This window comes from Xenopus laevis, chromosome 5L, assembly GCF_017654675.1.
Source record: "Xenopus laevis strain J_2021 chromosome 5L, Xenopus_laevis_v10.1, whole genome shotgun sequence".
NCBI classification, from domain to species: domain Eukaryota; kingdom Metazoa; phylum Chordata; class Amphibia; order Anura; family Pipidae; genus Xenopus; species Xenopus laevis.
The window spans coordinates 138,302,218-138,590,575 of record NC_054379.1 but is presented as its reverse complement, the minus strand read 5'-3'; the positions used below and the strand labels follow the sequence as shown (position 1 = coordinate 138,590,575).

Genomic DNA, 288,358 nt, shown 5'->3' with positions numbered 1-288,358 from the left:
CATTTTGAGTTTGGATGTCATCATGATATCTTAGAGCTGGCCACAGGCGCAAGGATCCAATCGTACGAATCAACGTACAATCGTACTTTCCCATCTCCCGACCTGCCACTAACCATTCAGATCAAAGTCTTACCATTCTGACCAAATAAAGTAGTTAAAGAACAGATCAGCCGATGTTCTGCCCCTGACAGCAATCGTACGATAGACAAAGCTAGTGACAGTCTCCCACTGAAAATCGTACGATCGGCAATACACGCAGAGATATTATTGCCAGCCAACAGAAATTTCCTAACCTGTCTGATCGACCAAAAGACGATCTCCACTGGACGAAAAATGTCGGGACACGTTACGAAGATCGTATGAATCCTCGATTCGTACAATGAGATCTTTGCGTCTATGGCCAGTTTAATAGTTGGTCTCTCATTCTATAAGACTAACCTAATGAAGAATAGGCTGAAAGAGGGGCTAAGGCAAAGGTGAATTATACATCCCCTGCAGTTTTACATCTGAATAGGGCTCAGTGGGGTCTCATTTGTAGTAGTGATCGTGCTGCTTCATGGTGAAGGTGGTAAGGTTGTGTTCATGGTCATTTGACCCCTCCTATCTGTTTCAACATCTAAATTAGGTGGGATCTAAGCTGATAAAGTTCCTGAGTAGATGGTCTCTCCTTGTGTTTTGGTTTAGATAAGTATTCCATGAGGATCACAGAGATTACTGGAGTTAATGGGGGTCTAATTATGTTATAACAATTTCAGAAAACATGTGAAATAATGTAAAATAGATACGAAAGAAAAAAAAGAGAGAAAGAAAAAGCTAGTATCACCCTACATTTGTTAATATGGCTGCTCCTGAGAAAAGGTGGAAAGAACAATCACGACTTGTGCGTCCAGAAGTCATTTAGATGTGGCAAACCCTAATCTATTTCATATAGAAAGGCCCAGAACCCCTATTTCTTGCACTCTTATTACAGGTATGGGATCTGTTGTACTGCCAATTAATTACATTTATCAATCGAGGTATGAAATTTCATATAGTTAGTCTCTCAGATGTATGATTTACTTTAAATACTGATGCCAAGGTATTATATTTTTGTTTTTTTTTCATTATTCAAGGAATAATATAGTGCTAGCAACCAATAGCAACCAATCCTAACCCAACTGGGTAAGGTTAAAGCAATACTAAGTAGATTTATAAAACTCTACACAAAAATCTGTATTAAGAATGTTAAAAAATGTTTGTGATATGTGTTCATTTCTAAAAAGAAATGTATTTCCTGTTGCCAAGTCTGGTGCTTCTCTGCTCTGTCATGAAAAGGGGGTCTATAAAGAGGATTCAACTAGCATTTACCTTGTAATGGCTGTATGATTAAATATATAATATTGCTATGTGTTTCATCCACTCCACTGGGCTTTCACACACAATAAAAACACTTAAAAACCATTCATCTAGCCTTACTTCCTTATATCCCAGCTGCTTCGTTCAGACTGGCTAAAGTATTCCGATGGACACAACCCAACCCACAACCTTTATTAACCATATACATCTATTTATCTCAATATAATCTTAATTCTATACCTTAATTTAGCCCAAAAGGTGTTACTGTATGAAAGTCTAATATGTTCCATTTGGAATCACCTGTGATATACCCAAAAGGACTATAACTATACTACCCTCAAAAGAGCACCCATAGACTGTAGCGTAGTGTGTGGTTTATTTTAAAAAAAACTTTTCCCTTTGAAATCAGGTCTTTTGCTTTCTTAAAGGGGTTGTTCATATTTAATTTAACTTTTAGGGGCAGATTTATCAAGGGTCGAAGTGAATTCGAGGGTAATTTTTTGGATACTTCGACCGTCGAATAGGCTACTACGACTTCGAATTTGATTCAAAGTAAAAATACTTAGACTATTCGACCATTCGATAATCTAAGTACTGTCTCTTTAAAATTTTTCAATTTCACTACTTTGCCAAATTAAACCTGCCAAAGTGCTATGTTAGCCTATAGGGACCTTCTAGAGCATTTTTCTAAATTTTTCGAAGAAAAATCGTTCGATCGTTGGATGAAATCATTTTACTTCAACCGCAAATGGCCAAATTCGATGTAAAAAAACTTCGACTTCTATATTCGAAGTCTTCCAATTCGATGGTCGAATTACGAAGCTTTTTATACTTCGAAATTCGACCCTTGAAAAATCTGCTCCTTAGCATGATATAGAGAGTGAATAGAAAGATGAGTAATAAAAAGAAGCAATAACAAAAAGTGGTGTAGCCTTACAGAGCATTTGTTTTTGATGGGGTCAGCTGGAAAGAGTCAGAAGAAGATGGCAAGTAATTTAAAAACTTTAAAAAATAAAACAACGGAGACCAGTTGAAAAAATGCTTACAATCAGGCATTCTATAATATACTAAAAATTTACTTAAAGGTGAACAACCCGTTCAAAAATTTTTTTTATTTAAATACAAACAGGGGTGGGGGGGGGTACATATGTATTTAAAGTTACTAATAAGTATCTTGAGGTGTATTTGTATCAATGGTATCAACTCCAGATTTTCTCAAATTTATCCGGGCAGCCTTTGTTAATATATGTTAGCTTGTAAAAGGGGAGTGCTTGATTTATTAAAGTTTTCAAGCACTTTAGGGTGGGTGGGGTCAGGCCCGGATTTGTGGCAAGGCCACATAGGCCCGGGACTAGGGCGGCACATTTTTGGGGGCGGCATGCCGCCCAGCCGCTCTGTGGGGAGCCTGTGCTCCCCAGTGCTCCGGAGCTCGCGCACGGCCTAGGGGCGCCAGTCCAGCGAATCCGGTGCTGGGTGGGGTAGAAAGTTTCCAGGCTAGGATGATTGTTTTCCTAGCATAGTAGTAAAGGAGTCTCAGGAGAGTATGCCGGTGCTTCTGGGAACCGCACATTTGGCATGTCTAGTGTTTTTACTGCAAAGGACACCACTTTCCCCCAAAATGTATCGACCAGTGGGCAGGTCCAGAACATATGTAGGAATGTACCTGGATTTTTCCTGCATTTAAAACTGTCTCGTTTAAGGCCCATTGAGTGCTGTCTGGTTGGTGTTAGATAAGTTCTATAGATAGTACGATATTGTATTATAATATCGTTACTACTGATCACAGATGGTAAGTATGAGTGGGTGAGGTTGACCCAATCATCAGAGTCTAGCTGTGGGATATCTGAGGTCCATTTGGTATAGCATTATGCAAAGGGTTACCTCTTTGCGTATTGAGGATGGAGTAAATGCGAGATACCATTTGTTTACAACCCCGTGTCCTTAATAGTTCCTCTAGTTGGGACAGAGTTACCTTGGGAGCATCAGGGAATTGGCTAGCAGCCACATGTCTGAGCTGTAGATACCTGTTTATACCCTTGGGCATCATACCTTTGACCAACGTATTTGATTTGGAACTTTGCCGGTAGTGAAGGGTCAGGTATTGTGAGGAAGTGATGTATCTGGGGATTGCACCACAGTGGCATTTATGGGGAAAACACATTATATAGGGTCTTGTCATACCTAAGGGCTTTTTTCATATTGGGATTAGCAGTCCCTGTGTAAGGCATCCCCTTAGGGTGGTTCCCCGGATGGGAGTATTCCCATCTTCAAATGCTTCAATTGCCCTGCTGCCTCTGCTGTGATGAGGAAGGCGGCATTTTCAGCTGATGGGGAGAACCACCAGGCTACATACACTAGCTGGGCTGCTAGGTATAGATTTATTTTAAATCTATATATACTATGTATGATGGATTGTATTGAAAAAATGACTCGAGTGATGAATTGTATATTTAGATAACCTATAACCTCATATAATAAGTATTTATTAGTAGCATTTTGAAGGTGAAATGTATCCTTTTTTTTTGTCTCAACCTTTTTTGAGGTCATAGGATAATTTATGAGGGATGTTGTCTGTTCCATTTGGAGCTGCCTGTATTTCATATGAACATCTGTGGTTTTCAGCGTCCACTTCTGAGGTCAAAACCAAATAGGTGGCAATCTAACATTCTAGATAGCTGCAGTGCTATTCAGGTGTAACCTGCACAAACCATATGTAGCTGAAATAAAGCCTTAAAGTGGCCATAAACATTAAAATTATGATCTTTCTTGGAAAAGATCTTTCCAAGAAAGATTGTTTGTTTCAATACACACGTGTACAGCTGAATCGTCAGATATAAAGGTAGAAACAATAAAATTCTACCTGTATCTGACGATTCAGCACTAACAATGGCCGATGTTCGGGTGCCTTTTGGGCCAGCCCAATCAACAAGCCAACCAATATCTTCTGCCAATATCAGTTGGCTCATCTCCCACCATACACGCACTGAATATTGTATGAAATTACATTGAAATTACATTTCGTAAGATTATCGGTGCGTCTAAGGCCACCTTAAATCAAATGGGTTTGGTTTTTTTTGAAGAACAGCAATAGTAACATCTTTCTCTAATGCAACCCACAGGTCCTACCGGCTGTATCAATGACACTAGCTGCAAGGAAGAAGGGAAGCTGCAATTCCAGAGGAGGGGTAAGTGCTGGACAGATGCATTAAATATGGAGCAGACATTTATGGATTTGCTCAGGCAATGTGACCAATTTTAAGCTTATCCACCAGTGGAAGTTTTGGTATGAAAAAAAAAACAGTGAAACAAAATTGTCTTTAATTTCATTTATACACAAGTCGGTAAATGGATTCAGGTATGCATAACTCTAGTTATAAAGCAGTATTAAGATATGCACCGCTGTACAATCTTACAGTATAGAAAAGTACAGGTATATGATGTGTTATCTAGAAACCTATTATCCACAAAGATCTGAATTGCAGGAAGGCCATCTCCCATAGTCTCTTTTTTAATTAATTAAGTTCAGTTTTTAAAAATGACTTCCCTTTTCTCTGTAATAATAAAACTGTAGCTTGTACTTGATCCAAAATCAGATATAATTAATCCTTACTGGAGGCAAAACCAGCCTATTGCGTTTATTTAATGTTTAAATGATTGTTTAGGAGATATGGTAGGGAGATCCAAATTCCAGAAAAAACTTTTATCTGGAAAACCCCTGAGTTTTCTGGATAACAGGTCCCATACCTGTACTGACAGGGAGGACAATATAACAGTATAATAAATAATAGTAAGTAAATACGTATGAATATACAATGAAGACACAGTAGGAATAAAGTCCCTGGCCTGTACTTTCTAAGTCATTGAACAATATCTGATCTTTCCCAGATGCTGGCGTCAGCTCTTCTGAGTGTTGTCAGTATTATTGGAGCGGTCTACTGCACTATCATCTCCCTCTTTGCGGTTGCCAAAGGACCACTGATTTGTGAGACGGGAAGCAACGAGCTGAGCAGTTGTGACTACACCCTAGCCAACCTCAGGTGCGTTACACTGACACCTTCTCTTTTGTTTTCTTTCAGAATGCCTCCAGGTCTGGACTGGGAGTCAAAATAGGCCCTGGCATTACAAGTACAGAGAGGCCCAATCAGCTCCCCACCAGCCCACTAAATAGAGACTTTCTATGGCATCTTATGGCAGCCTCTCTGGCATTTGCCAGAACCCACAGATTGCCAGTCTGATAGACGAATCTGACCTGTTTCTCTTTGCTAAATATTGGCGAAACGGCAAAAATTCGCAGAAATGCATTGAAGTCTATGAGTGACAAAAATGTGTTTGACGCGTGACAAATTGCACAACAAATTTTTGAGATGCCTCAAATGTTTTCATCCATTACGGGTGGCATTTTCGTGGCGAAACTCACTGAAAAATTTTACTCATCACTAAATGCCACATATAAATAACATGATCAAGCATTGCTCCACAGAGAAGCACATTCAGGCTCATGTTACTTTGGGGCAGGGGTCCTTTTACTTTGCACTAGATTTACTACTGCCATTTATAGCTACAGAGCAATATTCATTTATGAGCAGTTTATGCATTAAAATAGCTGCACAATAATGGAGTGCTCAACCTGTGAGGTGGTGGGTGCTCGATCAGAAATCCCCTTTTTTGCTCTGGGACAAAAGTCAGTATAGACAAAATCCAGAAGCACAACAAAAAAATAACTGCTGTGTCAAAAAAGGATGATTTATTTAGCCCATAAGCATTTCACAAACAAGGCTTGTTTGTGAAATGCATATGGGCTAAACAAATCACCCTTTTTTCACGCTGAATTTTGAATTTTTTAACTTTGAAAATTCCCTCAAATTCACTTCGACCCTTGATAAATCTGCCCCTAAGTGAACAGCTTACTGGCCAGTGTATGGGGCCCCCTGACAGGCTTCCCCGACCGATAACTGGACAAAAATTAGGCTGATGTTGATCAGGCAGGTTTAAAAATCCTTTCCTATCTATGGTTCATTAATGCAATCCTCACACCAAACGTCTGCATTCCCCCGTGTACTAATCTGATTGTTGGGCCATAGGGATCAGCCCTATATTGTCACTCAAGGTGGGCATATCAGGACAAGATGTACTTATTTGGCGACCTCTCCATATGAGCGGATCTGCACATGAATGGCCACCTTAACTCCCCCATGTTGCCCTGGGTTGAGACGGGGAAGATGAAATATATTTTATATATATAAGTCCAGGTGTGTATCCGCACTCTGACTTTATCAAATGGGTGCTTTTCCACAAGTTGATAAATAACGATTAAGAAGATAAGCACTCCAATACTCCAATATTTCTTATTAGTGATGATTTAATCCACTGGTATGCACAGTGGAATAAACCGTCACTAATAAGAAATATTCTCTTTGATGATATATATATAAAACATTATCTCCAAACAGTTTGATAATGTGTTATCTCTGCTACAGCTCTAACTCCTTCAAAGAGCTCCAATTTGATCTTGCCTGGCTCCGGAACACCACCTGCATACCAAGAGTAGATCCTGCCATGACAGCAGCACAAGGAATTATCCACCAGAGGAACCTTTCCATAGAACTGAATGAAGAGACGCAGAAGATCATCCACATCACTGTGTTTGTGGCATTGGCCATTATTGGGCTTGTAGAGGTATTGGTGGCCGTCAGCCAGGCTGCAGCTGGAATTTTTGGCTTCATCTGTGGAACATCTAAAAGAAGACAAAGCCAGAATGCTTAAGAAATAAAGGCCAATGAAACACATTGGGGAGGCCAATTTGTTTGGAACCTTCCAGTGTCTTTAATGGCCAACCTTCTGCCATGGGCCGCCAATCATTTTCTTAAAAATGCACAAGCCCTCGGTACTGTTGTGCAGAGCTTATCAGACTCTCTGGCACCCCTTCAACTGATTTTGGCTGGGCACATGCACCAGGCCAGGGCAGGGAATACCTGAGAACTCTGCACAACAGTACAATATAATTATATTTTTTTGAGAAAGAAACTCAGGCTTGGTGGATGATTATTTTGATTAGTCAGTGGTGGTCTAACAAATTACAACTCCCCAGTGATTGGACTTTAAAGCAGGGGTTGCCATAATCACATTGTAAAGTTGGGCATACATGAGATGATCTTTACTCCAGCATGGGAGACCAAATCAGGATGATCCAATTGTTTAGCACCTGGGCCAACAATAAGATCATAATGGGGACCTACGTAGACCTACTAGAGAGGACCACATCATTGCCAATTTGGTCCTCATTCAATGGGATATTCAAACCTGCCTGATCCATATCTAGCTAATTTTCCTGCAGGTATAGATCAGGCAGTGCCTTCTGAGGTCCTCATGGGCAGGTTGATAAGCTGCCAAATCATCATCTTTGATTGGCCAGCTTAAGGTTTCTCTATGTATTTTTAAGAATATGCACTGTGATCTCCTTTGGTGAAGAAGAGTTGTCATATAAAGATATTATCATATTCACAAGTTCAACAGCAGATCTGGGGAAATTGCTTCTCTCTTGACATGCACTCCCACCCATTTCCTAAAGAATTCTAATTGTAATAAATGAAAGTATCTGTCATTAAGCACAAAATGTGCCTTAGGCCAGTCTGTGGGTGTTATTTGGGCAACCTGATAAAGTTATTTGCCACTGCTCGGTCAACATTAATATCTATTTATGTACTCGCTAAATGAAATGTAATCAACGCTTAAATGGTGTATTTGCTATTTCTCTGCTATATCAATGACCTGTATGACAATGAACTATAGTACTGTTTGTTCTGGCTACGCCATGGTTTATAAATACTGTTTACTTCTCCACTAAGTTTTCATTAAGATAAAAGTTTATTCCTCGTAGAGCAACGTTCTTATCCACATATTTGTATATTTGCGTGGAAGCTGCTGCAATGTGTGCTTGGTTTGTTTGAAAATAAATCTCACCATAAATTTCACTTTTAGCATATAATAAATTATCATGTTTGTTTCAACTGGAACTTTTTTTTTTTTACAGTTTTTAAATGATTTGCCGTACTCTTCTGCTTTCTTCCAGCTTTTAAATGGGGGTCGCTGATCCTAGATGCCAAAAATGATTGCTCTGTAAGGGCATAAGTTGTATTGATTTTATCATTTATCTTTCTATTCAGGTCCCTCCCATTCATCCTCCAGTCTCTAGGTTAGTAAATGATTGCTGCTGAAATTCCAAACTAATTCCAAACTAAGAACTGTTAAAAATGCTAAAAGCTCACATAGTTTGATAGGTGAAATCCCTCTTTATTCTCTGTGCATTCTGTGAATCACATCTTGGTTGGTTAGATTGCAGTCGCTGAACACTTTCTTAAAAGCTGGGTGTTAGGGGAATGTTACCCATATGATACAGTATATGATTTCACCAACATAGAAAGCAAGTTTGTCAAATAAAATACACTGATTTGTAAGCTGTTTCTTCAAACTGTAAGACTCACATTATACATAGTTGATACTGTTGGAAGTTGCCCCTCCAGACTCCAAAACAAATTTGCAGTTTACCAGCCACTGTATTGGGCCATATGGAGTACCTGCCTGACTACTATTTTCTTAGGCGGAGGGTGATATTTTTGTTTGGGGAGGCTATAGGTGGCCACACACAGGCTATGGTACACAGGACGATTCATTGGCCATAGCAAACCAGTGCAGGTAAACCTAGTTTTCTTTCCACTGGCAGTAATGTTAATTGCTGGTGGGAAACATACTTCAGGCTACTTTAGTCCCATTACTGCTGGTGGGAAGGAAACTAAGGATATTTTGTCTGCAGACATAGCGCCGAATTACCATCTGCAACAAAATGTCCCGTGTGCCATTGCCTTAAAGCTGATTTTTAATCCTGTGAAAGTATAAAGTGATGGAACTTTGAAGTATAGACTCCTAGCTAAATTAGACTAAATTAACTTTACTTTTTACTTTAGTTTTGAGATAATCAGGGTTAGATTACTCTGTATAGAGTAAGTGAGTACTGCCCTGATCACATTAAACATAGTAATAATTTAAAATAATAATAAGTGGGTAATGGTAGCCCAAGTATATTATACACTTAGGGCAATAGATTGTGGCACCACAAGCATGTTACAAAGTGAAAGACAGTGGATTTTGGCAGCCCAAGTAGATAGTGTGACTAGTAGTGGGCACTGATACCCCAAGTACATGTGCCAAGCACAATGCTGTCAGATTAGGCACAGTTTAATCTGCTACCAACACAGGCACTGTTGGGAAGGGGCCCACAACCATATCATTTACAGAATGTTAAACAATTTGGAACACACACATTCTATTTTGTGCTCCTTTCTTTCTGCTTTTCTGTTATTTCCTTTTTTTTTCTGTGTCTTTCTCCTGCTTTCCTCCACTGTCCCATTTATGTGCTCGAACTTTCTGTGTTTCAGATTCCTTCTCCTACTCTGATCCAATTTCTTCTTCTTCTGTAACACTTTTCTTTTCTTCTGCACTTTCATATTTATCTAATCTATCCCACCTAATCATTCACAAATAAAAACCATGTTCACTGACTTGCTGGTGTAAAGGCTGTGTAAGATAGCAGGGGGTGGGTGCTGATGGCAGCCATAGGTTATAGCACTCACAGGGCCAGAACCATTGGAGAATGTTAGTTACTGCATGCCTGGACACTCATTGCTGACCCCACATCATGTATTCCTCTTATATCTGCTACACATTCGTGGCTTCTGCACTTTCTGCACAGTTTAGGGCTATTCCACACGGGGAGATAGGCACGCGTTTGCGGTCGCGGCGACAAAGCGCCGCGCCAGTCGCCGCGACCGGCGCAGGCGACAGTTTTTTATGGGCGCCTATGTAAAAACGCCTGTGCTAACCACACGAGGCGATGCGCTTTTAAACAGTCGCCTGAAAAAGCCTGGCGAGGCATTTTCAGGCGACTGTTGAAAAGCGCATCGCCTCGTGTGGTTAGCACAGGCGTTTTTACATAGGCGCCCATACAAAACTGTCGCCTGCGCCGGTCGCGGCGACTGGCGCGGCGCTTTGTCGCCGCGACCGCAAACGCGTGCCTATCTCCCCGTGTGGACTAGCCCTTAAGGGCCAGAACACGGAGCAGAAACTGGATTGGCTGGAGGGAGGTGCAAGTTTCATTCTACAGCCAATCCGATTTCTATCCGACTTAAACTTCTTAAATTGAAGCTGTAGAAGATAAATAAAATATAGTTGATCTTTGTTGTGGATGTTTAAATATGCAGACGCAGTAATTACAGTCCCATCTGACATATAAGCTGCTAGTAGTATTCCCCATACCAACTGGAGACAGACTTTGCTCCAGTAGTAAGGGAGATATAAATGCCATTAGCTTAGCCTCCCCAAGTCTTAATGAAAATCCGCCCATGACTATTTTACTGAAAATGGGGAGATATCTATCAGATGAGGACTGCATTATCCTATGGCTCTCCATAACCCGCACTGTATGATTGACTTGTTAGCCCACAGGTGAACAATTGGATTCAAATTTGCCCAGGACATGTATCCCCAAATACGTCGAATTGCGCATGGCCAGCTTAAGTAAATTGTGTCACATCTTTACACCATGTTTGCTACGAAGTGTATGGGTTATTTATTTGTTTCCTATCAGTGGTAAAATGAGTACAAATACAATGGAGCAAAGAGAGATTGATACTGGTTACAACATTCCTTCTCTGCTGGGGAGACAAGGAAATGGCAAAATATCAACCAAATCAGCTCAACGCCTTTTAAACTTTTTCCCATGATGAAATATAGTCAGTTTTACTGGGCACTGTTTCCAGACTGAAACTGCAGTAAAAAAAACTCTAGTAAATCAGTTTTCTTTATAATAATGCATTTTCCAGTCATAGGCAGGCTCTAGCTGCTGTGGATAGTCTCTTGTTCTGTAATCTTCCGAGAAGTTGAAGAATAATCCCATGGTCTCCTGTTCTCTGTCAATCCAAACATTTTTCTCAGCATTTTTCAGCCTCCTCTTCTGCGGCAGTGACAGATTCAACAGGACCCTCTGCGATCAGTTTTTTATTGCTGCAAATGAAAGATGAAGAATGTTCAACATGTCATGGAAATACATTTACACACTAAGGGCAGTTCTGTTATTGGAAGCAGGTGATGCTCAATAAAACTAGTGGATATTATATTCTATTTTTGACTGGAAATATAAAATCTTAAAAACTAATAAATATAAAAATGCTCAGTTAAGCTATTCTATTTGCTTTTGGAATTTAGATGATTTCTTTTTTCATTCCAAAGAGAATAGAATGAATTTTAAAACAACAGCGCCACCTGCTGGTCAATTTTTGAGCTGTACAGTCATAGTGGCAAATTCACTAAGCGCCGAACGCTAGCGTTACTTCGCTAGCGTTTGTCATTTTCGTTACTGCGCAAATTCACTAACGAACGCTGGCGTCGTTTCGCTAGTGTTACTTCGCACCCTTACGCCTGGCGAATTTTCGCTAGCGACGTAATTACGCAAATTCACTAACTTGCGCAGTGTACTGAACGCTACCTTTTACGCTAGACTTCCTTCGCCACCTCAGACCTGGCGAATCGCAATAGAGTAGATAGGGATTGTTTCAAAAAAAGTCAAAATTTTTTCTAAGTCCCAAAAAACGCTGGCGTGTTTTCTACATTATGGGTGATAGGCTGAAAAAGATCGAAAAAATTTTTGGGGCTCCCCTCCTTCTCCCCTACATTTCCTGACTCATGGCAACTTACCTATACAGTGGGCACATGTGTAGGGCAAAATAAAATTTTTATTTGATGATTTGAAGGTTTTCTAGGCATTTGTAGTGCTGATACGTATTCCTCCATTGAAATTTGAATTTGGCGCCGTATGCAAATTAGCCTTCGCTAGCGTAACTTCACTTTATATAGTGAATCAACGCTAGCGCAACTTCGCAACCTTACGCTACCCCTGAGCGCAACTTCGGATTTTAGTGAATTTGCGGAGTGCTGGCGAAACTACGCCTGGCGAAGTGCGGCGAAGTGAGGCGAAGTTGCGCCTGGCGCAACTTCGCATCTTAGTGAATTTGCCCTATAGAGAACATGTTCAGAAAGGAAACTGTTCCGACATTGTTCTGGAAAGACATGAGAAAGTCCATGTGACGATTCTTATCTTTCCTGAGCAGAGCAACATCAGAACAGTTCTCTTTTTCTTGTGAACGTGTCCTGCATAAATTGTACATAGATTGCAAGCTCTTTTTGACACAGCCCACTTTACCTCTTGTATAAGTTTTATTTTTCTGCATGTATTCTGTCTGTTCAGTACACACATCCATTTATTGTACAGTGCTGCAGAATATGTTGCCTCTTTATAAATTATAGGTGTCAGCATGGGTGTTATCATCAGGTCAAGTTCCAGCCCCATTGATTGTGAGATAAAATTGTGCTAACGTGAGTGAATTATTGTTATTATTAATATAAATTAACAATAATAATCCACTCACTTTGCCACAATTTTATCTTATCATCAGGTCAAGTTCCAGGCCCATTGATTATAAAGCCCATGCTGACAGCTAAAGTTTAAGCTCAGGGAAAGCAACTCAGTTTAAGTGAGGTTTAGGTACAACCATCAACAGCAGCCACCAACAGACTCAAATTCAGGCATAGTATAGTGCACACTTTATATAGTATTTGGGCACTGCCACTTTATGCACAGACATTGCCAGACCACTAACGTGTCCATTGATTCTATCCAGTGTCGGACTGGCCTACCGGGATACCAGGAAAACTCCTGGTGGCCAAGGTGTCAGTGGCTGGGCTGAGTGGGGAGGATTGGGAGATGACACTATGGAATCTAAATAGCTTGTTTTGTTTTTTTCTGAGGAAGTTTTTGTATTTTAAAATCAATTAAAAACAAAATCAGTTAAAAACAACTAAACCCAGAAAATAGCTTGCAAACCATATTCCCTATTTAATCCATGGAGAGTGAGAGTTTCTGATCTCCTGATCCACATAGCTTCCCTTCTGAAAAGTGCTTTGGTCTGGTCTCCCCTACGTCACATTTTTGGTACATTATTCACAAGCTGATATTTTAACTACTGTACCCCATGGCACATTTCCACAAAGTGGAAGGCAACTGCCTGCTCATCTTTCCTTGTCTTTATGGCTGACTTGTGTTCTTTTTTATTCGCTCTCTCACTGGGCAACTTTTCTGGCCTACGTAAAGTAATCTGCACAGGCATTTTATAACATTAATGGCAAAATTTGTTGCACTGGTAAAATATCCCTGAATTTTTATAGGGGTGCCCTTTGCGGATGATATACTACATCCCCTTTCTGGCAGTTTGAGCAGCAGCTGCATCCCAAACACGGAAAAGTGCCATGTTTGGCTGGACACAAAACATTCTGGTTGCTCTTTACCATCCCTCTGATTTTGTCAACATTGTTCCTCTTATATGACATCACTGGTGGAGTCTCAAACCAGTTTACCCCAGGGATGCCATCTATCAAAACTCCCCAGTGTCTACTCAAGACATTAAATCTGGAGACAAAGGTAATACGATCCACTTGTCTTTTTGACACCTTTTACCATATTTGTTCTATCTGCCTTCTCTATCTCCTCCCATTGTTTTTGTAAACATTTTCTTTAGCATTACATATAAGCCCTTTTGGGGACTTTGAACAGGAACGGATGCAAACTGATACTGCTACAAAACTATTTTAGGCATTGCACTCATTTTAAAAGCCAAAGGGCAACGCTTGAAAAAATGAGTGTGAATTTAATTAACAGATATACATACATACATACAAATCAATGGGAGAGGCACCTATCTCAATTTGAAGTTTTCATGGTCTGCATTGGGTTTAGCCTGAAAATCCGACTTTTTTAGGGTTTTTGGGGCAAAAACTAGAAAAATTTGAGCAAAATTCAGGAAAAAAAAAGCATGAAAAATTCAAGAGATTCATGTTTTGGCTCGATTTTATTGATTTATTCCATGATCTGATTAAATCAAGGTTTTTTTTTTAATAATAAATAAGCTAAAATCGGGCTTGGTTGTATTTTTAATAATATATGAGATAAGATCAGATTTGAGTAAATTTAGAAGTTTAAAAGAAATTACTTAAAGAAATTTCAGCCAGCAAAAAGATTGGAAGCCAAATGTCTCCAGTGCCCAGACGAATTACAATGGAGCAAGTTTATATAGGAATTCTGCCTCTAGCAGTCAGCTCAACTTGTTCTACCAGCTGAAACTAGAGGGGCTCCTTATCTCATGTACAGTACAGGACACCCTAAAGGCAGTCTAGACACCCTAAAGGGTTAAACGAAGAATTTAATATGTCTTGCTTTTTATAAATATTACTAACTTGTTTTATACATTTTTTACAGATAACCAGCAACGAGAATATGCCACAGGGACAGATACTGTTCATAACGTCCTCTCCCCATTTGTGTAGGGTAAGATAGTATCTTGAATTATAGATTGTTACAATATAACAATTATGCCAGCTACAATGCAAGCTATAATGTATCAAATTGTAACAAAATGATTTTTCTTTTTTGTTTCCTTTTTTTGGTTGCTGCACATATTCTTCTTTTGGCACAATTCTTTTTTTTTATTTTTATTTATGGACTATTTTTGGACTTTTAATTTACAGTCCAAGGGGTTTTCACTACACCGTCCTTCTTGGATAAAGGGTTTTCCAAAATATTTAATGAAAACGTTGTTTTTGCCGATTTCTATGGACATTCTGAAATACACCAATAGGGAGTTACAGTTGGCCCTGGGACTGAGAAGGGTCAATTATGCTAATTAATGTGTCACATGGTGGTGTTAAATAGTTGCTGCACAGTGTGATTTGTATGCTTGATAAAGGGGTTCACCCTGAAACATTGCACTTCTGCAAAATAAACTCAGCAGGGCTAGTACCTGCTTGAAAGAACCTTCGTGTGCCAGTGAAATCCTTCTTTGCTCCTTATCTCATGTATCACCTGTTGTAAAATATGACCTTTATAAAAGCACTCCGCCTTCTGCCTCAAGCCTTTATATGGTCATAGAATTCCTGGGGTACTGATATTATTCAGTATATTAATGGCACCTTATGACATCAGAATGTTTCATTTAGGACTTAAAAGGAACAGTAACACCAAAAAACAGAAAGTCTTTTAAAGTAATGAAAATAAAATGTACTGTCGGGCTGCACCGGTACAATTGGTGTGTTTGCTTTAGAAATACTAATATCGTTATATAAACAAGCTGTCAGGTCCCAGCAGGTCAGGTTCGGGTTGAACCGACGTCTCCTCTGGCCAACGTCCCCACGAAAGGGCCTGTTACTAGCGCAAGCGCATGTTCTAATGTGCGCACGTTTTAGCGCGGGCGCGCATTCACATGCGCGCGCGTGTCCAGACGCAGGTGCGCGTTCTGACGCAGGCGCGCGTTCTGACGCAAACATGCGCCCTGGGGTTAAAAGGTCACTCAGGCCTTGGCTCAATGCGAGGTGATCGTCTCTACTGACACAAGGCGTATTTACTACTGATGATTATTCTGATTACGACTACGGCTTGTTCCTGACTATTCTTCTGATTATCCCTGGATTCCTGTGTTTGTTATTCCTGATCTCGACCTTGGCTTCCCTGACTACTCTGCTGGTTTTTCCTCAATTGGCACCTGCTTCCTGATCGTTCTCTGTGTATGACCCGGCCTGTCCCTGACTTCGTCTCTTCAACTGCAGATAAGTGCTGTGTCCTTATTATGAACTGTTATTCTGCGGGCTCACCTAGCACTCCTGCTATTCCTTATCTGGGACCGTCCTGTACCAACTTTCAGGGCGCAGCTCAGTGGGAAGCGTGGGGGAGGCTCATACCTTCAGACTCGCCTTGATACCTGACACAAGCTGCTGTTTAGCCATGGGGGCAGCCATTCTAAGCTGAAAAAGGAGAAAAGGCACAGGATACACAGCAGATAACAGATAAGCTCTGGAGAATACAATGGGAGTCTTCAGTACTTATCTGTTATCTATTGTGTATCCTGTACTTGAATGGCTGCCCCCATGGCTACACAGCAGCTTGTTTATATAAACTATCATAGTGTTTCTGAAGCAAATCCACCAGTTCTACCAATGCAGGGCAACCGTACATTCTATTGTTATTCCTTTAAAACAATTAAATTGTTGGTATTACTGTTCCTTAAATGAGACAACCAGCATTGCAATGGATGCTATTTTTAAAGCAACAGCCATATCAAGGCTGACAAATGCCAAAATGCCTAGTGCCACCTTCCATTCTGAAGCCTCAACAACTCCCAACATGCCTAAAAGAAAAAACCCCTCCCAGCCATTTTTAAAAACTGTGCATGTAATGAGTCCAGCCCCTTTTCTGGAAGTGACAGATCCATGCTAGGGTCAAAAAGCAGTTTCTCCTTGGATTTTTAATGATTGCCATACTTGCTTATGTGTCAGACTGATCTGATCATATAAAATAAGGAGCAGTAAATGGGACCAGACTATCTCCATCCCCTGGCATATTGTTTGCCACATTCTGCTGTATGTTAATGTGATGCATGCATTGTGTTAGCTAAGAGTTCCTTACACATTGACTCCGCAGTCTGAAATATAATGTTAATCAGTCCAATATCAATGTGCTGTGTTGGCTGGTCCTGCCTAACTTGCTTATCAGGGTAGGGATAGAGGACACATATGAACCTTCCCCAGCACAACCATCTAAATACTACACTGAGGAACGTCAGCAGTGCTGTGTTCATGAGAGGAATCACAGGTCTTTGCGCTTCAGAATGGAGCAGAAAAACCTGCACCTGTACTGTAAAGTGCAGGGCATTATGCAAAAAACCCACAAAAAACCCCCATGGAGGTTTGCACTTTATACCCTTGGCATGCATTTTGTAAATTACCCTTTTAGTGCTTTAAAGGAGAAGGAATGGCGCTCTTTACTTGGGGGCACCCCAAAGGGATCGCATTTACTTACCTGACACCCCGGGCCGGTGCTCCTATCAGGAGAAATTTGCACCAGTCCAGGGGATTTTCCATCGAGCACCACAGAGCGATCGGCTTCTTGCAACTTCTTTCTTCACACTGTGCCCGACTTTTGGCACCACCAATGAAATATGCCTTTTTCTTCTTCTTTAAGAGACATGTACACACAAAACATTTGCTGAGAATATTTAATAGAAAAACTCATGATTTAAAACTCATAATTAGTGATGGGCGAATTTCTCCAGTTTCAGCGAAAAATTTGCGAAATTTGTGAAACATCGAAAAATGTTCAAAACGTGAATTTTGATGCATGCGTCAATTTTAACGCCAGCATTAAAGTCAATGAGCGTCTGAATAGTGTTGACGCCGGTGACTTTTCCGACATGCGTCCAAAATTTTTTGACAACGGCGAATTTTCACTAGAGAATTTTTGGGGCAGTTTTGCAAATTTATTCGCCGGGGGCGAAATGTGGGAATTTGCCACAAATTCGCACCTGGCGAATTTATTCGCCCATCACTAATCATGATTAATAATCCCATCAGGTTCTTTTTAATGGTTCAAAACAGGCAATACAAGTCTTGGGGGAATTCCCACATACATGAAAAATCTATGCAATTTTGCAGCTTATATTTTGTTATTATCAGTCAAGTATTTATCAGGCTGATATCTGTTTCAAATGCTTTAAGCTGTCAAATACCATTCTGTTCTGGGGGGTTTGAGAGCTCCACATTGTCCAGCGTCAGCAATGAACTCTTTCATTTACTGGCCATAAATAATCCTGATATACTTTGTCCTGAATAGCTTGGAAGCACAATGGTATGTATCAGCAGGAAAACATTATTTAGTCAGTAACCTCCTACTTCCAACAGTGACAGTTAGTAACATTACATATTTCACATGAATAAAGTACATTCATACAAACAAGGACAAGCTTGTCTGAAATGTGATGTGTGGTAGGTGATTTCCCCAGTATGTTTCCTTGTATGAAAAAATCAAAAGGAAGAAGGGCAAAGGAAACCACTTTAGAATACATTCACCGCATACAAAGGGTAGTCATAGACTTGCCTTTGGGGCACAAAATGCGTAAGTCAGTGGAGTTACTGAAGTTTTAAATGTAATTTTCTAAAAAACACTTTTTTTAACTTTGATTTTTGCAGCCCTCCTCGAGTGCCTGCAAGCCCAGTGGTTTCTTGCAGTATCCTTGTATGCACAGTATTGGTTCAGGCAGATGAAGAGTCATCAGTTTATCCCATAATGATGAGTTTTAGCTTTTATTGCACTTTGTAGCTGATTGACTGGCCCCTTGCAGTACAGGGGTATCAAGAGGTACATGCTCCTTACAAGAAAAATCCCAGCAATAACAATAAAGTAGCTTCCATACACGATAAACTGCAAGAAGAACAGAGAAAAAAAACAGTGTCCGTGTTTTCAGTAAATCTTTAAAATGTTTGTTTATTTCACAAGTTTACTATGTTCCTTTGGAGGGTTGGACCCACACATTGTTGCAACTTCACACTTGGGTATGTAAGTGCATCATTTTGGGATCTCCAGACCTCCTGGAAAAATGACTGAATCACAAAGTTTATTTGAGATACCACTTGTCTAATTCTACCAACATGGTAGGACTTTGTATGAACACACTTTCCCAAATACAAAGCTGTAGGCAAAATCAATTGCTTGAACAGTATTAATAATCAGCCACTTAACTTAAAGGAACAGTAATAAAAACTGGGTAAATAGACAGGCTGTGCAAAATAATAATAAGAAAATGTTTCTAATATAGTTAGTTAGCCAAAAATGTAATGTATAAAGGCTGGAGTGACTGGATGTGTAACATAATAGCCAGAACACTGCTGTTCAATTCTCTAACTTTGAGTTAGTCAGCGACTTGAAGGGGAGCCACATGGGACATAACTGTTCAGTGAGTTTGTAATTAATCCTCAGCATTCAGCTCAGATTCAAACAGTTATGACCCATGTGGCCCCCCTCAAGTCTCTGATTGGTTACAGCCTGGCAACCAGGGTAACCAGTCAGTGTAAACCAAGAGAGCTGAAAAACAGGAAATAATGTTCTGGCTATTATGTTAGACATCCAGTCACTCCAGCCCTTATACATTAAATTCATGGCTAACTGACTATATTAAAAACATTATTTATTTTGCACAGCCTATCTATTTACACAGTTTTTATTTTTACACTGAACAATATCTTTAAGTGCAGATGCAGAGATCGGCATTAAGTAAGAATATTGTGTAAAGAACTGCACAGCATTATGTTCTACTGTCCATGCCTAAGCTGCCCTGATTTACTAGCACAGAGGTGATCTGACTGACTGCCAGGCCAGTGATGCCAGTGATGTAGAGACTAGGCAGGCATAGGAAATTTTAATTGCAGGCAGGCACCAATCTGGAATACCAAAGAGTAGAATCCAGGAGCCCACAGTTTAAATAATACAAAAATTTCATTTTACACTATGTATAAAAATAAAAGCCTTACGCGTTTTGTGTCACCAAGAGACACTTAATTATAGGCATAGAGAGCCTAGGTGAATTTTTATGACCACACCCCAACAGTTTTGCTAGTGATGGTGAATTGCCCTTTAAGTTGCAAGTCCACGTTTCCCCAAGAGGCCTGCTTATCTTAAATTGTTGCAATTGTTTCTTTGCTTATCTTGATTGTTACAAATGTATCGAAGTGTCATGTATTCTGAGCTCTCTTGTATCTTTTTCTGGCTGTTCAGTACAGGAGATCAAAGAGAAAGTTGGGACATTTCAGTAACAATCCGGGACTGCAGGTTGAGCTATCAAAATTGGGACTGTCCCACGAGAAACGGGACAGTTGTGAGTTATGTAACAGACTATTCTCGGCTTGCTGCAATCATAAAACCTCATGTTCCATAATACCTTATGTTCCATACAAAAAAGGAGGGTTGTGGGTGCACTCCTAAGGTCATATATAAACATATTTAAATACAATAGTCCCCTGTCTAAAAAAGAAAAACAGGGTTTTTTGTCACAAAGTTATGATCATAAAATTGATATTCACCATACCACGTCAAGCTAAACCCCATATGGCGGTCCCTAACTTGTTTACCTGTGATCAAAATATAAAAGCTTGGTTTCAATCTGTGGACTAGATCCTCCTCCGCCACCAGCATATGCGGCTTTTGAAGGGGAGACTGCCCAGACCTGTTTTTCTTTTTTAAATACATTCATTTGCATATTCATTGAATTATTTAGACAGGGGATTATTGTACTTAAATATGTTTTTATATGGCCTTAAGAGTGCACCCACAACCCCCATTTTTTGTACCTTGTGTTCCATAGCCATGAGTCATTTGTGGTTATTGAGACAAAGGGGCTCATTTACTAAAATAGGTGCTAAATTGCACCAGTGCCCTTACCCACTAAGCTTAGTTTTGATCAGCCTACAAGCTAGAGAAGCAAAGATCTGATAAATGCCCTGCAAATTAGCACCAATGTTTATTAGCTCTAGATATTTCACAAATTCAAATTATACAGGGGGGGGGGTGCTTATTTTGCTCTATACTGTACCTGTGTGACAATGTCCAGGGCCAGGCCTCGAGGATCCACCACAATAAGAATCAGGATTGTCTGAAGAACTAGTGCAACAAACGTGTTAAAGCCAAAGAGCAGTGCATAACGTTCCATGCTCAGATTAACAGCAACCTGGTACCTATAGATAATTAAACTAATTATTGGAAAAGAAAATAAGTGTTCTCCTATGTATAGGCTACGTACCCTTTTTAAATGCTAGGCACAATTATTCATTTTCACCCTTATCAAGGATGGTAAGTAGGATAGAGCAGGCCCAGACTGGGATACAAAATAGGCCCTGGCATTTCAAGTACTCAAAGGGCCAAACAGCCCCCACCAGCCCAAAAAAGAGTAACTCTCTATGGTATCTTATAGAAGCCCCTCTGGCATTTGCCAAAATCCACGGATTGAAAGTCTGGTTCTGGGACAGAGTATCATGAAAAGGCTCTATGGGGCATATTTATTGTGTAAAAACGGTGGGAAAATACACCACAAATTGCCAGGCTTTGTCGTGTAAAACAGTGTAACATTTTTACACATTTTTTCTTAGAGTGACTTCCACCAGAAGCAATGTAGAATAGCAGTGGCATATCTGGTGTTTCATAAAATTACAAACACGTGATATTTTACACAGCTTTTTACCACCGTTTTTTTCAGCGAATTTCATTTTACACATAACAAAAATGGCCTTATGTGTCTGTGGCTTGAATGTAACTGACATGGTGTCCGGGTCGGACTGGGGGGCCCAAGACCCACTGGGGCTGATGTTTCAGGGCTCCGACTTCAACCAAAAGAACTGCTTTAGCTCTGTCTCCCATAATGTACACAAGCACATAGAGTCTCCTAACGGTCTGAGAAATTGATCTTAATGTATGTTGACATTCAAATTGTACTTTTGTGTGTTGGTTTTATTGAGATGAATAAAACACGCAACTTTTAACAGTAATACTGTGGTAAGCCCAACAGGGGTCGCATTACCTCCCGCAATCCTAGTTTAAAACAACCCGCCTCCCATGGCATAGGGACCTGTTATGCAAAATGCTTGGGACCTGGGGCTTTCCAGATAATGCATGTTTCCGTAATTTGGATCTTAATACCTGAAGTCTACTAGAAAATCACATAAACATTAAATAAACCCAATAGGCTGGTTTTGCTTTCAATAAAATTGTATCTTAGTTTGGATTAAAAGAGAAGCAAAGGTTAAAACCATGTACGCTTTATCAGAAAGGTCTATATTAATACACCAGTAAACCCTCAAGGTAATGCTGCCTTGGGTCAAAAGAAACACCACATTTATTTCCTTATATTATGTATACATGTCCTTCTGTATCAGATTACCTTTTTTTTTCATCTTAAACCTCCAGGGCATGGGCTTGAGCATGCTCAGTTTGCTCCTCCCTCCTCCCCTCCCTGCTGTAATCTAAGATCAGAGTTATGAGTGAGCAGGGAGCAATATCACACCAAGCTAATATGGTAGCTGCTATTCTAAACAAACAGAGAGCTTCTAGAGTGGTTTACTCTTGTATGGTAAGACATTCTACAGAATAAATATAGTGTTCTATCTTGCACTAGTGTAGCTAATCTATTGGCAATAATCTTGCTCTGTAGCTTTCATTCTTCTTTAAATACAAGGTACTTTTTTATTATTCCAGAGAAGTAATAAAAACAAATACAATTTGGATTATTTGGTTAAAATGGAGTATATGGCAATGGCAGATGGCCTTTCCATAATTTGGAGCTTTATGGAGAACAGGTTTCGAGGTAATGGATCCCATACCTGTATACAGTATACAACACTAAAATACCTTTTGAGCTTTATTGTTACCCTTATCATGTTCTCTGTGCATAATTCACACTGGATAAAGGTGGGAGGAGAAAGGAGATTCAAAGGCTGTAGTGGGACATCAGTGCTTTCATACAGCACTCAGTCATTCCACATCATGGTGCTTTGCTCTCCACTGTGTTAAATGTTCATTATATAATTTTAGAATAAATTTGACTTAGTAAATCCATTACATTTTCATGTTGCTATGGCCAGTAATTTGTTTGCTCAACAAAGTTATACTTACGTTGCAATGGTAATGAGAAGCATGTAACAGGATTTGAATATGATGAATCCAGCATAGCACATCCAGATATTTCTGCTGTAAACCATGAAGATGAAGATGGCTCCAGCGTCAATGGCAGAGAAAATGGTAAGAGCCAGTTCTCCAAACACATCCCAGTTCACCTTCACATATCCCACCAAGAAAGACAAAACAGCACCTAAAATGATTTTTGTCTCTGAATTTATCTCTGAATTGCATTAGGGCAGAGGCACATTGTAATACTCAATTAAAAAAAGACTCAATTAAATTGACAGCAAAGCATTATGGGAAACAGAAATGTTACAAAAAAAATCCTAGATGAAATTAATGCCAAAATTATATCAACACAAAATGCACTCACTAAGAAATGTGGATATGGCCTGAGCTCCGCCATTGTACAAAGCAAAATTCTGAGAAGGTTCTATGTGTTCCCATAGAAGCTGCACATAATTTATAATTTGACTATATCCGGCTGTTGCAAATGCCCACCACAAGGACCAGTACAAGATTTGCTTAGAGGAGTAACAGTCTTTCATTTCTTTACCCAGGCGCCATAGTAACTGGAGGCATTGATTACTGCCTTTGTTCTCAGTTTCTGTAATAGTCACACTCTGTATTTGCTCTGAATGAGGAGATTCCATCTCTTTGGATAATATATTTGTAGTGTCTCCAGCCATCTTCCTGTGAACAAACATAGTCCTACTGGGTAAGGGAAGAAACAAAGAGCACAAAAAAGCCATCGAGGTTGATGTCAATGAGATTACATTGAGATAGACTAATGAGATCCCTGCCAAGGAGACTAACAATTGTCCAATCACTGCACCAAGGGCAACACCAACCAGTGTTATGCTCCGGCAGTAACCAGTTACCTTCTGGTAATGTGCAATGTCAACCACACTGTAGATGTAGGCGTAATATGCCGGATCACAGGCAGTAAATATGCCATAGAAAAACTCCATCACTTGCATTGCTGGAACACCATGGGTTAGCAACGATAAAAGCAACGAGATGATGATTCCGAGGCCTTGCAGGATTATGACTGGCTTGTAACGCAGGTAATCTGTTAGCAGGAATACTGGAAGCAACAATGCCAGGTGACTGTAAGTCCACACTGGAAGCACAGAGGCTGACACCTGTAAAGTTAGAAATTACAAAAAATAGCTTATTATTGAGAAGGTTAAACATCAGTATATACATTATTTATAATAGGACAAGGCTTCTGCATATGAACTCAAAAAAACATGTTTAAGAATCACCTACATTTTCACTCCAATAGAACACAATCTTTGAAAGCAAATATAGATAAGTTATAAAACTGTGTTCTGCAATGTCCTACAATGTGGAACTGGAAGAATACTGTTTCAGATATAAAAATACAAAATGAAATTGCAATGACACACCAACAATGACACATCATATTATTTCTGTCAAAACATCAAAGTAAAATAAAGTAGATCTGCTGGACTACAGTGAAGGTAATGTCTCGGATAACTTACTGTACATGTGATGCTTAGCATTACACATAGATCCAAGGATGACATGGCAGGAACTGCTGAATAGTCTGCATGTAAAACTTAAAAGGAGATAGCTGCTATAATTGCAATAAGGAAGCGACCCATGATATTATTGAAGAATCCTTGAGCAGACTGCTATAGCCTTCCACAAACCCCATTGAAGGCCATTTAGGGCAAGATTTGGGAAGAATGTCTGGTTTCTCAACTAGAAATTCTGAAAGCCCAACTTGAAGGTTACTTAGACTAAGATCTTGAGCGAACACTTATTTTCTAATGTAACTCTTTCGACACCCCTTTTTGTCGGTGTTAGACTCCACGGGTGGCACTTACCTGAGCCACTCTGAAAGTAGTATTGGGAGAGACTGGGTACTTGGTACTTACCAGCGCAGTGTCTCCACCTAGTGGTATCTGGGAATGCACCAACAGGTGGCCCCACTAGGAACAAAATAATAATGCCCACACAATATTGGTTAAACTGAATAACTGTTTATCTAAAATAAATTGCCATCTAATACATGCAGCATCCTAACCAGTGACAACAGGGCCTCACTAACTAACGTGCTAGCGAAATCTGTCTACCTAACTAAAAAAGGCAAAGTCCTTTAATGTCCTTTCAATAAACAGTGTCTGTATCTTTAAGCGCTTCTTTTAGGTACTGTCCCTTTAAACAGAATACTCACTACAAATCTTCTTCGGATGCTTTACAGAGTTCTCTTCAGGCGGGTCCAGCACATTTAGACATTACAGTGCGACTACCAGCTCCTTTGGATCCTCAGATAGCATACCTCCCAGCTGTCCTGTTTTTAGAGGGACAGTGCCTCTTTTGACAGCTCAACCCGCAGTCCCTCATTTATACTGGAAAGTCCTGTTTTTCTCTGCACTGAACAGCCAGAAAAAGAAGCAAAGTTTCTAACTTACAATTAAGAGTACACGTGAAGCTCACCTAGTCTCTTGGTCGGATTTTCCCACGGGGTATCCTGTGCGTGATATCCCAATTTGGTCAATCTGTAGAAAAATGTGAAGGTGTGGGACAAATCCAAGGCAGCATCTGGACTGCAAACGCTTCTTTATTGGGGGTAGAGGTACCTCTACCCCCAATAAAGAAGCTTTTGCAGTCCAGTTGCTGCCTTGGATTTGTCCCACACCTTCACATTTTTCTACAGGTTAAAGTTTCTAACTTAATTGGCTTTTGGCAGAGAGCCCAGAACAGCCAAAGCAGCAGCCTCTCATCTCTCTGGGCCCATTGGAAGCTCTCTGGCCTCTTTCTCTGTCCACCATGTGGTTCTCTATGCCAGGCTTTCTTCTTTTGCCAGTATCTGCGACTTTCTCTTCCTGCTAGCCACTCACTGGCAGGGTCGGACTGGGGCAGCAGGACACCAGGAAAAAAACCTCGCTCCTGTGGGCCCCGCCGGCCCAGATCCACACTCTGTGGTTCCTCCTCTTGCAATGAAGGCCTGAAGAAGGACCCGAGGCCTTGCAGACCTTTCGCAGACACGTTCGAGCACGTGCGCACACTCTTGCACACGCGCAACATGGGCAGCAGAGCCCAGTGCTGGGGGGCCCTGAGACTGAAGCACCGGTGGGCCTCAGGCCCCCCAGTCCGACTCTGCTCACTAGCTGCTGCACTGAGATCACTGAACAGCTGGTTGCTAGGTAACAGCTTACAGCACACAGACACAAGCTCTATGCCTGAGCCCTGCTTACAAGTGCAAGGGTTTTGCACTAATTCCCTACACTACCATACTGTAGATATTGGAACAATGGCCCTGTCAGAAATGTAGTTTTTACGCATTTGAGTTTGGTCTGGCAAGACACTCTTTCTATAACCAGCGATTTCCCCTTGCTTACTTCTTCTAGCTCAACCTCCCCTTGATGCCATCAGTGTTTTTTGTAGGAAGGTAGGTTCAGCATCAACGGTTAAGGGGTATCAGAAAGGACGCACATTCAGTTGGAAGGACTGCCAAAATGTCCTCCTCCTGCCTACTTCTACTGAGATGTAAACTTTCAAATATCATCTTTTCAGCAGCTGTCGTCATTTCCTTGATGTAATAATGCTGCAGCAGATAATTGGGCAGTTGAAGGTTGCAATTACAACAGTTGAAGTGAAGTAACCAGAGTAATATGCTAAAGTAATATAGAGACCTATGGCAATATAATATTGGTGGCTATTGGTAACCACTTTCCGTTTGCCATTGTTCCTAATACTAGTGAATGATAAGTACTCTATCTGAGTGACAGATGGACCTCATCATCAAACCGCTTGAGTAAACGTTTTTTTCATGTGGAGGTCTGATAATCAACTCTCAATGTGGATCCAATTTAAGTATGTTTTATCAGCTAGTTTTAGGAGTGATGATAGGTGAAGAAGGAAGTTTTTGTCTGCTCTCTGTATTGTTTGTGCCAGAGATAATCAGACAGCCTTTATTAATGCCCAGGGAGGCATTGCTTTACTAAGCCAAATACCTTGTGATAAGGGTTAGAAACCCCAATGGAGCTCCTTCAGCATCCTGGTGAATGTAGTCTGTGGTTGTATTGCCCCCACATTGAAAATCAGGATGGGAATCCCTAATGCTGGCCATCCATAGGGAGATCCACTCATTTGTCGATGTTGCCAAAAAAGAGTTTCTCTCTCCAATATGCCCACCTTGAGGTGTGATATATCCGGCTGATCCAGCAGCTCAGACACGTTTAGATGGGCAGCTGGTAGTTAAGATGCCCATTGAATATGTCTGTGCTTAAATATGGTATCATATGATCAGCTGGAAATGGGAATTCCTTTCATTTTAGATTTAACGCCAGTTAACCTTTAAAAACTGCATGTTACTCTTGCTTTAAATATGTACTATGAGCCATAAAGAAAATCTGAATCACACTGGAGAGTTACTGGCTGCATATATAGTCCTTATTATGCACCTTGAGTACAATAGTGATTAATTTACCTGTTCAGCTGTCAGATTGTGATGTGGTCCTATAAGATATGCAGCAAAGAATGGTTCCACAGCTCTCAAATTCACAAAAAATCCAAAGAGGCAGAGAAGAATTGTTGGATATTTCCAGCCATCGGTGTATTGCTTGCAGCACCCTGCCATAGCTCCTTATCTGCTGACTTTCTGTGCGTCCCATACACATTGCCTGATGTTACCTGTGCGGAGTGTGCTGAGCAGACAGGGTACTGCTAAAAAGGTTCTGCAAGTGGGAGGAGAAAATAAATTTTGTGCTTTGTAAGAGAGAAACTACAAAAGTGTACACATTCTTCTCTTAAAGACAGTATCATCTGAAACAGTTTGTATAAATAAAGTGTAACATTTTGTTACACTGAGGCAGAATTCCAAAAATTCAGAAACACTGAGGGTTTCTCAAAAGTTCTGATTTTTTTCAAGGATACTTCCTGGCTAGTTTCATGAAACTTCAACAAATTGACTCTTTTATCAAAGCAGATTAATCCTTTGGTTCATCTGTATGTGTTTGACAGTTTGAGCAGAAAATGTAGTTCCAAAAAACTTTTCCTAGACATGAATTTAAAATTCAACAGTTTCGAAGTTACAGTATTTTAAAGGATAAGGAAAGTTAAACTAGAAATGTTGTACATTATGTTATGGGCTTATGTAGCAGCCGAAGGCAACCACAGCCCTTAAGCAGGGAAGCTCTGTATCTCCAAAGATGCCCCAGTAGCTCCCCATCTTCTTTTCTGCTGATTCACTGCACATTCTCTGTGCTGCTGTCACTTACTGAGCTTAGGGACCCACTCACAATATACATTACACACAGAATATAAATGTCACAATATAAGGTTAATTATTGGTAATTAATATAGATACATGACAGCACAGAAACCAGTGCAATTAGCATCAGCATTTAATATTCCACCCCATAGCATCAGTTTATATTACAGGCCAACCTCATTTTCTGCTGGATAATTAGTGACGACCCCTAAGCTTAGCTTCTCAACAGCTGCTCAGAGCCCACTGAGCATGTGAGTGTCACAGACACTTTCCAAGATGGTGACCCCCTGTGACAAGTTTGATGTCCTGGATCATTGCTGCTATTGACAAGCTGAAACTTTAGGCTGGTATGATAAGTTCAGTATATAAAACATGGCATTTTTAGATTTATTCATTTTTATTTAAATCTCTTTTATTTTTCAAAAACACGTGCATTAACAAATGGTAAGCATATATATTTCCAATACAGAATTTTCAAAGGGAAAGGAACATTAGTATATGATAACTTTGATAATGAATTGTTAGATCTATTCATTTTAAGGGTTTACTTCTTCTTTAAAATGTAATAGCATACCTCCCAACATTTTGGAAGTAAAAAGAGGGACAATTTTTTTTTTCGCACGTAGCGCAGCATTTTTTGACCACACCCCTTTCTGTGGCCACACCCCCTAATTACATGTTTTTTTTACAAAATTTGGCAGGTTATGAAAGTTTAAAAATATTTCTCCTTATCTAAACTGTGTTTTTGTGTCTCAAAATTGTTACAAAGTATCTTATTTGCACCTGTTAGCTGTTCTGGGCTCTCTGCTAAAAGCCAATTAAGTGAGAAAATTTGTTTCTTTTTCTGGCTGTTCAGTGCAGAGAAAAGAGGGACTTTCCAGTACAAATGCGGGACTGCGGGTTGAGCTGTCAAAAGAGGGACTGTCCCTCCGAAAAAGGGACAGTTGGGAGGTATATAATTGGTATTAAATGCAGTATATGTCTGGCTGTTGATATTTTCTGCACTCCCACATCCGAGAAATTGCTACAATATTAGGAGTGGCAAAATCTACAGTTTGGTACATCCGGAGAAAGAAAGTACTGGTGAAAAAAGACCTGGACGTCCACGGAAGACAACAGTGGTGGATGATCACAGAATCATTTCCATGGTCAAGAGAAACAATCGAACAAGTGAACAATACTCTCCAACATACAAAAAATTAACTGAAAGGTGAACAACCCCTTTATTCTCAGTACCTTATTGTTATACTTATTCACTGTATACATATTTTTATAATGCTTTTGCTTCCTGTATGTACTGTACTTTCCTACATTATAAAATTGTACAGTGCGGCATATCCTACCCCCCTCTAGGATCGCCACTGCTCACACCTGCCAACCCCTTTGTGACATAATCAGCGGGGCGGTTGTCTTAGATCTAAAAATGGAAGGAAGTCGGGTGTGGGTCCAGGTCTGGTCAAGAAAAACTTGATCCGCACATCACTATAAGGCAGGCATGTCCAAAGTGTGGCCCGGGGGCCAATTGTGGCCCTTTTTCAAATTTACACCGGCCCTCAGCCTCCATCATGAAATTAATAATAATGAGGCCCCCCAGCACAGTGCAATCAGGAATCCCACAGCTGTAATAATTGGGCACATTAGTGAGATGATCTGCCACTTGGTCTATACTGATGCCTGTGTGCTGAAGGTGTTAGCAATTGACACGTACTGGCACTTGGTGAAGCACTGTTTTCACATACTTCTTTAGGGCTGAAGGTGTCAATAGACGCACTGACGTGCCAGTACAGCAAACTACATGCCAGTACGTGTCTATTGCTAACACCTTCAGCTATACAGTTTAGTCCCCAACAAGTAGTTGCTAATAACCTGCCTCCAGCTACTGCTAATAATCTGTCTAAATATGTTACCAATAGCCAGGATTCATTTATTTCCAATTGCTTGCCATTTATTTTCATTAGTCCTTAAACTTCCCAAAATTTTTTATTTTTGTTTATCTTTAATCTCTTTTATATTATATAGGTTGTACATATGTACGTAGGGTTTTGGAATATACATTTATGCTGCTTTTTTATTCTGCTTGCATGAAAGATATACTGTATTTATAAGTAGGATTTTAATGGCTAACTTGCTTTTTAATGACCACTTAATTCTACAGTGCTGCTATACAAACCCACAGGCACAACAGCCCTATGGCACAAATGATCTGTCCCAAAAATAGCTTCAGTACTTAAGTGTAGCTTCTGGACTCATCCGATTGCTGGATGGTCATTTCAAACCTTGCTTGTGTGCAGTTACCATCTTATGGTTATGATTATCAAGTAGGTTGGCAGTTGTGGTGTAGCATAGCAGTTTTTACTTCATAATGATAATCATAATAATTTCACAATGATTTACAATATATATATATATATATATATATATATATATATATATATATATATATATATATATACACACACATCTGCTTTGATATATAAATGTCTTAGCATTATTCAGTACAGTAAATTTAGCTCATTTAGAAACCTACTGAAGAGGGGAGACCAATGTCCGTGTAAGTGCCTTGCTGGGTAAACAGTCATAGCCATTGTTTATTGTTATATAATAAACATAGGTATTGTTTAGCCCTAATAATACCAAGCAGACAGCAGGCAGACAATAGCCTCATAAACCCAACTTATTTGTTTAAGACCTGCTGAATAGTCATAAAGTTCTTAAAACAATGGCAATGGTATTTGCTCTTTTTGAAACAATATTGTCCGCAGTTGGGGTTGTGGGTTTTCCAACCGTTTTGGGCATAAAAGCACAGCCTTTGCTTTGGGTCAGTAGCTTCGTCTTGGACCCATGAGTGGGTGCCAGGATTTTGGATCATCGTTTGATTGTCGGGAACCTGAGGGTCATGCACCAAAGCTTGTGGGGCTCCCTGATTGCGCTGAACTCATGCTGAATTTTGCATTTCTTATGATTACCATCATACAAAGTTAAGTAAATGTTTGTAAATTCTATCTTACGTGTGTGTGTAAGTTATTGCTTAGTGTGTATAATTTGGAGTGTAAGAGGAAATTGCAGTACAGGTATGGAATCCGTTATCTGGAAACCCGTTATCCAGAAAGCTCCGAATTACAGGCTGACAATCTTCCATAGACTGCATTTTAATCAAATAATTCAAGTTTTTAAAATGATTTAAATTGTCTCAGTAATAATAAAACAGTAGCTTGTGCTTGATCCCAACTAATTAATCCTTATTGGAAGCAAAACCAGCCTATTGGGTTGAATTCACGGTAAGTTAAATTATTTTTTATTAGACTAAAGGTATGGGGACGCAAATTAGAGAAAGACCTCTATGGACATGTATTTACTATTTAAATTTAGCCTATAATATGTTTGCAGCTTTATCATCTAGAGAGGAATGGATATTTTTTCTGAAATGAAATGCCCTTAATAAATATACTCGTAAGGCAGAACATGTAACATGTGTGATAAAACATATATTGCTTACAGTGCAAATTAGTCATAAATGTCAGTCCTTTAAGTATTTCTTGCCGATCCCTTCACAGTCCCTCAGCTGTAAAAAAAATCCAGAGCAAAAATATATGTATTCCCTAGGGAATATATATGGGGATCAGCGCCTGTGGCAACAGAAATTAGAAACAAAATATAGTGACATGTAGCATGTGTGGTTCAGGTAACCCAATTTTATTTGCCTAGCAGGCAATTACTTTTTCTCATTTAACTTTCATCTGTACTTCAAAGTAACTGTTTCCTAGAAAAATCAAGTGGACTCGGATTCCTTTCAATGCATCTCAATACTATTTATATATTGATGTAGGAGAAGTATCCCAGGCTTAGCAGCTTCATCTTCATGTGTTCTGCTTCAAATCAAGAGGAAGCCTTTAAAATTCTTTTTATTTTCCTCCATTCAAGTCAATCACTTGAACATACTGTTTGCCTATTGTTCTAAATGAGAAAAGTCTATGAGCAAACAAAGTACAGGTATAGGACCTGTTATCCAGAATATTTGGTACCTGAGGTATTCTGTATAAGGAGTCTTTCTGTAATTTGAATCTTTATACATATACATGTATACGGGGGGTTATTTATTAAAATCCAAAATCGAAATCTAGAAATAATTCTATTTTTTTTCACTAGACTTTTTAGAGGAAAAAAAAAAACTAGATTTTTTTGAGTCTGAATCTAACATTCGGGCATCTCAGACCTGTCAAGGTCTGGTATAAGTCGATGGGAGAGGCAAATATCTCAATTTAAAGGTTCCGTGGTCTGCACTAGGTTAAGCCCGAAACTCCAACTTTTTGGGGGTTTTCGTGAAAAAAAGCCAGAAAAATTTGAGCGATTCAGGGTTTTCCTTCATTTTGTTTTTCTGCGATCTGATTAACTCTAGTTTTTTTTTTTTTAAATAAATAAGCTAAAATATGAGATAAATTCGAACACCAGTAAATAACCCCATACGTCTACTAAAAAAATCATTTAAACATTAAATAAACTCAATAGGCTGGTTTTGCTTTCAATAATTGAGACTTAGTAAAATGTTGGCAGCAGGAAAAAATGTTGGGTTGAAGAAACTCACAAACACAAACCTTGAATAACTCAAAAGTAGAAGGGGAAAAATGACTTGTGAAATACATTTATTAAAGCATCCATACAGCTTGGTGTTGCGCTTTAACCAAATAAACTTCTGGTCTGCAAAATTCTAATGATTTGCCAACAGACTTATCTCTGAATGGCTGCTTATTATTGAATGATAAGTATTTATTCATGACATGAGGTTTGAGATCAAAGTGTCATTTACAAATATAAAAACAACAGGGGTAAAGCCACCATGTTTGTCACAGTCCCGCCAGCAGCACCTCCACCCATAGATGCAGAGTGCAAGCACCTGTGTCCAACCTATTATAAATGTGCAGGTCACTAAATGGCATAATTTTACTCAAATTCCATGAAATTTATTATTTCACTTACACAACATTCCATAGAGTTGTATTCATTATTTGCTTTTGTTCACAACACCTGTTTCCCAAGGCAGGAATAATAATGCTCTTCAGAGTAGATCAATGAGCCAAGGTTTAAAAGGTGATCAGATAACAAAAGTTACTTGTACCGAATAGGATTAGTAGGGCGTTTCGGCAAAATTGATCTCCTTCTGAGTCGTTATTCTTTTGTGTGGGTGGAATGCGCTCATAAACCTGTTGCTCTTATATTTTGGCAGAAAATCAGCAGCCTTCTCTCTCAAGCTTTATTATAGGAATTCTAGTTAAGTGCTCACTAACAGATGAAAGGGGTAATCTACTTACCTTACCACAGCCGGCATTTTTTATTTCTTAAGGCAGGGATCCCCAACCTTTAGAACCCATGAGCAACATTCAGAAGTAAAAGGAGTTGGGGAACAACACTAGAATGAAAAATGTTCCTTGGGTGCCAAATAAGGGCTTTGATTGGCCATTTAGTAGCCCCATGTGGATTGTCAACCTACATTGAGGCTCTGTTTGGCAGTGAAAGAAACTCACATGTCCCTACTGCAGCCACTCTTGCATCGTGTCCAGTCCATAACAGTGTGGTGGTTTCCTCGTACTGGTCTCCATCCAGTGGACATTGCATGTAGAGGGTTTTGGTGGGTGAGAGAACCAATCCACACACATGGGATAAAAATATTGTCCGGCTTTATTTTGTATGAATAAAACAACAAACAGGCATCTATTACAGATGTACTCCTACTCTATGACATGTTGGATCACCTGGTGGCAGTGCACTGGTTTTTATGAAACCAAAACTTGCCTCCAAGAATGGAATTCAAAAATTAGCACCTGCTTTGAGGCCACTGGGAGCAACAATCAAGGGGTTGGAGAGCAACATGTTGCTCATGAGCTACTGGTTGGGTCTTTAGGTGTCCATAATACACGTAGGGGCACATTTACTATGGGTCGAATATCGAGGGTTAATTAACCCTCGATATTCGATCATCAAAGTAAAATCCTTCGACTTCGAATATGAAGTCGAAGGATTTACCGCTATTCGTTCGTTTGAACGATCGTAGGAGAAATCGTTCGATTAAATCCTTAACATTGATGCTCGGTAGGTTTTAGGTGACGAAGTAGTTGGTCAAAGTTTTTTTTAAAGAGACAGTACTTCGACTATCGAATGGTCGAATAGTCGAACGATTTTTAGTTCGAAACGTTCAATTCGAAGGTCGAAGTAGCCAATTCGATGGTCGAAGTACACAAAAAAAACATTCAAAATTCGAAGTATTTTTTATTCTATGCCTTCACTCGAGCTAAGTAAATGTGCCCCTAAATGAACAGCTTACTGGCCAGTGTATGGGGCCCCCTGACAGGCTAGAGGAAGCAGACGCTGCGGCTACAGGGGGGCCAGAAGATACAGGGGCCCCATGAGGTCCTAATTCATATACAATTTAAATAAATTGTCATAATAATAAGCTCTTTCCACCTTTTAAATTGGGGTTGCTGATCCTAGATGCCAAAAATGATTGCTCTGCAAGGGCAAAGGTCGTATTGATATTACATTTTAGAATTGATATTCCTATTCAGACCCCTCCCATTCATCCTCCAGTCTCTTATTTAGTAAATGAGATCCTAGCAACCAGATAGCTGCTGAAATTCCAAACTAAGAACTGTTAAATTGTAAATTTAAAAACCACAAAAATAAAAGCTTACGGCAAACTGGCTCGGTCTACATCATACTAAAAGATATATGGTTTTATAGGGTAAATCCCTCTTTAATCTCTGTGCATTCTGTGAATCACATTTTGGTTGGTTAGATTTCAGTCACTGAACACTTTCTTAAAAGCTGGCTGTTGGGGGAATGTTACCCATATGATACAGTATATGATTTCACCAACATAGAAGAACATATGGAGTACCTGCCTGACTACTATTTATCGAAAATGGGGAGATATCCATCAGGCAGGTTTAAAAAACCCATCAGATAAGGACTGTATTATCCTATGGGTCTCCATAAGCCCCTCTGTATGATTGAATTGTTAGCCCACAGGTGAACAATTGGATTAAAGTTTGCCCAGGACATGTATCTCCAAATATGTGAAATTGCATATGGCCAGTTTAAGTAAAACAGCAGAACCTGTTTGTTGTGTCACAGCTTTACACATATGCACCATGTACTGTTGGCTATAAGTGTATGGGTTATTTGTTTCCTATCAGTGGTAAAATGAGTACAAAAACAATGGAGAAAAGAGAGATTGTTACTGGTTACAACATTCCTTCTCTGCTGGGGAGACAAGGAAATGGCAAAATATCAGCCAAATCAGCTCAATGCCTTTTTAAACTTTTTCCCCAAGATGAAATATAGTCAGTTTTACTGGGCACTGTTTTCAGTCTGAAACTGAAGTAAAAAAAACTCCAGTAAATCAGTTTTCCTTCTAATAATGTGTTTTCCAGTCCTATAGGCTCTAGCTGCTGTGGATAGTCTCTTGTTCTGTAATCTCCTGAGAGGTTGAAGAATAATCCCATCCCATGGTCTCCTGTTCTCTGTGAATCCAAACATCTTTCTCAGAGCCACGCGAGCAGCCTCCTCTTCTGCGGCAGTGACAGATTCACCAGGACCCTCTGCAATCAGTTTTTTATTGCTGCAAATGAAAGATGAAGAATGTTCAACACAAGTCATGGTAATAAAGTACATTACATTTACACACTAAGGTCACAAGGGGCATATTTAAAAGCCAGCGCTATCAAGCAGAAAACATTTCAGTACTAATGTGTAGGAAATACATATCACAAAGAAACAGCAGGCAGGGGCTCGCCGGCGGGCATTCAGCACAAAAATTGCATCCCATGGGGGGGGGGGGGGGGGGGGCTGGCACGGTCTGTATCTGGGCCCAGGAACAACTTATTTTGTTACTGCCAGCAAGTGATCCTCTGCTCAATAACACTAGCGGATTATATATTCTACTTTTAACTGGAAGCATAAATCTTAAAAATGAATAATTGTAAAAATGCTCAGCTAAGAGCTATTCTATGCACTTTTATAAATGGTTTATTATTTTTTTTAGTTCCAAACAGAATATAATGAATTTTGAAACAACATTGTCACCTGCTGGTCAGTTTTTGAACTGAACAGTCACAGAGAACATGCTCCGAAGGGAAACTGTTCTGATATTGCTCTGGAAAGACATGAGAAAGTCCATGTGAAGTTTCTTATCTTTCCTGAGCAGAGCAACCTCAGGACAGTTCTCTCTTTTTCTTCTGAACATATTCTGCATAAATTGTACAGTTAGAAAACTGAACTGGCAGGCAGAGCTGCAAAATTCAATAAATCAGCAGTTTAAAAAAAACAAAAAAATTTAAATATAAAAAGGAAAGGTGTCTAAAAGAGCACCCTGAGCAATTTTACATTCATTTTATTTATATTTCTTTCAAAACACATTTCTTTAGAGAAGCTTACCCTATCCTAGCCTAATAAAGCCTCAGTGTGTGTGTTTTATACTGCTAAATGCTCTGCACAGTGTCACATCTCTCACCTTGCCAACTCTCACCTTCCGGATCCTCACACCTCCTCCTTTTAGATTGTAAGCTCTTTTGGACAGGGCCCACTTTACCTCTTGTATTGGTTGTATTTTTCTGCATGTATTCTGTATGTTCAGCGCACACACATCCATTTATTGTACAGTGCTGCAGAATATGTTGCTTCTTTATAAATTATAGGTGTCAGCATGGGTGTTATCATCAGGTCAAGTTCCAGCCCCACTGAAAGGAAGTGAATTATTATTGGTATTATTAATATATATTAACAATAATAACAATAATAATTAACTAATTTTGTCATAATTTTATCTTATCATCAGGTCAAGTTCCAGCCCCATTGATTATAAAGCCCATGCTGACAGCTAAAGTTTAAGCTCAGGGAAGGCAACTGAGTTTAAGAGAGGTTTAGGTACAACAACCAACAGCAGCCACCAACAGACTCAAATTCCTGCATAGCACACACTTCATACAGTATTTGGGCAGTGCCACTTTATTTACAAGCCCATCGGTGCTTTACAGAGATTACACATCATTCACATCAGTCCCTCCTCCTGTGGAGCTTACAATCTAAAATCCCTATCACATTTACACACACACTATGGTCACATTTATGTTTTCCAAATCTGGAAGGAAACTATTGTACAGGTATGGGACCATTATCCAGAATGCTCGGGACCTGGGATTTTCCGGATAATGGATCTTTCCATAATTTGGATCTTCATGCCTTAAGTCTACAATAAAATCAAAAAAACCCAATAAGCTGGTTTTGCTTCCAATAAGGATTAATTATATCTTAGTTGGGATCAAGTACAAGGTACTGTTTTATTATTACAGAAAGGAAATAATTTTTTAAATTTGGATAAAATAGAGTCTATGGGAGACAATCTTTCTGTATAATGGGTTTCCAGATAATCTGATTCCATACCTGTACCAGGAGGGAAACCAGCGGTAATATGAGGAAAGCCCGCGCTATTCTGGCGAAAACATACAGGGAAGATAGTGCCCTGGCACCAGTTGGTGTTATACATTCTTCATTTAGATTGTGGCTGTTATAAAAAACGAAAGCATTAAGAGATACTGACCAGTACAATCCAACAAAGTACACAGGCAGGACAGTTGCAGCTCCGCATTCCCTAGTGAGTCGGGGTTCAGGAAGAGGAAGGTTTCTCTGGGAGAGCTCTTGTATCAGCAAATACATGGGGTCTGCAATTAACCATATATCGAAGAGGTCCTTTCCAATCAACTGTGTCATAAGAAAATCCTAGAGAAAAGCCGAGAGGTAGTGTGGAGAGAACTTTGTTTGTAATCAGATACAATAAAACTGGAACTAGAACAGCAGCTTTCTATCTACAGTAAACAGTTTAATGCAAATGATTAAATGAGAAGGAAAGGCAGAATCACTGGGGGCATGTTCTTAGGAACCCCCCAGTGAATTCAGTCACTTACTTCAGACCCCGAGTCAGCGCTCCTCTTAAAAAAATGTTAGTGTTGTGCCGAAATACTCTGTACTTCAGAATCATCCCAAAATATACTCCAGGCCAGTGTAAGTCTGTCCAACAGGAGCTCCAGCCCGGAGTCTCAGGTAAGTGAATTCAATCACAAATGCCTAAAATCTTGCACCCTCCAGTGACTTAAGATGACCATAGACATGCAGATTATGCTATATCAGACTAAAAAACTTTGTTCCAATATTCTGACCTGCAACTAACCATTCAGATTAAAATAAAGTAGTAAAGAGAACAAATCCCACAATGCTCGGGCCATTCATTGACAGGCAGCAATCATATGAAAGTTATGTCCGACAAATCGTAGTGACAGTCTCCCATAGATATAGTCAGATAGGCAATACACACAGAGATATTATAGTTAGCCGATATAAATCTTTTAAACTGTCCGATCGACTGAACAGGACAATCCACACATGGTACGAAAATCATATAAATCTTCATTTCATACAATAGTATCTTTGCTTCTATGGTCGGCCTAAGACTTTCCTCCTCATTTAATGTACTGCCAGTATGTTATAAACAGGCAACTAGGAAGCTCCAACAACATCAGCCAAATATCTTAGTCCTTTACATGAGCATCCTGGTTATATGAAATTTACAGAATGATTAATGATTAAGTGTTCCGTTTAGTTTGTGTAACTAAAGTACATTTTTGGACAGTAAAATTATGTAGCTCCTATTGATTTTCTTACATTACTTAATCTCTGTAAAGTACAATGGCATAATCTTATACATTAACAATATCAATATTTTGCTGCCCTTATCACTGAGCACTACCTTTGATTTTTTTTTTCCGAGGACATAATCTAAGAACACTGTATAAATGAAATAGACAAATATTCTGCTAAAAGGGAATTATCTTAAAGGAGAAGGAAAGGCTAAAACTAAGTAAGACTTATCAGAAAGGTCTATATAAATACACCAGTAAACCCTCAAAGTAATGCTGCTCGGAGTCCTCTGTCAAAAGAAACACAGCATTTCTTTCCTTCTCTTGTGTACTCATGGGCTTCTGTATCAGACTTCCTGTTTTCATCTTAAACCTCGAGGGCTAGGGCTTGAGCATGCTCAGTTTGCTCCTCTCTACCTGCTGTAATCGGAGCCCAGAGCTATGAATGAGAAGGGAGAGACTCATGCAGGAAGTGATATCACACCAAGCTAATATGCCAGCTTCTATCCTAAACAAACAGAGTGCTTTTAGAGCTGTTTACTCAGGTGTGGTAAAGCATTCTGCAGAATAAATATAGTGTTATAGCTTGTACTATTGTGGCTAATCTATTGGCAATATACTGTTTTGGAGCTTTCCTTCTCCTTTAAAGTCACTTTATACCTTTATTTTCCTTTGTTTTTTCCTTCATCAGTTGACAGCGTAAAACTACTGTTTTCTTTTTCTGCACTCTAGCTTTTTTGAAGACTTTATTGACTGAACCTGCAGCTTTAAGGACAGGGCCACACAGCTTGCGGGAAATACACAGGACAATTTCAGCCCCTACTGCAGGCAGCAGCCTCCTTCTTGTGTTCACATCCGGTACCGTTGTGTTGGCTCTGGTGCGAACTCATTGGTTGGATGTTGGTGCGAAATGCAAAGTCTTGTGCTTCTTCCCGAATTCTGCGGAGTGTTTTTGTGATGGAGCTGATGCAATAGTTCAAGATGTGAACAGAAAAGGGAGGCTACTGCCTGAGGTAGTGTCTGAAATCGGCTGTGTATTTTGTCAGGCTGATCTCGGCCCTTTGCGGCGCAAGACACAGATACACAGGCTGACTAACCTTATCTGACAAACTAACTGTCAGCTGAACAGTTTGGCATGAAAATAACATTAATCCAATCTTTTAGGCCATCTGAAACAAAGTATGAGAGAGTTGTCTCTTATCGTTTACAGACTTGCCAAAGCCTCATAATAGCTCAAAAAAAAAAAGAGGCTTGGAAGATAATATTTTGATTGTTGGACTGGACAAAATAACTGCACCAGTTTATCTGATTTCCTGAGTGGGACTGACAGTTTATATTACAACAGCAGGGTCATTGCACACACAGCACAATATGCTATTACACCAAATGAATGCATGCATATGAAAGACACATACCCTGATAAACAAACCAGCTCTCTGGGTGCCACTGCTCTGCAGCAAAGCTCCAATAATAGCAAATAAGGTTCTGTGAATAGTTAGCAGGTCTAAAGGACACTCAGAGCTGAGTGTCAAGTCTTCCACTGACAGATTCTGAGCAACGTGGCCTATAACCTCCTGGCCAGTAAGGTGATCAACCAGAGATTTGATGCCGTCAGGAGGCAGGTTGGGGAAGGACTGCGCCAGGGCATTCTGCAGATACGAGGCAGTGAACTCAGAGCCCACGTCAGCAAGCTGCTCATTATCCTGCAGGTTCAACATGGCCGTCTCCTTGTCAAGGCCCAGCTGCTGTCGTTGCTGCTCTTCCTGTACCACATAAGTCTTATTCACAAATGCAGTCTTTAGCAGTTGTATTGAGAAGCTCTCGTTTAATCGCTGGGAGAAAGCCAAAACCTCGGCATGGTAGTCAAAATTTGGCTGCTGCGACCTACGATAAAATGCAGTTTAGGTGCCGATTTCCATACAAGAAAAATACATATACAATTAGCCACCAGGCCTTCCTAAATGTGATCTTTATGTTATTGGCTGGAACAGTTTTATAAGGCACGTTTGTTTTACAAAACCAGTGGCTTTATGAGAAAATGTTCAGCTAAATAGAAGGAACGTTTATCAGTTCACATGCATTATGTGTCTTATTCATCTTCAAAAGATTGAGGTCTTCCTAAATAAGCTGCTATGGACCAAACTAAGAAGGTTTTATTTCTTTATTGTTATATAGTGCACTATGCCCATCATACAGGACTTAATGATTGCATTGTAAAGGGGTAAGTCACCTTTAAATACTTGAAAGGGGCGGTTCACCTGTACGTTAACTTTTAATATATTGTAGATATCTAAGCAAATTTGGTCTGCATTATTTCTTTTTTTTAATATTTTTTCAATTATTTCCCTTTTTCTTCTGAATCTTTCCAGTATTCTAAAAATCAAATGCTCTGTAAGGCTACAAATGTATTGTTATTGCTGCTTTTTATAACTCATCTTTCTATTCAGCCCCTCCCCTATTCATATTCTCGTATTCAAATCTGATTTAAAATCATGGTTGCTAGGGTTATTTGGACCATAGCAACCTGATAGCTGAAATTGCAAACTGGAGAACTGTTGAATGAAAAACTAAAACAACAAATAAAAAATAAAAAGACAATTGCAATTTGTCCCAGAATAGCAATCTCTTCATCAAGCTAAAAGTTAACTCAAATACTTGAATGTCGACAATGGTTTTGTTTTTTGTTGTGCGGTTGTGAAGCTGGAGATTTAAGCAGGTATCTGGTTGCCAAGGGCTTAACAACCATAACAACAGGCATCTTATTGTGAAACCAAATAAAATATTTCAAACCAACAACAGGCATCAGAACAGAAGTTGAATACCAGAGGCCCAGTATACAAAAATAAGGAATAAAATATGAAAGAAAATTAAAGCCTCACTGTCAGGGACCCAGACATCCAGATTGCATTTTCAGTTGCAGGCCAGAAAGGAGCTGAACAGGAAGGCTAATTTTAATATTAATCATTTGAAAAAATATTAAAAAAAAGAGAAAACCAATTAAACAGTTGCTCAAAACAGGCCCATCTAGAACAAAACACAAGTGTATTCCAAGCTGCACTTCTAGAAAATAATCATAGCTTACCAGACATGAGGCCTTTAAATTTACTTTCAGTATGTTATAGAATGACGAATTCTAAGCAACGTTTCAATTGGCTTTCACTTTTTTTTTTTTTTTTTAATTATTTGCCTTCTTTTACTGACTCTTTCTAGCTGGGGGTCCCTGATCCCATCTAAAAACAAATGCTCTGTAAGGCTACATGTTTATTGTTCTTGCTAGTTTTTATTACTCCTCTTTCTATTCAATCTACTATTTATTTTCCCTTATTAAAATCAATGCATAGTTGCTAGGGTAATTTGGACCCTAGAAACATGATTCCTTAAATTGCAAACTGGAGAGCTGCTGAATAAAAATTGAAATAAAATAAAAAAGAATAACCAATTGCAAATTATTTCTGAATATCACACTCACGCCATACTAAAAAGTTAATTTAATGATGAACAACCCCTTTAATGCATCAGAATAGTTGGTCAGGTTTAAAGACTCCAAGCTTTGAAATAGAAGTAATGGGAAAGGGTCCTGGGAACAGGGATGCACCGAATTCAGGATTCAAACTTTTTGTGAGATTCAGATCTGGCCAATTCTTTGCGACTTTGATTTAGTCATGTGCCTTTAAAGCAGATACTAAATATTTCAGTTTGAGAGAAATGTAAAAAGGTGTCAATTAGGATTCACATTTCAAAATTCATATGAATTTAAAAAAAATGATGATATCTGTGAATAGAGGTGGCACCAGAGTTACCAGGTTGGTGGTTTTCCAGCCAAATTGGCCTACTAATTTAAAGCCCAGGCAGGTTTTGAAAGTACAAACTAGCCAAGGTATAGATTTGACCTCATTTTGGGGCCTTAGGCTGGTTTGTACTTTGGAAACCAGCCAATGTTTTTTCTTGCCCTAATGTACCAAGCCTGTGTCTCCCAATGCATGTTGGGTAATGTAGTTTTTGTTTAACAATTTGCCAACTGCCAAGTTTAATGTAAGACTACAATATCCAGCATGCAATGGGACTGACTTGTGTAGAAGTTGGGAGTTACCAGATTTTGGGCTAAATGTGTGGCCGTTTTTCTAATATTGAAGTGTAAAGTGTAATGTGTCACCTTCTGAAGCAGCCCTGGGAGAGGGAGTCGCCAACCCTGTAAACTGTTCTAAATTGATACATTTAGTTGATACATTTCTTATTTTTGTCCCTGCTGAGCAGAATCCCTGAGTTTCATTAAAGGCAGCTGTTAGTCTTGATACATTAGTTTCTAATATTCCAGAGATGCTCCCGAGAAATGTATCAACTAAATGTTGCAAAATTGTAACAGTTTAGAGTCTGCGCCTGAATTACTGAGCTGCCAGACTCAAACACCAGAGAGACACGAACATTCACCTTTAAACTTAGAATTTGGGAAAACAGTAAAAAATAAATAATGGAAAGTAATTGAAAAAAGTAATTTCTGGGGAACAATCTAAAAACAATTGAATTGAAAAAAGTGTTTGGAAGATGAACAACCCCTTTAAGCAGTGTCACATTTTACAGTGACTTTCCTCAATTTCAGACAATTTTGGGCCAAAAATCTGCTAAATATCTAGAGGTTGACCTGTTATAACAGGAGTGCTCAAACTTTTTGCAATGAGGGCCAGATTGGGTGAGGTGAAAATGTGTGGGGAGCGACCATTCAGCCCGACATTCTTTGAACCATAACATTAAATTACAGGAATCGAGTAATCATAGCAGTAACATTTGGGCACATTAGTGAAATGATCTGCCACTTGGTCTATACGGCTGCCTGTGTGCTGAAGGTATTAGCAATAGAAACATACTGGCACGTAGTGACGCGCTGTTTTTGCATACTTCTTTAGGGATGAAGGTGTCAATAGACTTACTGATGTGCCAGTACAGTAACCTAAAGAAGTATGGCGTCTCTACATTCCAGTACATGTCTATTGCTAACACCTTCAGCACACAGGCAGCAGTATAGACCAAATGGCAGATATTACAGCTATGGGATTCCTGATCACACTGTGCTGGGGGCCCTCATTATTATTAATTTCATGATGGAGGCTGAGGGCCAGTATAAATTTGAAAAAAGGGCCAAAATATACAATTTCAATAAATATTGGTGTAACACAGGCATGTCCAAAGTGCACCAATGTTTATTGAAATTGTATATGTATTAGGGCCTTATGGGGCCCCCTTCTGTAGTTAAGCCCCTGGTGACGGACAAATCTGTCCCATTTTGCTTCATGGGAAAATTTGTGAAACAGTGAAAATTTTAGAAAAGTGTATTTTAACATGAATTCATGTTTCTGTTTTTTAGAATTCTCTCATTGCACAAATTGTGCTATATTTAGGCTACTGTTGAGGTGCCTCTTGGATAGTTTTGGGCTGGTTTTGTAGCAGACTTTGGCAGGTTTTGAAAATGACACCTGTCACCCCTGGGCTGCACTGAAGTGAAGAACATTGAGGATGTGATTGGCTCTCCAAGGATACAGCTCAACTCGTAGGAAGTAAAAGCAAATGGCGCTTATGCGGGCCAATATGGTTCTATATGTTATGGAACAATAAGTCAATATATGTCTGGCCATAACACTGGCTTTGACTTTGACACTGTCACACGTGCCGCGGTTACCTTGGAATCGGCTTCGGTGGTCCGCCAGTTCCCACTGTTTCTCCAAGGCCCTTAGATACGGACGCAACCAGCGCTTTTTCCCCCGGACTGGAATCCAACGTGACCCAGACACGGCTAGTAACCGGAGTCCCAGCAGCAGGGACTCCATGGTATCACTGGCTGAAAGAAGAGCCTAGCCAATAGGTCACGTCTACCCCCGGAACCCTTTAGCTGCAGAACATTTGCTCGTAGGAAATAAATCTAGGAACACACTTCCGCTTTACGCACCGGCGACAGAATAGCTCACTTGATATAATAATGCTAAACTCTGCAATTGGTGTTTAGTCGGAGAGCTGGGTTTAGTTGGGTTACTGATAGGATATAAGGACCCTGAGGTGCGACTTGTTTAACGAGTGTTAAAGGAGCCTACGAGCTAAGGGGTTGTTCACCTTTCAGTTAACTTTTATTATGATGTAGAGAGGGATATTCTTAGACGATTCGCATTTGGTTTTCATTTTTTATTATTTGTGGGTTTTAAATTATTTAGCAGCTCTCCAGTTTGCAGTTTCATCAGTCTGGTTGCTAGGGCCCAAATTACCCTAGCAACCATGTATTGATTTGAATAAGAGACTGGAGTACGAAAAGGAGAGGCCTGACTAGAAAGATTAGTAATAATAAGTAGCAATAAGGAGATTTACTTACCTGGTAAAGCTCTTTTGCATAGGCCCGTACTGTCAGTGCAGGACGTCTGGGGGTTAAGTTCTCCTCTCTGGAGGCAGGACAAACATTAACGAATTCTTAAACTCCTCCTCTTCCTGTGTCTCCTTCCATCCTCAGTTAGTTGTAAAGTCTGTGAATGGAGACACACAGAAAAAAACATAGCTTAACTCCCTAACTAGCTAAGGAGCGGCAGCAACCGGCACCCACACCCACAAACATAGGGCGGGATGCTGCACTGACAGTACGGGCCTATGCAAAAGAGCTTTACCAGGTAAGTAAATCTCCTTTTATGCATACGGCCCTACCTGTCAGTGCAGGACGTCTGGGGATGTCCCAAAGCCGTCCGAAAAAGGGTAGGGTAGAAAAAAAAACTTAACATGTGTAACGAAAAAAACACTGCAATTTTGTGAACTATAGGAAGCTATCTACGTGCTACTGCTGCTTGTAGCACCTTCCTGCCAAACTCTGATTGGCTTGCATTATACAAATCAAACTTATAGAACTTAGAAAAAGTGTGTGGTGAAGCCCAAGTGGCTGCTTGGCAAATAGTTTCCATTGAAACTTCGTTATGGAATGCCCATGAGGTACTGACTTTCCTAGTGGAATGAGCTCTCAACTGAATTGGAGGAGGCATTCCGGCCTGAGTATAAGCAATAGAAATGGCTTCCACTATCCACCTAGCTATGGTTCTCTTAGAGGCAGGGGAACCAGCTTTATGACCCCCAAAAAGGATGAACAATCCATCAGAATGTCTAAGAGATTGAGTTCTCTGCACATAGGTCTTTAAGGCTCGTACCGGATCTAAGGATTGTGGAATCCTAGATGGCTGAGTTAAGTCTTGAGTTTGCAAAGTAGGAATGACAATGTCCTGGTTCACATGAAAGGCTGAAACCATCTTAGGTAGAAATGCAGGATTGGTACGGAGTACAGCTTTGTCTGGATGAAACTTGAGCCACGGTGACTTACATGACAAGGAAGCTAATTCCGATACTCGCCTTGCTGATGCAATGGCCAAAAGAAAAACTGTTTTGAGGGTTAAAAACTTAAGGTCTATCGATTCCACTGGCTCAACGGAGTTGATTGAAGAGTTTCTAGAACTAAGTTCAAATCCCAGGAGGGAATACGGCTTTTAGTCGGTGGTCGGAGATGAGATAACCCTTGAAAAAACAATTTAACTTCTGGCAGCAGAGCCCATTGATGTTGAAATAATGCGGCTGAGGCTGAAGCTTGCACTTTGAGTGATGAAATACCGAGTTGCTTGTCGAAACCGGCTTGTAGAAACTGAAGGATCTGAGGTGACTCACAGTTTATCCAAGATAAATTATGATCCTCACACCAGGAAATGAAAATTCGCCAAATTCTATGGTATGATCTGGCTGTGGTAGGACGTCTTGCAGATATTAAGGTATCAATCACTGACTGTGGAAATCCTTTCTGTTTCCAGAGGCTGGATTCAAGAAGAAAGCCGTTAAACTCAGTTTGTGCACATCCTGGTACCAAGCTGGACCCTGAGTCAGTAGATCTGGTGTGATGGGCAACCGAAGTGGCTGATCCGCCAGCATAGCTATCACGTCCGCAAACCAGCTGCGAGCTGGCCACCGTGGCGCCACCAGGATAGTAGGAATCCCCTCCTGACGGATCTTCAGGAGAGTTCGCTGTAGAAGTGGCAATGGAGGAAACACGTAACCCAACTGGAAGGCCCACGGAGTAGCTAACTCGTCGACAGCCTCTGCCATTGGGTCCCTGATCCTTGAGAAAAATCTGGGCACCTGAGAATTGTGTCGGGATGCCATTATGTCTACACAAGGAGTTCCCCACTTGTCGGTGATTAGACGGAAAACTGATGTCTTGAGTTGCCATTCGCCCGGGTCTAGTGTGTTGCGACTGAGATAGTCCGCTTGCCAATTCTGGAGACCCGGAATGTAGATGGCCGTTATGGTCGTAAAGTGAGTCTCTGACCAGTTGATGATCTTGGATATCTCCAACATTGCTGCGGTACTTCGAGTACCCCCTTGCTTGTTGAGGTACGCTACAGCAGTACTGTTGTCCGATTGGATGCGGACATGAGACTTTCCGTGCAATGCCGACCAATGAGTGAGGGCATTGTAAATTGCTCTGATTTCCAATATGTTTATGTGGAGGGTCTGCTCTTGGGGACTCCACAAGCCCTGGCAGGATCGGTGTTGCCAGGCTGCTCCCCAGCCTTTGAGGCTGGCATCTGTGGATATGACAATTGGAGCTGGTAGATGCCACGTCTTTCCTCTGGAAAGGCTGTCTGGTTTGGTCCACCAGCGAAGGCTGGCAAGGACGGTCCCCGAAAGAGATATTGTCTGAGAAAGATTCTGGTGATCTTTGTTCCACTTCCGCAGAAATTCCCTTTGAAGTGGTCTCATGTGGAATTTTGCAAAGGGAACGGCGTCTATGGTTGACGCCATAAGGCCTAGCAATTGAAGAATTGAGAATGCTGTTGGAGCATTGGTTTGCAGAGAAATTATTGCTGACTGGATGTGAAGGATCTTGTCTGTTGGTAGAAAGAGGCTTTGAAGCGTGGAGTTGACCACCATGCCTAAAAACGGAAGAATCTGAGTTGGAGTGAGTATGCTCTTTTGATAATTTATTATCCAGCCGTGTCTTGTGAGATGGTGAATACAGAGTTGTGTTGCTAGAACTGCTTTTGGGCTTGATTCTGCGAATATTAGGATATCGTCCAGGTATGGATAAATATGGATGCCGAAAGAACGAATCACTGCTACAAGTGCCCCTAAGACTTTCGTGAACACTCTTGGTGCCGACGTTAGGCCAAAGGGCATTGCGTGAAACTGAAAATGTTGCTGGTTCATGAAGAATCTCAGATATTTGAAGTGATCTGGATGTATTGGGATGTGTAGATACGCATCCTTTAGATCCACTTTTGTCATGAATGCGCCAGCTGGTATGGATGAAGTGATGGAGCGAATTGTCTCCATTTTGAACCTCTGGTATTTGACCGACTTGTTGAGTGGGTGTAAATTTAGGACGGGACGGAAACCACCGTCTTTCTTTGGTACCAAGAAGATGTTTGAATAAAAACCCTGAAAGTGTTCCTCTGGAGGTACTAAAGCAATCACTCCCTTTTCTTGAAGGTCTCGAAGAATAGAAAGGGTGGCTTCCACTCTGATGGGATCTGAGGGATGCTTTGAAGGAACAAAACGGAAAGATGGAGGAAATCTGGTGAAGAATATTTTGAGGCCTGTCGAAATAATATTGAGGACCCATTGGTCTGTAATGGAATCCTGCCAAATTGGAGCAAAACGTTTTAGTCTGCCTCCCACTCCTGGATCCGTGTGACCGGTGGAGTCAGGAATTCTGACTTTTGGGAGGTCCCCCTTTCCTTACAACTTTGGATTGTGATTGCCATGGTTTGAACTTCTTGTTCGAAGTATTGGTGTTGGGTCTACCTCGGTTGGATTGTCTGGAGTAGGATCCCCAAGACCTATGATGGTAGTTCCGCTTGTGCTCCACTTTATTGGTTCTCTTACCCTGGGGAAGGAATGCCCTTTTGCCCCCTGTGACTTCTGCAATAATCTGTTTGAGTTCTGGACCAAACAATTGCGTTCCTTCAAACTTTAAGGAAATCAATCGGTGCTTGGAAGCTGTGTCGCCTGACCATTGTCTTAGCCAAAGTGCTCTTCTGGCTGTTATGGCTGATGCTGAAGCTCTAGCGGTTAACTTAGTAATCTCGAGTGCAGCGTCACTAAGAAAGGATAAGGCCAGAGAGATTTTATCAAGGGCTGTCACTGAGTCGGAATGTTTGAGAAGAGAAGACTTCTTCAGTTCTTGGCACCAGAACTTAGCTGTGCGGGCAACGCTAATGGAAGCCGAAGCCGGACGTAGAACCGCCGCTGAATGAATAAAATCCCTTTTGAGGGCCGATTCCATCTTTTTATCCATGGGATCACGGAAGGATCCTGCATCTTCAGATGGTAGTGTCGTATTCCTGGACAAACGAACTATGGCAGAGTCAACTTTTGGAGATTTGTCCCCAAAATGCTTATTCTCATCAGAAATTGGGTACTTCGTGTGAAATTTTTGTGGAACAATGTTACGCTTGTCAGGTTCAGACCATTCGTCTGATATAATCTGTGTGACAGATTTGCTCGTGGGAAATACTCTGGTCTTTTTATGAGTGTTACCCAATACCTTGTCCACCTTAGAAACTGGTAATGGGGCCTCCTTAATCTCTAGAGTATCGCAAAGATACTTGAGGAGTAACTTGATCTCATCAGGTTGTTTAGGAGAGACCGCTGCATCTGATGCTGCAGAATCCGAATCGGAAGAATCACAATTACTGAGTTCCGAATCTGAACCAATATTTGATTCTGAGTCTGATGATTCAGAAAGAATAGGTACTGGAATCTTGGATTTGATCTTAGGCCGAGTTTGAGTCTGCACGTGACTAGTAACTGCTTGCTGGACAGAAGAATGGATCTGAGCCTGTAACCAATCTAATAAGTGTGACATCTGCTGAGTATTAGGATTGGCGGGTGAATGATCCTGGGGCACAGACTGTGAATGAGAAGTGTGTGCAGGGCTGGCTGGGCCCGGTGAAAAATGAGGGGAGTTGGGAGGATCCTGACACGCATGCACCATAGCAATAGTAGAAATAGGTACTGGTTGTTCCAGTTCATTTTCTGAATCAGCATATTGAGTAGCCTTGGTTATCTTGTGTAAAATAGGGGGAGAAGGTGAAGTTGAGATCACTTCTCTTTTCTTTCCCTTTTTTCTGGTATGTCTGATGGGTCTCTTAGGATTTTCAGACAACTCTTCAATGAGATCAAATAGTTCCTTTGATTGTGCCATTATTTGCTTTCCTTTTGTAAGGTAAACTCCCAATGCTCCCGCAGAATATTGCTTAAACTACACCAAAATAGCAGAATATACTTAGCTGCTTCACAGGATTCGAGTAGCGTGAATCCGCCTGTGCTGCGACTCCCCAATGACGTCACTTCCGTGCGCGGTCATTTTGGCGCGATTCTGAAGAAACATCGTGAGCGGAAGTGACGTAGGCGAAGGCGCGTCTAGGAAGCGCTCGCCCAAAGCAACGGAGGAGCCGCGAGTAACATGGTGTATTAGCGATGCCAGGGGAACAAAACCGCCGGTCATCCTGTAAAGGTACCACAGCCATTGGAACCGCTGGTGAATGTGAAGTGGAGCGCACAATCTAATTAATGGTAGAAGGGGCTCACACAAACCAGCAACGCTTTCTGACATAAGCGGAGCACACAATTCAATAGAAGGGCTCAAAGGGTACTATAGGTTAGTAATAATAAAAGGAGCACTCTAAATAAGGGCTCACCTTGAGTAGATCTGTAGATTAGGGCTCTTTCATCTGGGAGAGCACACAACCATGGTAGGGGGCTCAATAACAGATAAGAGCACACATGATGAATACAGGAAAAAAATAAAATAAAAAACTAATAAAAAATGCGAAGAGGATATATGAAGGTGTCCACCTCCGAGCAGGACAAACAAAAAACTGAGGATGGAAGGAGACACAGGAAGAGGAGGAGTTTAAGAATTCATTAATGTTTGTCCTGCCTCCAGAGAGGAGAACTTAACCCCCAGACGTCCTGCACTGACAGGAAGGGCCGTATGCATAAAAATGTGTAGCCTCACCAGGGGCGATCCTGCCCGATTTGCCGCCTGAGGCGGCCTTTGTTTTTGCCGCACCCCACCTCTCACCTGCAGCGCCAGACGGGTATTTTTATATTTTATAAGTGGGATACATTATATCTTTTAGGCATACGCATAACCCGATAACCCTTCTCCCTGTACCCACTTCCCTAAATAATTGGGCAGAAAATATCACTTGAAAACTGCAATTTTTTAAAGCGTTGCTGAGTATTTATATTGTATGATGAGAAACTGAATATATAGTATATAGTGACAGGGTTTCTTTCATATATAGCCATTGCTGCTTGCATATACACGGTATACATATACACATACTGTAAATCTCAGATGAGCACATGACTTAATACTTTAAACTGACTTTATTGTGAGTTCAGAATTTCAGATACTGAGTACAGGTATGGGATCTTTTATCCAGAATGCTCAGGATTTGGGGTTTTCCGGATAAGGGATCTCCATACTTTAAGTCTACTAAAAAAAAATCATTAAAATATTAAATAAACCTAATAGGATTGTTTTGCCTCCAGTAAGGATTAATTATTTCTCAGATGGAATCAAGTACAAGGTACAGGTATGGGATCTATTATCTGGAAACCCATTATCCAGAAAGCTTCGAATTATGGAAAGGCGATCTCCCATAGACCCCATTTTATACAAATAATACAATTTTTTAAAAATTATTTCCTTTTTCTCTGTAATAATAAAATAGTACCTTATACTTAATCAAAACTAAGATATAATTAATCCTTACTGGAATCAAAACCAGCCTATTGGGTTTATTTAATGTTTAAATGGTTTTCTAATAGACTCAAAGTATGAAGATCTAAATTACAGAAAGATCCATTATCCAGAAAGCACCAGGTCCCGAGCATTCTGGATAACAGGTCCCATACCTGTTCTATTTTGTTGTCACAGAGAAAAAGGAAACCTGTTTTAAAACATATGATTTATTTGATTAAAATGGAGTCTATGGGAGATGACCTTCCCATAATTTGGAGCTTTCTGGATAACATGTTTCCAGATAACGGATCCCATACCCGTATAACCATCCTTTAAGTAAAACTGTCTGAAAGCTGTTAATTAGATTCCCCCTTTTCCAATGTCACCCAGGCTTATTGAGTGAAGGAGTGTTTGTGTGAAACATTGTCAGGGTCAACACTTCCAGCTGTAGGTGAGTTTAGTCCGTATCCCTGGGGGGACATTGCCTTGATTGTACTGTGAAGGTCATTGTCTGGGTTCTTGCAGTAGTGAGAGGCGATCAGATATGTGGTCCACAACATGAATATCAAAGCGGTAACAGCAAAGTAGCTTCCATACACCAAAAACTGCAAACAAAAGTGAGAAATATCAGGCTTGTACAGTTTGTTGTTGGAAAAACATGGCTGCCAAACTTGGACACAAAAGATATGGGTATAGCTGAAATAAGACCATGCTGGGGAAAATAAGGCCACAACTTTGTTCTATAATAATCATAACTGCACATGTTATGTCAGCTGCTGAACAAGTTTGCAGGAAGGTACAAAAGGGGGCAATCAGCAGGCTAAAGCCCACTTTCCCCAACATTTAACTCACCAAAGGAATAATACTGCCTAGAGGGAGGGAAGTTCAGGGCCGGATTTACATAGCAGGCGCCCCTAGGCCCACTGTCGTTCGTCGCCCCGTCCCCACCCTTTTATTCAATTAAATTTTCATCATCAGGACCGGGGCACTAGGGATTGGCACATGGGTAATTTTAAAAACTATCGCATCTCCTGCAGCTCCCCAGTGTTTCTGAACCAATGTGGGTGTGGTTGGGTAGCATGCTGCCCCCTAAAATCCTGCTGCCCTTGGCCTAGGCCTTGGTGGCCTCTCCACAAATCCGGGCCTGGGGAAGTTGCCTTACTAAAGCTCATACATGTCAAAAGTGAGGGGCTAAGACTAGCAGCAGAAAATCCAATTCCCCCACCAGCCAATAAAATGAAAACATCATTAGCTTTAGAGTTGGCCCAGAGGTTATAGCTTCCCCTCCTCTTACTGTTTAGTGATTGAGAACGGTTGGATGAGCTTTCTAAAATATTCCAAAGAGACTTGTGATGAGGGCAGACTGGTAACTTTTTATCTGGGGTGAGGGACAAACAGAAATAAAAAGAAAAGACTAAGAGGCCTCTAGAGCTAATGATGCTTTACAAATTCCAAAAACCCAAAGTGATTTTGTACAGGTAGCAGCATTTTATTCAGAGTAAATAAAATAATTATCTGGAAATTTATCTAAAATAAAACATCATTACACTGAGGATGTGATTCTGGTCCTGAGACAGCCATCCCAATTCATCCTCCACCCCCCCATTGCTAATGCAGAGAACATGTTAAAAAAACATAATTTCAGCGCCGGGTAACCTGCTGCACACTGGCACCTGAGGCAAGGTTCCTAAGTTGGCAGGAGTGGTCCTGTGCCAAATCCTTGTGATATTGGACAAGTTACTTAAAGGGGAACTATCGCAAAAATGAGAATTGAACATAAGCTTCATCATACAGAAATAAAAAACTTTCTGAATACAATCAATTCAATATTCTGCATTGTTTCTGAAATAACCAAGTGTATATTCACTATCCCTTTATCAGCATCCGTTTCTCTTCATTCTCTCTTCATGCAGCAGTTGGGTGTGAGATATTCATTGACAGTTAGATCCAGGGCCACTCCTGCCATGAAGCAAGGAGTGGCCAGTTACCAGGGGCGGAAATTTGGGTCTGCTAGTGCAGCCCCCCTCGACCCGCTCCGGCTGAGGCGCCCCTGGTTAGATCCAATATATCTTATAGGGGGGGGCTTCCTTCTCTAGCAGATGAATTAGATGTCACTCAACTGATTCCAGTACAAACAAAATCTTACAAAATAACTGCCTTTTGCACAAATTCTGCATGTAGAGAGACATGATGTCTAGTGATTTTAATAGAGTGAGTTCTAATACATCTTCTATAAGATATATTGGATCTAACTGTCAATGAATATCTGACACCCAACTCTTGCATGAAGAGGGAATGAAGAGAAACAGATTCTGAGTGAGGGATAGTGAAGATAAACTTGATTATTTCAGAAATGGTACAGAATTTTAAATTCAATAAACTGAGATAGGGGTCCCCAATTAAAGTATAGTGTCAAACTATAGTGTCACGCACATGTGCATGATGAGTCAGTCACAGAATTCGCAGAATTATGCGCATGCGTGTGCCCCAACATGACCGCTCAAACTGGGAGCTCCCTCCTTTTGTGAAAGTCTCAGTGCTGGCGGGGGGCAATTTAAAAAAAATATTTTCCAGTAAATAAGATCCTTAATTATATACCTGAGAGGTAATGTCCAGTCCAAGCCCACTGTGATTCGCAAACAATGTCAGGATGGTCTGAAGAACCAACGCAACTAATGTGTTGAAGCCAAAAAGTAGAGCGTAGCGTTCCATGCTCAGATTAACAGCAATGTTGAATCTACAAATAGAACAGCATTGTATTATAGTTTATAATATTGTTTTTTTATTTATGTTTTTTTAACTTTTTTCCTTTCCCAAAAACCTATAGCGGCAATGTCAGTGCACTAGGAAACCTACTATATTGTATTGAAAGGGACATAATCATGCAAAATATGTTACATTTTTACCCAAAAATGTGTCATGTGCAGTACATTATGTTAATGTTTGAATGAAACGATTATTAACATCATTTATAAAGGAGGATTTAGAAACATTTTCTTGTTGCATAAAGGGCCTGAATGACGAATATCTGGCCTAAAAACAATCGGCTCTTATAATGTATGTCCTCTCTTCCCTTAGCATTCTTTCCTGCCTGCACCCGGAACAATTGTGTTGGCCCAGGTGCAGTGATGGCTGATTTTGGTGCAAGAATTCAAAGTCTTGTTTTTCCTCACTGAATCAGCTGCTTGTACTTGCACCCGGGCTAACACAATTGTTCTGATTGAAGGCAGGAGAGGATGCTAATGCCAGCATAGGAGCTGATTCTCTGCCTCGTTTATCAGCAAGACAATTTTCAGGCCAGTATGCTACGACACAGGTGGCAAATATCTGTGAAGAAATGCAAGAGTTTGCTTTCTTGTGCCAAAATCTACTAAGTTTGCTTGCACCTGAGGCAACACAATGGTTCTGGGTGCAGACGGGACAGAAGGCTAATGCCTGCGTAGGGGCTGATTCTCACCCTGTGTATTTCAGCAAGCCAATTTCAGCCCTTGTGTGGCTAATGGTCATGGTCACACAGAGTGTATTTTTTGCAGGCTGAGAGAAGCAGATCCTCTCTGTGTCCCAATTGATAAGAATTGGATCCACCTGTGTGCGCTCACTTGCAGCTAGGGTTGCCACCTGGCCGTTATTTTTTTAATAGGGAAAAAAGAAGGCCGGTATTTTATTCCAGAAAAGGTGGCAACTCTACTTGCAGCGGTGGTCAGCCCAAATACGTGGAATAAAGCATCTTTGGGCTGACTTCTGCTCCGCTGCATGTGACTACACACAAGAGGTTCAGATAAATGGAGCAGGGGCACAGAGCAGTTCCCCTTCTCACAGCCTGCAAAAATATGAAGGCTGAGAGCAGTGTATGCTCCGTGTGCATTTGCCCTTAGGGTAAGGTCACACTGGGCGATTTGGGGAGATTTAGTCGCCTGGCGACTAATTGCTTCGTCTTTGCGGCGACAATCTCCCCGAATGCCTTAACTCTGTCTTGCGCCGACTAAAATTAAAAAACACCTGTGGCATGGCACATGTGTCGTTTTGTAATCCGAAGTCGCCTGAAGTTGCCTTACGAGGAAATCTCGTGCGACTCGGAATACCAAGCCTAGAGAACATGTTGCCATTTGATATCTTGTAGTAGAAACTAGAAGTAATCATTGGCCTTTATCTAAACCACTTATTACTATTATTATCTTCCTATACAGCCTGGGGAGATAATGAAAAGTAAACGCCACTATCATAGGATGGGGCAACTTCCCATTTATATCCATCATTTTTAGTTTCAATTTCCATAGATCTACTTTTTCTACTATTACTTACTTTTCTTATCTGCCCCACTTATCTCGTATAAGCAAATCATTTTGCATGATTGTTATACAAGAGAACTGACTCTGAATTTACTTTTAAGGTGTTCATAAAATAAGAAGCACGTTCTTTTATGTTTTTGGTAAGTGGCTCTGCATAACAAAGGGATTTCTCACATTCCTTAAAGTACAATAATAATAATAATCACATTTGAATATTTATTATGGGCATTTGCAGACTCCAGATTACATAACAGCAGGTTGGCGGAATATGTACTTACGTGGCAATGGTGATGAAGAGCATATAGGAGGATTTGAATATTATGTATCCAGCATAGCTGATCCAGACACTTCTGCTGAAACTCATAAAGAAAAGGACTCCAGCATCAACAATGGAGAGACAGGTAAGAACCGCTTCCCCGAACAGCTCACAATTGACCTTAACATACCCGACTGACAGAGATAATATAGCTCCTGAAATCAGATTGTATGTGTAAGTTTCTTAAGTACAGACTCATAACGTATTCAACTCCCAGACAGTTAGATTACATTGCAGCTTGACTTGGACTTTATTCTCTATTCTCTATTAGTTATTGTAAGAGCATTACAAACTGAGATTTATCTGAATACCTCTTATCTGTAAATATTTGACCATGCAACGGGTGTCCCTTATATTATTAAATGAAAATTAGGAATGTAGAGAAGCAGTTTTGTGTGTGCATAATTAGCTTGTAGGGTTTATTTATGACCACAAGTGCAAAATTTTGCCTGCTTTGGTTTTCTGAAGTTGCCCAAAGTTTTCTTGTGAGACAACTTTGGGTGACTTTGGAAATCCAAAGTGATGGCGTATGCCATCCCGCAAGCATGTGAATCGCTGTCGGTATGGCATACGCTTCATTTCGGATTTCCAAAGTTGACTCACAATGAAACTTCGGAAAACCGAAGGCATTTTGGGGAGATTAGCCACCTGCAGTAGCGAAGATTTGTCACAGCCTAATCTCCCTGTGTGACACCTCCCTAAGTGCTCATTGAAAGCAGTTGAACACTCAAGTTAGGCAGTGGAGGAGGCCAATGTGCCTTCCCCGGCTTAACCTTCTTGAATACAGCAACGTTGAATGCAGGCAATGTTGTAGGTGGGGGAATGCAGTTCTGCAAGGGAGGTTCTAGCCCCAAAGTCACCTGTGCCGAAGTGCAACTGTACTGTTTGTACTAGAAGGGTCGAATTTCCAGTTTAAAACAGGAAATTCAGCTCTTGAAGTTACTGGAGCAGCTTTTTGCTGCCCCTGATAACTTGTGGGGCATTACCTATTGAGGCAAGGTTCTCACCTTGCCTCATGGAAGAAATGCCACTGCAGTACTGACCTGCAGCCAGAGGTGCTAATGACAGAGAAAAAGGGCAAAATTAAAAAAACAAGCCAGTATGCTGTAGTGATGTGCAGACCGACCGTGGGTCGGGCGGGTACGTGACGACCTCGCACCCCCATTTGCGGGTGGCGGTCCCGGTTGAGCTCTTCTTCCTGCTCTCTCCACCCGACACCTTGCACTGCCAGCTTCCGACTTCGGCTTCCTTTTTTATAGAGGCACACCTGCAGGCTAATTTCAGAGATACTGGAATTACAGAAAACTATTACAGCTCCTATCTGAATATTTATTAATGATTTAGGGAGGACATAATTATAAAGAAAATAATGGCACCCTTAATAAGTAATAGCAGTCTCTCAAAGTGCTTAAAAGCACATGGAAACTTTGCCACATATGCCTCCTTCCCCCATATGTAATAAAAAGCATTAAGGGGTTATTTACTAAAACATTTTCTCACTTTATTTAAAAAAAATTAGATCAAACTTCCCATTAATTTACCAATAAACCTTCTTTAAAAAATCGATGCAACAAAAAGTCACAACAAAATCGAGGGTCATTTCGAATTGCCACTCGAACATGTTCCGATTGTTAAAGGGACCATCTGCCATTGATTTCTGCATGATTTCAACAGGTTTTAGCTGGAGTATTTTTAGGTTCTGATTTTTAGCAGCTTCAGAGCATAATAAAAAATGTAGTTTTTCCCCTTTAAAAACTCAACCAGAAAAATTTGAGGTTTAGTAAATATGCCCAGGAACAGAAACTCATAGCAATCAATAAGATGTTTGCTTTTAAACAGGTGACGAGTAAATGCTTCCTGCTGTTTGATTGCTATGGGTTACTGCCCCTGGGCAAATTTAGTGCCTTTTATTACATAACTCTGTTAGTTAATAAGTTAAAAAACAACATTTGTGCACATATCCTTAACCTTGCTGCATATTAACCAGTGCTCCCAATCTACTCACAAAAAATTATTTTTTAAGTCTATTAAATGACACCATCTAGTTACGCCACTGGCCCTAGCCTAATAAATTTATGGAGTGACTTGTTAGTGGCGTAACAGCCTATACAACAGAACCGGGAGAGGCCCAGGGCAAGAGGGGTTTGCTGTATGGTAGTTTGCTGTCCCCAGCCGCTTGTTCATTTGCAGTGAGCTTGAATGAATTAGGGGGTGGGCCTTGAAGAGGAAGTGAGGTCGGGCTTGAGCATGGGTGGAGGGCCCCCTCCAAAGATGTCTTTTCAGGGTGGCCCGGTCCCTTTACAAAGCACTGATAAGGCCATTACAATGCAATTCTGGTAAATGCCTTGCTTATATTACCTTTTAGAGTCTAGAATACAATTTTCAAATTGTCAATCTTATCTTTTACTGCACTTCTAGATGGTCCAAGAATTTGTATCAGAACGTGGGATCAGTATCCAAAAAGATTTTTGCGTATTTAAACCTGAATAATAATTGCACCTCTGTACCATACATAGGAGTTATAGGAAGATACAACACACTCACCTAGAAAGGTGGACACAGCATCAACTCCCGAATTGTATGCATTTATCCTCCCAGAAGGTTCCACATATACCCATAGTAGCTGAGAATAGTTTACCAGTAGATTGTATATGGGTGTGGCCAGGGCCCACCACAAGGACCAGTACAAGATATGGTTGGATGTGTAACACTCTTTCACTTCTTTACACAGAAGCCAAAACACATTGAAGACGTTTGTTCTGCTCGCTTTCTCCGTTTCCATAAGCATGGTGGTATCTTCAGTTTGTCTTTGTGTCTCTGGCAATCCTGTTTCTTTAGATAACATTGTGTCTCCTGGCATCTTTTTGTGAAAGAACATGCTCCTACTGGGTACGGGGAGAAACAAAGAGCACACGAGACTCAATAGTGCTAATGTCAGTGTCAGTATATTGAGGGAGATATAGGAAACTCCAGCAAATGTCATTAGGGTCTGTTCAAGCATGGCACCAAGCATAGCAGCCACCAATGTTATACTTCTGCAGTAACTGGTAACCCTCTGATAATAGACTATGTCCACCATACTGTAGATGTAAGAATAATAGGCCACATCACAGGAGCTGAAAATGGCATAGGTGAACTCTGCCAACTGCATAGCTTGAACACCATGAGTAATCAGCATTAGAAGCAAAGAAATGCTTAATCCCAGGCCTTGCAGGAATATGACTGGTTTGTAACGCAGGTAATCCGTTAGCAGGAACACCGGGATCAGTAATGCCATGTAACTGTAGGTCCATACTGGGAGCACTGAGTTTTTGACCTGCAGGAAGAAGAATAAAACCTATTCACGTATAAAAAGTTCCCTAGATGCTAGAATTTGTATGAGTGGTAAAGTACTGTGCACTGTGCATGTTTTCTTCATGGCCAGCCCCTTTTAAGAATCATGCCTCCATAGCGCTGTGTCCTAAACCAATAAACGGGTAAACTTGACTTCTGGCACATGCTCTAATGCTTTTATGTAATGATCACAATTCAGATCTATTTTAAATCTTTTAAATATTCACATATAAAGCTATGGGTTTTAAACGTTATTTATTTTGAGTTCTACAAAATTAAACCAATATTATTTTCAGAAATTGCCAACCTCTTCCTTGCATCCATCTTTTTTATTACTTAGAAGTCATAGTGCTCACCCCACTATGTTATACAAACAACTTGAATTAATTTGTACACCTAAAATAAGAGCCACCAAATACACGAAGGCACTTTAGTTACCTCAGCGTTTCATGACCATATAAAAACACGAAGCCGAAGGCCGAGTGTTTTTATACAGGTCATGAAACTCCGAGGTAACTTCTAATATCCTCATATTTTGCAACTGGGGGTACTTTATTTATTATAATACACAAGTTTCAGTGAGTCATGTGACAGAAATGACATCAGAACTCACCGTTTATAACTGATGACATCAGAACTCACCGTTTATAAGGATATAATTTACAGGATATTCATGGCTTTTGTGTATTATATATATATATATATATATATATATATATATATATATATATATATATATATATATATATATATATATATATATATATATATTATTATTATTAAAGGGTTCCTGTTCCTCTACCCAAAAACTTGTTTTTCACATTGAAAAAAAATGTAATTTCCAATATACATTCAATATTGAAAGTTATTTGTAAATCTATTTGCTAATGAAAGCAGTATCTGTCGTACAGTTTATATTCTCTGCACTGCTAGCTCTGACCCTTGAAATAATGCTGCAAGGCAGCTGATTAAAACTGAGCAAAATACATTGAGGTGAATGGAGTCCTGTTACGTTAAGAGTGAGACACAGAGAACATAAAGGGATAAACAAACACTCCTTTTACCTGCAATTCCATTTACAAATCACTTTAAAATGATTGAAAATGTGCCATGAATGTTTATTGAAAAGTTGCTTAAAATGGTATTTCTATCTATCTATCTATCTATCTATCTATCTATCTATCTATCTATCTATCTATCTATCTATCTATCTATCTATCTTTACAAATAAATACCTGTACATGTATTCACACACACAAAACACACAACATACATATATGTAATCATTGCCATACCTGCTCAACTGTCAAATTGTGATATGAGCCTGTAAAATATTGGGCAGTAAATGGGTCCAACGCTTTCATATTAGCGCAAAATCCAAAAAGGCAGAGAAGAACTGTGGGATATTTCCATCCGTTGGTGTATTCCTTGCCGCACACTGCCATAGCTCCTTAGTGTGGCCCATGCCAAACCTTTCTGAGAGTTCCTTGCCTTGTCTCAGCTGCCTGATGTTATCTGCATTGAATGCTATGAAAAAGAAGCAGTGGGGAGGATTATGCATGGGAGATGGGTGCAGACACTATGGAATCTAAATTGCTTGTTTTGTTTTTTTTCTGTGGAAGTTTTTGTTCTTTAAATGAAGTCAAACCTGTTATTTAATGACATGGGCACTTGTATTTCTCCTTAACTTCCACTGAAATTTGTTACCGGCGCCGTGAATTATTTATAATATAATAAAGGCATACTACAGAAAGGATAAAGATATACTATGAAAATGATAAATTAACATTTTATTAATAAGTGCATACATATGTCATTGTCTAATATACAGTGAAACCTCAATTTTAAGTACCCTGATTTTAAGTTTTCCTGCATTTTACATTTTTTTATTTGTGATCCCTCCAATTTATAATGCATTTCAATGGGTGCATTTCCCTAATTTTAAGTAATGTTTTCCCGGATTTTACATCAAAATTTTGTCCCGATGTACCCAAGAACTGTTTTTTCCCTATATGAATGTTATTATTTGTGAAATAAAAAGGTTTAAAATACTAAACAGATGCATATTTTGCCATGATTATGCCTTTAAATGGTCAATTCCAATTATACAGTCCTGCACCAATCACTTATTGCTTTAAGTTGTGTATGTGACTTGACAGAGAGACCTTGATGATGCCCCCCATAGTGTAACATTAACGCTGCAATAAACCCTTGTTATTAACACAGTAACTATTGTATATCACAGTAAAATGGCGTCCTGTGCTTATATCCTTTTCGTACTTGAAGAAAAAGTTACTTTAACATTTCCCCGATTTTACATTTTCCCAGATTTTACATAATTTTTTCTTTGTCTCCTGAAAAACCTAAAATTGGGGTTTTACTGTATTAACTAATAGTATTTGCAAATACTAAGAACAAGAAAGGCAGAAATCTCAGATCGGGTGCAGGCACACGCAGGTGAGATTACTGAAGAAATCTGAAATTGCATGTGCCTGCACCTGAGCCGACACAACAGTTCCAGGTACGGGCAGTAGAGGAGGCTAATGCCCACATAGGGGCATATTTTTGATTTCAGCCCCATGTGGCAGTAGCCTATTTGCTTAGCCAAAACCAGCCCCATTAGCCATCAGCCTCCTATCCTGCCTGCACTCGGAACCACAGTATTGGCTCAGGTGCAGGCACACATGGCTGATTTTGGCAAAGAAATGCAAGACGTGTGTCTGAACCCGAACTGGTACAACGGTACCGGGTGCATACAGGAGAGGTGTGGCCTCCCCTGCAAAACATCTTCAAAACATGGTCTGGGCCCCCCTTTTTCCCTGGGCTACTGCATGGTCTGCTTCCTCTATAGTTACACCACTGAGTATGACACTAGCCTTAGGGACTCTGTCTCCGGTACTGTCCCCATGATAAAAGGTGGGTTGGACTTGTTCCTCCTATTGGTAGTCTTCCTCTGTTTGTCCACATCACATACAATTGATGAGCTGTCTAAGCAGTTAAGAGACCCCAACAATATTCCTGCCTCTCTTACATTCCTCATCCCCTGTAAAGTTTTGCAATTGGAACTCTTTGGCACCCTGAGTATCTGCCTACTTAAAGGATTAGTAACACTAAAATAAAGTGTTTTAATGGAATGACAATATAATGTACTGGTGCCCTGACTGTAAACTGGTAAAACTGGTGTGTTTGCTTTAGAAACACTACTATAGCTTATATAAACAAGCTGTTGTGTAATCATGGGGGGCAACCATTCAAGTACAGGATACACAGTAGATAACTGAAAAGTTCTGAAGAATCCCACACAGAGCTTATCTGTTATCTGCTGTGTATACTGTGCCTTTTCTTGTTTTTCATCTTTGCATGGCTGCTCCCATTGCTACACAGCAGCTTGTTTATGTGAACTATAGTAGTCTTTCTGAAGCAAACACATCAGTTTTACCAGTGCAGGGCAACACTACATGATATTTTCAACACTTTCATTGTTTTGTGTTACTGTTCCTTTAACCTAACACTGAATCTCAGTGAGTTTGCTTCTATGGTCTAATCAGATGTGCTGCTGCCATGAGTCGAACTCGCCTCTGGGGGCATCAGCGAGCAAGTTTTCAGGGGCGGCAAAAAGCCGCCCCATGTAAAACTGCAAATCCCCCCTATTGACACTAGTAAAGAGTTTATCACTGAAAGCCAAAAAGAGAAAGAAGCTACAAAAACGCCCAATATTCACTTTCAACGAGCTTCCAAGTTTAGTAGCGGAGACTGGAGTAACGGTGTAAGGCTAATGGCACTCTAAAATTTGTTTTGCCATGGTTTCTAATTCTATTGATATTAAAACACCTGCTACCACTCTGCCATTTAAATGCACAGCAACTGGTCCAAAAAAGTACATTAGTATTTTATGCGTGTATATAACAGACAGCCCAAGGGGTGATGGACATCAAGAGATCTTCAGGACCCTGACCTGCATGGGAGGATGGCACAAAAAAACTATGCTACCAGCACAAACAGTAGCATCACTTTTAATCTAAGAGTTTTTTTTAACAGAAACTGATGCAAACTGATACTGATAACTATTTTACACAATGTGCTAGCTTTAAAAGCCAAAGGGCAACGCTTGAAAAAAAGTCTGACTTTAATAAACAGATATACATACATAGTTTAGTTTAGAATGAATTACTTATGGAAATTTTAGCCAACAAAAGGAAGGGATCCAGTGCCCTGACCAATTACAATGGAGCAAGTTTATATAGGAATTCTGCCTCTAGCAGTCAGCTCAACTTGTTCTACCAGCTGAAACTAGAGGGGCTCCTTATCTCATGTATCACCTGTTATATATGTAAAATATGACCTGTATAAAAGCACTCCGCCTTCTGCCTCAAGCCTTTATATGGTCATAGAATTCCTGGGTTACTTATAATATTATATTTTCCAATAGAGCTATATTATTCACTATATTATTGGCACCTGATGACATCAGAATGTGTCATTTAGAACTTAAAGAGACAACCAGCATTGCAATGGATGCTATTTTTAAAGCAACAGCCATATCAAGGCTGACAAATGCCAAAATGCCTAGTGCCACCTTCCATTCTGAAGCCTCAACAACTCCCAACATGCCTAAAAGAAAAAACCCCTCCCAGCCATTTTTAAAAACTGTGCATGTAATGAGTCCAGCCCCTTTTCTGGAAGTGACAGATCCATGCTAGGGTCAAAAAGCAGTTTCTCCTTGGATTTTTAATGATTGCCATACTTGCTTATGTGTCAGACTGATCTGATCAAGTAAATGGGACCAGACTATCTCCATCCCCTTGCATATTGTTTGCCACATTCTGCTGTATGTTAATGTGATGCATGCATTGTGTTAGCTAAGAGTTCCTTACACATTGACTCCGCAGTCTGATATTTAGAGGCACATTTATCAAAGGTCGAATTTTGAATTCATGTGATTTTTTAAAAACTCCCCTCGAGTTGTTAAAGAGCCAGAGTATGATAAATCTCGAAAACAAATTCAATTTAAAAAAAAAAAAAAAAAACTCAAATAGAATTTGAATAACTCCCTAGTCGAATATGACAGTTTTGACCATAACAAAACTAGAGAAGTCGAATTTTTAATTCGACCCTTGATGCATCAGTCCCATAATGTTAATCAATTCAACATCAACTTGCTTATTAGGGTTGGGATGGAGAACACCTACAGTATGTACCTTCCCCGGCACTGAAGAACGCCTACATGAGAGGAATCACAGGTCTTTGAGCTTCAGAATGGAGCACAAAAACCTGCACATGTACTGTTAAGTGCGGGGAATGATGCAAAAAAAAACAAAAAACAAAACACACCCCAAAAAACCCCCATGGCTGTTTGCACTTTATACCCTTGCCATGCACTTTGTAAATTACCCTTTAAGTGTTTTAAAGGAGAAGGAAAGGCACTTTTTACTTGGGGGTGCCAAAAGTTAGGCACCCCAAAGTGATTGCATTTACTTACCTGACACCCTGGGCCGGTGCTCCTATCAGTAGAAAACTGCACCGGCCCATGAGCACTACGTACTTCTTTCTTCATGCAGCTGAGTATGCGCAGGAGCATAAAAAGCAGAACTTTAACAAAGAAGCCAGCTATTTCATTCTACAGAAAATGCGTCTGCCCTGGAAAATTTGAAGAAGAAGGAAGCGTATCACTCCGTGGTGCTCGCTGGAAGAACCCCTGGACAGGTGCAGATGGGGTGTGAGGTAAGTATATATAATCACTCGGGGATGCCTAACTTTTGGCACCCTCAATGAAACATGACTTTCCTTCAAGAGACATGTACACACAAAATACACAGAACATTTTTTAATGGTTCACAACAGGCAATACAAGTCATGGGGAAATTTCCCCTTACATGAATTTGTTTCCATGAAAAATTTGTGCAAATTTGCAGCTTATATTTTGCTTCAGTCCGAAAAGAAATGCCACGTTATTGCTTGTTAGGGTCAGTGACCCGACGGCCTATAGGAGACGACTGTGAGGATAGAGTTGTTAATAATAATAATTATTATTCCTGACTGTCAGAAACATTTTCTTGACAATCAGTCAAGTATTTATCAGGCTGATACCTGGTCAAGTGCTTTAAGCAGTCAAATACCATTCTGTTCTGGGGGGGTTTGAGAGCATTGTCCAGCGTCAGCAATGAACTCTATAGTTTACTGGCCATCAATAATCCTGATATACTTTGTCCTGAATAGCTTGGAAGCACAATGGTATGTATCAGCAGGAAAACATTATTTAGTCAGTAACCTCCTACTTCCAACAGTGACAGTTAGTAACATTACATATTTCACATGAATAAAGTACATTCATACAAACAAGGACAAGCTTGTCTGAAATGTGATGTGTGGTAGGTGATTTCCCCAGTATGTTTCCTTGTATGAAAAAATCAAAATGAAGAAGGGCAAAGGAAACCACTTTAGGATACACTCACCACGTACAAAGGGTAGTCATAGACCTGCCCTTGGGGCACAAAACGAGTAAGTCAATGGAGTTACTGAATTTTTAAATGCAATTCTCTAAAAAAAACACTTTTTTTAACTTTGATTTTTGCAGCCCTTGTAGAATCCTCGAGTGCCTGCAAGCCCAGTGGTTTCTTGCAGTATCCTTGTATGCACAGTATTGGTTCAGGCAGATGAAGAGTCATCAGTTTATCCCATAATGATGAGTTTTAGCTTTTATTGCACTTTGTAGCTGATTGACTGGCCCCTTGCAGTACAGGGGTATCAAGAGGTACATACTCCTTACAAAAAAAATCCCAGCAATAACAATAAAGTAGCTTCCATACACGATAAACTGCAAGAAGAACGGAGAAAAAAAAACAGTGTCAGTGTTTTCAGTAAATCTCTAAAATGTTTGTTTATTTCACAAGTTTACTATGTTCCTTTGGAGGGTTGGACACACACATTGTTGCAACTTTGCACTTGGGTATGTAAGTGCATCATTTTGGGATCTCCAGACCTGGAAAAATGTCTGAATCATAATGGTTATTTGAGATACCACTTGTCTAATTCTACCAACGTGGTAGGACTTTGCAAAGTACACACTTTCCCAAATACAAAGCTGTAGCCAAAATCAATTTCTTGAAAAGTATTAATAATCAGCCACTTAACTTAAGTGCAGATGCAGAGATCGGCAGTAAGTAAGAATATTGTATAAATAACTGCACAGCATTATGCGCTACTGTCCAGGCCTGAGCTGCCCTCGTTCACTAGCACAGAGGTGATCTGACTGACTGCCAGGCAGTGATGTGGAGACTAGGCAGGCGTTGGAAATTATAACTGCAGGCAGGCATCAAGCACTTGGTGACATGAAACGCGTAAGGCTTTTATTTTTATACATAATGTAAAATAAAATGTTTGTATTATTTAAACTTTGTGCTCCTGGATTCTACTCTTTGGTATTCTGGATTGGTGCCTGCCAGCAATTAAAATTTCCAGCGACTTTCGGCCAGATATCGATCGGGAAAGCCCGTCGGATGACCCCACACGGGTCAATAAGCTGCCGACTCGGTCTGTTTTTTTCTTTTACCTGCCTGTGTATCAGTGGCGGAACTTCCGGGGAGCAGGGCCCCCTGGCAGCCCGCGCGCCACTGAAATCCGATGTGTACAGAGGGGGGCGGGGGCCCGGCTGCGCGTCACGCACCAGGGCCTGCCCCCCTCTAGTTACGGTACTGCCGTGTATGAGAGCCTTAAGAAGGCAGAGAACCTAGTTAGTAATTTGATCCAAGCTGATATAAGACTTGGGCAAAGTTTATGGCAAATTAAATGACTAAAGACATACCCTTGTTAATGGTGTACCGTATGTGAGAATTGCTATACTCGTATATCCACAGTTGCAGAAAATATCCCTTTGTATATCGTTAAGACCTTAGGCAAAATAAGGGATAAAATCTAAGAGCACAAGTCAGCCTAATTTGCAAATCATGACAAAAATGCAGACTGACCAGCGGCACTGCATTTTAATGAATGTGGTCATTAGCCAGTGATGTGGTACTAAATTGAGGTTTCCTCCTACAACTGAAAACAATAAGAAGGTGCATGCCTCAAACTTTGAGTTGCTGAGCTGCTTCATTGACTTAATTCATTTCCCTTTAATGAGACTACTGTGTGTCTAAAATAAATAAATGTTGAGAGATTTGTGGTCTGTTTAGGAGTGGCCAAATGTTGTGCCTCTCTAAATGTTTCCAGAACTGGGTTGACATATGTGAATAAATGCTTTGTATTATATTTGGATGTATGCTGTGATGTAGCAACATACCTCCCAGCATTTTGGAAATAGAAAGAGGAACAAAAGCCGCATTTTTTTGTGTCACACCCCCAAATTACCATGTTCATTTTAAAAATGTGGCAGGTTATGAAATTTTGAACACATTTCTGTGGTTTTTATGTGTTATTACAGTTTTGCTAATGAAGGTGAGTTGCCCTTTAAACTGCAAGTCACAGTTTCCCCAAGAGACCTGCTTATCTTAAATTGTTACAATTGTTTCTTTGCTTATCTTTAATTGTAACAAATGTTTCTAAGTGCACCTTCCACATATTCTGGGCTCTCTGCCAAAAGCCAATTAAGTTTTAGAAACGTATCTTTTTTCTGGCTGTTCAGTGCAGGAGATCAAAGAGAAAGTCGGGACATTTCAGTAACAATCAGGGGAGGTATGTAAAAAGTCATTCTCGGCTTGCTGCAATCATAAAACCTCATGTTCCATAACACCTTTTGTTCCATAGTCATCAGTCATTTGTGGTCATTGAGACAAAGGGGCTCATTTACTAATATAAGTGCTAAATTGCACCAGTGCCCTTACCCACTAATCTTCGTTTTGATCAGTCTACAAGCTAGAGAAGCAAAGATCTAATAAATGCCCTGCAAATTAGCACCAATGTGTATTAGCTCTAGATATTTCACAAGTTCAAAGTATACGGGGGGGGTGCTTATTTTGCTCTATACTGTACCTGTGTGACAATGTCCAGGGCCAGGCCTCGAGGATCCACCACAATGAGAGTCAGGATTGTCTGAAGAACTAGTGCAACAAAAGTGTTGAAGCCAAAGAGCAGTGCATAACGTTCCATGCTCAGATTTACAGCAACCTGGTACCTATAGATAACAAAACAATTTATTGGAAAAGAAAGTAAGTGTTCTCCTATGTATAGGCTACGTACCCTTTTTAAATGCTAGGCACAATCATTCATTTTCACCCTTATCAAGGATGGTAAGTAGGATAGAGCAGGCCCAGACTGGGATTAATAGGCTCTAGCATTTCAAGTACTCAAAGGCCCAATTTACACACTCGTGATATTTTACACATCTTTTTACACCATTTTTTTCAGCAAATTACACATAATAAATATGCCCTTATGTGTCTGTGGCTTGAATGTAACTGACATGGTGTCAGGGTCGGACTGTGGGGCCCAGGGCCCACCGGGGCTGATATTTCAGGGCCCCCTGCTGCAATCTTAGTTTAACCCAACCCCAGTGCTTGTGCGCACGTGCATGTCTTGTGTTTTTGCCTTGACTGGTGGCAGGAAGATGATTTGCACAAAAAGCAGCTCCGGGCCGGAGGGGCCCACTGGGTTTTTTCTGGTGTCCCACCGGCGCAGTCTGACCCTGCAAGGTGTGTGATGAGGATAATAATTGCTCCTGGAAAATGTAAGAGCTAAATTTCCAGTTCATAAACCATCTCTTTTAGTACAGAGAGCTCGCTGCACTAGATATATTACTATACTATATGATGCAAAGATTATCAGATTATTGTTTATACTTATTAAGGCCTGATACTCTGATACCAGAAGGGGAGCTTTGCCAAAAACCGCCTCTCCCATGAGCGATAAAACACCCAAAAATATACCCTATCCAGCATTATACAGGCAAAGGACCTGTTATGCAGAATGCTGAGGACCTGGGGCTTTACACATAACTGATCTTTCTGTAATTTGGATCTTCATACCTTAAGTCTACTAGAAAATCACATAAACATTAAATAAACCCAATAGGTTGGTTTTGCTTCCAGTAAGGATTAATTATATCTAAGTCGGGCACAAGTACAAGCTACTGTTTTATTATTACAGAGAAAAAGAAAATCATTTAAAAAAAATTGGATTATTTGGATAAAATGGAGTCTATGGGAGATGGTCTTTTCATAATTTGGAGCTTTATGGAAAACAGGTTTCCAGATAATGGATCCCATACCTGTATATAAAACACTTACATACAGCAAATTTAATTCATCACCCTTAAAGAGATACTGACACCTGACATTAAACTTTTTTTTACATCTATTATAAAATTGGCTTTGCAAGCTACTTCTAACTTTGCCATAAAGTATTTGCATGATGCTTTTACATTACCTGTCTGATCCCCCATGTTCCTGTATGAGGGGGCTGCCATATTTGTGCAGCAGGAGTCCGTTAGCATTAGAAACTGTAACTAACGGGCTGAGATGGGACAGTCAGGTTGGCAAAGTCAGAGTGTCAGAGTGTCAGAGAGTCAGGCTTAGGAACTTCAACTAACAATTATATACAAAAACAAACCTCTCAGCAAAAAATGATCAACATGACCTATAGGTAACATTTAATGTACATTCATATGCTAAAAATTAATTTTTTAGTGTCAGTATCACTTTAAGAGAAAAACAACACCAAGATACCTTTTGAGCTTTATTGTTACTTATCATGTTTACTGTGCATAATTCACACAGTGCTTTCATACAGTCATTCCACATCATGGTGCTTTGCTCTCTACTATGTTAAATGTTCATTATATAATTTTATTATAAATTTGAGGTAGTAAATCCATTACATTTTTATTTAATGGACAGTAATTTGTTTGTTCAACAAAGTTATACTTACGTTGCAATGGTAATGAGAAGCATGTAACAGGATTTGAATATGATGAATCCAGCATAGCACATCCAGATATTTCTGCTGTAAACCATGAAGATGAAGATGGCTCCAGCGTCAATGGCAGAGAAAATGGTAAGAGCCAGTTCTCCAAACACATCCCAGTTCACCTTCACATATCCCACCAAGAAAGACAAAACAGCACCTAAAATGATTTAAAGCTCTGAATTTATCTCTGAATTGCATAAGGGCAGAGGCACATTGTAATACAGGTATGGGACCTGTTATTCAGAATGCTCAGGATCTGGTGTTATCCGGATAACGGATGTTTCCGTAATTTGGATCTTCATACCTTAAGTCTACTAGAAAATAATGTAAATATTAAATAAACCCAATAGGCTGGTTCTGCTTCCAATAAGGATTAATTATATTTTAGTTTGGATCAAGTACAAGCTACTGTTTTATTATTACAGAGAAAAAAATTTGGATTAATTGGATAAAATGGAGTCTATGGGAGACGGCCTTTCCATAATTCCGAGCTTTCTGATAACGGGTTTCCGGAGAACGGACCCATACCTGTACTCAACTAAAAAAAGGTTTCATTAAATTGACAACAAGGGAAAACAGAAATGTTACAATGCAAATCGTAGATGAAATTAATGCCAAAATGATATCAACACACAATGCACTCACCAAGGAGTGTGGATATGGCCTCAGCTCCCCCATTGTACATAGCAAATTTCTGAGAAGGTTCTATGTGTTCCCATAGAAGCTGCACATAATTTATAATTTGACTATATCCGGCTGTTGCAAATGCCCACCACAAGGACCAGTACAAGATTTGCATAGAGGAGTAACAGTCTTTCATTTCTTTACCCAGGCGCCATAGTAACTGGAGGCATTGATTACTGCACTTGCTCTTGTTCTCAGTTTCTGTAATAGTCACACTCTGTATTTGCTCTGAATGAGGAGATTCCATCTCTTTGGATAATATATTTGTAGTGTCTCCAGCCATCTTCCTGTGAACAAACATGGTCCTACTGGGTAAGGGAAGAAACAAAGAGCACAAAAAAGCCACTGAGGTTGATGTCAATGAGATTACATTGAGATAGACTAATGAGATCCCTGCCAAGGAGACTAACAATTGTCCAATCACTGCACCAAGGGCAACACCAACCAGTGTTATGCTCCGGCAGTAACCAGTTACCTTCTGGTAATGTGCAATGTCAACCACACTGTAGATGTAGGCGTAATATGCCGGATCACAGGCAGAAAATATGCCATAGAAAAACTCCATCACTTGCATTGCTGGAACACCATGGGTTAGCAACGATAAAAGCAACGAGATGACCATTCCAAGGCCTTGCAGGATTATGACTGGCTTGTAACGCAGGTAATCTGTTAGCAGGAATACTGGAAGCAACAATGCCAGGTTGCTGTAAGTCCACACTGGAAACACAGAGGCTGACACCTGTAAAGTTAGAAATTACAAAAATAACAGCTTATTTTTGAGAAGGTTAAACATCAGTATATACATCATTTATAATAGGACAAGGCTTCATCATCTGCATTTTCAATTACACAGAACACAATCTTTGAAAGTAAATATAGTTTAATTATAAAACTGTTTTCTGCAATGCCCTGCAATGGGGAACTGGAAGAATTATGTTTCAGATATAAAAATATAGAACGAAATTGAACGATACATTAAAAATGACACTAATTGTATTGTTTCTTTCAAAACATCAAAGTAAAATAAAGCAGATCTGATGGACTACAGTGAAGGCGGTCTCTCGGATAACTTTTATGTGATGCTTAGCATTACACATAGATCCAAGGATGACATGGCAGGAACTGCTGAATATTCTGCATTTTGATAGCTGCTACTGTATAATTGGAATAAGGAAGAGACCCATGATATTATTAAAGAATCCTTGAGCAGACTGCTACAGTCTTCCACAAACCCCATTGAAGGCCAATTAGGGCAAGATTTGGGAAGAATGCCTGGTTTCTTAACTAGAAATTCTGAAAGCCCAACTTGAAGGTTACTAAGGCTAAGATCTTGACAAATACTTATTTTCTACCATAGATATTGGAACAATGGCTGAGCAAGAAATGTAGTTTTTACTCATTTGAGTTTGGTCTGGCAAGACACTCTTTCTATTACCAGCGATTTCCCTTCACTTATTTCTTCTAGCTCAACTTCCCCTTGATGCCATCAGTGTTTTTTGTAGGAAAGTAGGTTCAGCATCAACGGTTAAGGGGTATCAGAAGCAGTGTCGGACTGGCCCACCTGGATACCAGGAAATCTCTTGGTGGGCCCTCTGGCTTCTAACCATGTGGCCTATTTCATGGTCATTCCCTATTTCTTTATGGGGAAAATGCTTAATAATGGAAGAATATTGCAAGTAGATATAAAAGACTAGGAGGATTAAGTGAGGGATTAAGTGAGTAGAGTGGAAAGTGGGCCCACGGTCTAAGGTTTTCTGGTGGGCCCCTGACAACCCAGTCCGACACTGATCAGAAGGGGTTCATGCACAACCGATTAAAAATGCAGGACACACATTCAGTTGGAAGGACTGCCAAAATGTCCTCCTCCTGCCTGCTTCTACTGAGAAGTAAACTTTCAAATATCATCTTTTCAGCAGCTGTCGTCATTTCCTTGATGTAATAATGCTGCAGCAGATAATTGGCCAGTTGAATTGTCGGAGGTGGCAATTACAACAGTTGGAGTGAAGTAACCAGAGTAATATGCCAAAGTTATATAGAGACCTATGGCAATATAACATTGGGGGCTATTGGTAACCACATCACAATGTACAGTAAGCACACTTTCTACTGGAAATACCAGAACATTATGGGGCAGATTTATTGTGTAGTATATAAAAAGGCAGGATAATGCACTACACATTGCGGGACATCACCGTGTAAAAAATGTCGTAAAAATGGCATCATTGTTTTAAGCTTTTTTTTTTTTAGCAACGTCTGGCAGAACTTACTTACAAAAGGTTTGAAGTAGTGAACATAATGATGACAAATCTGGTGTTCGCATGGTGTAAAATAAAACATACCTTGATAAATTTGCCATTTATTTTACACAGCTTTTTTTTTTTTTAACAAAGCTTTATTGAAATAAAGTACAGAAACACGGTCAATAAGCAGGTTCACAGGAGTACAATCAACAAGCATTGGAGACCATTGCAGTATACATTAACATAGGATCATTTTCACTTTTTTGTTTTTATTATTGAGTTTATTGCATTCCACGGTTATACCTTCAATAAACCAATGCATGGTGTCGTATCACTGTACCAATAAAACTACCAGAACAACCTAACTCAACTTGTGCTTTACTGCGTTATGTGCTTGTCAAGATCTACCTAGAGTGCCTAAGGTTCCAAGAGAAACAGGTGTACCATCTAATGAACACTATTGGGGAATGCTAAGGTGGGTGTTTAGGACCTCAAGCAGGACTCTCATGAATGTCCATCCATGGGGACCAAATTTTTGTAAATTTCGCCGGGCAGCCCCTTCTAGTGTAAAGAAGTTTGTATAACGGTACTGCAGAGATGATCAGGGATTCCCAGAACCGAATAGTTGGGGCTAAGTCAGCTTTCCATTTTAAGGTAATAGATTTGCGGGCATAAGCGAACATTATGGAGATCAATGCTTTCTCAGCCATTGTTGGGGCTAAGTCAGATACATGGTTCAGCAACATCCCAAGAGGCTCTACTACCAGAGGAATATCCATCATGTCGGAGATATACTGAGCTACATCACTCCAAAACCTCTGTATCTTAGTACAGGACCACACCATATGAATAAAATCTGCCGGGGAAAGGTGGCAACGGGGACACACATCAACCTGGGATGGTGACATTTTAGCTAATACATTCGGAGTAAGATATGCCCTGTGTAAGAATTTATATTGTACCATTTTATCTCTGGACGCTACTAAGTGGTCAAAAATGGAATCCAGAATCTCCTTCCATGTCTCAGTGTCCAATTCAGGAATATCCCTATGCCATTTCCCCAGCAATTTGCCCAAAGGGGATTTCCCTGCCGTTATTAGAGTGGCATAAAAACCAGACAAACTTTTCACGTGTGTAGTAGTGAGGGCTCTTGCTTCTAACTGAGTGGGCTCAGTCGTTACCCGCATCCCCCTAAATTGTGATTGTGTGGCATGCCTAAGCTGAAGGAAACGGAAAAACATTTTATTGGGCAGGTCGTATTTAGCTTTAAGCTCTGCAAAATCCAACAGTTTACCCTCAACCATAATATCTCCCATGTACTTGATGCCACAGGAGGCCCAAGCTTGGGGGTCTGGAATGGTTCGCATGTGCGGTAGTTTAGGATTGCCCCATATGGGTGTGAGTTTCGAGCAGTAATCTACCGGTTTTGGAAGGAGACCGTGAGCTGTATTCCAAGCCCATACTATTTCTCTCATAAGTGGCGTCGCTTTTGCTGTATATTGGCATCCTCTATAAAGGAGATTTTTAAGTTCCTCGTATGACCCAATAGCCTGGGCCTCTAGGCGAGTAGCAGGATTATCTAGAGATGGGGTCATCCACCACTTTGCTATGACCAGCCTTGCAGCCAAGTAGTATAGAAAAAGGTTCGGGGCCGCCAGTCCCCCCGCCTGTGTTGGGAGCTGAAGTTTGACCATGGCAATCTTTGGCGTAGACGGGTGCCAATACAATTGTGTAATGGAACTCCTAAGAGTTCTGAAAAAACTGTTTGGGATCTTCACTGGAGATTGTCTAAAGACAATATGTAAACTTGGGCAGCATGACCATCTTGAACAAATTTATGCGCCCAATCAGGGAGAGTGGCAAGCGTGTCCATGCTTTGATTTTTTGATCCAACCCCTGAATGAGGGGCAATAAATTTAGCTCCACAAATTTACTCGGGTCCAAATGGATGTTAATGCCCAGGTATTTGAAGCGGTCTGTCCAGTTCAAGGCATGAGGTAGTACAGGCGGGGGGGTTGGCAGGGGGTCTATTGGGAATAATGCAGATTTGCCCCAGTTTACCTTTAGACCAGAGTAGGAAGTGTGTACATTAATGATATCAAGTGCCGCCCCCAGGTCGCTTTCTGCATTAGCTAGATACAGGAGCGTGTCGTCTGCAAACAGGGATATCTTTTCAGTGACCCTGCCCAATTTGAGGCCAGCTATTCTGGGTGATTGTCGTATCATGTAAGCTAAAGGTTCCATGGCCACTGCAAAGAGCAAGGGAGACAGCGGGCACCCCTGCCTAGTTCCCCGGTGTAGTCGGAATGGGCAGGAGGAGTTGTGATTCGTGCGGATAGTGGCCTCAGGAGCCCTATACAGCATTTGTACCCATTTCAGGAACCCGGCAGGAAAACCCATGCATTCCATCACCGCCCAAAGATAGGACCATTCCACTGAGTCAAACGCCTTCTCATTATCTAGGGCAGCAACGACTCTAGTGGTGGAGTTGTCATGGGTCACTGTGAGATTTGTGTACAGCCTCCTAATATTTATGTCAGTGGTTCTTGCGGGAATAAATCCTGACTGGTCTATATCAATGAGTTGGGTAATAACCGTATTAAGTCGTCTGGCAAGAACTTTTGCTAGTATTTTGGCATCGCAGTTCATCAAAGAAATCGGTCTATAGGAGGCGCATTGTTTAGGATCTTTATTTGGCTTAGGGAGGACTATAATTAGGGCTTTGTTCATCGAGTCTGGCAGGGGGGTGCCCTCTCTGACGTCATTAAATAGTTGTAACAGGCTGGGGGTCAACTCTTTTTGAAAAGTTTTATACCATTCCATAGGGAGACCGTCTACACCAGGCGTTTTCCCTCTCGGAAAGGAATTAATAGCTTCTGCAATTTCTTGGGCAGATATGGGTGAGTCCAGGAACAGCCGACTTTGTATATCTAGTGTTGACATATCTATCTTGCCCAGGTACCTCAGTATATCCTCGTAGTTAAATTCTAGTTTGGAGCTATAAAGGCTTGCATAATAGTCCTTGAATGTGTCATTTATTTCCCTGGGGTCAGTGGTAGGGAGCCCTGGTCTCTGTTCTATTACAGGGATCGCTGTGTGCTGGGCAGGGTCCCTACTAAGGTAAGCCAGTAGCTTACCACATTTATCTCCCGACTCAAGGACATTTGTTTTTTGGTAGATAATACTTTTCTTAACTGCCTCCGTTTGGGCTAGAAGGAGAGCTACTTGTGCATTTTGCCAGGCAGCCATGGTGGCCGGATTGGGGTTGGACTCCACTTCCTTTTGTTTCCCCTCCATATGTACTACGGCTTGGTTCTTGGCCTGTCATATTAGCATAGAGTACTCCCCCCTGATATAAGCCTTGAGAGCATCCCAGACAATGGAGTTAGTAGCTGTTCCTGCATTTATTGCTAAGAATTCAGTAATTGAGGAGGCTATGGGCAATAAAAGATCTGGATGATTTATCCAGTGTTGACTCAGGCGCCATGTATTGTCTTGGGGTTCAGGACTGACTTGAATAGTAAGGCTAAGGGGAGAGTGATCTGAAATCCCCCTGGTCAGAATTTGAATTCCCGTAGCTGCCCGTGCAATTTCCGGTGACCCTAATGCTAGGTCTATGCGAGAGAGGGTACCATGGGCAGAGCTAAAGCAAGTAAACTGTTTAACCCCTTCATTGCGGACCCTCCACAGGTCGGTTAAATGAAACGTATCCACCCATTTCAATAGTGCTGAGTCAGATCTAGTTGGAATTGGCAATCTGTCCAGGGCCTTGTTAAGCACATTATTAAAATCACCCATAAGTAGTAGGGGCGCCATAGGCAGTGTAGAGATTTTGCTCATTATCGTATACAGTATGGAGTCTGAAAATGGAGGGGGGACGTATACATTGGCAATCGTCCACTGCCTGCCCATAATAGAGAGGTGTAGTATCAGAAACCTCCCCCCAGGGTCAGATATCACAGTGTGCAGGGTGTACTGACACGTTTTCGCTATGAGGATGGACACCACTCTAGAGTAGCTGGAGTAAGGTGCATGATATGCCGCCGCTATCCACGGCTTTTTAAGTGTCATGAGCTTACCCCCATCTAAGTGAGTTTCCTGAAGCAGTATAATTTGTGGGTTCTGCTTTCTCAGGAATTTGTACACCAGACCCCTTTTGATTGGGTCACCCATTCCCCTAACATTCCAAGACAGCAATTTAATGCTACACATTACAATCAGATAGCACATAAACTACAGTATAACTTCCCATTACCCGTCCAACCTCCAAGACCATAATGCATTCATTAGTGGCACCAGAATTGGTAGCCCAGACAGCAAGTAAATTTTCACGTGGTGCAGCGTAAACAAAAGCAGTAAAGCAGTGTAACTTCCCCTACCCCCACCCTATCCACCACCAACCCCAACCCGTAGTGGATCTGACTCCCAAGAACTGTTCGAATCAGTAAAAGTAACAAGACCAGAGTCTCAAAAGGCAAAGATATGCTCATCAGTGTCAGTTATGAATGGTGGGCCCCGTGCCGGTCCCCTCACAGGATATATATGTGTGCATCCTAAGGCAGAAATATGCAAGTACAGCATCATAAAATATAGCTGTGCTGGGGTTAGTCTCATACTTATCTGCGTGGAGATCTCGCAGGTCTATTATCCAGCTATGCGTCCACGTCCCTGGCCGTTGTAAAAAAGTGGGTTTGGCCATTAGCAACCACCCTCAATTTAGCCGGGTAAAGCATGGCATACGGCATCTGTAGTTGTATCAGCCTTTTCTTAACTTCTGCAAACTTCATGCGTAGTTTACGGACCTCAATGAAGTAGTCTGGGTAGACAGATATTCTGGAGTTTTCATACATGACGTCCCCTTTGGTCCGTGCTTCTTGTAGTATTTTGTCTCTGTCCCTGTAGTTGAGGAGCCGTGCAATCATGGTTCTTGGCGGGGCTCCCGGTGGAGGAGGTCTGCCAGGCACCCTATGGGCGCGTTCAATCACAAATGTAGGTGAAGAGATCGAGGGGAAGGTTCTCTGGAGCCACTGTTCTAGAAAGACCTCAGGACGTCTCAGCCTGTTTTCAAGGTCATCTGCTTTTGCCTCCGTAGTGGCCAGCCTTGATTCCATGGACTGCATCCGTTCCTGGAAAGGGTTAACTGTATCCTCAAGTTCACCCACACGTCTCTCGACCTCTTGGGTGCGCTCTCTAATGTTCTGGATGTCATGCCGAAGTATGGTAAAGTCAGAGCGGAGTTCATCCATTTTGCCAATAGTGGTGGCATGGTTGCTGTGCAGCAGGGACACTATCTCAGCCAGGGTGTTACTCTCCAGCAGGGTAGAGGCAGAGCTGTGTGCTATGTCCCCAGGCCCTAGCAAGTCAGCCTGCTGCGTGCTTACCCCCTCCCCCACCTCCAGTGAAACATGGGGTTCCTGCATGACTGCGTCAGCCACCTCCAGGACAGGGGGATTAACTGTGGCCCTGCTGCCCCCAACACCAGGCTCACGGACAAAGCGCTCCAATTTATGTGCAGCCTGAGCGCCTATGTCTCGAGTGCGCTGCTCACCTTGCTGCTGCTGCTGTACGGCGTCTACAGAGCGCCTGCGGTCGCCATCTTGGATTTTTGCCTCAGCTCGTGCGCGCCTCGTTTTTGGCGTGTGATTGCGGTTTCTGCCCATTCCAACTGCACCGATCAGTGCGGGGTAGACAGCGGAGCAGCAGGGGAGGTTGCAGGTATGTTACCCAGCCCTCAGGATGCACTTTTAATGGGCTGACAGTGGGGTCCGGTACGGAGCTCCTAGTAGCACGTCTTTCCTGCTCTACATGCGGCCCCGCCCCTCCATTTTACACAGCTTTTAACATCTTTTATTTGGTGAATTTCATTTTATACAGCATAATAAAATGCCCCTTTATTTTGAGGCATGTGGCTTCTGGCAAATCCTCTACATCATACAGTGTAAACAGTGGTTACTGCAAACCAGATAAGAGAGTGGCTATTAACAACCCCAGCAGGTAAGCATAATGCTGGCCATAGACTCTAAGATCCGCTCGTTTGGCGACATCGCCAAACGAGCGGATCTTTCCCCAATATGCCAGTAACGGCATGGCTATATTGGGGGTAATTCGAACATTCGGCCATATGGCCGAATGATCGAATTACGATACGCCAAGGTGCTCCGACGGGTCGTTCGGTTAAAAATCAAACCTTCCCGATCAATATCGTGGCCAGATATCAATCGGGAAGACCCGTCGGAAGCCTCCATACACGGGCAGATAAGCTGTCAAATTGGTCCAAACGACTGATATCGGCAGCTTTATCTGCCCTTGTATGGCCACCTTAACAGACCACTGATGTACACTTTGTAGTTAATCTAAATTATATATTCAATGAAACAAAACCTATTAAACTGCATTAGAGAAGAGATCTTAGCTGCCAATGGGTTTATTGCATTTGACATTTCCAGTTTACAGACCATTTTATTTGTGGGAGGGTGAGACAAGGTATTCAGTCAGCAGATAAACTTATTGAATGAACTTGTTCTACCAGGTGAAATTAAAAACTCATAGCATATTTTGTATGCAACCTGATACGTAGATATATATATATATATATATATATATATATATATATATATATATATATATATATATATAATGTTAATATTATAATATATATCTCAAACTTCTTAAATTATCAGCATTTATACATTAGCACTGTGTTTATTTTACATAATGAAAGTTTTCATTTTGTATAGAAATCCATAAATGGCATTTGAGCGTTTTTAGCACCACCTCATTTGAAAACCATGCTGAGCTTTCAAAGTAGCAACTTTCTTTTAATATATAACATGCCTTATGGAAACAGGAGTATTTCAGCAGTGTGCATCAATTTTATTGGATTAACAGAAAACATGCAATATACATCATAACAAAATTAGACAGGTGCATACATTTGGGCAGCCCAACAGAGATATTACATCAATACTTAGTTGAGCCTCTTTTTGCAAATGTAACCCCCCTTTAGATGCCTCCTATAGCCTTTGATGTGTGTCTGGATTCTGGATGGCGGTATTTTTGAGCATTCAAACAAAATCTCTCCAGTTCAGTTAAATTTGATGGCTGCCGAGCTTAGACAGCCTGCTTCAAATCATCCCATCGATTTTCCATGATATTCAGGTCAGGGGACTGTGACGGCCATTCCAGAATATTGTACTTCTCCCACTGCATAAATGCCTTTGTAGATTTCTAAGTGTGTTTAGGGTCATTGTCTTGTTGGAATATCCAACCCCTGTAACTTCAACTTCATGACTGATGCTTGAACATTATCCTGAAGATTTGTTGACATTGGGTTAAATTCATCCGACCCTCTGCTTTAACAAGGGCCCCAGTCCCTGAACTAGCCACACAGCCCCACAGCATGATGGAACCTCCACCACATTTAACAGTGGGTAGCAGGTGTTTTCTTGGAATGTGGTGTTCTTCTTCACTCTTCAGAGGAGAGTCAAACAGAAGCACAACTTGCAATTGGCCACCTTAAATACATTTTCTCAGGACTGGACACACCTGCCTATGAAGTTCAAGGCTTAACAAGCAAATCCAACCAATTTGGTGTTGCCAGTAATCAGTATTGAGCAGTTACATGCACTCAAATTAGCAAAATAACAAGGTTACCCACATTTTGCACATTTGATTTAATCTCATACAACTGAATACTGCTTCACTAAAAATCTTTTGCAGAAAACACCCCAGTACTCAGATGTTCCTGGGAACTGAAAAACTTACCACTGTTATCTTTTTTGTTGAAAGTGGAGTCAATTATTATGCAGGCTGAGAGGGGTTCCCAAACTTTTTCATGACTGCAAATAGCTTACCTGTTATCTCCTATGCCCTATAGGTCGCTGTATAGTACTCTATCTGATGCACAAATAGCAATGACAGATGGACCTCATCATCAAACAGCGTGATTGAATGTTTTTTCATGTGGAGGTCTGTCTCAACTCTCCACGTGAATCCAATACAGGTATGTTTTATTAACTAGTTTTATGAGCAATGATAGGTGAAGGAAATTTTGTCCGCTCTCTGTATAGTTTATTGTTTGAGCCAGAGATAATCAGACAGCCTTTTTTTGTCTAGGGAGGCATTGCTGTACTAAGCCAAATCACGCCGCATCAATGAACCGATATGGTCCTCGATCCGACAGGATTTTTAAACCCACCCAATTGACATCTGGACAATGCCAGTCTTTTAGGAGGCACCGTATAAAATGTTCTGTTTATTGAATATCTATTGCATCTATTGCATTTAATAATTTATTATGTTAAGCATCAGATTTAATTCTAGTGCACCATCCCCATATTACATATTGGGGTCTGTCGTTAGTATATAAGGTATTGGAGTGTTCCATGTTCTTCTTCGCAGCCAGAGGGAAGGTCATTTTACTGTAGCAGGTGTTTAGTATCCAAAAATGCATGGTTATCAGTAGAATTAAAGGTGTATTTTAGAACATGAAGTCCTTTCAGTTTTATATACATAGCTTTTAATTTATTTACCATGTTTATAACAGAAGATAAATATTAGTGCAACATTAGTCATACCCACACCTGGATTTCACAAATGAAGTAATTTCCTTTTTGTTGTTATTGGACTTTATGGGCGTTTTTGCCCTGTGTTCCCCTGAGCTTAATTTTCCTGCGTTCCACTGCAGGATGAAATGAAACCTAGTCTTTCTTACAGGCCTGTACTGACACTGGAACATCCAAGCACCAAACACAGGTTGTGTTTGGCACTTAGCTGTGCCTATGTCAGTACGGCCTACAGGAAAGAACGGGCTGCATTTTGACCTACGCTCCCCTGTGGTTAAGAGCATGGGAAAGCAGGGTGAAATGCCAGTGTGTAAGGGCACTTAAAGGGGTTCTTCACCTTTGAGTTAACTTAAAATGTGATGTAGAGAGTGATATTCTGAGACAATTTGCAATTGGTTTTAATTTTTTGTTATTTATAGTTTCTGAGTTATTTAGCTTTTTATTCAGCAGCTCTCCAGTTTGCAGTATAGGCAATCTGGTAGCTAGGGTCCGGATTACCCTAGCAACCATGTTAAGATATGAATAAGAGACTGGAATATGAATAGGAATATGAGTAGCAATATTAATGCATGTGTAGCTTTACAGAGCATTTGTTTTTAGATGGGGTCAGTAACCCCCACTTGAAAGCTGGAAAAATCAGAACAAAAAGGGAAATAATTACAAAACTAAAAAAAAAAATAATGAAGACCAACTGAAAAGTTGCTTATAATCGCCCAATCTATAACTTACTAAAAGTTAACTTGAAGGTGAACCACAATGCAGAGTAGCAATTTAATATTGAAAAAAAAGGTTGATCATATGATTCGAAAGTTACACATGACTTATTGTTCTTGTACAAATACATCTGAAACTGATTTCTGGTTTAACAAGACCCTCCCTGAAAAAATTGCAGTCACAGGTTTGTCTTTATTAGGTACAAAAGAAGGGAAAAATAATAAAATCGATCTCTTAAAATAGTGATGAAATTGATAACTGACTGCACGCAGCGTCTGCATCCGACAGTCGTGTCGCGTCGGATCAACGATTCGCCGCCATGCGACAATTCTGAGAGCGTAAGTTAATAAGGTGCAAAGTTTGCTCCAGTTCTAGTAATCAAGTGCAGCCAATCTACAGGTAACATTTCAAATGTTTGAAAGCTAAATGGTTTACAGTACCTGGAGCAAATGTTGTGCTGTTTACTACTTTAGCAAGAAGAAAACCGGCACACAGAGCTCAATGCATGCGGGCAAGGCCCTGCGTGTTTATTGCAACGTTACGTTTCGGGGGCGTGCCCCTTCGTCAGACAGCAAATCACACCACAAAGTGAACCTTTTAAACATTCCTTAATGCATATTCATGAATTTATCCACACATGATTGATAATAACTTAACACTTAATTAATACAATTTAAGAATCCGTTCATGCATCAATAATCATCAGTGAAATTACCATAAATAAATGAAAATAGTCCAAAAAAAGTCCAAATAAAGTTCCCAAGGTTTTAGACAAAATTAGAAAAAAAAATTTTTAACAAATTTTTTTAACAAATTTTTTTGAGAATACTGAAAAAATTCCTGTGAAAAAAGTTAAATAGTATATCAGTATAAACGTTAAAACATTCCTTTAATAGCGTAAAACCATTAAAAACATTGTAGCATTCTGCCCAGGCTTGAAACACTATCTTGCCCTCAACCTTATCACATCAAAAGATTATTTTTTACCTTGCCTTTGCAACAAATGGTATTATGCGTCATATTGAGATACTCCAGAAATTCAAATAGCTTCTCAGTGGACCCAGTCCAAATAAAAAATGTATCGTCCACGTATCTCATATAATTATGGATAAACGGACTATATTGGTTGTTATTATGAATGAAACTGTTCTCAACAAAATCCATATAAATTACCACCCCCCTGTTGATCAAAAGGATGTAAATGAAACCAATAAAATAAGAAGGGAAACGGCTTTTGCCAGACACTTTTTTGAAAAAGGTCACAGGGTGGCACAAATAAGATGGTTGATTCTTGAGAAGATTACCCCAAACAACCAGCAAGATAATAAAAAATTATTATTACAAAGGGAATGCCACTGGATCTGGGCATTGCAAACAAGGGTCCCACGTGGACTGAATGAGGAATTCAATCTAGCTTATTATCTCTGAGATCCCTTGCTACTTTTAAATATACTTAAAAATGTTAATATGTTGCCTTTCCTCTCTATTTTGCAGATATTGAGAAATTGAATTGATTTGTTGCAAAGGCAAGGTAAAAAATAATCTTTTGATGTGATAAGGTTGAGGGCAAGATAGTGTTTCAAGCCTGGACAGAATGCTACAATGTTTTTAATGGTTTTAAGCTATTAAAGGAATGTTTTAAAGTTTATACTGATATACTATTTAACTTTTTTCACAGGAATTTTTTCAGTATTCTCAAAAAATTTTGTTCAAAAATTTTTTTTTTCAATTTTTTTCTAATTTTGTCTAAAACCTTGGGAACTTTATTTGGACTTTTTTTGGACTATTTTCATTTATTTATGGTAATTTCACTGATGATTATTAATGCATGAGCAGATTCTTAAATTGTATTAATTAAGTGTTAAGTTATTATCAATCATGTGTGGGTAAATTCATGAATATGCATTAAGGAATGTTTAAAAGGTTCACTTTGTGGTGTGATTTGCTGTCTGACGAAGGGGCACGCCCCCGAAATGTAACGTTGCAATAAACACGCAGGGCTTTGCCCGCATGCATTGAGCTCTGAGTGCCGGTTTTCTTCTTGCTAACGTGTTTCATTAAGGGTTGCCGATCCCTTTTAACTGTGCACCGGGCCAGTTTGTATCGGAGAGGCCAGGGAGTGCTGGTGGGTTTTGGAACTTGGACTGTTTACTACTTTACCTAAATGTCCTAGACCAGTGCTGTCCAACTTCTGTGGTACCGAGGGTCGAAATTTTTCCGGCCTATATAGTGGAGGGCTATAATGGAAGCCAGTGTTGACCACTCCCTGTTTTTAAACCACACCCACTTTAAACCACACCCATGTTACCACAAGACCATGTCCACATTAATTGTGGTAGCACACCAAAAAACCAAATGATTGGTGCTCACTGCAGGAATATCACTTATCAGTCATATGTGAAAAAAGTTGAAATACCCTTAAATCCATATGCCTCCTCTTCCCCTTGGATAACACAGTACCCCCCAGCACATGATTAAACACCTTAGGGGCCCCTAACAATAATTTATTTTCAAATGCTAACAAACCCCCAGAACAAATACCAGGCTTATGTTCCACAGGCAAACAGGAAGAGTATGGCACACACAGGAAGAGTATGGCACAAACAGGCAGAGCAGGGCACACACAGGCAGAGCAGGCCAACACAGAGAGCATATGGACAGCAGAACATAGCAAGAGACAGGAAACCTATCAGGAACAGTGCTGGTGCCCCTTTAGCATTTTGTATATAGTGTCAACAGGTGAACAATGTGGGTATTTTCAGTCTGGGTCTCAGGTGTGAACAGTACAGGGTTTTAGGGTGTCACAAGTGTGAACAATGCAGGGGATTAGTCTGAATGAGGTTTAAACAATGCATCTGTAGTGATACCATTTAAAGTTTACACATGGTAAGCAGACACAGCAGGTAGGTGGGGGGCACAGAAGTCCTAAACTAACACAGAGAATGCAGAAAGCAACAGCAGCTGTCCATATGGCTAGACCAGAAGGAAAGTTCCAAGGCAGCCTCTGTTGTTTTTTGCTGGATGTGTGTAGTTTAGAATGTTAGCCTTGGAACAATGACAGTTAAAACTATTTACCTTGAAAACTGGTCAAACAGGAATTCCCCAATGCAGTGTTTGACAACTAACCTTTGCATGGATCTAATGCTTAAGAAAGCGTTAAATTCTGGATGCACCAAATCCACTAATTTGGGATTCAGACGAATCTCTGAACTTTCATAAAGGATTTGGCTGAATCCCAAACCCATATGCAATATTAGGGTAAGGAAGAGGTTTTTTTAAGGATTTGGTTCAGCTAGGAAACCTGCTGAATCCTATATTGAATCATGGATTTGGTTTAGTACTATTTTAAATTTGATCCACACAATTTGTTTTCAAAATCACAGAGCCCCCAATACAGTGTATGGGTATGTTGTATTAAATCCTTCACTGGCAGTAAGCATTGAATCAACCTCCAGTCTCCAGCCCATCAACCTCATACCCTCTCTAGCTGGCATGGATCCTACTAAGTCCAGCAGCTCAGACATGCTTAAATGGGCAGCTGGTGGTTAAGATGCCCAATGAATATGTCTGTGCTTAAATATGGTATCATATGATCAGCTGGAAATGGGAATTCCTTTCATTTTAGATTTAACTCCAGTTTACCTTTAAACACTGCATGTTACTCTTGCTCTAAATATGTACTATGGGCCATAAAGAAAATCTGAATCACACTGGAGAGTTACTGGCTGCATATATAGTCCTTATTATGCACCTTGAGTACAATAGTGATTAATTTACCTGTTCAGCTGTCAGATTGTGATGTGGTCCTATAAGATATGCAGCAAAGAATGGTTCCACAGCTCTCAAATTCACAAAAAATCCAAAGAGGCAGAGAAGAATTGTTGGATATTTCCAGTTATCGGTGTATTGCTTGCAGCACCCTGCCATAGCTCCTTATCTGCTGACTTTCTGTGCGTCCCATACACATTGCCTGATGTTACCTGTGCGGAGTGTGCTGAGCAGACAGGGTACTGCTAATCAGGTTCTGCAAGTGGGAGGAGAAAGGAAATGCTATGCTTTGTAAGTCAGCAACTACAAAAGTGTACACAAAATGTTGTAGAAAACGAAGTGTAAAATTTTGTTACACCAAGGCAGAATTACAAAAATTCAAAAACACTGAGGGTTTCTCAGAAGTTCAGATTTTTTCAAGGATACATGTTCCTGGCTTTCATGAAACTGCTTAACGAATTGACTCTTTTATCAAAGCAGATTAATGCTTTGCTACGTCGGTATATGTTTGACAGTTTGAGCAGAAAATGTAGTTCCAAACAACTTTTCCTATACATGAATTTAAAATTCAACAGTTTCAAAGTTATAGTATTTTAAAAATGTAATTGGTATTAAATGCAGTATATGTCTGGCTGTTGATATTTTCTGCACTCCTTGCCCTCACTTCTGAAGCAATGCTGCGAGCAGTGTTTGTTTATCCCTTTCTGCTCTTTCACTTGCACTCTTAAAGGAACAGTAACACCAACAAATAAAAGTGTATTCAATTAATTAAACTATAATGTTCTGTTGTCCTGCATTTGAAAGAGAATCTACTCTTGTTACTTTGCATTAAAGGAACAGTAACATCAAAAAATTTAAGTTTTTTTAAGTAATGAATAAATAATGTAGTGTTGCTCTGCACTGGTAAAACTGGAGTGTTTGCTTCACAAAGACTACTACTATAGTTTATATAAACAAGCTGCTGTGTAGCCACGGGGGCAACACTGCTTTTACTTGCAATTAGATACAGTACTAAATGTATATTGGGAATTATAGAATTATATTTTCTTTCATTAGGCAAAAAATAGGTTTTCAGGGGAGTAGCCAATCCTTGCAGATCTGCTTTCAATAGAATCACTGCCATTTCCTGCCCCTTGTTAAAAACCTTTACAGTCGAAATAGAGTGTTTAGAATTACAGTTGATAGAGTCTGTACTAATGCACCATTAGTACCAACAGCCAAACAACCTTGTAGCAGTATCTAAATAGTTCCCAAAAATACTTTAATATATGACTGCCTCCATGAGTGTCTGGTCAAGATCCTACCATTTATCTGAAATAAACAGTTTAATATACCTAATCAAAAGACAGACTGGTCCCTGTGTGGATATGCAGAACAATTGGAAGCTGCAGGCCAGTGAAAATGCAGGATGAGTGCAGTATACAGTGCATGATGTCACAGCACAATAGAAGACAGAAGTTTGCAGAGTCTCAATGCACCTGCAGCACAACCAAGTAATTTTTAAGTACAGGTATGGGAACTATTATCCAGAACGCTCAGGACCTAGGGTTTCCAGGGTGATCTTTCAGTAATTTTGATCTTTATACTGTAAATCTATTTAAAATTAATTAAAACATGAAATAAACTCAGTAGGATTGTTTTGCCTCTTAGTTGGGGTCAGGGGTGCTCGGCCAATGAGGCAGCCTGAGGCGCTCGCCTCAGGCGGCAGCGCCAGATACATTTCCAGGGGCGGCAAAAAGCTGCTCCTCTACTTTTAAGAGCTGAATTTCTGGTTTTGAAACCAGAAATTCTGATATTTTGATATTATCAATGTGTAACCTAGACAAAAAAATGATAAGACTTTCTTGCTCTTTGTACCCCAAACACACCCCATTCCCACCCCGCTGTCACTGCCCCATCTCCCTGTCGACTCCTATCCAACCCCTCATGGTGGAGTCCTGCAGAGGGTCGGTACCCCTGAATGCTTTCTGCAGTTGGGTTTCGGACAGATTCTTCTTGATATCTGGACTGTGCAGGTGGACCCCAGGTACAACTTTAACTGCAGTGTGGTAGGTTGCAGGTGGCCAATTAAGGGGAGGAAAATGAAAATATACTTTCCCTAGTGTACAATGATCCATTACTAATGGGGGTCAGGGGCAGTTGTACTGAAACAAGAAATCGGTTTATCGGTGTGGGTCGGCTTTTCCACAAACCCAAACCTGGGGGGGAAGGGGACAGTGCCATTGGCCCAGGGTACCTTCTAGGTAAACACATCTTTATGCAGTCAGAGTTGGAAGCTATTTTGGATATCTGGAATCAGAGTTGCCAAAAATGTATTGACTCCGACTCCTCATTACTTTAAATACAAACACTGAAAAATCAAATCAGATTTAAAGAACCAGTAACATCAATTTTTTTATTTAAAAATTCATTAGTGTAGAACGAAAAAAAACCCACAAAGACATATTAAACTTTTAAATCGCTATTTAAACTTTTTAAGTCTTTATTAAGAAATAACTTACTGAAACTCTGCTTGTGCTCCTCTTCAGAAAAGGTGATCTGGCGATCCATTGTTTGGCACTCGATTTCTCCTCCCTGCTTTCCTTATAGGAGATAGCCAAGGAGGAGAAATTGAGCGCCACATGATGGATCGTCACTGTGTCGAAGTTATTTCTTAATAAAGACTTAGCGATTTAAAAGTTTAATATGTCTTTGTGGGTTTTTTTTTTCATTCTATACTAATGAATTTTTTAAAAATTGATGTTACTGATCCTTTAAATCTTCTATGAAGGAGGATATGGCAGAAGTTTCTAAAAACATTACTTCAGTTAATTTTGGATTGTATTTACCATCTAATCTAAGTTCTGTTACAGGAAAACTATACCCCCAAAATGAATACTTAAGCAACAGACAGTTTATATCATATTAATTGGCATATTAAAGAATCTTACCAAACTGGAATATATATACTGTATATATAAGTAAATATTGTCCTTTTACATCACTTGCCTTCAAACACCATTTTGGGATGTCTCTGTGCTGCATCAGAGACCACCTGACCAGAAATACTGCAGCGCTAAAGGCTATTGCGATATTTCCAAACAAACGGATCTCTCCCCGATATGCCCACATTAAAGTGGGCGATATCGGGCTGATCCGATCGTGGGCCCTAGGGTGACGATCGGATCACAATGCATCCGAAGCGGGCGGTCAGAAAGCGGGAACGTATACACAGTTTCTTTGTGAGGCAACTTCAAGCGACTTCGAAAAATAAAGTTCTCCGAGTGCCATCCCATTGGCAATTTACCGGCGGAGGGGCAGGAGAGGCAGGGGAGGCATTTCGGGAGATTAGTCTCCCTGAAGAAGAGGAGATTTGTTGCCAGGCGACGAATCACCCTGAATCTGAGAGTGTATCTCTGCCCTAAAAGGGGTTGTTCACCTGCCAACACTTTTTTTTTTTAACTTTTATTGGTTTCAGATAGTTTTCCAGAATTAAAGACTTTTTCCAATCACTTTCCATTTTTTACTGTTTTACCAAAATCTAAGTTTAAAGTTTAATGTCCCTGCCTCTGGTGTTTCAGTCTGGCAGCTCAGTAATTCAGGTGCAGATTCTAATCTGTTACAGTTTGGCAGCATTTAGTTAATACATTTCCCAGGAGCATCTCTGGCGTATTAGCAACTATTGTATCAATTCTAACAGCTGCCTGTAATGAAACTCAGGGATTCTCCTCAGCAGGGACAAAAATAAGGAATGCATCAAGTAAATGTATCAATTTAGAACAGTTTACGTGGCCCCCTCCTCCCAGAGCTGCTTAAGGGCTCTTACACATGAGCGTTCTGACCTGCGCTCCCCTGCGTTCCGTTTTTTGGCGTTCAGCCGCAGGGGAGCGCAGGAATAGATGCAAGTCATTATTTGAAATGGGGCTGTACTCACTCAGGCGCGTGTAGGCGCCGAACGCAGGTTCAGACGCAACATGCTGCATTTTTCCTGCGTTCGGCGCCTACACGCGCCTGAGTGAGTACAGCCCCATTTCAAATAATGACTTGCGTCTATTCCTGCGCTCCCCTGCGGCTGAACGCCAAAAAACGAAACGCAGGGGAGCGCAGGTCAGAACGCTCATGTGTAAGAGCCCTTGGAAGGTGAAAAATAACACTTTACATTTCAATATTATAAAAATAGTCACACACAGAAGATAGAAAGTAATTGGTTAAAGTCTAATCTGGTAAACTATCTGAAACCAAATGAGTTTAAAAAAAAAGTGTTGGCAGGTGAACAACCCCTTTAACTTCTTCAATCTATGAAGTCGGAATTGGAGGTACCATAAACTGGGGAGTCAAAGGATTTATGTACTGATTCCACAGCCCTGGTCTCCAGGGAATACTTTTAGACTGCACCTGTTTCTTCCTACACATTTAATTTAGTGGTCTGGGAACATTACATATAAAGTAAAAAAAGGTCTATCTTCACTCTACTGACAAGCACTGGTACAGGATCACTGCTAGAAACCCCTGGGAGACTAAAAGAAACATGGCTGTGTGGTTCTCCCTTAGAACATGCCTCAAGCAAGTGCTTTTCAGAGAACAGGAGCGCTGGCTGTGGGTGTAAGGACAGTAACTATTAGTAATGTGTCAGCTAACCCCAAGCCTGTGAGTTCAGGCAGGCAAAATATTTTTAGTGGGCCTCGCCACATTCCCTATGCCTGCTACCTATTATATACATGCACCGATCTTACTCTCCTCTTCTGGTGACATCAGAGATGGCCTGGTAAGGTGCAGATAGCATGCTCATTGGGGTCTGGCGTGGGGTTAGGGTCGGGTCACCTTTTGCAGACCCACACGTCACTATTGGCAACTATATTGACTAGTAGTGTCTAACACCAGAGACGAGGACTTTCCTTGCCCTGTACCTTGAGTGAAGTGCTGTAAAAGAAGCACCAGAGGGAATGACGGCTTGGAAACGTTTGTTCCACTGGAAAGTTAGTTAATCATAAATAAAAAAAATATAAAAAAGCAAGGGTTTGCATCATTAAAGGGGAACTCCGGCTTCCAAACCAAAATTTGATAAAGAGGCCCACATAACACAGAAACCTCTGATATACCCATCACAGTTACCATTTTCTATGCTGAAATCCAGCTTTTTAACAGTTTTTCTCCTTCTGCATCATTTGAAATCCTGGAGGGACTAAACACTGATGTTACAAATTGTAACAACTTCCCCACAGCTTACAGACAGCATGCAGGAACTACATAACCCACAATGCATTGCACTGTGATGTTCCTTTCCTTATTGAAATCACGTGTGCAGGGAATTGTGGGGATTGGAGGATGCAGGCTGAGGACAGATTGCTGTGGATACAAAGTAACAGTAGTCAGACACAGGGCTGCAAGATTGGTTGGCTTCCAGCCAAATTGTACTACTAATTTAAAGTCCAGGCGGATTTTGAAAGTACAAACTACCCAGGGTACGGGTTTGGGCTACTTTTTGGGCCTTTGGCTGATTTTTACTTTGGAAACCAGACAAAGTTTATCCTTGCCCTAATGTGCCAAGCCTGCGTCTCCCAATGCATGTTGGGTAATGTAGCTTTTGTTTGACAATTTGCAGACTGCCAGGTTTTATGTAAGACTACAATATCCAGCATGCAATGGGACTGACTTGTGTAGAAGTTGGGAATTACCAGATTTTGGGTTCTGTATTCTCGCCTTTTCCGGTGACTTTCCTCAATTTCAGACAATTTTGGGGCAAAAAAAATTGCTGGCCACCAAAATGTCTAGAGGTTGAATTGTTTTACCAATATTTATTGAAATTGTAGATGTATTCAGGCCTCATGGGGCCCCTATACCTCCTGAGCCCCCTCTGTTGCTACGCCCCTAGTGAAGGGGGCAAATCTTTCCCTTTTTGCCTTACAGAAAGATGTACAAATCAGTGAAAATTTAAAAATGCGTATTATCACATATATTCATTTATTTTTAAGGGTTTTTTTTACTGTAATTTTGGGCTACTTTTGAAGTGCCTCTTGGCTAGTTTTGTGCTGGTTTTGTAGCTGACTTTGGCTAGTTTTGAAAATTAGACCTGGCACCCCTGGGACTCAGCCAGCTCAGCAAAGTAGTCAGACAGATCAGCAGGAGAGCAGGGGGCTAGGCTTAGGGAACTGTTCCAAACCATTGAAAATCATGACAAGTCTGCATATTTTTTAATTGATGTAAATTGCAAAATTGCTTGATTATGTTTTTAAAAAAGCATAGGTTATGTTTGTGTGTCTTTCCCGTTTAAAAACCCACAAGTAGAAGTTTTAAATACTTCACCCTGCAATCCAGGTCTGGAATAGAATTCAAAATAGGCCCTAGCATATTAATTGCACAGAGGCCAAAACAACTCCCCACCAGCCCACTAAATAGTAACTGTCTGAGTGTGTGGCATCTTAAGCTGGCCATAGATATAGATGATTTTCGGACTGTGTGTGGAGTGTCCCGGCATTTTTTGTGCCACGGTGATCGGCCGTTCAGACGATCGGATAGGTTAAAACATTTCTGTCTGCTACCAGGGGCGATCTGTGGGCTGCTGCCGCCTGAGGCAGCAACCCCGATGCCACCCCCCTCTCCTGCTCCGCGCTTAAAAGTTTAGCGTCGGAGCGGGTCAAAAGGTGCGGCATCGCTAGTGTAATGAGCGCGTACTACGCTTTCTGCACTAGCAGAGCTGAATTTCCGGTTTAAAAAACGGAAATTCGACTCTAAAAGTTACAGGAGGCGGCTTTTTGCCGCCCCTTGTAACTGGCCGTGCCCTGCCGCCACACAAGGTGCTCACCTTGCCTCATAGCAGGAACGCCCTGTCTGCTACCGATAATATCTCTGTATGTATTGCCTGATCTGACGATATCAGTGGGAGACTGTCACCAGCTTTTGTCGGACCTAAAGGTGGCCATACATGGGCAGATAAAGCTGCTGATATTGGTCGTTTGACAGCTTATCTGCCCGTGTATGGGGGCTTCCGATGGGTCTTCCCAATCAATATCTGGCCACGATATCGATAGGGAAGTTTTGATTTTTACCCGACCGACCTGTCGGAGCCCCTTGGCGTATCGTAATTTGATCGTTCGACCACACGGCTGAACGTTCGAATTACCCCCGATATAGCCATCGGGGTAAGATGTCGCCAAACGAGCGTATCTTTGAGTCTATGGCCATACTTTCATATGATTGCTGTCAGGGGCACAACATCGTCTGATTTGTTCTTTTACTATTTTATTTGATCTCAATGGTTAGTGGCAGGTCGGGAGATGGCACCGAATGATCATTTGTCCGATGTGAAGGTAAATCTGCATGTCTATGGCCAGCAGCACCTCTGAATCCACACATTGCCAGTCAGGGTCTGCTCCAGTCCCCTCAAATTGGTAATCTCTTCACCCTCTGGCCTCTCCTCACTACATGACGTAGATTAGTTTCGCGCTATTAGTTCAGGCTTGGATCTGCGCCCCGTAACCAATGAAACGCAGACAGAGGAGTACGAATCCCGCCCCTTCAAAAGCCACCTTTGCGCCTGCGCAGTACAAGTGTTTTCCATTTTGAAGGGAACTACAGTACAGAGCTAGAGAGAGAAAAGATGCGGCTAAAGCGATTCTTACTTTGGTATTTTCTTCCAGGTATGAGAGACAGTACTGTACACGTACAGACTGCGGTAGCGGGGTTTTAAAAGGTTTCTGTCAGAGTTAAAGGTGGGATTATCTGCATTCTTGAAGCTGTTGCAGTGCTGTCACATAGCGGTAGTTTAGTGCTCCAGTCCAGTGGAAGTTTGTCTGGAGGATGATGCTGAGAGTTATAGTTTGACTGTAACATCTACAGGGCAGGGACCGTCTTCCTATTGTTACTCTTACTACCTGGCACCTAAAGGGGTGATTCATATTTCAGTTATGTTATACAATTGGAAATTGTCTCAGATTATCACTCTCTATATCACAAAAAAGAGTTTGTTAAATTTAACTTTCAGTATGACGTAGAGAGTCATATTCTGAGACAATATGGAATGGGTTTTCATTTTTTATTGTTTGTGTTTTATTGCGTTATTTTGCTTTTTATTCCACAGCTCTCTAGCTATTTCAGCAATCTAGTTGCTAGGGTCCAAATTACCTTGGCAACCATGCGCTGATTTGAATAAGAGACTGCAAGAGGCTCAGGAAAGAGCCTAAATGGAAAGGTAAGGAATAAAAATGAGCGATAACAATACATTTGTAGCTTTACAGAGCATTTGTTTTTAGCAATGGGGTCAGTGCCACCCCCACTTGAAAGCTTCAAAGAATCAGAAGAAAAAGGCAAATAGTTAAAAAAACTATAAAAAAATAAATCATGAAAACCAATTGAAAAGTTGCTTAGAGTTGGCCATTTCATAACATACAAAAATTTAAAGGGAACCCGTCACCCAGAAAAATGATTCAAAATCCTATTTTATCACATTAGTCAAGCAAAATGAACTTTAATTACACCAGGGGTAGGCAACCCACAGCTCAGGAGCCTCATGCGGCTCTTCATCCTGCTTGCTGCGGCTCATGTTGCGGCTTTGCCTGTCACGTCTATACAGCCCTCGCACCTGCTGGCGGCTTCTTGAGTGTGCGACCGCGGTAAGCTAACGGTTAGCTTACCACGGTCGCACACTCAGGAAGCCGCCAGCAGATGCGAAGGCTGTACAGACGTCCCAGGAGTGACAGGCAAGACCGAGCCACAGCAAGATGATTCATCATAGTCCTTACCGCGGTCATGCACTCAAGACAACAGAGGGAAGATAAGCATGGAGCTTTAGAAACAGAAGTCACATTAAACAGATGAGAACACTAGCATTTAATAGGGCTATTCAGTGTTTCATTTATTTCAAAGTAGGTCTGCACATACACACTGCACATCTGTTTGTTGTATTCTGTTGTTGTAACAGTTAACATTAAAAAAAGGTTACAACTTTTAAAAGTTTATAAGCTGTGTTATGTTTTGCGGCTCCAGACTATTTTTATTAGTGGAAGAAGGGGCAAAATGGCTCTTTTGATAGTAAAGGTTGCAGACCCATGCACTATATAAATTATTTCAATCTTGTTTCCTTAAGTCTGATATTCATCCCCATGCACTGGCTACACAATTAAATGGTGAAGAGAACGGGGGAATGTGGGGAGAGCAGTGACATCTAGGAAGTGCTGAATGGAAAGTGAAAGTAATTGTCTGCCCTGCCTCTATGCCTAATGCTGGCCATAGACGTGCAGATTTACCTTCATATCGGACAAACGATCGTTCGGTGCCATCTCCCGACCTGCCACTAACTATTCAGATCAAATAAAGTAGTAAAAGAACAGATCAGCAGATGTTCTGCCCCTGACAGCAATCGTACGAAAGTTATGTCCGACAAAAGCTGGTGACAGTCTCCAACTGATATCGTCAGATCGGCAATACATGCAGAGATATTATCGGTAGCCGACAGAAATTTTCTAACCTGTCTGATCAACTGAACGATCGATCTCCATCTCATGAAAAATGTCGGGACACTCCTCACACGGCCCGAAAATAGTAAGAAACAAAGATTCATACGATAGATAGAGGAGTGGCAGGCAATATTTGATTGACAGCTGAGATTTTTTAAACGAGTTTACATTTTTGAATGCTTTAATAAAAAATAGAAATTGGATTTCATGTTAAAATTGAAAAGGACTGTTATTATACAGCTTTTTGTGTCTGGATGACAGGTCCACTTTAACTGAAAGGTGAACAACCTCTTTAATCTCTGTACTTTATCGTTATACATACAGTATTTACTTTATACATATTTTTTATACTTGATTATCCTTCCTGTATGTACTGTACTTTCCTACATTGTAAAATTGTACAGTGCGGCATATCCTAGTAACGCTATATAATACACAAAAGCCATGAATATCCTGTAAATTATATCCTTATAAACGGTGAGTTCTGATGTCATCAGTTATAAACGGTGAGTTCTGATGTCATTTCTGTCACACGACTCATTGAAATTTGTGTATTATAATAAATAAAGTACCCCCAGTTGTAAAATATGAGGATATTAGAAGTTACCTCGGAGTTCCATGACCTGTATAAAAACACTCGGCCTTCGGCCTCGTACTTTTATATGGTCATGGAACTCCTCGGTAACTGATAATATCCCTATATTTTACAAAAGGGGGTACTTTATTCACTATATAAATCAACTTATATGTACATACATACAGTTGGAGGATTATAGGTTTGAAATCTCACCCCACTATTTTAGGGGGCTATTATTAAGGTTTGAGTTGTGTTTTCCATGAAAAATGTAAGTTTTCAAGTTAATTTTCTTAGTCAAAACTCACATTTTTTAGCTCGAATCCGAAAATACACCATCTAAAACCTGTTGAGATCATGTAGGAGTCAATGGCAGAGGTCCCTTGAAAACTCAATTGATTTTGAGTTTTGGGTTTCGCAACTTGAACTCACAGAATTGAGTTTTTTCCATTCAGGTTTTTTCTTAAAGGAGAACTAAACCCCACCGTGCAAAAAGCCCCCTTAAAACAACCCCATAAATGGGGCTCAACGCCAACATGAAGCCTACGGGAGCATGTGCAGTTGGTCCAAGTCAGGAATCAGCTTCAACTGCGCATGCGCAAATTGGAGTTAGTCCTGAAAGAATACGAATCGGCAGAAGATGGTGCCCTGGAGCTCCGCCGTGCTGCTCTGCATTTTAGGGTTAGATTTTTCTATTTTGTAAGGTATTGTGTTTTTACTAATGCACAATGCGGGGAGGAATAGAGTAGGGGGGGCAATGTCAGGCAGTTTAGGGGGGCTTTTGGTACGGGGGGTTAGTTCTCCTTTAAACCAATCGAGTTGTCATTTCATTTGAGTTCATTTGAGGTATAAAAAAATTCTTAACATTTGACCTTTGATAAATAACTCCCTTAATGTCAGACTGGGCCTCTGAGACCCACCAGAGAACCCGACATCCAGGACCACTTTGACGGCAGTTAGATTAGTTTTATATGTTCTGGTACTCTGGCAGGCCAGTCCAAACTAGTTTGTGAGATGATGTTGGAAAAACAAAGGGTGTTGTGATGCTGCTCAGCACTTGTAGCAGCTCTGAAACAAGGGAAGTCATTGTCACAAGAGGGTGACTATAAAAAGCTCAGAATTAGAGGCTGGCAATCTTCCATAGACTGCATTTTAATCAAATAATAAAGTTTTTAAAAGAATTTACATTTTCTCTGTAATAATAAAAGTACCTTGTACTTGATACCAACTAAGTTATAATCAATCCTTACCGGAGTTCCTATTGGGTTTAATTCATGATAAATTAATTTATCTAAATTATTTTTTATTAGACTAAAGTTATTGAGACCCAAATTACAGAAAGACCCCTTATCAGTTAGGGTAAGATTTGTATTGGACATGTATTTACTGTTTAAATTCAGACAGAAAAATATGTTTGCAGCTTTATCATCTAGAGAGGAATGGATATTTTTACTGAAATGAAATGCACTTAATAAATATACTCAGAAAAGGCAGAACATGTAGCATGTGTGGTTCAGGTAACCCAATTTTATTTGCCTAGCAGGCAATTACTTTTTCTCATTTAACTTTCATCTGTACTTCAAAGTAACTGTTTCCAAGAAAAATCAAGTGGACTCTGATTCCTTTCAATGCATCTCAATACTATTTATATATCGATGTAGGAGAAGCATTCCAGGCTTAGCAGCTTCATCTTCACATGTTCTGCTTCAAATCAAGAGTAAGCCTGTAAAATGTGTATTTTCCTCCATTCATATCAATCACTTGAACATACTGTTCGCCTATTGTTTTAAATGAAAAAAATTTGAGCTAATCAGGGCAAACAAAGTACAGGTATGGGACCTGTTATACAGAATGCTTGAGACCTTGGATTTTCCAGATAATGGATCTTTCCATAATTTGGATCCTCATACCTTAAGTCTACTAGAAAATCTTGTAAACATTAAGGGGCCCATTTACTTAGCTCGAGTGAAGGAATAGAAGAAAAAAACCTTCGAATTTCGAATGATTTTTTTGGCTACTTCGACCATCGAATTGGCTACTTCGACCTTCGACTAAGACTTCGAATTGAACGATTCGAACTAAAAATCGTAGGAATATTCGACCATTCGATAATGGAAGTACTGTCTCTTTAAAAAAAACTTTGACCCCCTACTTCGCCACCTAAAACCTACCGAGGTGCAATGTTAGCTTATGGGGAAGGTCCCCCATAGGCTTCCTAGCAATTTTTTGGTCGAAGAAAAATCGTTCGATCGATGGATTAAAATCCTTCGAATTGAACGATTCGAAGGATTTAATCGTTCGATCGAGCGATTTTTCATTCGATCAAACTATTTGCGGTAAATCCTTCGATGCTCGAAGTCGAATGATTTACATTCGGCAGTCGAATATCGAGGGTTAATTAACCCTCGATATTCGACCCTATGTAAATCTGCCCCTAAATAAACCCAACAGGCTGGTTTTGCTTCCAATAAGGATTAATTATATCTTAGTTGGGATCAAGTACAAGCTACTGTTTTATTATAACAAAGAAAAAGGAAATCATTCTTTAAAATTTTAATTATTTGATGGATAACGGGTTTCCAGATAACAGATCCTATACCTGTATTTGAAACGTCTTCATATTTCTAACTTCCGGGTTCTTTTGAGGTAGATAATCAGATTATCAGAATCAGATAATCAGGCTCCCTTACTGGTGCATTACATTGTAAACATTATATTGTAAATGTCAGAAGCAACTACGTCATACATTTGGTAATCTGGTGCTGGTTGTGGTATTACCGGAATGTGCAGTGCAATTGGGATTGATTCCACTGGCTAAAGTAGTTAACACAATGGATTTTTACAGTTCTCTGTACAGATATGCGACCTGTTATCCAGAATATTTGGTACCTGAGGTATTGCAAAAAGTCAGAATCTGAAAATCCGCCATCTCAGACCTCTCGAGGTCTTGTATAAGTTAATGGGAGGGTAACTATCTTAATGTGAAGGTTTTGTGGTATACGCTGAATTTAGCCCGAAAATCTGACTTTTTGGGGGTTTTCGGGCAAAAACTTGAAAAATTTGAGCGATTTGGGAAAAAAGCCAGAAACATGATTTGGGGTTTTCCAGATTTTATTTAGTTTTTCTGCGATCGATTAATAAATTAATGAATAAGCTAAAATTGGGCATGAGAGTTTGGTTGTGGTTTTAAAATAAAATATGAGATAAATTCGGATCTATTAAATAACCCCCTACGTCTACTAAAAAAATATTTTAACATTAAATAAACCCAATAGGCTGGTTTTGCTCCCAATATGAATTAATTATATCTTAGTTGGGATCAAATACAAGCTACTGTTTTATTATTACAGAGAAAAAGGAAATCATTTTTAAAAATGTGGATTATTTGAATAAAATTGAGTCTATGGGAAATGGCCCATAATTCTGTAATTCAGAGCTTTCTGGATTTCCACATAACAGATCCCATACCTGTACCAGTAAATGAGCCTTTACAATGGCCTTTAGGTGAACACCCCCTACCATAGCTTCATACCATCATGCATTTAGTGTGACCCATTATTTGTCCTGTAGATAGAAAAGCAAAAAGAAGGACCGCACTAGCTCACCGCTCTCCCCTCCGATCAGGTGCACAATCAGACAGTGACCCCACTGTATATATGACAAGACATTCAACGGCAGACGGCACTTCTGAAAAAAGAGGGTTTATTGGAAATCCTGCTGGAAAAAACCTAACGCATTTCGGGAGTTATCCCTTAATCATAGGTTAACAATTCACTTGTTACAGCTGGGCTTCTTATACACTAGGTGATGGTGCCCTCCAATGGGCTCTTAATAAAATTACACCTTTATTTCAGTCAATTAAAAAGTGAAACAAAATGAACCAAAATGAAACAATAAGAAGCTTTAAAACATTTTTTTCTTTTTTTTAGGAACAATGATCTTGATTTAAAAACCAAACAAACTGTCATTGTAGCATTTATAGCTAGGGCGGTGTGAATAAATAACCCGCCCCTCTAGTATCTATAATTTTTCCCGAGGGGGAGGAGGAGGGGGAGGGCCGGGGGGGGGGGCGCACGGCTGGAGAAAAAGCTGCTAAAGTGTGGCCTATTGCATCCGTTCAGCCATACTGGGCTTTCTTCAATTAGAGCCTAGGGTAACTTCCTTAGTATAGATAGCTAATATCGTGTCTATAATTCAGACCCTTCGGGATCCTTGTATCCAATTTAAGGATCCAGAAGGCCTCTCTGAGGTTTAGTCTATGGATAATGTCACCACCTCTGATAGGGACCCGTACTTTCTCAATCACTTTCACCCTTAGGTCTTTCAGACCGTTGGGTGTACACATTCTGAAATGTCTACCGACCGGAGTGTTCTCCTCCCTATTGGAAATGCTTCTGATGTGTTCCCTGATCCTCTCCTTCAGCATGCGGGATGTACGCCCCACATACTGCTTGTTACAATAACCACACTCAAGTAGGTAAACCACATTCCTGGTGTTGCAATTATAGAACGCAGTGTTCTTGAAAACTTGCCCTGATGTATTAGATCTAAACTCAGACCCAATAGAAATTACTTGACACGTTTTACAGGTGTTGGCCCCACATTTGTATGTCCCTTTGACTTTTAGCCAGTTATCAGCCACAGCGAGTGAAACCGATGAGACTAAACTCGGTGCCAACATGCTCCCTAAAGTTGGGGCCTTTTTTGGGACATATTTAATCTCCGTTTGGGCCAAAATTTCCGACATTTTTACATCGCCATTCAATATAGGTAAGTATTTTTTAATGATCTTACAAATCTGGCCATATTCCTCACTGAATTCGGTTACAAAAAACATTTTTTGTTTATCTGGCCTGATTGGATCAACATGGTCTTGGGTCAACCGTCTTATATCATTTTTCTTTCTCTTCGATACCGGTGCTACTCTGGCTTTCTCATATGCACTTCTGATAAGGTGTTTGGGATATCCTCTATCCTGTAGTCTGTGCCCCAAGTGCTGAGATTGAAGATCAAATGTAGCATCCTGACTACAGTTTCTCCGGAATCTAACAAATTGGCTATAAGGGATACTATTCAAAGTATGCTTTGGATGGCAACTATTGTATTTTAAAATAGTATTACCCGCCGTCGGTTTCCTAAAGACTTCCGTGTCTATAAGGTTGGTGCTTGTGTTACCTGTTAAGGTTAAATCTAAGAAAGTGATAGTCTTCTTGTGATGTTCAAGTGAAAATTGAAGATTGTATAAATTAGTATTGAGGTAATGATGAAACCCCTCAATCAACCTTGAAGGACCATCCCATATGAATAACAGGTCGTCGATGTACCTCCCGTACCAAACAATGTGCTCTCGAAAGGGGTTAGCACATCCATAGACGTGGCACTGTTCCCACCGGCCCATATACAAATTAGCATATGAGGGAGCAAAGGAAGCCCCCATAGCAGTGCCACGTCTCTGGAGGTAGTAACCCCCATCGAAGTGAAAAAAATTGTGTGTTAATAAAAAGCATTTCCAATAGGGAGGAGAACACTCCGGTCGGTAGACATTTCAGAATGTGTACACCCAACGGTCTGAAAGACCTAAGGGTGAAAGTGATTGAGAAAGTACGGGTCCCTATCAGAGGTGGTGACATTATCCATAGACTAAACCTCAGAGAGGCCTTCTGGATCCTTAAATTGGATACAAGGATCCCGAAGGGTCTGAATTATAGACACGATATTAGCTATCTATACTAAGGAAGTTACCCTAGGCTCTAATTGAAGAAAGCCCAGTATGGTTGAACGGATGCAATAGGCCACACTTTAGCAGCTTTTTCTCCAGCCATGCGGCCCCCCCCCCGGCCCTCCCCCTCCGGAAAAATTATAGATACTAGAGGGGCGGGTTATTTATTCACACCGCCCTAGCTATAAATGCTACAATGACAGTTTGTTTGGTTTTTAAATCAAGATCATTGTTCCTAAAAAAAAGAAAAAAATGTTTTAAAGCTTCTTATTGTTTCATTTTGGTTCATTTTGTTTCACTTTTTAATTGACTAAAATAAAGGTGTAATTTTATTAAGAGCCCATTGGAGGGCACCATCACCTAGTGTATAAAAAGCCCAGCTGTAACAAGTGAATTGTTAACCTATGATTAAGGGATAACTCCCGAAACGCGTTAGGTTTTTTCCAGCAGGATTTCCAATAAACCCTCTTTTTTCAGAAGTGCCGTCTGCCGTTGAATGTCTTGTCATTATTTGTCCTGCTGTGCCAGTGGGAAATACAACAGAACACTAATTTTTGGTCCCCTTGGTTTTTTGTTTTCTTGGAAATGATATGTTTTGTTGAGGTCCCATTCAGGCAAGCTGCGTATTTTTCTTTCCCAGATTTATCATTTCCCTGAATTTACACCATTTTGATACAGCCCCCTGGGAAACATAAAATCCAGGATCTACTGTAACACATTTTAAATGAGTGCAGAAACAATGATAAAGGATGTCATACAGTAATGTCAGGGGGTGATTTAGTTGTGAATCAGCGCATGCACATTTTCTTTGTTTAGAGATTAAAAATCATTATACAGGTATGGGATCCGTTATCCGGAAACCCGTTATCCAGAATGCTCCGAATTACTGAATGCCCGTCTCCCATAGACTCCACTTTATTTTCTTTTTCTCTGTAATAATAAAACAGAGTTTGATTTGCCAGAGGTGATTTAAATTTTAACTTCTTTCTTTCCTCAGGAATTATTCTAGAGTATGAAAAAGGAGGGGAACGGAAAACCAAGGCTATTGATTTACTAGAACTGTCTCCTACGTAAGTCGCCCTTACATTGTAAGGCATCACAGATTTCTGAAACATTCACTACAGTGCAGTGAAACTCTAGTGTGTACCCTTATCTTAAAGGGCATGTAAAGGCAAAAAAATAAAATCCCATTTTTACTTTCTTTAATGAAAAAGAAACCTATCTCCAATATACTTTAATTAAAAAATGTGTACCATTTTTATAAGAAACCTGACTTATGCAGTGAAATTCTCCTTTCATTTACTGCTGTGGATAGGAATTGTCAGATGGTCCCTAACTGCTGAGCAGGGAAACAATCATACTTACGAACAGCAGGGGGAGCCCCCGCCTTACTTCCCAGCCATACAGAACTCAAGCAGCTTTGTTTATTACGATCCCTAAGCAGCCCAGACCACACTGAGCATGTGCACAGTCTTAGTCTTGCAAAGATGTTTAACAAAGTTACAAGATGGTGACCCCCTGTAGCCAACTTTGAAAGCATAAATTATTTGTTTGATTAGACTTGTGGTGCAGTAAGTTCATGTTTATAGTTTAAGTATTCAAAATACAGCATTTCTAGCCTTATTCTATTTTAGACTTTACATGCCATTTAATGCTATTCCATATGTCTTGCATGGACACGGTGAGAGATTGTAGTGTGTACCCCTATAGTAATGCTATGCCATATGTCTTGCATGAGTGAGAGATTTAAAGAAACTAAAATATAAAAAGCAGCAATAATACAATATTTTGGATGGACAAATGGTCGACTTGGTGATGAGACAGTACCTGAGTGAGAAAGTGATATCCATGATGTGAGGAGACATGCAGTCTCTGGAGCCAAAGTGGTAGATGGAATGGTGCATTGAACACAACTGACTTATTCTTGTTGGTTTCTTTTTGTAGGACAGATGTGGATTTGGTAGTAGGAGAAATCCAGAAAGCTGAGCCACTTATCACTGCCTCCCGAACCCAGCAAGTAAAACAGCTCATCCTGAGGCTGCAAGAAAAAATTGGCCAACAAGATAGCCGCCAGTTCTACCTATTCAAGGCAAGTGTCTGAGGTATAGGACTGTGGTATACAGAGAGATTTGGAACTGTAAACAGTGAGGCAGAAAACACCCAAGAATCATATGCCATATGCCTTACCTCACTTCATTGTGGAATGTAAATTGTGTTTAGGTGTGTAGGCTGAACACAGATGAAAATATTGTTTATTATGGTGCATTACCTATTTGCCTTACATTTGAGGTTGAATTTTAGAGTTTTATATACCTCGAATGGTTTCTAATTTAAAAACTCGAATGGGAAAAAATTAAGTCAGCGAGTTCAGGGTTAACAACCTGAAAACTCGAATGAATCGAGTTTTCGGCTGAAAAAATTGAATCGCTCAAATTGATTGAGTTTTTGGGCAAACTCCTCCGAACATCATGCAGGCTATTAAAGGGCAAGGAAAGTTAAACTAGAGAAGTAGGCTAGAAATGTTGTACATTATGTTTTGAGCTTCTGTACCAGCCCAAGGCAACCACAGCCCTATAGCAGTAAAGATCTGTGTCTCTAAAGATGCCCCAGTAGCTCCCCATCTTCTTTTCTACTGATTCACTGCACATGCTCTGTGCTACTGTCATTTACTGAGCTTAGGGACCCACTCACAATATACTGTACACATAGAATAGAAATGTCACAGTATAAGGCTAATTAGTAATTAATACAGATAATTACTACATGGCAGCAAAGTTTGCTTCACGAGGAAACTTCCGACGACTTTGGTAAACGAATCGCTGCGTGTGCTTAGCGCCGGCGATTTTTCATTTTAGCAAGTGCAAGAGTGAGAGAAGGCGTTCGGGAGATTGGTCACCGCAAAGATGAGGCAATTAGTCGCCAGACGACTAAATCTCCCCGAAACGCCCAGTGTGACCTTACCCTTAGAAAGTATTTCCAAGATAATATATCACTGAGCCTTAATTTTTTATTGGTGCTGGACATGGCATTTACTAACCATGCTGGAGGAATCTGAACAGATAAATAATGATCACACCCACTTACATAGTTGAGAGCCTACCCTATGACCAGGGCCGGATTTACATAGTGGGCGCCCCTAGGCCCACTGCCGTTCATCGCCCCTGTCCCCTCCCCTGTATTCGTGCAAATTTTCATCATCTGGACTGGAGCAATGGGGATTGGCGCACAGGAAATTAAAAAAATGATTGTATCTCCAGTGCATCCCCTGTGTTTTAAACAATTGTGGGTGTGGTTGGGCAGCATGCCGCCCCCCTAAAATCCTGCCGCCCTAGGCCCGGGCCTAGGTGGCCTTTCCACGAATCCAGGCCTGCCTATGACTCTTCCTAATCTGGAATCCAGGGAAAATGCTTATTCCTTCAGCATTAAGAGGGTTGGGGTCCTAGGCTTGGCTCTTTACTTGTTATTTTAACATCCACCACACCACTGACCCAAGGTGGGGAGTGATCAATGGTTTGATCTCTCTGAAGAAAGTGATCCCTGTTTCTTCTGGCAAAGAGGTAGCAGTCAGGAATAACTCCATTGTTCCCTACAGCCATGTATGCACCCTACAAACATACAAAAAATCATAAGCGACCCTATAGCAGCCCCAGCATTTTTTTAACTCATAAATGGAGGTAGAATGCATCTATTGTAAGCTTGCCTATAATTAATCACTATTCCTGCTCTTGTAGCGGGGAATTTCCCTATCTTTCATTCAGGAAATTCTCATTTTCTAATGCACGAATGAGGTGCTATGCGCAGTGCTGTGAGTTTTTACTTTTGTTTTCTTTTACCTTTTCAGTACGTAGAAATTATCGTATGTAGGTCTCATATATCAACTGGAAAAGGTACAGATCCACATACAGAGTGCTGGTGATATTGTGGTTGGGAACTGAAGGTTGCTACTAGTATTTGTGATTTTTCTATTGGTCCCAGCCCAAATTCTATTTCCCGTTTTCTTCCCTCGTGTTTTTTTTTTTTTTTAAATTTTATATAACAAAATAGTATTATTTATGCCTGTACTTGCAAATCAAAATGTATGAAATAGTTATATACAAAATGACTGCATTGGATTTTACTTTGACCTAAATTCATGTCATGCAATGTACTTCCAACAGAGGGCTCCAGTACTCTACCCATACAGCTAGGATGTAAATGAGATTGACTTGTTTGTGAAAAGCTATTTACTAATCCATCTCTTTTGATAATATGCTATTTATTTAAACTGACACAATAACCTTGCATCTTTAAAGTGCTATATATACTCAGGGGAGAAACTGCTGATACCATCATTATTTGTGGTTATTACCTTGAAGTTTAATGCTAGGACTATGTTTTGCAAAGATTAATGTCTAGAAATAAAAATAATATATTATTGTTTCTTTAATAGGGTCTGAAAAGCTTTCCACCCGTCCAGTCCTGTCCATTCTAAGAAAATCATTATTCGCTTGATTATAGTATATTCATTTCTGTTTGAATTAAATTGCATTAATTTCATAGGCATACAAGATAGCTAACAAATCATTCACATAATTTACAGCAGAAATCATTTTATTTCATGTTAACTTTAAAAAAAATGTGCCCTCTGGTGTCGTGGGTTAAGAACTGATCTAACTGTACAGATCCAATGATAAAATATATTTTAATTTATCTCTTCAAGGAGAACCAAAGACATTATTTTTATTTAAAGCCCAGTAGTATGCTGTGAACCTTACTTTTAACCCCCACATGGAATATTTCTGTTCTTGTATAGGTATAGGATCCGTTATCCGGAAACCTGTTATGCAAAAAGCTTGGAATTACGGAAAAGGCCATCTCCCATAGACTCAATTATAACTGAATAATTATAATTACATTTTTTTTAAATGATTTCTTTTTTCTCTGTAGTAATGAAATGGTACCTTGTACTTGATCCAAACTAAGGTATAATTAATCCATATTGGATGCACACCAATCCTATTGGGTTTAATACATGTTTAAATGATGTTTAAGTAGACTTAAGGTATAAATTTCAGAAAGATCCCTTATCCGGAAATCCCCAGTCCCCAAGCATTCTAGATAATAGGTTCCATACCTGTACATGAGTCTTAGGGTTAGTCGACACTTCCGGCGAGGAAACTTCAGGCGACTTCGGAAAACGAAGCGCCGCGTGTGCTTTAGTGCAGTTTGACTTTTCATTATAGCGGATGGGAAGACACGAGGATGCAGTTCGGGAGATTGTCGCCCAGAAGAAGAGGTGATAAGTCGCCAGGTGACTAAATCTCCCCGAATCTCCGCGTGTGGACTAACCCTTAGGGCAATGGCAAACTTGGGCTTTATCGCCTGCAGGGAATATCCTTTCCCATGGTCAATAAAGCGTCTGTCATTGACAAAATTACCAAAAATTTAATTGTAACTACCCTAAAATGTGGAAGGAGGCATTTTTGTGTTCACCACATATAAAGTGTTTTACACACAGTAATTCAAATGAAGGCAGAGGAGCTTTTTTTTTAATCGTTGAGCAGTTTATCACCTGCAGGAGAGGAGATTTATTTTTTAAAGTAAAGCACCACTGCAATGGAAGTCTTTATGTGCGTTTTAATGTACTAGCTAGTACACAGATAGAAATACATGCCCGTTCAGTGTTCTCCAGAGAAAACAAAAAATACCAGACCCGAACTATTGCATTGGCCGGGTGCAGGCACAGATTTCGGCAAAGAAACGTGAGAGTTTGCATTTTCACATGGAAATCAGCCACATGTGACTGCACCTGGACTGACAGTTGTTCCGGTTGTAGGCAGGCAATAAAAGGAGTATGGGCCGATTTTTGGCGTGGGTATTTCAGCACGTTAAGTTTCAGCCCCATTTGGCATTAGCCTTACAGTTGCTCTGCAAATTGAAGCAATATATCCCTCTCCCTTTCCGCCCAACAGCCTATCAACAGAACAATGTGAAGGTAACCAGATAACGGCTCCTTCATTCCTGCATTGCCTAAAATGCTCTTACCTAATGGCAGGTAAGAGCTCTTCCAGTTACATTGAGTAGCAGAAACAATAGCTTATATAAAAGCAGTTCCATTGTTAAAGGAACAGTAACACCAAAAAAAGAAAGTGTTTTAAAGTAATGAAAATATCATGTAGTGTTGCCCTGTCCTGTTTGCTTCAGAAACACTACTATAGTTCATATAAACAAGCCCCTGTGTATAGGGTTGCCACCCGGCCGGTATTTTACCGGCCTAGCCAGTAAAATACCTGCAAGGCCCGGGGCCGGTATTACAAATTTACCAGCAATGTAGCTGCCGGTAAATTTGTAATACGATCAAAAGGAGCCCTCGGCCTGCCCCCAATCCCCTGCAACTTACCTTTTCTTTTGCCTCTTCTAGCGTCCGCGGGTCTCCGTTGCGTGGTCCCGCCCCTTTTGATGTCACACCCCACCCCACCCCTTTTGACGTCACACCCCGCCCATTTGAGGCCCCCACCCCCCAGCAGCTGGTAAAATTTTTTATAAAAGTTGGCAACCCTACCTGTGGAGCAATGTTGGAAATTGAAAAAAGTCTGTATGGCACAGGTTAAATAGTGGATAACAGATAACACCATTATGTTCTACAGAGCTTATCTGCTGTGTAACCTGAGCCTTTTCTCCTTTGAATGGCTGCCCCCATTGCTACAGAGCAGCTTATTTATATAAACAATAGTAATGTTTCTGAAGCAAACACCAGTTTTACCAGTGCAGGGCAACACTGCATTATATTTTTATTACTTTAAAACACTTATTTTTTGATGTTACTGTTCCTTTCAATGCTGGCTTTTTCTAAAAGTACAGTCTCAAGCACAATGACCTATGATCGCTGCCTTATGCACACAAATTACAACTAAAAACACAATGCACTTATTGGTTCAAAAATGAAATTTGAAATGGTAGAATGCATTATTTGCAATGCACACAGTGTCATCTAGTAATAAAAATGACACCATAAAAATGACACCATAAAAATCATGACAGAACCCCTTTAACATGGAATCCAGTCGTGGTTGTTCATTTTAACCTTTATAATCCTGATTTACAGATTACATAAAACAGGGCACGCCTGCAGTTGCTCTTTTTACTTTTCATCTGTTTAACAGTGAAGTTTTATAAAACCATAATGCTGAAGGGCTGGTTACTAATCATTTTGATTCATACTGTAGTGGTTTCAAATTTGCCATGTGGTAAAGTGTGAACTAATAAACAGTCTTCACTGTGGGAATTATATACATGTATAGGTTTGCTGGATTAGCACAGTATATAATGTGTATTAAATACACATGTACATGGTCAATATATATACTTATTGCATTCTTGTACAAGATTGCATAGATGCCTCCAGCAGATATCTGAATGCTGTATGGTCTGCCTTGCAGTGCTGGGTTCCTTGGGTTTAATTCCAGCCAGGACATTGTCTGTCATAACAAGAATTAAAGAGGGTAATTTATTGGGTTAAGATAAAATACAAGGGGGTTGTGGGAGCACTCCAGGCTAAAAAAAAATATGGTTAAATACAATGGAAGTGCAACTGATTTATCCTATTAATTTTTGCACATTCCCTGGTGGCTTACCAATTTTATGATCATAACTTTGTAACTAAAACCCCCTGTTTTTATACACACTTGCAAATATACTGAATTACTTGTGAGACAGGGGACCAGGGAACGTGCATTGATTAATAGGATAAATCAGTTGCACTTCCATTGTATTTAAACATATTTTTTTAGCCTGGAGTGCTCCCACAACCCCCCTTGTATTTTTTGTTTTGTAGCCAGAAGCAGGCGATGCTTTCAAGTTGTTTGTAGCACCCCCTACACGCTCCTTCAACTAAGGTGGTCTCATGCCTTTAATAATTGGCGTTGGTCTGGGCAATTTCTCTCTATTAAAAGCCGCAATAGTTAGTGGCTGGGGAGGATCTAGCCCTCTGATTAAAACCAAAGGCAAGGTAAGGAGACACTGATCCCAAGGTTTACTACTTTTATACTATGACCAGAGGTCATAGCATATATACTGAATTACTTGTGAGACAGGGGACCAGGGAACGTGCAATGATTAATAGGATAAATCAGTTGCACTTCCATTGTATTTAAACATATTTTTTTAGCCTGAAGTGCTCCCTCAACCCCCCTTGTATTTTTAACAAAAATGCATCTTGTAGGTAAATCCTGTAACTTATATATACTTGGTTGTGTGAAACTTTCACCTTTCAATGAAAATAACTCTCATTGTTAGACTATCGGATGGACACCCATCTCTTGAGTGGCCGTAGGCATCTGGAAGATCATATTCCCTTTTCTGAACTGAGATCAATAAACTGCTTTCAATAATGCATGTAGTGGCAACCATATCCTTACACATGATAATAAGACTACTCTCAGAGCCAACAAACAGAGAAAGTGATCCCTTTTTGAACACAAAGGTTTCCAAAGGCCCAGGAAAATAATGTGCGTAGCTATTTTCAGAGAGAACAGCAGTTAATTCCATCGCAAACAATCGTCTTCTCTCTGACACACCAGGTGTGGAGTAAAGTATCTCCTTTGCTTATTTTAAACAGAGTCCAGCATGTGGTAGAGGTTACTGTTGCTGGTTAATAATCCCACCAGTTAAAAGCTGCAGGTCACCCTACTGGTGAAGTGCCCAAACACAATAGAATAATCATGTTATCAATTCTACTCTTGAATGATGAATTGCTCTAATTATGCATACTGTGTATGATTGTATTTGCCACATATGGGAATTCTGCTGTTGAATGAAGGCAGCATGGACATGGTGAGCTGTATATTTATATATATTTATATGTACAGAGAGAGATGATAGCAGGTATCGTATCTCCATTACAAATTGCTCTTAGTAAGAAGAACATATATTTGTATCAACATGACCGGATTGCATATCAGCTAGTTGATTCAGGTCTACCACTTGTGTCCTTATATGAGTTACTTAAAGGGGACCTGTCACACAAACATAAAAAGCTGTATAATAAAATATAATAATTAATATAATAAAACTTTTCAAATTGAACGTGGAAACCCAACTATTTTTCTTAATTAAAGCACCCATACCAAATTCTCAGCTGTCAATCATTTATTGCTTGCCACACCTCTATGCCTTAGGCATAGAGGCAGGGCAGGCAATTACTTTCACTTTCCTTTCTGTACTTCCTTAATGTCACTGCTCTCCCCACATTTTCCCTCCCTCCTCCCCATCTCATTTTGTAACCAGTGTATGGACATGGGCCTCAGGTCCCCCATTCTGTTACTTCAAAAAGATTTTGGGATAATGCAAAGCTTGCCTTAATAACACTGTTTACAAAATGGCACCTGGCTTCTAGCTGTGATTGTGAATTCCCAGGCTAAAGGGATCAAGATTTAAATAATTTATAGAGTGTAAGTAAAAATTATTTTTCTTGACTAACCTGATAAAATAGGATTTGGAAATATTCCTTAGGGTGACAGGTCCCCTTTAACAGTGCTCTCCAATTTATTCCATCAAGTGGGCCAGTTTTTCACTATATTACATTTCTAGGGCGCCAGATTATATTAAAATGATGAGTTCATCCAAAGCGGCCAGTGGAGCTCCTGTTTGTGGCTTATAAAACCCTCTTGAAGGGCCACATCCTGATTTATAAGATTTATAATGTCCTAAGATAAAGTACAACACATATAATTTCAAAAAACACTGTAAAAAACACTTTCTTTTAAAATTAGACTAACCCATTAAATAATTTTTTGCAATTTGTATTGATAAGTTTTCATTTTCTGCATTTGTATGTTAATAGGCAGATACCAGACTCTACTCTACAAAGGTTTGTATGCGGGAAAGTCTGATCCATTAGCACGCATGTAAGCTCAAATAGTCGTCAACACCAGCTTTTTTGAAAAAGCTGGTGCAGTCCATCCTATTCCATATGGCAGAAGGATTACCTGTTTTACCTATATGTTTGTATGCTGTATCCATTATAAATATGTATGTGTTGTAGACAAATGTTGTGTTGGAGCTTGTACTGGGCTGATGTATGTAAAGAATGGATTGCTAGAATGTACCTGTAGAGGTTCAGTGATCTGGATTAAAGGGTATTATGAGGCTACAAACTGATAAGCGATGAGACATCCCCACCGTTGATTTGTTGTCAGGAGGAAGTCAATACCTGTCATTTATGTCATTAACGTGTATGTGGCCCTCCATGTAATGAAGTGACTGTGAATAATGAACACACATAATTAGCACATATTTCTCATGATTGTACACAGGAACTACAGGATTCTCGCTGTGCCAGTCCCTTTTTTGTAGGTTTTCATCCTACTCGTTCCCTGTATAGCATCTGAACCATGTTGTTGTCACTAGTTCTAAAAATGCATGTATTCTGTGTTTATTCTAAAGCATATATCTGCACATCGCTATAACTGCTGCTCTATAGAACTCTCTATGGCAACAACCACTGCTACAAAGCAGTTTGTTTATATACTTTGAAGCTAAGTGGCACGTGGTGCATCCTCTTCACTGGCATAATGTACCAGGGGAGAATACAGGAATTTTGACATAAAAGTATTTATTTTTGTGCCTATTTATTTACTAAACTCTGAATTTATCTAATTATTTTAGTAAAAAACCACGACCAAACTCCCATGCCCGATTTGACCTTATTTATTAAAGGGGAACTCCACACAAACATAACGTAAGCTTTTTGAAAAGTAATTTCAAGCAACTTTGAGATGTACATCAATTAGAAAATATGAAGACTTGTCAGGATTTTTTAATGGTTTGGAACAGTTCCCTAAGCCTAGCCCCCTGCTCTCCTGCTGATCTGTCTGACTACTTTGCTGAGCTGGCTGACTACTGTTACTTTGTATCAACAGCCATCTGTCCTCAGCCTGTATCCTCCAAACCCCACAATCCCATGCACACGTGATTTCAATACGGAAAGAAACCACAGTGCAATGCATTGTGGGTTATGTAGTTCCTGCATGCTGTCTGTAATCTGTGGAGAAGTTGTTACAATTTATAACATCAGTGTTTAGTCCCTCCTTCCCTGCCAGGATTTCAACAGCTGGATTTCAGCATAGAAAATGTCATTTATTCATACTTTTTGAAGAAACCGGTAACTGTGATGGGTATATTAGGGGTTTCTGTGTTATGTGGGCCTCTTTATCAAATTTTGGTTTGGAAGCCAGAGTTCCCCTTTAATTAATAAACGCAAATTAATCCGATTTTTTCAGACTTTTTTCCCAAATTGCTCTATTTTTTTAGGGTTTTTGCCCGAAAACCCCGAATTTTCCGATTATCGGACCAAACCCAGCACAAACCTTGATATCTTCAAATTGGGATAGGTGTCTCTCCCATTGCCATATACAGGACCTCTACAGGTCTGAGATGGAGGATTTTTGGATTCAGGTTTTTTGCAGCATTGGGGTAAATTAATCTAAAAAAATCAAGTTTTTCCCTACAAAAAGCCAGACCATATAAATTCAGAGTTTAGTAAATAACTTCCCGAATGTATATTGCATCCTTTAATTTTTTGGTGTTAATGGCCCTTTTAGCTTTGTTACAACATGGCAAACATCATTTGAGGTGCAGTTTAATTAAATATTTATTTACCCCTACTGAGAGTCAAATTAATTAACCTCAACTATGTTTTAATGCATACCATTATTTATTGGCTCTGCAGATTCTGTCTGACAATTTGCTTACAGGAGCACTAACATCTATTTCTATTAAGTACACAGTGGGAGTATTTATTAAAGTGGAGCAGCACTGAAATTGGCTTAAAGGGGTAGTTCACCTTAAATAACATTTAGTACAACAATGCAGACAGCAATAGTCTAAGGATATGGCAATTATATATATATATATATATATATATATATATATATATATATATATATATATATATATATATATATATATATATATTCTTTTTTGTTTTACCTTTTTTTTGTAGCTCCCCAGTTTAGAATTTTGTTCTGCTTTGTGGCTGGTAGGGTTTATTCACCCTAGCACCCAGGTAGCATGTAGGAAGTCATAACAAAGTAAGATTTGGGATCTTTTATCCAGAATTCACGGACTTGGGAGTTTCTTGAGTTCTTTCCATGATATGCTGCACCAGGCCTCTGGACGTATTTAAAAATAAAAAACATATTTAAGTAATCAGCATTGGTTACATGTATTTTGTAATTCTGAAAAATGTTAATGTGTGTTTTTTAATTTGTATTTCCCAGTTAATATATTTATTATATTGATTGCATCTTTAGACTTCTTGGCTTGAGAGCTGCATTGCTAAAACTAGTTCAGCATAGGGAATGGGGAGGGTCTTTTTTTAATACTAAATTTGTCCCATATATCTATGTCTCTTACAGGTTCTCCGAGCTCACATCTTACCGCTCACAAATGTGGCTTTTAATAAGTCTGGCTCAAGGTAAGAAAATCTATAGATGAGTGTGTGGGTGTTTTTAACGTTACCATCTGTAGATATAGTACATATACTAGAACTAAACCCTACATTTATTTTTAGCATTTAAGCAGCAATGAGTATTAATTAACCGGAGTTCATATTATTATTATTATTCACTGCCCTACTGCCATTCTTTTGCTCCTTCAACTCACAGATTAGTACATAATTAGAACACAAACTGAGTAAACCTTTAGTATAGTGGTCTGTAGACTGGGGTATTCTAACACAATTTGCAATTGTTTTTATTTTATCATTGTGGTTTTTTTATAATGTTGAGCATTGACATTCTTCAGATTTATATTTTGGCATGTAAAATATCACTGGCTTTATCAGCCAGGCAGTGGTGTGAATGACAGGCTGCGAACAGATTAGGAAAGGTCAAAACAGAAATATCCGTCATAAAAAATAATAAAATCCAGCTTTGCCATATATCAAGGGCCTGCTTGCTAGTGTAACTAATCCAAGTATCCAGATAACATTTTGACACTAGAACTAGAAACCAGGTTTTTACATTACATATTAAAATAGTAAGAACAATTAAATAATATTAAAGTGATGCAAAGGTACTTAGATCTTTTATCCATAATTATGCTTTAGGACATGTCTGTGTAACTTTTTACCTGTAATGGAATTATTAAAGCCTTAAATTGGACAGACTTTCGTATAATACAGCAATGACATGTTACACAGTAGTGATGTGCGGGCCGGCCGAACCCACCTGACCTACAGGTAAACCTCCTGCACAAAATCGTCGGGTCTCCGCCCATGACCTAGCACTGCCAGCCTCCGACTTCCGGCTCCTAAATTTATAGACTTGCTCCCTCCCCTTTCGTTATGTTACTGTGGGGCAGGGCAGGCGCTGGTCTATAAATAGAGGAGGAATGACAGCAGGGGCCGGGTACGGGTCGGGAGCGGTCAGGTGCAGATCGAGAATTTCTTGACCCGCACACCACTATTATACAACACTTTACAGAGATTGTTCATTGTTATGCTCACTCACTATCCTTAAGGAGCTTACAGTCTAGCTTCTCTACCTTACATGCATGCAGCCTAAGGCCAGTTTTATTAGCAACCACCCGCATATGGGAAGAACATATAAATACCATGCTGATGGTACCCTGGTGCAAAGCAAACCTAAGACAGCAGCATAGAAAGGCAGAAGGTAAATGTTTAACCTTCTTCTTTAATTGCATGATTTGGGACACACGTACACATACTGGATATTGTTTTTGTTAGGTAAAAACATGTCCACATTAGAGCAAGATGCACAGGGAGTGCCCCTATCTTTTTCAAGCACATTGTAAGACCTCTTGTACATTTCAAGTGTCATATTCATATTGCAATTGAGTTTTACAACCCCTAAGGGGTGCTTCCTTGTTGTGTCCCTTAGTGCTCTTTTCCTCTTCCCTTGGTCTTTAGCAATGACCCCTCGTATGTTCTCCTCTCCAGGGCAGCAAGACTGCTCTGCTCAAGTCAACAAGACCTGAGGATACCAATGTTTTGAAACTAAGATGCCATTGGTGCAATACAAAACACTTTGAAACATCACCTGCAACAGGGCTACTCAATATGCATTTATTTAAATATTTCTATTAGACAAATAGCAGTGGTTTTAAACAATCATGTTCCTATTTAGGCACTTGGGATTAGAGCAGTTTGATGCCAGTTTTACCCTTTCTGCCTGTCTCATCTTTCAGTTATATTATCTGTGTAACATTATCGGGGGTTATTTACTAAACCATAAAAATGTATCTGGCTGGGCTTTTTGGGACAAACACTCAAATGTTTTGTGGGAAAAAAAAACTAGAATTTTTTCGAAATTTATTATACCCTGATGCTGCGAAAATCCGCGTCCCAGACCTGTTTATCTTCTAAGTCAATTGGAGAGGCACCTATCTCCATTTGAAGTTTTCATGGCCTGCACTGGGTTTAGCCCGAAAATCTGACTTCTTCTGGGTTTTTAGGCAAAATTTTCAGTGATTTGGGAAAAAAACCTGAAACATTAGAGCTAATCAGGGTTTCGCTAGATTTTATCGAGTTTTTATGCAATCCCATTAATTTGGGATATTTTATTAATAAACAAGTTCAAATTGAGCATAGTCAAGGGTTTTTTAATTAAAAATTAGATAAATTCAGATTTTAGTAAATAACCCCAAAAATTATGATACATGCTCATAGATGACCATTACTGTATCTTTGACCCACAAAGGCTTTTTATCTCGTTTTGGTTCTTAACAAGTGAAAATAACAAGTGTAAGCTCAGGACAACCTTCACAATACAGTGATACAAACAAAAATATCTGTTATGTCACCCTTTTGTGATAACCATTTTAAATTGTATGATTTCTGGAACAGGCTATATATCTGTCAATCAATAAAATAAGGGTGATGGAAATTCAGAATCTATATTTGTTATGTGAGTCTAGTTATCCTTGTTTTTTCATCTATTTATGTATCCTACCCTTATTCTATCACCTACAAATGATTTTCTGTGTTCTTATTTCAACCTAAGCACATTAATTTGTGTCAGACATTGTAGCTTTGGGGAAAACAGATATCAAATCACTGTGGCAGGCTTTGTAACAGCTGCTGTTATATATAGTGTGTTTTATTGGTGTCCTTTAGATTGAGCCAAATCCTTGTGGAATTTTACCTGTTTGGTGTAATGCAACATGTGTGTGTTTATATGCTCCAGGATATTTTGTGTCTTTGAATGAAGCTAAATTAGGACTTTTTGCACGTATAGGCAACACTTGTAGGGGGAGGGGGGTTTGTTAAAGGAAAACTATACCCCCCCAAACAATGTAGGTCTCTATTAAAAGATACTGAGTAAAACATATATAAAACCCTGCTTCATGTAAATGAACCATTATCATAATAATATACTTTTCTAGTAGTATGTGCCATTGGGTAATCATAAATAGAAAATTTCCATTTTAAAAAATAAGGGCCGCCCCCTGAGATCGCAGGATTCACTGTGTACACATACAAACCACATGTGAGGTCACATGAGCCAATTAACAGACAGAGTTCTGCCTTTTGCTTCCTCACTTCTTCCTGTTACAGTTAGTGTTGTAGTATTTCTGGTCAGGTGATCTCTGAGGCAGCACAGATAGAGTCACGAAATGGTGGTTCAAGGCAAGAGATGTAAAAGGGCAATATTTATGTAAATATATATTCCAGTTTGGTAAGATTCTTTAATATGTCATTCAATTTGATATAAACTATCTGTTGCTTAAGTATTCATTTTGGGGGTATAGTTTTCCTTTAACATTTGAACTGGGGATTCCCAAAGTAATCTCAGCAGTTCCAGTTTTATCATATCTACTAAACATTTCCCTGACCTTGTCAGTGTTTCATAAATTCACACATTTATCAAAGCAAATAAATGTGGCAGTTAGTGAGAATGTGGTAGAAAGCTTTGAGGCAGCACTGAGCTCTAACACCAGTGTCGGTCTGGCCCACAGGGATACCAGGAAATTCATAGGAAGTGACAATTCTTTGCTTTTTGTCCTTTAGTTTCATCACAGGGAGCTATGACCGGACATGCAAAGTATGGGACACGGCGTCTGGAGAAGAACTACATACCTTAGAGGGCCATCACAATGCGGTCTATGCCATTCAGTTTAATAACCCGTATGGGTAAGTAGAGATTGTTCCGTTTTGTGTAACACTGTATATTTATTAATGGCAAACTGGCTTAAAGGGGTTATTTGACTTTTAGTATGATGAGTTCAACTGAGATAGTTTGCAGTTGGTCATCATTTTTTATTATTTGTGTTTATTTAATTATTTCACGTTTTGTTCAGCCATCTGGTTGCTAGGGTCCAAATTACCTTCACAACCAGGGGTAGGTTTGAATCAGAGACTGATGTATGAGTAGGAGATTGAGTAGGGGGCACTGACCCCATTTGAAAGCTGGAAAGAGTCAAAAGAAGAAAACAAATTGCTTAGAACTGTCCATTCTATAACATACTAAAAGTTAACTTAAAGGGGAACTATCGCGAAAATGATAATTTAATATAAGCTTCAGCATACTGAAATAAGTAATAAGTAACATTGTAAATACAATCAATACAAAATTCTGTGTTGTTTCTAAAATAATCAAGTTTATATTCACTTTTCCTCTCTCGGCATCTGTTTCTCTTCATTCTGTCTTCATGCAGCAGTTGGGTGTCAGATTTTCATTGACAGTTAGATCCAATATCTTATGGGGGGGCTTCCTTTCCTAGCAGATGAATTAGAGCTCACTCACAAATGACTGATTCCAATACAAACAAAATCTAACAAAATAACTCCTAAATAAATCCTGCATGTAGAGAGTGATGTCTGGTTATTTTAATAGAATGAGCTCTAATACATCATCTAGGCAAAAGGAGCCCCCCTAAAAGATAGATTGGATTTTACTGTCAATCAAAATCAGACTTCTAACTCCTGCATGAAGACAGAATGGAGAGAGACAGATGCTGAGAGGGAGAGAGTGAAAAGTAACTTTAATATTTCTGAATTGGTTTCGAATTTCTAATTGATTATATTTATAAAATGTCTTATTTCGGTATTATGACGCTTATATAATTTTTATTTCCGCTAAAGTTTCCCTTTAAGGGTAAGGGCACACGAGCAGATTTGGGGAGTTTAGTCGCCTTGGCAACAAATCGCCTCTTCTTCTGGGTGACAATCTCCCCGAACTGCCTTCCCCTACCTGCCCGAAGTGCCGCAAGTGGCATCCCGCCCTCCCTTCTCTTCCACTTCCTGCTCCCTGAATTCCCAGGCTGTGCAGGGGAGCCGGAGGCACTGAGCTCACTGCACTGTAGGACAGTTACCAATCAGCAGCTAGCAGGACCTGATAGGGAACTGAAGCATGTCTTTGCTTGTGTAACTGCAGGGCTGTGATTGGCTGTCCCCCTCCTATTGTGCTTCTGCCAGGGATTGTTAGGACACGCCCACCTCTCATTTGAAACAGGGACTAGTAAACATATATAGGGAGCTCTAATAAAGGGGCTTTTTTGAAAGATAATATTAATTTTTAGCACCATGTAAAAGCAAAACCATATATAACTCATAATTACCTACAAAATTAGGGGTTTTTCATTTCCTATATGTCTCCTTTAATGTTTAGATAATTTTTAGCAGCAGGGAAGATAAAGATTCTTGAGAATGGTCCCCCAGATTGGACCAAAACGTCGTATTTGATGCTATATTACCATGTGAAATAATGTATCACAGATATATTACCACAAGAGTGCTGATCCATCTTACACATATACACATATATATTAATGAATATATATTAAGTCAAATATATATTCAAATCATACATACATAGGGTTGCCACCTTTTAAAAAAACACTTACTTGCCAGTGGGGAGTGGTGACCTAAAGTGGGCATGGCAGTGGCATAAAGGGGTGTGGTTATGATGTAGAGGGGGCGGGGCACTGAACGCAATGGCCTTAGGATGAAATATGGACGATCCTTGAAGAAAAAAGGTAAGAGTCGGGTAGATTGGATTCTTACCTAGCTTGCTTACCTAGCACTTAGTCATAGGCAATCTCTAGGCAAATGAAATTGCCTATGACTAAGTGTTAGGTAAGCATGAAACACGTTAGGTGCCATAGGGGGAATGATTGATTTTTTATAATATGGAATAAACTTTTTTACCTACATGCATGCTTTGGGAATATTTTTTAAGAGACATGACTGTACCTCTGTTTGGCCACTAGAGGATCCCCAGCGTGCTATAGCAATCTTTACTACGCTTTTGATCCAAGGTAACTATATGTTTTGCAGTCAAATATAAGCCCTGTGTTGTATCCTGTTGGACCAACATATTTCAGGATATCCCACTTAGACCCCCCAAAAATTATGAAGGCCACACCCAGCCTTGGGACATCCATTGTAAACAATGTTTGCGATGGCTGTGTCCCTATATAAGAAATATATAAGAAACTGGGTGAGAAAATACTACAGAACAAAACAAAATATATATATAAGAGAACAACAGAAAATAACGGGGAATATTTAAATTTGTGTGGGAAATAAAATGGCATTTTAAAAAATGCAGTTACAGTATGTGATTACATTTTTTTTAGTTTTTTTTTATGCAGATTTTCTGAGTTTATTATTTTTTTCAGGTTTGTTTAGCTTTCAATCATCAAAGCACCCTTATAGCAACTGGGAGCATGGACACCACTGCTAAGCTTTGGGACATTCAGAGTGTGGAGGAAGCCCTGACTTTAAGTGTAAGTTAAAAAAAGATCTAGGTGCGGTATAAGCGGACTGGCCCACCTGGATACCTGGAAAAGTCCCGGTAGGCCAAGGTGTCAGTGGGCCCTTATGCTGCTAGACATGTGGCCTATTTAATGGCCATTCACTATTTCTATGAGAACAAAGTGGCTAAAGAGATTGAATAATAGATTATAGTATTAAAGTATGTAAAGAAAAGAGACTAGGAGAATAGCGGTTGAGTGAGGAGAGGAATAATAATACTACTAAGAGTGGGCCCCTGGTCTAAGATTTATTGGTGGGCCCCTAGTCAAAGGTTTTTGGGTGGGCCCCTAGTGTCCCAGTCCGACACTGGGTATAAGGACAAATAAAAAAAAGTATAGACTTTCTGGGCCAATGGGACAAATATTTATGGGTTTTTTTTGTGCCACGCTACTCCATGACCATAGACCGTAATTATGACTAATGCTAAGCTACATCTCTTCAACATATTCTGTTTTTGTAGTTTCCCATTCATTGGGTAATCACTCTGCTTTATATCTCCAGGGACACGCTGCAGAAATTATCTCATTATCATTTAATACAACGGGAGACAGATTGATCACAGGTTCCTTTGATCACACAGTGTCTGTCTGGGAGATTCCTTCTGGCAGGTAAAGTATCATTATTATTATATCTTCATCTGTGTGAGTAATGCATGTATAATTGGGAGAATATAAAAATTATGTAAACATGAAATCAGATCTAGTTAAGGAATTCATAAGAAAAACAGTGACACGGGGAGGCTCATTTATTAAGGGTCGCATTTTGAATTCTTGTGAGTTTTTTTTAAACTCCCCTAAACTCCCATAAATTTGAAATTTGACTAGTCGAAATGTATTAATAAAATTGAATGTGTTAAACTTGAACTAATTTAAACGACCGCAAAATAATTCAATGGGAGAGGGATCCAGGGATCAATTAGGTGATGTTTGTAGTCTTCCTGACATTTGAGTTTAAAAAACTCAAATGTCAGGAAGGCTACAAACATCACCAAATTGATCCTGGATCCCTCTCCCATTGACTCATACAGTAATTCGGCAGGTCTTAGGTGGTGAATACTCTAATTTAAGTTCTTAAAGGGCCAGAGTATGGTAAATCTCGAAATTCAAATTTGAATTAAAACTCAATTCACAATTTGAATTTGAGCGTTTTGAATTCAAAAATTTGAATTTTCAGTTTGACCCTTAATAAATCTGCCCCTAAAAGTAATATAGCTGAGCCAAAGCTGCATGAATGCATTGTAAATGTAAAATATAATAACACTACAGTCTAGAAATATGAATGTTTCTTGCCTGCAGGAGAATTCACACACTCATAGGTCACCGGGGTGAGATCAGCAGTGCACAAATTAACTGGGACTGCTCCCTGATTGCCACTGCCTCCATGGATACATCTTGCAAGGTACAGTATAGTAGAGGCACAGCAAAGCTTCCCTGAATAGTGCAAAATCTGTGTCTCGGGATCACTAACATCAGACACATTCTTGCACCAGATCTCTATGTACAGTGTTTTGGTTGTTGGCTGGTGCAATTTAGCATCCCTTATATCATGATGCAAAATTTCCTTCTCTTATAGCTTTGGGATTCCCTAAATGGCAAATGTGTTGCTACCCTGACTGGACACGAGGATGAGGTACTGGATGTCACATTTGATACAACCAGGCAGTTGGTAGCCACTGCCTCAGCAGATGTGCGAGTGCGTGCATATTAATGTTCTGGTTAAAACAGCCTCTCCTTATTTCTTTACACATTGTTGCTAAAGGTGGCCATGCATGGGCAGATTTAAGCTGACGATTCAGGTTCTTTAAGGCAGCTGCCCCCAACCTTTTTTGGCCCGGGGACCTGTGTAGAGCCAATTTTTTTTGCAAGGACCAGGGTCGGGGGGTCGGGAGGGGTTGGCGTTCAATTCTGGCATGCCGCGTTAATTGTCCCCTAGGCTCGATGGTCCACTTCAAGACTGCCCACGGCCCGGCGGTTGGGGACTCCTGCTTTAAGCCCCCCATAAACGGGCCGATAAAAGCTGCCGATAGACCGAGTCAGTAGCTTATTGGCCGTGTGTGGGGCCATCTGACGGGTGTCCCCGATCAATATCTGGCCGAAAGTCGGCCAGATGCTGATCGTGCAAGGTAAAAAATACAATCAGATCGCAGCCATATCTGTTCATTGATGCGGTCCCACGATTCTACTGCCCATATCACCTCCATTCTGATCTGATCATTGGGCCCTAGGATCCACAACTGGATCAGCCCCATATTACCCACCTCAATGTGGGTATATCGGGGATCCAAACAAGCAGATCTCCCTGCATATGGCCACCTTTAGACTTTAGATTCGGCAGCTTATCTGCCCTTGTATGGGGTGGTCCGATGGGACTTCCCGACCGATATCTGGCCAAAAATCAGACAAACGATCGGATTAGCCTGATATTGCCCTGCCTTTGGTAGGCATATCGGGCAAAGATCCACTTGTTTGGAGCCAAACAAGTGGATTTTCTATTTCAATAAATTTTTATTGTTTTTCCAAAAATAAAATGTGTTGTCGTTTGTTACATACATACAGTCATTATAACATTATAGTCAATATATATTATGAAGCATATAGTATTATGTAAAGGGAATGTAAGCATTTTCCATTGTCTAGTCTTATGATAGTACACATTCCAGTTCCAACAGATGAGTCTTGTAAACAAATAGAACATGTGGCAAATAATAGTTGACCAGTATGTACATAAAGTAGGTCAAACAGAAAATAATTAAGTAAATGAAAAAAATTAAAGAAAATAACCATAACTAGAAAGTGGTTTATTCACCATCATATTGCTCCCATTTATTTTTAATTTCAGAAATCCTCAATGTTATATCTGGGTGGTTAGAGTGTCAGCAAGTGAGGAGGGAGGGTTCCCCCATATCTGTAATCTTTGCAGGGTTGCCATACTTTTAAAAACATGGGAACTTTGTCCAAAGCAATACTGGTTAACTTTTTGTTTACAAATATCCAATCTATTTTGGGCTTAAGTAGGCTAAAGTTTATTTGTGGAGATTTCCAAGACCTTGCTAAGACCAGTCTAGCAGCCAAAAATATGTGGTTAATTAGCTTCCTCTGTGCCTTTGTTACATTTTGTGGTGGAGCACCCATCAGCACCTCAAAAGGATCCTTCTGTAAAATCACATTTAGAACTCCCAATATTAAGTTATACACCCTAATCCAATATCTAGTTGCACCATATATCCGTCATGTCCCCAGGCGCGTTGCATCCCCTAAAACATCCATTATTAAGATTTGGGTACAGAAGTGCTAATCTGCTAGGAGTGAGGTACCAACGAAAGGGAACTTTGTAACCAGATTCTAGCAAAATGGTATTATTAGAGCATCTTCTTAGATTATCCCATAGTTTACTCCCAAACGAGTGGATTTTACAGTGTGTGTCCACCTTTAGCCTGATTTTAATTTAAAGGTCCTCTTTCATTCTTGCTGTTTGACATGCATGTGGGCCAATGCAATACCTGCATAACTGGGCTCCCTGCTAGTCCTTGCACACTACACGTGTTGGGTTTCTGCCACTTCAGAACAGATCTTAAGTATTGCCTCCATACTTTAATTTAGCAATACTAGCCCCAAAGACTAGCCCCATTTAGCACACCCAAAATGACTATATTATTAAGAGGCAGAGCTGACCCCAAATCTTGTTTTCCCCCAGGAACTGCCAGAGTATACAGTGCATCTAGCAGGAAATGCCTGGCAAAGCTCGAGGGACACGAAGGAGAGATTTCTAAGGTAAGTCTGTAACATGCTGTGAAAAAGTTTGGGTCACTGAAAGGATTATCCCACCAACTGATTTTTTGTTGTTTTTTTGTGTGCTTGTCTCTGTCAGTAATAGGGTATTAAGGATAAGCAATGTTACCAAAGAAATTATGATAATAATAAAGTCACCTCAAAATAATGCACAGATCATTACGTGTGTTGTCCTTCTGCAGCAGCATCATTAAATTAAAGATATCCTTTTCTGTCTTACAAACCCCCACTCACTTGTAAGCCCTTCTCTCTATTATTTCATGCATTGCACAGGGCAGGCCAGGGTTATCATTGTCAGTGGTAATACATGGCTTTTATAGGGAACCAGCACATCATCATTGACCCTTCAGTGCCTGCCTATTACTGCTGCACAGCCAATTAAAAGCTAAATGTCTCTGTTACTCATTTATAAGTAAACTAGCACTCCCTGATTTTCCCATGTCCCAGTCACATAATAGAAGGGGGCTGCCTATTTTGGTGCATGTCCCACACAGACAGTTATAATAAAGTAGCCACAAGAGTGTTACACATTCTGAAAAAGGAAATGCCATGGTATCCCAAATAAATCTCATAGGGCAGCTATTGTGCAGTATTATTCACAAAGAAAGGGACATATTTTATTAATGTTGCAACCTCATGGTCTGAATAATAATAATAGCCCTTTTTATTTTTCTTCTCCAATACAAATCACCCTCTTTGTTAACCTTCTCCTATGCTGAACAGCATACGCCCACTCCCTTCTGATATTCTCGCTCAGGCAAAACTCAGTACATGATAATCTCAATTACAGATCTGCAGCAGAAAATTACCATTGCTTCATGTTAGAACAGACAGTAACCCCATATCACTGTTTTTTGCAAAAATGGTTAGCCTTAGGCCTGATACATACCAATATCATAGGGGTTAATTGTACTGAATTGTACTGATGAACATGCAAGAGATCAGCATTTTCTTGATTCTGTTAATACCCCAGGTAAAGTCCCCCAGGAATAAAGGTGGCCATAGACGCAAAGATCCGCTCGTTTGGCAACATCGCCGGATGAGTGGATCTTTCCCCAATATGCCATTAACAAGCATGGCTATATCGGGGTAATCTGATTGTTCGGCCATCCGATTACGATGTGCCATGGGCTCCGGCTGGATTGGTCGGGTCAATATCAAACCTGACCGATCGACCAAACGACTGATCTCCGCCGGATGAAAGATGTCGGCACACGGCACACACGATCCGAAAATCGTACGAATCCTCGATTTGTACGATAGGATCTGTGTGTCTATGGCCACCTTAAGAGGCAAGTGCTTTAAGGTGAATGTGAGATAAAGACTAAATGAAAGCTGCAGTTCTGTGCATATAAAACATCTCACTATAGCTTGTGTAATAATATTAAGGAATACAGTATACTACAGGAAAGACTGTGTGTATTATTGATTAGCTTTCCAGTTGACCCTAAGGGTACATTAAATATACATTTTCCAGGCATTTTCCTGCTAGATGCACTGTATACTCTGGCAGTTCCTGGGGGAAAACAAGATTTGGGGTAGGCTCTGCCTCTTAATAATATAGTTATATAGAAATATGATACATAATCAGGCTAGAAAGCTTGAAAAGATCTGTAAGTGTGCAATACATTATGCAAGAGCTCTAAAACAGCCGGCTGACTTGTAACTGAGATTTACATCCATCTCGCACCTCTTCCCCAGTACAAAGCATGCACTTTATATACCAATAAAAAGCCAGGATACACCTGTTGTTGACTAAAACAAAATATCTAACCTATCCATGTAAATCTGTGTAGCACTGATACTGATACTGCCAGACAAGGTTTAAAGGAACAGGTCAGTGTAAAAATAAAAACTGTGTAAATATAGTTAGTTATCCAAAAAAGTAATCTATAAAGGCTGGAGTGACTGGATGTCTAACATAATAGCTAGAATCCAACTTATTGCTTTTCAGCTCTCTAACTCTAAATTAGTCAGCGACTTGAAGGGGGGCCACATGGTACATTTCTGTTCAGTTAGTTTGCAATTGATCCTCAGCATTCAGCTCAGATTCAAAAGCAACAGTTATGACCCATGTGCCTCCCTCAAGTTTCTGATTGGTTACTGACTGGTAACCAATCAGAGGAAACCAAGAGCAGTTAAAAGCAGGAAGTAGTGTTCTGGCTATTATGTTACACATTCAGTCACTTCAGCCTTTATACATTACATTTTTGGCTAACTAACCATTTTAGAAACATTTTTTATTTTGCACAGTCTATTTATTTACCCAGTTTTATTTTTATACTGAACAATTCCTTTAAACCTTCCCTGTGTATTTTCTAATGTGACGTAAAGGCCTTGCATCAGTGTCCAACACATAGGCCTCTGTTCCTATTAGCTGAAACTCCATTTTCTTTCCTTTCCTAGATCTGCATTAATGCTCAGGGGAATCGCATATTAACAGCTAGCTCTGATAAGACCTCACGGCTCTGGGACCCACACACAGGGGAGTGTCTCCAGGTTCTCAAGGGGCACACAGATGAAATCTTTTCATGTGCCTTTAACTATGAAGGCAACACTATCATTACAGGTATTTATTAACTGTTAACAGATATATGGGCTTTACTGAGATGCTAACAATTCAATGTAGGACATACTTGAAATACATTTCTAATGATCTGAACACAATATTGACGCTAATTATGTCCACAGTGCAATTGCTTTGTCATCAACGCCTGAAACCTCATTTGACTACATGACCCCAACTGCTGTGCAACTCTGGCAGCCCTAAGCTTAAAGGGGTGGTTCACTTTACGTTAACTTTTAGTATGTTATAGAATGGCTAATTCTGAGCAACTTTTCAATTGGTCTTCATTTTTTATAGTTTTTTTATTTTTTTGTCTTCTTTTGACTCTTTCTAGCTTTCAAATGGGGGTCACTGACCCCATCTAAAAACAAATGCCCTTTAAAGCCACAATGTTATAGTTAATGCTACTTTTCATCACTTATCTTTCTATTCAGGCCTCTCCTATTCATATTCCAGTCTCTTATTCAAACCAATGCATGGTTAATGCATAGGGTAATTTGGCCCCAGCAACCAGATGATGAAACTGCAAACTGGAGAGTTGCTGAATGAAAAGCTAAATAACTAAAAAACTACAAATAATAAAAAATGAAAAACAATTGTAAGTTGGCTCAGAATATCACTCTCTACATCATACTAAAAGTTAATTTAAAGATGAACAACACCTTTAATACTGGATAAATGCAAAGAGTTTGGTTTTATTCCCTAAAACTGTCCTTGTGAATGCAATTAAGCCAACAGGTAAAAGGCAAAATAAGGTCATTACCTTTCATGTTTGGAGTCATTCCTCAGTCTTGTACTGCACAGACTTGCACTTCTTTGTTGCACTGTTTGTTTATGTCAGTGCAGCTGGATAGAGATGCAAGAGCACTATATAAACCAAAACAGAGTACAGAGGCATGCAGAAATACTTCTATGCGCAGAGTACTGTGCAGAGTACAAAAAACATGGCAGATTAAGTCCTTTTTGTACTTTGCACCCTGCTCTGCACATAATAAATGACATTTCCCAGAATTAGAGCTTTGCCTCTGGTACTGCATCTCCAGCTGGAGACCCTGCTTCAGACATCAGTAGAACCTCCCTGTGAACTTGACAGTTTACTTTCTGAGTTCACCCAAAATATACTGTTGCTCAGACTGTATGTTCTATGTAAATATTCTTTGCCACCTAAAACTTTACATAACTGTCTCTTGCAAAATCACATTTCTTTTGTAGGGAGCAAGGACAACACTTGCAGAATATGGCGTTGAAATGGAAAGTTTCTAAGGAGTCGAAACAGCCAAACTATCATGGACATAAGGAATATAAAATACACAATCCCTCAGGTTCCTTATGCTGAATCATAATACAACCAGAAAAAGGGCCATTATTATTACTGTATTACGGTGACTGCTGATGTGTTTGTTTTAAAGTTTTTCCATTTTTATTTAGTGTAATAACGTTTTTTTTAATAAAAAAAATTGGAAAGTCAGAAGATAAAGGTTTTTCTTTATGTGAAATTGACACAACATTCCTCATCAGACACTAAAACTCCAAATTCAGTTTTGTAACTAGGAGAATGCAGACTGGCCTGGGGAAGTGAGGCCTATGGGTGTGAGTACAATAACAAAAGTCCATTAGATGCTCACCTGGAAGCTCACCAAACTGCAGGATTCAGCAAGTGTGTATAATAAAATCCACATTTATTTGTTATCCCATTAAAAGCATTTTATGGACACACACATAAAGCAGCAAACATAGGTATGGATGTAGCACATAACACGTAGTCTCTGCCGCAAATAATTATTTATTGAATCACAACATGTTTCGGATCACAAGGATCCTTGATCTAAAGCTGGCCATAGACCTACACCCAGACATTAAATACCTACATGTGTACATGTGCAAGTAACACTCACACAAGAAGACAATGCCATGCTAGTTTATGCATGAGATATAACTTAAAATGGACCTGTCACCCAGACATTAAAACCTGTATAATAAAAGTCATTTTCAAATTAAACATGAAATCAAAATTTCTTTTCATTGTTCATAGCTGTTGTAAACTCATTTAAGAATCTCAGCTGTCAATCAAATATTATCTGCCCCTCCTCTATGCCAGTGGCATAGAGGCGGGGCAGACAATTACTTTCACTTTCCATTCAGCACTTCCTAGATGTCACTGCTCTCCCCACATTCCCCCGTTCTCTTCACCATTTAATTGTGTAGCCAGGGCATGGGGATGGACATCAGGTCCCCCATTCTGGTGCACAAACAAGATTCTGAGATGATGCAAGGCTTGTCTTAATAACAGTGTCCACAAAATGGCTCCTGCCTGCTTGCTATAATTATTACTTCCCAGACTGATGGAAACAAGATTCAAATAATTTATACAGTGTAATTAAAGTTCATTTTGCTTGACTTACATGATAAAATAGGATTTGGAATAATTTTTTCCGGTGAGGGGTCCCCTTTAAAGCTTTGCAAATACATTTTTACAGAAAACATCACAAGGAAGTGCTCACAGAGCTGCATTCACACAGCCATACATAGCTGTAATTGTACACAGGCATAGTGTCAAAGGTAATCTTTTTGTGAATCCTTTTTATACATTGGGATGCACACAGATTTCATGACACACACTATCATACACAAATATGGTAAAAAAAAGAGTGACAATATTCTATATCCTTTAATGATATAGAGCTAGCTTGTTATGTATTGCTTTACATAGAGATTAACATTCACATCAGTCCCTGCCCTGGTGGTGCTTACAGTTTCATTTGATTGCCACACACTAGGGTCAGTTTCATCAGGAGCCAATTAACCTGCTCTAATGTATGGAAGGAACACCCACGCACAAATGATACACCATGCACATAGAGTTCTGGTTAGAACAATATTCAGCATGCTAACCCTGCACAGCTGTAGTGCTAAAATGCACAACACACTTACTTAACACACAATAAAAACATACATTAGCACATCTTTTATTGTCTGAGAATTTGCAGTTATTGACAGAGCCAACACTAACAGGAGGGCACGGCCACTAGGCACAGTGTGTGGCACTAACACTGTCACAAGGCATCTTAAAGAAGAAGGAAAGCTTATTTGCTTTTTCTTTGTAATAATAAAACAGTACCATGTACTTGATCCAACCTAAGATATAATTAGTCCTCATTGGAAGAAAAACCAGCCTAATGGGTTTATTTCATGTTTCTATTAGACTAAAGGTCCCCATACATGGATAGATCCGCTCGTTTGGCGATGTCGCCAAACGAGCGGATCTCCCTCCGATATGCCCACCTTGAGGTGGGCAATATCGGGCAGATCCGATCGTGGGCCCTAGGGCCCAACGATCGGATCCTAGCATTCTCAAACGGGCGGTCGGATCGCGGGACCGCATCAACGAACAGATGCGGCCGCGATCCATACATGGATAGATCCGCTCGTTTGGCGATGTCGCCAAACGAGCGGATCTCCCTCCGATATGCCCACCTTGAGGTGGGCAATATCGGGCAGATCCGATCGTGGGCCCTAGGGCCCAACGATCGGATCCTAGCATTCTCAAACGGGCGGTCGGATCGCGGGACCGCATCAACGAACAGATGCGGCCGCGATCCGACGGGATTTTTAAACCCATCCGATCGAGATCTGGCCGACTTTCGGCCAGATCTCGATCGGGGAAGCCCGTCGGGGGCCCCCATACACGGGCCAATAAGCTGCCGACACAGTCTGTCGGCAGCTTTTATCGGCCCGTGTATGGCCACCTTTAAAGGAGAATTCAACCCGTAATAAAATAAAACCCTCCGCCTACCCTGGGTAGACCCCCCTCCGTCCTCCCCCCCAGCCTACCTGCCCCCCCTCGCAAATGCCCCTAATTTTTTACTAGCCCCTCCATGCAGATTCCGGCCACGGGAGTTCACAGGCGCCATCTTCTTTCTTCAGTCTGTTTTGGAAGTCACGAAAATTTCAGAAATTTTTTTTGGAACTTTTCGTGACTTTCGGCGCATGCGCAGTTGTTCGGACCGGAAATTTACTCCAACTGCGCATGCGCTGAAAATGCCGTCAATACACGAAGACTAATGGAGAAGAAGAAGAAGATGGCTGCCGTGAACTCCGAGGCCTGAATCTGCTGCGAGGAATGAGTAAAAAATTAGGGGCATTTGCCTGAGGGGGGCAGGTAGGCTGGGGGGGAGGAGGCGGGGGGTCTACCCAGGGTAGGTGGGAGGGGTTTTTTAAATTACGGGTTGAATTCTACTTTGAGGTATGAAGATCCATATTACAGAAAGATCTGTTATCCAGAAAACCCCAAGCATTCTGGATAACAGATCCCCATGTACCACAAAATAACACCAACTAAGGGTTGACTTTGGCCACAAATTGTTCCCGACATATTGGCACGCATGTGTAATCATAATCATAATGTCCTTTATGATAAAAAAATTTCAGTACATTAAAGGACCAGTAACATCAATTTTTTTTATAAAAAAATTCGATAGTATACCATAAAAAAAACACCAAGACAAATTAAACTTTAAAATCGCACAGCCTTTATTAACAAATAACTTACTGGAACTCCGCTTCCCCTTCTCTTCGGAAAAGGCGACACAGCGACAATCCATCGTGCGGCGCTCGATATCTCCTCCCTGCCTATCTCCTATAAGGAAGGGAGAAATTGAGCGCTACACGATGGATCGCCGGAAGCATTTTCTGAAGAGGAGCGCAAGCGGAGTTTCTGTGAGTTATTTGGTAATAAAGGCTGTGCGATTTAAAAGTTTAATTTGTCTTGGTGTTTTTTTTAATGGTATACTAACGAATTTTTAAAAAACATATTTTTGATGTTACTGGTCCTTTAAGGGAACATCATAGCTCAAAGAGAGGAAAGTACCCAAATGAGTAGCTGGGATATATTAGGTGTATTACAGTAATCTCAGGCTTAGTTGGATTTAATGGCCTACAAGTTCAATAAAGAACCCGCTGGTGATAGGTCAGTTTTATATTCCATACAGTTAATTAGTATATCAGTGCGGTTCCGTTATCTCCACTGCAGCCGCAAGTTGTCTCTTCTCTTTTGGACTCAATGAGTTAAACAGGCAGGACAGATTCACAATAAAAGCTATGCTCTGTCGCACACATTTTTACTCATTATGAATAATGGTATTTGTTCATGCGAATAGCCATAAAAAATACAAGTAATCGAAATGGTGAAAGACTAGTCAGTTGGAACGTTCCTAGAAGCTTCCTTGTACCCTTCCTGCAGGGAGGTCTTTCCACGTCATTAACACTCCTTTCCATTTCTGCACAAGTAAACGCCTAGAATAAAACACTCAGTGCTGAGTAAGACTTTAGATTAATGCCTGCTAGTTTTCCCATTGAATAAATGTGTTCACATTAAATCATTGTTACATTTTCACATGGAGGACAAAATATAACGCTATAGAGTAGAAATGATGCTAACTTCTGGGTTGTCTCATAAAAACTCTGACCCAATGTTTCTATGAATAAATATCTAATAGATTTCTAAATATAGGTATGGGGTCTGTTATCCAGAAACCTGTTATCCAGAAAGCCTCTAATTACATTAAGGCCATCTACCATAGACTCAGTTTTATTAAAATAAACTAGGATATACTGTAATTAATCCTTATTGGTGGCAAACAATCCTATTGGGGTTCTTTAATTCTTAAAGGAATACTGTCATCAGTTAATTAATTCTGCACTGAAATCCATTTCTCAAAAGAGCAAACGGATTTTTTTATATTCAATTTTGAAATCTGACATGGGGCTAGACATATTGTCAATTTCCCAGCTGCCCCTTTTCTCTGTAATAATAAAACGGTACCTTGTACTTGCTCCTAACTAAGATATAATTAATCCTTATTGGAAGCAAAACAATCCTGTTGGAGTTATTTAATATTTTGTTAGTATGGAGATCCAAATGCCCAAAAGACTAAGACCTGAACATTCTGGATATATATATATATATATATATATATATATATAAATTCCAGGAAATGCCAGCACTCACGAAAAATAAATAAATTTGCCTGGGTGCGCGATCAAAAGATAAGTCATACAAACCAAAAAAGGATCAGCACTCACAGGGCTTAAAAATAAAATAAATTTTTTTATTAAAGAGCTATGGACCATAGCTCTTTAATAAAAAAAATTATTTTATTTTTAAGCCCTGTGAGTGCTGATCCTTTTTTGGTTTGTATATATATTACAGGCCTCTGGGGGATGTATCGACACGTCAGTTTGCAAACTGTTTTCAGCGCCAATCTTGAAACGAACATTCTGTAATTACATAATTTGTTATATCAAAAGACACGGGTGCACGGCTAAGAAATTTGTTAATGAACAGTCCACGAGGTAGCCAGCACTCTCGATAAAAGGTTTGAGTCGCCTGGGTGCAGTATCAAAATATAGATATATACCAAGCAAGAGAAGGATCCGCACTCTCAGGTCTTAAATACTGTCAAAAAAGTTTTATTAAAACATGCGAGTCTGACGTTTCGGCCTCCTCCGAGGCCTTTCTCAAAGTATCAAATTGTTTGTGAGAATGCCTTAAATACAAGAATTGGCGGGAATCTAGACAAATAGAAACAGACGTATTGATTACATCACCAGAACATCACTGCCAATTTAAATATCACTACTAACATCTCAATAAATATATTAAAAAGTGCATAGCACAAATATAAATAGCATTATTGTTAATAATCTCTATATAAGGAAATATTACTTACTAACTGTTAAAATTATCATGTAATGTAACATTGTTTCAATATACTACTTTTACTCTCACTTGTCACTATATTTGTCACAGTGTTGAACAATGTTGCAAAAAGTTTACACAGAAAATAATGAGCACATTTGACAGGCCTGCTCTGGAGCTCAGTCCATCCTATATGTTCAGTATAAAAGCTACCACTCGTTGCACCCCTAGGGAATAATAAAATAATAGAGACTTACTAATGTATAGAAAATCACGCTTGTGTGCTTCCCAGCTATGTGATTTAGGACCTATTATCCGGTATGGAAGCATCCATAGTGGATCTCACACCCTTTCAGCTATCTAGAGACCCCCATTTAAGTCTATTCCTACTTATCATGAGATTAACGGGCTAAAGACGTGTAGCGTGCGTAAAGACAATTTGTGTGTAATAATTAACCCTACATGCCCAGTGATCAGTCCTCCATATTCACCTAAAAAGTTCCCAATGTCAATGTGTCATGACTACATCTGTGTAGGAGGAAATCCCAAATCACCAATTCACTTATTTTAACCCTTAGTGCCAAAAAGTTTACACAGAAAATAATGAGCACAGTTGACAGGCCTGCTCTGGAGCTCAGTCCATCCTATATGTTCAGTATAATGGACTGAGCTCCAGAGCAGGCCTGTCAACTGTGCTCATTATTTTCTGTGTAAACTTTTTGCAACATTGTTCAACACTGTGACAAATATAGTGACAAGTGAGAGTAAAAGTAGTATATTGAAACAATGTTACATTACATGATAATTTTAACAGTTAGTAAGTAATATTTCCTTATATAGAGATTATTAACAATAATGCTATTTATATTTGTGCTATGCACTTTTTAATATATTTATTGAGATGTTAGTAGTGATATTTAAATTGGCAGTGATGTTCTGGTGATGTAATCAATACGTCTGTTTCTATTTGTCTAGATTCCCGCCAATTCTTGTATTTAAGGCATTCTCACAAACAATTTGATACTTTGAGAAAGGCCTCGGAGGAGGCCGAAACGTCAGACTCGCATGTTTTAATAAAACTTTTTTGACAGTATTTAAGACCTGAGAGTGCGGATCCTTCTCTTGCTTGGTATATATCTATATTTTGATACTGCACCCAGGCGACTCAAACCTTTTATCGAGAGTGCTGGCTACCTCGTGGACTGTTCATTAACAAATTTCTTAGCCGTGCACCCGTGTCTTTTGATATAACAAATTATGTAATTACAGAATGTTCGTTTCAAGATTGGCGCTGAAAACAGTTTGCAAACTGACGTGTCGATACATCCCCCAGAGGCCTGTAATGGTCTGGAGTGGAGACTACCAATCCATCAGAATGATCACCGATGTGTGCGGATTTGGATTGGTGTCCATCTTCACGCTACCCTCATGGAATAAGGAGAGATGGATGAAGTGACCCCAACATTTTCCACGAAGGTATATTTGATTCAAAACGACTAAAATATAAATGTATGGATGCCCCCTATGTCCCTAAACCGGTGCAGCAATCTCTCGGCGATCTACTAAGAGGAAACTAATCTGTATTAACCGATGCAGCAATTTCTGAAGGCTTTTACTTACGTTATACCTGTTGGTATTAGTTCAGTTTGTATACTCGCTATATGATTGCTTTGAAGACCTGGACGGCTTGTGAAGGGCGGACCCACTCGTTAACATCACCTGGGTCTGGATGCGCTGCGTGCTATACAACTTTGGCTGCTGTTTGATTCATATGGGCGCACATTCATCTGTATACCATTGCCTCGCTTATCTGGATGGTCTGGGTAAGATCAATGCACCTCCTTGTTACATCTGACTGTGTTTGGCATAAGTGGACATTGTTCCACGCTGGAGGCTGCCGGGTCGATGCAGGGTTTATCTGTATGCTACACATACTCATCGCTGGTGGGCCGCTCCCTGATGGTTTCATTGCCCGGCTCGTACAAATCGTGGGGATATGAGCATGTTATTTCCCACTACCCCGCGGACTGGCCGCATAGTTAACGCATAGATATGGGTGACTTTATACCTTTAAACATCCCCCAGTAACACTGACTATTGATTTAAACAGAGAATCTATTACAATTTCTTGAGATGCGGATTGGAACTGTGCACTGTGCAGGACACTGGGACTTGGTCATATATTTTATATAACTTTAATAATATTTTATACAACTTTAATAATATTTTCACTTGCATATATATAGACTTTTTTTGCATACATAATTTTGAAGTATTTTTTGTTTTTTTGTTGTTTTGTTTTTTTGTTTGTTTTTTGGGTTTATTTATACAGCAGGGTGGTCTTAAGGAACACTGGATGAATATCTGTATTACGCTAATATGTCAATATTGGAATCACGCTAATATGTTATGTTATAGACATGCACTAAGGGTTAAAATAAGTGAATTGGTGATTTGGGATTTCCTCCTACACAGATGTAGTCATGACACATTGACATTGGGAACTTTTTAGGTGAATATGGAGGACTGATCACTGGGCATGTAGGGTTAATTATTACACACAAATTGTCTTTACGCACGCTACACATCTTTAGCCCGTTAATCTCATGATAAGTAGGAATAGACTTAAATGGGGGTCTCTAGATAGCTGAAAGGGTGTGAGATCCACTATGGATGCTTCCATACCGGATAATAGGTCCTAAATCACATAGCTGGGAAGCACACAAGCGTGATTTTCTATACATTAGTAAGTCTCTATTATTTTATTATTCCCTAGGGGTGCAACGAGTGGTAGCTTTTATACTGAACATATAGGATGGACTGAGCTCCAGAGCAGGCCTGTCAAATGTGCTCATTATTTTCTGTGTAAACTTTTTGCAACATTGTTCAACACTGTGACAAATATAGTGACAAGTGAGAGTAAAAGTAGTATATTGAAACAATGTTACATTACATGATAATTTTAACAGTTAGTAAGTAATATTTCCTTATATAGAGATTATTAACAATAATGCTATTTATATTTGTGCTATGCACTTTTTAATATATTTATTGAGATGTTAGTAGTGATATTTAAATTGGCAGTGATGTTCTGGTGATGTAATCAATACGTCTGTTTCTATTTGTCTAGATTCCCGCCAATTCTTGTATTTAAGGCATTCTCACAAACAATTTGATACTTTGAGAAAGGCCTCGGAGGAGGCCGAAACGTCAGACTCGCATGTTTTAATAAAACTTTTTTGACAGTATTTAAGACCTGAGAGTGCGGATCCTTCTCTTGCTTGGTATATATATATATATATATATATATATATATATATATATATATATATATATATATATATATATATATATATATACACACACAAAAGCCATGAATATCTTGTAAATTATATCCTTATAAACGGTGAGTTCTGATGTCATCAGTTATAAACGGTGAGTTCTGATGTCATTTCTGTCACATGACTTATTGAAACTTGTGTATTATAATAAATAAAGTACCCCCAGTTGCAAAATATGAGGATATTAGAAATCACCTAGGAATTCCATGACCTGTATAAAAACACTTGTGTGTATATATATATATATGTATATTTTGTTTTCATGCAATATGTTGTGTGACCGAGTAACTTGACTGCATTAATAATTAGATGGTGGGGAGATATGTATGTGTGTTTATATTTAGGTATATGTATTATATGTATGTGTTTTATGTATTGTCTCCTAAACAATCAATATCATTTAATTAATGTGTTCAAAAGTTAAAATTGATCCACTTTCCCAGTGCTCAATGTTTTTAAAGCCTTTATTTTATGAATATTCTTACACCTTGATCTATTGCATTTCCCCAGCTGTACAACGCTTGACACTTAATAAATGAAAGGCAATGTTAATTCTTTTTCTTCTCCATAACCCATTCCAATAACTTCTCCAACTAATTATCTCTGGCCATAACTTTTTATTGCTCAGTGTAAAGTCTTCCAGTAATTCTCTCCATCAGCATCATAAAACCTCTCCTTAAAACCACTTTCTCTTAATTGCAAGCTTGCGTTTCTTCTCCTTACAATGAACCATATGCAGGAGTTCATTTGCAAAATTGTTGCAGCCTTAGGCTTAGTATCATTATGCATTATATCTAGTCGGAAGGGTCTTCCAGTGTAAGGTGCAATTGGAAACTGTATTGCTTAGGATTTCATTTGATTCCATGAAGTATGGACTTTGAAGACTAGGGGAATGGATTGAAGTGGTAGGAAGCTTATATAGAATGGTTAAATATTATTAAATAATATTACTATTAAATAATACAAAAATAGTGAAAATCCGTATAAAGACATAACATCAAAACATGCCACAAATCGCTAAACGCGTCAGGAGGGAGTGGCTCACATGAGGTATGCATTCAGAGGGTATGTTTTGATGTAATGCCTTTACACTGATTATATACAAAATTTTTGTACTATGGCGATCGATTGGATAGGTTAGAAGAATATCTGTGCATGTATTGCCTATCTGACAATATCAATGGGTGACTGTCACTACTATTTGTCGGACATAACAAAAAGATTGCTGTCTGCAATTAATGGCCAGAACATCATCTGATTTGTTCTCTTTACTACTTGATTTAATCTGAATGGTTAGTACTAGGTTGGTAGATTCCACCAGACAACTGTTCGTCCGACATAAGGATAAATCTGCACTATATCTATGGCCAATTCTACTCCCAGTAGCAGCATGTAACTCTAGCAGTGCAGTAAATGTAAGCTAGGCTGATGCTCACGGCTTGGCATGACAGATACACATCAACAATGTATTTTCCCTATATCCGTCTACATGGAAATGTTTTACATGTTCCAGGATTTTTTCAGTTTTGTGCATCTGAATATTAACTCATAGTGTCATCTAATATGCAAACTATTCTCTTGGTTCAAATTCTGGTGACCAACATTTGCAGAACACGCTATGACATTTATCTTCTCCAGGGACCCCTGCCCTGGATAATTACTTCATTACATCATTAGTTATCATTCAGAGCAGGAGGAACTTATAACCCTTGTTGTTGTCCTCTAACAAATGTCTTTTCGATGCTCCTGATAAATTAGATCTGGCAATGCAGTAAATGTGTGAGAAATCTGTGAAATGCAGCATTGTGTTATGGCATTGTTACACATCGATCCCCTCATGTGTGATGTTACAATTTATTTATGAGCTCCTTCATTTCCTTATCTGCCATTCTACACTGGCAGATATTGGTCACAAATCAAACAAGTTCCTTCGATGATCTATCCATACTAAGTATCAGTAAGGATGAGTGTGTCACCATACAATCTTGTCAGTACATCTTTAGGCAGTTTTCATCAGTTTCTTTTTCCTTATACATGCCATAACTACCATTATGTTCCACTGATTTAGGATTTTTTTTCCAAGTCATGGTTAATAAATTAAAAAATGAGCAAAAGCATGACATTGTGGACATTTGTTAACTCATGAGCCACTGATATTTAGACACAGAATTCTAAATGCCTCCTAGTTATTACCTCCTAGAGCAGGAGTCCCCAACCTTTGGGTCCTGGGTGGTGCCAAATAAGGGATGTGATTGGCTATTGATAGCTCCTATGTGGACTGGCAGCCTACAGTAGACTCTGTTTGGCAGTACATATGGTTTTTATGCAACTGAAACTTGCCTCCAAGCCTGGAATTCAAACATAAGCACCTGCTTTGTGGCCACTGGGAGCAACATCCAAGGGGTTGGAGAGCAACATGTTGCTCACAAGCTACTGGTTGGGGATCACTGTCCTAGAGGAACCAACGCCACCTCGAACTGAACCTTCCCGAAACAGAGCTCATTGTCTTCCAACTCAAACCTGGCTCTTCTCTTTTTATTATTACAAGTGATGGCATGATCATATGCCTTGTGTATTTGGCACACTGCCAGGAGATTATCTTGGACCAGTCCCTCTCCTTCTCTAATCATATTAATGCCACTGACAAAACCTGCTGCTTTATCTTTCATAATATTACCAAGATACCCTCTTTCTTTCTCAAGCAGCCTATCCCACTAGACTATTGCCTCCTCCGACTAACCAGCCTCCTAGCCTCCCATCGATCTACCCTGCAATCAATTTTAAACTTGGCTGCTCTCTCCTAATCCTCTCGCTTTCTCCTAAGAAGAAACCTGTAAATCCCCAGGTAAAATCTCTATTATGGCTGCCTATAAAAATCCTTCTGCTTACATTCAAAACCATTCACTCCTCTGCTCCTCACTACATTTCTTCACTTGCCTGTACAACCCTGGACATCCCTTCTGCTCCACTCACAGCTACCATCTTTTCATGTTCTGCTTTCTACTGTGTCTCTTCCCAAATGGCACTTAATTACTTTAAATTTATACCTATTTATTTACCTCTATATGTTATCATTGTAAAATTGTACAGAGCGGAGTATGTGGCGCTATATTAACAGTTATACTGTATAACTTATACATCTGTGTTTATGTAGACTTTAATTGTCAGATCTGAGCTAAGCCTCTTGAATGTGCACAGACAAGAGTGCACATTCATTATGGGGTCACAATGGGGAGCGCTCTCAGTAACTATCTGCCATGGGGGACGAGGTCCATGACTAGGGGTAGGCAGAGAAAAGAGGTACATGCCCAGCTCCCCCAAGCCATTGCACTCTAGGCACATACCTCTTGAGCCTACCCCTAGTTCAGCCCCGGCTTTTATTACATGGTGAGAGCCTCTGATTATGTTTTATACTTGTTCATTGTTTATAATGAATAAATCTTGTCCTATTCATGTAGCGTAGTGTTAATACAAAGTGGCAGCTTAACTACCTGCAAAACAATACGTTTTTCTGAAGATATAGAAGGTGACCAGTTCATGGAGCAAGGTGCGAACGCTGTTCTGCATAATAAACACAAAGTAATTAAGCACAGATGACACATAACATTTATTTATTAATATTACACAATCTGCAACAAATTACACTCGGAGAAAAAGCAGCAGCAGCAGCTGGCTCATTAATCTTGTGCTCTTCCTGTCAAACCCTACCAAACAAACAATTCATTAGCTAATAATGTGAGAGGGTGTGACCTTTTATTATATAATTTCCAGCAACAGAAACATGTTCAGTAGTATAAAAGGCAAATATATACGTTTCTCTGTATAATCGTAATACAAAGGAACACTTTTACTGCATATTACAAAGTATTTTGGCATATTCTTGAAATTGCCTCTTAACTCTTCTATGCACTTTATTTTTAGTTTGAAAGAGAAAATATCACACAGTTGAAACAGCAGTTCCACCTCTTGTTCAGTTCAGCTGACCAGTCAGCCATCAGAAAAATTAAATTACTGAGCAGAGAAGAGTCTTCTGGTGTTTATTTGCCCAGTAAATCAAAGGGGTTGTTCACCTTTGAGTTAACTTTTCATTTGATGTAGAGAGGGATATTCGGAGACAATTTGCAATTGAATTTAATTTTTTATTCCTTGTAGTTTTTGAATTATTCTGACTTTCTAATAATGGCGAAATGGAAACTATTATTGGTTGGGGATCACTGTCCTATTAACTTACTACAGTTTAGTAAACTGGTTATCTCAAAAGGAACAGGTGCGAGCGGGAACAGAACTACAGAATCAATGTTCCATTGGGGAGGAAATAGTAGGAGAGCTTATTGTAGCCCAACAAGTGATGTCCCTTGAGCTTGGATCAGCAAGTGCCATTCAAGAGCCAATGTTGCACTATGCTATGGACAAGTAGGAGTTTAGAAGCTGAACAGGCTAAAGTCAAAACAAGTGCTATTAATGGAGTTAGGAATAGGGTTGAAATTGATGCATAAAGCATATTATGCTTTCCTCCAGTACATGTATGATGGTTTCTTTTAGGTGTGAAGGTAATCTATGCCCTACCCATAGCCAGACCTAAGGGGAAATGATAGTCTCCTGCACTGGAGTCAGTATATTAAACATTCCTTTTCACCATCTCAGGAATATAACTTTTTTTCTCTTTAACTATTTATCTGTATTTTTTCATAGGTTTATTTCATGCCAATCTTCTATATGTGTAGCAATAATATTAACCGTAACAGTTACCTGGCCAAGCACTACAAACTGGGTCTTATAGCCCATAATAAGCATTAGCTGTATAAAATGACTCCACATGAGGACTACAGATACATGCCTACAGATACAATGTGGGATTCAGACAAATTCACTTGAACAAATGATTACAGCAAATCTCAAACCACCAGCAACGTTTTACTAATTGGTCATTTTCATTAATACAGATTAGGACTGATAAATTGACCCCTGGACTTTCTTATACAAGCACTACTATGCATTTTAATTCTGATGCTCTTCTCCCCAGTTATATGCTGTTACTGATATCTACCATCATTACAAGTGATTTTTTGTTGAAGCTTAATTTCTTCTTATTGTCCAAACTGTTCTTCAACTGGCAGTTTGGATGTATGAATTACATTTTTCTCATTGCTTTGAATTGTGTGTTTGCCAGATGAGCTTGGAGTATTCTATTCTGATTAAGCATGAGATTCGTGTATCCTTTATTTACCCAGAGTGATCCCACACTCCTCCCAGCCTTAATAGGGAGCATGATAAATATTAGCTCAATCGAGGCTTTTGAATAAACTCAACTGATGATAAACAGGAAAGGAGCTTTCATGAATATAGTGTCTGAGTGCGGCACATTGGATGTCTGGTTTCATGTTAATGATGTTTCACACAGCTCTCCATTTTGTAATTTTAGCAACCTGGTTTCTAGGGTCCAAATTAGCCTAGCAACCCTGCATTGATTTGAATAAGAGACTGGAATATGAATAGGAGAGGGCCTGCATAGAAAGATGAGTAATAAAAAGTAGCAATAACAATACATTTGTAACCATGGGGTCAGAAAAAAAAGACGAATAATTACCTAAAAAACTATAAAAAAATAAATAAAAAAGACCAACTTGAAAATTTCTATTCTATAACATTCTAAAAGTTAATTTAAATTTGAACCACCCCTCTAAGTTATTCGGCATAGAAGAGTTATCTGACCTTTCTCTGCTCATTTCCCTGCTCAGCAGGAAGTGAATATGAATTTTGGGTTCACTTCCTCATCTGATGCACCAGTCACTGGCAGATATGGGTCTCAGATAAGGAAATAATCAAATCGACTGAGCAGAGAAGCAGTTTTCTGATGACTGGCTGGACAGTCGCTGCACTGAACAGCAGCTGATGCTGCTTTTTAAAAGTCATCGTATAAGCAGTGTGAACTCTGAGAATATCTTGAAAACTAGAAAGAAAAGAAAATGAATTGCAAAAGCGCTCCAGAGAGCAGTTTTAAATGAATTTGTTGATACCCTTTTAAAACTCTGCAACTTAATTTTTCTGGGCATTCTCAGTAAAATATTTAATTAGTAAAAGAATATTCTTTAGTATATTTTTGCCTAAGGGTCAGGGCACACGTTCAGATTTGGGGAGATTAGTCGCCCGGCAACAAATCTCCTCTTCTTCGGGGCGACTAATATCCCATATTCCTAGAATCTAAATTGACAGCGGGATGGCACTCGGAGCACTTTGTTTTCCTAAGTCGACTGAAGTTTCCTCGTGAGACAACTTCGGAAAATGAAGCACTCCGAGTGCCATCTGGCCGGCAATTTACATTCTAGCTGGCAGGAGGCAGTTCGGGAAGATTACTCGCCCTGAAGAAGAGGAGATTTGTTGCCGGGCGACTAATCTCCCTGAATCTGAGCGTGTGCCCTGACCCTTAATGTATGATAAGGTGACATGAGAAGGATTTAAGGGAGGCAAGGGGAACAAAATACTATAGAAATATTCTTGCTACCATTACATACAGTAGCATTCTGAGATTGTTTTAGCCACCTTTACTCCTCCATGTGTTGTTTGTAAGTAGCCTCTTATAGGCATTGTAATCCATAATAGATTTATAAGCAGCATAGAATATGCCTGAGCACATTTAATCAGTAAATACATCAATTCCCACAATATCTTTTTTTTTTACAACATAATTTTTCTGTCCATGAAAATATATAACTCAACACAATTAACAAAATATTTTTCAGTTGTATTGACAACATCAAAAGAAGATAATATGGCTTAATTTCAAGAAGGCAAAATTGTGTATATTATATTCCCTATAAAAATTGAAAGGAATTATATTTCAGTTGGATATGTTTTTTAATTTTGTGCCATGCATTTTAGGGCCACCGCTGCCCCTAGAAACCAGAAAATGCTTGGAAATTGCTCACTGGAAGATGAATGTAAAAGGCAAAGAATATAAGTATAATACTGTAACATACTGTACATAATAGCAACAACATTTAGCCAGCATTTTTGAAGTTATAGATCCCAGTAGAGCCATGCCAAGGAGTTCTGTTACCCAGTGAAAGGGTGACAATCTCCCCCCCCCCCATCCCACCCAAGCAATTAGTGGTGAGCACAGACCAGTTATAAAGTGAAGGGTCTGGAGAGAAAATGATCTGATCTAATGCCGAACCACTCAAATAGTGTGCTGCTATACAGGCCTCAATAAATATATTTTCAGAAACTCACACCGCAATCCCCATAAAGGTTGTACTCAAGGCAGCTGGTTCTGTTGCCTACCCCTAGTTCTGGCGCTGATGGCAGTAATCAGAAAAAAATTACGTTTCAGGTTAGAGGGAGGAAGAATAGTTGCTTTTTTGCTTATTTTAAAAATCTTTTGCAAATTGTCTACAATGTCTAATTTACTTAAGCAACGAACAAAACACAAGGGAGCCCTGGAATTAACACCTGCCTTGAGGAAATGTTACTACCTCCCTGTTGAATGGTTCACCTAAACATGCAACTGCCTTGCACATAACAGTTTAAAGGGATTCTGTCATGGGAAAACATGTTTTTAACAAAATGCATCAATAGTACTCCTCCAGTAGAATCCTGCATTGAAAACTGTTTTTTAAAAGAGGAAACTGATTTTTTTATATTTAATTTTGAAATCTGACACAGGGCTAGACATGTTGTCAGTTTTCCAGGAGCCCCCAGTCATGTGACTTGTGCTCTGATAAACTTAAGTCACTCTTTACTGCTGTACTGCGAGTTGGAGTGATATCACTTTCCTCCTCCCCCCAGCAGCCTATCAGCAGAACAATGTAAAGGTAACAAGATAACAGCTCCCTGGTAGATATAAGAAATCCAAGTCCCACTGAGACTCCCTCAGTTACATTGAGTAGAAGAAACAGTAATCTGTCAGAAAGCAGTTCCATAGTGCAGCACTGGCTCTTTCTGAAAGCACATGACCAGGTAAAAAGACCTGAGACGGCTGCCTACACACCAATATTACAACTAAAAATAATACATTTATTATTTCAAGAATAACATTTTAAATGGTAGAATGAATAGGGATGCACCGAATCCACTATTTTGGATTCGGCCGAACCCCCGAATCCTTTGTGAAAGATTCGGCCGAATACCGAATCGAATCCAAACCCTAATTTGCATTTGCAAATTAGGGGTGGAAAGGGGAAAAAAATTTACTTCCTTGTTTTGGGACAAAAAGTCATGTGATTTCCCTCCCCACCCCTAATTGCATATGCCAATTAGGATTCGGATTCGGGCAAAAGGATTCGGCCAAATCCGAATCCTGCTGAAAAAGGTTGAATCCTGGCCGAATCCCAAACTGAATCCTGGATTCGGTACATCCCTACAATGTACACAGTGTAATTCAGTAATAAAAATTATACCTTAAAAATAAGACAGAATCCCTTTAACTGTGAAAACTGGTCCTGACGACATAATCGCCAAAGTGCTGGAACTGACACAATTTGCACCCACACTGATGCAATCATAACACCCGAGAATGCAACGTATATATATCAGTTTACCAATGTGAATGCTCATTCCTGGAACCAATGCTGCATTGTGGGTAAACAGACCTTGTTCTGTAAATAAGCCTTTTAATGACATAGTAGCGGATGATGGGACACACATCCATGGAGCTCAATCTTTTGTCTAAGTAGAACCTGCCTTACCTCTAGTTCATCCAGTTGGAAATATTAATGTCTCCATCATATTTATAAGTCTAGGATGAACATGCCTTTAAAATGAGAAAAGATGCCAGTGTAGATGTAGGAGGGATGTGTCCTAAAGCCATTCCTATCTGAAATGTAAGATCAATGTGCTCCTACAGTTGCTGTTCTGGAATACAGCCACAATGTTCCAGTCATGACGGCTGAAATGAAGGACTCAGGTCACTGTGTTCTGGGTATGAAAGGGAAGATGAGCAGATTGTCAGTGCTGAGGTTTCATTTTTAATCTGAGACTTTCCAATCCAAAGGCATAGCAAAGAAGCCAAGGTTACTTCATCCAGTCATTATGCTCAGTAACTGACAATCAACAAATGTATGTAATCTATCTGAGCTGGGGCAGGAATTTGACAGATCTGTTCCAAAAATGTTTTTTGAGTTGTATCAGTGTTATCCTACTGGATCAATTGAGCATAAGATTTGAGGGTAATATTTGTACTGATAGAATCACACTGCAATTCAACGTGGGTTCCTTTTCTGTGACTTAGCTGATCAGTAGGCTGTTAAAGTTCAGAGCTATTGCTGAACTCTAACACTTCATAGAAAGGGTTGGTTCACCTTTCTGTTAACTTTTAGTATGTTATAGAATGGTCAGTTCTAAGCACCTTTTCAATTGGTCTTCATTGTTTATTTTGTATAGTTTTTTAATTATTTGCCATTTCTACTGACTCTTTCCAGCTTTCAAATGGGGGTCACTGACCCTGTCTAAAACACAAATGCTCTGTTATTCAAGCAATTTATTTCTATTGTGACTTTTTAATTACTTATATTACTATTCAGACCCTCCCCTAATTATATGCCAGTCTCTTATTCAAATCATTTGGTTGCTAGGGTAATTTGGAGCCTAGCAACCAGATTGGCGAAATTGCAAATTGGAGAGCTGCTGAATAAAAAGCTAAATAACTCAAAAACCACAAATAATAAAAAATGAAAACCAATTGTAAATTGTCTCAGAATATCACTCTCTATATCATACTAAAAGTTAAGTCAAAGGTTAACAACCCCTTTAAGGTATGAAGATCCAAATTATGGAAATATCTGTTATCCAGAAAACCCATGGTCCCGAGCTTTTTGGATTTCTACTGAAATGAACATTAAACTGTGAAACTTTCTACACTTAAATGCATTTCGCTACCCAGCTAATCTTTTCCTATTATATAGTTCCAAGTAGAGCAACATCATACAACTGCCATGCTGCCCATTGTTTCAGATTCATTTTATTAACAGTGTAAAATCTGCTAATATCTCGAAACCTAGAAAAAAAAATAGTGTTAACTGCAAAAGTGTGGAGAAGAGAGCTCTGAGTAATTTTACATTCATTTAAATTTCCTTTAATAAGCAGATGTGAATTCTGCAGAATCTGCCCCATACTATTTTACTACCCATCAAGTATTCAGCTTTCATGTGAATATTTATAGGCCGTTGCTATATATGCATGATGCACATTTAAGATGGAGGGAAATTAAAATACATTAAAATAAATAAATGATACATTTTTTTACCTTTTTATATGCATTCCTGATAAATTAAATCCCCACTTTCAAACTGCCATTATTTTGAAGAAATAGATACCGGTATATATTTATGACTACTCAAATGCCATGCAGCCTTCAAGGGTTCCCATAACACTGTACATTCATACTGTAATACTTTCATATTGAATAACGACCCACTTACACTGTTTCTTTTGTACCATTAAAGCATTTCAGCCTGATATATACTGTACTATCTGATACTTTCAAATAAGGAATCCTATTTTCCGATATAATATTTTCTCTCACTTTTTTATAAAATATACAATCTTTTGATGTTGGCAAAAATCCTATATCTCCAAAATGCAATTTAATATTTTCTGTGAATGTCTGGTAGATATCTCCGCAGTCCGGAACTGGCTGGTACATTTTCCATCAATTCCACTGTTCAACAAAATATCAAGAAGTGAAGAATGTGTCAAGCACACATTTTAGAGCCAATTAAAATGAAATTTCCCATTACTGTAAAAAAAATAATCACAGTCCACTTAAACACAGCCAATTTAAAGGTGCTCTAATCAATATATACTGTATATACATATATAGGTGTGTGTGTGTGTGTGTGTGTGTGTATGTATGTATATATATATCTATATACACATCTTATTTATATTTATTAGAAAAATATTAATGGTCCACGCCTAGAAAACGTGTTTCTAATACATTCTAAATATACAATCTGGCAATGCTATTTTTGTCGCTGTACACTGTTGCCTGTCTATGGACTGATAAGACAGGCGAGTCTAGAACCTCATGGCTGACACCTGGTTGTTGGAAATTTCTAACATTCCTTATCCACGTTCCAGAAGCCAGTCGAAAAAGCTGGCCGATGTTTTGCTCCCCTGCTTCTGCATCTTGCAATGAAGAATCAAGGCGCTGAAGATGTCCCCCACTTTCCAGGACTTCGATTGAACTAAATGTGTGACTTCAAGGAACTAGATGGGAAAGGGTTTGGGTTAAAGGATATAATTGAGAGAAATGGAGAACCTGTTTATATTACAACCCTCTGTCTCAATGTTAACCATATATAATGTCCAATATATATATATATATATATATATATATATATAAATGTTAGTCATTTGTTCTAAATAAATATTTTTTTATCTTAAGACCTGTGAGTGCGGATTCCTTTGGAGTGTCATGGATGAAGTTATTGTTTCTGCACCCAGGCAGATTAACACCATTTATCGTGAGTGCCGACATCCTGGTGGAATATATATATATATATATATATATATATATATATATATATATATATATATATATATATATATATAATACACAAAAGCCATGAATATCCTGTAAATTATATCCTTATAAACGATGAGTAGTGATGTCATCAGTTATAAAGGTGAGTAGTGATGTAATTTCTGTCACATGACTCACTAAAATTTGTGTATTATAATAAATAAAGTACCCCCAGTTGTAAAATATGAGGATATTAGAAGTTACCTCGGAGTTCCATGACCAGTATAAAAACACTCGCCCTTCGGCCTTGTGTTTTTATATGGTCATGAAACTCCTCGGTAACTTATAATATCCTTATATTTTACAAGAGGGGGTACTTTATTCACTATATAATTGAACAACAATGTCCGCACTCTCAGGTCTTAAAAAGTGAAGAGGTTATTTATTGAAAAGAACTGATGTTTTGGCTGGCACTCTAGCCTTTCTTTCGGTTTTTATTTATTAGCGGTAGCCGAAACGTCAGTTCTTTTCAATAAATAACCTCTTCACTTTTTAAGACCCGAGAGTGCGGACATTGTTGTTCGATTATTCTATATTTTATGACTGCAACCTGGCACTTCAATTTTTTTGTAATGTGAGTAGGGATGGGCGATTTTTTTCGCCTTGTTTTGCTGCGGAAATGACGCCCATAGACTTGTATGGCGCCATGCGGCAACATTTTTTTTTGATGCCTGTAGACTTTAATGGGCGTCGGCGACATTTCGACAGCGGTGAATTTTTGGCGAACCGAAACAGGTCAAATTCACCCATCCCTAAACGTAAGTGCCGGCAAATTTTGATGTGTATAGATATATATATATATATAAATATAAATTAATCATAATAGGTGGAAACTTTGGCTAATCTACATACCAGCATATGCACAAGTTTCATTTAAAGGCAACAGTATCTAAGTTATATGTGAAAGGAGTTATCCAAACTTTTATTTCAGGTGTTCCTATCTGCAAGTTGGTACCTGTAATAAATAAAGTTTATGTACATAGACTAAGCCAATTTTGTTTTGAAAGGTTACATACCTCCCAACATTCTGGAAATAAAAATAGGGACAAAAAAAATTAGCTGCACGTAGCGCAGTTAATTGTTTGCCCATGCCCATTTTTGTGGCCACACACCCCTAATTACCATGTTAAATTTTCAAAATTTGGCAGGTTATGTTTGAGCATATTTCTGTGTTTTTTTCCAGTTATTACAGTTTTGCTAATGAAGATGAATTTCCCTTTAAGCTGTGAATCTAACTTCCAAAAGCCAATTAAGTTAGAAACTTTGTTTCTTTTTCTGGCTGTTCAGTGCAGAGGAAGTCTGGTCTTTCCAGTACAAACGTGGGACTGCATGTCAAAAGAGGGACTGTCCCGCTGAAAATGGGACAGTTGGGAGGTGACAGGACACTCCAGATTAGTATATTTAGTCTTCTTTCTTAGACAAAGATTCCCTGGGATGGTGGTCTCATTAGAGCTATCAAGGACAGACTGGGTCTATATTTACCCCTCAAAAAGTGTTTTAGAACTTTTATAACTTAATTAAAGAAGTTTTGGGGAATATAGACTGGCTGTTGCAAGAGGACTTATAGTAATGTCGTTATAATAAACATATTGCTTCTCAGCTCTAGGAAGTCTATAGAAACAGAAGTTATTGTTGCTGCACATGCGATTCACACAAGTCTTGCATTAGGTGGATTACAAGTATCACCAGCCAGTGTTCTTTTACTCCACTGTTGAACAACGCTTTTGCAGTTCTGCAAACCATGCATTAACTTTTCTATTTCATTAGTGATGTGATTAGTGCAAACCCCTACAGGGTTGACTCTATCTGAGTTTGTTTTGTTTCCTGTGTGCACCATGTTGAAGGCCTTCTCAAGTGCTGTCATTTTCTTACTGGTATAATTGTTTGTTGGGGGTCACAGTATTACAGGGAGCAGTGTTACAGATGGGGTCCTTTTATTACAAGGAGCAATGTTTGTGTGGGTTCACATTGTTACATGGAGCAGAGTTTTAAGGATTTGAATTATTACTTACAACTGGGTTTGGATGGTTCTTGCACCACCTCTTTCTGTCCCAGCCCCAAAAAGATATATATTGTAGAATTGTGTTTACAGTTAACCTCTGATTTGATTGTATTATTGATTTTCATTAAAGGGATACTGTCATGGGAAAAAATTTTTTTTCAAAATGAATCAGTTAATAGTGCTGCTCCAGCAGAATTCTGCACTGAAATCCATTTCTCAAAAGAGAAAACTGATTTTTTTATATTCAATTTTGAAATCTGACATGGGGCTAGACATTTTGTCAATTTCCCAGCTGCCCCTGGTCATGTGACGTGTGCCTGCAATTTAGGAGAGAAATGCTTTCTGGCAGGCTGCTGTTTTTCCTTCTCAATGTAACTGAATGTGTCTCAGTGGGACATGGGTTTTTACTATTGAGTGCTGTTCTCAGATCTACCAGGCAACTGTTATCTTGTGTTAGGGAGCTGTTATCTGGTTACCTTCCCATTGTTCTTTTGTTTGGCTGCTGGGGGGGGGGAAAGGGAGGAGGTGATATCACTCCAACTTGCAGTACAGCAGTAAAGAGTGATTGGAGTTTATCAGAGCACAAGTCACATGACTTGGGGCAGCTGGGAAATTGACAATATGTCTAGCCCCATGTCAGATTTCAAAATTGAATATAAAAAAATCTGTTTGCTCTTTTGAGAAATGGATTTCAGTGTATAATTCTGCTGGAGCAGCACTATTAACTGATTCATTTTGAAAAAAATGTTTTTTCCCATGACAGTATCCCTTTAAGTAACCCTTCAGTCTAGTAATATAACTTTTTATCTTCTTTTTTTTTACCTTTTGGATATTCTGTTCCTGGGATTTCCTGAAGAAGACAGCAGGAATTCCCAGTTCTGAGGCAGCGATCCACTGCAAGGTTGTGTGTAATTCCGACTGAGTGCAGTCTGACTCCAGGTCAATGTTTAGAACAGAGACTTCATGTTGGAAGCTGGCCGTGCCCACCGATAGCCCAGAGGTACATTCTGCCGATCATAAGAACAAGAACAATTAGCAGTTAGAGGTGAGGTAGAAATACAGAGAGTATTTTATGATGATATAATTAATAGCCTGGTGGCGTGTTAGTGTGGTGCTCAGAAGGTACAAAGGGTAATATAATAAAATGTGCAATGTTTTATTCAGGTGATAACCAAGTATATGGTTACATTCAAACAGAAAACCTGCTGATTAGTTGTTTGAAGGTGGAGTTGTTATGATTTATTAGAAATGGAACAAATGTTTATCCTGGTAAGTCATTCTCTTGTCCCTCTGGAACCCAAAAATCTTGTAATCTCAACTGGAGGGTGTTTAAATGACAATAATTTAGTCTGCATCAATAAGTTTAATTAGTACAACTTTATGCAAATAAAGTTCATACTACTTAGATTCATTTGAATTCATTAGACGCAACATGCTGCATATTTTTGTGCTTGATGTGTGTTTAGCAACCGGTAGAATAGAGGTTTGAGTTTGGAACAGAGAAAACCAATATAGCGGGGTTTAAAAAAAAATGCATATAAATGCAAAATTTTTTTTTTTGCACTCAGCATGCATTTGAAAAATACATAAAAAACACCCATGTAAGAGTCTTTGCCCAGAATGCAGCATTTCTTACCATAATTCCAGCATAACTGTGTGTACCTGAAATGTGCTTAAAGATTCTGATGTCATTTCGCTGAAGATTTTCCAAGTAATGATATCATTGTTTCCAAAATTGGCATCAAACTGACATCTTGTTTGATTTTTTAGGATTTTTGTATGTGTTTTGCCACTGGCTGCATTGGGAACGCTGGAGCTACAATCAAAGGGGCACTAGCTCCAGTATTCCCTTGAGTCACTTGCTTGCGATTCATTCAAACAGACTGGTGGGTCAAAATGGAGCCAAAATGTGCAAGTGCAAGAATGGCTTTGGATGCAAGTAAAAACAGTTGCATTCATTTTTGCGAGACAGCAACTGCAGTTGTGGTTGTAAATGAGCCCTTACTAGTGATAGGCGAATTTGGGGTGTTTCGCTTCCCCAAAAAATTTGCAAAACGGCGAATACATTCGCTCATCACTAGCCCTTATGTGTGGGACTGTCTGGTGCCAAGCTGAATGCCCCTTAGGCCAAAAGTAAGTTACAAACAAGGTCATGGAAATATGAGTTAATGTACTAACTGAACTCTGAGCAGTTTCTTACCATCTAGATTGTCCTGCAGATCTTTGGTCAGATGTTTCTCTTCTACATTTCTAGGAGAAATAAACAGAGAGAAAAGAAATGAGAATCTACACACAGTTTTAGCTACTTTAATAACAGACAGGCCAGATTTTCATTGTAACCCACACCTAGCTCCAAATTTCCAACTGTGTCAGGATATCTAATAAATACAAATTAAATGGTGAAACATCTCATTTAAAATACAGTTTAAATTCAGCTTCAGAGGGGTTAATATTATATTTAAAAGGGAACTATCCCCCAAAACAAATATTCAAAATCCTATTTTATCACATTAGTCAAGCAAAATGAACTTTAATTACGCTATAAATTATTTGAATCTTGTTTCCATCAGTCTGGGAATTCATAATTATAGCAAGCAGGAAGGAGCCATTTTGTGAACACTGTTATTAAGACAAGCCTTGCATCATCTCAGAATCTTGTTTGTGCACCAGAATGGGGGACCTGATGTCCATCCCTATACCCTGGCTACACAATTGAATGGTTAAAAGAACTGGGGGATGTGTAAAGAGCAGTGACATCTAAGAAGTGCTGAATGGAAAATGAAAGTAATTGTCTGCCCCACCTCTGTGTCCGAGGCATAGAGGAGTGTCAGGCAGTATTTGATTGACAGCTGAGATTTTTAAATGAGCTTACAACAGCTATGAATGCTTTAATAAAAATAGAAATTGGATTTCATGTTTAATTTAAAAAGGACTTTATTATACAGCTTTGTGTCTCTGGTTGACAGGTCCACTTTAAGAATAATTGCAGAGTGCACACTTGCAAAATTGTCTAAACTGTCATTCTCATCAGACAATTTTTTACTGATGTTGAACTACCGTATATACTCGAGTATAAGCTGGGTTTTTCAGCATCCAAAATGTGCTGAAAAAGTCTACCTCGGCTTATACTCGGGTCAGCGGGCAGTAGCTGAGATTGCAATATCCTACAATGCCCTCTGTTGGTTATATGAAAGAATAACAGTGCACCCTCTGTTGGTTATATGAAAGAATAACAGTGACTGCAATATCACACAGCGCCATCTGTTGGTTATATGAAAGATAACAGTGACTGCAATATCACACAGCACCCTCTGTTGGTTATATGAAAGAATAACAGTGCGGCCTCTGTTGGTTATATGAAAGAATAACAGTGACTGCAATATCATACAGCGCCATCTGTTGGTTATATGAAAGAATAACAGTGCGCCCTCTGTTGGTTATATGAAAGAATAACAGTGACTGCAATATCACACAGCGCCCTCTGTTGGTTATATTAAAGAATAACAGTGACTGCAATATCACACAGCACCCTCTGTTGGTTAGATGAAAGAATAACAGTGTGCCTTCTGTTGGTTATATGAAAGAATAATGGTGACTGCAATATCAAACAGCGCCATCTGTTGGTTATATGAAATAAAAACAGTGTGCCCTCTGTTGGTTATATGAAAGAATAACAGTGCGGCCTCTGTTGGTTATATGAAAGAATAACAGTGACTGCAATATCATACAGCGCCATCTGTTGGTTATATGAAAGAATAACAGTGCGCCCTCTGTTGGTTATATGAAAGAATAACAGTGACTGCAATATCACACAGCGCCCTCTGTTGGTTATATTAAAGAATAACAGTGACTGCAATATCACACAGCACCCTCTGTTGGTTAGATGAAAGGATAACAGTGTGCCTTCTGTTGGTTATATGAAAGAATAACGGTGACTGCAATATCAAACAGCACCCTCTGTTGGTTATATGAAATAAAAACAGTGTGCCCTCTGTTGGTTATATGAAAGAATAACAGTGACTGCAATATCACACAGCGCCATCTGTTGGTTATATGAAAGATTAACAGTGACTGCAATATCACACAGCGCCCTCTGTTGGTTATATGAAAGAATAACAGTGACTGCAATATCACACAGCACCCTCTGTTGGTTATATTAAAGAATAACAGTGCACCCTCTGTTGGTTATATGAAAGATTAACAGTGACTGCAATATCACACAGCGCCCTCTGTTGGTTATATTAAAGAATAACAGTGCGCCCTCTGTTGGTTATATTAAAGAATAACAGTGACTGCAATATCACACAGCGCCCTCTGTTGGTTATATGAAGGATTAACAGTGATGGCAATATCACACAGCACCCTCTGCACATGGTAGTGGGACAGTGGGACAATGCACACAGTAATCCGTTTGGCAATTCTCTGTCACCATCAACTTTGCAAAGAAGTCCGGTTGATCGCTGGGGGGTCGCTTTGGCAGAATGTGCGCTGATGGGAGACAGGGCTGTAGTTGTAGGCTTATACTAGAGTCAATAAGTTTTCCCAGTTTTCGTAGGTAAAATTAGGTACCCCGGCTTATACTCGGGTCGGCTTATACTCGAGTATATACGGTACCTTTTATTTCTGAATGCCTCCATGAGTATTTCATTTAATGCCAGAATTACATATATAACATGCCACCTGCAAACAAACAAGAGGGGGAGAAATGTCCTGCTACTCTATACTCACATGTTAGCGGTAGCAGTGCTTGAAACCACCTCCAGATAGGCTTCCAGGTCCATGGCTCCTGCACTGCTGGCAGTACTGCTGTTACTGTTGCTACCAGCACAACAAAGGAATGGTATCAGAACTTCAGAGAAAAATTAAAAAACATACATTTCTAGATTTTTATCTCTCCAGATGGAAAACATGGATCCATCTGCAAGATAACATTCACAATATTCAAGCAACACAGATAATACACACCTTTGCATGTAGGTTCCATTATACATAAACCCATAGACCATCCCTATCCTGCTAGCAATGTGGCTCCATTGTTATTGTGACTGGTGCAAAGCGTGACACTTTGCCCTGCTTTTTGGTCTCTAGATTGGAGCACACAGTGTTGATGGGTGTTTGCATCATGGGTATTCCCTGGAACAGCTCTTTGCTTGGGTGTGTGTGTGTGTGTGCGGAGTATGAGAAAAACTAAGTTGCTGGAGAGCCATGCACTTGCTGCCTGCCTATAAAGTTAGTTAAGTACAAGGGTTTCTTGTGTTGAATCTGGCACAAAATGTAAAGTGGAGGTTGCACCTCTGACAGCTACAGGCACAAGGGCTCCATAAATGGACCTTAATGGATGCTATTTGATATGATAAAAATTCATTCCAAAATCATGCATTGTGGTTAATGTCACAGTTCCTAAATACCTAAGAACAAAACATAGTAATCCTAAATCTCTGACTCACCTTAACTTCAAAGCCAAGAAGTTAACCAAATCACATCTTCAATTTAGACACATCGGGGTAAATTTTTCGAAGAGTGAAGTTCCACCACTAGAGTGAAATTCCGCAGCTCACAATTCATTTGTATGGGATTTTGAAAGGCATATTTATCAATGGGTGAAAGTGAAAGTTCACCCTTTGATAAATACGCCTTTAAAAATCCCATAGAAATGAATGGAAAGTGGCGGAATTTCACTCTAGTGGCGGAACTTCACTATTAACTTCACTCTTTGATAAATATACCCCATCATTTCAATGTAGATATTTACCACTGTACTCTAGGGAGTTATTTAAATTTTATTTGAGTTTTTAAAAAAAATGTAATTCGATTTTTGAGACTCATCATACTCTGGCCCTTTAAGAATTTGAATTAGACTATTTGCCACCTAAAACCTGCCGAATTGCTGTTTAAGTCAATGGGAGAAGTCCAGGGACCAATTTTGAGTTGTTTGCAGCCTTCCTGACATTCAAGTTTTTTTCGGAGAAAAAACTCGAATCGAGTTTTTAAAGTTTGAAGTTTTTGGGTTGATTCAATTCATCTGAGTTTAAATAATTAGATTTTTTTAATAAATTTCAATTGGTCGAATTTTATGCAAGAATCACCTATCACTCATTGCGATTCTCATTGCTGTCAGAGGGAAGAAGCCCATGGGTATCTCCACACAGCATTCTGATTACTGTGGTGCATTAATAAGTAGCAGAGCTGAATGGACAAAATGCTTGAAATCCCCCACCCATGAGGGTGTCAATGTCTCTTACCATGAGTCTTTCTGTTCAAAGGCCAGGTTCCAAGAGCAACCAAACAGGAATTAATTGTTGTCAGTCTGCTACAAGTGATTGAGACTTTAGTTCTCATTTAATACAAGGGTGCTATATAAAATTGTAGTTGATAGCATGTATCAAGGATGTTTGTCACTGTGCATCCCCACCTTATATGAGATATGTATTGTTTGCAATAACAATTGTCCCCTTTTCACTGCATTTAGCTTCTTTCCCTTAAGGTAAAGACCCTCTGGGAATCATGAGACCGTCCAACTCTAGCTTTGATGTGGGGAAATGCAGAGACCCAAACTGCATGGCAGATTTGACTGCTCAAACATATTCTGATCCCCATGTGAAAGGAGTCAATGGTCAGGGGCAAACCAACAGGCAGAATTTCAGGTTTTGAGATTTCCATTGAAACTCGATTTTGCTGGCCCAAATTTTACAGTAGAACCCTTCTGCTTTTCTCCATTTCTTACGCTCTTTATCTTCCCCATATTGTGATCTGGAAAGTCTTGAATACACTGCTGCCCTCTCACATACTACCCCCTGCTCTGTCCACTCACCTCATGGAGCGCTCACTCAGCTGCAGGAAGCTACTGGTGTCCTCTGGATTTTCCTCCTCATTGGCCAGTTGTGACCAGCTGCCAGTACTGTCCTCACTGCTACTTGCAGGAGTAGGGGGCTCAGGATTGTTTTTTCCCTGCCTGGTTCTCCTCTGCACATCACTGCTTTAAATGAAAAACCAATTATGATTCCAATACAAAGAAGCTGCTATTAGTCCAACATATTCCAATTATGCTATACATATCTATCAGAGGTTCCTTGTACTCTACACTATATTGCTTTTCCCTTTACATATTCCTTTTCATTGTAGTAGATTTGCATTAAAAAGCAATCCCTTCAGACAACTAGACATTTTCGAAAGTAGAAATATATACTGAATAATGTTGGCTGATTTTTGTCAGGGAAAATCAAGTTAACATGGCCATGCATGGCCCAATATTAGCTGCTAATTCAGGCCCTCCAGACTGTGTCAGTAGCCTATTGGCTTATATATGGGGGTCCAACCGACAGCCTGCATAATAATGGCACATATTATACAATACAATTCTGAATTCATCTCCTCCCTTATCTTCCCTTTTTATGCTGCTTAATGAATATACAATACATGTCAGTATTTTCCCCTGTAAGCAAGGAACATTGTCAAAAAACCTTTGTAATTTGATAGAAGTGTTGGTATTGAGAAAAGAAGAGCTTTTAAAGCATTCAAGTTATCTGGGACAGCTGAAACGTTTATCACGTACAAGGAGGCCAATACATCTTACAAAAAAGCTGTCAGACAAGCTAAAATTGAGATGTAATAGGGTATTGCAGCAAGCAGTAAATATTAAAAAAATGCAGAAAGAAGGTGTGGGACGCTTAATATCAGAGGCGGGTCAATTGGTTGATGAGAACAGAGAAAAAGCAGAGATTCTGAACTGTTATTTTTCATCTTTCTACACAAACGAGTACGGTAACCATCTAATGAAGGTTTCCTTTGTAACAGTCCAAATGCTTCTTGTAGCACCCCTAGGTAGGCCGAATTGGCAGTACCCAATTGTCTATGAATTTTCTGTATAGCATTGCGTTGTTATGATTATGGACTGTTTTTCATATGGACTATGTTCACAAGCACTTGGAATGATCTGTTCACAGGGTGGGGCAAATGCTTGGTACAGAGATTGGTACAGATGGATTGGTAGAGAGAATTACTAACATGATGGACATTGTGGATTAATTTGAGATTTAATAGGGATGTAACCCAGAGAGATTGTAAGATATGGTTTTAATAAAGATAATTTTAAGATGGAACACAGTTGTAAAAAAATTAACAATTTTCATCTGTCATATGCAGCAGGCCTTATTTACTAAGACAAGTGCAGGATTCCAAATGCACCCTGGCACACTTACAATTATGCCCAATTTATAAAATAAGTGTGCATGGGTTCAATGGGCAAAGGGAGCTCTGTACTTTACAAATGGTCTGTGGCAAGAATAAATTATAAGGCTCACTTGCCACCTTTCATGTACAGCAGCACAACGTGCCTTGTTCATATTAATAGATACAATGGGCACATTGGCACTAGGCCAATGGCAAGACAGTATAAGCACAAGCAGTTAACAAGTTACATTTCATGAGTGTGCCTTAGTAAATGAGGCCTAGCATTTGAAGCAATACTGTACTGATGAAGAAAATAAGAAAATACACCAAAGTACAGCAAGAAGAAATCTATGCTGAGTTCAGTGATACCCAGGTCATATTTTTCTCTGGCCACCAAAGGGAGCAAATCAAAAGTAGTTAAAAACATTGATCTATCAAGAAAAGGGGTTTATAATGGTTTTTTAACTCTATTTTAACCTGCCTAACTGCCAGTTGATCTAGAGGAAGGCAAAAAATCCCATCTGAAGCCTCTCAAATATGCCTCAGAGGTGGAAATTCCTTCCTGACTCCAAGATGACAATGGGACCAGTCCCTGGATCAACTTGTACTATGAGCTATCTTCCATAACCCTGTATTCCGTCACTTGCTAAAAAGCCATCCAACCCCTTCTTAAAGCTATCTTATATATCAGCCAGCCCCTTCTTAAAGCTATCTAATGTATCAGCCAACCCCTTCTTAAAGCTATCTAATGTATTAGCCAGCCCCTTCTTAAAGCTATCTAATGTATCAGCCAACCCTTCTTAAAGCTATCTAATGTATCAGCCAACCCCTTCTTAAAGCTATCTAATGTATCAGCCAACCCCTTCTTAAAGCTATCTAATGTATCAGCCAACCCCTTCTTAAAGCTATCTAATGTATTAGCCAACCCATTCTTAAAGCTATCTAATGTATCAGCCAACCCCTTCTTAAAGCTATCTAATGTATCAGCCAACCCCTTCTTAAAGCTATCTAATGTATTAGCCAGCCCCTTCTTAAAGCTATATAATGTATCAGCCAACCCTTCTTAAAGCTATCTAATGTATCAGCCAACCCCTTCTTAAAGCTATCTAATGTATCAGCCAACCCCTTCTTAAAGCTATCTAATGTATCAGCCAACCCCTTCTTAAAGCTATCTAATGTATTAGCCAACCCATTCTTAAAGCTATCTAATGTATCAGCCAACCCCTTCTTAAAGCTATCTAATGTATCAGCCAACCCCTTCTTAAAACTATCTAATGTATCAGCCAACCCCTTCTTAAAGCTATCTAATGTATCAGCCAACCCCTTCTTAAAGCTATCTAATGTATTAGCCAACCCCTTCTTAAAACTATCTAATGTATCAGCCAACCCCTTCTTAAAGCTATCTAATGTATCAGCCAATGCCTTCTTAAAGCTATCTAATGTATCAGCCAACCCCTTCTTAAAGCTATCTAATGTATCAGCCAACCCATTCTTAAAGCTATCTAATGTATCAGCCAACCCCTTCTTAAAGCTATCTAATGTATCAGCCAACCCCTTCTTAAAGCTATCTAATGTATCAGCCAACCCCTTCTTAAAGTTATCTAATGTATCAGCCAACCCCTTCTTAAAGCTATCTAATGTATCAGACAACCCCTTCTTAAAGCTATCTAATGTATCAACCAACCCCTTCTTAAAGCTATCTAATGAATTAGCCAACCCCTTCTTAAAGCTATCTAATGTATCAGCCAACCCCTTCTTAAAGCTATCTAATGTATCAGCCAACCCCTTCTTAAAGCTATCTTATGTATCAGCCAACCCCTTCTTAAAGCTATCTAATGTATCAGCCAACCCCTTCTTAAAGCTATCTAATCTATCAGCCAACCCCTTCTTAAAGCTATCTAATGTATCAGTCTGTACGACTGATTCAGGGAGAGAATTCCACAGCTTCACATAATTCACTGAAAAAAACCCTTTTCCGGTTATTTAATATGACTATGACATATGAAATGAATATGACAGCATATAGACAAGTGCCAGGAATGCAGGCCTGCTAAGGCCTTGTGTAACATCATACACACAGCAACCAAATCTTATATTAATAACCCAGTTTTCAAGGTACTACAAGTTAATATCTAATAGGACTAATGCACTTGTCTGTGCCACGCTACCTCGAAACCCACACAAACTATCACTATATGATATATGAATTTTGGCAACCCAACTTCTCTGTAAAACTTATCTTATAACAATATATCTTCCTTTTTCGTAATTTAAATACCAGAAAATTTAGACTTGCCTTGAGGATGATTTTGTAGAACGTGGCCTGTGTGACCTCAGGTTCTTAGAGGCAAAACATTTCCTTAGTATATATTTTCTGGCTAGTTTTCTGTCATAACTTGGCTTTTCAGGTAAGTAATTTTAATAATATGGAACCCCATACATAAAATGATTGCTACTCTTATTACTATTATTATTAAGTTGTACAACATGCAATAACGAGGGTCATATCTATCCAGATAAAAATCTTTCCATACTTGAGCATGACATATATGTATGTGCTAGAGCATTAAGGGGCACAAAAATCACTAGCGTCCAGGGTCTGGCTGAACTTTACACCTAGGTGCAGAGAATAGAGCCAGTGGGCAAGGCAGCTTTGGCCTTACTACATACCAGAGTAGGCAGTTGGTGGTTCCCTAATTCCTTCTTTCCATTTAGTTGCTCCCTGTCATCCCATTTTTAGAGAGGACATTCATTTAAAGATTGTTGAACACACACACATTTAAAGAACTTAAAGTATTGACTACAATGATCCAAATGGTACTTATGCTCAACTAAATAGTTTTTAAGTGCACTTTTCACAAAATGTAGATTAGGCTAAAAAGCATTTCAATCACATAAATGTTACTCTTTAAACATTTACACTTTTGTCACAGCAATGGCTGTTCTTTTAATGTCAGACAGTGAATTTGTACCTGACTTCTGCTGAGAATACATTTCTTTCTCCTTCTTGTTTTGAACACTTGGAATCTTCTGAAAAGGTCAAATCCAGAATGTTTCCTTTATCCTCTACCTCTGTCTCATCCCTTTGTTCTGTTTCAATCTGTATAAGTGGTACATCCCTGGGGCCAAAACATAAACCAGGCTGGTGAGCAGTCAGAGATTTCTTTGTCATTACTTTTTCGCTCTCAAAGTCGTGTCTGTCTCCATCTTTGTGATGACCTTGGCTTATACTCCTATAATTTAAGCCTCCTTTATTTGAGTCATCTAGGGAATCCTGCTGTGAAACCAGGAGACATCTACCACTTTGTACAATATCAGCAGCTAGTTTGTTAGCATAATTGTCCACATGGGCTGGGGAACCGTTTGGAGATAAATCTAAATCACTGTCCTCTGTGTTGTCTACTATGATCTTGTTCTTGCGCATTAGGTCCTCAATAGAGCTGGACCATGTTTCATGAATTAACATATCTGTGACTTGGTCAGTCTGGCAACTTTGGTACAGGCAAGAGTCTGATTTGCAAAGGTTGATAGAGGACATAGAATTGACAGGCTGCAGATAGAGAAAATCTTGTGAGCCACTTCTTGCAAACCCATCCAAAGAATTTGCTTTGACTGGAGTGTTCACAGTCAAACGGGCGCTTGAAGATCGATTACAGGGCATTGAAGACTGACGAAAGCAGAACGGAGTGCGGGGTGATGGAGGTCGTAAACTGCTTGTCCATGCTGCAGTGTTTCTGTTGGATATTTCTTTATTTTCTTTGTCTATTTCCTTCAGCATATACCGGTAGAACTCTTCTGTTATGCTCTCTGTGCTTGATTGCTTAGACAGACAACTAGTTTTCACATTCAAGTGATTGTTTCTCTTTGAGACTTGCTGTAATGCAGAATTCAGGATGTTAGCTGCATTTTTCCCAGCATAATAATCTAATAGCAGTTCAAACTCCCTGCCCTCATTTTCCATTTGGTTAACCATAAACCTAGAGAACTCATCAGTGATGCTTTCACAGCTGGACTGCTTTGACACTGAACTTGTCCTGCTGAATGGCAGCCCTAAAATGCTACTTGGATCCAAAGTGTTGGGGAGGCTTTTAGCATTTGAGTCTTCCTCAGGAATGCTTTCATAACTCGATGCTTTACCCCTGCTCCATCTGTCACATTGTAACCTGTTGCGTGACACGTTTTGTCCTTGCCAAAGAGTGTCTGCCACAGATGACTCGGTTAGATTCATAATTTTTGAAGCCACTTCATTGGCAAAAGCATTGGCAGCATCAGAAGCATCCTCAAGGTTGATGGACTCATCCACTACTCTGTTCATAAGCCTTTCCTTTAGCTCTGGGTGCTCATCTGTTTTCTTTTTAATTTCACTAAGGCGAGGTGGCCTGTGTCTCCTTACTACAGATCCACCAGAGGATGTGTCTTTTTTTCTTTTCACAGCTCGACATGGTGGGATGAGGCATTCACTACCTTTTGCCCAGGCACAAAACCATGGCTGCTTCCCATGGGAATTTTCTAGGCAAATTGCTGCAATTTCAGTGGCCATAGAAACAACTGTTTCTGCTAAATCATCTGCAAAGTCTGTTAAACAGTAATTGGTGGCTGAATGTTTCACTGAAATCAAAGTGTGTGATGGATGTAGCATGTAATTAATTGGGGGACTTGAGTTTGAAGAAAAGTCCTTTAATAAACTGGGCTCAGAATTAAGTTTTTCCTGGCTTCCAAAATGTATCACTCCTTCCATTGATCCATTATCTTGGCTGGAGTGCTTGATTTCTTCTGCATTAATGTTGATTTCTTTGGATAAGAAGGCTCTGTGCTCATTGTGATGGCGTCTGTACATCTGCCTTTTCATATATGGTTTATTAGATGACATTTGCAATAGCAGATTTGCTTGGCCATTGTTTCTATTGAATGGTTCTGCTGGTGTATCAGCTTCAGTGGTCTCATATTGGGGAAGTTTTTGTTCCAAATGCTCATGTTTTAAATCAGAGCTGTTCTTGCAAAGCTGGTGTTGCCTGGTCCTATTCATAAGGTCCTCTGACTTTTGAACTACTGTGATATCATCTATCAATTCATGACTTTGACTCTCCTCTATCTGTGAATTCTCATCCTTAAGGTCAAAAGGCAGGTCACCTGATAGTACCAAGTCGCCCATCTTTTTGCAGGTGAAATGCATCACATTGAAAAGTAGTTCTGTTGCTGCTGCAACAAAAGCACCTTGTGTCCTAGGTTTGCCCTTGCCATCATTACTATGTAGCCTCTGTGTAGCTTTCTCAGCAGAATATCTCAGGATTGAATCAGACAAGTTATGAGCCAGATCATCATTAACAACATCCTCTACATGTGTCAGTTTGGAAGAGTTTACACTACTCAAAATGCTTTCATTCAAAGAATCTATATACTCTCCAATATTCCTATAGGTGCAAGGACTTGTCAATACCATAGAGGCTTCTCTAAGCAAAACCTTTGCAATGTTGTCTTTAAGTGTTTCCAAGCTGCTTCCCAATGTAATGCTGCAATGCAGAGTAACAGCTGTGGAGGCATCAGCAGCTGCCAGAAGTCCACTGGCCGCGGTGGGATAAGAGATCTGTTTTTGTTCTCCAAGGCCACAGACTGCTACTGCACTTGCCACCTGAGTCATTTCACACAGTGCAGATGGAACAGAATACTCAGGCCCCAAACCGATGCCTGAAAGTCCTACTCTGTCACTTTGCTGCTCATCTGAGTTTTTATCTAAATCCATGTGTCCCTCGTGTTCTATCTTTATTTTCTTAGCAGTTTGAGGGCTTGTGATGGTTCCAATTACTGATGCAGCACAAGCTAAGGCCATTTCTAAAGTGTTTTTTGTGGAAACAACAGAACCATTATCATCTGTGCACTTTACAGAAACATTCGTAGGACTTTCCTGCTCCAACCAGTGAGATTCATCTGTCCACTCTGTTAGGTTTTCATAGCTGTCTGGGCTTTGTACTATCACAATTTTAGGGAGTTCATTCCACGAACGAGAAGCTAGCGGAGCATCTTGTTTGGTGAAGTTTCCAGAAGGCAAAGTGTCTCTAGCTGAAATAGAAACAGCTGCATCCTTGGTGAAAGAAGTTTCTGGCTGTGATAGTCTAATAAATGCATCTTGTAACACACATTCGGCAAGGTTGGTTGCATACTGGCCAGTGGTGGCAGGTTCACCGAAACGGTCAGAAGTACACACCTCTGTGTAATCATTGTTTTCATTTTCAGCCTGCTTCTTGCATATGTCCACTTTGCACTGGTCATGGAGGCAATGTCTTTTTACATGTCTGCGTCCTTCATGAGTATCTACAACCGAAGACATTCTCCTTACATTCGATGCAAGTTTTCTCTCTACTCCATCCAGAAAAAGTTCCCCAAGTAGCTCCTCTCCTTGTATTTGTTTTGAATACAAAGTCTCAGTAGCAGGCTGTATGTGGTCTTCTAATTTAGAATGGGACTCTTTGCTATGTATGCCGTGAAAGCTTGCTTTTTGTCTTATGTTCTTGATGTCATCAGGAGATTCTGTGATGCATTATAAGAAAAACAAAAAAACTATTACTTTTTTCTGTCATGTTCAAGGACATCAATACATAAAGTCATGCGAAGATGCATAAATGGAGAACTAGCAGGATGCATGGTTTATAATTAATAGCATTGTGGGAGATGGGATTGGCCAGTGCAGATGAGATTTGATTGACATTAGGAACTTCGTATCACTATTAAATCACAACAGTGATCACTATGCTATTTTGAGGGTAGATCAAAAGCATTACATATAATAAATGAATTAAACATAATTAGTGATGAGCGAATATGTCCCAAAATTTGTGAAACTGCAAAAAAATTAGCGAAACTGCGAAAAATTTGTGAACCGCATTGAAGTAACTGGATGTTTTTATGAGCAATATTTTTTGCGTGCACAACAATTTTTTTACTCAAAATGCATTAAAGTGAATGGGCGTTTTTTCTTGTGGAGACTTTTTTGTCCAAATGCACTAGTCAATGAGCATTTTTTCTTATGGGTATTTTTTCTCAACAAATTTTTCCATGGTGTATCTTTCGCGAAAAAATTCGCACATGGCAAAATTTGGAATTTCGCCACAAATCCATGGCTGGCGAATAAATTTGCTCATCACTACTTGTCATTTATGTCAGTACTTGTGTAACATTTTATAAATGAAGTTTTTATTTAACCAGAGTAAAGGGGTAGGGGGTTGGAAGGTTTAGGGAAAAAAGAGGGGGAAAAGTTGAGCTTATCAAGTCCCTAATGTTGTATCTCATAAGGTATGCAGTAGGCCCTGTCTATATAACCAGACAGCATTCTAAATTTTCTTTTTCATATTTAATTCTTACATTTCAAGAATCATTCACCAAATATTATAATCGACGTTTCGGCTCCCCTCTAGAGCCTTTCTCAAGATCTTGAGAAAGGCTCTAGAGGGGAGCCGAAACGTCGATTATTATGCCATAAAGAATAAAGAATTTGAATATATACAAGTCCCTGGAGTGCGCTACCAATTTTTCTCGTTTCTACATTTTCAATCCCAGGAGCAGCACCCAGGCGGATGATTAATGAGCTAATTGGAGGAGTGCGGATCTGTTTGGTTGGTATATATATATATGTGTATATATATATATATATATTTACATAGACAAAGCTGCTTGCCTATATTTCAGGTTACAAGTTACATCTGCAAAAATGAATTCTCATAAGGAAAATAAAGGAAGACTGAGCATTTAACTTCGTTAAATGGATGTTCCCTATACCCTGCTAAATATATCACTGGATTTGTAGCTCACCTCCCCTGCAGTTCTCCCCATCGCTCTCATCGTCCAGCTGCTCAGAGGCAGTCAGGAAATCTTCCTCAATGGAGGACACCGAGCAGTTAGTATCATCCTCAGCTTGCAAGGGGGAGCTGTCATGATGCAGTGTATTCTCTTGTGCCAGCTCCAAGCCAAGAAGAAATTTATTCAGTTCCAAGAGGATGCAGGAAGGACTACTTTTCCCAAGGGCCCTTGTGTATTGTAGAAGACAGATCTCTGTTGGCCAAGATACCTAAATGATCATACAGAATCATTAGAAACATCATTGGAAAGGGGACTGCCAGGCACAGCTTTATCATCACAGCTTGTAAAGATGCAAACAGAATAGTAATGCAACACTTTTACAGAAAAAAAGAAACTTTATGTTTTCCTTCAGGAACTTCCATGGCAATAATATAGCTAAATGGGATCATTAATTCTCTAGCAGAGACTTAGAAATGTAGGGCAAAGAAAGTAACAATTTTATACATTTCCTACCCACAAATCATACACCCAATTCCCCATTCACTAACTGAGTCTTACATTTTCATTTTGTATTTCTGAGTTATGCACTATTCACACAACCTTTACGTGGAACCCTTTTTCCTATCATCATAAGGAACATCATGTGCAGCTGGGAAAGATGCCCTATGAAATCATTGCGCTTCTAGACATTCCAGAAAATGCAATAGTGCTATAGTAAACTTACTGACGGAGACAACCCCTTGTTTTATCCACAGAGGGGCAACAGAATTTCCAGGATTTATTATGGTATTCACTGTGAAAACCTGTTACTTGACTATTGACCACATCCTTAGAGCATTAAATATATTGAAGTCTAAAAATCCATGCAAGTGTTGTTCCATCCTACTAGGCACACAGCCCAAGAACATTTTATTAGATTGTTCACTAGATCAGGCTTATTATAAATATTTGTGCATCACCATAACATGTGGAACTGATTTTCATCAGACTCCACTCCCAACATTCATATAGAGATGAATTTAATTGATTTATGTCATTCTCTCAAAGGATACCGGTAAGTAAAACTTAAAATAAACAATATAAATTGGCTCAGGATGTTTTTTAAGCACTTTTGCAAATTTGAATAGTTTTTTTCTGTTTCAGAGCTGTACAGGTTTTAGTGGTTGTTTTTATTAACAGCGCCACCTGCTGTTCAATTCCTGTAATTGTACAGTCAAAGACACCTTTAGAAGGGAAACAGAGAAGTGTTCTGATGTTGATCTGCTCAGGATGGACATAGGGATCTGAGACTTTCGATCTCTTTACTGAGCAGAACAAAATTAGGACACTTCTATGTTTAAATATTAGAAAGAAAGAAACCAAAGATCCAACTAGCAGCACTCAGTTCAATAAATTGACAACCTTCAGGATTTTTTCAATACCATTTACTATCACGATCATGCAAACAAAACCTTAATTCATTAATAATTCATAATATTTATTAATACATTTTAATATAAAACACCATGTATGATCAATGCTGGACCTGCAGGGTGGCCACCCAATGCTTCCCATAGAAAAGTTTGTCCCTGAGCTCATTAAATGGAGTTATAGTTCACTTGGGAGTTATTGTTCACTTGTGAATTTAGACACCTCTGTGTTTTCCTACTGAGGGTATAGCTCTTTGGCTGTTTGGTAATTTTGCTAGAGGCAATATGTTTGTTTAAACAAACATATTCCAGCAGCAGTCTGTGTCAGGCTTTTGGATAAAGAGGAAATGATTAACAGAGGGCTCATCTGTGGCAATATCATTTGGTAAACTATATTCTCCTCCTCCTACAGTTGCTCAGAATAACTACAGCAGGTTGAAGAGTGAAATTGCTTTCAGTTTCAGTGTTTATGCAATAACTCTCAGATTTTAGGAAAAAAATATTTATTATGGGATAGAAAACATTGTGAATTGTGTAGATATTCTTGTATTTTGTAAACAAGCTCCTAAGAAAAGTTTAGTAAATTACATAGAGATAGATTTTCTTTGCATAGTTGTGTTTGCTGTCAGGTAATGAAGCATACCAATGGTATATAGCCCGCTTGTCAAGATTTAACTTTAAAATAAAGCATCTTTGAAGCATACAAGTATCCTTGTTACTATAAAAATGAGTAAAGACATACATAAACAGGTTTGGGATCTGTTATCCGGAAACCCATTACCCAGAAAGCTACAAATAATGGGAAGGCCATCTCCCATAGACTGCATTTTAATCAAATAATTCAATGATTACCTTTTGCTATGTTATAATGAAACAGTAGCTTATACTTGTTGCCAGGTAAGATATAAGGATGCCTTTTTGGAGGAAACAATCCTATTGGGTTTATTTCATCTTTAAATAATTTTTAGCAGATATGGAGATTTAAAATATGGATACATCCCTTATCTGTAAAACCCAGGTGCTGAGCATTCTGGATAACAGGTCTGATACCTGTACCATACTAATTTAAAAATCCATGATTCCTAAATTCTTCTTTTGCCCCTAGGGTGCAACCTACTGTACATCTGCACAGCTGTATTGCCCAATTGACTTTAGGAGTGGTTGCAGTACATTTAAAACATAATTACTGTAGATTACTTCTGCTGCACAGAGCCCTTTGGATGCACAGGCAACCCAGAGAGCGGCCTGTCCTTGGTAGAGTGTTTATATGTGACTAAATTCCCAAGGTGCAAAAAAAGGCTCATCCTTTGCCTTCTCTAAGGCTCCAGTTTAATTTACTTCCCCCCTATGTGTTTTCCCATTTTAAATTTGCCCTTGTTTTCAGCCATCACAGCAATATAGAGCTGCCTGCTGAGAATAATGTGCTGCTTTGATTGCAGGTGTAGGTATTTCCCACACAGAGATAAATATATTCTCTTTATTAAGGCATTAAGCAAAGGAAAATCTGTGGAGTATTATCCTCATTATGTGTTTTAGGATATAATGATTATATTTTTAGCTAAAAGTGGAGAATTACTACAGAGTGACTCATATTTAAAGCATTTCTTTCGACCCTGTCTGTTTATTTTCTAATCTCACAATATAAAAGCCAAATTGGCATGCAGACAAGAAGAAGACAAGCAACAGCTCCTTGCCTTACAGGTAAACAAAGGCTGCAGAGTATAAAGGACAAGAATTTCGTGTTCGCTATTTTGGACTTTCAGCTATGTTTGATGTGATGGCTTAACAGAGCCGAGGGAATTATAAATGAGTATTAATGGTCTGTTGTAGCATTAAAAATATAAACAATGCTATGTAATGATTGGAAACTGCAGTGCGTGAAGAATAGATTAAAGTAAGACAGAACAGGGGAACTTATTGAATTTCACCGACAGGTTTATAGTAGCTAAAAATACCAAGTGCAGCAAAGATGAGTTGATGGCTATGGGCAGGAAGGGGTGCTGTATATAGAATCTACTATATGTATTAACATATCTCTTAGCAGACCCAGATTTTGAGATACCAGGGCCTATTTTGAATCCCAGTGGGCCTGTCCTGCAGTATGTTGCATCTACCAAATCCATAACCCTGCAATTATTTGCACCCACCATATGTCCTTTAAATACATGTTGCAGCCCCTGGATCACCAGGAACAAATCAAGCCTGTATGACATAGGCAAGAAAAATACGTGGGGTTTACATATGCTGATGCCCAGAACTCAAATGCAATGATTGATGGTTTTACAGCTTTGTGGGCATTGCAAATGAAAAACTTGGGTCTACTGTAGCAAAAAAATAAAATTACTAATGCTGTGTAATCATTGCAAACTGCAAAGCATGAAGAATAGATTCCCGTTGAATGGAACAAGGAAAATGATTGGATCTTACTGTTAAAAAGTCATCTATGTTCTGATTTATGAGCCTTAAAGGGCATGTAAAGGCAAACAAATAAAATCCCATTTTTACTTTCTTTAATAAAAAAGAAACCTATCTCCAATATACTTTAATTAAAAAATGTGTACCATTTTTATAAGAAACCTGACTGTATGCAGTGAAATTCTCCCTTTATTTACTGCTGTGGATAGGAATTGTCAGACGGTCCCTAACTGCTGAGCAGGGAAACAATCATACTTATGAACAGCAGGGGGAGCCCCCACCTTACTTCCCAGCCATGCAGAACTCAAGCAGCTTTGTTTATGACGATCCCTAAGCAGACCAGACCACACTGAGCATGTGCACAGTCTTAGTCTTGCAAATGTGTTTAACAAAGTTACAAGATGGTGACCCCCTGTAGCCAACTTTAAAAGCATAAATTATTTGTTTGATTAGGCTTGTGGTGCAATAAGTTCATGTTTATATTTAGTATACAAAATACAGCATTTCTAGCCTTATTCTATTAAAGACTTTACATGCCCGTTAATACTGTTATGTAAAAGATATTTTGTATAATGTAGCTGTGTAAATATATTATAAAATCCATTTTAACAAAACAATTCAAATGCTAAAAATGATTCCCTTTGTCTCTGTAATAATAAAACAGTACCTTGTACTTGATCGCAAACAAGATATAAATAATCTTTATTGGAGGCAAATCAATTCTATAGGGTTTATTTGATAATTTTTTTAGTAGCCTTAAGGCATAGAGAGCCACATTACAGAAAGATCCCTAATCCAGAAAACCCCAGGTTCCAAGCATTCTGGATAGCAGGTATTACAAAATGAAATGTATCATAGGAATATTACATTAGCAAATTAAAAGTTCTGTCTTTATGTACTTTTTTTTAATTATTTTGCATTTACATCTTTTAATAGAGAAGCTAATTGATGTAGTAAAAGTTGGCCAACTTAACGTGACGAATTTTAATTTTAAGATGATAGAGTTATGTCAGCTGTGGTCCAATTTGAATATGCAAATGAGGGCACAGATATGATTCTGTATTTAGACAAATATGTTGGGGAGTGTTTGTTCGTCAGCCAAATGGTTCAGTGCATTTCTAATAGACAATTATGTTAAAGTATATATGACACATTAGGTGCTGCTAATTGCAATGGTAATCAAACTGCTTGTGATTCTGTCATGTGTGAACATGTGCACCGGTGATGAACAAAACACTAATTGCGCCATACACTTAAACTGGCATATATCCAACATGGAAACAATAGAATTTCTTAATGATGACAATGAAGCAAACACATAGTTAATTTAATTCTATATTATTATAAAATCCATGCATCAAATACCTCATATTTATATAATCTATTGATATTATTATGCATTTTTTAATCATGATCCATAGTTTACATGGAATTAAACCTTTCCTCTGCACTTAGAAAGTCCTTTGTCCGGAGCCTATACCCTTTGGGTGGAGGTTTCTAATTGGTCCAGGGTTATATATATAGTTTATACAATAATACACAAAAGCTATGAATATCCTGTAAATTATATCCTTATAAACAGTGAGTTCTGATGTCATCAGTTATAAATGGTGAGTTCTGATGTCATTTCTGTCACATGACTCACTGAAATTTGTATATTATAATAAATAAAGTACCCCCAGTTGCAAAATATGAGGATATTAGAAGTTACCTCAGAGTTCCATGACCTGTATAAAAACACTCGGCCTCCGGCCTCGTGTTTTTATATGGTCATTAAACTCCTCTGTAACTTATAATATCCTTATATTTTATAAGAGGGGGTACTTTATTCACTATATATAGTTATATAACCTGTACCAGGGTCTGATGTATGGGAGAGACTTTAGCTGAAGGCCCCAAGCTGAGCCTGCAGCTCTAAGGGAACCAAAACTTTAGAGAAGTCAGGAGCAAGGACCCTGTGAACAAGATAAAAGTAGTGGTAGGCAGCTATGATATAGCTCATAAGAGCTGTAAAATTGACAGGCCAGAGCAGTATTGCACTCCACTGCCGAGCCAACACAGGGGTCACACCTGGAAAGAGACTCTACCAATTCTTTATTCCTGAAAGGCTTCTGGGATCCATTTTACTGGGATATTCCTGTGAGGCAAGACTATTTCTTCAAATCCTTCAGGTGATGGTGCATGAACCTCTGTAGAACTATATGTCTATGAAGATTTTCATGAAAGAGTTTTCTTGAAAATGTTTCACCATTCATCCTAGCAGCTGCTTCAGTGGTAGGGAAGGTGTGAAGGAAGCCATTTATGCCATACTGGTTGGGTGCAGGCCAGACTGGTGAAGTACACCGCAGAGTTGTGCACAGAAGTAATGTATATAGCAAGATGAAACAGGTACAGGTTGGTGTGCGGGTCATACATGGCAATATTTTGCTGGTTAGGGGCGGTTGTGGGTTAAGGTTTTTGGGTTAGGGTTGGGTGCGGGTTGAGTTCCTGACCCGCACATTTCACAACAATTCACACTTCCAGTCATATAAATTGAAAAATGAACACCTAACTCTATGAGGATCATGGAACCAATGTGACTGGATTACACTTTCCACCTCTGTGAGTTTCAGATAATAACACCACCTGAATAAGTTCTATGGAACCATTGTTATTGGATGGCTGTGACTTTACTAACCTTAAGGGTTAAAAACCAGGGAATTCCCTACCACTCAGTTGAAGTGAAGAAGCCACTCAGATAAGAAATGTTTTCAAAAAACTCAGAAAAGACCAGGTGCTTTAGATTTAAATCTCCTAGATACTCTTTAGAACCGTTGAAACACCACTAAAGAGTCACGTGTCTAATTATTTGTGCATTCAGGGAAGAACCTCAAATTGTTTATTGCTGTTGTTCAATAAATTGCCTCTATGGTTAAGAACCACTTTCTATATGAAGGAACAAACATTGATTGTTACAGTTCAGTGTGCAAATCCCTTCCTTAAATATCTTTGTTAGGCTAAAATAAAGAATTGCTTTGTAGCAGTCTAACACAGGGGTCCCCAACCTTTTTTACCCATGAGTCACATTCAATTGTAAAAAGAATTGAGGAGCAGCACAAGCATGGAAAATGTTCCTGGGGGTGGCAAATAAGGTCTGTGGTTGGCTATTTGGTAGCTAGCCCCTATAATGACTGGCAGCCTACAGGAGACTCTACTTGGCACTATACTATTAAAATATTAAACTATTACTTGCCTCCAAGCCTGGAATTCAAAAATAAGCACCTGCTTTGAGGCCACTGGGAGCAACATCCAAGGGGTTGGTGAACAGTATGTTGCTTGCGAGCCACTGGTAGGGGATCAGTGGTCTAGTAGCTTCATGTGACCCCGCTCTTTTATAAAGTTACACAAACACGCACATATATATATATCTATATATACAGAATATGTATATATACACCACAGCCATGTTACAAACATGGGCCGAATCATTCCATATCCCTGTGTCTATAATGGAGAAAAACGTTACCTGAGGATGAAAGATGGGACTTTCACACTTTCATGTTTTAAAGTAATGAAAATATAATGTACTGTAGCCCGGCACTGGTAAACGCATCTGTTTGTTTGGAAAACACTACTATATTTCATATAAACAAGCTGCTGTGTAGCAATGGCGGAAATAGGAAAAAGGCTAAATGGCACAGGGTAATAGTGGATAACAGATAACACCATTATGTTCTACAGAGTTTATCTGCTATCTGTTATGTAACCTGATCAATTTCTCCTTTGAATGGCTGCCCCCATTGCTACACAGCAGCTTATTTATATAAACAATAGTAGTGTTTCTGAAGCAAACACACCAGTTTTACCAGTGCAAGGCAACACTGCATTGCATTTTTATTACTTTAAAAAACTTAAATTTTTTCATGTTACTGTTCCTTTAAAGAGAACCCATGGGTGGAAAATCTTTCACCACTGAAGAAAAAGAAATCTGCAGCAAAAGGCTAACTAGCCGTTTAGGTGACTACAAGGGGTTGGATTAAGAAATAACTGCACAGTAGTGTTTTATGGAAATATCTACACCAAATCTTGGCACTGTTTATGTTGTTTTTGCTGTAGGACACTATAAGGCTGCACAATAAAGTGCTACTATTACACTGTGCTACTGTAGGTACATCAGTATTGCACAATATGTTGGCACTCTATAAATGCATGTTAATGATAATAAATCTCACTGTCACAGTGCTGTCAATGTTATTAAAATCTCCACTTACTTGTTGACCCTCAATTCCTGGACGAAGCTTCCCCGATGTTAATCCACTCAGAAGTATAATCTCATTTTCTTTTAGCTCCTGTGCCTTCATTGATGTCATTAGTTTGGGGATGTCTGTAGACACATCTAGCAATTTCTAATGGAAAACAAAGGGGAAACAGCCGATATTATGAATACTAAAATCAACATGGTGCAGGTTTTCCAGTCTGTGGTAAACTACAATTCGCATGACAAGAGACTCTCAATTTAAAATGAAGGGGGAAAAAAGAAAATGCTTGTCAAAATCTGATTAGAAATAAATCAAGAACTATTAAATACAAAACTAATTTGGTGGTAGTTGTTTTTCAAGTAATGTTTGCATTTTGTTTTTTATTTTTTTTAAATTTTTTATAGACAATAATACGTATCGCAGGCGTGAAATTTATAGCACAATATTTTTACAGTTTGCATTGATTCTGCATACATTTTTGAGATGGCATACATATATTATTAATATACTGTACATTGTAATAACTGCTAGGATCCTGAGTAAGAACAATATAGTACATAGCTATTGTGGAGCAATATAGTATTACTTAAAGTATAAATTGTATGAATTTAAAACCTTCTCCTTTCTTCCCCAACAATACTTGACATGAGCTATTGTAGTACTATTGGGGGATCCTGGAAAATTATTCTCTTTGTATACCAAGAAGTTCCTTGGAAGCACTGTGCCAATGCGTGTTGTTTTTCATTTGATAGCAGAGTAATAGATCTCACCAATGTTTCAAATAGTTTTTTAAACTTTGTTTCCTTCTGCATAGAGGCTTCTATCCAATCCATATTAAACAATTGGGACAGTTTTGACCGAAAGAGAGGAATTGGATGGAGGTTGTGGTTTGATCCAGTCCTAGAGGATAGTTATTTTTGCTACCGCTGATAATATGATTAGAAGCCTTTTACTACCGTTAGTTAATTTAGATGAGAGGTGTGTTGTGAGACATGGGGGCAGATTTACTAAGCTTGAGTGAAAAATTCGAATAAAAAAAAAAATTAGAATTTTGAAGAATTTCTTTGGGTACTTCGACCATCGAATGGGTCAAATTCGATCGAATTGAATGATTCGAACGATTCAAAGTAAAATTTGTTCGACTATTCGACCATTCGATAGTCAAAGTACTATCTCTTTAAAAAATACTTCGACTTCATACTTCGCCACTTTAAACCTACCGAGGTTCAATGTTAGCCCATGGGGACCTTTATTGTGGTCGAATAAAAATCCTTCGATCGATCGCTTGAAATCATTCGAAACGTTTGTTTTAAACGATTTTATCATTCGATCGAATGATTTTTATTCGATCTAAGTATTTGCGGTAAATCCTTCAAATTTGATATTCGAATTTGAAGGATTTTACTTTGAGGGTCGAATTTCGAGGGTTTTTTAACCCTCGAAATTCGACCCTTGATAAATCTGCCCCCTAGAGTGGCCCATTCTGGAGATATTGGGGTATAATTCAGGAGTAGTGATGGGCGATTTTGTGCCGTTTTGCTTCGCCGAAATTCGCAAAACGGCTAAAAATTCTCGAAACAGCGCCGTTTTTTTTGACCGGCGAATCATGCAAATTCCAAATTAAAATTATAAAACTAATTGAAACATTTGATTTAATAAAAATTAAAACAAGTGATAAAAATGTACAAATAAAAAATGTACTTTTTAATACCGAAAATAACAATAAAACATAATATCGAAAACAATGCCAAATATTGCATTTTGCTAATAACAAAAAGAAAAATAAATAATGAAAATTATGAGAATAAAAATAATAAAAAGTAAGGAAAAAGTTATGCGAGTGCCCCCCCAAAAAATGTATTAACAAATAAGTAATACAGATATTTATTAGGACATGAGAGACAAGTTCTAACTCCTAATTAATGTTTTTTTTTACTTTTAATACCTTGTTTGTTAATATATATTATTTGGGGAATCTCACATTTCTTTTTTCTTGGCATCATTTACACCCCAGACTGGTACTGTATAAGCTTCTGCCCCTATTTGGGCAGTGCTTATATTTGCGCCCTTTTTTCCTCTTTTCTTTCCCTTACAGTAATAAGTACCATATTATACTTTAAAGACCAAAAATAAGTGATAAAGACCTTTTATTTTTTAATCAAGCAATAAAAGTAAAAGTAATAAATCATAAAAAATAATACGCATGCAAAGATGAAAACAAATAGTAATTTTATTTTATTTTGTTTAATTTTATTAAACACTTGCCTTTCTTAAAATGTCATGGCTTGAATCCTCCTTCATAACACTGAGATTCACAAAACATACCTAGAAAACAATTGCAACAATGAGATTTGGTGAACTGAAGAGGACTGGTTAGACTGCCAGAGAGAGATAAAGACATAGGAGAATCAGCCTCTCTGTCCAAAAACAAGGTAGTTGAAGGGTGAATATCATTTACATACAGTATCAAAACATACAGTAAACAATACAGTATAATCCACTACTCAATATATTCACTTGATCATAATTTATGAATATATCACTAGGCTGTGCAAACTTTTAAGGATTATCAGTACCGCTGATCACTACTGATTGATACAGTTACTGTTAAATATTTTTAGGTTATTTAAAGTTTGCATCAAGAACAGAGAGAAGTTGGACTCCCTGCAGATCTATAAAAGGAAACATATATTATTATAAAAGGAAAATATAAGGGAGAAATCCCATAACAACAAGAACTTAAGGGTGTTGGAATCAATGAGGGTTCAGGTGGCTGCTTACGTAGTATGATTCCGAACATAACTTGAGGTTACCCCCGTGGGAAAGAGTAGAAGATACTTATACGTAGAGATAGGGCGTTTCAGCTTATTATGTACTGTACATCAAGGGAGGTGAAAGTAGGCCGGGGAGAAACCCACGTGTGTAGGCCTACTCTTTATCTGTAAAAGGCGTATTTATCAAAGGATGAACTTTCACTTTCACCCATTGATAAATACTCTTAAAAATCCCATAGAAATGAATGGAGAGTGGCGTAATTTCACTTTTGAGGACTGTGGCTATCTCTAACTTCACTCTATGATAAATATACCCCACTGCCTTTAAATATACTTTGTCCTACATAGTTTAATATCTTTACTATTTATGTTGACCCTCTTCCTTGTGGTAGTGCCACTGCAAGCCCAGATTTGTGGAAAGGCCACCAAGGCCCAGCCTAGGGCAGCAGGATTTTAGGGGGCGGCATGCTGACCAACCACACCCACATGAGTAAAAACATTGGGGATGTGCAGGAGATACAATCATTTTTTCAATTTCCTGTGCGCAAATACCCATTGCACCGGTCCCGATGAAGAAAATTTGCACAAATACAGGGGAGGAAACCGGGGGGACGAACGGCAGTAACTGAATGCTTAAAGTGTGCTGCATGCTTCTTTAGGGGGTCTGTTGGTCAGGCTTGATTTCTCTTCTCCTTAAGGTGCCAGACAAACTCATACTTCCCAATGGTCCTGATTGAGGCAGGAGATTCAGGGAATCAGGCTACCTGAATGTGGGTAAGGATTTGAGTGCATTACATACCTACAGAAGTTTGGATGAAAAGAGACCAGTGAATCTGCCATCCCAACATCACCTGGCAGGACATTCCACAACCTCACTGTCCACCTTATACAGAGAGGTACAACCCTTCATGCTATTTGCACCTTCACCCTCACCTACAATCCTAGAGTTACTGAGCCAACCAAGGGTGCTGCAGAAACAATATTTGTTTAGTATGAATAAAGTTTATTTTTAAATAAACTTTAAATTCAGATACTGTATATACATGTTGTCGACAATAGAAATGTATTTGTGCAGTTTAACAGTTTGTTCTGCAGTGTAAAAAAATGACAAGAAGCAAAGTAGCTACTTAACTGCATCAAATAATCTAAAATAACGTGTTCCCTCAGCATACATAAAGTGCTCTTTGTTGTTTGCTGAAAGCTCTTCCATGCGTTTCCGCTCCTGTCCGCCGATCTGTTTTCTTCACAAGTGAATAATTATGTGTAAATCATAGTGTTTTTCGGTGCGCTTGGAAAACGTAAGAAGCTGATCGTTTGTTTAAAGTTTGAAATTGAATTCCCACTCGCATTGTGATGCTTAGCAAAGTAAAATGAGCAACTTCCTAGTTCACTCAGCAACACTCAATACTTGTGTAGGAAATGGAGTCTAGGGCTTATTAATAAGAGACTTGATGGGAATCATCTGCTTGTAGGTTGGCTTTTGCCCCCCTTTCTTATTCCTCCTTTTAATAATCTCAATCCTAAATGCAAACTAGCCAAATCTGTGTCTTAGATTGTTGGAAATCTAATAGGAAACCAGATTTGTTGAAATTATGACCCCAGGACATAAGGCTTTATTCATATACCACCTGCAAAATCATGGTGTTTTATTCTTTGTTTAATAAGTGTGGATGCTCAAATACCCTTTAATTTAAAAGAAAATAAATCTCTTTCCGTTTTAAGGAGCATGATGCACAGCACCATGATGAGCTATTGTTAGTGCTTTTGGCAGTTTCTATAAATTGCTACAATCTGTGAGTCAGTTCCTCTATATAGTCTGCCATCCTTCTGCATCACTTTCAGTTTCACCACTGATTCTACGTTACATAGGTCAGTGTCTGATGTACATACAAATCCCGTATCTACAATTCTCTGCACCATTCACACTAAGCTTTTTGATGTGCCTGACAAGATCTTTAACACTTTGTTGGGAAGTTAGTTCCTAGAGAAGCTTTGGGTCCCATACATGCCCAGATCTTATTTAATTGAATCTGCACATTTTATTGTTGGTTTGTGTAGCTCAGTGATCCCCAGCCAGTGGCTCTTGTGCAACATGTGACTCACCAACCCCTTGGATGTTGCTCCCAGTGGCCTTACAGCTTGTTTTTTTGTTGCATAAAAAACAGGTGTACTGCCAAACAGGGTCTCATGTAGGCTGACAGTCCACATAAGGGCTAACAAATAGCCAATCACAGACTTTATTTGGTACCCTAGGCACATGTGTTGCTTCCCAACTATTTTTACATTTGAATGTGGCTCATGGGTAAAAAAGGTTGGGGACCCCAGTGTAGCTGTAGACCAAAATGAAAAATGTTGTAATAAGTTTCTGTTGCATTGCTGTTCCTACACCATGTAAGTGAGATACCCAAGCGTGGAAGCAGATTAAGGGTGTATAATGTTTTTTCTAATGTCTTCTAAACCAGTTTGAGTGTGTTAAACATTGGAAGGGTCATTTACAATGACCTGGGCACATGTGCTTAAGCACTAAGGAACATATTGAAGAAGTACTTGTATCCAGAGGTGAGGTGATCTTCACCTCATCCAGGATTAAATCCCCCTACACATCCCTCATTAATACAGAACACACAAATACACACTAAATACAAATCTCCATTTGGAGGATGCACATCCTTGCCTGTGACCAGAGCCACTGACAGTGGTGTAGGTTCTCAATAATCCCCACTAGTGGCTTGTCAGCCACCTACCCATTGGATGTTGCTTTCAGTGGCATCAGAGCAGGTGCTTATTTTTGAATTCTTAGCTTGAAGGCATTTATAGTTGCATAAAAAACAAATGTACTGCCTACTTCCTGTAGGCTACCAGTCCATATAGGGGCTACCAAATGGCAAATCACAGCCCATATTTGGCAGCACTAGGAACATTTTTCCTGCTTGTGTTGCTCCACAACTCCTTTTAGACCTGAATGTTGTTCATGGGTAAAAAAAGGTTGGGATTACTGGTCTACAGCATCTAAAACATGGAGGCTTGGGTCTGATTGTTGCAGACAATTATCTCCATATACAGGAAAACGTTAAACAGGAGCCATGTGCTAAATGTGTCCCAGAATATTCACTGTATGCTGCAGAGAACCCCTCATGGATTCCACCTGCTCTTGGTTACAAATCAGTACTTCTGTACCTCTGTCACATTATATGCTTAAAATGGAATCTATGGGAGATGGCCTTCCTGTAATTCAGAGCTTTCCAGATAATGGGATTCCAGATAGGGATCCCATACCTGTATTGTTGTCACATCTGCATCATAATTAAGAAAAGAAAGACCTGATATCCCTTTAAGCCTGGGATGTGTTAGCAACACTGCACCTTTAGGGGAATGACTTCTCTGCCTGCGAAGGGTTTGTACTTCCAGCTAAAAATATGGTCATTCCATTGTGAAAACTGCATTTTTCTTGTAAATAAATGTGCTTCCTATTTTATTCAGCATTACCATGTAGAAATGTACCATCTGTTTATATACAATGAGCATCAATATAATACTGTGTTCGCTGCAGGATCTGCACTGACATTTGGCAATATGGCTTCTTAATGCTAAGCTTTCCTACACTGATCTGCGTGACACTTATTGTCTGATTACCCTGAGGTTGATCAAACACCAGCACTCCTAGTCCTAAGGGACATTATAAAATGTCCTTTTGCAAAAAGCACAAAGGTACCCATAAATTCCAATGAAAAATTCTTAAAGGGGTAATTCACCTTAAAGTTAACTTTTAATGTGTTATAAAATTATTTTCTCTACCCTATACCCTAGCAACCAGATAGTTGCTGAAAAGGCAAACTAAAGAGCTGCTAAAGATAAAGCTAAATAACTGAAAAACTACAGATAATAAAAAATGAAAACCAAATGCAAATTGTCTCCGAATATCAGTGTCTACATCCTACTAATAGCTAAATTAAGACCAGTAGATGTTTTCTACTTCTAAACCTAAAACAACGCAGAATCATATGATATGCTACTTACAAATACTGTACCTGCATTATTACAGATAAGTATGGGAGGGTAGCCCAAAGCTAAGCATACAGTGAATGGAGGAAGGAAACGAGTGGTTTAAATAGATTTACATACAGGTATGGGATCTGTTATCTGGAAACCCATTATCCAGAAAGCTCCAAATTACAGATAGACCATCTCTCATAGACTCAATTCTAAACACTGATGTACCTTGGTCCATTTACAAGCAATCTGAATTCATGAATGTTATGAACCACAATGGAGAGGTTGGGGTGACAAACAAGCCCCTGGGTGATTAATTCTGATATTAGAACAGACCCATAATCACAAAATAAACACTAGGTACACAGGCTTGGGCTGTAGTGGGAAGTTGATTGGTATAATCACAGGTCAGATTCTCAGTCATGGCTTGTGGCTGTCATCCAGAGGTATATAAAAGGCACAACAAAGCCGTAGACTCTTCCTCAAGAATAATGTTGCAGCCTTTATACTCAATATGTACTGTACATACTGTATTCAAAGTTAACTGCACCCTGCTTCTGACTTTTCTAACATCACAAAAGACAGTATTTCAAATTCTCCATCTATAAACTGTGACATATACCCACAGCTGAGCTAAGTGCCATGTCTATAAGCAGATTGCCGCATCAAGCAATACAGAAAGTTGCCTGAATAAAAAGCATAGACTATAGTGCTTACCTTCCGCTACAATCACGGATAAAGACAGGCTCATTTCTTTCACTGCTGCCCACATATACACAATGTCTGCCATTCAGTACTTGCTATTAGAAGCAAAATCAACATAAGAAACAGAAACCATTGATAGATAGAGTGAGACGGGAAATGAATGCAGTTGGCTCTTCATCAGTCAAACTTGCAAAATGATGTATAAAATGTTAAACTCCACAAATTCATGTGAATAAAGTAAACAATGTAGGTATTAAAATAAATTAATCATCTATAGACCAACCAACCAATGACCCTACTTTCTTAAGAATAAAAGCTAAAATAATGGGTCCCAGTAGGGACCATTTAAAAAGGCAACAGGAATAAATGCAAGAGCTCGGAAAGGTGCAAAAGTGTGCCTCTATGGTGCTTATTTGGGGGACAGTTCTGTACAGAGGTCTGGATGTGCAGCAGATAAAAATAGCAGGCACAAGGCAGCCCTGTCTTTACCATCTGCCAAAAATTGTACCCGCCAGTGCTGCCTATCTTGTATGTCTGAATGATGCACAAGTTAAATCGTGGGAGGGGGGCACCAATATGCAGAAGCTATCCCTGTTAATGGCTACACAAAGGAGTGGATAGCAGGTGATCCTCTTTTCTCTCTGTGCTCCTGCCCTAAGTCTCTGAGATACTCAGTACAAATGTATTGCTGTACACCTGTACTACTGATAAATGTAGATTCAATAGGCTTTAATGGAGTATCTGGGATATTTAGATTGTAAACTCTATTGGACAGGGACTGTCATCCTCTTGTCTCTTTGAAACTAAGCTCTTAATCTTTATTGTAACTGTACTGTGGATAATATGAGAAATTGCTCATTAATTATGACCTTACTGGTGCGGGTTGGGGGGGTGTTCAGGGTCGAATGTGGGTCAAGAATTTCTCGACCCGCACAACTATTACCGAACCTACCGTATATACTCGAGTATAAGCCGTCCCGAGTATAAGCCAAGGTACCTAATTTTACCTCCAAAAACTGGGAAAGCTTATTGACTCGAGTATAAGCCTAGGGTGAGAAATGCAGCAGCTTCTGGTAAGTTTCAATCAAAAAATTTAGGGTTTCTGCTCCCATTGGAGGTGCCAGAGTCTCATTTTTGGATGCCGGCGACCATTCTTGGACGCCGGCGAATATTCTTGGAGACTATTCTTGGACGCTGGCGACTATTCTTAGATGCCGGCGACCGTTTTTGCACTTGACCCGAGTATAAGCCGAGGTAGAGTTTTTCAGCATATTTTGGAGGCTGAAAAACTTGGCTTATACTTGAGTATGTATGGTACTTCTTCCTTTCAACAGTACTTGCAAAAACAGAAATATACAGATATGGGATCCATCATCCGGAAACCTGTTATCCAGAAAGCTCCGAATTACGGAAAGGCAGTCTCCAATAGATTTTACCCAAATAATGAGAATTTTTAAAAAGGATTTCCCTTTTCTCTGTATTAATAAAACTGTACATCATCCAATTTAAGATAGACTAAATCCTTATTTGAAGCAGAACCAGCCTATAGGGTTTATTTAATGTTTACTTGATTTTCTAGTAGACAAGGTATGAAGATCCAAATTATGGACAGATCCATAACCCGGAAAGCCCCATGTTCCTAGCATTCTGAATAACATGTTCCATAGCTGTATAAGCTATCAATTCAGTTAATGGCATAGGAAAGCAGAATCAGAACATAATATAATATATGTTTAATGATAATGATTTGCTTTCCTAACATAAAGTAATATACCTTCACTCCTATTCTATATTTCTGCTGCAATTCTGCATACGTGACAATCAAACTTAAACTGCTGGCCCAAACACTCTTCCATTGTTCGACTCTAAACTTGCAATTTATTTATGCTGAATGCATGCACAAAAGTGATTAGTGGCCCATTAAAAGAATTTGACTGTCCATTGTATTCCTTCCTTAGTTTCACTGCTCTGCATTAAAATAGAAGAGCTGATGCCGGTTAAAGAAATAATCAGTGAAACTGAACCAGAAATAATTGGAGATAATTAAAGGCTTGAGGCGTATCTGCTAATCTGATATATAATCTCAGTTTTAATCTCAGTCTTATTAGATGTGGCAAAATGTATCATATTTGTATATACAAGCGAATATACACTAACAATACTTCAAATCATAAGGCTATTACAACGAGACATTGCTAACTGTATTAAGACTTGGGCCCAGAGGCCTTTGCATTTTATACAGTTCGTGGAACACTAAGATGACCTTGTGCATCCCTCTGCGCTAGTTTTGTTTCCAGTAGAACTACCTTACTGCTTTCAGCGCATCAGAGGTAGATGGGTACCTCAATAAACTGAATAGTAGCAATAAAAGTCAGTGCATGGAGCCTATTCTGCCAGTCAGTGCCCTTAAATCTTAATTTAGCGATGTGATGAACAATTCAATAAATTCTGACATTTGCTGAATTTAGGTGCCGTGTTTTTAGTCTGTGGAAGTAAACTCGAGTAACCCCACACTTTGCAGTTGGTGTCCTAACCAGAATCCCAGGACCTAAGTGCTGCAAGGTAGCAATGCAAACCACACACCCACCCTCACACATATATATGCATTATTTAGGTTTTAGGGAGCAGTCCCCCAATCTCTGGCCTGCTTGTGATATTGCATTTAGATAACCTCTGCGCAGATTTATAAATGTTAAACCCATTTACTTCTTATCCATGCAATTTATAATTTAGTGAGTGTCGGACTGGGGTTCCATACACCAGACAAGTGTATATAGCAGACAAGTAGTCTTCACTCCTTATGGGGGTAGTGCACGTTCTTCAATGGCCACTTTCCATTGGCATCACAAGTCGGCAGGTATTTTTGAACAGCACACCAAACTCTTTAAAAAGCCTTTATTTGTGCTTTCAAGGGCATCACAGCAACGTTTCAGGCCATGCGGCCTTTTATCAAGCTTGTTCCATACACCATACACATTAGTGCAGTGATCCCCAACCAGTAGCTCGTGAGCAACATGTTGCTCTCCAACCCCTTGGATGTTGCTTTCAGTGGCCTCAAAGAAGGTGCTTATTTTTGAATTCCTGGCTTGGAGGGAAGTTTTGGTTGTATAAAAACCAGGTGCACTGCCAAACAGAGCCTCAGTGTAGGTTGACAATCCACATAGGGGCTACCAAATGGTCAATCACATCACTTATTTGACACCCCACGAACATTTTCCATGCTAGTGTTGCTCCCCAACTCCTTTTAAGTCTGAATGTTGCTCACGGGTTCTAAAGGTTGGGGATCCCTGAGTGTATCCACTAGCTCCCGCCACAGACCGCACATTATGTACATGGATGATCAGAGTGTCTTACCAAATACAGGGCCTAAGGTGAAAATTAAACTTTTGGCCCAAAAAAATGCACAGAGCACAGTGAGGGTCCAAAGCCATTTGCAACTGTCCTTGGCTTTAAATTACCTAGACATGTCATAAAGATCACTACAGAGAAAGGGTAATTAGCATATTAACCTCAGACCTGCCAGTAAGATGATTGCAGAAAGTGGATACTATGAACAAACTTCTCCACTTCTCTCAAGCAGCAAATAAAGATGACTGTAAAATAAAGCCCTCTTTGGTTTTATTTCAGCTTCAGTTTCAGAGGTGACTGGCTTTTAGTGGTGGGCAGCAGAGGCCACTAGGACTGGGGCCCCTTTGAGATTTTTGCCGTTATCCTGGTGGAGCAGTTCAAATCTGTATTCAGTAGATATTAGGTATGCATAGAATCCATAATTTTGGATTTTGCCAAAGGCCAAATCTTCCAGAAAAGATTCCGCAAACCAAATCCCAACTCAAATTTTCTTATTCAAATTTGAGAACTATAATAAAAACAGCATTATCTGTGAACAAATAGAATTGTTGCGTCAATTCTCCAAAGCTTTATAGTAACTAATTAGATTTTAAGATTTCTGATTCGGTTCAGCACATGTTCCAGAACTGAATCCTGGATTCAGCGCCTCCCTCGTAGGTAAAATAAATTTGTTGCAGTGTTTACTTTTAGAATATTTTGCTATAAAATACATACTAGATCAAAACATATACAGTATATATATATATATATATATATACGGTATATATATATATATATATATATATATATATATATATATATATATATATATATATATATATATATAGTGAATAAAGTACCCCCTCTTGTAAAATATAAGGATATTATTAGTTACCGAGGAGTTTCATGACCATATAAAAACACGAGGCCGAAGGCCGAGTGTTTTTATACAGGTCATGGAACTCCGAGGTAACTTCTAATATCCTCATATTTTACAACTGGGGGTACTTTATTAATTATAATACACTAATTTTAGTGAGTCATGTGACAGAAATGACATCACTACTCACCGTTTATAACTGATGACATCACTACTCACCGTTTATAAGGATATAATTTACAGGATATTCATGGCTTTTGTGTATTATATATATATATATATATATATATATATACCGTATATATATATATATATATATATATATATATATATATATATATATATATATATATATATATGTTGTATAACATTAATGAACACACTCCTGGACATCATATTGCAGTGAAAAAAGTGAAAATGTATTGTCAATAAATTATTTACTTTTTTCACTGCAATATGAAGTCCACAAGTACGTTCATTAATGGTATGTTTATCTACCCTTCATTGTCCAGCACCCTGGCATTAACTGATAAATAAAGTACCACTTTTTGGAAAATATGAGGATATTAGAAGTCACCTCGGAGTTCCATGACCTTTATATGGTCATGGAACTCCTCTGTGACTTATAATATCCTTATATTTTACAATAGGGGGTGCTTTATTCACTATATAAACAGTGCTTAATGATGTCATTGGTTATAATCAGAGCTTAGTGATGTTATTTCTGTCAAATGACTCATTGAAACTTGTGTATTATAATAAAGCACCTCTGAGTTACCCTGGAGTTCCATGTATAAAATACATATGGTCATGGACCGCCTCGGTAACTTATAATATCTTTATATTTTACAAGAGGGGGTACTTTATTCACTATATACATCCTGTATAGCTGTATAGTGTATAGTAGAGGGAACATTATTTATTCATTAATAGTGATGAGCTAATCTGTCCAAAAAAATTGCATATCGCATGAAGTCAATATGCGGCAAATTTTTTTTACTTTTTTTCTCACTCCAAATGCATTAAAGTCAATGGTTATTTTTTTCTTATAGAGACTTTTTTGTCTCAGCGACATTTTGATCTTGGGGACTTTTTCAGCTGCAGATTTTTGCCACAGTTTTGTGAAAAAATTCTCAGATGGCCAAATGTCGAATTTTGGCGCGAATCCATGGCTGGCGAAAAAACTATCCATAACTACTATTTAAAAAATGTATATATATGTGACTCTTCTGTCCAGCATAAATAAAATATTGTATCATGCATAAATCTCAATGGAACAGTGCCCCCAATGGCCACCTTGTCATACTGAGTATTTCTCATAGCAAAATCTTAATTCTTTACCTTTATTTTCTGTAAATGATAACACACTTTCAATTAAATTTAAAGTTAAAAAAAAATGACAAACCCAGACTTGGGAAAGAGAATATGCCTTGTGTATTTATAGTAATGGAAACCGCTAGTTAAAAGCCCTAGTGCAAGGAAATAGGAAACAAAACCTACTGGCACAATTGTACTAAAAAGAAAAGTCAGATTATAGTGCCTGGTGGTTTTACTAAATAAACAAACCTTCTTGTATTCAATATCTGAGACCCCAAAGCATCCTTGTGTTTTATTGCTACTCGGGTCTAAGCATTTATTTCTGTACTTGTCACGCAATGATATCCAGTTATTATCAATGTGACACAGTGAGCTGTAGGCGGTGGAAGAGTATGAAGGCCATAAAAGTCCCCAGGAATCTTTCTCCTAAAACCGGAAGATAGAGGCTACAGGCAAGAGAAATCCATTCATCCTTTGCACCAACAGATGGAGGAATATCAAGACACATGTCGTATGAGAGCAAGGTACAGGGTTCTCAGGGAAATGACTGACTCTTTGGCACTGATATAAATCTGCTTCCAACTGCCAAATTATATAATTACAAGCTTCTTATCCAACAAAACCTTTAACACTTTATTCATTTAAAGGATACTATATATTATACCCTGCCCTCTGTTTAATGCTCCTAATACTAATAGTACTGTAATAATAGTATTATTTTGCTATATGCACTGGATAAATAGTCTTCATCATTCCCATCAGTCTCTGCCCCAATGGAGTTTACAATCTAAGGTCCCTAAGAGTGTGGGAAGAAACTGGGGTAATCAGGTGTAACCCAGATACAGAGAGAACATACACACTCCTTGCAGTTGGTGCCCTGGCTGGAATTGAACCTAAGCCCCCCTGCGAGGTTGCATTGCTAAGCAGCACAGAATTTGCTGGGCGGGCGCCCTTAGGCCTCACGGTCCTAGCACTACCACACGTAGGCGCAAGTGCTCTCCATAGAGCGGCTGGGTGGCATGGTTCCCCGAAGAATGTGCCGCTAGCCACAAATCCGGGCCTGCTGCTAACCATTGCCCCACCATGGTGGCACAGTTCAGCACTTATATGTTTAATTTATTTATTTTTAATTTATAGCAATCTTTCTTTCTCAGTGAGACATGGGTTTTTACTATTGAGTGTTGTTCTTAGATCTACCAGGCAGCTGTTATCTTGTGTTAGGGAGCTGCTATCTGGTTACCTTCCCATTGTTCTTTTATTTGGCTGCTGGGGGGGGGGAAAGGGAGGGAGTGATAATCACTCCAACTTGCAGTACAGCAGTAAAGAGTGATTGAAGTTTATCAGAGCACAACTCACATGACATGGGGCAGCTGGGAAATTGACAAAATGTCTAGCCCCATGTCAGATTTCAAAATTGAATATAAAAAAATCAGTTTGCTCTTTTGAGAAATGGATTTCAGTGCAGAATTCTGCTGGAGCAGTACTATTAACTGATTCATTTTGAAAAAAATTTTTTTTCCCATGACAGTATCCCTTTAAGCTTTTATGTTTATCCCTTGTCTGTCTCTGGGCCTGCAGCTCATCAGCTTATTTTCTCTCTCACGTTAAGGCAGTTATATAGGGGACGCTTATTCCAGACCATAAAAATCAAAGACTACTTGAGAAAATCCATGATAAAGCACCATTAGTATATAGGGGACACATTCCCAGACCATAAAAGTCAAAGACTACTTGAGAAAATCCATGATAAAGCACCATCAGTATGGGACACAAACCAGTGATTGTTGTCTGGGTCACAGGCAGATTTATGTACAGGTAGTAAAGGCAGTTGTATAATATGATTCTAGATCATGTAGTCCCTTATCTTAATTTTACTAGCTGCCGTACCGCTGTATGCATTTGCTGTCCTACACATTCTTAGAGCTGGAGCTGAATGACTGATACACCAATATTTGGTGGGGGGCCCTGACCAAAAGTGAGAGCTCCAAGGGTCCTTGAACTGCAAAAGTCCCACGACCACTGCCCTATGGAAAAGGGATGCTGAGCCATGTTAGATATTTGGGTAAATATTGTCTTCTTTACAAAATCTAGTTTTTTGGACAGAAGGATAAGGGGAATGGATACAATGTACCTGTATTTTTTCAAAAGCAAACCCATCGGATAAAGGAATGATGAATATGGTATCCCATGCTAGTCCAGGGATGGGCGAATTTGACCAGTTTCGCTTCGCCAAAAATTCGCCGCCGGCGAAATGTCGCAGACGCCCATTAAAGTCTATGGGCGTCAAAAAATTTTGTCGCGCGGCGAAACTGTTTTGACGTGCGTCTTTTATTTTTACGCACGCTGCCATACGAGTCTATGGGCGTAATTTTTTCGGCGAAACGAGGCGAAAAAATTCGCCCATCCCTACATGCTACTAGTAAGGTATGGATATTCTTACACATTTTTTATTAATGTAACTTGCACTTTATGGTGCTGAATGATTAGACTTAAAGAATGGCCATGCAGTTTTTACATTTAGATGGCTTAAGGTAAATCTGAATGTGATTATTATATATTGTATTTAAAGCTTAGGAAAATGCATAAGCCGATTGAAGGAAAACTCCTTTGATAGAAATAATCTCTTTGTTTTATTGTTCTTTGAGTTTCAGAAATACAGGTTGGGGTTCCTTCACGAGGAATTTGATGGGAGCAAAGGGAGCTCCGCATTCTTCAGTCTCTGGTTAGGGATTCAAATCAAATCTTGACCTAGAGATGGCCACCAGATTACTACCGGCAACTGCACCAATGTTCTGGCATGTTAATGAATGGAATTAAAAGGAGACCAAATTAGTGGGGGATTCCCTAGTTTCCATTTAACCAACTTAGATATCCTGTATTGTAACGGCAAGCTGGGTGACTGCAGTAAAGACATTACTATTCTTAAAAAGGCTTTTCCATCAGCAATCTATGAAATCTCTGCCTTCCTTAGAGCAAATCCTACCAGTGCATGTGCATGGCTAATTCGCTATAAGTTTGGCTGATAAATATTTTTATTCAACACTGCAGAGCAGTTGTGGAGCTTACTTGAGCTTTCTTAAATCTTACAACTTATCATGGGGAAATTTCTGATGATTTCCATCTACAAGTAAGGTGCTTTTCACCAACAGAACATGCCCATTAATTAACTGACAGACAATGGCATTTGAGGTCTGGGTGCAGCGGATACTGAAGTTTCAGATACATTACTAATGCAGATTACTACACAAACTGGGTCTTGCTATTCTACATTTTTTTTCTACACACACATACACACACATATCCATATGTGCGAGCAACCATACACATATGTACTTATACACATAGACAGAGCCGTAATTAAGGGAATCAGAAGAGGCACCTGCCTAGGGAGCAGAGACAGGGAGCACTGGGCAGGTACCAGTTCTGCCTACCCCTAGTCTGAGCTCTCTTACCTCTGCCGCTTGTCAACGCAATCTACCACCCACAATGTCACCGTTCATGCTCTTTTACACTACACTACACTAGCTTTTAGTATCACCATAGCCCATGATATTATGCTTGTACAAGAAATCATCCAAGCCCCTCTAATAGAATCTGCCATCACAAGTAGGGATGTAGCGAACTGCCGATTTGGTGTTCGCGAACGCCGTTTGCGAACACCGGCAAAAAATGCGAACGTTCGCAAACAGTTCACGAACTTCGAACACCGCTAAAATCGTTCGATTCGAACGATCGAAGCCATTCGATCGAATGCTTTTCATTGAATCGAATGCTTACAATCGTTCGAACGAATGGAAATCGTTCGATTTTTAGCGGTCGAAGGAATTCGAATGGTCGAATGGTCGAACGATCGAACGCAAACTCAAAATGCGAACGTTCCCAAACATTCGCGAACATTCGGCGGACGCGAACGGTCGAAGTTCGCGCGAACTAGTTCGCGGGCGAACAGTTCGCTACATCCCTAATCACAAGATCAGATGCCAATATAACCTTATGCATAAGTTACAGTAGCTACTGATAGGATTTACTATCACAAGAGGTTGTGGAGGTTGTGGAGATGCAAGGATTTGATAATGGAAGTTTGTTAAGTGCAATATGAAATTAATAATTGTTATGTAGGGCCAGAAGGGATGGGCGTAAAACATGGAATGCCTCAAAGGGCCCCTACTACTGTTTTAGGTGTTTTTGCCTCAACACATAACTTAACTGTGTCTGTACCTTATAGTAAGTGCTGAAATCCTTCATCCTCCATATGACTATGAAGATTTTCATTCATCCAGGTCATGGTATATCTAGTATAGATAAATCTAAAAACAACTGGACTTGCTGAGTAATCAATGAAGACGTTTCACTTCATTGTTCTCGGCATATAATATGAATTTCTTCAGATGTCACCTCTTTGAAGAGTTACAATGTGCCATTGTGATTGGATTAGTGGAAGAGTTTATATGCAGAGGATTTCCCACACCAGTCAGTTGAACTGAAGAAGCTGCTCGGATGAGTAGTGAAACGTCTTCATTGATTACTCAGCAAGTCCAGTTGTTTTTAGATTTACCTATACTAGATATTCATCCTCCATAGTGTGGTACATTAACGGAAAGTTTATTTATTTAAAGCGGCCATACACTCACCAATTTTCCAAGGCATCTGATCTATTTGACCAAATGGATGGACGCCATATGACTGTGCATGGCCACTTCTATCATTATATTCAAGCCATATGTAAGGCCATATTGCTAACTTTTGTGCTGTATTTACATCAACTAAATTACCATGTTCTTTTAGATTTTAATGTGATTTAAGAAATAAATAAATAGAAAAAAATAAAAAGGCTCTCATGCTGTTATTCCTTATGGCTACATTTACTTTGCAAGACTGAAAAAAGCACATTTGAAAATTCATCAATCACATGCCTGGCACTGTGACACTTTGCATGGGATGAAAAGCAGGCCCAGATTAAGGGCTGAGCTGTAGTGGAAATGAAATGCATTACGCGGGTGTAAAAGCTAATTGGTTTGGCATTGTGTTCTTTATGTGAAATTATTCCGGATGCAAAATGATTATACAGCTGCATTGCAATTTGCAGAAGTATTGAACGGTTTCCAATCAGTAGAGCATAGCTGGAAGCAAAAGAGAAATACATGTATGTCTATTATATGCATCATGGGATACATTTCCACAGAATGTTGATGCCATGGTGCCATGTCTAGCAGGAATACCTGTAGATCAGGGGACCCCAAATTTTTCTCACACTCAGATGTAAAAAGAATTGGTGAGCAACAAAAGCATGAAAACTGTCAATGAGTCGTGCAAAAAAAGTGCTGTAACTGCCCATATGGTAGTGTGGACTGGCAGCCTACAGGAGATTTGATTGACAGTACACCTGTTTCTTATGCAACCAAACTTGCTTCCAAAGCAGGAATTCAACAGTAAGCATCCGCTTTGAGGCCACTGGTAGTGAAATCCAAAGGTTTGGGAGCAGCATTTTGTGGTGGGCCCAATTTATAAACTATAAGCAAAGTGCAACAATTGCCAAAACTTTCCATTGTTTTTTTTTACCAGCAATACAGTGTTTTCCACTATAACTCCAATGTCATTTTACCCACTTTAAGAGCAGAACTCCACGGCACGATGTGATGCAATGCGATGTGCTGAGAGGAAAGGCAGGCAACTAGATGGAGGTGGCGCATATAATATGAGTTATAAAAAAATTGCAGCTACAAACTACATGTATCAGATATGAACGCTGCATGCTTCGTCTTCATCTGACAGTCGTGTTGTGTGTAGTTTGTAGCTGCAATGTTTTTATAACTTACATTATATATATTCGGCGCCTCCGACTGGTCACCTGCATTTCCTCTCAGCGCGTTGCATCGGATCATATTGCACCGTAGAGTTCTGCCCTTAGACAAATTACTGTATGTTCTGCTATGTATAATTTCTGCACCCCATTGTTAACTGTGTACAATGAGTTTACATCTGCATCAATATGGCTATCACATGGGCACGGCAAGGTGTATTCTTTTACATACAATGAAAATATAGATCAGCGCCTACGGCAACTGAAAAAGAAACAGAAACAAAAAATAGTGTAGTATGTCTTAGTATCACACCGTCACCTAGGGGCCCATTTACTTAGCTCGAGGGAAGGATTAGAAGGAAAAAAACTTCGACTATTCGACCATTCGATAGTCGAATTACTGTCTCTTTAAAAAAAAAACTTCGACCACCTACTTTGCCACCTAAAACCTACCGAGCACCAATGTTAGCCTATGGGGAAGGTCAAAGGAAAATCGTTTGATCGATGAATTAAAATCCAAATTCACTAAGATGCTGATTTTACTGAACGTTACCTCTTGCGCCAGACTTGCCTTCGCCACCTCAGACCAGAAGTGCAATAGAGTAAATAGGAGTTCCTCAAAAAATAGTTGAACATTTTTCTAAGTCCCAAAAAACGCTGGCAATTTTTCATTTTTGAGGGTGATAGGCTGCAAAATATCATAAATTTTTTCTAGGTTACCCGGCTTCCCCCCCACATTTCCTAACAGATGGCACATAAACTATACACTGGGCTCATGTGTAGGGCAATATAACAACTCTATTTTATTAAGGTTTCCCGGGCTTGTGTAGTGTAATGTATTTGATGCAACATATACGACCATTTAACTTTAACTTCCCGCCGTATGCAAATTAACCAACGCTATTGCAACTTCGCTTTGCTTGCCGCAGTAACGCTAGCGCTACTTCACCAGCATTCGGCGCCCTGGATGCAACTTCGGATTTTAGTGAATTAGCGTTGTCCTGGTGAATCTACACCTAGCGAAGTGTTGCAATGTGAGTGAAGTGGACGCTAGCGCAAATTTGGCGCTTAGTGAATCTGCCCCTTTGTCTCCTAGCTATAGATGGGTCATCTGCGTATCTTGACAGCGCTATATAAATAAATGATGATGATTTCCTTAAAAAATATCCATAATAAATGCACAAATTACATATTTTTCCCACTTGATAAATGATTGTTTTACCCGAAACATGTCGTGTCAATAAATGCACATTGCAGTTATTCTGCTTTCGCCCGTATCCTTTCCTATACACAATTTTTTTAACACTGTTCAAATGCCTGCGTCATGGATATCCAACCTGTGGCCCACTCATATCCAAAGGTGTTTCTTATACCGCTATGAACAATTTACCTTTCTTATAAATAACCTCTAATCTGTCTGAAATATGTGATATTCTGAGCTGTTTAAAAATAACCAAATATTCACTAATTAAAGAAATATTAACAAGTATCTATCAGCACAATTCCCTGCTGCATATAGAGTTGCCACCTTTTCTGGAAAAAAATACTATTTTCTAATACCTATATTCTTGCCATTTTTTCCTATTAATAACGTTGGCATCAAGCATCATTTTTACCGGCCAGGTGGCAACCCTAGCTACATATGATTTGTACCAACAGGGTAGACCTGAACACTTCCTGGTGCAACATTTTACAATGGCTGGAGGCATGTTACTGGGCCCCACAGCAAAATCATTCTAGGGCCCACTAAAAGACATTTTTAATGAAACAGCTTATCAATCAGTGTCTCAATGTGCCCCCTATAACTTTCAAATAGGATGCTGCTTCCTCTATAGTTACAGAAAAAGTTATAGAAAGGCGATTCTTCAAATGCATTCACACCAATAGCAGGGTAGTAGCCCTTTCAAAGCTTGATCCATTTTATCCAGACAGAGCGGCGCCATACAAGCCCAATAAGCAAGTCAGCAGAGCCCCAATAAAAGTTTTTATTTAGCAAGGTGATTTTTATGATAAATGATTCTTGGTGTTTTGTATATTTTTTCTTGACAGTTTATTTATGATCACATCTTCACCGTTTTCCTTTCTTACAGAGCACGGTGAGGCAATAAATCATAAGGTGCTGGTTGTGCTTCAATAGTCTTTATATGGAGAGCTAAATATAAAGCAGTTGACTCATTATGTGATTTTTCCTCTTTGTTTTCTAACAAAATAAGGATACATTTTATGGTGATTGATGTGTTTGGTGGCACAGCTAATTGGCAGAACATACAAAGGATTTTTAGAAGAATAGATTTGGTTAAGACTGTAAATAGAGGGTGTAGGTTCCATACAGTAATTTAATTATAATGTTCATGGCTACTGTGAACCACTGTGGAAATATCTACATTAAATAGAATGTGCAGTCTTGTAGGATATGGGACAGATACATTATACTGCACTGTTATTTCTATGCAGTCATATAAAGTAAAGCTTCTGGGAAGGTATTCCCATTGGCTAAAATATAAACATATTGTATCCATACTCCATGATGTTTTTTGTCCTGAACATATTCATCATCAATGGATTGATAGCCGCATTTTGATTACGTTTCTGTTATTAAATACACTTTTGTGTCAGTGTAAGTACAACATAATATGTATTTATATTTGAACTGCCTTTATAAATGGCACCCAAGCAAATTAGAAATGTATGTTCCTTTGATTCTATATATCTGTGTATATCTACACCTAGAAGGGAAACCTTTCAGTGTTCAGTTTTTATCCTGTAGTTCAGGAGACCATGAGAAAAAAAGGGGCACAGTGTCTGCTAGGACGGGTCACTAAGATTCCCATTTGAATGGGGTTTAATTAAAACTTAGGTTAAAAATTAAAAGGAGAGAAGTAATTCTAACATTAATAATGAATTATGGAGGAGACTCCTGGACTCAATTTGGTTCCAATGCAAAAAATGTGCAATATGGGATGCAGTAAAGCAAACAAATTGCTCATATCTACAGAGATTTGGTGAAAGAGTTTGGTTTATCTGGGCTTCAGTGAAGTGTGAAGGTGGCCTTCTAAGTGACAAGGCACTCTTCAGCACAGAGACTGGTCTGAGAGATAAGACCAATTCTTTTTTCTCACTGTAGTGAAAAATGGGCTGACTTATCATGTCCCACTCTGGCACGACCCCCTGTTGTACAAGGCCCAACATTGGCTGGCTTCAATTAACTGGGCTTTTTATTTTACAGCAGCTGAAATGAGGCAATTCTATTCCCATCTGTAGCAAAACCATGTTTGGTACCCTGGATATGTATAAAAAAATGTAGCCAAGGCCAAATAGTATTAAAAAATGTTAAAAACCTGAAGCAAACCCATTATCTGTGTCTGTCTTTGATACAAATTAAATGTCCTACACTTCTATCAGAATCTTCTGCACTAACCATTTTGTAATGACACAAAAATCCTGGAAAACACACACTTTTGAAAGGTGCTTGGTGATGTCACTTTCGTCACATGACCCTTTGAAATGTGTGTATTCTAAAAGATATTGTTTAAATTATAAGGCCTTGTGTCCATATATTGTTATGTAACTCCCCAATGGATTCTAATAGCCTTACATTTTTAGAGTTATAATAGACCTTATATACTGTGCATAAGCAACACCCTATAAGTGTATTAAGCAGGTAGGAATAAGATCGAGGTTGGCTGTAACTTGTGTAGTTGTTGATCTTCCAGTACCTCTACTTCTAATACTAAAAGCACTGGGCATGTATATTTCTGTATAACTGTCACCAATGATATTCTATGGTCAAGAAGACTCTCCCAGGACCTCTCTGCCCTACCCAAAAACTGAACAGACACTTTGTTATGGTGCTGAGATTCTAAGGATTCAGGATCCACAATTTGCCTCCTGTCCTTTAGATGTCAAGTTTCCTTCCTGCTACTGTCCTGTAGTGATTCAGATAAGACTAGGGAACACTACCAAAAAACCAGTTTTTTGTATAATAAAAGAAACGCCAATTTCTGATATGCATTAATTACACACAGACTGAAGGTGGACAGTAATAGCAATAAACATATAAATACTGTATGTACATAAAATCCTACAAAAATGTGCACTGGTCTTGTAACCCAGAGAAACCAATTAGATGTTTGCTTTGAAGCTGGTAACCAGAAAATGTTATGGGTTACTAGAATTGATGCAATCCTTTTGAATACTTTTTTTTTTTGTAAAATCCTCCATTACTTAGAATTTAGATCTCTAACGAATAAAAAAAATTATTAAACCACTGTGCATTGTGAATGGATTTATGATCACATGACTGAGAAAGGAGGTTGTTTCCCTGCAGAAACAAAAATCAGTTTGTAGATGCAACCTTTGTATTACTTACATTAGATTCGGCGCATCCGACGTGACCCCTGAGCTCAGTGGCGGAACTACCGGGGGAGCAGGGGGTGCGAGCGGGACAGGGCCCGCACCCCCTCAGGGCCCCCCGGCAGTCCGTTCGCCGCTGAAAATGCCGGCAAATGCGGCCATACGGAGGGGGGCGGGGCCCGGCTGCACGTCACGCACCAGGGCCTGCCCCCCTCTAGGATCGCCACTGCCTGAGCTCTCTCTCATCACTTTGGATCGGATGGACACACCGTGTATTTCCAGCGTACACCAAAAGCTCAGTCAGTTGCGTGTAAAACCCCCATTCATTAAAGCTACTTGTGTAGAAATGCTTTTCTTCCTTCCTGGACTTCTGAACTGAGTGCAGCTGCACCTAATGACGCAGAGGAACCATGGAGCTATGCCACATATGTAGTGATGGGCGAATTTCTCCAATTTCACTTCACCAAAAAACTTTGCGAATTTCCCGCAAAATTAGCGAAATGTGCGCATAGGCGAAAAATTCTTGAAAATTTGAACGTTTCATGAAAAACTGTGAAAATCGGAACATTTCACGAAAAAATCTTGAAAATTGTAAAGTTTCGTAAAAAAATCGTGAGAATCAGAAAATTTTGCAAACAAATCGTGAGAATCGTATACGAGTCCAGAATTTTTTTACACCGGCGAATTTTTGCCAGAAAATTTTCGCAGAAAATTCACAGCGAATTAGTGCCAGGCGAATTTATACGCCCGTCACTACACATATGTACCAGGCTGTTTAAGGAATCGGGTGCAAACATCACTCCCACGCCAAACTATGGAAATGATGGCAACCAAACTTTTAGCGCAACTGCTAGTGAGTGCAGTTATTATTTCATGGGTTACACTGCCCTTTTAAAAGAAGCAAGAACCTGGAATATGCTATTGCATATACTTATATGTGTGTTATATATGAAAGAGTATGGGGTGCACCATAAGGTATTGCAACCCAGAAACATTAAGACCTTCAGTATAATTTTGCAACATAATTAAAACATCATCCATAGCATTTTACCTACAAGGGAAAAACACATCATATTTGATGTACATGCTGCAAGCGTCCTTTAAGTCTGCCACGGGATTCCTATTATGCTCTAGCAAGTCTAGCAATAAACCAGTATAAAGTGCAGAGTGAGGCAAGGGGTGCAAGGGTTATATGGGTCAGATAGATGTGATCTTTAGAATGGAAACAGTTCATGCATAAATGTATGAGTCTATATACATATCCATCTTTATGAAGCTGCCCCCCACCCTTGAGCAGAATGGAAATGATTTAACCTTGTGGCTCCAGATAAAGAAGGCAGGATAAAGCCCTTCCCACGCAGAGTCACTTAAAGACAAGATTATCACTACACGATTCTCACCCAAATTGATATGCAAATAATTTGCCTTAAATTCCACCTGCAAGTAAATGTCACATGGCACCGGAAGGCAGAGAGGAATCACGCACACAAACATGTGATGCCAGTTTTAACGGGACATTATTTGAAAAATATTTACATATAAAGGTTTATTTCTTTTTTATATATTTCTTGACAGTCACCGTCCTGTTTTTTTTTATTGCTGTCATCGCTGAACCTGTTTATGTGAACAGCTGGGATTTTAAACATTTTAATGGTCGTTTACAAAGTGTGCAAAGTGCCATTTACAGATGCAAATCAACAATTATCTTTTACCCAGAACATGGCGTTTCCAGTAGCTCCAGGGTTCAATAGATGCACTTGCGCACAATTCATCAGAGCAAACAAGGTGAATGCAATGGTGTGAGTACCTGGTTTTATTGCACCCTTTATTGCCTTTGTGTTCTTTATCTGTGTTATTCTAGGCAAATGTGGGCCCTATAGATATATATATATATATATATATATATATATATATATATATATATATATATATATATATATATATAATTAAAAAAAAAAGTCCGCACGCTCAGGTCTTAAATGAACAAATAATATATTTAAGTTTATTACTGGTAGACTAACGTTTCCTTAAGAAATGCCAGATTGCTGGTCAAAACGTTAGTCTCCCAGTAATAAACTTTAATATATTTTTTTGTTCTTTAAGACCTGAGAGTGCAGACTTTTTGAATTGAAAAATGCTGCTGTGGCTCTGCACCCATGCAAGTAACCACATTTTTTCGAGAGTGATGGCATCTCTATGGAATATATATATATATATATATATATATATATATATATATATATATATATATATATATATATATATATATATATTATCATAATTCTTTAATTTTTAGATTTTACTGGCTATTTAAGGAACAACATGTCAGAGATTGTATAGAGGATTAAAGTCCCTACTATATCCAATAACGAGCTTAAAGGAACAGTAACACCAAAAAAATTAAAGTGTTTTAAAGTAATGAAAATATTAGGTACTGTTGCCCTCCACTGTTAAAACTGGTGTGTTTGCTTCAGAAACACTACTATCATTTATATAAACAAGCTGATGTGTAGCCATAGGGCAGCCATTCCAAGCTGAAAAAGGAGAAAAGGCACAGGGTACACAGCAGATAACGGATAAGCTTTGTAGCATACAATAGGATTCTTCAGAACGTATCTGTTATCTACTGTGTATCCTGTGCTTAAATGGCTGCCCCCATGGCTACACAGCAGCTTGTTTATATAAACTATAGTAGTGTTTTTGAAGCAAACCCACCAGTTTCACTAGTGCAGGCAACACTACATTATATTTTCATTACTTTAAAACACTTTAATTTTTTGGTGTTACTGTTCCTTTAAAACCAACCCATAAATACCAGAGTCTTCAATTTTTCAATTAGAAATCACTTTACACTTTAACAAAAAAAATCAATAAGATGTGAATTGGCCCTTGCCCCCCCCCATTCCTTCATCTTCACAAAATATATCATTTTCAAATAGCACGCCGGAAATAATGAGTTTTTCAGCTGATTTCTATTTTGCATAAATTTTTCAAAGATGTAAATCTTAAAAATACATTTTTCTTTTTTTTTCTCTGTTATCAACTTTCAGACTTTATAAATTGTCAAAATGTGAACCATTAGTTAATATATTTTTCAGCAGAATAAGGGATATGTCAACATCTTTAACAGCTGATCTGTATCAGAAATGCTTAAAGCCGCAATGATGCATGGGATAGGAATTTCCTGACATGTAATGACTTTTAGCTTTTGGGTATCTATCTATTTGTGGACATATGGCCTTACACTCTTCTGAATCAGACAATAGCCCAATATTTAAGCCTCCAACCTCCTGCATTGCAAGGGAGCAGTCTTTACTCTTTACTTTAAAGGGAACATATACCTTGATTTTTTCACTTAGCCTAATATGATTTTACATGTTAAAAAACTGAAGTCCATACAGTTTTTAGCATACATTTCAAACCCAGTTTATCCACAGAAAATTAAAAGCATCTCCTGCATCTCCCCTTCATTTCTTCTGCTAAATGTCTGACATAGTCAGGAGAGCTGAGGCACTTCCTCATTGGAATGACCTGGCATACCTCCCAACGTTTTGGAAACTGAATGTTCCAGTTTTTGACCACGCCCATTGTGTGTCCCACACCCCCTAATTACCATCTTCATTTTACAAAATTTGGCAGGTTATGAAAGTTTGAATGCATTTCTGTCTTTTTTAAGTTTTATTAAAGTTTTGCTAATGAAGGTGAATTGCCCTTTAAGCTGTGAGTTCTCCCAAGAGACCTTCTTATCTTAAACTGTTACAAAAGTATCTAAGTATATATTCTGGGCTCTCTGCCAAACGCCAATTAAGTTGCAGTAGAAACTTTGTATCTGGCTGTTCAGTGCAGGAGAACAAAGAGAAAGTCGGGTCATTTCAGTAACAAACCTGGGACTCCGGGCTGAGTTGTCAAAACCGGGACTGTCCCATGAAAAAGAGTACAGTTGGGAGGTATAACCTGGTGATGTCAGTGAGTGACAAGAACTCCCAGTGCGGCCATTTGTGACTCACAGGGGTTAATTTTATTTTTTTTGAACATTGTTTACCCCAACTGGATTATGGGCTCTATTATCCCACACCTCTGGTGGGAGAAACAATTTGGGGGTGACAGGTTCCCTGTAACACTAATGGGGGAATGCAGTATGTTTCATTGGTAAACGTTCACAAAGACCATTGCAAAGGTTAGCAACCATGTTTGTATTCTTTTTCAGATCTCCAGACCACTATTTTGGGATTTGGCCGAACCACAAATCCTTCATGAAAGATTTGAGCGAATGCCAAACAGAATGCTGGGAAGGGAAAAAAGTCACATGATTTTAAGGATTTGAATTCAGTTTTAGCCAGGCACAAGGATTTGGCCGAATCCTGCTGAAAAAGGCCAAACCCTGGCCAAATACTGAACCAAATCCTGGATTTGGTGCATCCATAATCCTTTATTTAGGATGATTCCCTGTATTTTAATGCAAATCAGTATAAGGGCTGGGTTATACACTGCTGGGCCAAATTTTAACCATTCTGGTGGTTTGCCCTAGACAGGGTGTTGCTGGCTGGCAGCCCATGGTGGCTTTGGAGCTGGACAGGCAAATGGTGTCTGCTTGTTAACTGCTGCTGTAACACTACCTGTTCATCTTTCTCCTATGTCCAATAGACCCCCAGAATTTCATAGCACAATGTAATGTAGGGAATGACATCACAATTTCATCTCACAAGACTGTGGCGACCACTCTGGAGGGGGAAAGCCAGCACGTGTATGTCACTGTGCAGAGCCCCAATGTCTGTGGACCCCAAAAAGCCCTTCAGCATTCCCAAATGTCCCCATCTATCTTCCTACTCATTTCTCTTTTCATGAACTCTGTGATGTAGTGCCTTGGACTGCAACAATCTTTCACTAGATCTTGTGTTCTTCTAGCTATTATATTGGTTTAGGCCAATGTTTCTCAAACCGTAATTTTGATATTGATTTTTCAAGACCAAGTATTACCTACAGTCTGTGTATGCAGCCTGTGTGCTTTGGAGCACTCTAGTCAGTACTAGGTCCCATGACTGTCTCTTCCATTTAAATGCAGAACAGTTTTTGTAATGTTATAATGATTGTCTAAAACCTAGCTTAGCTTATACAGTGTGCCATAGTCCCTTCTTATAACAGAATGCTAATGCCAGGATTTGATTGGCTCCCTTCCGGCTCATCCAGAGGATTTTATCCCTTTGGCACAGAAACCCTATATTCCACTTGTGTAGGTCATCATGTGTATACTCTCCCTTCCCCAGTGCTTCTCCCTCCTGTTGACTTGTTCCAGCTCTGTGAGCAAATACGTAACTTCTGCCTGTCACCATTTGTTATTCACTTCATGAGCAAAGTTATACCCCCTGGGCAGCTGTGTCTTGTGCAGGCACAAACGTGTGTGTGTGTGTGGGGGGGGGGGGAATGTCACACACTCAACAAAGCACACAGTGACAGCAGACATTCCCTTGAGTCACTATACTTAGCCACTTCACCCCAAATAGTCCCCCAGCACAATCCACTAAAAAATTTGTGACAAAATTTGCATATACTGTAGCTTATGGCTATAACATGTACAATGGGCAAAGCCTTCATTACTTTACAATACTGCATCTATCTATCTATCTATCTATCTATCATCTATCTATCTATCTATCATCTATCAACAGTATCTATCTATCTATCTATCTATCTATCTATCTATCATCTATCAACAGTATCTCTCTCTCTCTCTCTCTCTCTCTCTCTCTCTCTCTCTCTATCTATCTATCTATCTATCTATCTATCTATCTATCTATCTATCTATCTATCTATCTATCTATCTATCTATCTATCTACAGTATATATCATCTATCTATCTAAAGTATACTGTATCTATCTATCTATCTATCTATCTATCTATCTATCTATCTATCTATCTATCTATCTATCTATCTATCTATCTATCATCATCTATCATATATTATCTATCTATCTATCTATCTATCTATCTATCTATCTATCTATCTATCTATCTATCTATCTATCTATCTATCTATCTATCTATCTATCTATCTATCTATCTATCTATCCATCTATCTATCTATCTATGTAAATACAGAAAAAAAACCTGCAAAAAATATATTCCACACATGCTCCTTCCATCCTCTCAGTCTGCTCAATAATATGACACTCATCTCAGCATTAAACCTCCCATCCAATATCAATGCATAATTCTCGGGCCATAACCCTTTCTGCAAGCCGTTACTATTTATGTGCAGAAGACCTGAGTTGTATAAGAGATAATGTATGTGCTCCGAGTCACCACCACTGAGCTTTATGAGCTGCAACAAAATGCATTTAGCTTTGGGCCTTGTGCTCCTAAATGGTCTCAGAATCTTTCTCCCGCCTCTAATATCTTTATAAATGACAGAATAATCCCTTCTGCACAACTCCAGAATTGTGATCCCTCTAACTTGCTATAGTATTTTGTAGAGAATGGTGGCATATTGAATATATAAATTATCTTGCAGTAGAAAACAATTACAATTATAACTATTTGTAGGGTTTGCAGCCTGCAGTCATCAAACAGGAATATACATTACACCTGCTTTATACTTTGTTCTACAAACTCAAGAATAATGATAGTTATAACTACAAGAACTTAATAAATGTACTCTCTGCCATTGTACTTGTTCTAGAACTCCCTACCCCCAACATTTATACACCTGCAAAAATGTATTATTCATTTCAAGTTAATTATCCTTCTGGTAGTCAATTAGTTAACCTCTCATTTCCCTGAAGTCAATAGTGGGTGTGAGGAAGGTCCCGGCAAAAGGGAATCTGTCACAATCAGAAAGGCTTGGATTAAACTTGTCAAAAGAAAATATCATATTGATTTCTCTGCTGTTCATCTTCTTTAGGAAATCAGATGTGCTGCCTGTTCTGACTTTGGCCACTGCTGCATCTAATGGAGTTTACAAAACACACTTCAAAATTATTATTATTAAATATATTATCAAATGCTGTATATATGCTAATGTGTAGTTCAAGGAAGTATAGCAATATAAAAATGCCTCATGCGAGGGGTAAGTAAGGGAAGAGGGTTTTCCTCTTATATGCTGCAAACTGACATTACAAAAATAAAAAATAAAACAGCAACAAACAACTCATGGAAAAACACAGCTGAGCTCAGTCTTCTTGCACCACAGGGCACAGCTAATGCATTCTTGCTCTAGTGGGAGTTCTATGTGTGACTGTGACCATGGAAATTGACTGACCAAGGTGTAAAGACATGATTGCTTTTAAAGGGGTGGAACTCCTAATAACTCTCATTATAGAATGGCTACTTCTAAGCAACTTTTCAATTGTTCTTCATTCATTTTTATTTGTTTTTTAATGATTTACTTCATCTGATGCTTTCAGATGGGGATCACTGACCCCATATAAAAACAAATGCTCTGTAAGGCTACACATATTATAACAATATTGTTATTGCTACTTTTTCTTACTTATCTTTCCTATCTATATTCCAGTCCCTTATTCAAATCAATGTATGGTTGCTATGGTATTTGGACTCTAGCAACCATATTGATGAAATTTCAACGGTGGAGCTGCTGAATAAAAAGATAAATAACTCAAAAACCACAGATAATAAAAATTGCAAATTGTCTCACTCTCAGAATATCACTCTCTACATCATACTTAAAGTTAATTTAAAGGAGAACAACCCCTTTGTGCTGTTCAAATATTAAGGCTGTATCTGTGCTAGGGTTTTGGATGTATAGTTGGTCACAGGAAGATAAAGGGTGGCATAGTAGCTCAGTGGTTAACATAGCTGTCCTGCAGTCCTGGGATGCTGAGTTTTATTTTGCACCTAATTGCTAATTGTACCAAATGTGCTGCACCAGACATTCTGTCCCATCACTTTCTTAGTTGATGGAGTGTGTTCCAGAACCTTGGCTAAGAGAGAAAATACAGTAGTCTGGCTATTTCACACTCATGATGTCCCCTGTTTTAAGCTAGACTTCAGCAATTTCTCTCCTAGCCAAGTATTAGGAGCACAGCCCATCAGTGCTGGAAATCCAAGCTAGAAACAGTAGTAGCACACCTCCCAACATTTTGGAAATAGAAGAAGGGACAAAAAGATTTGCCACACTATATGTGGCGAAATATTTTGAACACAAGTCTGTGTTTTTTATGTGTTATTACAGTTTTGCTACTGAAAGGTGAATTGTCTTTTAAGTTCTCCCAAGAGACCTGCTTATCTGAAATAGGTACAAAAGTATCTAAGTATCTATTCTGAGCTCTCTGCCAAAAGCCAATTAAGGGCTTTTATACACAGGCGTTTTTCCCTGCGCCACCATGCGTTGCGCTTTTACAGATATTGTACATTATTCACATCAGTCCCTGTTCCCGCAGAGTTTACAATCTAAGGTCCCTATCACATTCAAACACACTATAAAAACATTGGGTCTAGAAATACACAAGTGCTCTTACTTTTGTTACAGGTATTGTAGTATCCATTATCTGGAAACCCGTTATCAAGAAAGTGCCAAAGGCCATCCCATAGACTTTATAAGCCAATAATTAAAATTTCTATTTTCTCTGCAATAATAGAACATTACCTTGTGCAATTTATCCATACTGTCAAATTAATGTTTAAATATTTTTTAGATTTTTAAAGAATGGACATCCAAATCATGGAAAGACCCCTTATCTGGAAACCCCTGAGCATTCTGGATAATAGATCCCATACCTGTAGTTCTTTGGCTTTTAATGTTATTAGGTCTTTTATTATCTCCTTCTACCATCCTGTTATTCCAATGCCACAGTAACTCGCTTCACCATTTTCACTCCTCATTATGGAGGAAACTCTTCTCTCCTTCGCCTGTCAGTTGTTTTGAGCAACGTGAATAGCTTGCATGCTGTTTATATGATGTAAAGCATAACACTTGGAAGATACAGATTTATGCAAATGATACGTTCTTCAGCAGAAAACATTTTTGTTCATTCTGTTCTTGCCTGGAGGGGTTTAGAGGGGATTGTACATAACAAACTTTCAGAATAAATAAAAGTCAGTCTATCAGCAAATATATTTGCTTAATGTTTCCGCGATCCAGAAAAATGCATTACTTCCATCCCTTAACGATCAGATTTAATGAGGTCAGGATACTTTCTCAGGTGGGGCCATGTCAAAACAGCAGTGTTATCATCATCTATGACACTTGCACTCGATAATGACAGCACTGAATTGCTGTGTGTGTGTTATTATTAAACAATTTTGTGCTGATGAGTAATAAACACTTTCTTTTGGCCAGAGTTGGGAGCAGTTAAACATTTAAACCCAGTTTATTTTTCCCCAGTTATTTAAATTGATTAAGGAACAAATGTTAAAGAATCTGCTGATTTGAAATGTAGGCTACATACCTCTCTACGAACTTTTTATGAATTCTGCAAATTGCAAGACTCATATAACTGATCTTTCTCTCCCTCCCACCTGATCACATTTGTGGTGATTAGAACCTGTGCAGTAACACGCGACCTTACATGAATGCTCCTGAGAATTCATTATTCTCTGCCCTTTTCAGACATGTCATCCAGCCCCGTGTCATTAGGGTGAAAATGATCTCTGTCCTGAATTTTCAAAAAAACCTTATTCCAAATGATAAAATGAGACAAAAAGGTGGACCATTAGTACCCCAATGATACCCTAATGATATGGGTGAAATAGTTGGCATTTCTGCTTTTTCTGAATTGTGGAGGTCTATCATTTAAATAAATAAATAAATAAAAATAAAATATATATATATGTATACTTGGTTGAACAGTTACTGAACAGTCTGGGTAAACATAATGGGTTTGCATATAGAGGTGTGAAGGATTCCTTATCCTTTAATTTGAGTTGCTTTATTTACCCCTTCCTCACCCCCTATTTTTACAGAGAGAATTAATTTAGTAATGCACAGAAAACATTTTTTCAGGCCAAATTCCAATATGTATGCATGTCAAGTTAATGCTGCGATTGGCCATGCAAAATAACTCGCACATTTTTATAGCTATCTGGATCAATTAGCATATTGAGCTTTCCACAAGTATCCCACTGACATTGTCCAGTCCCATTCCTGTAACTATGATCCAATTCAACTGGTCACAACCTCTGGAATTCCCTTTCTCAACCATTTGACAATTCCACTGCCTCAGACATTCAGATGGTCACTTGAAGTCCACCTCTTCCACCAGACTTATGTCCTCAACAACATTTTCACGCCCTTGTTCTCCTCCAACACCCCCTAATTACTGGTTAACCAATTTTCTTATAAACTGACAGAATACCACTCAAGTAACCACTACCCTACATCTCACCCACCTCCCCCTACTGCCTGTAAAGCTGGCCATAGATGTAAAGATTTTTAAAAGATCAGATCCTGATCGTGAGACCACGATCTTCTCGGAACGATCGTACGATCGTACGAATTTACCATCAACTAAAAAGACCAATTTGGCAGGAAAACAAAGGGGAGCTGCCTGCTTGGCCCTGCAAACATAGATAGATTGCACTGGGACCGACAAAGATTTTTTGACCTGGCCGATCAATTTCCTGACAGATGTCGGCCGAAAAATCGTAAGATGTACGATCGTTCGAATACCACTAACCGCACGATAATTTCGAAGGATTGGTCGGACTTCCCTAAAATCGGTCGTTCGGCAAGAAGAATCGTCGCGTCTATGGGGACCTTAACACTATGCATTGTTTGTAATTGTAAACAGTTCTGCCTAGTGTTGTATCAATAATTAAAAGGGGGGCTTGGTTTAAAAATGGTCAAAACCATGCGAGAGTTCCTAAACTCTTTCATTGTTTCCTCCAGCAAATACCTCAGCTTGCTGCTGAGTGGATTTTTCAAAAAAAGGAAAAGATTGGCAACAGTAACCTGCTGAGCTTTTTTTTTTTGGTCGTGGGGAAAAAAACAGCTTAGCAGAAAGTTGAGGTATTTGAAGAAAGAAACCACGCAAGAGTTTAGGAGCTGTTGCATAGTTTTGTTTGTGGTGCCAAGGCTCTAGCAATCTTATATCGGGCCCTAAGTATCAATGAAAGTTGTTGAATATCTCCCTGGCATGGACCTGTGTGCCTTTTGCCATAAGAAACTGGTGATCACACTTGAGATTCTTTTAGCACATTAGAGAAGTTCCCATGCTACTTCTGTTATTATTGCACAGTCCCACCCATTGTTTTGCATACACTACGATTTTCATGAATGAGATAAAATCCAATAAAAATGAAATCTCTATTATGATGTAGCTAAGGGCACAGAGACCTTTTTGTCCGTGTGTTGCTTTCCACTTCATCTTGATTATTAAATTGGCCCAGGCATCATGGTCCCTGTAGTAATATTGTGCTTTGTCATAACCTCTGGCAGGAAAAAACATTTTCATGTGTTTTAACATGTTTTCCCAGAGACAAAACACTGGTGAACATCTAACCTTAGTGCTCAGATCAGCACATTGAGTAGGAGAACTGTCAAACAAACTCAGACATTTTCTTAAGCTGGTCATAAACGTGCAGATATGATTGTACGAATCTTTGTTTCGTACGATTTTCTGACAGTGTGTGGAGTGTCCCAACATTTTTCATGCCATGGCGAACGGTCGTTCAGTCGATCGAACAGGTTAGAAAATTTCTGTTGGCTACCGATAATATCTCTGCATGTATTGCCAATCTGCCGATATCAATGGGAGACTGTCACCAGCTTTTGTTGGACATGTCAGGGCAGAACATGTTCTTTGACTACTTTATTTAAACTAATAGGTTAGTGGCAGGTCAGGAGGTTGGGATGTCCGATTGTTCATCCGATATTGCAGGTATATCTGCACGTCTATTGCCAGCTTAAGAGTGAGCTTCACTGAATATTACGTCCAAAACCAAAAAATTTATCCCAAAACTTTATATTATATTACAATATATCTTTATTCAAAAATCGTGTTAAAAAGATCCACATGGTATTCCGCCTTATGCGTTTCATACCCCCTGGTACTTAATCATAGGCATTAATGATACCCAACAGATCATGAAAATTTATACCCAAGATGGCCCCACCTTTTTGTTTCTAAAACCAATCAAACATTGCCCCATCATACTCAGAGCAGAGCAGGTTTAAACATTCACATTGTTCAGTGAATATTAGCAAACTACAAGATGCACCTTCATTTTCCCATATACATTGAAAGATCTCTGTATTGAGGGGTTTAAAATTATCCACCAGATGGACAGGGAATGTTTAAGGTCAGACAGACAGGTAATTTGCCCAGTGGTCCAAACTACTGAATGGTGTCAGGTGGGGAACCACAGATATAAGTACAAAGAAAGTAATATTAAAGGGATACTGTCATGGAAAAACATGTTTTTTTCAAAACACATCAGTTAATAGTGCTACTCCAGCAGAATTCTGCACTGAAATCCATTTCTCAAAAGAGCAAACAGATTTTTTTATATTCAATTTTGAAATCTGACATGGGGCTAGACATTTTGTCAATTTCCCAGCTGCTCCTGGTCATGTGACTTGTGCCTGCACTTTAGGAGAGAAATGCTTTCTGGCAAGCTGCTGTTTTTCCTTCTCAATGTAACTGAATGTGTCTCAGTGGGACATGGGTTTTTACTATTGAGGGTTGTTCTTAGATCTACCAGGCAGCTGTTATCTTGTGTTAGTAAACTGTTATCTGGTTACCTTCCGATTGTTCTTTTGTTTGGCTGCTGGGGGGGGGGGGGAAGGGGAGGGTGTGATATCACTCCAACTTGCAGTACAGCAGTAAAGAGTGATTGAAGTTTATCAGAGCACAAGTCACATGACCAGGGGCAGCTGGGAAATTGACAAAATGTCTAGCCCCATGTCAGATTTCAAAATTGAATATAAAAAAATCTGTTTGCTCTTTTGAGAAATGGATTTCAGTGCAGAATTCTGCTGGAGCAGCACTATTAACTGATTCATTTTGAAAAAAATGACATGACAGTATCCCTTTATGATCATTTTTAGGGTGTTATAGATTAAGGAAATCCAAACTAGAAGTGTTATACAGATTGGATGCCCTTAATTTATGTAAGCCCCACCAAGACATGACCATCATTCTTCCTGTATTACCAGGGCATACCAGTGTCTGTAGAATGTGTGATGAATTGAATAATTACATGGTACAAACATAAATATATAATGACAATATAAAATATTTTTGGTTACATCATCTGCATTTAGTTCTGTGCCTTGGTGGCATCTTGTACTGTGTAGACCTATCTTGGTGGCATCTTGCGGTAAAACCTATATGTATTCAGGTTATGCCTTAATGATATCTTGTATTGATTAGAACTGTTTGCATTCAGGGCTATGCTTTGGTGGTATCTTGTATTGGATAGACCTGTCTTCATTTAGGTCTGTGATTTGGTGACATCTTGTATTGGATAAACCTATCTGAACTGTGTTTTGGTGGCATCTTGTAAAATGATTTCATTGATCACACAATTCTTGTATTTGTAGTATAGCCACATCTACATTGTACTTCCTTTTTTTAAAAAAACAAACAAAAAAAACGTAATATCAAAATTGGGGTTTAAATAACACATTTGATGAAGCCACAGACTAACAGTTATTTTAGAAAAATATTACTTGCTTCAATTTATTTTGCTTACTAGACTGGATCTATTCCACAGATATATCCCCAGCTGTTGTTTATAAGTTCATTTTCCAACTGGTTGCAGTAATAAGAGCTCAGTTTCCCCATAAATATTTCATATACAGCAATTATTCCTTACATAATTCTTACATTTTGTGTAGCTAAAATCTTCTGAAAATTGTATATATATATTTATATATATATATATATATATATATATATATATATATATATATATATATATATATATATATATATATATATATATACACACACACACATATTGATTTGTTTGTCACATCCCTGTTGTATTCAGCATTCTGTTGTCTTTTGCTATTAAACCTATTAAATAAACTGGTTCCAGGAATCCATTTAAAATAAATGTATCTAATTTTTATAATTATAAAATATAATGCACCATTAGGAAACGTTATGAGCAAGAAAGAGCATCTGTGGGACGATACAAACATCAATAAACAAGCAGAACTGTATGCTGACCTGCACTGACCCAGTCACCTGTATTTAATATATTATTTTGCAGCAGGTGATTTGCTGATTTGCTTAGTGTAATGGGCCCGAAGGCACAGTAATAGTGTAGACCAAAGAGGAGACCAGACCAGGTTCGAGGTACAAAAAGGGTTTATCCAAAGAATCGTCAAAATACAGGCAAAAGGTCAGACCAGGCAGAAGACAAGCAAAATCGAAGAACAGGCAGGAATCGGTACACAAGAATCAAAATAGATAATAACACCCAGGAACACTGTAGCAGGAACCTATAGTTGGGCAAGGACTGGAAGGGGAAGTGAGTTTAAGTAGTCCCTGGGTTGGCGCCAAATTTTGACGCGCTTGCGTCAGACGCAGACGCCAGCGTCCCCACGCTGACGTCTTGACGCCGGCGCCCGATTTTGACGCCGGCGTCCATTCCGTCGCCGACGACCAATCCTGGACTGGGAAGGAGATGAGGTCATAGACCTGTGCCCGGCAGGAGCCATGTGGTGAGGCAGGCGGTCGCCATCTTGGACGCCATCTTGAAGACTTGGAGTAGATTCCATTACAGTACCCCCCTCCTTAGGGGGGGCCTCAGGACCACCGAGTCTAGGGGAGAGAGGGAATAATTTATGGAATCTACGAACCAAGATGGGCGCATGGACATCTGAGCTCCTGACCCAGGAGCACTCTTCGGGACCGAACCCCTTCCACTCGATGAGATATTGAAGAGTGCCCCTGGAAAGACGAGAGTCCAAAATCCTCTTCACTTCGAATTCCTGGTGATTGTCAACCAGGACTGGAGCTGGGGGAGAAGAAGAAGAAGAAAGAGACACAGCAGGCTTAAGGAGAGAGACATGGAAGACATTCGGGATCCGCATCTCTGGGGGGAGTTGAAGACGAACCGCCACCGGATTGATGATTTCAATGACAGGATAGGGACCGATGAATCTGGGACCAAGCTTTGGGGTAGGAATCTTCAGGCGGATGTTACGGGTGGAAAGCCAGACCTTATCACCAGGAGCATAGGGCGGAGCAGGAATCCTCTTCTTGTCGGCAAACCTCTTTTGGATCAGAGAGCTCTTCTGTAGATTAGAGGTAACAGCAGCCCAAATCGCCATCATGTGGGCAGCCTGGTCGTTGGCGGCAGGAACATTGGTGAGGAGAAGATCCTGGGGAAACGCCAATGGATTCTGACCGTAGACACAGAAGAAAGGGGACTGATGTGATGAAGAATGCAAGGCGTTGTTATGGGCGAACTCAGCCCAGGGAAGGAGATCCGACCAATCGTCTTGGCACAGGGAGACATGGCAGCGAAGAAATTGTTCCAACGCCTGGTTCACTCTCTCAGCAGCTCCATTGGATTGCGGGTGATAGGCAGAAGAAAATTGTAAAGAAATGTTGAGAGCTTTGCATAAGGATCTCCAAAACCTAGAGACGAATTGTGAGCCACGGTCAGAGACGATCTCGGCAGGAAACCCATGGAGACGAAAAATATGATGGATGAAAAGCTTGGAAAGTTCAGGAGCAGAGGGAAGTTTGTGGAGGGGAATGAAATGAGCCATCTTGCTAAACCTGTCAACGACAACCCAGATGACAGTGTGACCGGAGGAGACAGGCAGTTCCACAATAAAATCCATGGCAAGATGAGTCCAAGGACGAGATGGAATAGGTAATGGAAGAAGGAGTCCTTTAGGGGGAGAATGTCCAGACTTGGAAATGGCACAGATGGTACAAGAAGAAACAAAGTCTTTGACGTCTTTCTTCATGGATGGCCACCACACCAGGCGAGAAAGGAGTTCGGTAGTCTTCTCTACTCCGGGATGACCAGCCTGTTTAGAACTGTGAGCCTGGGATAGAATAGATTGGCGACAATCAGGAGGAACAAAGGCAACCCCTAGAGGAATATTGTCCGGAGCAGAAGCTTGAGCGGAAAGAATTTGCGAGGCCAAGGAGGGAAATAGGGCAGCTATGATCTTGGAGGAAGGCACAATGGGTTCAGGATCTTCTGAACAGGGAACTTCAGGGATAAAACTTCTAGACAAAGCATCAGCCTTTCTATTTCTAGAGCCCGGACGAAAGGTGATGACGAAGTTAAAACGGGAGAAGAATAGTGACCATCTGGCTTGTCGAGGATTCAAACGTTTGAGGGACTGGATAAATTCGAGGTTCTTATGGTCTGTAAAGATGGTCACGGGAATGGAGGATCCTTCCAGTAAATGTCTCCACTCCTCCAGGGCGAGTTTCACTGCCAATAACTCACGATTCCCCACATCGTAGTTCTGCTCGGAGGAGGAAAACTTCTTAGAGAAGAATGCACAGGGATGCAATTTCCCATCCAAGGAAGATCTCTGTGACAAGACAGCTCCAGCTCCCACATCTGAGGCGTCGACTTCGAGGAAGAAGGGAAGAAGAAGATCAGGGTGTCTGAGAATAGGTGCAGAAGAAAAGGCAGTTTTCAGGGATTCAAAGGCTTCCAGGGCTGTAGGAGGCCAGTGTTGTGGCTTACCCCCTTTGCGGATGAGGGCCAGGATAGGAGAGATTTTGGAAGAGAAACCTTTAATAAATTGTCTGTAATAGTTGGCAAAGCCAATAAATCTCTGGATAGCCTTGACACTTGTGGGGAGGGGCCAATCAAGAATTGCTGAAACCTTGGCTGGATCCATCTTGAAACCCTGCTGGGAGATGATGTACCCAAGAAAAGGGATGGAGGACACTTCAAACGAACACTTTTCCAATTTAGCGAAGAGATTATTCTTTCTTAGACGAAGAAGAACTTCCTTTACTTGGGAGCGATGCTCGTGGAGATTTTTGGAAAAGACAAGAATGTCATCCAGATAGACAACAACACTTTGCCCCAACAGGTCTCTGAATATATCATTCACGAACTCTTGGAAGACCGCGGGGGCGTTACATAGTCCAAATGGCATGACTAGATATTCATAATGCCCATCTCGGGTATTGAAGGCGGTCTTCCATTCGTCCCCTTCACGAACTCTAATGAGGTTATAGGCACCCCGAAGATCCAGCTTGGTGAAGATCTTGGCCCCTCTTAACTGATCGAAGAGTTCGGAGATTAGGGGGAGAGGGTAACGGTTTTTAATGGTGATTTTGTTTAACCCCCTATAGTCGATGCATGGTCGCAGACCTCCATCCTTCTTTTCGACAAAGAAAAATCCAGCACCAGCAGGGGAGGAAGAAGGGCGGATGAAGCCTCTTTGGAGATTTTCCTGAATGTAGGTCTTCATGGCAGCCGTCTCAGAGGGGGAAAGAGGATAGGTGCGACCCCGGGGAGGCATGGAACCAGGAAGAAGTTCGACTGGACAGTCATAGGGTCGATGAGGAGGAAGAATCTCTGCAGAGCCCTTATTGAAGACGTCAGCAAAATCTTGATAGATGGACGGAAGGGTCAACTTGGGAGAAATAGAAGAAACCTTGATAAGGGGCACAGCAGGCAAACAGTTCTGTTGGCAATAGGGGCTCCAGCGGGAGACTTGAGCGGAGGTCCAGTCAATGACTGGATTATGGGTACACAACCAGGGGAGCCCCAAAACAAGTGGAGTTGAAGGGCAATCGATGATTAGAAAGGCCAATCTCTCCAGATGCATGGTGCCCACTCTAAGAGAAAGTTCGACGGTGGTTTGCGAAATAATGGCCGAAGACAGAGGGCGGTCATCAATAGCCAAGACTCGCAGAGGAGAAGCCAAAGGTTGTAGAGGAACCGCATAGCGAGCAGCAAAAACTCTGTCCAAGAAATTTCCAGCAGCACCAGAGTCCAGGAAAGCTTGCACTGGGATCTTCTGGGAACCGAATTGGATCTGTGCCGGAAGAAGGAAGCGTTGAATAGAGGGTTGGGGAGAATGACAAACACCACCCAGATAGGTCTCCCCAAACCTACCTAGGTGCTGGCGTTTCCCGGCTTCACAGGACACTCATGGGCGAAGTGTGATTTGCCCCCGCAATACAGGCATAGGCCGGCAGCCCTTCTCCGTAGCTTTTCCTGTTCGGAAAGACGAGCCCATCCGATCTGCATGGGTTCCTCAGTAGATGGAGCAGAGGAAGCAGAAGCCGCAGGAGTAGGAGAGGGGAAAGCAGAAGCCGGATTGAAGAGTAGGGGTCTCTGAAAGCGAGGAGCCAGGGTGGATTGGAACCGGGGATACTTCTTCGAACGCTCTCTGTCGAGCTCGAGTTGAAATTCCCTCTGTCGGGTGTCAACCTTTATGGCCAACGCCACCAGATCCTCCCACCGAGAAGGAATTTCCCGGGAGACCAAATCGTTTTTGATCCGCATGGCTAGGCCGTTGTAAAAGGCGGCATGGTACCCATCATTGTTCCAGGTGGTCTCCGCCACTAGGGTGCGGAACTCAATGGCGTACTCCGGAACAGAGCGAGTGCCTTGCTGGATCTGGAACAGGCGAGCAGAGGATGCCGTAGCTCGGCCAGGGGCATCAAAGACAACCCGAAGTTCACGGATGAAGGCACTGGCATCGTCAATCAAAGGATCCCTCTTCTCCCACAAAGGTGATGCCCACTCCAAAGCCTTCCCCTGTAGGCGAGTAATCATGTACCCCACTTTAGCTTGTTCAGATACAAACTGACCTGGCAGCAGGGCGAACTGGATCTCGCACTGGTTGATGAAACCTCTGCATGCAACAGGATCGCCGCTGTAGAGGGGAGGCGCAGGAATGCGAGGTTCCGAAGGCTGAAGTGGGCTTGCAGGAATGGCCACAGGGACCGGGGCCACAGGTGACAACGCCGACAACTTGTCCAGGATAGCTTCAAGAGCCTGACCGAAGTGTGTCTGCTGGGCTTCGTATGACTGCATGCGGGAAGCCAAACCGCGGATAGCACCACCGACATCAGGTGGAGCTGGAGTCTCCTCCGAAGGGTCCATGGCCCAACTATACTGTAATGGGCCCTAAGGCACAGTAATAGTGTAGACCAAAGAGGAGACCAGACCAGGTTCGAGGTACAAAAAGGGTTTATCCAAAGAATCGTCAAAATACAGGCAAAAGGTCAGACCAGGCAGAAGACAAGCAAAATCGAAGAACAGGCAGGAATCGGTACACAAGAATCAAAATAGATAATAACACCCAGGAACACTGTAGCAGGAACCTATAGTTGGGCAAGGACTGGAAGGGGAAGTGAGTTTAAGTAGTCCCTGGGTTGGCGCCAAATTTTGACGCGCTTGCGTCAGACGCAGACGCCAGCGTCCCCACGCTGACGTCTTGACGCCGGCGCCCGATTTTGACGCCGGCGTCCATTCCGTCGCCAACGACCAATCCTGGACTGGGAAGGAGATGAGGTCATAGACCTGTGCCCGGCAGGAGCCATGTGGTGAGGCAGGCGGTCGCCATCTTGGACGCCATCTTGAAGACTTGGAGTAGATTCCATTACACTTAGGAGTCTTAATTTAGCAGTTCACTGTGGTGCACTAGTTTGGTTATTTAAAGGTCCCCCAATAACTATAGAGAAAGCAGACCCCGCAATAGTGGGGGGCCTGGGGAACTGGGTCCCAGAAATCTCCCCTCCTAATTGAGTAATTGAGGTGGGCGGGGGGGGGGGGGTGGGGTGGCTGTCTGCATAAGGCCCCTCTTATGATTCTTTGCATAATGAAAGTAAATATGATGAAAGCAAATTCCAATGAATGACTTACACCCTAGAATATTAAAGGACATCTGTCGATTTTTCTGTCATTTCATTTCACCTCCCTGTGAATTCTCTATCTGCACCATTGTGTTATCAGTACTTGGCTTGAAGTCTTCCATGCTGGTGGTTCATTTGTGGTCCCTGTAGATATCCCAATGCACAAGACTGAGTGTCAATCATAATACTGTGGATATGTGTCATTACCCGCAGAGGCACTGGCCCAGAATGCAAACATAAAGAGTTCAAGGATAGAGGACCATTCTGTATATGTACAGTAATCAAGCTACTATACTCGTGAGCTCATACAACAGCCCTATTACATGGCATAATAGATTGTAGAAGGTTTATATCAATGTATTGGCTATCAGCTCACAACGATTTGACACACTGCCACCTCTCATGTTTAATTAACACCTCTTCGTATCTTACATTTTTCAGTCACTATATGTAGGACGGATTGAAGAAATGCTGAACCAAATACAGATTTAAAGCCTCTAATTAGAACTTTCCCACAGGGCCTTAGCAACATCTGTTTCTAGTTTGTGCCCTATTGGGTTTAATCTATTCCAACTATAAATGCAATTCCTCCATTTATTTGTACTGTACCACAAGAACACTATAGACTTGTAGAGGAAGGAATAATCTCAATAACAGACCACAGGGCAAACATATCCATCCTGTGCAAAACATTCTCATTCAAAATATTAGGCAAGCATGTGCACACACAAATGGACAGCACATAAAATCAGAACTTAAAGTACAAAGACCAGAGTTGAGGTATTGTTATCACATTAATTAGTATATGCCAATGTGGCTTTCTTAATATTTATAAAGAAAAAAATATATAGTTCATTGAAACCTTGCTTTATAATCATGTAATGTATTTTCCCCATAATGCTTGATGAGGTTTGGAATCAGGCAGACCCCTGAAGTGACACTGGGGATTGTAATTGGCAGTTGTGAAGAATACCAAATATTATGTGCTTGGCTGTTCGAGGAAAGGGTTCCAATTAGTTCTCTCTCCCTATCATTCCTTATGATTAGGTGGTGGGGGGTGAATTGTCACAGCAGCAGGTGCTCTTCTCCTTTTGGGCTAGCTGGTAGGATTCTGGAAGGTGGGCAGGTTTGATAGAGTTGCCTCTCCCGGATTTTCAGTATTACAGATTTACTGACAATTTACTTGCTGGTAAATTTGTAATCCTCAGTCATTCCAACCCCAGCCACCCAGCCACCCACTCCCCAAGTTTCCCCCGACAGCTCTATAACCCTGCCTACTCACCCAATCTCTGCATTATCTGCCACTCTATATCACAACTCCTTCCTTTTACATCACAGTTCCTCCCCATCTGGTTCCCTATCCCTACCCAGCTTATATCATTGTGTAGCTCCTTTTCTCAGTGGCTGGTATTGTCCTGGATAAACAGTGGCAACCCTATAATAAGGAGAGGTCAGTACTAGAGTTTGATGGAAAGGTGGTAATCCAGCAAGGAGGTTCACAGGGCAAGTTTTGGAAAATAACTTTTATAGGTGGTCAGCAGGGGGCGGCACCTTTGGGAAATTGGTATCTACTGAGGTTGTGTTTTTTTCCATAGCAAGTGGTATGGATATAGGTCTGTATGGTGTGCAGAATGGACACTTCCACAGTCAAAGTTTTAGCACTTAAAGGAACAGATATATCTCAAAGGACCTCCCTTCTAGTCGCCAACAAACTAACAGGTTAAAGCAGTGATCCCCAATGAGTGGCTCGCGAGCAACAAGTTACACACCAACCCTTTGGATGTTGCTCTCAATGGCCTCATAGCAGGAAAACCCTGGGTTAGAGAGAGTAAAGGTGGAAGTTGGGTTCTGGCTATTACGTTAAACATCCACTCACTCCAGCCTTTATAAATTACATTTTTGGCTTACTAACTATATTTATATAGTAAACATTTTTATTTTGCACAATCTATCTATTTACACTGTTTTATTTTTACATAGAACTGTTCCTTTAAGAGAAACCAGGTCCCATTTTAGTCTCACACATATACAATGAACATTTTCCTATATAAAACAGGACTCTTGCTGCAAAGAAACATTTTATTTGTAGGTGCTGAACAAACATATACATGTTTAAACTTAAATAAAAGATATCCCCTTTGTGGCCCAGAGCTAATGTGGGATTGAGTAGGTTGCGCAGGAAGGAGAGTTTTGGGTTCATAGACGTGCTGACTTGGCTCTTGAGTGCTAGCTCTGTTGGGCATTCAGAACTGCTCTAGCAACTGCTCAGGTGCCACATTTAATTTTTTTGCTATAGTCAACAAAATTCCACTGAAAACTGAAATATATATGTAAGTATTTTGCTACTCACATAATTAGTATATTTGACACACAGAAAAAAACCCCTAAAATTATAGATCACTCTAAAAGGAATAAGATATAAAAAAGGGAAAATTTAACTTCATACTTACCGAAATTTTCTTTTCCTGGTTACTATGGGCAGCCATCACATCATGGGTTAATTCCTACCCTTCAGGTTGATAGGACAGATTTCCAAACTCCACCAATCAGATCTTCCCCTCCCCTATACATACTTCTTACCATATCTGACTCTTTGTCTTTCTGTCCGAGTCATCTTTCCTGGGAGGGATAGTGTGATGGCTGCCCATAGTAACCAGGAAAAGAAAATTTCGGTAAGTATGAAGTTAAATTTTCCCTTTTCCCCGGTCACTATGGCAGCCATCACATCATGGGTGATATACCTCAGCAATCTGTATAAAAAAAGGGGGGGTAAATAACCAACTCATCTCTTGTCTCAACCGAAAAAAAATTTTATTCTGCATCGTAGACTGCTTCTAATACTCTCAAGCCCACATTCGACTCTTTATTGGACTTGACATCTAAATGATAGTGTTTAAGGAAAGTATTCGCAGAACTCCAAGTTGCTGCTTGGCATACTCCTTCCAGTGGCACTTCAGCCTGAAATGCCCATGACGCACTAATTGCCCTTGTGGAGTGTGCCTTTACACCTTTTGGTAATGCCATTCCACCTTCTTCATAGGCCACTTTTATACAGCTTACAATCCACCTGCTTATAGTTGGAGTTGTTGCTGCTTGTCCCCTTCTATTGCTTGAAGGGATGACAAATAATCTGTCTGACTTTCTCCATAGACTTGTTCTGGTTAAATATGTCGTTAGGCACCTCACCACATCCAGGTTGTGCCATTCTTTTTCCTGATGTGATTCCGGTTCCGGAAAAAAAACTGGCAAAACAACCTCTTTATTGAGATGTTGTTCTGATACGACCTTTGGTAAAAACTCCGGCACTGTTCGCATACGAACCATATCTGCTTGTATAATTGTATAAGGTTCCTTTGCTGAAAAGGCCTGCAAATCACTCACCCTTCTTGTTGAAGTGACTGCCACCAAAAAGACTACTTTAAAAGTCAATAGTTTTTCCGATATTGTCTCTATCGGCTCAAATGGATGTGCTGTTAATTTACTCAGCACTAAGGGCAAACTCCATGCTGCTGAATAGACCTTCACTAGAGGTTTTATATGAAGAGCTCCTCTTAGGAATCTTATAACCTTAGGATTCTTTGCCCACTGAATCCCTGTTATAACCGAAATTGCTGAAGTTTGTAACTTCAATGTTCGTACACTCAAATTACTCTCCAGTCCAGCTTGAAGAAATTCCAATATATGTAGGACCGTTACTTGTTCAGGAGTGACTCCTTTCTTAAGTAACCACGATATAAAGGTCTTCCAAACCCTTTCGTAAGTTTTATTTGTAGTGGGTTTTCTTGAGGCTATCATAGTATCTATTACTGCCTTTGAAAACCCTTCCTCCACTAGCCTGTTCCTTTCAATTTCCAGGCCTTTAGGGATAACGCCTGAGGGTATGGATGTTTGATTGGTCCCTGTACCAAAAGGTCTTGCCTGTTGGGTAAAACCCATGCTTTGTCCACTTCCATTGATTTCAACAGTGGGTACCACACCCTCCTGGGCCAATCTGGTAAAATTGCCACTACACTGGCTTTCTCTCTCTTGATCTTTTTCAAAATCCTCTGTATCAGGGGAAATGGTGGAAAAATGTACAGGAGTCCTTGACTCCAACTCTGATTGAGAGCGTCTTCCGCTTCCGCTTGGGGACAATGAAAACGGGAATAAAATCTGCTCACCTTCTGATTCCCCCATATTGCCATCAAATCCTTCTCCGGTTTCCCCCAGATTCTGGATATTTGTACGAAAACCTCTTGATTCAATTCCCACTCGTGTTTGTCTATCGTCTTTCGACTCAAAAAGTCTGCTATCCGATTGCATTTCCCTGGTATACAGATGAAGCCACTTGGATTTGTGAGATAAATGCGTCATGACTCAGGGTTAATTGAAGAAACTGCGTTATCTAAAGTCATCTTAACTCATTTAATGCATTTAACCTTTCCATTAGCATACCAAAGCACTATTGTGAACAATGGTGAATGCTTTAATTAGATGGGATGTTGTGACGCAGTTTTCTGTGTTAAATGAGATAAATGGGATATCTGTGTTTAGTTATTCTGTGTCAAACAGACAAACCAAAGTGGCTGCATCTGTATGCACAGCTGTTAGGTCTTGGAGATGTTTCTCCGCCCAACTCATAATCGGGTATAACTCTTTTAACAAACTTATACTCTGAGTCCCGCCTTGTTTCTTTATGTACATTACTGTCGCGAGATTGTCTGATCTTATCCGCAAAGCTGTTCCCCTCAGACTTTGATCTAACTGCTGAATCGCTCTCCCCACTGCTCTGAGTTCCAGTATATTGGATGATAAAACCTGCTCCTCCTTTTTCCAATTGCCTTGAAGCAACTCTTGATCCGTATGCGCTCCCCAACCTTGGGGACTGGAATCTGTTGTTAGCCTTGTCCATTGTGTCTGCTTGATTGACACCCCCCTGGTTAGATTCTTGTTCGATAACCACCATCTCATTCGCTCCTTCACCTCTTGTGAGACTATTATAGTCTGCTCCCAATCTGGCTCCATTTTTCTCCACTGTTGAAGGAAGCACTGCTGTAACGGTCTTATGTGCCACCTTGCCCATCTCAACATGGGTGTTGTCGAGTTCAAGAATCCCAGGATTCTGCTTACCTTTCTGGCCGAAAACACTGATCCCTCTAACAATTGATTTATTACTACTTTTACTTTTTGTCTTTTCTGATCCGGCAAAGTTACTATTGCTTGTCTCGTTAAAAATCTGGCTCCCAGATAAATCAAATCTTGTAACGGGATCAACTGACTTTTTTGAAAATTGATTTCCCATCCATATTCGTTCAGCACTTTCACCACAAAATCTCGATGGTCTTCTAGCCTTCTTGGATCTTTGGCTTTTATTAATATATCGTCCAAATAGTGATAAATTTGGACTCCTGTTCTTCTTATTTCCGCAATTACTGGCTGCAACACCTTTGTGAATACCCTTGGTGAAGTTGCCAAACCAAATGGTAGACATGTAAACTGGTAATGCATGTCCTCCTGTATTGCAAATCTTAGGAATCTCTGATGCACCTGTGCAACTGGTATGTGCAGGTATGCATCCTTTAGATCCAAGGACACCATCCAATCTCCTTGCTGTATCTGTGCAATGATCGAATGAATGGACTCCATTTTGAATGTACGAATTCTTAAGAACGAGTTTATCGGTCTTAGGTCTAACACTGGGCGATAGTCTCCTGTTTTCTTTTTTAGTAGAAAAAGTTTCGAGTATACACCCTTCTTTCTGTACTCTGTCGTCACCGGTACTATTGCTCCATCCAGTAACAACTGTCGTATGTAATCTACTAGTATTTCTTTTTTGTGCGTTTGACTGGGAATCTTTGAAAATTGAAATAGATTGCTCTCTGGATATGTCTCGAACTCCAGATGATATCCCTCTCTTAATGTTTGAACTACCCATCGATCTCTTATGGACTTCGCCCAGACCTCTGCAAAACCTTCTAGTCTCCTGGGTATTAATGAGGACTGGACTGTCTTCCCTTCAGAATTTCTTGGCCTGCCCAGGATTACCTTTCCCGGGCTGAGACCTGAAAAGTGAACTCTGCCCGCCTCTCCACTGGTTGGTTCTTGCGGGCTGTCTTGTATCCCTGAAGTACCCTCTACCCCTCGCAAATCTTCTTTCGCGAAATGAATTTCTTTCCGCCCCTGTATTGAAATTTTTAACTGGCGGCTTTTCTTGAGGCAAAAAGACACTCTTGCCCCCTGTCACCTTTTTGATTATGTCTTCCAGCTTTGCTCCAAATAACATGGAGCCTTCAAAAGGCAAATTACACAATGACATCTTGGAGGCTTTATCCGCATTCCAGTCTCTTAACCATAGAGCTCTTCTTGCTGCTATCGATAGCGCCATAGCTCTGGATGAAGATTTCACCAAATCCAATGAAGATTCTGTAACAAAATCCGTTGCCAATTTTATTTCCGACAAGGCATCCAAAATCTTTGTTCTACGTACGCCTTCTTTTAATGCGATTTCTACATTCTGGATCCATCCTTGTAAGGCCCTTGACACTGAAGTTAAAGCCAGTGCTGGTTGAACCGTAGCTCCAACTGCCATATAGGATTTCTTAAGAGAAGCCTCCATTTTTCTATCCATTGGATTAAGGAATGATACTACATCATCCACCGGCAAAGCCGTTTTGCTTGACAAACGAGCCACTGCCGCATCCACCTTCGGACACTTATCCAACACTTGTTCTTCCTCTGACGGAAATGGGTACATTTTGTGAAGTCTCGAAGGTACTGGGTATTTGCCTTCCGTCTTCTCCCACTCCTTTACTATAATTTCTTTTATAAATTCATGAATGGGAAGTGTAACCCTCTCCCTCTTAAGTGACTTAAATGGGTTTGATGTAGAAGCTTGTGCCTCTGTTGTTTGTGGCATATTCAATTGCGCTCTAACTGCCTTAATCAAAGGCTCTACTGAACAAATATCAAAAGAGTCTCCTTGAGATTCCTCTCTGAAGTTTTCCTCGTCTGAAATATCTGACATTGCAGCAGAAATGTCTTCACTGTGCCGACTGCATGTATCAGTCCTGGGCTCCATCTCCATCTCATTTCTAGATCTTTTGGTTGCAGCTTTAACTCCTTCCTCTACTGCTTCCTTAATCCATTTCATGATGTCGGCCGTATCAGCTGCCGCATCACCTGCCAATTTCCTAGAACAGCGTTCACACAACCTAGAATGCTTCTGGGCTGTATTTTCACATGCAACACAGTTCCTGTGCTTTTCTTTGCTAGCCCTCTTCTTAGGTGAAGACACACTGAAAACAATCCAACACGTTGACATAAGTAACTAAAAAATAAAAAATAAAAAATTAAAAATCACACTTCCCCTTTAATCCGACTCACCTCCTACTACTATGGGCCGCATTTTCTGGGCTACTAGGCTCCAAATGTTCCATATCCCTCTCGATTCGCTCAGCACTGCAACCGCTCCACACGCCAAACACACAGCCGCTGCGTGCTTACGCCTGGCGTTTTAACGTCTGACGTTTTTACGTCCTGCGTGTTTGCGCTCGAGAACGCCTATGATATTCTGCCTCCGCCAGAAAGCAAGATGGCGCCTCTGGCTTCCAGACCCGCGTTTTCCCAACCTATCTTGTGTAACACATAGGCTGTTTACGCATTAAGGAACATAAGCACACGTCTCTAAGAGGCGCAATATAGCTTTCTCCATCTAGGGAGTGCCTCCCACGATCCTCCTTTATTTCTGTAATGTGTCTATGAGACGCAATATAGCTTTATCCATCCAGGGAGTGACTCCCTTGATAATTCCTTGTTCCTATCTGATTACTAATAACTACTGAGTCAAGAATGGGGAAGTGGCTCAAAAACCTATCCTATCAAGTCACGAGGACAGAAAAAAAAGACAAAGAGTCAGATATGGTAAGAAGTATGTATAGGGGAGGGGAAGATCTGATTGGTGGAGTTTGGAAATCTGTCCTATCAACCTGAAGGGTGGGAATTAACCCATGATGTGATGGCTGCCATAGTGACCGGGGAAAGAAAGATAAGGTTGGGGTAATGGATAAATGGTACAGACCATAAAAGTTTTATGATCTAATGCTCACCTTAAGAGTGTTCTTAATGTTCTACATAACACTAAGGGGCAGATTTACTAAGCTCGAGTGAAGGATTCGAATTAAAAAAACTTCGAATTTCGAAGTGTTTTTTGGGCTACTTCGACCATCGAATGGGCTACTTCGACCTTCGACTACTACTTCGACTTCGAATCGAACGATTCGAACTAAAAATCGTTCGACTATTCGACCATTCGATAGTCGAAGTACTGTCTCTTTAAGAAAAACTTCGACCCCCTACTTCGGCAGCTAAAAGCTACCGAAGTCAATGTTAGCCTATGGGGAAGGTCCCCATAGGCTTGCCTGTGATTTTTTGATCGAAGAATATTCCTTCGATCGTTGTATTAAAATCCTTCGAATCATTCGATTCGAAGGATTTAATCGTTCGATCGAATGAATAATCCTTCGATCGTTCGATCGCAGGATTTGCGCTAAATCGTTCGACTTCGATATTCAAAGTCGAACGATTTTAGTTCCTAGTCGAATATCGAGGGTTTATTAACCCTCGATATTCGACCCTTCATACATCTGCCCCTAAGGGTATAATAAGCATGAATTCACCAGTATTCAGTAAATGTACAGAACTGAAAGCTGAAAATCGCTGTGAATCAACACAAAAGCCAGAAAATTGCAAATACGCATTATGGCAATTTAAAGTAAGAGTGACTTTAAAATAAGCACGTTGTGTACCTGAGAGTATCTATACCACTAAAATGTAAAGAAATCCACACAAATCTAGTTGGACTACCCAGCCTGCCAAACTAAGAAGTTCTGTGGGTTCTGGCAAATGGGGCCAAGCTGCTGTAAGTCGCCATAGACAGTCACTATTTATTGGACTGGTGGGGGGACTGTTTGGGTCTCTGTGTGGGCTGTTTGGACCTCTGTGTGAAATGTGAAATGCCAGGGCTTTTTTTTGATTCTCAGTACAGACTTGAACATGCAGAGCATGGGCTTGTATTGGTGCAAGGGCTCATTTATGAACACACAGTGTCATTTCAGACACAACTTGCCATATTTTCTACTTAAAGTGCAACACAATTGCACCTAATATTTTCTATATGGCATATTTTCTGGTGCAGATATATCTCAAATGACCTCTCTTCTAGTCGCCAACAAACTAACAGGTTAAAGCAGTGATCCCCAACGAGTGGCTCGCGAGCAACAAGTTACACACCAACCCTTTGGATGTTGCTCTCAATGGCCTCATAGCAGGAAAACCCTGGGTTAGAGAGAGTAAAGGTGGAAGTTGGGTTCTGGCTATTACGTTAAACATCCACTCACTCCAGCCTTTATAAATTACATTTTTGGCTTACTAACTATATTTATATAGTAAACATTTTTATTTTGCACAATCTATCTATTTACACTGTTTTATTTTTACATAGAACTGTTCCTTTAAGAGAAACCAGGTCCCATTTTATTCACACACATATACAATGAACATTTTCCTATATAAAACAGGACTCTTGCTGCAAAGAAACATTTTATTTGTAGGTGCTGAACAAACATATACATGTTTAAACTTAAATAAAAGATATCCCCTTTGTGGCCCAGAGCTAATGTGGGATTGAGTAGGTTCCGCAGGAAGGAGAGTTTTGGGTTCATAGACGTGCTGACTTGGCTCTTGAGTGCTAGCTCTGTTGGGCATTCAGAACTGCTCTAGCAACTGCTCAGGTGCCACATTTAATTTTTTTGCTATAGTCAACAAAATTCCACTGAAAACTGAAATATATATGTAAGTATTTTGCTACTCACATAATTAGTATATTTGACACACAGAAAAAAACCCCTAAAATTATAGATCACTCTAAAAGGAATAAGATATAAAAAGAAAGATAAGGTTGGGGTAATGGATAAATGGTACAGACCATAAAAAGCTTTATGATCTAATGCTCACCTTAAGAGTGTTCTTAATGTTCTACATAACACTAAGGTTATAATAAGCATGAATTCACCAGTATTCAGTAAATGTACAGAACTGAAAGCTGAAAATCGCTGTGAATCAACACAAAAGCCAGCAAATTGCAAATACGCATTATGGCAATTTAAAGTAAGAGTGACTTTAAAATAAGCACGTTGTGTACCTGAGAGTATTTATACCACTAAAATGTAAAGAAATCCACACAAATCTAGTTGGACCACCCAGCCTGCCAAACTAAGAAGTTCTGTGGGTTCTGGCAAATGGGGCCAAGCTGCTGTAAGTCGCCATAGACAGTCACTATTTATTAGACTGGTGGGGAGACTGTTTGGGTCTCTGTGTGGGCTGTTTGGACCTCTGTGTATGTGAAATGCCAGGGCTTTTTTTGATTCTCAGTACAGACTTGAACATGCAGAGCATGGGCTTGTATTGGTGCAAGGGCTCATTTATGAACACACAGTGTCATTTCAGACACCAGACACAACTTGCCATATTTTCTACCTAAAGTGCAACACAATTGCACCTAATATTTTCTATATGGCATATTTTCTGGTGCAAAATGTAGGTGCCATTTTGCTGAGCAACTTTACACTGTGCACGTTGGGAACCCAGCTGCGGCTTAACTATAGAAGGAAACAGAACCCACAGTCACAGGGGAAAAGTCTGGCCTGGACTGCAGGGTCTGCTTCTTCTATAACAGCTCTCTTGCCTGGAACCTTATGGGCCCCAGCAGCAAGTAGATGTTCCCCACAAACAGCACGCTGATGTCAACACGCCTGCAATGAGGGTGCTCTCATCAACGCTTCCGACCCAGTGTGCTCACATCAGCACGTCCATGTGCATAGGGTCGGTGAAAGGTGTTGCGCACGCTGGGTGCCAGCTTGGTACACTGCTGGAACCCAGGGTTCCTCAGCATTAGTTGAGCAAGGAAAGGCTTTGAACAGTGTCATAATTATAAAGGCAGCAAACCCTGAGGAGACTAGGCTTCCTCTATAGTCACTTCAATAACCCCCAAAAATGTGCTTTCCCACAAATACAGGTCTGGTAACCCCAAACATTTGTGCTAATAGGAAGATAAACAAAAATTACACAATTTCAAGTTATCAGGGCCTAGAGGAACTTGATGGGTATGCCAGGACAGTCTAACTGAATGCCGTACTATTCGGTTCATTGTAATAGGATCCTACTCCCAAACTACACAAATTGTGCTTCTAAATGGAGAAAGTTGGACACCTCACTGCTAAGCCTTCAAATATTCTCTACCAGCAGAAGTATAATATGTTCAGTTTGACACATAACAGAACAAGAAAAAATCTGCTACCCTAATATCAGACAAGCTGTCTTGGTAACTGTATAACAAGCAATACTTGGACTATGAAACATTGACATTTATAAAAAGATGGTGAATTCAATATAAAATAGCTAAAAGAACAGATTGTACTGTTATCAACACAAAGAATATTACTAATATTACAGTTCCTGGACTGGCAAAGGAGGCAAAGACAGGGAGATGTAAAACTCACTTATGCCGTGTGACTAAATCGAAAAATTTGGATGGCAGAAAGTTCTTGAACAAAACAAACAGTATTTTTATTTTCTTAAAGCACCACAGGGTTGTCATACTCACATACCCTTGAGGTAGTCATAAACATGTCAGGTTCAAACACAGCAATTCAGAGACAGAACCACCTGCCCTCCTTCTAGAGATAGCGTGGCATACTTTTAGAAGCACCCTCTGGATCTCTCTGCAATAACCTGGATTCTACACGTTGGTTTGGAGAATACACATAAACTATTTTACAGGACAGTATTGCCTGAGGGCAGAGCTACCCCCGTGCTATCCCTCCAAGTTGGACAACAGGCTGCTCTTGCTAACTAGTTCTATCTGCATCACTTTCCTAAAAAGTGCTATCCTGACTACACCTCATTTGTGGGTCCCTGTTCCCCTGACTTCACCAAGGGCCTCACCACCCTTGGTGCCTCTCCCTTACTGGGGCCCAAGTTCAAGGCTCCCTAGCCCATATATATAAATGGATTTGCTGCAATTGGTATTGTGGAATGCACTGCCGGGTGATGTTGTGATGGCTGATTCACTTAATGCCTTTAAGAATGGCTTGGATGATTTTTTGGACAGACATAATATCAAAGGCTATTGTGATACTAAACTCTATAGTTAGTATAGGTATGGGTATATAGAATTTAATTAAAAGTAGGGATGGGTGTGTGTATGGATGCTGGGTTTTCATTTGGAGGGGTTGAACTTGATGGACTTTGTCTTTTTTCAACGCAATTTAACTACGTAACTATGTAACTATTGGTAGATTTGAAACAGTTTCTCTCACTGCACAATATTTGCGCTGACACTTTAGGGCAGAGACACGGTCAGATTCAGGGAGATTAGTTGCCCGGCGACAAATCTCCTCTTCTTCGGGCGACTAATCTCCCCTAACTGCCTTCCCCTGCCTTCCCGCCAGCTAGAATGTAAATCGCCAGCTGGATGGCAATAGGAGCGCTAGTTTTCCGAATTTGTTCGAAGTTTCCTTGTGAGGCAACTTCGGAAAACGAAGCGCTCCAAGTGGCATCACGCCGGCGATTTTCATTCTAGTCGGCACAAAGGCAGGGGGAGGCATCGGGGAGATTAGTCACCCCCCGATGAATAGGATATTTGTCAGTGGGCGACAAATCTCCCCGAATCTGACCGCGTGTCTCTGCCCTAAAGAGTATATTTCAATCCGATATACACATAAGTTTGAAAAGTAAAAGCTCTTTGATGAATTAACAGAACATCACTAACTGTGGATCTGCAAGCCTTTGAAGCTAAAGTATACTGACTCATAATGGTACTTTGCCCCTTGTGCTAGTTATATCTAAGGAAATCACAAACCTAAATCTCTCTGTAATATATTGCTTAATCATATCCCCCCAGTGCATCCCCTTCTCTCCACATCTCTTAATTCTTTTGTGTGGCTTCATGTTTATTCCATCATTTATTAATGCCATAGTCCGACAAATCTTTTGTGATCAGGCTGGTACTTTAAGGTACTAAATGTTATATTCTCCACAACCAAGAACTGATCCTTGTGTTCGTTGGCAGGCACTCAGTGTCTCATACTGGAGGGCACATCACATCTATCACTTGTCTCCAGACTGTTTCATTTTTTTTTAAAGTAGAGACTCTGAATGTAATAGCTTTTCATTTCAGGTGGCTTAAGATTAACACTAGCAGAGAGAATAAAACAGCTGACAGGGCTAAAATTATTATTATTATTACATAAATGCCTTTCATTTGCATAATGTATATATATATGCAAGGACCTAGAGACTAGGAATATTTCTAATTTAGCCACATTAAAGGTCAGTGCTAAAACATGTTATGCAGCATTTCTGCTCTTTTCTAGAGTGCTTGAAAGGATGGAGACTGCCCATATGAACATCACTTCTTCTACAAGTGATTGATTATAGAGTTCCAGTTCCGACTTCCCATGATAGAATGACAGCTGTAGGCTCACCCCAAGCAGCTCTACTGGAAATATGGTCAGCTTTTCTACATCTGGCATCACTGCATCTCCAGGTCAAATAAGTCATTCAATCACACAGGTTAATATTCTTTGGTACCATTTCCTCCTCAAATCCAATGTGTCAGGGATAATATGCAACATACCATGACATTTCATGACAAGCCAGCAAGAATTTCCATGCCCATATAAAGGGAACTCCAATGGGGTTTGCACAATCTTTACATTGTGTATTTGTTATAACAGACACAAATGGGAAGATGCAATCGGGCAGCATAAATTATACTGATCATTGATTGATGTATGTGCCAGTTGTGCATTAATAGTACATAATGCATATGGTACACAATCTGTAGTAGCTGTATCTGTTTGACAAGGGCACCTTCTTGTATTTGCACCTACTTTGATGAAACTGTAGCAGAGGGGATTGGGGAATAAGTGGCAGTAGGGTGCAGGTTTTATCTGTCACTTTGAGGAACAACGGGCAATTAATTGTACACACTACTTGTATACTGTCTACACCAGGCAGAATTAATTGGAAAGGGTTGGGTATATTTAAAATACTCGCCTACACTAATATGTGAGGTCATTATTTTAGTGGTCAGATACCAGAGACAAGAATACTGTATTATTCTGCTAAATAGAATCTAATCAGATGTTAATATTTTTTTCAACTCACTTCTTAATATTATTTATTTATACATATTACTATTAATATAATAACATTTTCAAATAACTGCAATAATAGAAATATGTAGCATTATATACTTCTGTGTGGTAATTGTTATTATTATTGTTTTCTTTCTGTGCAGTAGGTGACTAGACTATTCCCTGGTTCCATTGCCCCAAATCATTGCTTTGCTTAGGATTCCAAAAAATGCTGGCTTTCTAACTATAAAGTATGTTGTTACCAAAACGACATGATTATTCTTCGGTACAACGCAGATAAAGATAAACATTTTGCTTAATTTAAATCAGCAACACAAAAATATACAAACATACAGTATATACATATTTCCCCATTAAAATAGAATGAGAGCCACTTACTGATGTGCTGTGGGTTTCCAACCTTTCTTCAATAAGTCCTATCCTGCACAGATTCCTGGAGTTCTGTAGCCAGTAATCCAATGACTCTCCAGGTCGGGTGCTGCACAGTATCTGTCAGGGTAAACAAAAGACACAGCCAGTGTGTTATGAAGGCCAGGAAAACTTTGAAGGACAACCTGCTTATCCTCACCAATTGACAATCACAGTCAGACAGTAAGGACAGAGACACATGGGCAGATTTGTGGAGATTAGTTGCCCGACAACAAATCTCCTCTTCTTTGGGGTGACTAATCTCCTTGAACTGCCTTCCCCTGCCTTCCTACGGCTGGAATGAAAATCGCCGGCGAGATGACACTCGGAGTGCTTCGTTTTCCAGATATGACAGAAGTTTCCTCACGAGGAAACTTTGGGCGACTTCAGAAAACGAAGGGCTCCGAGTGTCATCCCGCCGGCGATTTTCATTCTAACCGCGGGAAGGCAGTTCTAGGAGATTAGTCGCCCCGAAGATGAGGAAATCCCCGAATCTGCCTGTGTGTCTCTGCCCTAACTGTCAATCCCATCATTATAATCAGCCACTGAACTCATATATTTGTCATTGCCTGAGGAAGACACCATGTGTCTCTCAATCTGTGAAATTCCCATCATCATTAACCAGACCCTGCCCTTGTGTCCCAGCCAAATCCTAATGATAGGGCTTCTGTGGTTCTCCAGATTATATCGAACCTTCATTAACTTCAAATAACTATGGGTCTCTTTACTCTGCAAACACAACAGTGTGTTATGAAGGCCATGGATACTTTGAAGGACATGGGTATTATAGACTAGGGGACAACCTGCTTATCTTCACCAATTGACAATCACAGTCAGTTCCATCATCCTCATCAGCGGCTGGACTCGTATACTTGTCATTGCCTGAGGAAGACACCATGTGTCTCTCCATCTGCAAAATTCCTGTCATCATTAACCAAACGCTGCCCTTGTGTCCCAGCCAAATCCTAAGGATGAGACCCCTGTGGTCCTCCAGATGATGTCGAACCATCATTAACTTTAACTAACTATAGGTCTATTTTCTCTGTCCTAGCCTTATTAATAGACCATATGGCTCTCCATCAGTTTCTGATTAAATATTCTAAAATCCTTAGTCAACCGTTTTCTGTCTATCCCTGCAGAATCCTAAGGAAACTCAACACATGATGCCAGGATCCCAAGCATTTGCTTACATGGCAGCTATATACTGTGTGTCTGTGTTTAATAACAAGACATAACAACACTGAACCCAACATGAAATACACACATGCCAGTGGATCTGACATGTCTTTGTCCTCTTCTGTCAAAACCAAATAACTCCTGACTACTCATATTCTGCATTCAAATGCATTTATTCTACAACCTTGAGTATGATTGTGATCCAACAAGCGAGCCCCTTTTATCATATATTTATTAATTTCTATATACATCATGGCAAAATCCATTGAGTGATTTCTAACTCAGCACTTTACACCTTACATATATTTCCCATATTCTCTAAAATATTAAGATTTATTGATAGAATTTGAAAACATGGTGACTGGTAGCACATTTGTTTCGAGCTAAGTGGTACGGGATTTCATTTAAAAAGGTTTGGGCTTAAGTCCATGGGGTCCATTTACTAACAAAATTTAGATTTTTCCAAGAATCTCTAAAATTGAGCAGTTTTCCCACTCTTTTTTCAAAGATCTAAGAATTTGAGATTTATTATATGTAAAAACTACATAAACATCTAATACAAAACTTCTCCAGGCAAAAGTTGATGAGGTCCTATAGAAGTCAATGGGAGCTGCACTGATCCTATTGGAATTCAATTTGGACTTTTAGAGGTTTTCAGGTTTTTTTTCCCTCTAGGAATTGTTTGAAAAGCTCACATTTGTAGAGGTTTCGAGGTATTCGTATTTTTTAGCACATTATTTTCTGTTCATACTTTTTTATTTGGATTTTTTTTTTATAAATGTCATGATATTCGTAGTTTCAGAGATTATGAGTTTAGATTCAGAAATGTTGGTCTGCAAACTTTGTTTATCAACCCAGTTTAACTTAGTAAAAAAAATCCCTAATATATATCTGCATATCATTTAAGTTATATAGCAGAAGAGATCATTCAAGAGGGCACTCAATACATTTGCCACAGTAGAGCAGATGTGCCAATACAGTAGAGACTACTTAGTACTTCATGTATATTTCAGAGAAATAACTAATCTCAGTGTTATTTCCAAATCAGACCTCTGCGTATTCAGACATGGAACCTCTGCTAATTCAATTACCCAGTCTAATTATCGTTTAATAGAATGAAAACAAGCTCTGGATGGATGGACTGTAGCAGTAGTAACAAGCTATGAGACGCCATCTGAATTCACAGCCAGGATTAAGATGCAGCCCACAGAGCACTCATCAGGGAGAGACATCTCATGTTGGAACAGAGCCGTCTGACTACAAATCTAAGTTTTAAGTTGGGATTTAACAAATTATTCTAGAACTTAGAGTTTCGTGAACATACAAAATTAGCTGTATATATCTATATATCTATCAATATATCTATATATCTATATATCTATATTCATTAGAAATTGTAATGTCTACTACCAGTACATCATGCTTTGTTACTTACAATCAAAGTATTTGTACTTACTTTCTTACAAGCTGTAATAGAGCTGCCTAAATTACTGGTAGCACTGCTGCATCCACTGCTTCCATAGTTCTCCAATGGTCCATACATCGCAGCCATGTCCAGGTTACTAATAAGAGAGCAGATAGAGAAGTCAAGCACATTCCTTCCTGAATGCTGTTCCAGCTAAGTGCCACCACTTTGCTAATTACAACATGCAACCAGACAAATTAGTGTCTGTCTCATTAAGGTATACATTTCCAAGCTTCTGTTCTTATATGTATTGTGCAAGGTATTGCATTTCTGGGTTAAATAATTAGGTGAAATATTTCAGTGTTGGGTTATTTTAAGGTACCTTGATCCTTTGGTACAATATGCTAAATCTTTTATTTCTGCAGACCATGGGGCTTAAGTTATAATAGGAAACAAGAGAACCTAGTTGTAAGGTGCATTCAGTGGAAGTATTGCAATTACAAAATCTACTTTATCCAATGGGCCCTGTAGTTCTGTAGTGAAAATTAATTTTCTGCATCCCAGCTCTGTTTGTACCCTTTCTATGGCTGCCCTTTGCAATGGAATCACTGAGGTGATCTGAGTTACAGTAGCTGCAGAAATTAAGATATAAGGACTTTCTACTGTCACGGCAAGGACCTTTAACCTTGGACTCTCCAGCTGATGGTTGTTCAGAAACATCAGGAGAGTCAGGGGCTCAAGGTCATTGGTCAACAAGAACAAAGCCAAACCTCTCAATTCTACAGCACTGGTTTAAAACAAAGTACACAGTTAAACCTAATATAAAAATATCTAAGCAGAAAGAGTAAGTTAAATATAACAAAGCAATAGTCTATGCTATAAAAATTGAGAAGTTAAGAACAACCATGCTACTAAATAAACATTTCTCTTATTTGTGTTTGAAAGTATGGAAATTCGGTGCTTTTATCCCATCCAAGAATCTCCTGTAAATAGGAGTATTTTAAAATCCCTGTAATGTATTCACTATGGAGATTAAACTTCTTGCAGGCCGGATGGTCATATTGACTAAGCAAGGTACATTGAAATAAAAAAAAATTTAAATTGTCCAGTGACTGAAAAATGGAGAACATAGGAAATGGGTAATTATTCAATTAACTATGAGCTGCATGATGCATACTAGATACAACCAGTGGTTAACAGCCTGACATAATCTGGACCTCAGATGAAATGTGTGGGGATGGGATTAATGAGCCCCATGAGGCACTCTCACAACATATACAATTTGTTCTCAGAGCAAGAAATTCACACATCTTTAATTTTCCAATACTATCTAACAATCATTGCTTCTAATTAAAAATTGGTTGATAGATCCATTCTTGCTCCCAAATGCCCAGAATTGCACTTGAGAATCATCATTAAAAGTCAACAAAGTAAAAAGGCAGCACCAGAAGAGTTTTGCTTCATAGCTCTATTGTGAGATCCTGCTTCCCTTTTTGTCTGCACATTTTCTTTAATTAAGCCAGTCCTTTGGGAAAACTTAGCCGGTCAGCATTAAAAGATGTGCTCACTTGAAACCAGGTGAATTCATTAAAATGACTGAACACCTGCGTACCATTTTATTGTTTCATTTGTGCACAAGGCGACCTCAGCATCCCGGCCTGATGCTATAGATGGTCCATGGAGACTGAGCTGAGACACTTTTTTCCATTGGAAAATATTCTTCAATGCAATGTAGTGCAGAGGCATACACTGATTAAAATATGAAGACCAGGAAAATAGATGAAGAAGGTAAAAGTGGATAATGAGGTTGGACATTCCTGGAGCTGACAGTGCCCTAGTGTTCATTTCTGCAGGGAATAATGTGTTACAGTATAGTGTTTCTTTAAGGGAACAACGACTTTAGGGAGAAAACAAATGTATTTTGATATCAGGTTTAACAGTATGAAATGTTTTAAAGAATTTGTCCATAGTATTTCCTATTCTCCCTACTCCATAACATTATACCATTAATGCCAAATCAACAAACCTACATGTCTCCTGGGAAGGGCGTTGCTATTTGTACATTTAAGGAGAGGGTTATGAATACACATGCAGTTAGGCTGTGCTGGGGAAAGACCTGATCTGGAGTTTTTTAAGTGTCCCTTAAGAATGACTGTAAATAGGAGAATCCTACTTAATCTCAGACACAGATAGATTAATGGAATTTACTTGGATCCACAACAAGTTTTCACCCCAGTAATGCAAAAAAAGTCTTTGACTTAAAGTCGTTGACTTAAATATGCAAGAATCAGTTATATCAAACTGCAGGTATGGGATCCGTTATCCGGAAACCTGTTATCCACAAAGCTCCGAATAATGCAAAGGCCATCCCCCATAGACTCTATTATATCCAAATAATACAAATTTTTGGAAAATTATTTCCTTTTTCTCTGTAATAATAAAACAGTAGCTTGTATTTGATCCCAACTAAGTTATAATTAATCCTTATTGGAATCAAAACAATCCTATTGGGTTAATTTAATGTTTACTTGATTTTCTAGTAGACTTAAGGTATGAAGATCCAAATTACTGAAAGATCCATTATCTAGAAAACCCCAGGTCCCAAGCATTCTGGATACCAGGTCCCATACCTGTAATGTATAGACTGAAAGAGTAACAGATGTTAAATGCTGTAGTTATCTACACAAATTGAGCTAATGGGAGAATCATGAGTCTAGTAACTGTTCTCACGATACATATAAAAGAGGATTTCTTTGTTTTAAGGATGATCATAACAAGGGTAATCTTTCCCATCACAGTCAGTTACAGTTAATGCTGTACTTGTTACTATTCACCATCTGTTCTCCAAAAGCAAAATATCTAACCATAGTTTCCATAATGCTGCCTCTAGTTCAGCTCTGACTTTATGCTTAAACTGAGTCAATGTTGTGGCTTTATACCAAACAAACCCAATGTGGGGTTCCTAGTGGCACATTATCAGCTACCTGTAGTTAAGGGTCAATAAGTCCTTCTATTTATTTAGCTATGCCATGGCTAGGTTTCTGACTGGGCTATATAATGCTCTAAAAATAGATCTATATAACTATTGGGCTCATTTATGTCCTCATAAAGAGCAAAGTGCAATTTGAGCGCAATTGCCATTATTTTTTGTATAATGCAACAGGTTTTCCTCAAATTCCAGCACTGTTATGGTTGCTGATGTGTCAAAATTAACACAATTCCACTCACACTTCACTGAAGGTTCAGTTGGCATAATTTCCGGTGTTCAGTGCAGGATTACCATTTGTGCCTGATTCTTTAAATGCAAGTGTGCTGTGCCAATTGACATACAGTGCTGAGGGAACCCTGGAGCTACCTTCCGGTGTGTAGGTGGCAGTAATATTTGCAAATATGCTCGACTTTGAAACTGAACCTTTCAAAAACAGAACTCATTATATTTCCTCCAAGATCTTCCCCTGTCCCTCAGATTTCACTCACAGTAAACAACACCACCTTTCATTCCACCACACAGGCACGCTGCCTAGGAGTTATCCTAGACTCCCATCTGTCTTTTTCACCACACATCCAAACACTTGCAAAATCTTGTCGTATTCAACTGCGCAACATTGCACGAATACGACCATATCTCAGTTCAGAATCAACTAAAACACTGATTCAGTCTCTCATCATCTCCCGTCTTGATTACTGCAACTTACTCCTCACAGGTATTCCAACAAGTCTCCTTTCACAACTCCAATCTGTTCTAAATGCTGCTGCTAGACTCATTCATCTATCTCACTGCTTAACATCAGCTGCTCCCATATGTACTGTATGTCCCTTCATTGGCTCCCAATCTCTTCTAGAATCAAATTCAAATTACTTACACTTACATTCAAGGCCCTTAATAATGAAACCCCTCTCTATATTTCATCTCTAATCTCCAAATACACTCCTTCACGAAACCTTCACTCTGCTTCTGATCTTCGCCTCACTTCTCCTCTGATCACTTCTGCCCATTCTCGTCTACAAGACTTCTCTTGGGCTTCTGCTTTTCTCTGGAACCCTCTGCCACAAGCTGTCAGACTTTCTCCTTCTTTCCAAACTTTCAAGCGCTCCTTAAAGACCCACCTGTTTAAAGAGGCTTATTCGATATACCTTAATTAATCATTGCTGTATCAAAAATGACTAAGTGTTTATATAATCCTAATGTCTCAACTGTACCCTAACCTTTTAATTTGTAAACTCTAATCTCTCGGTCCTTCTAACCCTATTGTACTCTGTAATCCTTGTTTGTTATCCACCATTTATTCCCTGTTTGCTATAACTGTAACAGTAAAGCACTGCGTATCTTGACAGCGCTATATAAATAAATGATGATGATAATGATGATGACTTGCAACAGGAGGCAAGATGGACTGAGTGGCACCAAGTGCAGCTATAAAGAAGTGCAAAGAGCACATTTTTACGCCAGTACCTTTAATGAATGGGATTTTAGCACAAATCACTGTCTGCACTAGAAGACATAAATGATCCCTTACGTGGAGACAAAGGTCACCGTGATTCTTATTTTCATCCACAACAATCTATTATTCACATCAATATCCATGTTAGCTTTCCTGCTAAAAAGTCATTCTTTTGGCTTCTGGACCAGTGGCACATAAAATATAAAATATCCCTTTATCTTTCAAAGCTCAAAATTCTACTGCTGCTCTTTTCTCCAAGTACACCCCATCCTTGTCCTTAGGCACAGTTAAAATCTATCAATCATACAAACTACCACTACAAGTCCTGCATAAAGCTACACCACGTAAACCTTTGGAACTCTGCTTCCACATTAGCCTTGTTCGAAAGCCTCCTTACAAGTTACAAAGGGATTGTTTCAGTTGTAGTCCTGGGATGTAGTATGCTCATAAATTACATATGTACTTGATTCTTGCCACCTTTTTGTTTTTAGATGTCTCCTCTACCTTACAAATGGTGAGCTTTTTGGGAAAGGGACATCTTCCAGTTGGGTTTATTATTCATTTAATATTAACTCATATTAATGGAATAGTTTGCTTTGATGCAATGGTGGTACAACTTAACAGCTTTCCATATTAATGCATTGGGCATAAATGATTGGTCGCTACCCCATGGCATGTTATTGCTGTTGCAAATGGTATTCTTTTATAAATTATTGATTCTTTTAGACAATGTGAAATAACAAGTGTTTGTATTCTGCCACCCTTATAATCAGGAAACAAACTGCGTTAGCAGGGAACATGGTCTAAGCATATCCAAATGCCCCCACCAACAAGCTGTCATTTCCCCTACACTACAGCATAAATATCATTGGACATTTCCATGTGTTTCATTGGGTCACAGATGGTCGCATAAAGGCAGAGCTGTTATGGTGAGGATGCAAGAAGCGGCAACTATTCCAACCTCTGCTTTTTGTAGAGGAGTATTATGGGAAAGGAAAATAAGCCCAACAGAATTTATTTTAACAGATGTGTTTCTTTTTCGTGGAGGTTCTGCACCTGGGGGCACTATATCTACTGTATATTGATGCCTTTCAGATTTATGTGATAATCATTCTTTCCACAATAAGCCCAACAATGCCATTAGGCTAGGCACCTTTTTAATGTTTTTAACATCTGAGACAGGGGGAGATGATGTAAGGTCAAGCAAATATACAGTATAAGCTCTGCTGGAGCCACCACTATTATAAGGGACCTTGCTTTATGAGCTACCTTTTTGTAGTCAAGCAGATTCAAGTCAGACAATAAGAAAACATCCTCGCAAATCCTTGCATCCATCCTAAATGAAACTTCATTTAAAACCTACAATTTACTAGAAGGGAAACGACTGGTTGCGTCATTTGAGAATCATCTGGGACATGTGATTCCTCTCATTGTGTACAGGGAAGGAATAGCAACATTGATTTTCTTCTGCTGAACCATTGTTTGGGCCTTGCGGGGATTCACTCTGTTGATCAGCCATTAACAGATTTCCTATCTAAAAGTCAGATTATTTAGCTTATGTTTACAATCAATATTCAATTTGGATGGAAATCTAAGAAGAATGCAAGACATATCTGTGTATCAGAAGATGACTGGAATGGTTAAGTTAGATCTAGTATCCTTCACAAATGCAACTTGTATCTACCTGATTGATTTACCTGTCCAAGCAAACAATATTTTTTTTATCCTATAGTGCTAGAATTTACCTTTCCTTTATATAAATTTCCCATCATGACTATTTTCTATAGTTCCCAAGGAAAGGTAAAACATGACATCACATTTCCCATGCTGACCTTTATGTACCTTGCAATAGAGTCCTGCAGCAGGTCGGGTACCCGCAAAAAAAGCAGGTACCCTGCAGAAGTAGAGTAGGATTTTCAGGTATAGATGCGGGTATAGATCCGTGGTTCTGTCCCCACCCACTTTTGATGTCACTTCCGGTTTGCAGCAACACCACTTCCTGTTTAATGGCTGCCGGCAGATTGCGGGTCTGTTTGCGGATCCGGGTTGGGTAGCGGATCAAAGTAGGTAAATATGCAGGTTTCAGTTTGGGTCGCGGGCTGCGGGTTGTGGGTTGGGTCTTATAAATCAAGGATGCCCATTGTTTGCCTGTTTGGGATATTCATTACTACCTATGACCTACCTATTACAACCAATTTTGTCGTTACTGTTAGGTTAGAATCGGTTTGGAATTGTTGTGGCTGAAACCAGGGGATTAGTGCCTCACAGGCTTTTCAGGTTGTACCATGGGGTATATCATAATGTGGAGACTGTAAGTTGTCTGATGTTGGGGGAGACATTAAATATAAGTGGTCCGTATATCAAAGAATCTGCTCCATTTTGTTTAGAGATGCCTCCAACCAGTCCATGTGGAACAGAATGATGCTTCATTTTTATTTTGTTTTACAGTTGAGATGCAAGACCTTTTTGGGGTGCTCAAGTCCAAGACAACTTCCATTAGACCTTTCATATTTCCCCCATAGGTTTATAAGACACATATTTACATTTACATTTACATCTAATTGTTATGAATGTGGGCCCTCAATGTCAGGTTCTCTGGTGGGCTCTAGGAGGTGCAATCTTGTACTCTAACAATGCTTACATTATACAAAAATCATTTTAAATAATTCACCTTTTCTGCAAAATAATTAAGCCCTCATGGCCATGTTTAAAGTATTTTCCTGCTTTATACAGTATACATAAATCTTCCTACACCAAAAGAGATATTCCACACTAATCCACACTTTTTAATAAAGGGTCCAGTCCAGAAATTACGTTTATTCTTTTTTATTACCAAACTTTCCTGAACTATCCAAGACATGATCCCTTAGAGTTATACTAAAACTTTCTTGCTAAACCCCAAAAGAGTACTTGGTATTGCTTGCAATTCAGAAGCAATCAGTTTGTTCTCCAAGCTTTCATCTCAGTACAGGGACATTGGTTCCCTAAAGAACTCACAAAAGAACCTATCAACATCCCCAATAAAATGCCTAGGCTCAGTAACAACCTTGCATACGGTAAATGAGCAAGCATGGGGCAGAAACCATAAAAGGGAGTTAAAGCTACCATTAACAGAACCTTATAGTATAACCTTGCTAAGATTCCAAATGTCTGATCAGCTATCACAAAAACGACAAGCTCATTCACTGGAGATAGTAAAGAATTAATTGTAAAAGGATAGAGGAGCTTTAGTTTGATACTAAAACCAGAAAAGTCTTTGATACTCCCTAAAAATAACTCTTTTTCTGCTGTACCAAAGGGACTAACCCTTAAACCCACCTACTCTTTACAGTGAGCAGAGCTGACATTTTTAAATATTAATTTGCTTATTAAATGCTTGTGTACTTGGGTATACAAGAAATACGATGACCTACAGTACTACAACTGTACTGTACCTGGCATCAAAACATTAAAAATATTCATTAATGTATATTGGAATGGTGCTAAAATCTACATTTTCTAGCGCTCATTCGATTTTGGAACCCAAATCAATTATATGGAAGCAGCTAATTATAGTCTACATTACACATTTAGGGGCAAATTTACTTAAGGTCGAAGTTAAATCCTTCGACTTCGAATATCGAAGTCAAAGGATTTAGCGCTATTCGTTCGATCGACCGATTGAACGAAAAATCTTCAATTCAAAGGATTTTAATCCATCGATCAAACGATTTTTCTTCAACCTAAAAAAGCTACCTAAGCCTATGGGGACCTTCCCCATAGGCTAACATTGACTTCGGTAGCTTTTAGGTGGCGAATTAGGGGGTCGAAGTTTTTTCTTAAAGAGACAGTACTTCAACTATCGAACAATAGGCGAATGCTTTTTGGTTTGAATCATTTGATTCGAAGTCTAAGTCATAGTCGAAGGTCAAAGTAGCCCATTCGATGGTCGAAGTAGCCAAAAAAAACATTCGAAATTCAAAGTTTTTTTTATTCATTCTTTCACTCGAGCTAGGTAATTGGGCCCCTTATATTTTATAGATGGAGCACGTCCACAACAGCCGGAAAGAATATAGCAGTCTCGGCCATTACAGTGTTATTTATGGGATATATAATATTTGTTTATTGTGAATAACCCTCATCTGCCATATTGACCAGGCACATTAAGAATTTCCTATTCATGGAATTTCCTAGCCAGGAACTGCTTAGTACTATTCATAGCGTTAATGGCTGTAAATAAAAGTCAATGTACAATACTACTTAATACCAGTTTGTCAGGTATTTTGGAGTTTGGGTGGGTTGTTCATCTGTGACCAGCAAATATAATAATTATTTTTCGGCAGGCATCGATTTGCTGCGAAATTCCACTTCTCTCCATCTGCAAATATTTTGGGAAACTGCAAGAACAAGCGAACATTTACTTTAATGTTTTTTGAGTGAGAAATAACTTGAGTAAAAACACCCATTGACTTGCCAAATGCATTTGAACAAAAAGTCACTGCAAGAAAAAACGCCCATTGACTTTAATGCATTTGGAGTGAAAAATGTTTTTCTCTCAGCATAAAAAATTGTCATCTATTGATTTTTCAGGAGTTTTGCAAACCTTTCGGTGAAGCGAAACGGGTCAGATTCGCTCAGATTCGCTGATCACTAATAATACTCCAGGAGAGGAGTATTCATGCTCCCACAATCTCCCACAGTAGCCCAACTACATGTACCAATTTAGTATTCACGTTCCTTCACTGAACTGGACAGTGACATCTGTTACAGAGCACATGGGAATCACCATTTTCCCTTTTTTAGGTAGAAGAAGGACTTTAGTCTTACATTAATGACATTCCAGGGTATGACATTCCTTTTTCAGGGAACATGCTATATTCACTGAATGGCCTTAAATCCATCATCGTTATATAAATTCATTTACATAGGACTGACACTTAATTGAAATCTTTGCAGAGAAGTAGATCAGGACTTTTCATTTTTTGCACATCTACAAATACACTGAGAGAAGCGATCTACAGAATTTTCATTCCCTTATTAAATCTGCTGAGCAGCGAACATTACAAGCCTAGCTCCTGCCAACGCTTATAAATTCAGCCTGGAATAACAGATAGCAATTATTAATGCAGATTTCATCTTAATAGGAATTGTAAGGCTTGGTGAGAATATTGAAAGCTTGCCACGTGACAATGATGGGAACGCTTAATAGTCTTAAATGTGACACTTGCCTACAGGTGGCAGGTTTGAAATCTGAGCTCAAATATAAATAAACCAGCTGACCATATAAGCAAAATAAAACAGAAGAGGGTATATTTAACATAGATGTCTATACAATTTTTTGTATTTGGGTATCCCTGCATGGCAAATATCTTGCATTTCATTTCACTGGGCACTCATCAGACAGTACAAGAGGGTCATTTATCAACACTGGGCAAATTTGCCCATCGGGAGTTACCCATGGCAACCAAACAAATTTTTGTATTCATTGTTCTACCTGCAGCTGCCTGAAAATAGTCAAGTACTGATTGGTTGCTTTGGGTTAATGCCCATGGGCAAATTTGACCAGTATTGATAAATGAGCCCCATTGTGGATTCCAAGGGGAGAAAACATTTGGTGGTTCTAGTGCTACAGGCTATTAACACCAATATTTGGATGTCTGCTGAGGCTGGAAGAACGCTGGATTTTGGCCTGATAACCTACATACTGGCTTGACAAAGGGCAAGATTAAGCCCTAAACGTTGCCTTTTTTTACTGACCAAATAAACACAACTTTTTCACTTTTGCAACAAAGAGGTGCTGCAGTGATATCTTTTCTACTACATGTTTTGTCCCTGGCAAGGGTTTTTGGACTGCTTTGCACCCTGTCCAAAAGGGTTTTGAAAGGTGGTTAAAGCACACACATTCTTTCACTACTTTGATAACCTACATACTGTGATGATTCAATTACTGAGCCCCAGAGCCAAAGATCAGACAAAATGCAGGTCTTTGTAGTCTTGTTGACTGAAGAACATACCCATGAACCCAGCTAATTTTTAATTTAAGGGATTTTTGCTTAGCCTGGTGATAACTGAACAAGCCCCAGTTGTAGACCAATACACAGACCATTAGGCTTCTAATATGCAGCCATGTTGGCAGCCATCTTTAGAAGACTGAGACAATGGTGATATTTAGCCTATGCTCTGGTCTAAAAAATGGGATTAGCTTGAAAAAATACGTTTTAATGAATACATTTTATGGACCATTTAAAAAGATAGACAATAATAAATGATGTATACTGTAGACTACAGGGTAAAACACCTCCCAGCCCTGCATAAAATTAAAAGAGAAAAAGAATATTGGTAATAATATAGAGCAAACATTGGTAACTGTGAAGCCTACATATTCCTTTCATGTATATAAATCGGGCATATCTTCCCAAGCCACATCATTTATTACTACATAAACCTTCCCCCCCATTTGCCAGCGCCATCACATTTTCCTAATAGCAGCTTTAACCCGCTGCCATTTTCCCTCTGACACATGATCAGTAACATTGACTTCTGCAAACAGGACATGTATGCTGTAAAGTTCATGCAATGCAGAATGCAGGGCTACACAGGCACAGCATACTCTGATAAAAAGTTCTGCTGGGTCTGAGCACTGTAATGGTTAAGCTGAGCTCAGGAGAGGTGGTTAGGAGAAAAAAATAGGGACAGCTAGAGTTTCTATGGGAACCAGCAATGCTATTTCTTCATTGGCTGTAGGACTCGGGGGGGGGGGTGTTTAGTAATCTGAGTTTAGTAGTCTGAGCTGAGAAGAAGTGAGCATGCTCATGAGCCAACAGCCAAAGTAAATTCCTTAGGGAGGGGGAAGAGTGGGTTAGAGGAGGAGAAGGAATTATAAGTGATTAAGGGGATGCTGCAGCCTTACTGTTAACCTTTTAACAATCAGAGTGGCAGGTATCTAAAGATTTCAAAGAGGCTGTTCACAGATTCAATTTGTGTGTGTGTGGCGGGAGGGGTTACATGTCCTTTAAAGTATGAGATATGCAATTGGAAGTGTCTACTTTCCACCTTCCCATTTGTTAAGGCATATTACTTCTCTATATAGAGCAGAGAGAGAGAGAGAGAGAGAGAGAGAGAGAGAGAGAGAGAGAGAGAGAGAGAAAATAAGACTTACCTTTTATTCCCAATGGCTAAAATTTTATATTTGATGAAGTAAAAGTCCTTATGGAAATCACATAACTACAGGTTCAGATTTGTGGCGACGCCGCAAAGGCCCGGGCCTGGGGCGGTAAAATTTTAGGAGCGGCATGCCGCCCAGCTGCATCCCTAAGCAGCACTGGGGACTCAAAGCTCCCCAGTGTTCCAGTTTCTAAGAGTGGGGAGGGTGCGTGCGCTACACTGCCGGTGCTAGGACCATGCATCCTCGGGAGGAGGGGGGTGTGCGTGCAAGATGTGGCAGGCGCTGGGACCGTGTGGCCTTGGGGCATTGCGTCGAGAAATCCGGCCCTGCATAACTAGGGAACTAATCAGCCAGTGATCTCAAGGTGATGCTTCAATTACAGAATTGATTAAACTGATGCATAGGAAGCTACTTCACAGTAGATTTTTTGCTGGAAAGAGTGGAATTGTATCATCCTGCAGAAAATATCTTGCTCATAAAAACTTATAACTTATTACAGTATGCATGGAAATTGGTTCCTATGGTCTTAGTTGTGGGACAACTCTTATAGGTGAGTTAGAGATAATTCTCAATGGTGGTTGAAGTTGAAAAGTCTACATGCTTGATATCTACTTTGCTCTTATGCACCTATGGTCAAAGTCTCTGCAGAGCTGCCTGTGGCTTAAAGCTTATACTGGATTGCTCCTGATTGGTTGAGCAATGTTTTCGGTTAAACATTAAGGTGGTCATACAGGGGTATATCTGCTTGTTTGCAGAGGTTGCCAAATGAGTGGATCTTGCACGCCTATGCCCACCTTGAGTGGGAGATATCAAGCTGATCCGATCGTGAGCCCTAGGGCCCAACGATCAGATCACAAGACCAGGAATGCAGGCGGTAGGATGGAGGACCGCATCAACAAACCAATGTGGTCCTTGATCCAAAAGGAGTTTTAAGCCTGCCTGATTGACGGCAGATTTTTGGCCAAATATAGATCAGAGAAGCAAGTTAAAGGGCCCCATATACTGCCCAATAAGCTGCCGACTTTGTCTTTAGGCAGCTTTTCTCGGACCTTGTATGACCACCTTTAGGAGTCATTTCATGGTTAACATAATTTCACTGTTAAAAAAAATAACCAGATTATATTGGAAGTTGTGGCTAAAATTAGATGACTACCAGAAGCTCAGTGTCAGGGTTGGACAACCTTAAGTGGATATTAAACTATAACTTGCAACATCCTCCTGCTGAGAGCTTGTCAATAGCTGCAGAGTCAGGGTAGAACAATCTACCCTATAATTAAAGAAAGGTGTGACAGATTGTGGGTTAGTGACTAGAATGACAATTAATTCCCTGTGGAAGGAAGAAAAAGACTTAAAAACCTTGTTTTTTTTAATTCTAAAAAAAAGCACAAGGAAAAAGCTTTGGAAATGGAACAGAGAGAAGACATACAAATTGTGCCATGAAAGACTGAATCTTTCATCTTCAAGAGGTGCTGTACTTTCAGAGCACTAAATAGGACAGAAATTGTCCCAGGGCTTCTCAGGATCTAGTTCTCTTTACAAGTGTGAGCAGTCAGTTTAATTACACCATCAAAATATCCAACAAGTGTTACAGCTAAAATACAGAGGAAGCATTTAATGAATTCTGTGAGAATGGGAAACAATATAAAATCTCTTATAAATAATTCAGCAAAACAGGTTTGTATCTACTTCTACTCAACATGGGGGTGAAGGCAATGATGGACCTGGAGGTAAAACAGTTTTGGAAAGAGGTAATTTGGTCAAACTGGCACTATTGTGCCCAGACCACTCCAGCATGGTAACAAAAGGTTAGATGGGATTCTGCTTACTTAGGGTCCTATTTAATATTTATTTACTAAAATATCACCTGGGAATTCTTTAGGCACTCAATACCTCATTATCTGAATAGTAATACATTATAAGGGTTTTTACTTGCAGAAGTTTACAGTGTACAAAGTGCAATTTTGGATACAAGTTGCCAGTGTTTTTTCACACAACTGAGGCCATAAAGGAGAGTTGCACCCAACGTAATTGTGACTGATGAATCAAACCGCATGCAATTGTGCTAAAAGTGCTTTAACTTGGGAAGTTACAATTTCAAATCATCAAAATAATGTCTGAATCCCATTCTTTAGGTGCAAGTCTACTGCGACCATTGACACTGGCCACTGAATGCAACTATGTGTAAGTGCCAGGATCAGCTTTTGAAGCAATGACCATTATGAATGGCATCAATTCACTCAATGACTACATCCATTTTAGTTTATCCCATGCTTGTAATTGACCCCCTTAAATCAAATCCAGCTCCTAACCATCACCAACCCTCTGAATCCTAATCCCACTTTATACTCCTTGCCTTAAATTGGACCTGTCACCCAGACACAAAAAGCTGTATAATAAAAGTCCTTTTCAAATTAAACATGAAATTCAAATTTAACATTCAAATTAAAGCATGCATAGCTGTTGTAAACTCATTTAAAAATCTCAGCTGTCAATCAAATATTGTCTGCCCCTCCTCTATGCCTTATGTCATAGAGGCGGGGCAGACAATAACTTTCACTTTCCATTCAGCAATTACTAGATGTCACTGCTCTCCCCACATTCCCCCGTTCTCTTCACCATTTAATTGTGTATCCAGGGCATGGGGATGGACATCAGGTCCCCCATTCTGGTGCACAAACAAGATTCTGAGATGATGCAAGGCTTGTCTTAATAACAGTGTGCACAAAATGGCTCCTGCCTGCTTGCTATAATTATGAATTCCCAGACTGAAGGAAAATTTATATAGTGTAATTAAAGTTCATTTTGCTTGACTAATGTGATAAAATAGGATTTTCAATAATTGTTTTGGGTGAAGGGTCCCTTTAATATCCTCCATCTTCACACTCTATCCTCTCAATGACTTGCTTCACTCACTGGCTCCGTTCTTCTAATAAACATAATTATGTTTAATTCAAGGCAACTGTGAAAATACATAGTCATTAAAAATGTTCAATGGTTTAAAAAATATTTGTAAATGTGATGGCTACTGAAGGAAGCATCTGCCTGCTGTTTCCTAATGCTTCACTGCTGGTCCAGACTACATGTACCATTTGAAATGATGTGCTGTTGTCAGCCATATTAGAAGAACCAAGACTTCGATGTCTAGCGTGTTTTGTGATTAACAAACCTTTAATGAAGAGAGATAACAAGGAATTGTGGGAACTGGAGTGAAAAGTGACTACCGGAACATTGTTTCAATTGTAATAGTAATGCAGGAATAAACAGAAGTGCAAAGAATAACCATAGCTATATACTCAATGTTTCTTACTAATTACAATCATGAGACGCCAACATAACGTCTATATTTATTTAATGCACCACTCTGAAAAAGGCAACTTTATTAGGGAGTTTAGCACATGGGCAGATTGGGGGAGATTTAGTCGCCTGACAACTAATTGCTTCTTCTGCGTGGCGACAATCTCCCCGAACGAGGAAACTTAGGGCGACTTCAGAAATCGAAGCTCCGCGAATGCATTAGCGCTGGCGTTTTGTCATTATAACAGGCGTCAGGCACAGCGAAGGCAGTTCGGGGAGATTGTCGCCACGAAGAAGAGGCGATTAGTTGTCAGGTGACTAAATCTCCCCGAATCTGCCCATGTGCTTAAACCCTAGTCTTCATTGTTGTTTTCTTTGCTTAAACCCTAGTCTTCATTGGTGTTTTCTTTTCTTATCCATTTTGCCTCTATTGTTTTTTTTTTTGTCCTTTACCTTATCCTTAAGGTTACAGTCTTGAAATAGTGAAAGTAGACCTAGCAGCTCCGAGGGGGACATGCCAGTTTCAAAATATGTGCAAATAAAGAGGTTTGGGTTTAATGGGGTCCTAAAAACATTTTGCTATTGGGCTCAATAACCTCTGGTTTCAGTACCAGACATAGACTGTCTATCTACAGTACAACCCTGACTCTGAACTGTCCGTCTGTTTTGCTTTCCTCTCCAACATCTCACATTTTGTCTCAGCCTTTCTCTCTTTTGCACCACTCTGTTTATTCTCACTCGTCTCTGTTGCTTAACATTGTCATTTCCCTCCCCCCCGTATGCCTGAACCAAAAACCATGGCAGCAGAACTCACACTCATTTGTTTCAATATAAGAAAGCAACATTCTAGCCAAGGTCCTGATGGATTAATCTGCCACATGTTATGTTAATGTGGTTACTTGTGTCACACTGTGTGAATGTCAGCTCAAGGGCATACTTTCCACACTAAAGGTCAGATCATTTTTTAAAAAATATTTAATTAAAGAAATGTCTGGGGATAACCAGAACTCTTGTGTAACATGGTTTGGTTTATTACACTTTTCAGAGCATAGACTTAATTTGAATTTGTATAACAGCTAGGAAACACATTGTGGAGCTCTCATTGGTCTATTTAATTTATGTACATGCAATGGTAAGTAAAAGACTTATTACAGACCAGGGAAATCTGTCTGTTCGTGTCCAACTTCTAGTGGGATGCTGGAAGCTGAAATTCAACAGACTCTGCGGGGCTTAATATTAAAGCACATTTTCGCAGCCCTGTACAGTAGACAAATATAATAAGCGATATACAAAACTGCTATAATTAATTAACAAGTAAGTCATTGGTAGTAAGTGTAGTAATTTAAATATTGTAAGAAACAGTCTAATTTTACAAAAATAAATCTGATACAGGGTGTATGGACCTTTCCAGTGCCCCATCTGTTCAATATTTGGCCAAAAATGAAAGGGGCAGTTAACCTTTAAGTGAACTTTTAGTGTGTTATAGAAAGGCCAGTTCTAAGCAACTGGTCAATTGGTCTGTTTTTTGGAGTTTTTTTTAAATTATTTGACTTCTTCTTCTGACACTCTCTAGCTTTCAAACAGTGGCGGAACTATCGGGGGGGCAGGGGGTGCGAGCAGGCCAGGGCCCGCACCCCCTCAGGGCCCCCCGGCAGTCCGTGCGCCACTGAGAAATGCGGGCTAATGAGGCGGTACGGAGGGGGGCGGGGCCCGGCTGTGCGTCACGCACCCTTTAGCTATTGGGCAGAAAATATCATTAGAAGAGGACTGCATTAGCAAATGAATGAAGACCTCTCTGATGGGTCGCCACAGGCCATATCAGGAAAAGTATCCCTACACTCAAAACTGAACAGACAACTTGATCTTCCCATGATACCAGACTTTAGTCTTCCACATTCTCTATAAGACAAACTGAGTAAATGGACTTAATACCCTATTCAGCCAGGCCCTAAAAGTTGTGTAATCCTTCAATATACAAATGAAGTAGAGCTCACTGAAGCATCTGGCACACACAGTTAACAATCATTTGCTCATTAAATCAATAGTATGCCTTGTGCTGGGTGTACCAGATGAATATTTACACATACTGTATAACTACTGATATTCCCGTCTTACTGCCTAAATCAGACACTGGCAGGAGTATCGGAAATTGGAGAGTTATGTGTTCCAGAAGCCCAGTTGCTAACGGCCAAGAAGTGTGTGAAACATCATTAACATGAATCCAGACATCCAATGTGCCGCACTCAGACTCTTATTCATGAAATCTCCTTTCCTGTTTATCATCAGTTGAGTTAATTAAAAAGCCTCGATTGAGCTAATATTTATCATGCTCCCTATTAAGGCTGGGAGGAGTGTGGGATCACACTGGGTAAATAAAGGATACACGAATCTCATGCTTAATCAGAATAGAATACTCCAAGCTCATCTGGCAGACACACAATTCAAAGCAATGAGAAAAATGTAATTCGTACATCCAAACTGCCAGTTGAAGAACAGTTTGGACAATAAGAAGAAATTAAGCTTCAAGAAAAATCACTTCTAATGATGGTAGATATCAGTAACAGCATATAATATACAAAAGCCATGAATATCCTGTAAATTATATCCTTATAAACGGTGAGTAGTGATGTCATCAGTTATAAACGGTGAGTAGTGATGTAATTTCTGTCACATGACTCACTAAAATTTGTGTATTATAATAAATAAAGTACCCCCAATTGTAAAATATGAGGATATTATAAGTTACCTCGGAGTTCCATGACCTGTATAAAAACACTCGGCCTTCGGCCTCGTGTTTTTATATGGTCATGAAACTCCTCGGTAACTTATAATATCCTTATATTTTACAAGAGGGGGTACTTTATTCACTATATAACTGGGGAGAAGAGCATCAGAATTAAAATGCATAGTAGTGCTTGTATAAGAAAGTCCAGGGGTCAATTTATCAGTCCTAATCTGTATTAATGAAAATTACCAATTAGTAAAACGTTGCTGGTGGTTTGAGATTTGCTGTAGTCATTTGTTCAAGTGAATTTGTCTGAATCCCACATTGTATCTGTAGGCATGTATCTGTAGTCCTCATGTGGAGTCATTTGATACAGCTAATGCTTATTATGGGCTATAAGACCCAGTTTGTAGTGCTTGGCCATGTAACTGTTATGGTTAATATTATTACTACACATATAGAAGACTGGCATGAAATAAACCTATGAAATAATACAGATAAATAATTAAAGAAAAAAAGTTATAGTCCTGAGATGGTGAAAAGGGATATGTTTAATATACTGACATCAGTGCTGTAACTATCAGGGGACTGCCATTTCCCCTTAGGTCTGGCTAGGGGTAGGGCATAGATTACCTTCACACCTCTTACACCTAGTGATGGGCGAATTTATTCGCCAGGTGCGAAACCGCCGTGAAAATTCACTGGCGTAAAAAAAATTGATGCAGGCATCCATTTTTTTGGACGCCGGTGTATTTTCGTCGGCAAATGTGCACCGGTCATCCAAAAAACAGATGCCGGCATCAAAAACGGATGCCGGTGTTATAAACGACACTGTCTGGCAAACTTCTTGCCGTTTCGCGAATTTCACGGGAAATTCGTGAATTTTTCTGCGAAGCGAAATGCCACAAATTCACCCATCACTACTTACACCTAAAAGAAGCCATCATACATGTACTGGAGGATAGCATAATATGGTTTATGCATCAATTTCAACCCTATTCCTAACTCCATTAATAGCACTTGTTTTGACTTTAGCCTGCTCAGCTTCTAAACTCCTACTTGTCCATATTTGTCCATAGCATAGTGCAACATTCGCTCTTGAATGGCACTTGCTGATCCAAGCTCAAGGGACATCACTTGTTGGGCTACAATAAGCTCTCCAACTATTTCCTCCCCAACGGAACATTGATTCTGTAGTTCTGTTCCGCACCTGTTCCGTTTGAGATAGCCAGTTTATTAAACTGTAGTAAGTTAATAGGAGCAATACTAGCCTGAAGAAGTTTCCATTTCACCATTATTAGAAAGTCAGATAAGTGTTATGTGCATGCAAAAAAGAGCAATAACACAGTACATAGTACTGTATACAAATTGTAGCTAGCAGTATTGTGCTAGAAATTAGATATGTAAAACTAAATCAAGTCTATCACTTTAAAGGGATTCTGTCATGATTTTTATGGTGTTGTTTTTATTTCTAAGTTACACTGTTTACACTGCAAATAATTCATATAGCATATAAAATGTAATTCCTGAACCAGCAAGTGTATTTTTTTTAGTTGTCATTTTGCCTGGTCATGTGCTTTCAGAAAGAGCCTGCACTTTAGGATGGAACTTCTTTCTGACAGGCTATTGTTTCTCTCAATGTAACTGAATGTGTCGCAGTGGGACCTGGATTTTACTATTGAGTGCTGTTCTTAGATCTACCAAGCAGCTGTTATCTTGTGTTAGGGAAACTGGGAAACTGACTATGTCTAGCCTCATGTCAGATTTGAAAATTAAATATAAAAAAAAAAATCAGGGAATTTCTGTGCAGAATTCTGCTGGAGCAACCCTATTAACTGATGTATTTAGAAAAAAAACATGTTTTCTCATGACAGTATCCCTTTAAAGCAGTGATCCCCAACCAGTAGCTCGTGAGTAACAAGTTGCTCTCCAATCCCTTGGATGTTGCTCCCAGTGGCCTCAAAGCAGGAGCTTATTTTTCAATTCCATGCTTGGAGGCAAGTTTTGGTTGTACAAAAACAAGGTGTACTGCCAAACAGAGCCTCAATGTAGGTTGACAATTCACATAGGGGCTACCCAAATGGCCAATTATGGCACTTATTTGGCACCCAGGAACATTTTTCATGCTAGTGTTGCTCCCCAACTCCTTTTACTTCTGAATGTTGCTCATGGGACCAAAAGGTTGGGGATCCCTGCTTTAAAGGTACGTTATGTATGAATATCCTTCTTGAACAAGGCTAAAGAAACATGAGTACAATGAAGAAACTGCTTACAAATCTGTGCATATATTTTACTAATGCAATTTACCAGCTTGTCACTCACAGTGACCTTTGTGGAAAACACATTGGCGCATAATAATTAAGTAGCCCAAGGAAAAGTAGCAAACACCATTTAAAGGGTACATTATTACGGTATCACATTAGATGAAATGCCACTTATCAAATCAAATATTTCACATTTGTGATTAGATCAGGTCATTTTAATTGCATCCTGCTGTCCCTCCCTTTGCACTTATCTCCAGTTTGCCATCTATGTGGGGGGTTAAGTGTAAGTCGGCTCCCTATGCTGAGGCAAAGGCACTTTCAAGGTCAAAAAACCAGATGGACAAGAGGGGGAGCAGTATCCTGCCAATCAGAACAATGGGAGGGGAGCAGGTTGCCTTTCACCCCTGTATGTAATGTATATCCAAGTCTTTGTCTGTAATGCTGTTGCACTGAATTTACTTGGTCTTATAATAGTAATGCCCTAACAACTTGTAACTGAAAGTACGCCATGGATATTTTTGTGCATAATGTGAGCCTCACTGCTGTACCTTTAAAACCGAGGCTGGATAAGAAATGGCTGCCTATCCTATAAATCTGCTGAGATTGTGGCATGCAGAGAGAATTGCTTTCTATTAACCAATTACCTCCAGAAATTTGGCCCCTTATTACAAACCAAAAATTCAATTTCTGTAAGTATGTATCATGGTGAGTTGACAATAGCACTTTCCTGGCTACTCCGGAGCTTTGTAATTACAGTCTGCGCTTTCCTGGAATGTTCATTATCAGTGTAAAGAATGGGGACATCACTCTCCAATCCTGAATCAATTTGCACCAAGAAACCAGGAGCAGAGGGGGGGGGAGGGTAGAGTTTACTGCCTTAAGAGCTGACATGATCCAATAGCCGCAAATAAATGTAAAAGGCTCCCCTTTGCTTGTTGCCCCATTAGATAATTAATCACAAAGCTGCATTCTGCTGCAAATGTCTTCCTTTAATTCAACTAAAAATGAAAACTCTGCACTTCCCTGATTAATAATCATACTGCCAAATAAACCCAATTACATGACCAAACTGCAATATACCTTCCCATTGTTCTGTTGTTAGGCTTATAGCTTGTCCCCTGCAATGAGTTACCTTTGCTAGAAGAGACGTGATAGTCTTTTTAACACTTGACTCTATCGATGTTTGCTGACTAGGTATATGGTATTGGACAGTTCCAACCTGGCTGCCATTGTATTCTTTTATTTTTATATAAATGTAATATTATATTATATAATAATAAATTTGAATGTAGCTCACAAAAAAACGTTGGGGAGCCCCTCGCTCTAAGGGATGCAATATTGTGCCCTTGGCACTCTCACATTTGTTGCATTGACCATAGTAAATGATCCCTGTGGTCTGTTTTTTTTTTTATATAGAATCTATATTGTCGCACCACCAGAGATAACTCTTCTTTCATTATTGTCATCACATTCTATTTAGATAGAACCATTGTGCCGTACAGAATACCTTTACCGGATTATTCTCATGATATGAATGGTCAGGATACAAGATTCTATAGATTAAAAGGCTCCCACTTCATGAATCCTGCATAAAGCCTCCTGCTACTTTGTATTTCTGTTTGTTTTTCTTCTGTTACACATCAGTGTTTAGCACATAACACCTACAAACCCACTCATTAAATAATCAACACAAAGGAAAAGCTGTCTCTCCAGCCCCTGCTGAGCAATACAAAAAAAACCCCCATACTGTACATTTTCAATATTTGCTGCTACAAACAGTTGTAGACTTTTGATCCCTCTTCTACAGGATCATCATCATCATCATTTATTTATATAGCGCTGTCAAGATACGCAGGATCCCAGAGCAGACGTATTTGGGACAATGGGTATTAGAAAAGATGTCAAGGGGTTTTGTGCTGCACGGAAGACTATTTGCTCTTGTGGCTAGGGACTTAGGGTAAGGGCACACTGGGCGATTTAGGGAGATTTAGTCGCCTGGCACTAATTGCCTCGTCTTTGCGGCGACCAATCTCCCCGAACGCCTTCCCTCTGTCTTGTGTTGGCTAAAATGAAAAATCGCATGCGCCAAAGCACACGCAGCACTTCGTTTTCTGAAGTTGCCTCACGAGGAAACTTCGGGCGACTTCGGAATAGGAAGCGCCGCATGTGCTTTAGGGCAGGCCCCTACCCTTATGTTATTCTACCATGACCTGAGCTGTTACTCAATTTTATTAAAGCTCAACAATAGCTAAAGAAGCACCCAATAAAGTCTATTTAGCTTGGAGCTCAACCACTGATTAAAGGGGTTGTTCTTCTTTAAATTAACTTTTATTATGATATAGAGACTGACATTCTGAGACAATTTGCAATTGGTTTTAAAAAATTTTTTGTGGTTTTTGAGTTATTTAGCTTTTTATTCAACAGCTCTCCATTTTGCAATGTAAGCAATCTTGCTAGGGTCCAAATTACCAAAGCGCCCATGCACTGATCTGAATAAGAGACTGGAATATGAATAGGAGAGGCCCTGTATAGAAAGACGAGTAATAAAAAGTTGTAATGACTATAAATGTGTGGACTTACTGAGCATTTGTTTTTTTAGATGGGGTCAGTGACCCCCATTTGAAAGCTGGTTAGAGGAAAAAGGCAAGTAATTAAAAGTATAAAAAAGAAAACTATAAAACTATAAAAAAAAAGAAAAAACTAAGGCCAACTGAACAGATGCTTAAAATTGATGATTCTATAACATAATAAAAGCATTAAGGTGAACCATCCCTTTAAATCAGCCCTGAGTCCAACAGCTAAGGCCCCTAAATTAAGCAAATGTAGAACTTGTTTCTTCTGATAGACATCATTTTCTTCACATTATCTCTCCCTGCAGATCACTCTATAATGTCTAAGAATTCTAAACAGAAGAAGTAAATATATAAAAACATGAGCACACGGGAGGTCAGCGAATAATCTCTTTGCCCCTCCATTTGCAAATCAATTAGTGCAGCAATTACTCTGTGCCAAAATTGACAGCAAGTCTATACGATAAGGTCACTAAAGTAACGATACTGAAATAAGGCAGCGAGTATTTTTAGCTGCTAAAAGGCCAAATCAGCAAGTAATGTAACATGTCTGACACTAATAGAAATGGCAAGAGGCCAAACTCAAGAAAGATTCAGAAACAATGTATTTTCCATTTCTGCCAGGATTGGTGTTAGAGAGGTGGTGCTCGAGTGCAAGTGCTGGTGCTCTCATCTGGAAGAAAATGGTACTTCATGACATGGATATTGATGCTGTCTTTGGCTCAAACTGAAGTATTGGGAGCAATGGGGCTCAGGAGAAATTAGATTTTGTAGAATTACAAAATCATCAGTTAGTACAGTCTAACTGATGGCCCTTTAGCTGTTGTAAGTAATACCCTCAACAACTATACACCTATCCCACAGTCACACTCCCTTCCCAGAGACTATCATCCCACTGTTACTATAGTCACCATCTCTCCCTACTATACCTGCTATCCCACAGTCACACTCCCTTCCCAGAGACTATTATCCCACTGTTACTATAGGCACCATCTCTCCCTACTATATCTGCTATCCCACAGTCACACTCCCTTCCCAGAGACTATTATCCCACTGTTACTATAGACACCATCTCTCCCTACTATACCTGCTATCCCACAGTCACAGACCCTTCCCAGAGACTATTATCCCACTGTTACTATAGGCACCATCTCTCCCTACTATACCTTCTATCCCACAGTCACACTCCCTTCCCAGAGACTATTATCCCACTGTTACTATAGACACCATCTCTCCCTACTATACCTGCTATCCCACAGTCACACTCCCTTCCCAGAGACTATTATCCACTGTTACTATAGACACCATCTCTCCCTACTATACCTTCTATCCCACAGTCACACTCCCTTCCCAGAGACTATTATCCACTGTTACTATAGACACCATCTCTCCCTACTATACCTGTTATCCCACAGTCACACTCCCTTCCCAGAGACTATTATCCCACTGTTATTATAGGCACCATCTCTCCCTACTATACCTGCTATCCCACAGTCACAATCCCTTCCCAGAGACTATTTTCCCACTGTTACTATACACACCATCTCTCCCTACTATACCTGCTATCCCACAGTCACACTCCCTTCCCAGAGACTATTATCCCACTGTTACTATAGGCACCATCTCTCCCTACTATACCTGCTATCCTACAGTCATAGTGTCTTCCCAGAGACTATTATCCCACTGCTACTATAGGCACCATCTCTCCCTACTATACCTGCTATCCCACAGCCACACTCCCTTCACAGAGACTATTATCCCACTGTTACTATAGGCAGCATCTCTCCCTACTATACCTGCTATCCCACAGTCACAGTCCCTTCAAAGAGACTATTATCCCACTGCTACTATAGGCACCATCTCTCCCTACTATACTTGCTATCCCACAGTCACACTCCCTTCCCAGAGACTATTATCCCACTGTTACTATAGGCACCATCTCCCTCCGCTATACCTGCTATCCCACAGTCACACTCCCTTCCCAGAGACTATTATCCCACTGTTACTATAGGCACCATCTCCCTCCGCTATACCTGCTATCCAACAGGTCCAAAGGCCTCTATTTATTACCACTACAGACACAATTTTCCTCTATGTCCTTCTTTAAAACTGGCCTGATTTCTTTCATAGTCTCATTTGTGCAAATTTAATTCCTTTTGGATTATCCCCTGCTGAATCATAGCCAGGGCTGATACTGCATTTTAGATGTAGGCTGTGACAGGAACATGAAATAGAAATGATTACCACAACCCAGTGAGGCATAAGCATCCAAGAGCAAGAAGAAAAAACTGTTAAAGATCAGGGCACCCTTGATATACGCAGGAGACAGGAGGACTAATTTTTGCAAAATATCTAATTTAATTCAAGGATATCCAATCTGCAGTGCTCTAGCTACTGATATAGAACTACTGAACTAGTCAGTGTGATTTTGGAGTTGAAGTTTAGTAACAGTTTGAGGGATAGAGGCATAACAAGCCTGTGTTACATATTAAAAAAATTGCAATTTTTTAATGAAGCCAGAGCATAGTGCTTCAGAAATTACAGAAACAGTCCAAGTGCATAAAAGTAACACATGAACAAAAAGAGGGTGCCAATAGACTTGCCTTTGAAAAGACAGAGTCCCAAAAACTCATGTCACCCAGCGAAAAGGAATGAAATGATGGAGTTTTATTTACAACCACCTTCACCCGAAGGGCCTGCCTGCAGGGGGCAAGGGTCTTCAGACTCTCTTAGATGCAAGGCCAGGGGGTCCCTTTATCCAAAGGGCTTCCAAGCAAAAGGAAAACAAATGACCTCCAAAGAGGTCCCAATTCTTATTCACCCTCAATCAGGAAGATGCCTAATGGTCACTGCCCCCTCCAAAATCTGTGCATACCCATAAGAGCCTATTGCACTGACCATATTAAAAAAAAAAGACAGGTGACAAACTTAAAGAATAAACAAGATTCTTACTGTAAATAATTAAGAATAAATAAATAGGATAAAATCCATAAAAGGGGTGACTGTGTGCTGCCCCAGCCTATTTCCCACCAAGTGGTCTGTCTGTCCTACTCTAAAACAGGCCCTGTTGTTACAGTGAGTGCATGGAGACTAGCTCTGCATGTATGTAAAATCTAAAATATAAAGAAATATCTGCACAAAATAATACTACACAAATACTGACTCTAAATTATGCCCAAGTAAGGAGATGACATTCCAGCAGCTTGTATTAGGCTGGGCTCTTTGCTTATGAATATATACAAAGTGACAGCACCCAGAAATACCCATTCTATAGCAGACATGTGGCCCCTCGGGACATTGGAGCACAGTGTCACCACGGAGACTACGGACCTAATTAGACATTCTCGCTGTGATTGGGGTGATGTTGGTTGGGTGCAGTTTTAAAATATGGAATAACAAAGCAGTGTTAAATATGCAGCACACACATGTCGTGTTTGGTTAAAGAGGTACAATGGCCTTTGCTATCTCTTTGTTGGAAAAGCAATATTTCTTCCTGTACTGTTGTAAGTGGATCAATTGCAATTTAACAGGTTCATGTAAAGATGCACTGACCATGAATTCCAGTTTATTAAAGAGAAAAGCCTCACTGTTTCTAAGCAGGGCTGATCTGTCTTTCCTTTACCCATCAACAGGTAGTAGCTATGAGTAACTGGCATATTTGCATCCGGATTACTTTTAATCTGTATTAATAGTTCAACTTCATGTTTGAATGGAGCATATGAAGCAGGAAACAGACTTCAACAACAAAAGCAGAGCCACCAAGAGGGAAGACCAAAGAGGCACAACAGGGCACAGCAACCAAGCCTGTAACACCTTTTCGCCCTGATCATGATTTCACCTGCACTCCCATAATAATTTGTTCATGTACTGTATTAGCCCCAAGTCATGACATGGATATAGTGGTCAGACCTGAAAGGAATTCTTCAAAGGTAGAAAAGTTGAGCTGCTGGCTGAAGTTGTACAATTGTTCATTATGTAAAGAAAGAACCCAGAAGACAAATAAGTGTAAATATTAACAGAGGCATTGGTAAGTTGTGGTTCTCCAGATAAATGACCCCTAATGTCATTTCACAGATATCACAATAGGCTGGACTATTGCACACACTATGGCAGCTGACCCCTTCCAATCCATACAAATTGCCAAACATGCATCCCAAGTAGGCTCTTCCCAGTATCCCTATTAGGCATCACTAAGAGGGCATTGTGGTATTGCTCCCTCAGAATTCCCATTATTGGTACCCCAATAGTTAATCCTTTCCTGCCTTGCAGTTAAAACTCACTGGTGAATACAAAAATCATAGTAAATTATACACCTCCAGAATCCCACGTGGTTGTCAGCTAAGTCTGTCGGCTTTTCTGCAGGAAGAGAACATCCCGGGCTGTTCTCTGGAACACTGATGTTCTGTGGAGGCGACAGCTCCCGTATTAACAGTTCCACGTTTCACCTGTTTAGCTCTTTTTGTGACAAATCAGATCTATTTATTTGTTCCAAGAGTTGACACATGGATAAATTCACCCCACAGCAGCTATGCACTAATAATCCTCGGCTGCACAGAAAGGTCAATTCTAATAACATTCGTCACCAATACTTATACAATTTCTCTCCATCTCTCCCATCCTGCAGAGCATGCTCCTTCCCCTTTAGGTTTAACTGTCATTTTTATTGACTTGTGCCACCTCCCTTTTGCATAATTTATTCTACATTTATCCTTAAACTTGTCACTGAAGACTTACGACATAGAAAGGATCTTGTTACAAAATGGAATTCACATTAAAATCTGCCTTGTGCCATTCCTGGAATAAGCAGCTGTTCTATTGATGCCCAATTTAACAGTTGAGGTTATATAACAAATAGGATAACGCAAAGCTGTTTCCTACTGGTACTCCCAGACCATGGGAGTCTGGATTCATTCTGACAGATACCGACAGCACAATGAATAGTTGGATATTTACAAGCAGAGCTCTGTCTAATGGCTATGGAGAAGGGGACTCCAACTGGAGTGTAGAATAGGGGTAGGAGCCTTGAGGTTGGGAAGAGCAAGCTTGACAAGATTAACAATGTTTAGCTGAGGGGTGCAAGTTAGGAAGGGGTTTATTAAAAGACAGCTTAACCCTGCAGGTATTATTTAAATTTTAAAAGTACAGGTATAGCATTTTAAAAACAGATCTGTACCTGTTCTTCCTCAGCTATCTACTCAATAAAGCAGAATCTGCAAAATAGAAGAGCAGCTCATATCATATGGGTTATAATATAACGCGTGACACGTGCCCTATATTTTAACCTACATGTTCAGTTAGATGTGAGAACATAGAGTTGAAGGATTAGTGTAGAATCCAAATAATCTCTTTGATTGTGAAACTGCATTTTCTAAAGACAGAGATGAAATCTCTGATAATGTGGCAGACATCAAAAACCAGTGCAAAAAGTCTCTTTAATGACAAGTTACCATAGCAACATGACAAAAACCCAGTTTGTAAAGAAGCATAGTAGGGCCTAGATATTTTCCTAGATAAACTTTGTTATAGGGTGGTTACAGTGTTTGAAAACATCAAATTACACACATTTTTATGGACGCAGCAGCAAGTGTGCCAAGTGCTATTGTGTCCATACAGCCATTTGCATCGGGTGACAGAACATGGCAATTTGCACTCTAAATTGCACTGTACACCACCCCTGTTTCCATTCCCCTGCCACTCTCCACTTGTTCCAGTACTAGTAGCCCTGTCAATCTGCTCCCCCACCAACTGTGCCCTTCCAGTTCCACCAAAGGAACTTGCCTCTTCTGCCTACTCCAAATTCATATATATATATATATATATATATATATATATATATATATATATATATATATATATATATTCAGTCCAGTCTGGTGCACTCACAACCAAAGCCGCAACCGCCTGGTTGCTGGTAAAAATTAATTATACAAACATAGCAAAAAACACACTCCAAGGACTTTTTTAAAACCATTAGGCGGGGATGCAATGTATGTATATATTTATATTTATATATATAGTATGTCAGCAACTGACTTACACTGCATTATGAAGTCCTTGAGAAAGGCCCTAAGGTGGGCCGAAACGTTGGACACAGATGTTTATGCAAATAAATATAACTTGATTCACTTGATAAATGGAGTGCGGTTCTATGTGAAAATTATAAGTATTATTTGAACCAGCACCCACGATTGGGAAATCCATATAAATATATATATTTATGAAATAACTATTTCTAGTAATTGCTTAAAAAATGCTGAACTTACATTGTGGCAGTTTTCCATTATTTACATAATCAATTCCAGCCTGGTTATTATATTGAATATGTTTGCTGAGGTTTTCATTAGAGCCCAGTTGGCATTGATTTCAGTTAGAGTGTAATATAAGTCTGTAAATAATATGCAGAATGCTGACTGTGAATCTTACCACTGTAGGGGAATCAGCATATACTCTTTCCCCTGCTCTAAGGGGTATTGCTCTAAGGCTTGTGCTGATGTCCACAAAGACTACAGTTTGAAGTTTGGCTATACCAAACTCATTATTTTCCTTTAAATGCATGTTAAAGCTCAACAACAACAAAAGATATTGTGTATACACACTATACCCTATGTTTTGGCCAAATGCTATCACAGCCCTTTAGCAGTAAACTTTTGTACCTCTACAGATGCCCCCAGCACCTCCACATCTTATTTTCTTCCTCTGGGATACTACCAGTATCTTAAGCTTAGACAGCAACACACAATATAAAATTTAAAGTACAAGGTTGATTAGTATTAGTAATAAATTCCATCACAGGGAAGTATAGAAACCAGTGCTTTCTGCATCTGAATAAATGAATAATCAGTCCTGTAACATTAGCTATTATTACAAATGTAAATTAACATTCTGCTTATGGTTTTATTATTATTCCACAACCCCTCATCCCAGAGCAGACTGTGGAGATCAAAAACCAAATTCTGTTTATTGCTGACTCATAGGAGATAAAGGATTAACATGCTAATAAAAGAAATAATAATAACACCCCATGTAGTAGAGAGCAGCCGGAAGGAAAAGGATGGCTAAGGAACCAACCATGCAAAGGAGGAGATGGCAGTGGTGGAGATAGAAAGAAAGAGTAAGGTCAGCCCACCCCAAATTCCAAGAGCATGTACTTTAGGCAGTTATGGGCTTAACTCATGTGCAGCTCCATTGGCAGGCTAAAGTCTGGCTAACAAAATCCAAAATTGGCAGCTCTTGTAAACAACTTTTAAAGGCATGCATTGTTACTATTATAGAACTTAGTGCTGGTATCCTAGGTTTGATTCCATCCAGGGCACTACTGTAACTGCAAATTTGTATGTTCTTCCTGTGCTTGGACAGGTTCCCACCAGGGACTTCGGTTCGTCCCATACCTTGTACTTGATCCCAACGAAGATATAATTAATGCTTATTGGAGGCAAAACAATCTTGTTGGGTTTAGTTAATGTTTAAATAGTTTTTTAATAGACTTAAAGTGTGGAAATCCCATAATCCCAGGTATTGGTGGGAGGAAGTTCTGCAGGTTAGGTATACCCTGTGGGAAGTGCAGATTCCCTATTGGGCCAGGAGTGTCATGTGGCTTCTGCTGCTTTATAAAAGGGAGAAAATACCAGGTATGGTTTTTTGAACTCTAGTAAAAGAGGGTGAATGGTTCTGAGGCAGGATGAAATTACAGTAAGAAAGACTAGAATGTAGGACACACTTAGGTTTTTTTTATTAATGCTGCGTCTGATTTGACGCTGAAAACCCAAAAAAGTTACTGTAAAAAATGATGCATTTATTGTCCGCAATTGATTATACCCCGAAGCTGTCCGAATCCGAAAATATGTCATCTAAAACCTGCCTAATTCATCTAAAAATCAATGGTAGATGTCCCCTTAACCATTTTGATAAATAACCCCCTTATACATCTATTTTTCCTATGAGTGAGAGCTAGAGTAAAGCTGCCCATTCATGAGCTGAAAAGCTGCTGACAGACTGAGTTGGCAGCTTATGGGCGAGTGTGCGGGGCACAAGTCCACGGCTCAAGGCCGCATCTGTTCATTGGCATGGTCCTGCAATTCAACTGCCTGTATTGCCGCATTATGATCCGATCATTGGGCCCTAGGGCCCATGATCGGATCAGCCTGATATCGCCCACCTCAATGTGGGCATTTCGCGGAGAGATCCACTCATTTGGCGAAACAGCCAAATGAGTGGATCTCTACATGGATGGCCACCTTTAATAGATCATACAGAGAATCAACTAAAAAGACCATCTCATGCCAATGTAGTGACCCAATACTAACTAATACTAACACTGACTGCAAATATTTCTCTGCTTGTCCATCATGCCTTTTTTTACCCTTATTTTCAGCAAAAGGGGAACATTTTTGATTGTGTCAGGTATAAACAGATACACATTAATGGCCAATATGGTCTGCCAAACATCAAAAGACACCGCTGCAATTGGGTTTGGCTACAGAATGGCTTTGGCATTTGCAAGACTCTTTTCTTTTAGTAGCACAAAATGACACACAGTCTCTTGCATTGATGTTCTAGCTCCTCTGCAGGGATCCAAAGCCTTTGTGTGCACAGAGCCAGATGAGAGTAAGTGGCTCACTTTAAAGATGGTTTCACCGGTATCAGTTAGTGCAAGTACTCCATGATTATATAGTATTATAGAACATGTGATTGCAGCATTCGCATTCAATGTGAGCAGTCTCAGCAGAGCTCTCTCTATCTTTCTCTAGCCCCACGATAAGCATGCCAGGAACCAGAAGGAAACAACAGTTACTTACAGTTAGATTTATTCACCTGGTTAAATCCTATAGCTGAAACAAATGACCTGAAGCAAGAAGGCAGCGAAAAAAACAACATAATCTGGGAGAGGGCATGTCAATAAGCAAGGCTACCCTGTGGAAAGTTAGGACACTCTTTAATAAGAGATTTTCTAATAGCCACTCCAGCATCTGAAACCCACAGCATTGTCAATCTTGCCTTCACAAAGACAATTTCAGAGAGTGTGAAGGAATTCTAGTGGGAGAGATGCAGTAAATATTAACCAAATGTAAATAAGCTTGACTTTATACTAAAAGGGATTTTAACTACGTTTTACCAACCTCACTTTTTATACCAACACAAAATGCTTTCCCATCCTTTACGACATGCATTCTAATACCTTCCTTGACTTTTCCCTACTCCTTGCCTCTAAGCCTGACCCCCTACTTCCAGACAATGATCAACACTTAAAGTTCCACCAATTGTATTCTCCAGTCCTTTTTAATATTCAACCTCTGCCAGGCTCATTGTCTCCAGTTTCTGACTTGCAACTCAATCTTCCCTTCCTCGATGCCAAACTCTTTCATTGCATTTGTAACCTCTGCTTCTAGCAATGCCCTTATGGCTTCCTTTGCAATCCTTAAATCCTACACCCATATGTAATAAATGTCTTTCCCCTCACATTATCCTATTCAAGCTGTACTTGTATCATCTACACCAGTGGTTCCAAAACTGTGAGGCTTCTCTACCTAATAAAGCTCCTTGACTTGGTTGGGGGGGGGCTCCTCACTGAAAGTCAATTAGGGACTGGTTCATGGAGAATGCCTCTTTGCTCACCTAAATACTCCTGAAAGCCTATCTTGGTTGGCAGTTACAGTAAGACTTGAAGTAAACTATGACTGAATGGCTGTTTCAGTAATATTTTTTATGTTTGCAGCCATGGTATTCTCCAATGTTTCTGGTCACATGATAACCTCTGTAGCAACTGCTGGTATACCATGTATCTACCTACAATATCTTGTCTTCCTCTCATATCCCACATCTGCATTCCGCAAAACCCAGTCTCTTGAACACTTACCACATGTCTGCATTTCTTAAATACTCTCACGTTATGCAACCTTTCTCCTGCTGTACATTTATGCCTTCCTTCCTTCCACTTTGAAAGGAGATGTAATATTTTATGGTGGCAGTGGTGCTATCTTTACTAGTGGCGTGGCCTAGGGCACACCAGATATTGGCTGATCCTATTATTAATATTATATGATAGGATTGTTGGAACCAATGGCCCGTAAACCTTCAGCAAGTGTGGAGTTGTACATCACTTGAAGGGCTGCTTTAAATACTGATCTTTATAATCTTCAGCCTCTTGTTCTGCTTTACCCGCTATGTCTCATTCTTCTTGTCTGCTTCTGTCTGGGACCCCACTGTATCTAGGGTCCATGGCATCCAACTATAGACAGCCGTGGAAGAATGGGAAGAAATCTAGGCCACTGGTTTATTGACCCTGACATATAGATTTTTTTTTACACTTTTTTACAATATTGAGATTCTTCCAATAGCCAGTAGTAATTATAATTTGATCTCTAATCAGTCACATTTATCTGGCTCTCCAGTGTAAGAACCTCCCCGTTGTGATCTTCAAGATCCATTCAATGTCTCAATGGCAAAGTAGATATGACACAGATCACTGCAGTGTGGAGCTCTCTTGGTACCATACAAAGAACTGAGTATTAATATATTCATGAATATTTGTTTTCAACAAGCCATACGTTTCCTCCCATGTATCTAAACCAGGGTTCCCCTCCTTGCACAAAAGGAAATTATTCCCCAAACCCTTTATGAGAAATCTGCACTAGAATCAGCATTACATTATACATTACACTCACATGAGGACATTGGCCATCTTACAGACAAGGTTATAAGGAACAATGAAAGACATTCAACTTGTTTGTGTGTCTATGGCAGAGAATAATGTGCTCAGATTTTAAAACCAATTTCCTTCTAAGACAGTGTAGAAAGGTGCAATAACAACTTAGAAACATAAACTAATTTCATAGCAACAACAGTAGTTGGAATGTATGACTTCCAATGAGACCCCACTCAACTCATGGGATACGCGCAGTCACTTATTGCCATCCTCTGCGATTCATGCTACGTTTCCCTATACAGATATGGGACCTGTTATACAGTTCAAGGGTCAATTACAAGGTACTAGTTTATTGTTACAGAGAAAAAGAAAATATATTTTACAATTTTTAATTATTTGATTAAAATTGAGTTTATAGGAGATAGCTGGATAACAGGTTTCCTTTACACATTACAGAGAAAACTAAGGGCTCCATCAGATGTTACATGTACAGTATGGGGGGGATAAGGTGCTACCTACTTGGATGGGAGCAAACATATGGGAAAGTCCTTTTTATTCAAAAGGCTTCTGGGCCTCCTGGAAATAAAAAGGTTAAGGTTATCTCCTCCACGGTTATTTGGGATAATGTTGAGATTGAGCCAAACTGGGGCTATTGGAACTACTGCTTTCATTATAGAACTGTTTGATATTTATATGGCTGGGATTATACCAAGTGGGGAATTTATTGTTATCCTTTTTTTTACTTATTAGTGAACCCCTTTTTGGCTGTTCTGGCAATAATAAAGTTATAGTTTTTAACACTGGTATTTGCTGGCAACGAACCAGGGCATGTTGCAATGAGAATTTCATTTTGGAATCACAAAACATGGTCAGAACATTGCAGCTTTCTACTCCTAAAAGTCAGCACTGTGGTGTTCAAAACATACTGCAATGAGTGAAACAGTTATACCCTTTTTAATGCAAAAAAAAAGCCCACACGTAGCAAATACACTGGGAGTTGGGCTTTAGACACACTACATATACACAGGAAAATCATTTCTTATCCATTGGGATTATGCAACCTTGTTGTAAAGCTTAACAACAGGTAAAGATTACACATTCAACTCTCGCCAAGCGCAAGAAGCAGAGAACAATGTATACTTTTGCTGGAGGGCTCATTTTAGGAAACTAAGGTAAAGTCATTTGCTATGGACCCTCAACATCACAGGGGGAAACATATTGAACAGATTACAATAACAATTGTTAGATCTTTTACAATGTGCAATATTACAATACTGCTATATTCTCAATAGTATATTATACCATATACAATAAAGGTGTTGTCAGACTACAATTCCAAGCATCTCATCAATATTTCACAAGAGGACTGATCTCTTATCTCCTGTCTCTGCTTTCCTGGGATACAGATAACATCCCACTTCAACATTTCACTGCAAAGAGCACCCTTCGCCTGTCACGTCAGGAGATCTTTCCCCGACGGCAAACGAACATCTGCACGACTTGTGTGCTAAATTAGAATAAACCTTCCCCATTCCTACACAGCGGGGACATTCGCAGCAACATATTAACTCCTTCCAATACTTGGGGATTGATTTGTTTTGTCATGAGGATATTAGAACCCAACCCAATTTAAATACTGCATCTTTTGGAATGATCTTTTAAAATTTCTCACTGTTTTGCCCAATATTAATCTTTCTAAAGAAATAATGAATATCGTAAAAATGGAAATGATGCCCCCCTCTACCCCAAAGGTAAAGCATCAGTCATTTGGCATGCCTTGCTTGTGATTTATTTCTGTTCATTGGAATTAGTTCTCTGGCAGGCGAGTTGATTTATCCAGCTGTGCTCACAGCAATGCAACAAGAAAGAAAACATTGTCGGCTGCCCCTGCACAACAGAGATCTGGGCATGCCAATAATCCCCTTTAATCAGACAAGCATGAGACATGAATAACGGAGGTTATTCTGAAGTTCACTTCTGACCTGACCATCGAGAATTAATTCTGTATTCTGCATTAGTGATTGTAACCCATTCCTCATCATTCAAAAACTGTGAGTTAACTCTTTCAGTCACAAATGTGAGCTGAAAATATTTCAAACCTCTTGCTAAGAAAGGGCCAACAGTTATTAACAGCCAGCACAAGTCAGCTTGTTGTGTTCTATTCCTAGGGATTTTTTGTTTTCTCTTGAAATCCTCGCAGCAATATTTAGAATGATCCATTTCTTGCAGAAGATCACAGAGAAGAAATATGCTATATAGGTTAGAGTAGGAACAGGGCACATGTAGTGGTTAGAGTTTGGCAAAGTAGCCCGAAGCTTTAAAATGTTGCTCTGGTTTCACTGAGAAAGGTAAGTGACAAAGGTCTTACCTCTGGGACACATATGGCCACATGTCTAGGTGCACAGCATGCGCTGGGAACAGGGTGAAGGTCCAACACAGGGTTTGCAGGATTTCACAAGGAGAAGAGAATCACTTCACTCCAGTCTCTACTACTGCTGCTCCTGCTTGTGCACTGAATCCCCCGTTACTGAGACCAAGCCACTCCTTCTATCTACACACAGATGAGTCAGAGGAGAAGATGTGAACAAGGCACAATCCCTTAACCGCCTATTAGCCAATACATAGCTTGACTTGACCATCACAGCAGCAAAGAAATCAGTTTTGTTTGCCAATCATCTTCAGCCAGGCAGTCTCATTTCAGGTCTATGCACAGATTTTATAAGAATCCTTTGTCTCTTTATGCAATGTGATGCATGAATGTAGCAGAACCAGGAGAACGATTTTATGATGGTTTGAAGACATAAATAAGTTCACCGGCTGTACAGTAATATAATAATTATTCATTGAGTTAGAACTTAATTACTCCTGAAAAGTTCTTATCAGTACAGTCAATGATAACATTTTGTAAGGTGAACATAACTCTTTAACACTGCTTAGCATTTGTTCCTAAAGGGAACCGGTGTTTAGGGGTAGCCCAATAGGTGAAATGTACAGTACTTGTGCCAAATATCCAGAATATTATACAGAACTGATTTTTGGAAGTTCAAATGTGAAGGGTTACTTTATATTAGCCTACCTATAGGAAAAATAGGAAGCTTCTATAAAAAAACAAAACAGGGCTATCAATCCTGTGTGATTCTAATTTAATGTAAATGCCATAACATGTACACACTGAATGCAATGTAATGTGATTGCTGCAACAGTTTATGTGTTGTTGCTTAATAATTGAGCAGTCTCTCTCAGTGTAGAAAAATAGAAGCCATGATAAGCAATATCTGGTATATATATATATACTGTAGGTACCTAAAAGGCCCTGTGGCTCTCAAGCACAATCTCAAGCACAATCTCAATCAGCACCCTGGACAGCAGCCTTTTCAGCCAACATAAACAGAAATCCTTTTAGGGTTCTTATATACACAGGCATTTTATTATGTCTAATAAAATACATGCTAAATATGTGTCCCTTATTTGGAAACCTGTTATCCAGAAAATATATCACAAAGCCATTCCCCATAGAGTCTATTAAGCAAATAATTCTAATTTTTAAAAACTATTTCCTTTTTCTTTGTAATAATAAAACAGTAGCTTGTACTTGATGGTAGCTAAGCTGCACGAATCCATGCTGGTAGCAAAACAATCCTATTATGTTTATTTCATGTTTAAATGATTTTTAACAGACTTAAGGTATGGAAGAGATCCAATCTTCAAAAAGATCCCTTATCCCGAAAACCAGGTCCCAAGCATTTTAGATAATATATATTCTTATTACTGTATTGAATTTATTAATTTTGAGAGCTCAGTTTGCATTGCTGCACATTTTAATGTATTTGGAAAGCACATCAAGAACATAAAAAGGCAATGCAGCTTTGAATGCCAATAGCTACAACAGACAGAATAAAATTAAATGAAAGTGCTGGACTCTAAATCTCTTGCAGAGAAGGCTTCCTGGATATAAACTCGTTACATGTTAAATATCTTCTCATTGCAAGGTGTTATCATTGTGTGTTTTTCCATATGCCTGCAAAATGTATTACAAACACACAAATGCATCTAAAGCTCAACATCAGGGCTCTTTCTTACTCCAGGTCTAACCTATATGATCATGAGCTAAGAATGTGTTGCAATGAGCAGAGTAAAGAAGTCCAGCAGTGGGACAGATCTCATCACTTTTTGTAGGATTTTAGACCCTAACCAATGTCTAAAAATCATGAGGTTGTAGAGCAAGTAATGTCTAGGAAATGCAATAGTGCAATTTAACTACTATGTCGGTGACTGAGCCCAATTCTCCTTACAATTCAAACCTTCTGAGATGGTGGAGGTACCAGCACCACTCATCAAAATAATAAACTGGGTTTGCTACAAATCCTACGAATGCAATCTATTTACTGATTTACTGTGTATATTAGAGAGCAGCCGTTACCAGTTCAAGTCAATGGAGCAAAGAGAATTAGAGTAATTGTGGCTCAATAATATTGATCCTCAAACAGTTGGTTGATGGCAATTCCTTTCAATGATAAACCAATCACTGAATCCAGGCATCTGCATTCTGTGGATCTATTACTATAAATCTTTTGACCACCTCAATATCTGCAAGGTCCACTTCACCCTTGCACAAACTCATATAATTCATTGGAGTACTGCAGTAATACTGTATGTGGGTTTACCAATTGTACATCAATAATATACAAAGTATTAAAACATTAAAAAAAAGAGTGTACAAAGTGCAAATATAAGAACAATTTTCATCAACATTATTTTCCTTTTTTCATAAATTCCAGTATTTTTGCATGTGCCCTATAATTCTGCACCTGCAACTTGAAGCAAGTTATGTATCAATACCAGTGCTAAATTGTTATCCCATTGAAATTGTGTATTGGCATCAATATACAAATTATCTTACATATTTGGCTTGTGAAAAATAATTTGGCCAAGGACCTGAACATAGGCCTCCTTAGACACTCTAACATAGCACTTTGCAACTCATTCAAAATAGTTGCTATGAATCTGATGGCTTTGGTTGACTAAATAAAATCAGGTTTTATTTAGCACGTATGTTATTCTGTATGCTGTTTTTATAGATACAAAGTTGCATCAGTTTTGGGGCCTGCACCAATGTAACTCGATAAAAGAGACATTTCTGAGGTGCAGGGTAATCTCTATGCTCAACCTGTTTTCCCATATCACTAACTTCCTACACATTTCATACACACTCACAATCTGTTGGATCTTTGCAATCTGGCTTTTGACCTGCACACTCTACTGGGACTGCCTTGTGCAGAATTACAAATGATCTTTAGGCTGCCAAAGCCAAAGGTCACCTCCTTGACCTGCAACTGATACAGATGACTACTCCTTTGTGATGCAAATTCTGTATTTGTTTGGTTTCCATAATCAGGCTGCATCTTGGCTCTTTTATTAAATTTCTTACTGATCCTTCGCAGTTTCTTATGCTAATGAAACCTCATCACCAGTTCCACTTAATCTAGGGGTGCCGCAAGGCTCTGTACTTGGTCCGTTGTTATTTTCCATATATACTCTATGTCTTTTGGGAGATCTCAGCCAAACATTTGGCCTTAAATATCATACAGTATGAATGCTGATCATAATACTGTATATCTATCAACCCCTTCAATAATAGCTGAGACTCCAATCTCTAACTGCCTACTAGCAATCTTCAACTGGATAACCTTAAACTGAATCTAACAAAAATGGAATTAATCATCATTATCATTATCTTTCTATCTAAACCTGGTCTTACTCCACCCTTTACTGTCTCTATTGATGGCATGCTTATTAACCCTGACAACTCAGCACATTGTCTGGGGGTAGTTTTGACCTCTCCTCTCTCCTTCTCTAACTATATTAACACCACCCTCAAAACCTGTCACCTCTTCCTAGGCAATATTGCCAAAATCCATCCTTTTTTTTCGCAAACAACAGCTGAGAAACTCATGCATGCTCTCATCTTATACTGCCTAAGCTACTTAAACCTTCTACTAACTAACCTTCTTAACTGAGGGTCAACGATCAGCCCAATATTGGAAAGCACATAGGTGAATGTATCAGGCAAAGATCTGTAGGTGTATGATCATTTTACGTTATACTTTTTATTGACTAACATAGTAGATTATAAAATTCAAGTGTTTGGGACTGCATAGGTCTCTTCCCCAGTTCTGATAGGGTTCTAGGTGGGATAGTATGACCACCACGGGTCTTACAAAGCAGAACAGTTGATATTCTGGAGTTTGTCACTTACACGTGTGATATACAGGTACAGGACCTGTTATCCAGAATGCTCAGGACCTGGCATTTTCCACATAATGGATCTTTCTGTAATTTGTATCTTCAAACCTTAACTGTACTAGAAAATAATGTAAATATTAAATAATGGGTTTCCGGATAATTGATTCCATACCTGTACCAGGGCAATCAGGTCAAGTCTTTCAATATTTTTTATTTTTGCTAACGTGAAATACTGAAGAGCGAACAGATTGTGATGATTCATAATGGCCGTTGAAGGTTTATATCTCAGCAAAGAATTATGGCAGCGCCCCAACAACCTTCCATCATGCAATTCATCTTTACTTGTCAATAAGCTGTAATTTTTTCCTTTGCTCTAGAACGTCTCAGTGCGGTGCTCATTTGTTTACCAGCCCTGTACAGTATCACTTGGTCTATTCTTGGCTCTTGGAAAAGTTCCCTGACAAAGCAGATAAGTAATTGGTCTGTTTAATGAAGCAACATTTCTGGAGCATAAGCTGTGACATCTTCATTTACTGAGCTTTGAGTCAGCAGAAGAAAAAAGAATAGCTAAAACGAGTAAAAAAAAAAAAAAATAACAGAACAATGTGTTGGGTGTGAGAGAACTGCTTGTCTGATGGTCGCAGTTTGCTGGAGAGAATAGTTGCCCATTATGTGGAGACGTCCAATTGGACAAGGATACAACTGGAGCAATTGTATAGAGTTAAACATTACATTTCTATTATTTACTAACTTTTTTAAGCCAGCTGCAGGTTGAACAATGAAAGCAAGCATTTGGTTGGTTGCTATGGGCGACTGCCCAGGTGCAAAATTGCCCAATGTTTATAAATGAGCTCAAATGTGTTTTGTTATTTCTTGTGCTTAACAGGGCAAACAGGGAAATTGAAGCTACTTCATGTTTGGTCCTTGCAAGGCATATAATTAGATCACCAGTGAACATATAGGGGGTTATTTATCAAAGTCTGATTTTATCTTATCTAGGGGTAAACAATGCACCAATTCTAACAAAGTGATTTAGGTCAAGCCTCCCTTCCCAAAGTCTACCATATATAGCAGTGGTGACAATGCACAGTTTGCCTTCCCTAAGGGACACAAAGCCTTGACTGGGGGTTGCAGCCTGGAAGCCATTTAGGATGAGATTTGTGCCTTGAAGTTAATCCCTAATTGCTCTCCTAGATACTCCTGGAAGCCCAATTTGGTCAGTTACACTTCAATATGGGGGTGACCACTTGTTTGTTGTACATGGTATTCTTGAGTCTGACATTCCAGTATTTCCTATATCTGCAGTCTTGTTATTAGCTAATGGGAACCATAGCTGAATATTATCCTTCAAAATAGAGCTTGGACAAAAAAGAAAGTCTGATAACCACTTGTCTATAGTATCTCAGGATTTTTTTTAATTATTTAGTTTTTATTCAGCAGCTCACCAGTTTGCTATTTCAGCAATCCGGCTGCTGGGGTCCAAATTACCTTAACAGCAATGCATTGATTTGAATAAGAGACTGGAATATGAATAGAGAGGCCTGAATAGAAAAATGAGCAATAAAAAGCAATAGCAATAACAATACATTTGTAGCCTTACACGGCATTTGTTTTTGATAGCGTCAGTGACCCCCATTTGAAAGCTGGAAAGAGTCAAACGTAGTAAGCAAATACTTAAAAACAAATAAATAATGACGACCAATTAAATCAGTTGCTTAGAATTAGCCATTCTCTAACATACTAAAAGTTAAATGAAATGTGAACAACCCATTTAGTAACACAAGAATTACTGCTTCATATAACATCAGTTTGGCTAATGATACCAGATTTGTGCTGCAGGGTTTTATGGAAAGAAAACATTTTATTAGAAGCCATAATAAGAATAAAGAAAAGAATAAAGAAAATTAGGCCTAAAACCCAGATAAAAAGGGTTGAAGTAAAAAAAAACTGCAAATGAAAATGCTTATCAGATTATCCCTTGGGAAATAGAGATAGAGCAAGCAGACAGTGCATCCCTAAATAGATTAGGCTGATCTAACCAAAGCACCACATTACAGCATTTCATTACTGCCGATTGGTTGCCCAGTACCAAGCTGCCAAACTCGGTTATCACAGAAAATGCTGCAGATGATGCGCAATAAGAAACACTGAAAAGGGAGGAGCGAGAATGAGAAAAGTCTGTAACTGAAAAAGTTTTTACTGCATGTTTAGGCTTTTTACTTTACGCCCTCTGACATTAAAGGAGAACTAAGCCCTAAAAAATTAATGTGCCTAAAATGCCATATTTATATACTGAATTTATTGCACCAGCCTAAAGTTTCAGCTTGTCAATAGCAGCAATGATCCAGGACTTCAAACTTGTCACAGGGGGTCACCATCTTGAAAAGTGTCTGTGACAGTCACATGCTCAGTGGGCTCTGAGAAGCTGTTGAGAAGCTAAGATTAGGGGTCATTGCAAATTATCAAGCAGAAAATGAGGTTTGTCTGTAATATAAGATGATGCTACAGGGCTGATTCTAATTGATGCTAATTGCACTGGTTTCTGAGCTGCCTGTAGTATTTATCTGTATTAATTACTAATCAGCCTTATATTGTGCCATTTATATTCTATGTGTACTGTTTATTGTCAGTGGGTCCCTAAACTCAGAAAGTGACAGTAGCACAGAGCATCTGCAGTGAATCAGCAGAAAAGAAGATGGAGAGCTACTGGGGCATCTTTGCAGACACCAAGACCGGGTCAAACTTGTCACACACAGTGTTAATAATCAATCATCCAATACACTTTCTGTTATGAAATGTCATTAAGTTTATGAGAAAAATGAAGCCCAAACTGATGAATAATATATTATTAGTGATATGAGATGCATGCAAGCGTATGAGATGTTATCTGGAGGGAATAAGTGCAGGAGGAGTTGGGTGAGAGGAGAGGTAAACGTGGGAGAAAAGCTGCAAAAAGTTGAAGAGCTGATATAATATCAGAAAGGACATAAAGCAGTAGAAGAGCTGATACACAGCTGAGAGGCACAGTTGCGCAACACCTTTCCCTTCCTTCACACATATATACGAGAGCCCAGCTGAGACTGAGGGTCTGATCTAACCAATGCTATACACTATTTGAGTGGAACTAGTCATGGGTTCAAAACTGAACTCAAAACTGGACTGGGGGTGAAGCCACAGGTAAAACAAGACCTGGACAAGTTGCACCCAAAATACAAAACCACTTGGCATCTCTGTACTGCTTCTTCTTAGCCCTCCTGTCCTATTAGTCATGTTTTCCCTCTTTATTGTTGCCATTTCCCTCCCATTCTCTCTCCTGTACTCTCCCTTTTAGCTTCTTTCTGTTCTGCGCTTTCTGATGCCTTTGTCACTTCCCTTCAGCTCTCACCTCGCGCCAGCTCTTCTTTAGGGGCTGTTTTATTAAGGAGACGCATTTTGTTGGGGAATGGGCACCCCCTGCTGGCCCTGCCTAAATAGGCTAACCTTACACAAGATCTAAATCCAAACCTCATGGTACAGATTGTTTCATTCACAAGTTGGGGGTGACATAATAAGGAGTTATTAGCAACCCTGCATATTTGCCTTTTTGTTTTACATTTATATGTATTAACCTACCTAAATAAGCCCCAGGGGAGGTGTCATATGCATGCTAAGGAGTGCCTGGTTTCCCAAATTAGGTACCTTCAAAAACAACGGGCTGTACCCAAACCTAAGAAGTATGTGAGACCTGTGGCACCATGCAGTTATTATTTAAAAAAACAACTCATTTATACCCAGGGTTGGACTTGGGTGTGCAATGCTACCCAAGGTTGCTCCCTCCCCTCGCAATCAGCTTATACTTTGCTGCAATTGAGGGAGGGAGGGCATCTGGGAGAGACAGCAGAGGACAGGCTGAGATTGTGTCTGGGTTAGAGGGGCCCATCGGGTTTTTCCTGGTGTCCTGACAGCCCAGTTTGACCCTGGTTATGCCAATAAGATAAAAAGCAGGTTATGTTAATATACCAAGGCCTCCAGAAAACATGAAAACGTTCATTGAAAGTATTTTAGACACACTCTAACTATAAGGACTGACTGCGGATGAAACTTTAAAAAATGTCTTTTCACATTTCCCCCTATTTTTAAAGCAACCCCCTGGGTGTTGTGTATTGTATTTATCAGCCATTAAGCATCCCATTTGCCGACCCTCAATAACACACACACAAACCTCCCAACTGTCCCGTTTTCAGCTGGACAGTCCCGCTTTTGACGCAGTCCCCCGTTTGTACTGAAAAATCCTACTTTCTCTGCACTGAACAGCCAGAAATAGAAACAAAGTTTCTAACATAATTGGCTTTTGGCAGAGAGCCCAGAACAGCCACCAGGTGCAACTAAGATACTTTGTAACAATTTTGAGATAAGTAAATGTAAAAATGTAGATAAGGAAGTCCCTTGTGAAAAGTTAGACTCACAGCTTAAAGGGTAATTCACCTTCATTAGCAAAACTGTAATAACTGGGAAAAAAACACAGAAATATGTTCAAACTTTCATACCCTGTCAAATTTTGGAAAATGAACATGGTAATTAGGGGGTGTGGCCACAAAAATGGACATGGTAAAAAAAAATGTGTTTTTGTCCCTCTTTTTATTTCCAAAATGTTGGGAGGTATGCACACAGCTTTGATACAGGAGCAATACATTGCCCAAATAGAATAGGAACAGAATTGGGAAAAGGGAATATCATAGAGATAATTCTATTCTTGTAAAATATAAGGATATGATAAGTTACCGAGGTGTTCCATGACCATATAAAAGCACAAGGCTGAGGCTGTTTTTATACAGGTCATGGAACTCCGAGGTGACTTCTAATATCCTCATATTCTGCAACAGGGGATACTTTGTTTATTACAATTCACAACTTTCAGTGAGCTCTGATTATAACCAATGACATCATTAAGCACCGTTTATAAGAATATAATTTACAGGATATTCATGGCTCTTGTGTATTATAACAAGATCAGGCGAGAGTAAGAGAGAAGATCTGGGCAGTAGGGATAGAGAAGAATGTATAGAAAATGTATATAAGGAGATCTATGGTGGCAGTTTTGGGGAGAAAGGGAGAGAAACACATGAAAGATTGTTAAGATCTGATGTTTAGGTTTGTTGTAACGTTGTTGTTTCTTATTTTTCTGTTTGCTGCCACCAAGTATGGGGATCTACAAATACACTATACACAGGTATGAGAGATATTATCCAGAATGCTTAGGACATAAGGCTTTCTGGATAATGAGTCTTTCCATAATTTGGATCTTCACACCCTATCTCTACTAGAAAATCATGTAAACAATTAAATAAACCCAATAGGCTGGTTTTGCTTCCAATAAGGATTAATTATATCTTAGTTTGGATCAAGTACAAGGCACTGATATGGGGAGAGTGAAGATAACCTTGATTATTTCAGAAACGGGTCAGAATTTTTAATTGATAGTTGGGATCAAATACAAGCTACTGATTGATTATAACAGAGAAAAAGGAAATCATTTTTTAAGATTTGGATTATTTGGATAAAATGGAGTCTATGGGAGATGTGCTTGCCTTAATTCTGAGCTTTCTGGATAACGGGTTTCCGCATAATGCACCTCATACCTGTAATAATAAGGTATGAGGGTGAAGAGGACAAGAAAGATAGATATTCTAACACTATGGCTATTCCTGTCCCAGGTTATAAATGTTATAAATTTCCTATTATTGCAAGTGGCCTCAGTTAGACTGTAAGAAGCTTTAATGGGCACCCCTTAATTTAATCAGGGTAAGACCTTTCCTTCATAAAACAGTCCTCTTTTTGCCCTTGAAGTACAAACGGCCTCCATGCACACTATTAGGATTTATTCTGTCATGCCGGAGAATATGAACAGTTTTGCTCCCCATCACTGAATCACTTTTATTATATGGGCTGCGGGATTTAAACAACAACCATAAAACCGCTCAAATCCATATAAATGAGAATGTACATATATATTTTTAATGTAATGACTCAGGACCTGTAAATCCTTTATATTAAAACAAGACTACAAGCCAGTGCAGTTTATACTGAAAAGCTTGGCCTTGTGCAGGCAGTCACAGACACTGATATTGAACTGAAATGGGGTGGAAATAAATAATGGAATCTAGACAGGACACCAATATTAGCATTATCCCAGTCTGTATGTTCTATGGGGACAACTTGATCTGTCTTGTGACATTGACATTGTGTAGCTGCTCTCCAAACTAGAACTATAAATATTTGTATGTCCAGCACAAAATCACTGTGTCAGCAAAATCCAGAAACCTTGTGAAACATAATAAATAACAGTATGGAATTTAACGTATGTGTAATCAGTAGAGACATAGGACATTGTTTGTATGCTGCTAACTTGCTCATGAACTTTCTAGCTTCACCTCAGTCAATGCTGGTCTCAGTTAAGAAAGTTTTTGGGAAACAAATTGGGAAACAAACATAACCACTGCACAGTGATATTTTAACACTTCCACATTCAACTGAAAATTCACATTGGACAATGATCAAAAAGTAATGGGATCTGTCATGCAGAATGCTAGGAACTTGGGGTTCTTTCCATAATTTGGATCTCCATGTTTCAAGTCTACTAAAAATGATCTAAACATTATTTTATCATATATTTACCCAATAGGATTGTTATGCCTCCAATAAGGATGAATTATATATTACTTGGGTACTGTTTTATTATTACAAAGGAAAAAGCAAAACATTTTAATTATTTGCTTAAATGGAGTCCAAGGGACTCCTTCCCGTAATTCAACGCTTTCTGGATAACGGTTTCCGGATAAAATATCCCATACCTGTACCGACCTTGTTTATAATTGCACATGATGATTACTGTACACACTCTAAGGAGATGAAATTCAATTCATCAGCTTTAGATTATCCATTGCTTTAACTAATTTATTTGGCCTTTTCTGTAGTTTTTCCAGGGATGGTTAGATGTGAGGAGAATGTTTGGAAAGATAGTGATTTATTATTGTTAATATACCAATATATAAAATCACTTTCAGTCCTTTGCATGCAGGATACCACCTGTAAGTGTCACAGTTCAACTCTCCATAGCATCCTGCTTGGAGGCATAGGAAATAACCAGAGGCAATCTGATCAATTCCATCTCTGCTGCTAACACCAATGTAAAACAAATACAGTCTATAACCTGCCTAACTGCCAGTTGATCCAAGGGAAGGCAAAATACCCCATCTGAAGCCTCTCCAATTTGCCTCAGAGGGGAAAAATTCCTTCCTGACTCCAAGATTCAATGGGACCAGTCTCTGGATCAACTTGTACTATGAGCTATCTCCCATAACCCTGTATTCCCTCACTTGCTAAAAAGCCATCCAACCCCTTCTTAAAGCTATTTAATGTATCAGCCAACCCCTTCTTAAAGCTATCTAATGTATCAGCCAACCCCTTCTTAAAGCTATCTAATGTATCAGCCAACCCCTTCTTAAAGCTATCTAATGTATCAGCCAACCCCTTCTTAAAGCTATCTAATGTATCAGCCAACCCCTTCTTAAAGCTATCTAATGTATCAGCCAATCCCTTCTTAAAGCTATCTAATGTATCAGCCAACCCCTTCTTAAAGCTATCTAATGTATCAGCCAATCCCTTCTTAAAGCTATCTAATGTATCAGCCAACCCCTTCTTAAAGCTATCTAATGTATCATCCAACCGCTTCTTAAAGCTATCTAATTTATCAGCCAACCCCTTCTTAAAGCTATCTAATGTATCAGCCTGTACAAGTGATTCAGGGAGAGAATTCCACATCTTCACAGCTCTCACTGTAAAAAACCCCTTCCGAATATTTAGCAGAAACCTCCTTTCTTCTAATCGGAATGGGTGACCTTGTGTCAGCTGGAAAGACCTACTGGTAAATAAAGTATTAGAGAGATTATTATATGATCCCCTTATATATTTATACATAGTTATCATATCACCCCTTAAAGGGCACGTAAAGGAAAAAAAATAAAATCCCATTTTTACTTTCTTTAATGAAAAAGAAACCTATCTCCAATATACTTTAATTAAAAAATGTGTACCATTTTTATAAGAAACCTGACTGTATGCAGTGCAATTCTCCCTTCATTTACTGCTGTGGATAGGAATTGTCAGACGGTCCATAACTGCTGAGCAGGGAAACAATCAAACTTACGAACAGCAGTAAGGAGCCCCCGCCTTACTGCCCAGCCGTGCAGAACTCAAGCAGGTTTGTTTATGACGATCCCTAAGCAGCCCAGACCACACTGAGCAAGTGCACAGTCTTAGTCTTGCAAAGATGTTTAACAAAGTAACAAGATGGTGACCCCCTGTAGCCAACTTTGAAAGCATAAATTATTTGTTTGATTAGACTTGTGGTGCAGTAAGTTCATGTTTATATTTAGTATACAAAATACAGCATTTCTAGCCTTATTCTATTTTAGACTTTACATGCCCTTTTAATTACACAATATTAATTATTGGAATCTTGTTTCCTTTAACCTGGGAATTAATAATTATAGCAAGCAGGCAGGAGCCATTTGGACACAGTTATTAAGACAAGCCTTGTATCATCTCAGAATCTTGTTTGTGCACCAGAATGGGGGACCTGATGTTCATCCCCATGTCCTGGTTACACAATTAAATGGTGAAAAGAGAGAGGGAATGTGGGGAAAGCAGTGACATCTAGTATGTTCTGAATGGAGTAATTGGCTGAATTGAGTAATTGGCTGCCCCGCCTCTATGCCTAAGGCATAGAGGAGGGGCAGGCAAAATTTGATTGACAGCTGAGATTTTTAAATGTGTTTACAACAGCTATGAATACTTTAAAAAATAAGAATTTGGATTTCATGTTTAATTTAAAAAGTTCTTTGATTATACAGCTTTTTATGTGACAGGTCAGCTTTAAGTACGATGTAAGAAATATTATAATTGAATTTTTTAACATTCTTTAGGATATTGCTATTTATATTAAATATGTGCAGTGCAGTGGGATGTTTGAAGTACACAAGATTTGCACATAGCAAGCAATGCTCAAATACACAAATATTTCTAAGAGCCTGTGACTATCCTGTAACCATTGCAGATGGCTGGTAGTGTTTTAATCCGAGCCTGTAGCTACTCAGCCATGTTATCTTCAAGTGCATATTCCTTAGGGAAGCATAAGCTTAATAATAACTTCAAACGGCATAACGATAACTTGTAGAGAATGAAAAGCAGAGCAGAGTTAAGCAACCTTGGATCCTGGAACACTACCATGTGGGCTCCTTGCCCTAGGAACACAAAAACAGTTTTGTGATAATGACATTTAAATGATATAACCCTTGCATTGAGCTTTTGCCATGCACTGAAGTTCTATATCAGCAATTCATGTCCCATTCACGTCTGTTTCCTTCAAGAAGTAGATGTATGTAAGGATGTTACTTTCATATTTTTTTACATTATGGCAGTTCATGGTATTAATTAAAGCAAGGGCAATGTGCAAAGTGTGAAAGCTCATTCAAATCTTCATATTTTACCCACAATTTTCCAGAATTACAGCTTAATTGTAGGCATCCCCTGGGTAGCATGCATTGCAACATGGTTATAAAATACATGTGAATGCAAATAAGATTCCACATTGGTAAATTGCACCCAAGTTGTATTTTTGTTTTGCAGACATCACTTTAAATAAAGTACTCCTATTATGTTTTTACTGGGGGTGCGAAGGTGTATTCATTTAGACCACTGATCCCCAAATAGTAGCTATTGAGCAACATGTTGGTCACCAATCCCTTGGATGTTGATTTCAGTGGCCTCAAAGCTGTTGCTTATTTTTGAATCCCAGGCTTGGGGGCAACTTTTGGTTGCATAAAACCAGGTGTTCAGCCACAGAGAGTATCCTGTAGGCTGCCAGTCCATATAGGGGCTCCCGGTAGCTAATCAAAAGCCATAATTGGCACCACCAAGTACTTTTTTTCATGCTTGTGTTGCTCTCCAATAGTGATGGGTGAATTTCTCCTGTTTTGCTTCTGCAAAAATTGAAGAAACTTGAATTTTGACGCTTGCGTCAATTCGCGTCAATTTTGATGCCAGCGTTAAAGTCCGAATATTGTTAATGCGTGGCAGTTTTGATGCAAGCGACTTTTCTGACACGCGTCCAAATTTTCACAGGAGTTTTGCATATTTATTCACCATTGCCAAAATGCGGAAATTCGCCGTGAATTTGAGCCTGGCACATTTATTCGCCCATCACTTTTCTCCAACTTTTATTTAAATTTTGAAACCCTGATTTAAATGCATGATATGGCACTACTTCTATCTAATTTCTAGGAAACCGAAAGAGGGCCACACATCAGAAGCACCCTGGATCAGAATTGTACCTTATTTATTAATGGGGGGTGTAAACGCAAAGTTAACATTTTAGCCAATGAAAGAAATCTACTGTACAACAGGCTTCCAAAGAGGTTTTGTATGAACCCTTGCACAAAGAATACATATAGTTGAAAGCTATTTTTCCTGATCCTCGGTTTATGAGCACAAGATATCTCTTTTACTGCACTACTTTGTACTATGCGATATTTATAGGCACGGATAAAAAACGCTCATTTCCCTGACCGTTTCCCTTTATGACTATATTGCATGGCAGAGATACTGGTAACCACTACCATGAATTCTGCAGACCTCATTTTATGCAAGGGACTAAAGGAAAGAAACTGGGATGTTTGTATTCTGAATCTGACTTACACAACCAGTTACCTTTCCCTATACATTATCTATTTGTTCAGCTCTATAAATTGTTTTAAATGATAGTGGGGATGGAAACCCAAAAATATAATTTTGCCTAACAAATAAAGAATGTTCTACAATAAATTGATTAATTTCAGTGATTTAGAAGGTTTTCCAGAAAGCATTTTTCTCTATCAATTTTTTTGCACTTGCTGGTTCTGATCCTTGAAAAAAATCTGTCAGAATCAGGTAGACCAAATTTCCAAACTTACCTAGTTAATTTAATTAGCTGGCTAGTTAGCTGACTTCTGCTACATTGTTTCAATAGTTAGAACCAGCAGTACTGAGAATAGCATGGAAAGGACAGATATTGTTTTAAAGAGATACTGACACCAGAAATTAAAATTTTTTTACAACATTGTCTTTGCATGAGCTTTAGAATTTTGCCATAAAAGTATTTGCCCGATACTTTGACATTACCTATAAAATCCCCATGTTTCTCTAAGAGGGGGCTGCCATATTTGTGCAGTAGGGGTCTGTTAGCATTAGAAACTCTAACTGACAGGCTGAGAAGGGACAGTCAGGTTGGTAAAAACAGTCAGGTTCAGAAACTTCAAGTTACAATTACTTAGAAAAACAGACCTATCAGCCAAAAATGATCAACATGACTTATAGGTAACTTTTAAAGCACATAAAAAGAAAACTATTGCCCTTTTACATCTCTTGCCTTGAACCACTATTTCACTATTTCTGGGCAGTTAAGGGGCAAATGAGATTCAATGTTGATAAATGTAAAGTCATGCACCTGGGACGTAAAAATATCCAAGCCACTTATACCCTTAATGGGACTGCACTAGGCAAATCCATTATAGAAAAAGACATTGGAGTCCTTGTAGATGATACACTTGGCTGTAGCAAGCAATGTCAGTCAGCAGCATCAAGGGCAAATAAGGTCTTGAGCTGTATTAAAAGGGGCATAGAGTCAAGGGAGGAGGGGGTCATTCTTCCACTGTATAGAGCACTTGAAAGGCCCCATCTAGAATATGCCGTACAGTTTTGGTCTCCATCTCTCAAACAGAATATTATTGTATTAGAGAAGGTCCAGAGAAGGGCAACTAAGCTGGTAAAAGGTATTGAAAATCTTAGCTATGAGGAAAGACTGGCCAAATTGGGGATGTTCATGCTGGAGAAGAGGCATTTAAGGGGTGATATGATAACTATGTATAAATATATAAGGGGATCTAATGCTTTATTTACCAGTAGGTCTTTCCAGCTGACACGAGGTCACCCATTCCGATTAGAAGAAAAGAGGTTCCGCCTAAATATTCGGACAGGGTTTTTTACAGTGAGAGCTGTGAAGATGTGGAATTCTCTCCCTGAACCAGTCGTGCAGGCTGATACATTAGATAGCTTTAAGAAGGGGTTGGCTGATACATTAGATAACTTTAAGAAGGGGTTGGCTGATACATTAGATAGCTTTAAGAAGGGGTTGGCTGATACATTAGATAGCTTTAAGAATGGGTTGGCTGATACATTAGATAGCTTTAATAAGGTGTTGGCTGATACATTAGATAGCTTTAAGAAGGGGTTTGCTGATACATTAGATAGCTTTAAGAAGGGGTTGGCTGATACATTAGATAGCTTTAAGAAGGTGTTGACTGATACATTAGATAGCTTTAAGAAGGGGTTGGCTGATACATTAGATAGCTTTAAGAAGGGGTTGGCTGATACATTAGATAGCTTTAAGAAGGGGTTGGCTGATACATTAGATAGCTTTAAGAAGGGGTTGGCTGATACATTAGATAGCTTTAAGAAGGGGTTGGATAGCTTTTTAGCAAGTGAGGGAATACAGGGCTATGGAAGATAGCTCATAGTACAAGTTGATCCATGTTTGGAGTCAGGAAGGATTTTTTTCCCCCTCCGAGGCAAATTGGAGAGGCTTCAGATGGGGTTTTTTTTTGCCTTCCTCTGGATCAACTGGCAGTTAGGCAGGTTAAAAAAAAAAGTTAAAAGACTGAACTTGATGGGCGTGTGTCTTTTTTCAACCTAACGTACTATTTTAGTATGATGGTCTGTGTGTTGCCTCAAAGATCACCTGACCAGAAATACTTCAACTCTAACTGTAACAGGAAGAATGTGGAAGCAAAAGACAACTATGTCTGTTAATTGGCTCATGTGACCTAACAAGTATAGTTTGTTTGTGTGCATCATGAATCATACGACCCAGGGGGCGGCCCTTATTTTTTAAAATGGCAATTTTCTATTTATGATTACCCAATGACACATACTACTAAAAAAGTATATTATTATGGAAATGGTTTAGTTACATGTAGCATGGTTTGACATATGAGCTGTTTTATGCAATATCTTTTTATAAAGACCTACATTGTTTGAGGGGTATAGATGACGACTTGCGTCTGCTTTGCTCTAATAGGTTTTCTTTTCAAAATATGTTTCCTTTACAAAATGTATTTGTAGTTTTAATATCTTGTATGATCTTCTTTAAATGTATCTGGGTAATGTTTAAGGGGCTTTTAAAACACATGGAAATGAAAGCAGTCCAAAATTATTCTGTCCATTGTTTCTAAGGCGTCAGTCATCCATTGATTGATTTGAATAGGGAATTGTCTGACTGTTCCTTTCAATTTATCATCTATATGTTCAGCTGCTGAACAAGAATCCACTCTGCTGGGAGATGGTCTGTGGCTCAGATATCTTCCACTAAACACCTGGGAGATGCACATTTGAGAAGTTATTATTATACCGGGAAAGAGAAGAGCAAAGTAATTTATAAGGGAGATCTTTCAGTCCCTACAGTAGTTGTTACTTTCTCTTTCAAGCCTATTATCATTATTCCATCTTTTTTTCCCCTTAGGTTTATTCTCAGAATGAGTCACCAAATATTATACCTGGACTCAATGAAATGGCAGTGTGCAGCAGTCACCATAGCTAAGTATTTGCCTCTGACTGTATATACCCCCCATATAATCTAATCTAACCTAATTAAAGAGTTCAACTGATTACCATAGATCGTAAAACTAAATACAGGTATGGGACCTGTTACCCAGAATGCTCGGGACCTGGGGTTCTCCAGAGAAGTGGTCTTTCCGTCTACTAAAAAATTATTAAAACATTAAATATACCCAATAGGATTGTTTTACCTATAATAAGGATTAATTATATCTTATACGGGAACAAGTACAAGGTATTGTTATAGAGAATAGGAATATGTTTTAAAATTTTGAATTATTTTATTAAAATGTAGTCTATGTTTTCCGAATAAGACATCCCATACGTGTTATTAACTACAGGTAAAGGACCTGTTATCCAGTATGCTTGGGACCTGGGGTTTTCCGGGTAATGGGTCTTTCTGTAATTT

At 39.5% G+C, this 288,358-nt stretch overlaps 5 protein-coding genes and 1 pseudogene across 6 annotated transcripts in view; 1 reads left to right on the top strand and 5 right to left on the bottom strand.

Annotated features, from left to right (window-relative positions):
* tm4sf20.L (transmembrane 4 L six family member 20 L homeolog) overlaps window positions 1-8,342 on the top strand; it is an 8,739-nt gene extending 397 nt beyond the window's left edge. Inside the window, exons 2-4 of the mRNA XM_018262466.2 lie at window positions 4,455-4,520; window positions 5,221-5,372; window positions 6,813-8,342. Of these exons, the coding sequence (XP_018117955.1) occupies window positions 4,455-4,520; window positions 5,221-5,372; window positions 6,813-7,098 (504 nt within the window). The 3' untranslated portion in view covers window positions 7,099-8,342. The remainder of the gene's footprint in view (window positions 1-4,454; window positions 4,521-5,220; window positions 5,373-6,812) is intronic.
* Window positions 8,343-18,371: 10,029 nt separating this feature from the next.
* On the bottom strand, window positions 18,372-27,649 carry LOC108717125 (thiamine transporter 2). The gene is made up of 5 exons (XM_041563474.1): window positions 27,393-27,649; window positions 23,301-24,072; window positions 22,922-23,117; window positions 20,850-20,991; window positions 18,372-18,685 (listed from the first exon to the last, which is right to left on the bottom strand). Exons 1-5 carry the CDS (start codon window positions 27,540-27,542, stop codon window positions 18,536-18,538), a joined length of 1,410 nt encoding a protein of 469 aa, XP_041419408.1. The 5' UTR covers window positions 27,543-27,649; the 3' UTR covers window positions 18,372-18,535.
* Window positions 27,650-34,399: 6,750 nt separating this feature from the next.
* LOC108717124 lies at window positions 34,400-45,049 on the bottom strand (annotated as a pseudogene).
* A 6,767-nt stretch (window positions 45,050-51,816) lies between these two features.
* On the bottom strand, window positions 51,817-61,112 carry slc19a3.2.L (solute carrier family 19 member 3 gene 2 L homeolog). Its single transcript, XM_018263933.2, has 5 exons — window positions 60,851-61,112; window positions 58,767-59,538; window positions 56,185-56,377; window positions 54,216-54,354; window positions 51,817-52,222 (listed from the first exon to the last, which is right to left on the bottom strand). The coding sequence occupies exons 1-5, from the start codon at window positions 60,998-61,000 to the stop codon at window positions 52,010-52,012; spliced, it is 1,467 nt and encodes a 488-aa protein (XP_018119422.1). The 5' UTR covers window positions 61,001-61,112; the 3' UTR covers window positions 51,817-52,009.
* Window positions 61,113-65,367: 4,255 nt separating this feature from the next.
* slc19a3.L (solute carrier family 19 member 3 L homeolog) lies at window positions 65,368-87,179 on the bottom strand. 2 transcript variants are annotated; one of them, XM_041563472.1, is made up of 6 exons: window positions 87,089-87,179; window positions 86,434-86,680; window positions 71,100-71,877; window positions 70,416-70,611; window positions 68,523-68,664; window positions 65,368-66,369 (listed from the first exon to the last, which is right to left on the bottom strand). In XM_041563472.1, the coding sequence occupies exons 2-6, from the start codon at window positions 86,581-86,583 to the stop codon at window positions 66,220-66,222; spliced, it is 1,416 nt and encodes a 471-aa protein (XP_041419406.1). In that variant the 5' UTR covers window positions 86,584-86,680; window positions 87,089-87,179; the 3' UTR covers window positions 65,368-66,219. The 2 variants fall into 2 exon arrangements, with proteins under 2 accessions (XP_041419406.1, XP_041419407.1); XM_041563473.1 differs by lacking the exon at window positions 87,089-87,179 and having other exon boundaries at window positions 71,283-71,877; window positions 86,434-86,871.
* Window positions 87,180-147,018: 59,839 nt separating this feature from the next.
* On the bottom strand, window positions 147,019-270,544 carry sphkap.L (SPHK1 interactor, AKAP domain containing L homeolog). The gene is made up of 12 exons (XM_041563471.1): window positions 270,389-270,544; window positions 234,991-235,096; window positions 232,329-232,439; window positions 177,108-177,167; window positions 174,855-174,989; window positions 166,793-167,048; window positions 161,962-165,514; window positions 157,632-157,793; window positions 155,549-155,638; window positions 153,021-153,070; window positions 151,643-151,827; window positions 147,019-148,502 (listed from the first exon to the last, which is right to left on the bottom strand). The coding sequence occupies exons 1-12, from the start codon at window positions 270,409-270,411 to the stop codon at window positions 148,359-148,361; spliced, it is 4,875 nt and encodes a 1,624-aa protein (XP_041419405.1). The 5' UTR covers window positions 270,412-270,544; the 3' UTR covers window positions 147,019-148,358.
* Between the last annotated feature and the right edge of the window lie 17,814 nt (window positions 270,545-288,358).

What these genes read in the sequence shown, in the direction of transcription:
- slc19a3.L (XM_041563472.1), bottom strand. Translation starts at nt 86,583, where the DNA reads ATGGCAGGGTGCTGCAAGCAATACACCGATAACTGGAAATATCCAACA. An exon ending in GGCCATATCCACACTCCTTG is followed by an intron (nt 70,612 to 71,099) that starts GTGAGTGCATTG and finishes AAATCATTTTAG; the next exon opens with GTGCTGTTTTGTCTTTCTTG. An exon ending in CCCTGGACATTGTCACACAG is followed by an intron (nt 66,370 to 68,522) that starts GTACAGTATAGA and finishes TTCTTCTTGCAG; the next exon opens with TTTATCGTGTATGGAAGCTA.
- slc19a3.2.L (XM_018263933.2), bottom strand. Translation starts at nt 61,000, where the DNA reads ATGGCAGTGTGCGGCAAGGAATACACCAACGGATGGAAATATCCCACA. An exon ending in CTCTTCATCACCATTGCCAC is followed by an intron (nt 54,355 to 56,184) that starts GTAAGTACATAT and finishes TTCTATTTGTAG; the next exon opens with ATTCAACATTGCTGTTAATC. An exon ending in GACTGGACATTACCTCTCAG is followed by an intron (nt 52,223 to 54,215) that starts GTATATAATTAA and finishes TTTTGTTTGCAG; the next exon opens with TTTTTGGTGTATGGAAGCTA.
- sphkap.L (XM_041563471.1), bottom strand. Translation starts at nt 270,411, where the DNA reads ATGTGGCCATATGTGTCCCAGAG. An exon ending in CTATTACAGCTTGTAAGAAA is followed by an intron (nt 232,440 to 234,990) that starts GTAAGTACAAAT and finishes TTACCCTGACAG; the next exon opens with ATACTGTGCAGCACCCGACC. An exon ending in GCCATGACATTTTAAGAAAG is followed by an intron (nt 174,990 to 177,107) that starts GCAAGTGTTTAA and finishes GTTTTCCATTAG; the next exon opens with AAATTGCTAGATGTGTCTAC.
- LOC108717125 (XM_041563474.1), bottom strand. Translation starts at nt 27,542, where the DNA reads ATGGCAGGGTGCTGCAAGCAATACACCGATGGCTGGAAATATCCAACA. An exon ending in ACAATCTGACAGCTGAACAG is followed by an intron (nt 24,073 to 27,392) that starts GTAAATTAATCA and finishes CTAACTTTACAG; the next exon opens with GTGTCAGCCTCTGTGCTTCC. An exon ending in CTTCTCATTACCATTGCAAC is followed by an intron (nt 20,992 to 22,921) that starts GTAAGTATAACT and finishes AATTATCTATAG; the next exon opens with GTACCAGGTTGCTGTTAATC.